We start from the raw sequence: 288,358 nt of genomic DNA, 5'->3' as shown, positions 1-288,358 counted from the left end.
TTAACCACCATCCTCTCTTCTATATCTGATGTTCTATCTTCTGATTCCCTTAATCTGCTGTGCATACTTTCAATGGAATTTTTAATCTCCTGGATATCTGTTTGAATCTGTTTCATGGATTCCATTTCTTTCTTATGTTGGGTGATCATGGTTTCCATTTGTTTCTTATGTTGGGCATTCATGGCTTCCAGCATGGTTCTGAGCTCATCTATTTTTTTACCTGTTTCTGTTCTAGAGCCTCTAATCATGTCTTTCACTCTGCTTACCATCTCTGTAGTTATCTGGGAGATTATTTCTGCTTTGAATTTTTCTAGAGCCTCATTCACCTGTTTTGTTACTTTCTGTGCTATCAGTTCAGGGTGTCCAGATGGTTGATTATCAGACTTTTCCACCTCGTTTCCCCCAGAATTTGCCTTTTGAGGGGTGGAAGTCTGAGTTTGTGCCTTGGTTAATTGTCTTCTCATTTTTGTTTTTGGTATTGTTCTTGGTTTAATTCCTGGGTTGATACTTGAAAGTTGCTTGTTGTTAAGTATCTTTGTTGCTTGTAATTAGAACCCTTATGGAGTAATTGCTTCTCAGTGGCATCTTCCAAATATAGCTGGTCTTTAGGTTTTGAGTCTCTAATGGCTCTAAGGCTATCTCATTTTCATAATACCCAGAAGGACAACTGATTAGGTCAGTAACAATACCTTAGCCCAAGTGATATAATCAGCAACACCATAGCATTAAGTACCTCTTAGAAAATGACCATTTGTGGTATATTTTAATCTATCACCTTTAACTGTGTGAATTAAATCAAAATTGAGGACCATCCAACATATGTTTATAGTGAATAAGCTCTTCAATATAGGAACTTTATCCTTTGAGATGGGGAGTTAGAAGGAGTTGGGGAGGGAAGGATAGGTAGTTAGAATAGGGGAAGGAAGAGAAAAAAAAAGAATAGGGGAAGGTTAGCAGTGAGGCCAGAGGACACAGGTGAGAGAAAGAAAAAGAGAATAAAAGAAAAATAAAGAAGAAATATGAATTAGGGCCAGAACAGGAACACAAAGGGAGATGAAGAATGATGTGGGACAGCAAGGGGGAGGGGGGGAGAGAGAGAGAGGAAAAGAAAGAAAAAAGAGAAAAATAAAAATTAGAAAAGAATAAAAAAAGAAAAAAATTAAAACTAAGAGCAAAAAAGATACTAATAATAATTTTGAACATAGCCAATAAAAGATAAAAATGAGGGGCCTCCTTCAGGGTATGTCTCTGCTGTCACAATAGACAATGCTGGCAGCAGTGTGCAGCTATAAGTCAATGAGTCTCAGTAAGCCAGTCACAGACTTGTGTGATTCAGGCAGATTTCTGGCTTCAAATCCCAAGTTGAGCACACTGTTCTCCTTCAGGGTTGAACTCTGCAAGGCTCTACTGCAGGTTCCAGCTGCCTTTCCCCGGAAGATAGTCCAGGTTCCAATGGGAGGTGATGAGCCCTCCAACTTACCAAGTACAGTGGTCTGGTGTGCCTTTACTGCAGAGATTCTCTTCATTTTTCCAGTAGGCTTCAGTTTTCAAGTTACTTGAGAGAGGGCCTCTATCTGTTGTTCACTTCTGCAGCTCAGGACAATAGCCTTTTTTGCCCCCCTGTGCCTCTGCAGTGTGGAACCAGGTAGCTGCACGGCAGGAGGCCAGAGATGGGGGTGGGGGTGGGGGGTGGAGGGGTGGGTGGTGCCGGAGTTGGAGGTGCCTGTGTGGCTAAGCTGCTTTCTGGTGGGCATATCGAGGTGTCCTCACCATCTCGCTGGTCACAGGTGGGCGTGGTGAGTCAGACTGAGCCAGACTCCAGATGGCCAGGAACCTCTCAGCCCGTGTGCCTAATCTCAGGAAGTACAATTTTACAAAGCTCTCCTCCTATGATGATCAATGCCTAGGCACTTTCCATATTTTAGTTTTATGAATGACCTCCTGCAGAATGCCAATGCAGTGCTTATGTGTTTTGGTGGGTGGGTGGGTGGGGGTCAAATCAATTGGAATAAGTCAAAGAGATTTGTGAATGGATACTGACTTGTGATATTTTAGCTGCTTTTGAAAAATTGACTTAAATTTGGTAGCAAAATCACCAGCAAAAAGTATCTTTTTTTCCTGTTGAAAAAATAAAATCTGAGTATTACCTAAAATATTTCTAAGAGGTCCAGAATTACAGAAACCTTTTCTAGAGGCTTTTCTTTTAAACTGAAGATTTATCCAAGGGCTTTTATACTGAGCTCTTTTTGGAATTTTTGTTTGAGACAAGTTCTCATTAGGCCACTAAGTCACCCAGGCTGTGCTTCAACTTGAAATCCTCTGCCTTAGCCTCCCAGAGTGTTGGGATTTGAGGTATATGCCACCATGCCTGACTGCCAGAGATCTTTTGAAAAATAATGTATGGTTAGGTAAACATATATAACTGCATGTATTTTATTTTTCCTGCACAACTGAAATACTTCGAAAATTACTGGGAGAGTTGTAAGGATTCTATGTAGAATCTGAGGTTTCATTCCTGCTCAGTTCCTAAAGAAATTATACATAGACTAATGTGCTAGGTACATTTTAAAGCTCACGTGGTTTGTGTGTGTTTATTATCCCTTCTTGAACTCAATGAAATAGTAAGATCATTACTAGGCAAAGCAGCATGTAAGAAATCAGTATTGGAGAATGTGCATGGTTATCTTCCATGAAATGGAGATTATATTACTGAATGTCACAAATGGAACTAATTTTATTTGAACAGCATGATGAGGTGCTGATTGTGTTAAAATTTTCCTCATTTTCAATATGTGATAATTTAAAATGTAGGATTTTATTCACAAGGATGACTATCTCAATGCAATTATCCTGGTTCCAATAGTTGAGCAGATGTTGTTCTAGAAATATGGACAGCAGAGAATCAAAACTATCAATTCTTATCTACAGATTAATACAGTCAATATTTATAACATAATTCAGATCTGGATCCAAATCCTGGGCTCATAATAATCTTATGAAATTTTAACTCTGAACAAAGCTTTGTATTAATATTGGATAGTGTGAAATTTCCTTTCCTTTTAGGAAAAATGTAACTTTCTGAAGAGATCTAATTTATGTTTGTTCTAGTGGGTTAATTATCTCAATTCCTTATTTCTCTGGGAATATTCACCATAAGCAAATGCCATAGGCTTTAAAGAACACCATTTAATTGAATAACTAGTCTAAAAATATATTTTTTTTTTACTTTTCAAAAGCTTTTCTGGAGCCCCTCAGGGAAAAATATTCAAGAAGCCACATTTAACTTTGTTAATTTTTCTTTTTAAAACCTGTATCTCTTAACCCTTTAATCTGGAGATGTCCTTACCCTCTCTCCAAGCTAAAAGCTCTTAGTCCTTCCTCATTATTCCATTCAAAGTGCTCCAAAAGTTACCCTTTGCTGTAAACTGCTGTATCCATATTTCAAATTGGCTTTCCCACCTTTTAATCTCTACCAATATCCCCACCTTACTCCTGGATTTAAGTAGTGCAGCAGTAGCTGCAGCCACATCTGAGTGAGTGGTAGCTATAGAACCCTCTGCATGAGATGGTTGTGAGGAGAACACATCAAGAATAAAGCCAGACTTCTTGCCATCAAGAATTACTATTTTCTTAAGGAGATAAAATATAATCAACTTACTAACTGCAAAACACACATGCACACACATACATGTATTGAAAACTGAAAACCTAAATGAGTATATACAGCTAAGTATGAAGATTAAATGCAATTTTTGTTTTTAGATGCCAAAAAAGACCTTTATAGTATTACATGTACACACACACACACACACACACACACACACACACCTGACAAATGCCTTTCTTCTGGTAAAAATTACAAGGATTAAGGTGCCACTGTTATAGTGAGTGATTTCATTATGAGTATTTCATTAACTTTAGATGATGTACAATAGTAAGTTTATCTGTGTACACTTAATTATTTTTGTAATTAAAACTGTACTCCAAAATTCTTATTTTGAAACTTAATGACCAATATAATAGTATTAAGTTTGGATCTTTAGTAGGATGAGACTAAAATACTTATAAAAGAGGCATCAAAGAATCACCCCCTTGCCCTCCTTCTTTACAACATGTGAGGATATAGCATTCTTTCCTTCTGGAGGGTGAAGCAACTTCCATCTTGGAAGCCAAGGGCAGCACTCATGAGACAACAGAACTTGCAAATGCCTTGATTTCAGATTTCCCAGCCTCCAGGACTGTGAAAAATAAATTTCTTGCGTTTATATATATAAAAAAACTCTATCACACTTGTCAGAATAAATGAATATAGCTCATTTTCCCTTATGTAAGATCCTTTATTTTTAATCTTGATTTTTGGTTTTGTTTTACTGCACATTCATTAAAACACAACTTCACAACCTACAGTGAAGACAGCCTAGCTTGGTCTGTTGCCCAGAATTCACACTCCATAAATGTTTGTTAAATGCAAATATGATAAAAAACAAAACAAAACAACAACAGCAATGTCAAATTAGTATGCCTAATTCTTACATGTACTATGTTCCACATTATCCATTTTCTGGTGAAGTTGTCCTAAATTTGATTAGAAGTTGGAGAAAGCAGCTGGAAAAACAGGCATCAAAAACTAAGGAAAGTCCTATTGATGGAAAGGTATGACCAGAAAATAATGCAAAACAACTGAGCTTCCAAGCTTCAAAAATCATAGTAATCTTTATGTTGCTAGATGCACAGGATGCTTTTCTAGACTAATATTCCACTTAATTGTAGAATATTTTCCTATTTAGCTATTCCAGCATCACATTCTTCTGCTTTTCTCTTGACAAGAGCATGTCTTGTCAGTTTCCTTTATTGGCTTCTCCTCTCTACCTGCACTCTCTCCTACATAATCTCCTCCAATTTCTTAGACTTTATAACCATTTTGGGAGCTGGTTTCTACTCTTCCCCACAAGACTCTTTCATGGATTCTTCTAGTACCAATAGAACCTTTTTATGAGGAGCCAAGCTCCAAGTTATGACAACTTCTGACTTTGCCAATAGTGGACCACTGCAGCTTCAAGAATGTACTGAGTGCTCAACCGTGGAAGTAGCAAAATCAAGTAGTGAAGTTTGCAAACTCTGAAACAGATTCCCCAGACTATCTCTGCTGCTATGTAATCTTCCAGTGCCTCTCTCTTTACTTGTAATGTTGGTGTGAGACCAAAGTGAACATAAGAAATGTCATCTTGGCCTGTAGATGAACTCCCTTCATACCCCTCCTCTTACAGAGTGCTGAAATTTCCCTCATTTTTATAACCGCTCGCTCTGCTTCTGTAAACTTGCTTCATCACTTCTCGGAAAAGGTTGGTGCCTGGTGCCTCCCTCTAACCACAGAATGTCCTAACCTGACAAGATAGCAAGATAGCTCAGTTATGAAAAATATTTTGCAACTGGTTAAGAACATGTTGACCCCCCCCTTGAACTTCTTTAAATAACAACCTATAAAAGCTGTGCTGTTGTAACAACCTATAAAAACTGTGCTGTTCCCTGCCCCGGGGCTTCACTCTACTAGAGGGTGGAGTCCACGAGTATGAATAAACTCCTTTCAGTTTTAACTTTGTCCTTTGTCCCAGTGTTTGGTGATTTACTGGCTCACTTGGTACAACAGTTGGGTTCATGGGAATAGCAGTAACTATATAACAGCACTGTTGTAAAAGTGAGCGTGACATGTCTACCCGACTTTCCTGCTAGATTAGTAAATTCTGGGTGTGTCTTTGGATGACTGACATATAGGCCAGCAAACTGAGGGGAACAATCTACTTCAGATATAGGTGGCACCAACCAATAGGCTGGTGGCTTAGACAGAATAAAAATGGAAAGAAGAATGAAGTGTTTCCCTTATTTTGAAGATTATCAGTCTTTACCATTGCCTGTGGACATTTGTCTGTAAAGTCTTCAGCCTTTCCATACAGACTCTTCAGTCTTCCAGCTCAGATTCTTCAACCTTTCAATGCAGACTCACACTAATGACTCTACAGTGAGTTTTCAGGGCTTTGACCTTCATATGCTACTGGATCCTCTGGATCTCCAGTACACAAATAATCATTTGACTCTTCCACTTCTGATCATGTAAGCTGACATAATAATTCTCACTGGATAATTATACATATATTTTATATTGATTCTGTTCCACTAGAGAACTCTAATACAGTGAGTTAATAAGAACAAAGTGCTTAAATGAAAATCTAGCATATAGTAAAGGCCATTTTTGAGGAATGGTAAAAAGGTGAAAAGTCTGAGATTTTACCTTACATGGCAGCTAACAATTTAGCATGTTACAGTTTCATGAATGTTGGCAGAAGATTCAAGACTACTGGGCTAGAGACAAAGAATCTTAATACTCATGGCAGGGCAAAGACCATGAATATTATGTTTGTATCAGTTCTTCTTTTCCCCAAGTCCCATGGAACTAATGTAGAGGGGGCCAGGTGGATGTACTCAGATTTTATATCATAGCTGGAGAATCCTAAGCTTAGGGAATCTGACTCTTCTAACAGGCCAGAAGCATACCTACTTTTTGGCATTATCTTTATTAGACCAGAAAGTAAGAAAATTTATTCTTAGGATGAAGATACTAGTTCTGCCTGCCAAGGCTGCTGGCTATACAAACATCCTTGAAAAGACAGTATTGAAAAGAACAGTGCCTTACTCAAAAAATGTAAAGAAACATGCAAGACCCATGGGAACTTCCCTCAAAGCCATTATTGTCAGAATATATCATGCCATCTCCTCTGCTGGATATTCCCATTTCCTCTAGGGAAAATTCATTGTTTCTCCTTGTGTTCCTCAATAGCTTGTGTATACTGCAAATATATCATGTTTAATGTGGCACAGTTTGCTTATATATCTGTTTCTCCTGTCATATTGTAAAATCCTTGAAAGCAAGTCATACAGTTTATTCACCATCTACATTTGTGTCCCTACCCTTTACATTTCAGCATGTAGAAAAATGATTAAAATAGTTGGCTTTCAATGTATGTTGAACTATTTGTAACTGAAAAATTAAAAAGTGCTATGGTTGGGAAGACTTTTCTTTTGAAGCTGTGATAACACTATCATTATTTAAAAGGAATATGCAGTGTTCAGAAAAGTAGAGAGATACAAGTCTTATTAAACAAATAAAACTTTTAAAAATAATATAGAAAATAGAGTTTAAAAGGCTGTTATCCCAGTGCTACTTTTCAAAGAAATTTTTTTCATCTCTAGTATGTAACAGTAAATGATACATTTAACCCCTAAAGCACTGAGAAATTTTCTAAAGAGTTATACTATTCTTTAGCTTCAAAATTATTCTGTTTTAAATGAATATATAGCACAAGTTTTCTTTATTCCTCTTTAGAACTGTCAGAAAATTCTTCAAAAGTTTGAGAAACTGTGTCCCCAGAGGGGAGAAGAGACACCTATATATAGACAGATCTTGGTCCATGATTGTAATCTGCTTTGGTAGCCATGAGGATGACAGGCACTAAAGAAATGCACGCTGATATTATGACACAAAGCTGAGGTATCAGATTTTGCGTTAATTATTTGGCATCAAGAGAGTTTGATTTAATTTGAAGTGTACATAAGTTAGGAAAAAGAGTGTTATGTGCTGTTAGTTACTTTTCTCTCATTGCTGAGACAAAATACCTGACATCCAAAGTAAAAAGGGGAAAGGTTTATTTTGCTTACAGTTTGTAGAGGTTTCAACCCATAATTGGCTGGCTCTAAGGCAGAGTGGCAGAGGTGGCAGAAGAAGATGGTAAAAGCAACAAGAGGACCAACAAGTGACCTTAACAGCGTCTTTCTGCCCCTTTTATCTTGTGCAGTTGACTACTAGAGATTAGGGCAGAGCCAAACCAATCACTTATGTGTAGTTGTTTATTAATCATGCACCCTTAATCCCAGCATCACACACTCTAGATTCAGCCACCTCTGTAAAAGAAAGCCCCACCTCATTCACATGAGGCTTTGGGGGACATCTAAACATAAGCCATAATACATGCTTATTCTGAGTTTAGAATGGTGTCAAGTTGTACCTTAAGAGAAGAGCAGTTTTGGAAACTCTATCCTGATGATATACCTGATTATTTATTTCATGGTCTGTGTTAATAGTAATAGCTAGGCACAAGGTCAGATTTGTTGGGGAGGGCAAGAAAAGAATTATCTCCAACTAACCAGATTCAGGTAGAAAGAGAAAATAACAAATCAGAAACAGTGATATTATGGTTAAAATCCACAGCCAGGGGAGAAATCATTGTAGTTTCAAGATCTACCTGTGCTATTTCCTCAAAATATTATATTGTAGCTTCAGTTTACTTGTAAGATATTTATATTTTAGACTTCTAGTGATGACTAAAATAGACAAGACAGGTATACTGCTTGGCTTAGTGCTAACAGAATAAAGGAGAAATAATATGTGCTTTACATATGTATTTATTCAAAAAGAGCCAGCCTAAAGATTAGCATCTGTTTGGTTTACTTTTAGCTGCTAAAAACATTTTAATTTCTGACTGAAACTCCTTTCGTCCTGTTTTTCTTAGAATTTTAATTTTCTATTCTTCTGGATTTACTTTGATGAGCAGGGCATTCTCGCTATATTTAAATGAGAGAGTGTGCAAAACCCACTTAAGATGATGTGTTTAAGATGAGGAGGTCAGTTCTCAGCAATTGGCAGATATATTATTAATTATAACATCCATCCATTTTTCAGGGATTTCCTTTCTACGTGGAACACATTTATTCACCTGATTTTTTCTTTGCAAATGACAGAGTCCACGTAGCTCTTCCAGTTCTCTCACAGGCTTATGAATGCTGCTCCTCAGACCTCCAGTAGTCACATGCATGCCTCTCTCCCACTCCCTGCTCCTCTGGTGACTGGTCAGTGCTCCGGTGAAAAAGAATTGAGCATCGTAGTTTGAGAGTCATTAATAGTTCCTTGCCTTGAACTTGGTAAACTGAACTGACACTCTTTTCCCAGATTTCATGTCTGATGACTCTGTTTACTTCTGGGAATGGAAGCTTTGAAAGTAATGTCATAAATCAAACTGAATCCAAAACCATGAGACATAAGGTGTGGTTGCCGACATTCATCAATACAATTTCAGTCATATCTGGCACAAGAACACAACTGCTCCCTGAGGAAAAAAATAATCTTATATAGAATTATATTGTCCCAAAGCAGGTATCAGCAAGAACACATATCAAAAAACCTTCTACTCTTTAGGTCCTATTGTTTCTTCAGTGAAATCTAATCTTGGAAAGTTTACTTTAAAACTCACATTCACACAAGTGACTGTTAAAATGCAATGTGGAAGTTTAAGAAAACAGTAAGAGGACATATCTTTCTGACAACTTCATTGCATTCATCTTGGTAAGACAGAAGTGTGAAATACACACAGTGAGGGTAATGCAAGATAGGAAAATACCAAGAAGAAAAGACCAGTGACCTTCTGGGAGTTGGGAGTGAGGTCAAAAGAGATGCCAGAAAAACAGAATTGAAGGGAGGGTTGGGAAGGAACAAGGGAGGGAGGAGGAATGGAAGGAGAGAACATGCTAGAGAGAGACTGATATTGAGAGAGAAACATTGAGAAGAGAAGGAAAGATGAAAGAGGAGAAGGTAGGAGAGGGAGAGGGGAACAGCAAGAAGTAGAGAGACAGAGATAGAAATTGAGGCAGAAATAGATTGAGAAAGAGACATTAAGAGGCATTTAGAAAGAGGGAGAGAGAGGGAGGGAGGGAAGAGGGAGAAATGAGAGAGATAGAGGGAGAGAGAGAGAGAGAGAGGGAGAGAGAGAGAGAATCCTAGAGGTAAGAAGAAAAAAAGAAAAATAGGTCTAGGAGTAGAAGTCTTGAAATATTTCATTAAAGGTTCACCATCTAAAAGTATTTTGTGCATGTGTGCATACTTTAAAGTAGACTTGATATTTAATTTAATGAAAGGAAAGTACAGAATAAAGTAAAGGTTACAATGGACTGTAGGAGTTACTGAGTTTAAATTGAGCTTCATGATTATGTATATATGCTGTTATTTCTAGTCTTTTCAGAAAACGTATGCAATGAAATTCCCATACAGTGCTTTTGCAGACTGGCTTTTTTCTGTTTGCATCTCCCCCTCGTTCCTACTTTTTAACAGTGTTTACACAAAGTATGCTCTAATTTCTGCCTAAAGCAACACAATTCTTTGCCTCAGCTATATTTTGCAAAATATAAACTAGTGAGGGGGTGGAGGGATATTGTGCTAACCTTGAAAAGCCTGTCAGCACATTCCCTCCCCAACTCCTGGCCAACTGCCTAATGGGAAAATGAACAGGGAAAGGAGTTTAGAGGCATATTTAGTCATGTAATGCTGTAATTCTCTTGTCCAGAAAAGCGTGAAATAGAGAGGTAAAAATCCAAGATTGAGAAAATAGAATGACATGTTTCATAAATTTCTTAATATCAAATGTTTGATTTTAGGGATCAGATTTATATGAATAAAGGAAACAAAGTAAAGAAAACTTACATCTCATGAGAGCATTCACAATGACATATTACACACTGGGATACTTCTTATTCCCATACATTCATTTGGTTCTTACAAGGTATATATAGAGAAAAATTGAGAATCAATTTTAAAAGTTTAGGCAACTTATCCAACTCTCAGGAAGAAATTGAAACCCAGTTTGATCTGAGTCTCAAATTCTACATTCTGCTTTCAAATATTCTTGGTTAAAAAGAAATATGGGATAATATCAGAAATGGCAGCGTCTGAAAATAATTTTTTTCCACTGTAAATTTACTGAAGATGAAGGAGAAAAACAAAAGAGTATCTGCTTAAAGCATTTCTTTTTTTTTTTTTAAGGCATTTCTATTTTACTAATTTGAAGAAGTCTTAGAATAAGATGTCTGGTTTGAAATGTTACTATATATTTAACTAAAACAGAGATTATGGAAAATGTAGAAAACCATAGAGAGTAAAAATCATTAGCAAGCCTACTATATTAGAGCTTGTTCTAGCTGCTATATAAAATTACTCAAGATTTGAATTAAATAATATTAAATTAAAACTATTTTTCCTTCTAAATACATTTCAAGTAGCATTAGCAGTATCATTTTCTTCCATATGACTTTCAAATTTATTGTAGTTATTATTACTTCAGCCAGAAGGAAGAAAGGAAAGAATATTTGGATAAAAATTTATGGGCAAACATCATTCCATTCACTTTTATCATCAAGATCTAAATTATGTGTATGGTCCATCCTGGACACAGGGAAATATAGTCACCAGATTACCTTTTCTTTCAGAGCTAAGGAGGAAGATTAGTATCTCAGTCCATTGAAGTTGCTATAAGAAAATACCTTAGCCTGGTGTGGTAGCACACACCTGTAATCCCAGCGCTCTGAGACACTGAGGCAAATGGATCACAAGTTTTAGCCTTAGTGAGAATTTCTTAAAATAAAAAGTAAAAAAGGATTGGGATGTAGCTCAATGCACTGGGGATGTGGCTCAATCCCCAATATCAAACAAAAATAAAAATCTTAGATTGGGTAATTTATAAACAACAGACGTTTACTTCTCACAGAGTTGGAAGCTGGGAAGTCCAAAATCAAGGAGCCAGTAGATTCAAGCATCTGATGAGAGCTCTCGGCTTCCAAGATGGCACTGTCTTGCTACATTCTCAGATGGCGAGGGTGCCAGACATCTCCCTTTATTCTCTTTTATAAAGGCACTTACCCTATTCATGAGAGCAGAGCCCTTATGATTAACTCACTTTCCCATTTTCCCCTTCTTAATATTATCACACTGGGTTCCAACATATGAATTTTGGGTGGATACCAACACTCAGATTATAATAGATAAGAAGGGAATTCAAAGGGAAAGCACCTCCACCTATTAATTACTATTATTTTGTTTTATATTCTTACAGAATCTTTATATAAACACCTATATCTATGTGATTTAAAAACAGAATTAGGATCATGTATCTTAAATAGTTAACAAAAAGCCAACTTTACTAAAAAGCAAAGCAACAACAATAAGAAGCACAGATGCTTAACAAACTCTCATGTGGGCCCCACTGTTTCTCAGACATTGTCATGAATATAGCTTCCATTTGTAGTATTTAGTTCAAGGAAAATGGGACAGACATAGGTCTAATCAGCGGCTTATAGCTGCCAAGCTCAGCCCAGTCTATTTCAGCCACATGTATGTGAAATCAACACTCTAATGTTGTGTGGTAATGAAATATACTGACTGCTTATAAGGCAACAATAGCTGACTGATACCTAGGTAACTGACTACATCTGAGAAAAAAAACTGGTCAATTTGGTACATGCAGAGTGTCAGGGAGAGGATGCTCTACCCTTGGCTCTTTGCACCATTCCTTTGACTTCTCTGGATAAGAAGCTGTCCCTTAATTTCCAGGTGTCATCATGTGACTGAGATAAAGTTATTATCTGCTTGTGCCATTTTGGTCTTACATGTTTTGCCATTTTTACCTTCTCTTTGTTCAAGACCTTAGTCCCAGTCCTGTACAAGAGGCTAATAGAGTGTGTAACCACTTTTGGCTTCTAAAATGTCAACCTATAATGAGAAAGGCAAAACAATTATTAACAGAACAAGTCACAGATACCCATGGGGTGCATCCTTTTACACAATCTATAAATGCAGAGCAGTGGGATCATCAGCAGCACCTAAACATAGGAAACATGATTGCAACAGAGCTACCATAGTTTCTTAAATGCTTAACAAAAAGCACAACTTTAGTAAAAACCAAAACAAAGCAACAACAATAAGAACCATGTATAGCTTAATAAACTCTCCTGGATAAATTCTAAATATCACAGGGACTGTTGAAGACCTTATTTTCGGGCAAAGTCAGTGGTGTTTTCAACATTTTATTAACTCATAGAACATCTGCAAAACTACTCTATAGGTGAAACTTTTTTTTGTTTTTTTAGAACCTGGGATCGAACTTGGGACCTTGCGCTTGCGAGGCAGGCGGCGGCATCACTGAGTTAAATCTGTGGCCCCAGGTGATACTTTTGAAGACCACAGATACTTCACTTGTCCATTCAATGTTTATTGACTATGTGTCAGGGCTGGAACACAGTCAATAAATAGGATATAAAGACTAATATACATATACACTCCTCATGCCCAACTAGTTTACAACCTAGTAGAGAAAGAAATGACACATAACTCCACTTTTAAAGTACTAGGTCACAGTTTTGAACAAGGTGCTTGTGGTTGAATCTTAAATGACTCCAAAAGCTTATATATTAAATGCATGGTCCCAGCCTGTGACACTTTTTGGAGGTGGTGGGATTTTTAGGGGGAGGAGCCTATTGGAAGGAAGTTAGGTCACTGAGGGCATGATCCTTTCCTCTCTCACTTTATTTCCCTGCCATCCTGAGGTAAGCAGCTTTGTACCACCAGGCACTCCCTGTCATCATGCTCTACCTTTTTACGGGTCCAAAAGCAATGGAACCAACCAAATATGGACTGAAACCTCTGAAATCATAAGTCAAAATCTTTCTTCCTTATACATTTTTAACTCAGGTATTTTATCACAGTAATGGAAAGCTGACTAACATAGTGCTCCCTCAGAAAAGCAGAATAAGGTAAATTCAGGCCTTAATCCAAAGTCTTGTCTCCCACTATAACAAATAACATCACATTTCACGTGTCATACATTTTGAGTTTCATTTTCTATTTTCTTGACCTCTTATCATCAAATCTATTATATCAGTTTTCCCACCTCCTCATGTTCTACTTTCCTTTTAATAAATTATTTCTATCCCTGTGGCCTTCCTGGTAGAAAGCACTCTGTCTTCATCCCATGTTTTAGCCTCAACCCTGACATCTATTTCTGGTATTCACAAGGTTGAGATTTCTTGCATAATGCTTACAGAATTTTGGGAGGATTGCAATAGAGTTTTGTCCTATACAGAGCAAAAATCATTTAGAAGTAGCTAAAAGAGATTGTTACTTTATGATCTGTCTGAGAAAAGAGTAGGTTATTTTTGTTGTATTAATCTAGATCTCAGACATGTGATGAGAGTGGGGCTCCTGATAGCAAAGTCAACGCTATTTTTTCCTCATTAAGGAGCTCTGATTCCGCAGTAAAGGTACAGATTATTCATTATTTATCTCTGTATTTCCTGACAATGCCAAGACCTTCTAAGACTAAAACCTTTTAGGAGGAAATTGGTTAATGATTTTATTTGTTACAAAATAGTCAAGGGTACATGTCTGCTAATTAATTGAGTGAAACTTACCATTATCATCATTCCAGTCACATATGATAATGATCATCTGGAGAATTTTTACAAATAAAAATTTCACCCTTTCTCACTCCTTTACAGAATGGATGGAGAAACTATTACAAAATCTCCAGATGATTTTGATAAAGTGCCTGACCAGAAAATCACTTTAGAGAATCTTTCTTAGGGAAACTGTATCTTTTGAAATATTGATTCTTCACATTTTAAAAATTTCTCCCTTTCTTTAGCTTCTGGTCAGGATAGAAGGTATGATTCTTATTTCTTAGGCCACAGTAATAGTAAAAAACTGAGGCTTATAGATGCCCAAGCTTCAAGTCTCTGCATGATTTAAGGTTTTTGGGTCCACTGAAGTCTCAGCCCAGTGACAGATTTAAAATTTTTGTCTTCCCTAAATATGTGTATAGTTAGGAAGGCTCTAACCTCATAGTCTCACTCCTCAGGGGTTCTGCAAAGAACCTCCACATTACATAATTTCAGGTGGCAAAGAACCTCTTCTCTACTGCAGCCAATGTCGCTTGCTGCTCCCACTCCCCAATTCTAGGCTGCTAAGTATTTGACCTCTGAAGGTTGTCTTGCTCTTCTTAGGACTATAATTACTCTTGCTGAGGGAGGTGTACCAAAGATGAGCACTCAAGATGAGTCAGGGAATTCACCCTTGACATCTATGACTTCTTTTCCCAGAAACTTTACAGTTCCTTATGGGTTACTGACTCACTAAGCTTTTCTTGGCATGAGAACCTGCAATTCCATACTACTGTGGTGAGTGTATAAAGTACTATATTTCCTTTAGAGATTAAAAGGTGGGACTTGAGGGCAGGAAAGAAACAACATAAAATTATAATCACAAGTATTATCTGGGCTGTCTAATAGACAATCTGTGCATCATGCACCTGTGAACAGGTGCTGTTGGGTCTTCAAAAGAAATGTGTTCTTGAGAAATTTACCAGATTTGAAAAGATTAACACATTTGAAATAATATCAAAATCGTAAAGAGATGAATGTAATTAAGTACTAATGAAAAATTATAAAAACATTTTATAATTCTATAGTCTTATCTTCCCTGTGTCATGAAAAAGTAAACAAAAACAAACCACCACCCCAGAAAAATGGAACATTTGCTTGATTGGATTATTCTATTTTATTAATATTCCATGCCTTACTCTGCCAAGATTTATTACACTATCTTCTCTCTTTTCTTTCTTTTCTTTAAACCTAGCAGTTAAGCATAATAAATGTAGAAAAGCTAAATAGGAAAATGGGAAAGCTGCCTCCCTTGTTTTAGAGCTTGACAAGATGTGTTAGCTTTTACATTTTGAGCTCTGTAGGATGTCAGGCATTCAGAGCAGGGGTGGCATCTATCTTTATGGTGCTAGAGGCACAGGCATCCTATTTGGATGAAATTATCCTTTGTTTCATTTTTTAAAAAATAGAGTTTGTCAAGGTCCCCAAATTCCTCCAAAGAGGCAATATGTCCTCTGGTTTCATTTGTGTGCCAGGGCAGCCCACTGCAGAGCACTGTGCTGCTGACTGCATAGGGGCCTCCCATGTGCAGTTGTGTGCATTCAGGCTTCACAGTGGGCCTGCCATTTGGGAGTCATCATTGCCTTTTCTCCAGGCTCTCCAGGGACTCAGCAGTGGGAATGCACATTTCCTGTAGTCCCATGCCACTTGTCATCATCACTGGAAGCTCTACAATGCCCATTTTTGTGAGACAGTGGCTGCCTTGGCTGCCCGTGGGATCATACAGGGAAGTCTTAAAAAAATACTGAGGCCGGGGCCCCACAACCGAGATTCTGATTTAATGGCTGGGTAGAAAAGTCTGGCTATTGATCTTTTAAGGTTCCCAGGGTGATTCTAATATGCTGCTGCTGAGTTTGACTAATGCAGGGAGGCAGAGGGTTGAGACTATATTGTGGGAGTTAAAAAGCAGGTAAAGCTAAAAAAGAACTTTAAAAGAAATTAAGTGGCATAATGTGCACATTCAAAGCAGCATTTCTTTCTGTGAATTGTCTTTAGGACCCACTTTATAGTCTCTTAAACCTTTGTGTGGAAACCAAACTTCGTGCTTTGAAGTTAAAGATGAGCTTGGCAAGAGCCAAGTGATTGGGGTGGAGGCTTCCCTGTGTTATTTTAAAATCTAATAATAGTTATGATTATGAAATAATGAGATTGGTTTGTTCCATTCCATTCTTCAACAATCTGCTAGAATTATCTTTAAAAATTTAAGTCATATTATATCACTTCTTTCTTTAAGACCTTTTAACGACTTCCCATTAGAATACCACCCTACCCCAAGTGGTGTGGATTGGACTCAGAGCCTTGTACCTGCTAGGTAAATAGTTTACCATTTAGCTACATTTCCAGTCCCTTAAAATTCAATTTCTTATCAAGGCCTCTTACTTCCATGCTTCTTCTCATTACACTGACTTCATCACCAGCTCTTCTCTCTTTTAATACATATCAACCACACAGCCTCTTTTCTGTTCTTTGAGATCACCAAATATATTCCCACTCAGGGACTTGGAATTTTGTTTGCACTTTTTCTGAAAAGCTCATTCTCAAATAACCAAGGGGCTCTTGTTATTTAGGTCTCAGTGCAAATGTCAAATCTTCAGTGCAGCTCACCCTGCCCACCCTATCTATTCTAGTGGTTACTTATTACCTGTTTTCTTGTTTCCATAGCACCTACTGTTATCTGAAATTAACTCGTTTACTGCTACAGTCATGGATCTCCTCTCATGCCAGAAGGTGAATTCCCAGAGACTAGGATCCTGGTGTTCGCCTTCATAGTCCCAAAGCCTAGGACAGGGTGTATGTAGCATCAATTAAGCACACAAGGATTGCTGTTGGAAGTTACTAAGGAAGGAGGCAAGTAACTAAGGAAGTTACTAAGGGAAGGGAAAGGATGAGGGAAAGAGAACTTTTAGGTAGGTAATGAGCCATTGATAATCTCCAGTCACTCCAAGTTTTCCAAGTATATATCAATCATCTGCAATGTGCATCCCACCTTGTTCCTTGTCAGAACCAGTGGAATCTGGGTGAGATTGAGATGAAAGCCAGAACCTCTACAGTCTTAATTTCCTCTTTCCTAATGCTAACACACAACAATTTTAGTGGCAGTTTGAGCAGCAGCCTTCCTGAGTAGAAGCCAGGATCCCTATGAAGATCCAGGGTAGCATAATTATCAGCAGGCTTTGGTCAACATCAAACTAAATCAATTAACAGACTACTGAAACATCTGAATAGTCCATGTAGGTTATTGAAAATCTGTATTTCCAAAAATATATATAAGTGTTCTAAAATAATAATTTATGGGGAAAGGGATTCCAATGTGTGAAATTTATGCTATCAGAATATATGAAAACACCATCCATTAAGTGCATGAATATATACCAGGATTCAGACAGATTCCTAATATATTGTTTGAGGCTTAGAGTGTATAATATAAAATTCACCAGCAAGGACTTGGGGAAAGAAGAACCTACACAGTTCAGGCTGCACAAACCAAGGGCAGAGTCACTGATCTCTCCCATGCAGTGATTCTGAAACATGCTTTCAAGGATGACCAACAGATGAGAAGCTTCTATCATAGGGACCCATAATTGAAACAGTTCAAACATCACATGTACACAGTACTGGCTGTAAACTCAGTCCTCTCTCTCTCTTAATAGACCATCTGGAATGCACAAATAAGTTGCAAGGAAGATCCCACGACCCTATTAGAATTGGGAACAAGTTGTCTCCTGGGACTTGCAGAGGTGAGAGGTTCTATACTCATATTTTCAGAAAAGATACCAAACAAACTTTCTGATGGAACAGCCAGAACACCTGGTACAACTTGCAGTATACTTTTCAAATCCTGGCATTTATGAATATTTAGATTTTTTCATAACAGTGTAGTTCTACCTGAGAATATCGAGTATCCCACGCATACAGATGGTTTGGTATGTCCTGCTGGTGATAACTGAAAAAAGCCTTTTTGCTTTGCCTGGAAAGTAAGATAGCATTGTGTACCAGGTGGGGACAATGGAATACGAAGCCTTCTATAGCTGGAGAATTATGTTGTGCCCTGAAATGTCTTCCCACCTCCCCAATCTGCCTGCAGGTTCTTTCCTCCCATTGAAAGAGGGGGTAGAGTAGTGGTTGCAGCCATATTTTATATTCCATTTTCTGCCTTCTGTTCTTGTCATCTCTGCTTTTGCACATGCCTTGATCCAGGACTGGAGATGCACATGGGAAAACTAAACGATGTGATTTTAGCTGTCCTGGGAAGGAGAATCTGCCAAGCACAGATTGCTCCCAGCCTGTTTACAGTGGGTGCCTGTATTGCACCATGGGTTACTGTTCCTTTGGGTATGCTTATGATTTAACTTACCAGATTTGCTAAAATCTGTGCATGGAGGGAAGTGACTATTGAGGTGGGGAGAAAAGATTGAGGGAGAATGCTGCCTTTAGAAGGGAGATATAATAGAATAACCCAAAAGACTGAGACTCCAAGATAGGATACAGGAATCCAGGAAAGCAGAACAAGAACATGCCAAGCCTACACTCCAAGTAGTTATGAAGTCCTAGGTATATGCACTGTCCTTTTACCTTGGACAGGCTTCTCTTTCTTAGTCCACTCACAGGTGTCACTCAGTGTTCTCTCCTTGGTCCGCTTCTCATCTCTCTCTAAAAGTTCTTGGAACTTGGAATCCTGGCAATCTCACTTTTATTTTATCTCTCCAATCTATGCTATATTTTTTTCATGACCTCATGCCTGTAACAGTTTTACTAAATAAAATAAGCAGCAGTGAACCAACTATCATTTATTGAGCTTTAACTGCTGTCCATAAACTGTCTGTAATACTCAATAATCCTGCAAAGTACCTTTCATTACCCAGGAAGTAAACAATATACCTTACATTTGGATCCAAGGTTTACTTATTCCAAACAATTACTCTTTACTATTTCTTCTTTCAACCTGTTTTCCACATCCTCATCCATCCATTCACCCTGTCCATCTCTCTGTGCATCCTCAACTTCTACACACTTTCAGTACTGAAGGTAAGTGTCAGGTTCTCCAAGACACCCTTTTAAAATGTACATTCAACATGTCATGATCTATTTTAGGTATCTTTTAGGGGTCCATTACTCATCAACACTGAGGAGAGAGGCTGTTCCTATGTATATATTTTTTTTCTTCTCTCTATTTATTCCTGTTTTCTTTCAAAAGGAATTAAGGCTATGAGGATAAATACAGGGGCTACTTAGAACAGTTTATGGCATATAAAATGTTCCAGGGAAACATTTTATGAATGAATAAATGATACCAATAAAACTTGTGATGTGAAAGCCAAGAATTATCAAAAGCTCTCTTTCAGCAAAGAGAAAAGTGAAGATTGGGCAGGTTCATCCTAACAACTTAGTAATCAAGCCAGGGCCTGGATATTTGTTTCCTAATCCAGTGAGAAAAAGCAGCATCACAACTTTTATGATTTGTTTTGTTTCTATTTCATTTCTCTGCAGAGGACTTTCCTCCTTATTTCCTATCAGCTCATCCTTTCTGAAAGGTGAATCAGGGCTATTTTTTTTTAATCTCATCCATGCCTTGATGTACATAAACATCCATAAATTTGCTTTTCCTTTCATCCCTGATCTCAGTTTCCCCATTTCTTCAACTCCATCCCATATGGTTTCATTCCAGTAAAGCAAGAATATAAGTTTTGCTTTTCAGTTTTTCCCATGAAATATCATCTTTGTCCTTTTAGGTTCTTTGAACCTTGCTTCTAGGTAATAGAGTATGTGGAATAACTGTTCATGAATTTCTTTGAATTTAGGATTGACTGATACTGAGCTGCTGTTAAAAGCCTGGTGGGAGCAGCCAATAACTGACATGCTCATGAGATTGATAAACTAGTATATTAGATCTTCATTATTTCCTAAAACTCATTCCTTCATCCATTCCACCACAGGCAAGCTACCTAACCTACAGTAAGACTCAGTCTTCTGTTGAAGAGGATAATTATAATAAAACATTTCATCTGGTTATTGTGAAGTCTAAAGGAGCTAACCCAGACAAAAGGCTTGAACATCTGGAATAGATTCACATTTACGTTACTGCCATTTTCCATGCTCTATGCTTTCACAGAGAGTTGAAAACTCTACTTGAAAAATCTGAATTTTTATAAAACATAGACTTTCATTGAAAATATTATTCAAGTTTCTCTTTTCTAAAGAGTTACAGGGAAAATTCTTTCAGTACTCAAGACTGGAAAAGAGTTTGTCTTTCCTATAAAATCTCATGTTTCCCTTTGTAGCAAGTGAGACATGCATTAAATGAGAGGTTACCATTTCTATCTGTTTTAGAAGCTAAGAAGTATAGAGTTGACGTTTATGTTCAGAGAGTTTTCTGATGTCATCATTTTCCCTTTTGTTTTCTCTTTTATTTTGTTCTTTTATCTATTTACTTTTTATTGATACTAATCTAATTTTAATGTCTCAAATACCCCTTTGAAGTTCTAGAGAATAAATTCTTAAATGAATGAATATATGAATGTACGAGGCACGAAAAACATCTTATTGGGCTTTCAGCACACATCAGTGTTTACATTAACAAAGTTGGGCCCTGTGTCTAAAATGGTCCTAAAATCCCCACCCTACCCCACCCTGGGTAGTGTACATGCGCAGTATAAATTCTTTCCCTTGAGAATGGGTGGAATGTATAAAAAAGATGGGATTTTCTCTTTTTTTCTATATCCTTTTATTGGTACATTTTAGGTATACAATATAATGACATTCATCATTGGAGATATGCACTTTTACATACTCTCTTGGTTCTTAGCTTTTCCCCCTTCCCCTGCCCTCCCTTCAACCCCTCCATCTCTCCCTATTTACAAAGACTTTGTTTCCATTTTTTCATTTTCTCATAGTAATTCCATTCCCTTCTTTCCTTTCCCTTACCCCTCCCACTTCCCCCTCCCCTTTGCTCCTTTTCTTCCTATTTCACATTATCTATTATACTTTTTCGTCCTTATTTACACTTTCAGTTTCTCACACTATAGAAACTATTCAGTATTTACACATGTGTGTCCTGTTTATTTCACTTATGAATATCGCTTCAATGAGGATCCATTTAGCTATCAGTGTCCCTAATTTCTCATTTTTGATGGTTGAGTGTACTCCATTTTATTAAAAAACCCCACATTTTCTTGATCCAGTCTCCAGTTGGTCGGCATTTAGGCTGTTTCCAAGTTTTAGCTATTACAAATTGTGCTGCTACGAACACGGGAGCACATATTTCAATGTGGTATGATTCTTTTAATTCTCTAAGGAAGATACTCAGCAGGGGAATAGCTGGGTCAAATGGGACTTCCAGTCCTAGTTCTTTGAGGTATCTCCATACTGATTTCCACAGTGGTTGCATCAGTCTACACTCCCACCAGCAGTGGAGCAGGGTTCCTCTTTTCCCACAGCCCCGGCAACATTTGTCCTTGGTTGATTTCATGATAGCAGCCATTCTTTCTGGTGTGAGGTGGAATCTCAGGGTTGTTTTCATTTCCATCTCTTGAATGACCAGTGATGTTGAATATTTTTTCATATGTTTATTTGCCATGTCTACTTCTTTGCCTGAGAAATGTCTGTTCATTTCAGATGCCCATTTTCGGATTGGGTCTTTAAATTTGGGAGGTCTGATTTTTTAAAGTTCTTTATAGATTCGAAATAGTACACCATTGTCTGAGGGACTGCTGGTGAAAATTTTTTCCCACATTGTTGGTTGTCTCTTCACACTGCTGGTGGTTTCTCTTGCTGTGCAGAAGCTTTTTAGTAAAAAGAGATCTCACTTGTTGATTGTGCTAGTTCACAGGCAACTGATATTTTGTTCATAAAGTCTTTTCCTACCCCAATGTCTTCAAGAGTTCTACCTAACCTGTGTTCCACCCGGTTCAGCGTTTTTGTTTTTACATTTAGATATTTAATCCATTTTCTATTTTAGTTTAGTGCATAGTGAGAGATATAGGTCTAGTTTTAGTCTTTGGCAAGTTGAAACCCAATTTTTCCAGCACCATTTATTAAAGAGGCTATCTTTCCTCCAGTGAGGGTGTTTGGCTCCTTTGTCAAAGATGAGGTGGCTGAGTGTGTCTGGAGTTGTTCCTGCATCTTCTAATCTGTTCCACTGGTCTACAGGTCTGTTTCTTTGCCAGTACCATGCTGTTTTTATCACAGTAGCTTTGTATTATAGTTTCAAGTTGAGGGTTGTAATACCCGCTGCCATGTCTCTGTTACCTAGAATTGCTTTTGCTATTCTGGTTCTCTTGTTTGAAATGAATTTTTGGATTGTTTTCTCAAGGTCCAGGAAGTATGTTGCTGGGATCTCAATTGGAATTGCATTGAATCTATATAGCAATTTTGGAAGTATAGCCATTTTCATTATGTTGATCCTTCCTACCCAAGAGCAAGGGATGGCTTTCCATTTTCTGATATCCCCTTCGATATCCTTTTTTCAAAGTGCTATAGTTTTCAGAGAAGAGGTCTTTGATTTCTTTCATTAGGTTGATTCCTAGGTATTTCATTTTTTTAAATTAAATTCTTTTATTGGTACATTGTAGGTATACAACACAATTACATTTCTCATTGGGAATTGTACCTTTACATAATGCATCTTGGTTCTTATTTTTTTCCCCATTCCTAGCCCTCCTTTCATGCCCTCCACCCTTCCCTATTTACAAAGAATTTATTTCCATTTTTTCCATTTCTCAGCATTTTTCCTTTCCCTTTTTTCCTTTCCCCTGCCCCTCCCACTACCCCTACCCCTTTGGACCTTTTCTTTCTATTTTGCATTATCGATTATTCATTCTAATCATTGATACATTTTAGGTATACAACATAATGACATTCATCATTGGAAATTTGCACCTTTACATAGTCTCTCTTGGTTCTTATTTTTCAAGCTTGAGCAGCCCTCCCTTCAACCCCTCCAGTCCTCCCTACGTACAAAGATTTTGTTCCTATTTTTCCATTTTCTCATATTAATCCCATTCCCTTCTATCCTTTCCCCTAGCCCTCCCACTTCCTTCCCCTTTGCCCCTTTTCTTCCTATTTCACATTACCTATTATACATTTGGTCCTTATTTACACTTTCAGTTTCTCACACCAGAGAAACTATTCAGTATTTACACGTGTGTCCTATTTATTTCACTTAAGAGTATGGCCTCAATGTGCATCCACTTAGCTATAAATGTCTCTAATTTCTCATTTTTTATGGCTGAGTAGTACTCCATTTTATAAAAAAACCACATTTTCTTTATCCAGTCTCCAGATGATGGGCATTTGGGCTGTTTCCAAGTTTTAGCTATCACAAACTGTGCTGCTATGAACATGGGTGCACATATATCACTGTGGTATGATACTTTTAATTCTTTGGGGAAGATCCCCAGCAGGGGAATAGCGGGGTCAAATGGGACTTCCAGACCTAGTTCTTTGAGGTATCTCCATACTGATTTCCACAGTGCTTGCACCAGTTGACACTCCCACCAGCAGTGGAGCAGGGTTCCTCTTTCCCTACAGCCACACCAGCATTTGTTATTGGTTGATTTCATGATAGCAGCCATTCTTTCTGGAGTGAAGTGGAATCTCAGCATTGTTTTCATTTGCATCTCTTGAATGACCAGTGATGTTGAACATTTTTTCATGTATTTATTTGCTATTTCTACTTCCTTGTCTGAGAAATGTCTGTTCATTTCAGATGCCCATTTTTGGATTGGGTCTTTAAATTTGGGAGGTCTGATCTTTTTAAGTTCTTTATAGATTCTAGATAGTAGATCCTTGTTTGGGGAAGAGCAGGTGAAGATTTTTTTCCCACATTGTGGGTTGTCTCTTCACACTGTTGGTGGTTTCTCTTGCTGTGCAGAAGCCTTTTAATAAGAAGAGATCCCACTTGTTGATTGTGCTAGTTCACGGGCAACTGAGGTTTTGTTCATAAAATCTTTTCCTACACTGATGTCTTCAAGGGTTCTACCTAACCTCTGTTCCAAATGGTTCAGAGTTTCTATCTTAATATTTAGATCTTTAATCCATTTTGATTTTAGTTTAGTGCATGGTGAGAAATATAGGTCTAGTTTTAATCTTTGGCAAATTGAAGCCCAATATTTCCAGCACCATTTATTAAAGAAGCTATCTTTCCTCCAGTGAGGGTGTTTGGCTCCTTTATTGAAGATGAGATGGCTGAGTGTGTCTGGCATTGTTTCTGCATCTTCTAGTCTGTTCCACTGGTCCTCAAATCTGTTTCTTTGCCAGTACCATGCTGTTTTTATCAGAGTAGCTTTGTAGTATAGTTGCAGGTTGGGGATTGTGATAGCCGCTGCCATGTCTCTGTTACCTAGAATTCCTTTTGCTATTCTGGTTCTCTTCTTGTTCCAAATGAATTTTTGGATTTTTTTCTCAAGGTCTATGAAGTATGCTGCTGGGATCTCAATTGGAATTGCATTGAATCTATATAGCAGTTTTGGAAGTATGGCCATTTTCACTATATTAATCCTTCCTACCCAGGAGCCAGGGATGTCTGTCCATTTTCTGATATCATCTTCAATCTCTCTTTTCGGAGTGCCATAGTTTTCAGAGAAGAGGTCTTTGATTTCTTTCGTTAGGTTGATTCCTAGGTATTTCAGTTTTTTGGATGCTATTGTGAAAGGAATTATTTGCCCTATTTCTCTCTCAGTAAGTCTGCCATTTTGTAGAGGAAAGCTATTGATTTTTGTGTGTTGACCTTGTAACCAGCTACTTGACTGAATTTGGTTATTAAGTCCAGAAGACTTTTGGTGGAATTGTTAGGGTCTTCTATATAGAGTATTATGTCATCTGCAAATAATGACAATTTGACTTCTTCATTTTATATCTTTATTCCTTTTATTTCTCTTGTCTAATTGCCATGGCTAATGTTTCCAGAACTATATTGAACAAGAGTGGTGATAGTGGACATCCTTGTGTTGTTCCTGATTTGAGTGTGAAGGATTTCACTTTTTGACTATTTAGTATGATATTGGCTGTTGGATTTTCATAGATGGCTTCTATCAGTTTGAGGTAGAGACCATCTATTCCAATTTTTTGTAGGTTTTTCATCATAAATGCATGTGGGATTTTGTCAAATGCTTTTTCTGCATCTATGGAGACAATCATATGGTTTTTGTCCATGGCTCTACTGTTATAGTGTATTACATTGATTGATTTGCATATATTGAACCATCCCTGCATCACTGGGATGAATTTCACTTGATCAGGGTGTATGATCTTCTTGATGATCTTCTGCATTCTGTTTGCCAGTATCTTATTAAGGATTTTTGCATCTATGTTCATGAGTGGGATTGGCCTATGGTTCTCTTTCTCAGTTGGGTCTTTCTGTGCTTTGGGGATCAAGGTGATGCTTGCTTCCAGGAATGAATTTGGGAGTATTGCTTCCCTTTCAATTTCATTGAAGAGTTTAAATGGTAGTGGCCTCAGTTCCTCTCTAAATGTCTTGTAGAATTCAGCAGTGAAGCCATCAGGGCCCAAGCATTTCTTATTTGATAAGATTTTAATTACATTTTCAATTTCATTGGTTGATATTGTGTTGTTCAGAATTTTTAGGTCTTCTTCGTTCAACTTTGGTAATTTGTATATGTCTAGGAATCTGTCCATTTCTTCTGTGTTGTCCATCTTATTGGCGTATAGGTTCTGGAAGTAGGTATTGATGATCCCCTGGATTTCTTCTGGGTCTGTTGTCATTTCACCCTTTTCATTCCTAATTGCATGGATTTGGGCCTTTTCTTTCCTTTTTCTGATACCATTGGCTAAAGGTTTGTCAATTTTGCTTATTCTTTCAAAGAACCAACTCTTGACTTCATTGATTTTTCGTATTGTTTTCTTAGTCTCCATTGCATTGATTTCTGCCCTGATCTTTATAATTTCCTCCTTTGTATGAGCTTTGGGTTTGTCATGCTCTTCTCATTCTAGAAGCTTGAGGTTCACCATCAGGTTGTTTAATTGGGCTTGTTCTGTTTTCCTAATATGCTTATTCACTGCTATGAATTTCCCTCATACAACTGCTTTCATTGTGTCCCATAGATTCTGTTATGTTGTGTTGTCATTGTCATTTATTTGAAGGAACTGTCTGATTTCTTCTTTAATTTCCTCTGTGACCCATTGGTTATTCAGAAGTGTGTTGTTCAATTTCCATGTGTTTATGAAGTTTTTGCAGTTTCTTTTGCTGTTGATCTCCAATTTTATCGCATTGCGGTCTGATAATATACAGGAGATAACTTCAATTCCTTTGCACTTACCTAAATATATTCTATGATCGAGTATGTGGTCTATTTTGGAGAATGACCCGTGTGCAGCTGAAAAGAATGTGTATTCTGATTTTGTGGGGTGATACACTCTGTAAACATCTGTTGAGTTCATTTGTTCAAGAGTTTGATTGAGTTCTAGTATTTCATTGCTTGTTTTTCTTCTAGTTGATCTATCTATTCGTGACAGTGGGGTATTGAGGTCCCCCACTACTATTGTATTAGTGCTTATATGACTTTTCATGTCCATTAGTATTTGTTTTATATAGTTGGGTGCACTATTGTTTGGTGCATAGATATTTATGATTGTCATCTCTTCCTCTTGGATTGTTCCCTTTACAAGGATATAGTGTCCTTGTTTTCGCTCTTCTTTTTCATAATTTTTCCTTTCCTTTCTTCCCTTTCCCCTTCCCCTCCTGCCACTCCTCCACCTTTGGACCTTTTCCTGTTTCAAATTATCAATTATTTGTTTTAATCATTTTCAGCCTTATTTACATTTTCAGTTTCTCACACTAGAGATACTATTTGGTATTTACACATGTGTGTCCTATTTATTTCACTTAAGAGTATGGCCTCAATATGCATCCATTTAGCTATAAATTACTCTAGTTTCTCATTCTTTATGGCTGAGTAGTACTCCATTTTATTAAAAAACCACATCTTCTTTATCCAGTTTCCAGTTGATGGGCACTTGAACTGTTTCCAATCCTTAGCTATTACAAATTGTGCTGCTATACACATAGGTGCACATATATAGTGGTGGTATGATTCTTTTAACTCTTTGGGGAAGATATGCAGTAGGGGCATAGCTGGGACAAATGGGATCTCTATTCCTATTTCTTTGAGATATCTCCATACGTATTTTCACAGTGGTTGTACCAGTCTGCACTCCCACCAACAATGAAGAAGGGGTCCTTTCTCTCCACAACCCCGCCAGCATTTTCTATTGGTTGATTTCTTGATAGCAGCCACACTTTCTGGGGTGAGGTGGAATCTCAGTGTTGTTTTTATTTGCATCTCTCGAATGACCAGTGATGTTGAACATTTTTTCATATATTTATTTGCTGTTTTTACTTCTTTGAGAAATGTCTGTTCATTTCAGATGCTCATTTTTGAAGTGAATCTTTGAATTTGGGGGGGTCTGATTTTTTTCAATTCTTTATATATTCTAGATAGTAGACCTTTGAGGTACAACTGCTACAAATTCCTTCCCATATTGTAGGTTGTCTCTTAGCTCTGTTGATAGTTTCTTTTGCATTGCAGAAGCTTTTTAATAAGATGAAGTTCCAGTTGTTGATTCTTTGTGCTAGATTCCGTGCTACTGAAGTTTTGTTCATAAAGTCTTGTCCTATGCTAATGTCATTGAGAGTTCTCCCTAACTTATCTTCCATCAAATTTACTGTTTCTGTCTTGATATTTAGCTCTTTAATCCACTTCGATCTTAGTTTAGTGTATGGTGATAGGTATGGGTCTAATTTTAATCTTTGGCGGGTTGAAATCCAGTTTTTCCAACACCATTTATTAAACAGGCTATCTTTTCTCCAATGAGGGCAATTTGCTCCTTTGTCAAAGATGAGGTGGCTGAGTAAGCCTGGAGTTGTTTCTGCATCTTCTAACCTATTCCACTGATCCTTGGGTCTGTTTCTTTGCCAATACCGTGCTCTTTTTATCACAGTAGCTTTGTAGTATAGTTTCAAGTTGGGGATTGTGATACCCCCAGCCATGTCTGTGTTGCCCAGAATTGCTTTTGGTATTCTAGGTTTCTTCTGGTTCCAAATGAATTTTTGGATTGTTTTCTCTAGTTCTGTGAAATATATTGTTGGAATTTCAATTGGTATTGCATTAAATCTATATAGTAGTTTTGGAAGTATGGCCATTTTCACTATATTGATTCTTCCTAACCAGGAACAAGGGATATCTTTCCATTTTCTTATATCCTCTTTGATCTCCTTCTTCAGAGTGCTGTAGTTTTCAGTGTAGAGGTCTTTTGCTTCCTTTGTTAGGTTGATTCCTAGATATTTCATTTTTTTGGATGCTATTGTAAAAGGAACAATTTCTCAAATTTCCTTCTCAATGGGTCTGCTATTTGTGCATAAGAAGGCTATTGTCTTCGAGTGTTGACCTTATATCCAGCTACTCTACTGAATGTGTCAATTAGGTCTAGAAGGCTTTTGACCGAGTTTTTTGGGTCTTCTATGTAAAGGATCATATCATCAGCAAATAATGACAGTTTCACTTCTTCCTTTCCTATCTTTATTCCTTTTCTTTCTCTTGTCTAATTGCTATGGCTAATGTTTCCAGAGCAATATTGAAGAGGAGTGGTGATAGTGGGCATCCTTGTCTTGTTCCTGATTTTAGCATGAAAGTTTTCAGTTTTTGACCATTTAGTATGATGTTGGCTGTTGGTTTTTCATAGATTGCCTTAATCAGGTTGAGATAAAGACCTTCTATTCCAATTTTCTGTAGGGTTTTTATCATGAATGGGTGTTCGATATTGTCAAATGCTTTTTCTGCATCTATTGAGATGATCATATGGTTTTTGTCCTTGACTCTGTTAATATAGTGTATTACATTTATTGATTTACATATGTTGAACCATCCTTGGATCCCTGGGATAAATCCCACTTGGTCAGGATGTATGATCTTCTTGATGACCCTCCGTATTCTGTTTGCCAGTATCTTGTTGAGGGTTTTTGCATCTATATTCATTAGGGAGATTGGTCTGTAGTTCTCTTTTTGGGTTGGGTCTTTCCCTGATTTTTGGAATCAAAGTAACACTTGTTTCCAGGAAAGAATTTGGAAGCCTTGTTTCCCTTTCAATTTCCTTGATGAGTTAAAGAGTAATGATGATAGTTCTTTAAATGTCTTGTAGAATTCAGCAGTGAAAGCATCAGGACCTGGGCTTTTCTTTGTTGGTAAATTTTTTATTACATTTTTCATTTCACTCATTGTTATTGGGGTGTTTAGAATTTCTATATCTTCTTCATTTAATTTTGGCAATTTGTATGTATCTAGGAATTTGTCCATTTCTTCTGTGTTTTCCATTTTATTAGAGTACAGGTTCTCCAAGTAGGTATTGATGATTCTCTGAATTTCTGCTGGGTCTGTTGTGGCTTCACCTTTTCCATTCCTAATTCCATGGATTTGAGCCTTTTCTTTCCTTTTTTTGATAAGTTAGCTAAAGGTTTATCAATTTTATTAATTCTTTCAAAAAACCAGCTCTTTGATTCATTGATGTTTTCTATCATTCTCTTAGTCTCCATTGCATTGATTTCTGCTCAGATTTTGATAATTTCCTTCCTTGTATGAGCTTTGGGTTTGTTATGCTCTTCTTTTTCTAGGAGCTTGAGGTTCTGCATTAGGTTTTTTAACTGAATTCTCTCTGTTGTCCTAATATGGGCATTCACTGCTATGAATTTCCCACGTAGAACTGCTTCCATTGTGTCCCACAGATTCCTGTATGTTGTACTGGCATTATCATTTACTTGTAGAAACTGTCTAATTTCATCTCTAAAATCCTCTGTGACCCATTGGTTGTTCAGGAGAGTGTTATTCAATTTCCATGTGTTTGTGGGTGTTCTGTGGTTTCTTATGTTATTGATCTCCAATTTTATTGCACTATGGTCTGATAATATACAGGGGGTAACTTCAATTCTTTTACATTTACTTAGATTTGCCCTATGAGCTAGCATGTGATCTATTTTGGAGAATGACCCATGTGCAGCTGAAAAGAATGTGTATTCTGATTTTGTGGGGTGGAACACTCTATAAACATCTATTAAGTCCATTTGTTCAATAGCTTGGTTCAGTTCTAGAATTTCATTGTTAAATTTTTTCCTAGAAGATCTGTCTATTTGTGATAGAGGGGTTTTGAGGTCCCCCACTACAATTGTGTTAGTGCTTATTTGGTTTTTCATGTCCATTAATATTTGTTTTGTATAGTTGGGGGCATTCGTATTTGGTGTATATATATTTAGGATTGTCATCTCTTCCTCTTGGATTGTTCCCTTCACAAGGATGTAGTGACCATCTTTGTCTCTCTTAATTAGTTTTGGTTTGAAATCTACTTTGTCTGCAAATAAGATTGCTTACCCTCCTTTTTTCTGGGATCCTGTCACGTGGAGAAATGTTTTCCATCCTTTTACTTTCAGTCTATGAATTTCCTTTTGAGTTAGGTGTGTTTCTTGTATACAGCATATTGCTTGGTTTTGCTTCTTGATCCATTCTGTCAGTCTGTTTCTTTTGACTGGTGAATTGAGACCATTAACATTGATAGCTATAATTGAGAGATATTGACTCATTCTTGCCATGATGTGTTATTGTTGTTGGCTCTTTTCTTATTTTTCTCCCTTTCCCTTTAGTGCCTTACCTTGGGTGGTGTCTTATCTCTGTTGGCCCTCATGGAGCTGTGACTTTCATTGTCTTTTTCTACAATATTGCATAAAATTGTTTGGAGTTCTGGTTTCGTGTTCATGAAATTTCTCAGGTGTTCTTTGTCGTGAAAGTATCTAACTTCCTCATCAATTTTGAAAGATAATTTTGCTGGACAACAGTTTAGGTTGGAAGTTATTTTTTTTTAGGGCTTGAAATACTTCACTCCAGGCTCACCTTGATTTCAGGGTTTGTGTTGAGAAATCTGCCATGATTCTGATGGGCTTTCCTTTGTAGATGATTTGTTTCTTTTCTCTAACTGCCTGTAGAATTTTGTTCTTCCGTTGGGTTTCTGGGATCTTGACTATTATATGTCTAGGTGCAGATTTTTTCTTGATTGTGGCAGGGTGGAGTTCTATATGCCTCACTTATCCTTGTGTCCAATTCTCCACCTCTGTCTGGGAAGTTTTCTACTATTACTTCTGTGAACAGTTTTTTATGTCAATTGTACTTTCTCCTGTTTTTTCGTGCACTCCTATCAGTATTATGTTATTCTTCTTTGCATCATCTAGCAGCTGTTGGATTGATTTCTCATGGTCCTTTACTATCTTTAAGAAATCTCTGTTTTCATGGTCCTTAACTGCGATCCTGTCTTCTATATCTGATATTTTGTCTTCAGATTCTCTTAGTCTGCTCTGCATGCTTTCAATGGAGTTTTTAATCTCCTGAATATCTGTTTGAATCTGTTTCATGGATTCCATTTCTTTCTTATGTTGGGCGATCATGGTTTCCACTTGTTTCTTATATTGGGCATTCATGGCTTCCAGCATGGTTCTGAGCTCATTTATTTTCTTGTCTGTTTCTGCTCTACAGCCTCTAATCATGTCTTTCACTCTAATCACCATATCTGTATTTATCTGGGAGATTATTTCTGCTTTGAATTTTTCTAGAGCCTCATGTATCTGCTTTGTTACTTTCTGTGCTATCAGTTCAGAGTGTCCAGGGGGTTGATTATCCGACTTTTCCACCTCACTTCCCCCAGAATTTCCTTTTTGTGGCATGGAAGCCTGCGTCTGTGCCTTGTTTAAATGTCTTCTCATTTTTGTTTTTGGTACTGTCCTTGGATTAATTCCTGGGTTGATATTTCAAAATTGCTTAATGCAGGTATCTTTGTTGCTTGTGTTTCAAACCCTTGTAGAATGATTGCTTTTCAGATGTGTCTTCCAGATATGGCTTGTGTTTAGGTTTTGAGGCTCTAATGACTCTGAGGCTGTTTTATTTTCCTTATACCAGGAAGGAAAACTGATTAGATCAATCACAACATGTTAGGCTAAATGTTACAATCAGCAATACCATAGTATCAAGCGCAGCGTAGAAAATGACAATTTGTGGTAGTTATTAATCTATCACATTTAACTATTTGAAGTATAATCCCCTGTGCCTCTGTAGTGAGGGACCAGGTAGCAGAAGAGCCATAAGGCAGCGGTGGGGGGGGGGATGGAATTGGGCCTTGCGGGCGCTTGTGCAGCTAAGCTGAGCACCAGATGAAGGCGGGGTTCCAAGCCTTTCCCAGGACCTTGCTGTGCCATGGACAGGAACTGGAACACAGCTGAGGAGCCTCAGGTTGCTTGGCCAACCCACAGAGAGAAGCTCCAGATGAAGGTGGGGCTCCAAGCCACTCCTGGGACCTCGGTGTCCTTCTTTGTCTCTCTTAATCAGTGTGAGCTTGAAATCCATTGGTCTGCAAAGAGGATAGCTACTCCTGCTTTTTTTCTGGTTCCCATCACATGGGGTTTTGTTTTCTACCCTTTGACTTTCAGTCTATGAGTTTGTATTTGAATTAAGTGTGTTTCTTGTATGCAGCCTATTGTAGGACCTTGCTTCTTGACCCATTCTGCCAGTGTGTTTCTTTTGATTGGTGAGTTGAGACCATTCACATTGATGGTTATAACTGATATGTATTGAGTTATCATTGTCATGACTTTTTCTTTTTGTTGGATCCTCCCCCTTTGCTTTTAATTTAAGGACAAATCTTCATTCATCTTAAAGCCGAAGTCACATTCATAGTCCTCCTGGGTGCAGGAGCAGTTGGACATGACCACAGGCCTATCAAAGTCTTCTCTGTTAAAGCAAGTTTTGTGGGGGGGTCCTCCATTTGAAGACAGTCTTGTGTCTGAGCATCATTCATTGCCCTGCTCATCAGAAGGTGACCATAGCTTGTAGTCATTCTCTGTGCAGGGAATCCCCAAGCCATCAGTGGCATTGACCTGCAGGATGAGCCAGATGTGGACATTTTCCTTGTTGGGTCCAAAAACAGTGGTAAAGACAGTGCTCTTCTCCCTGGGCTCTGTGTGGAGTCCATACACAAACACAGGCTTCTCAGAGAAGATGAATATCTTCCAGTCTCCCCTTCATTGGTACTGTATTTCAGCTCATTGGTTTCCATTCCCTGGGTAATGGCCATGAGAATGCAGCCATGGTCTCCCCACGTATAGTAGTGAGGTCCAGGAAGTGCCCCTCGCCACCTGGCTCCTGCACTGCTAGAGATGTACACATTGGTCTTGTTTGTCAGGTTTTTTCCCACTGAGCCCGTGGCAATGATGAGGCCAGGGGCTGACTCTTTGGACAGGATTGGCATCCTCCGAAGCTGGAGGGTGACCAGCTGACTGAGATGCTGGGCCAGGTGCAGGGAACAACGTAGGGAAAGCCACTCCATTTCTTGACTCATTTCTTTGTCTGCAAGGAAGTCTATTCATGAAAGTGTTTCTGTATCTTCAGTCAGATTTTAGCCATCCCTACATATTCTTTTCATAGTTTGTTATGGTTTGTATCTGAACTGTTCCCCAAAGGTCATGTTCTAAAAGCTTGGTCGACAGCCTGTGGGACTACTGGAAAGTAGAATAACACCTGGGGATTTTATCTTATAATAGGTTTAATAATTAGTTATTTTTCATTTACTCAAAAGTAGACTTCCCTAGGTGGGTGACCTAGTTAGATGTGCCCTTCAAAATAAAGTGAAGTGTCTGAGCATCCTGCTAGAGTCAGAGATGAAAACAAATAGTCATACTATGAGAGTCAGTCATGCTTTATGACCAGCAGAGAGCCTTCTAGAAGAGTTACTACAGAATGCTGCTTTGTCTCTCTCAGCAGAATATCCAGACCGCGCAGATACCATCCATAAGTGTGAGCAGATCTGGTGAGCATTGGTGTGGAACACAGCAGTGCAGCTGCAGGCAGATCCAGCCAGGGCCCCACCCTGACCCCAGCGACTTAGGCACACAGGCCCAAGCCAAAGTTGTACCCAGAAAAGAGCTGTGTAAATGCACAAGCAATAACCAGAGGCCCACTCAGATACCATCAGTAAGTCTGCACAGATTCCAGTGAACAACAGTGTGGACCAGAGCAGCGCAGCTTCAGGCCAGTCCAGCCAGGGCCCTGCCCTGATCCCTGCCATTTGGGCACACAGTTCCAAGCCAAGAGCACACCTGGAGAAGAGCTGCACAGGCACACAAGCAACAGCCAGAGGCTTGCCCTTATACCATTGGTAAATGCACAGAGACTCCAGCCAGAAACCTGCTCAGACACCAGGGACTGGGGTACACAGCCCACAGCCAAAGGCCCTCCCAGACAACAGCTACATAGGGGGATAGGCCTAACCATAGGTATGCTTAGATACCATCCCAAGTGTGCACAGACCCCAACCAGAAGCCCACCCAGATAACAGGTCAGCTCATGGATCCAGAAGGCAACAATTCTGAACCCAGGAATTGGTGCACTGGTGAACAGCAGGGAAAAGGCCTCTTGGTGGCTTGTTGAGAATTGAAGACCACTGGGTAAGCAAACAAAGTGGCCTCAACAAAGGGAAAGCACACTGTATCTGTTGAAATGAGAAGACATGTAAACATAAACAAGTCTCACAAACAGACTTCCAGATCACCTAAGGAAATCCCAAAGGGCAAAAAGATGAAACAATCTGATACTCAACCACCTGGACTCCCTGAACTGGCAATAAAAGTGGACCTGGAAAAAATTAAATCAGAAATAATTTCTCAGATAACAACAGAGATTGTGTCTGTAGTGCAAGACATGATTAATAAATCTAAAGCAGACACAGATTAAAAAAAATAGAGGAGCTGAGGAACATGATGGAATCCCAACTTAGGAAACAAATGGAATCCATAAAACAGATGCAAATAGATTTCCAGGAGAATAAAAACTCCATTGAAAGTTTATGCAGCAGAATGAGCCAATGTGAGGACAGAATTTCAGATATGGAAGATAGTATTGCAATTATTGACCAGGAAAAAAAAAATTTATTTTTTATTTTTTTGGTACCCGGGATTGAACTCTGGACCTTGTGTTTGTGAGCAGGCAGCAGAACCACTGAGATAAATCCCCAAATCAAAACTTTTTAAAAATAGTAAGGGACCATGAGAAATCAACCCAGTAGCTGCTCAATGATGCAAACAAGAATAACATAAGACTGATGGGAGTCAATGAAGAAAGGAGAGAGTGCAAATGACATTAAAAAAATGTTCACAGAGTAATGGGAGAAAAGCTCCCATGCAGGGGAAAAGAACTTGACAACATACAGATAAGTGAGGCAAATAGGACTCCAACTAACCATGATTAAAAAAAAAAACTACAAAAAAAACCAAAACAAAACTACAGGGCTGGGGATTTAGCTCAATGGTTTTGCCTCCTGCTGCACAAGCACAAAGACCCGAGTTTGATCCCCGGTACCAAAAAAACCCAAACCAAAACAAAACAAAACTACACAAAGGCATATAATATTTAAGATTCCAGAAAACCAACAGAAGAACAAAATTCCAAAAGAAGCTAGAGAAAAGAAACAAATCACATACAAAGGAAAGCCCATTAGAATCACAGCAGAGTTAACAAAAACCCAAAAGGCAAGAAGAGCCCAGAGTAAAATATTTCAAGCCCTAAAGGAAAACAACCTCCAATGCAGACTGATGTACCCTACAAAATTATCTTTCAAAATTGATGGAGAAATAACATGCTTTCATGACAAAGAGCACTTGAGGAACTTCATGAATACCAAACAATATACTAGGAAAAGACAATGAAGATCAAAACCCCAGGAAGGGCAGCAGAATGAATCCACATCAGGCACAACAAGAAATTAAATGCAAAGGGGAAAATCCAACAAAAAGAAAAAGTCATGACAATGATAAGTCAATACATATCAGTTATAACCATCAATGTTAATGTTCTCAATCCAACAATCAAAAGAAACAAACTAGCAGAATGGGTCAAGAGGCAAGATCCAATATCCTGCATACAAGAAACACACTTAATTCAAAAAGAAACTCAGACTGCAAGTTAAAGGGTGCAAAATAATACTCTATGTGAGAAGAACCTGAAAAAAAGCAGAAGTAGGTATCCTCTTTATAGATCAAATGGATTTCAAACCAACATTGATTAAGAGAGACAAAGAAGGACATTACATCCTTGTAAAGGGAACAATCCAACAGGAAGAGATGACAATCATAAATATATATGCATCAAATACTAGTACACCCAACTATATATAACAAGTAATAACAGACATGAAAAATCAAATAAGCATTAAATACAACTATAGTGGGGGACCGCAATACCCCACTGTCACAAATAGATCAACTAGATAGAAAATAAACAATAAAATACTAAAACTCAATCAAACTCTTGAGCAAAAGAACTTAACAGATGTTTACAGAGTGTTCCATGCCACAAAATCAAAATACTCATTCTTTTCAGTTGCACACAGGTCATTCTCCAAAATAGACTACATACTTGTTCATAGAACATGTTTAAGTAAGTGCAAAGGAATTGAAGTTATCCCCTGTATATTATCAGACCATAGTGGGATGAAATTGGATATCAATAGCAAAAGAAACTGTAAGAATTTCATAAACACATGGAAATTGAACAACACACTTCTGAATAACCAATGGGTCACAGAGGAAATTAAAGAAGAAATAAGACGGTTTCTACAGTTAAATGACAATGCCAGTACAACATATTGGAATCTATGGGACACAATGAAAACAGTCTTATGAGGGAAATTCATAGCAGTGAATATTCATATTAGGAAAATAGAGGGAGCTCAATTACACAACCCAATGCTGAACCTGAAGCTTCTAGAAAAAGGAGAACAGGAAAAACCCAAAGCTCATACAAGAGGAGAAATTATAAAGATCAGAGAAGAAATCCATGCAATGGAGACTAAGAGAATGACACAAAAAAATCAATGAAGCCAAGAGTTGGTTCTTCAAAAGAATAAACAAAATTGACAAACACCTAGCCAACCTTATCCAAAAAAGGAAAGAAAAGTCCCAAACCCATGCAATTAGGAATGAATATGTGAAATTACAATGGACCCAACAGAAATCCAGAGGATCATCAATACTTACTTCGAGAATCTATATGCCAATAAGATGGAAAACACAGAAGAATGGACAGATTTCTAGATATGTATGAATTACCAAAGTTTAACAAAGAAGACCTAAAAATTCTAAACAAACTAATATCAATCAATCAAATTGAAAATGGAATTAAAAACTTACCAACTAAGAAAAGCCCGGTCCCTGATGGCAGTACTGCTGAATTCTAAAAGACATTTAGAGAGGAACTATTGCAACTACTGTTTAAACTCTTCAGTGAAATTAAAAGGGAAGCAATACTCCTGAATTCATTCCTGGAAGCAAGCATCCCCTTGATCCCAAAAGTAGAGAAAGACCCAAGTGAAAAAGAGAACTATAGACCAATCTCACTAACGAACATATGTGCAAAAATCCTTAATAAGATACCAAGAAATAAAATGCAGAAGATCATCAAGAAGATCATACACCCTGATCAAGTGGGATTCATCCCAGGGATGCATGGATGGTTGAATATACACAAATCAATCAATGTAATACACTATATTAGTAGAGCCAAGGACAAAAACTATATAATCATCTCAATAGATGCAGAAAAATCATTCGACAAAATCCAACATGAACTCATCATAAAAATCCTACAAAAACATTGGAATAGATGGTCTCTACCTCAATCTGATAAAAGCTATCTATTTAAAACCAACAGCCAATATCATGGTAAATGGTCAAAACCTGAAATCTTTCACATTAAAATCAGGAACAAAACAAGGATGTCCACTATCACCACTCCTGTTCAATATAGTTTTGGAAACATTAGCCACAGAATTTAGATCAGAGAAAGAAATAAAGAAATAAATATAGGAAATGAAGTCAAATTGTCATTATTTGCAGATGACATGTTACTCTATATAGAAGACCTCAAGTACTCCACCAAAAGTCTTCTAGACTTAATAACCAAATTCAGTAAAGTAGCTGGATACAAGGTCAACAACGAAAAATCAATAATTTTTCTGTACATGAAAACAGACTTACTGAGTGAGATATGGGGCAAACCATTCCTTTCACAATAGCATCCAAAAAATTGAAATACCTAGGAATCAACCTAACAAAAGAAATCAAAGACCTGTTCTCTGAAAACTACAGCCCTCTGAAAAAAGTGATTGAAGAGGATATTAGAAAATGCAGTGACATCCCTTGCTCCTGGATAGGAAGAACCAACATAGTGAAAATGGCCATACTTCCAAAACTGCTATATATATTCAATGCAATCCCAATTGAAATCCCAGCAGAATACTTCACAGACCTTTAGAAAACAATCCAAAAATTCATTTGGAACAAGAAGAGACCTAGAACAGAAAAAGCAATTCAAGGCAATAAAGATAAGATGGGGGTATCAGAATTCCCAACTTGAACTATACTACAAAGCTACTGTGTTAAAAAAGTATAACACTCATAAAGAAATAGACCTGAGGACCAGTGGAACAGATTAGAAGATGCAGAAACAACTCCAGACACACTCAGCCACCTCGTCATCAACAAAGGAGCCAAACACCCTCACTGGAAGAAAGATAGCCTCTTTAAGAAATGGTGCTAAAAAAACTAGGTTTCAACTTGCCTAAGGTTAAAACTAGACCTGTATCTCTCACCAGGCACTAAACTAAAATTAAAATAGATTAAAGACCTAAATATTAAAACAGAAACATTAACTTTGCTGGAAGTGAGGTTAGGTAGAACTCTTGAAGCCATTGGCATAGGAAAAGATTTTATGAACAAAAACTCAGTTGCCCGTGAACTATTACAAACAATCAACAAGTGGGATATTTTCTTATTAAAAAGCTTCTGCACAGCAAGAGAACCCACCAACAGTGTGAAGAGACAACCCACAATGTGGGAAAAAATTTTCACCTGCTGTTCCTCAGACAAAGGTCTACTATCTAGAATACAGGAAGAACTTAAAAAAATCAGACCTCCCAAATTTAAAGATCCAATCCAAAAATGTGCATCTGAAATGAACAGACATTTCTTAGACAAAGAAGTAAACATGAAATAAAATAAAATAAAATAAATAAAATAAACATGAAAAAATGTTCAACATCCTTGGTCATTCAAAAGATGCAAATGGAAACAATGCTGAGATTCCACCTCACTCCAGAAAGAATGGCTGCTATCAAGAAATCAACCAATAACAAATGATGGTGGGGCTGTGGGGGAAAAGGAACCCTACTTCACTGCTGAAAGGAGTGTAGGCTGGTGGATCCACTTTGGAAATCATTATGGAGATACCTCAAAGAACTAGGATTGGAAGTCCCATTTGATCCAGCTATTCTCCTGCTGAGTATCTTCCAAAAGAATTAAAAGAATCATACTACAGTGATATATGTGCACCCATGTTCATAGAGGCACAGTGCGTAATAGCTAAAACTTGGAAACAGCCCAAATGTCCATCAACAGGAGACTGGATCAAGAAAATGTGTGTTTTTTGAAAATAAAATGGAGATTCAACCATATGGAATGGAAATTAGAGACATTTATAAGTGGATGCACATTGAGGCCATACTCTTAACTGAAATAAATAGGACACACATGTGTAAATGACAAATAGTTTCTTTGATGTGAGAAACTGAAAGTGTAAATAAGGACTAAAAGATATAATAGATAATATGAAATAGGAAGAAAAGGTGCAAAGGGGAAGTGGAAGTGGGTGGGGTAGGAGAAAGGAAAGGAGGAAATGGAATTAATATAAGAAAATGAAATAATGGAAACAAAGTTTTTGTAAATAGGGAGGGCTGGAAGGTTTGAAGAGAGGGCAGGGGAACGGGGAAAGAAAGAATAACCAAGATAGATTACATAAAGGCACAAATTTCCCATGATAAATGTCATTACATTGTATAACTAAAATGTACCAATAAAATTAATTTTAAGAAAAGAAGAAAAAAATTGTCATACTATGAACTGCTATCAAAATGACCACACGATTTAGGACATGGGAGTGGCTTCTATATGATGCAAATACAGTAAGGTTAATAGCCATCAAGGAAATGGAGACTTTAACCCTCATTACAAGGAACTGAATTCTGCCCAAAAAGTGACCCTAGTGGGAAATAAACTTTGGGCTCCAGATGGGAATGAGCCCATCTGGCACTCTAAGTTCATGAGACTATGAGCAGCATCCCAGTTATGCTGTGTCTGGAATTCTAACCTACAGATATTGTAAGACAATAAATAGGTGTTGTTTTTTACATCATTAAATTTGCAGTAATTTGTTATGTGGCAAAAGAAAACCAATTCTGGTTTCCAACAAATAAAAACCAAACTTCTAAACAATTTTTATAATACAAACAACTATGACTTATCATCTCATCAACAAATTCTCCAGGCTACTCACCTCTATATTCCATGGAATGGTAATAAGTCACACACATACATGTATACATACATACACACATGCATATTTCTTTGTCTCATTTTCTAACTTGTTTGTGGAGGAATGCAGCATCACTTCCACCATTTTCTGTTTGTTAGAAGCAAGCCTTTACTTTGGCCCATATTCAAAGGGAGAAGAATTGGACTTTGCCTTTTGGGTGGGAGCAATATGCTTTTTGCATATTATTTGCAACATGTTATTGCAGAATACCACATCTCCTATTTTCCCTTACTTAGCACATAACCATATTCTTGTTCTTTCCAAGGCCAGTGGAGTTTCAGAAACAGCCATCTAGGTTGTTTTTAAAATGAAGATATAATTTACAAATACTAGAGTGCAAATTAGTACAGTATAGAAATCATAAATGTACAGCTTAATAAATATATATATATTAAAATTATAAGGTAAATTATGTGCATCTCTACTTACTAGATCAAACTACAGAACATTTCCATTATTCCAGGTGATGCTCTCATTTCCCTCCCAGTCAGACACCCCACAGTGTTTAATATTACTGTTACATCTTTCTTCACTTACCATAATTTTGTTGAGATCTATCCAAGTGTGTATCAGTACTTCATTTCTTTTTGTTGCTAATATTTCAAGATGTGGATGTACTATGATTTTTTTAAACATTCATCCATAAGAGGTCATTTAGATTGTTTCCATTTTGAGGTAAGATGAATATCCATTTACAAATTTTTCAATGAACATAAGTTTTTCTTTCACTGGGATAAATTCCTAAGAGTACATTTGTTGGCAAACTGTCTTCCAGAGTGGCTGTATCATTTCATGTTTTTACCAACCATACATGAGTAATCCAGTTTCTCTAAATGATGGCCATTATTTAGTGTTATAAAACTATAGTGATACCTTGGTATTCATTAATTGGTTCTGGGAGGTACAATGAATATCAAAAACAAGTACCAAACAAATTGTTTTGTATGGAAAGGATAGTGAGTCATGGGACAATGAACACTGACAAGTTCTATCTAGTGAATTGAGTAACAAAACAATGACAGGTAGTGAGACAAAATTTTCTTTTTTCTTAAATTCTTTTATTGGTACATTTTAGGTATACAACACATTTACATTTCTCATTGGGACCTTGTACCTTTACATGATGCATCTTGGTTCTTATTTTTTCCCCATTCCTTGCCCTCCCTTCACCCCCTCCACCCTTCGCTATTTACAAAGCCTTCATTTCCATTTTTTCCATTTCTCAGCATTTTTCCTTTCCCTTCTTTCCTTTCCCCTGCCCCTCCCACTACCCCTACCCCTTTGGACCTTTTCTTCCTATTTTGCGTTATCGATTATTCATTCTAAACATTGGCACATTTTAGGTATACAATATGACATTCATCATTGGAAATTTGCACCTTTACACAATCTCTCTTGGTTCTTATTTTTCACCCTTGCCCAGCCCTCCCTTCAACCCCTCCATTCCTCCCTATGTACAAAGATTTTGTTCCTATTTTTCCATTTTCTCATATTAATTCCATTCCCTTCTTTCCTTTCCCCTAGCCCTCCCACTTCCTTCCCCTTTGCCCCTTTTCTTCCTATTTCACATTACCTATTATACATTTTAGTCCTTATTTACACTTTCAGTTTCTCACACCAGAGAAACTATTCGGTATTTACACATGTGTGTCCTATTTATTTCACTTAAGAGTATTGCTTCAATGTGCATCCACTTAGATATAAATGTCTCTAATTTCTCATTTTTTATGGCTGAGTAGTACTCCATTTTATAAAAAAACCACATTTTCTTTATCCAGTCTCCAGTTGATGGGCATTTGGGCTGTTTCCAAGTTTTAGCTATCACAAACTGTGCTGCTATGAACATGGGTGCATGTAGTTCACTGTGCTTTGATTCTTTTAATTCTTTGGGGAAGACACCCAGCAGGGGAATAGCAGGGTCAAATGGGACTTCCAGTCCTAGTTCTTTGAGGTATCTCCATACTGATTTCCACAGTGGTTGCACCAGTTGACACTCCCACCAGCAGTGGAGCAGGGTTCCTCTTTCCCCACAGCCCTGCCAGCATTTGTTATTGGTTGATTTCATGATAGCAGCCATTCTTGCTGGTGTGAGGTGGAATCTCAGCATTGTTTTCATCTCTCGAATGACCAGTGATGTTGAACATTTTTTCATGTATTTATTTGCTATTTCTACTTCCTTGCCTGAGAAATGTCTGTTCCTTTCAGATGCCCATTTTTGCATTGGGTGTTTAAATTTGGGAGATCTGATCTTTTTAAGTTCTTTATAGATTCAAGATAGTAGGCCTTTGTCTGAGGAAAAGCAGGTGAAGATTTCTTTTCCCACATTGTGGGTTGTTTCTTCACACTGCTGGTGGTTTCTCTTGCTGTGCAGAAGCTTTTTAATAAGAAGAGATCCCACTTGTTGATTGTTTGTGCTAGTTCATGGGCAACTGAGGTTTTGTTCATAAACTCTTTTCCTACACCGATGTCTTCAAGATTTCTACCTAACCTCTGTTCCAACTGGTTCAGAGTTTCTATTTTAATATTTAGATCTTTAATCCATTTTGATTTTAGTTTAGTACATGGTGAGAGATATAGGTCTAGTTTTAATCTTTGGCAAGTTGAAGCCCAATTTTTCCAGCACCATTTCTTAAAGAGGCTATCTTTCCTCCAGTGAGGGTGTATGGCTCCTTTGTCAAAGATGAGGTGGCTGAGTGTGTCTGGAGTTGTTCCTACATCTTCTAATCTGTTCCACTGGTCTTCAGGTCTGTTTCTTTGCCAGTACCATGATGTTTTATCACAGTAGCTTTGTAATATAGTTGCAGGTTGGGCATTGTGATACCCCCTGCCATGTCTCTGTTACCTAGAATTCCTTTTGCTATTCTGGTTCTCTTCTTGCTCCAAATGAATTTTTGGATTGTTTTCTCAAGGTCCATGAAGTATGCTGGTGGGATCTCAATTGGAATTGCATTGAATCTATATAGCAGTTTTGGAAGTATGGCCATTTTCACTATATTTATCCTTCCCAGGAGCAGGGCATGTCTGTCCATTTTCTGATATCATTTTCAATCTCTTTTCAGAGTGCTATAATTTTCAGAGAAGAGGTCTTTGATTTCTTTCATTAGGTTGATTCCTAGGTATTTCAGTTTTTTTGGATGCTATTGTGAAAGGAACTGTTTGCCCTATTTCTCTCTCAGTGAGTCTGTCATTTGTGTAGAGGAAAGCTATTGATTTTTGTGTGTTGACCTTGTAACCAGCTACTTGACTGAATTTGGTTATTAAGTCTAGAAGACTTTTGATGGAGTTCTTGGGGTCTTCTATATAGAGTATCATGTCATCTGCAAATAATGACAATTTGACTTCTTCATTTCCTATCTTTATTCCTTTTATTTCTTTCTCTTGTCTAATTGTCATGGCTAATGTTTCCAGAACTATATTGAACAAGAGTGGTGATAGTGGACATCCTTGTGTTGTTCCTGATTTTAATGTGAAGGATTTCAGTTTTTGACCATTTAGTATGATATTGGCTGTTGGTTTTTCATAGATGGCTTTTATCAGTTTGAGGTAGAGACCATCTATTCCAATTTTTTTTAGGTTTTTTATCATAAATGTATGTTGGATTTTGGTGAGACAGAATTTTCATGTCACAATGTGTTGAGTATCAAATTCAAGGAGTTTGAAAGCAGTAAAGTATCAAAATATTATTGTATATTAAATTTTAGCTATTAATAAGCTTTGCAGTGATATCTCATGGTTTTAATTTCCCCAAGCTCAAGTTATCATGGTCAATTTATCTTCTATCTTTGTAAACATGTATAGTACAGTTTATTTTAGAGTGCTGTGCACTTTATTTAACAAATTTGGGCCACAAAAACTTAAATCTCTTCCATACACTGTATTCATGTATCTTGGCCTGAAGCAAATGGTTTCTGGGAAGCTTGTTTTCATAATTGCCTTTTTTTTTTGGTAACAGGGATCAAACTCGGGACCTTGCGCTTGTGAGGCAGGCAATGGCTCATAATTTCTTTTTAATGTTCTCAATTATCTTCTCCTTTTAACATTAGGATTATACCTAGAGAGATCATCAGCAAGAGACTCTCCTTTTGCATGTTGCTTTTGTACCTCCATTTTCTGTCTCAACCAGTCTTCTAATTCTGCATTTTTTCAAGCATGATGAGCTATTAGATCTGATCCTCCAACCATGTGCGGAAGTTTGCCTGCTCCAGGAAAGGTGACCTTTTTGAATTTCTTGAAATTCTTGAGTTGATGACCATGATCATTATTTATCCCACACAGATTTCTGTAAGTGGAGTTATTAACCACCAGTGATCTAAATTCAGTCATTAACAACTTTTTTGGAAGCATCTCACTGCTATCCTGAAGTTCATCATTATTAGATATTTCTTTAGTTGACCACAGTGATTCTTTCTTGAGCTCACATTTCTTCCCAACTTCACTTTCTTGAGGTATTTTGTCACTTTCTGGTATTACTTTATCATGAAAATTATTATTTGTTTCTATATCCAAACTTGGATTTTTTCTAATGTTGACTTCTTCTTGTTTTTCAACTTTCACTTCAATTTCTAACTCTGGTCTTGTGTTCTTGAATAATTGCTCCAATAGTTCATCTTCTATGGCTAAATCAATTTCTTTTCTTTTTTTTTTGATCTTAGACTTTCTGTAGAAACAGATTTACTGTCAGAGTTTTTCACACTGGGTTTTAAATCTTCATCATCTGTAAATAAGTTTTCTGATTTTATGTCCATAGGTTCATTCTGAGATAGATTTTGCTCTTTGTTTTTCCACAGTAAGGTTATGGCAGATTGTGTTTGTTCTAAAAGAGAACAAGGCATTTCTATTCTTGCTGATTTGGATGAAGACATTTCTTGGTTTTCTTCATTCCTTTACCTTTTTTGGGGAGATGGCTGAAAGTAGTTTCTAATGGTATTTGTCTGTTGCTGAGAAGCGCGATCTCTACTTTTATTTACACTTGGGAATTTAGTTCATGAAAGCTGATAGTTTTGGATATTTGCCCTAACCAGAGTATTTGATGCTATGTTATTGGAGCTTGTTTTGGGGGCTTCTTTTATAATGGGTATTTTTTGTGAAGATGATCCACATTTTTGTTCTGTTTTGGAGATTTTTATTTCTTTCGGCTTTTCACTCGAATACATACATGTGTGTGTCTGGTTCAATTCTGTGTCAGCTACATATGTTGCAGTGTTCTCAGGAACACTTCAAATGAGTTTTTCACTGACTGACCTGTCTTGTGAAAGGCTTGACCCTTGAGTCTTTGTCTTTAATCACATGCTTGGCTGGCCCTGAGGATCACAATAATTCTCTGTAGTCATGAATATAATTGCCAATCCAATTTCTGCTTCAGGAATAGGTCTAAGACCCTGCCTTTGGAGTATATCCATAGTTGAGTGAATCCATTTTTTCTGGGAGTCAGGAATTAAGATCTGTGTATTTGTTATTCCTATGTCAACAACACTAGTTCCAGGAGCTGAAAAAATAACTATGTTCTTCTTCATTTTCTTCGGTTACCAACCTAGCTTCTCCATCTCCGAAAACAACTGCTGAACTTAATTTCTTATGCTGTTTGGCATTTAAAAATACAGATGCTTTCCCTTTGAAGATTTGTTTTCTTTCCTGTCTTCTTGAAAGATCAATATTTTTACTTCCAATGGCTGGTTCAGCAACAGATGGGTAAAATCTTTCAATTTGTGGAGGGTGTTTCTTGTACTGAACTGCTTTAACAAATTCAGCAAAATATTCTGGCTTTACAATCGGACGTTCTCAAATGAGTGCACATATTGTTTCAATGGTAACTTTAACTGATACCATAACAAGGTGAGTACATTCTTCTGTCCAGTTGTTTATGGTAGGTCCTCCAAGTTGTAATATAGCTTGACTCAAAGCAGTTTTCCCAGAAACATCTAAACATGAGGAGCACACAACCAAAGGCTCATATTCTACTCTGAATTTACTTTCAAATACTCCAAAGGTAACTATATCACCTGTCTTCAAAGTTCGAGAAAGGCCATTCTGCATTTTTTCCTCATTAACAAAGGTACCATACTTAGAATTATCTTTTATTGTTAAAGTAGGAATTTCACCTGTTTGCAAGTTAGTTCCAGAAAAGTTAGCAGTTAACACAGAATGACTTTGACTGATGGACTGATCATTGTCAATTAAAATGGCACAGTTTTCCTTCCAACAACATACTCAACACCAGTCAAACGTCTATATGATTCTCCTCGAGCCGGTCCTGTGATCTAGTACAGTTTTAATAAGCATTTTAATGTTCTTTATACTAACACTATCATGTTTGTCATTTCTGCATAGTCAACAATTGGTATTTCTTTTAATTTAAATTAGTGTTTTTTACTTCCTTTAATAGCTAGGTAAATTTTGATTTGACATTAGATACTGTAAATTTTAACCCATTAGGTTTTTTAAAAATTCACTAAGCTTATTGGTACATTTTAGGTATACAATATGATGATGACATTCATCATAGGGAATTTGTACCTTTACATGATATATCTTGGTTCTTATCTTTTTCCCCATTCCCCTGCCCTTTCTTCAACCCCTCCAACCCTCCCTACTTATTAAGATTTTGTTTCCATTTTTTCCTTTTCTCATATTTATTCCTGTCCCTTCTTTCCTTTTCCCTATTCCTCCCACTTCCCCTTCTCCTTTGGACCTTTTCTTCCTATTTCACATTATCTATTATACATTTTGATCCCTATTTCCACATTAGGTTTTGGGACACATTTTATTCTTGTATATACTCTTGTTGCAGTTTTGTGATGCAGTTGATCTTTTTTGAAGTAGTTCAGTCTTTTCTGATAATGGCTTTAGGCTTTTTTTTTAGGTGGAGCAGTAAATACTTAAGATGGGGCAAATATTCTCTCACTACTGATGCAAAATATTTTTGCCTGTTTCTTATATTTTCCACTTGAGCTAATGATTATAGTAAATATTCTTGGCCCTGTGAGATACACAGTTTCTTTCTTCTAATCATCTTGAGTCTTTTATTCCCTAGCCTTGGGTAGTCTCTTCTCACATATGTGCTGCTTAGTATTCATCTGAAGCTTTGTCCTCTCTAAGTACAGTACTCTGACCTTTGAGGTCTAGACTCTGTTGTTTCCCCATTCTCCCACCTTTGTCTTTTCAATACAGAGTGTTTTCTAGAATCTTCTTAGTTTGCTCCTCTGTTTTGGTTTGGATCTTAAACATCCACTGAAATCTTATGTTACTGAGGGGTCATGGAAATTTTAGGATTTAGGCTGTAGCTGGAATAAGTAGGTAATTGGGGCATACCCTTGAAGGATCTATTGGTTTCTTAGCCCCTTCCTCTCTCTCTTTTTGCTTGAGACCAACATGTGCCAAGCAGCTTTCCTGGGCCCAGTGACCATGGACTGAAACCTCTGTAACTGTGAATCAAAATAAATCTTTTCTCCTTTATGTTGGTTTTTCTTAAGTATTTTGTCTCAATGATAGAAATATGACTAATATTTCACAGAAATTCTTTCTAGAAATAAGCTGATCTAATCACAGGGCTTACTTCTTTGGTTTGCTGACTCTCAGGCATCACCATTTTTTTTAATGTTCAATATCTTAAAAACTGTCTTTTCATATATTTTGTTTAGAATTTTCATTATTTATGTGGTAAGGTAAATCTGGTTCCCATTTCTCTATCTTAACTGATGGTAGAAATCTTTTCAGATCATTTTGTTACAAAATATTCACAAACATTGTCTTTTCAAATTCAATTTCATTATAGGCAAGTGATCCTTCTTTCTTGAATAATAATGTTTAGCCTTAGCCATTAAGGTTATATGTATTTTCACTAGTTTAATTTGTCCCCTAAAAACACAGTGTATATATTCTTCAGTGAGCAGTTCTTTTCAGAAAATCTGCTTCTTGAGATTTATACAATCATGAAATTTTATTACTGGAAGATCTGTTTGAGAACTACTGGATTGCTGAACACATGGAAGCTCTGTGTATCCACCAAGGGCATGGATGCACCACACCCTTCCCCCAATACACTGCCCTATTTATTTATTATATATGGCTGATCTTAGGTTGGACCCTGTTATAGCATGTGAGTTAAAACAAGTGAACTGTTTCTCTGAATTCTGGCAGCCATTCTTGGGAAATAGAACCTGGTGTAGGAATCATGGGAGCCTCCAAATTACATCCAGTCAGTCAGAAGTACCAGAATTCTGGACTTGGCAAATGACATCTGAAGTAGAAGCAATTTTGTGGGGCTGAACACTTACTTATGAGATCTGATACTACCTCCAGGTAGTATCAACATTGAATTAGACTGTAGGATAAATAGCTGATATAAAAAATTTGCTTGTTGAATAAAATTTTTCTCCCCCAGCATTTGGTTACAGAAGGATTCTGTGTGTTAGAAGTAGAGAAGGAAAAATAAAGTTTTTCCTATCTCACAGTTAATCTTTAAGTTAGGTTGTTGTCAGGATATATATTCCATAGCAACAATGCAATGATTTAGTATATATGACTGACATTGTTTAATGTGCACAGTCAGGTATATTTTAGGTTAAATAGATTTTTGTAAACTGACATTTGAACCAAGTGCTGGTACTTCTGGAGGAAAATGCATTCAGTTCAGAATCAGAATGCAAAGAAATCATCTTCCCCTCTTCATTTCTGTGGTTTTTCTGTCCTCAGTATGAGTTGATAAGAATCCCACCCAAGATCCTTTTGCTTCTCAGCAAACCTTTAACTTAGAACTTTCTCTCGAATGAAAAACAAAGGACACTTTCCTAGGAAGATACAGAATGTATCAATAGGTCCTTTTAAGAGAAATTTATCTACTTTTCCATTTGGTATACAATCCCTGTATATTGGAGACCTCCTTTATCTGTCAGATTCAATTTACCCCTTGGCTTCTGGCCTTCATTTCTTTTTGTATTTAGTTCTATATTAAATGTTATAGGGAAAGGGTATGAAGAAAACAATACAATCCTATCAAATTATTATAGTTCTAGAAATTTATTCTGGGTAGATTATTTAAAAAGTATGGAGAGACATTTATATTAAGTTATTTGCCTTCACATTAATTATAATAACAAAAATTGGAAATAATTTAAATGCACATTGGTGGGAGACTGCTAAATAAATCTTTTTCTATCTACATAATTGTAATGTTTGCAGCCATTATGATGATATAATTATATATTTTTCAATACATAAATTATCAATAAAATTATTAAATAAAAAGGTTAAAACAGCTTTTAATACATGAACTGATTTATTAAAAAAGTTTATGTAGGAGTGTGTGTGTGAGTGCATGTGCATGTTTATGTGCATTGTGTAAAGAGTGAATTATTAGCAAGTTTATTAACCAAAATGCTAGATGTTTTACTAGAATGTTTACTTCCCCAGTTGATAGGACCTGATAAGACTATACCCTCTTCTTTATACTTCATTTTATTTATAAACTTTATTAAAAATATACAATGAACATATTTTCATTTTTGGAAACTTATTAAGAGAATTCATGTCCTATAAGTTTTCAGTAACAAAGAATGTATACAAAAGGTGATACAAAAAACAAATACCAAAATATGTTTTACCAGACACAGAGACAAAACAAGTTGAAAAAAGAGGGAATATATGTCTATAAGAACACCGATTACAGGGGTCTAACATGGCTGACTAGAAGAGGTACGATGTCAGAGATACGGACAGAAGAGTCATGAGGAAAATATAGGTAGTCTGAAAAGTGATAGGCAATTACACCTTGAAAAAGGAAATCAATCTGAAAGAAAATCCATATAGAGCCAACCAAATATCTGGCTCATTGAAAAGGGGAGGCGGCAGCACCATGGCTGGTTGCACTGCCCCAGCCCCTGCAATCTCCAAGGAGTTCATTGGGAGTCATCTTGGAGAATAGTGCTGATAGCTGAGGGAAGAAACTAGTGCTGCAGAGGCATTCTGGGGTACCTCTAACAGATCTGTACTTAGAGGATTTAAATAAAATTAATCACAAATATATTAACAGGTTCTAAAAATCTCACAGCTTTCTTCAATGCTAAACTATATATCCATCACCCTACATTACACACCAGCCTCCACAAATATCTTCTTAAAAATCTTTCAACAGTAATTTCTTACTCCAACTATAAAAGACCTCCAACAGAGTCTGACCCCCTAATCTTTTTTTACCTATTTTTATAACCAAACCCCATAATACAGCAGTACACAAAACCCTGCAAAAATCAACAGTGGTACTATACACCAATAATGAAATCTCTGAGAAAGAATTTAGGAAAATAATACCATTCACAACCAAAAAAATTAAATACTGTACTTAGGAATTAACCTAACCATAGAAGTGAAAGACCTTTAAAATATAAACTACAGTACTCTGAAAAAGGAGATTAAAGAGAACATCAGAAAATGGAAAGAGTCCATGTTCCTCTTGAGGCAGAACAAACAGTCGCAATGGCCATATTTCTAAAACTGATACATAGATTTAATGCAATTCCAATCAAAATTTCAACAGCATTCATCACAGAATTAGAGAAAATAATCCTCAGATTCATATGGACCCAGAAGAGATCCAGAATAACAAAAGCAATCCTGGGCAATAAGAGGAAAGCAGGAGGCATCACAATACTTTACTTCAAGTTACACTACAAAGTTATAGTGATAAAAACAGCACGGTATTTGCAAAAAAAATAAAAATAAAAACAAAAAAACCCACCCAAAAACAAAAAACAAAAAAACAAACATGTGGATCAGTGGAACCAAATAGGGGATGCAGAAACAATCCTGAACACATTCAGTCAAATGATCTTTGACAACGGGGCCAAAAACACATGCTGTAGGAAAGATAGCATCTTTAGCAAATGGTGCTGGGAAATGGCTGCCCACATACAGAAGATTGAAGTTAGACCCATATTTTTCACCGTGTAGTAAACTAAAATAAAAATGGATTGAAGCTCTAAAGATTAAAACAGAGACATTTAACTTACTGGAAGATAAAATATATAGAACTCTTGAAGTCATAAGTCATACACAAGGACTTTCTGAACAGAACTGCAATTGCACAAGAAACAATAGTGAGAGCAAACAAATAGAATTATGTCAAATAAAATAGCTTCTGCGTAAGAAAGGAAACAACCAACACAGTGAAGAGAGAACTTACAGGATGAGAAAAATGTTTTCACCAGCTATACCTCTGATATAGAACTAATATCTAGAAAATGTAAATAACTCAAAAAAATTAGACTTCACAAAACAAAAGATTCAGTGAAAAAATGGGTCACTGAATTGAACAGACACTTGTCAGAAAAAATACAAATGGCCAATAAATCCATGAAAAAATGTTCAACACCATTGTCATTAGAGAAATGTGAATTAAGACAACACTGAGATTTCATCTTACTCCAGAAAGAATGGCCATCATCAAGAAATCAAGTAATAATAAATACTGGTAAGACTGGAGAAAAAAGGAACCATCTTACATTTCTTGTAGGAATGTAAACTAGTACAACCGTTATGGAAATCAGTATGGAGTTCTTTCAAAAAACTAAAATAGAAATTCCATTTAATTCAGCTATTCTCCTTCTAGGTATCTTCCTTAAAGAGTAAAAGATACCATTTTACAATGAGATGCGCATACCAAGGTTTATAGCAGCACAATTCATAATATCTAAATCTTGGAAGCAGCCTATGTATCGATTAAAAAACAAACGAATAAAGAAAATGTGGTATCTATACATAATGAAATACTATTCAGCTATAAAGAAAGTCACATTTGAAACATTTAAATGAAAATGGAGGCACTTTGAGAACATTATGTTAAGTGTTATGTTAAGTGAAATAAATCAGCTGCATAACACAAACTTAAATACTGTATAGTGTCTCTCATATGAGAAACCCAAAGTACAAACAAAGAAATGAGCAAAATACAAGATTGGTAAAAAGAAACAGGGAGAGTTGATTTGCAAATGGGAAGAGGACCAAGAGATTGAGGGTGGGGAGGGGAAAGGAATGTAAAAACACTGAAAATGTGTCACATACATGTACCAACCACCCACAATGAATGTAATCGTAATGTATTGCAAACATGAACTAAGAAAAAATGAAAATGGGAGAAGGAGATCTGGAGATGGAGGGAGGAAAGAGAGCAAGGAGGAGAAAGGGAATAAAACAAATCAAGATATATTAGGTACATCTACCTACTCCCTAAGATGAATTTAAATATGACGTCCTGCAAATATGTACTAATAAAAAACTTTAAAAACTAAAAAAACAAAGAAGGGTAGTTATCTTATCAGTACATGTAATACTCCCACTTTGTTGTAGTAATACTGTTCTGGGAATTCTGTGTTTTATTCTGGATGTCAACATTTTTTTAGGTCAAGTTAAATGGAAGCTTATTCTAAGAATAATTAATAGAATAAAGAAGAGTTTTTGAAGTTTTGTGTTTCATAAAACAAAGCAAAACAAAACAAAACAAAACACTGCTTACAAATAGCACATAATCCCTCCGATTTCTGGATCACATATATTAGAATTGGCAACAAAACCTCAGTTGCCCATGAACTAGCACAATCAACAAGTGGGATCTCTTCTTATTAAAAGGCTTCTGCACAGCAAGAGAAACCACCAGCAGTGTGAAGAGACAACCCACAATGTGGGAAAAAATCTTCACCTGCTCTTCCTCAGACAAAGGTCTATTATCTCAAATCTATAAAGAACTTAAAAAGGTCAGATCTCCCAAATTTAAAGACCCAATCTGAAAATGGGCATCTGAAATGAACAGACATTTCTCAGACAAAGAAGTAGAAATAGCAAATAAATACATGAAAAAATGTTCAACATCACTGGTCATTTCAGAGATGCAAAGGAAAACAAGCTGAGATTTCACCTCACTCCAGCAAGAATGGCTGCTATCATGAAATCAACCAATAACAAATGCTGGCAGGGCTGTGGGGAAAGAGGAACCCTGCTCCACTGCTGGTGGGAGTGTCAACTGGTGCAACCACTGTGGAAATCAGTATGGAGATACCTCAAAGAACTAGGACTGGAAGTCCCATTTGACCCTGCTATTCCCCTGCTGGGTGTCTTCCCCAAAGAATTAAAAGAATCAAAGCACAGTGAACTACATGCACCCATGTTCATAGCAGCACAGTTTGTGATAGCTAAAACTTGGAAACAGCCCAAATGCCCATCAACTGGAGACTGGATAAAGAAAATGTGGTTTTTTTATAAAATGGAGTACTACTCAGCCATAAAAAATGAGAAATTAGAGACATTTACAGCTAAGTAGATGCACATTGAAGCAATACTCTTCAGTGAAATAAATAGGACACATGTGTAAATACTGAATAGTTTCTCTGGTGTGAGAAACTGAAAGTGTAAATAAGGACTAAAAGGTATAATAGGTAATGTGAAATAGGAAGAAAAGGGGTAAAGGGGAAGGAAGTGGGAGGGCTAGGGGAAAGGATAGAAGGGAATGGGATTAATATGAGAAAATGGAAAAATAGGAACAAAATCTTTGTACATAGGGAGGAATGGAGGGGTTGGAGGGAGGGCTGGGCAAGGGTGAAAAATAAGAACCAAGAGAGACTATGTAAAGGTGCAAATTTCCAATGATGAATGCCATTATATTGTATACCTAAAATGTACCAATGATTAGAATGAATAATCGATAATGTAAAATAGGAAGAAAAGGTCCAAAGGGGTAGGGGTAGTGGGAGGGGCAGGGGAAAGGAAAGAAGGGAAAGGAAAAATGCTGAGAAATGGAAAAAATGGAAATAAAGGCTTTGTAAATAGGGAAGGGTGGAGGGTGTGAAGGGAGGGCTAGGAATGGGGAAAAAATAAGAACCAAGATGCATTATGTAAAGGTACAATTACCAATGAGAAATGTAAATGTGTTGTATACCTACAATGTACCAATAAAGGAATTTAATTTAAAAAAAAAAAGAATTGGCTCAATTAGCATAGAGACTGTCTGAAATGGGTTTAATGGAAAGCATCTTTTCCATTTTACAGTTGAGAATTTAAGGCCCAAACAGGATACATAGTGACTTATGTAAGATGATTGGAAAAAAATGTTAAAAGCTACAACTTATTTATCATTGACTATATATCAAGTAGTTTACTGAAGTATATCATTAAACACACAATAAACATTTTATGGATAAAGCAGAGACTGACATTTCAAGTAACTTACATAAGCAAACACAATAAGTAACGAAGCCAGGTTTCATGATGGATCTTTTTATACTAATTACATTGCCTATACACTCATTTATTCAAGAAATATTTATTATAATTTGCCTTTTGATATATCATTGAATAAAAATGATAAAAATAAAAGTTACATTTTACTGGACTGTATTAAGAACTAACACATAGTGCTTCCAATGTGTCAGGAAGGGTTCTAAGAATTATTACATATTTACTTATGTATTTCTCCCAAAAACTCACTGAGAGGATGTTATCATTTTTTCATGTAAGTCAACCGGGAAGTTCAATGTTTTGGCTAGATCATAAAGCTGCTAAGTATCAGAGTTAGGATTAGAACACTGGTCTTGGATGTTTCCATGTATCTTAGTTTATGTCTATGCTACTATACTTAGTAATAGTGATGACACGTGAGCCACACTCTGGGAAATGTGGCACAATAAATTATTTTCTGGGGTTCTATATGGGTATGCCACCCTGTATGTGCAGGACTCTGAATTTAACCTTTGGGAGCTGCCTGGGGGCTCAGAGCTCTCATTCCTCCTTTATTTAATGGCATAGGAAACCGAGGGAAAGTGAACAGGTTCTCAAATTTTGCTGCATATTAGAATCACCCAAGGAGTTTCTAAAAATACTGATGACTGGGGCCCACCTTCAGAGGTTTTGGATTAGTTAGTCCAATGTACAGGCTGAGCATCATGATTTTAAATATCTTCTCAAGTGGCTCTAAGGAATAGCAAAGTTTGAGAATTATTACCTAGGTCTATAGTTCTAAAAGTGTTTCCCAGGGACTTCAAGAATGTCTTTTGAGGGGCCCTATGAAGTCAAAAGCATTTTCATAGTAATATTGAAGATTTTGTTTGTACTGATAGCACAAGTCAATAGTGGTTAAAAGCACTGATACCGTAGCAAGAATCAAGGCATCAGCACCAAATTTTGTAGGGATGCTGCATTTTTCACTTCCATACACAGTAACAAAATATCAGTTGTACTGGGGAATTCCTTCAGTGAAGCAACAAGAAATATTAATTTTATTTAAACTTCAACCATGAGTATGTATTATTTTAATATTGAAGATGATAAAATGAGAACTACGCATAAGCACTCTACATTGGAATGCAGTATTTTCTGGGGAAAAAGCACTTATGCAATTGTTTGAGTAGCGGGTAAACTATGCTAGACTTACGTGTGTGCATAATAGCATTTTTTTTTACTAGAAAGCATGACTTTCAGGTAAATTATAGTTATTTGGATTTAGATATTTAAAAGGTATTTTTTCAAAAATGAACAAAGTCAGCCTTTGCCTCCAGGGAAAATAACTGTCAATTTTTGTTTTGTTTGTTGCCAAAAATAAATTTTCAGCTTCTAAGTGAAAATTAAAACTTCAATCTGCTATTGTAAGCTTGGCTGCTTCTTCATTCTTAAAGACATTTCTGAAAGGATCAGTGGAAATATTTTAAAACGATTTTTTGATAATAGATAATGATATGTTGTCAAAATTTGGAAGGTCCACATAAATCAATGAGTCAACAATTTCCAAATGTTCAATACATTATGTTAGAAAATCATGCATGAGAAAAGGATGTTTGTATTCAAAATATACTAATAAATTTTAATGTAACCAAGTATAATAAATTCAATGATTATGTTTTCAGATTCCACACTGCAATTATTCTTTATAAAACCATCATTTACTGAGTTTTGGTGTAGTATTAAAAGACTACCTATAGTCCTATGTAAAAAATATAAATGTACTCTTCCAGCCAGGCATGAAAATCTCAGCATTCTGGAGGTCAAGGTGGGAAGATGGCAAGTTTCATCCCATCTTGGACAAATTAAAGATTTAGTAAGACACTGTCTAAAAACAGAGAAATAAATAAGGGCTAGGAATATAGCTCAGGGTTAAGGCCTTGGATCCAATGTCCAGTATTGTAAAACCAAACCAAACTGAATCAAAGCTCTTATATTTCCTAACTACACATTAGTGAGAGATAGATTTTCCACATATCCTTCTACTAAAACAGTACACTGTAAAAAACTGAATTTAGATGCAGATGCAACAATCCAAATGTTTTCTTTTAAGTCAAATATTATCAGGATTTGCAAAATGTACAATATGTCACTTTTTTCAGTAGTGTGGTTTGGTATACTATAGCTTCTTTCACTTTTCATAAAAATGCTAACATGCTAGATTTAATTATTAAGTGAAAAAATGTTTAAATTATCTATTTTGTTTTAATTTTCCACCTAGCAAATACTGATGTAGATACACACTATCTTTGAGGGTTCTTTCATTGTTCTCCATTCCAGGGTACATGGGTATTCCCTAGAAGGGAGAATGAAGGAGCTTTAAGAACATCCTCATGTTGTGTTTAGAAACACTGTTTCCTTCTTTCTGTGACAGAATGGCTGAGCAAGGTCCCCCTGGCGACTCACTTTGGGAATTTCTCATGCTTAAGTGCCTTATTCTTCTCAGAAAGTTGGATTCTTTTGGTTCTTCCTTTAATTTAAATATGTCTTTATATGACCAAGGCTTTATTTGAACAGGACTTGAACTGTATTTGCCTGTGTGTCCTAGATGCATAGAGGTTGAGGACACACATCTGTGGAGTGCCTAACAGCATATACTTCAGCTGTGACCCATGTGGGCATCTATGTGCTCATTTGCCACCTTACTGAGTACTCTAACATCTAGAGTAGTGGTGGTGAACCTTTTAGAGCTTTCAATGATAACAAATAGTTGGCTGTAGCATGTATGCCGTTGGTTTACTACCACTGATCTAGAGTATTATTAAATAGAGAGATTGACTAAAACTTTCTTCAAGTACAACCTCTGCATGTGATCTGGGCTCAAAACCTAGGTTTATTTAAAATCCTTCCTTATTCCACTAAATGCCTGAAATAAGAAAATGTACTCTGATGCCATGGGCTACTTTTTCTGTAAGCTACTGCTCCATGCATTCCAGGGTAGGGAATCCTGGGAGAATCATCTATTTCATAGCTTTTATCTTTGGAAACTCCTCCTGGTATATTTCTTTGATGGGACTGCATAGCTATTTGCTTTGTTAGCATTCTCCTCAGGCGTCACTGGAGACAGGCACTGGAAAAGACAGCATGAAATCTTTGTGGGAAATGTTGTAGCACTTAGCTACTTATTTTTAAAATTTTAATCCAATAATTCCCTTATCGATTCTGCTTTACTTAAGTGTCCTATTTTTAAATTTTATGCTAAAAGCATAAGCAGTCACGAAGAAAGATATTATATGTTTCTTACAAATAAATGAATACATTCTTCCACTGGCAGAAGATTCAAGGATCAATAATAGCTTTAGAGGTCAATTATAATATTTTGTGAGAAGGATTTCACCATATACTTCAGCTTCTTATAATCATGTAAAAGTCAATGCTCACCAGTTCTTTTGTGTTCTCAAAATTCCCTGTGGCCTAACTCAAGGCATTTTTATGAGACAGCAGGTATCTTATAAATAAACTAAAACTCTATATATCTGAGAAACACATTCATACGAGTATGGTTGGAAAAGCTATTTTACAGGGTTATTTTGAGAATCAAATAAGATGATGTATGTGAAGCCCTTAGCATGTTAGTTGACACATAACATGTAATTACTGTGTTAGGTTTCTTCTTTTCTCTAACTTCCTCATACAGCCAGCCTCACCTTACCTTTCTATTCCTCCATTCAATATCCTAGAGACTTAATTGGTGAAAGTTAGATCCTCAAAGGTTAATTATTATTCATTGCAAGTACACCAAATCTGGGGCTCGGTTCTATCAGGAGGAAGAATGTAAGTACTCAGAGGAGGAAAGTTTCCCTGGCAGGCACACAGGGAAGTCTTGAGCAGGGAAGACTGAAGTGCCACCTCTTTGGTTGTACCATGAAATGCTTTCTCTACTTAATTAGATGCTGGGTGTCTAGGGAAAAACTACTCAATAACTTAATGACTAAGCCATTCTTCATAAGTCTCCCTACTTTGAAGTCTTAATTAGTTTTGTTTTTCCTCTTGAGTACTTCTCAGATTTACATCTCTGTTTCTTATTATGTGAGATAAGCTATGGTGATTGTAACAATAGAGTAACACTTGATATTCACCTGAAATTCTGACTCACTAGTCCCCTAGAGTGTTAGCATCAGACCAATGATGATATCTTCAGGCAAAATCAAACTTTACTCTCAATTCCCTTTAATCTAACCCATCCCTCACCTTCTTATTGACTTATGGCACAGTTCAAAATTTTTTGTCCATTTGAGCACCAAAAGCAAGGACACCCTGGTTTACCCATCGACTAGAGTCAGAATTTTGATTCTAGTCTGGATGTTACTCCCTCATTAAACAGATAACCAGAACACTTACTTTCTCTCTGAGCATTAGTTTTCCTTTTACTTGCAAATTGAAAGAGATAAATTCAGAAGGCAATTAAATTACATTATCTCACAAGCTTCTCAAAACTCCAGAGTCTATGAGCTCCTGCTTTCTCTGGCAATTTGAGGTGCTGTATGTGATGTCTTCCACACCTTTTATCAAAGTTAAGGAGGCATTTACCAGCAGGAAGAGATTTTACCTCACACACAGATCTACTTGTGATCAAAATGTTTGAAGATTATTGTGTTCTTACATGGCAATACACAATCAAACACCAGATGCTCAGCATTCAGAACTGAAAAAAGCAGATGAAGGATTTGATCTCTTCCATCTGATAAACTCTCCTCACTAGCAGGCTAACACAGACACCCTGACAGTGGCTCAGCTGGGGTTCCCCCTCAGGCAGGCTGCCTTGGAAATGTTTAAGGAGCCTCCCCTGAGCTTGGGACAGCAGTAGCTACACTGGAGATGGGGGAATCAGCGATAGGGATTGAAGCCACAAGAGCTTTATTAGCTGCAAGACTGCATACTCTGAAGGGCTAACAGAAAAGCCCATAGAACAAAATTAAATGGAAACAATGATTCCAGTGGAGCTTGCGAGGCTCTGTTTGATATTTTTTCCAATGCTTTTAAGTGGAGTTACACAATTGAGGTTGGAACTGTTTTACAGGAGAGAGAAAGAAATAGGGGGGGAGGGAGGGAGGGAGGGAAGGAGGGAGGGAGGGAGAGAGAGAAGAGAAAGTCTGCAAAAAATGATACTTTATATTCACAGAGAATATCATTAAATCCATCTATGTGAAAAAAGTAATATATATTTTTTCTGTCACAAAATACCATTGGAAAGGTAATTTTTAATTGATGTAATACATTGTAAACTCAATTATATTCTAATTTTTGATGTTTTTGGCAAATTAACATCTGGTTATTTATATACAAGCATCTACACTATTTATTGCTAACCTTGAACTTTGTCAGTGAGTTAGTACAATTGCTGCCCTTTGATGGGGTCTAAATTGCTCATGTGAAAAACTACCCCACTTTTTTAGTACCTCTTTGCAGCACATGGTATTTACATTCATCTTAGGGAGTGGGTACATGTACGTAACATATCTTTTTATTCTCCTTCCCCTCCCTGTTCTCTTTCCTCCCTTCATCTCTAGATCCCCTCCTCCTATTTTCATTCTTTTTGTTCATGTTATCAACACATAATGATTACATTGTACATGACACATTTTAATCCTTTTATGATTCCCCCTCCTCAGTCTTGGTCCTCCTTGGTCCTCTTCACGTATGCAAAAGGTCTATCTCCCTGTTTCCTTTTATCAATCTTTTATTTTGATCTTTACTTTATTTGTACTTTGGGTTTCTCATATGAGAGAAAACATACAGTATTTAAGCTGGTATGATGATTTATTTCACTTAACATTATGTTTTCAAGGTGCATCCATCTTCCTACAAATGTCTCAAATTTATTCTTCTTTATAGATGAGTAGTATTCTATTATGTAGAGATATCACATTTTCTTTAACAATTTGTTTGTTGATGGACGTATAGGCTGTTTTAAAATTTAGCTATTATGAATTGTGCTGCTATAAACTTTTGTATGCCTATATTGCTGTAATATGATGTCTTTAACTTTTGGGAAGATACCTAGAAGTGAAATAGCTGGGTCAAATGGAATTTCTATTTTTAGCTTTCTGAGAAATATCCATGCTGATTTCCATAATGATTATACTAGTGTACATTCCCATCAGCAATGTAGAAATGTTCCTTTTTTTATCACAGCCTTGCTAGCATTTGTTATTATTTGATGATTGTCATTCTTTCTGGAGAAAGATACAATCTCAGTGTTATTTTAATTTGCATTTCTCCAATTGCCAACAAAAGGTAAGCCTATTTCTATCTTCTGCTCCCTCACTTCTTTGATGAGCTCTCATCTTCAGCAAGCCTAGACCTTCATAGGGGTGTTGGAGTCTACTAATCAATAAAACAATATCCTACATTTATTCACACCACAATTTTACTGACTTTGTACTTTCTACCTCCAGGATCTCCTGCATTTGAAAGGAGAATACTATCTGTAGGGTTAATGCTAAACAACAAGAATGAGTCTCAAATCACAGAATTTCAGGCATAAGTGTGTCTGCTTTTTGTACAGACATATTTAAAGGTATGAGATGTCTCTTGCTATATCACTTGGGGGACTATCATTCTGCTTACAATTCAGACATCTTGACCTATGCACATAGCATTATCTCTATTAACTTTATTATGCCTATGAATTGGGCTCAATGCTAAATTAGGCTGATATCATAAATCTTGACTAGTAGTTGACCATAAAGTGCACTTTACAGATTCATCCCCTAATGAATGAGATCTGGTATGCATTGTTTGGAAATAAGACTTTGGGAGCTTCCTCTAAGGGCCTCCACTTTCCTCCTCATCAACTTTGGTGGATGACTTTGCAGTCTGTTTTAATCATGTTAGGTAAGCTTTCAATGCTGAGAAACACATTGCCCATTAAAGCCTCAGTGTAATAGCTATGGGATTCTGTGACCCACAGAAAGATTAGTGAGAAAGTCTTACTTAGTTTATTTGAAAATAACTTTTTTGATACATGAAATTCCTGTAATTTTCTTCACACCAGGAACAGGTGGCAAAAATTAATGATGTTACCTATCAGTTTTTATTTCAATTTGTGAGTGCCTGAACATTTGGAGTAACATAATTGTTTTGAGCTGAAGACAGCAGGGGGAATGTGAGAACGTCCTGCATTTTTCAAAGAATAAGAAAATCTGATTTAGAATGGCTGGTCACTAGAATTTTCTCTAGATGAAGTACTTTGTGTAGAGGGTTGGAGATAGAGAGATAGAAAAGTTGAAATTGCTTCACTGGGATGGGCTTTCCCTGTGATTTGTTCTCTGCAGCCACATAAAACTATTGGACTCCTAGTAACTCTGTACCTAAGTTTTCTAATCCTAAAAGGGTACTTTCTGTTAGAATTAATAAAGTTGAAAGAGAAACACCATCTTAAGGTGCAGGTACAGCACACTGGACACCAGTGCCAAGATGTCTGCCATGTTTTCCATCTTTCCCTATAAGTCCTCTTCATTTTCTTTCAGTTTCTAGGGCTTTTTCAGTCAATTTATATCTAGAGGTGTCTTTAAACTATGCCTAACATAACTCTGTTCTTTGAAAATATCACTAAATAATAGATATTATTGAGCATCTCTTGATATTTAATAGATGTCAAATAATAGTAATATGTTATTATTTTAAAAAGGTTTGTTTCCTGAAGTGATTCAGAGTTGACTTGTTTTTTGTTCTGTATAGAGACATCTATTTGGCTGTACAATAGTACCCCAGAAAGATGTGGAGTGGTGAGTAATTTAATAATTGTATAAAAAGCCTTAGGCACTTCAGCAAAGCACATAAGAATGGAATAATATTTTAGTTTAAAATAAATTTTATCTTAGAGTCAATTTTGCCCATTTCTTCTTCAATTTTGAAAGGTCAGAAAGAGAAGTAAAATTCTTTTGATCAATGTGTAAAAATTAGTTTTATTTAAAATAGTGTAATTAATTATATATATCTTGCCAGTTGACTCCACAGAACAAAAGCTGGAAGCTATCTAGAGTTGATGAGCTCTGAATTTTACTAATAGCCATTATTGTAAGACATGATCCTGCCATTATCAGGTGTTAACATCAAAGTTATGGCTGGTAAATAATGTTATAATTGGTTATCCCAACCAACTGAAGGTACTTTTACAAAGAGATATATAAATTTTTTCCCATTAAGTTTATTGGTACATTTTTGGTATAAAATACAGTTACATTCATCATTGGGATCTTGTACCATTACATGAGTATCTTGGTTCTTATTTTTTTCCCCTTCCCTTGCCCTCCCTTCACCCCCTCCACCCCTCCCTATTTGCAAAGACCTTGTTGTCATTTTTTTCCTCTTCTCATATTTTTTCCTTTCCCTTTTTTCCCTTCTCCTACCCCTCCCAATTACCCTGCTCTTTTAGACCTTTTCTTCCTGTTACAAAATATCAGTTATACATTTTTAAAATTACAATATTAAGATCTAGGAGACATTACCACAGATTGTACAGAATTTAAAAGGATATAGAAAGCATATTACAAAAATTATTTTTGAAATAAATTTGACAACTTCTAAGAAGTACCTTGGAAGACAAATTAATGAAACTAACTCTGGAGGAAATATAAAATTTTAATAGCACCTATTAAAGAAAGTATATTCCTAGCTGGAAACCTACCTATATGACAACAGCAGGGTCATATACATTTTAACTGATAAATTATATCAAATAATTAAAGCAGAAAAAAGAAGGAACACTTCTCCCCACATTTTAGGAACTCAACATTCTGCTAATCCTAAAACTGGATAAAGATAATAGAAGAAAAAAGTATGAACATAGATAGAAATTTGTTTAACAAAACAAACTATTGGAAGTCAGATCTGGCAGGATGTAGAAAGTGGATTTCTAATAGGGATGGCAGTGTTGGCTCAGCATTGGAAGATCCACCCCCAAAAGTCATCATTTTAACAGAGAAAAGGAAAAAGCCATATGATCCTGTCAGTAGTTGGAGAAAAAATATTGGACTAAATTCTACAGCTGTTCATGATAAAAGCTATCAGGAGACTAGAAGTAGAACAGAAACTTCTCAACAGATTAAAGACATGTACTCCATACTTCAAGCAAGAATGCCTTATATGAATGGAGAAGATACAATGCTTTCTCCTTAAGGTGGGGAACAAGGGCAGATATGCTTACTCTTTATCTGTCCATTAAACTTTGAAACCTAGTCCCCACCAAAATAGTCTGGCAGTAAAATGACACAACTAGGATAGGATTGGCACTGCAGAAGCAAAATCTTTATATGTAGATGAAATGATCATCTACAGAGAAAATACTAAGAAATCTCTAGGAGCCCCTAGAACTTGTACTTGAATTTAGCAGGATTAGAAAACACAAGGTATATATAAAAATTCAGGTCTATGTATACTTGCTATAAATGAAGAATTGGATATTGAAATTTAAAAGTTATGTAGGAGTACAAAGGACCTAGAAAAGTTAATAACAAAACCAAAAATGAAAACAGTGTTATAAGACATTTAGTACCTAATTTTAAGACTTCTTCTAAAGCTACAATAATCAAGGCAGTGTGGGTGTAAGGCAAAACATATAGATCATTTGAATAAAACAGAGAATCTAGAAATAGAACCACACATATATGGTCCACTGAGTTTTGAAAGATTATTTAACATTAACATTTTATAGAATATAAACTCAACTCAAGAGCCGAGGAAGTGATAGTGTTTTCAGCAAATGGCACTAGAACACCTGGTATCCATATATAAAAAATTAACCTCAACTCTTTTTTTCCATACATGAAAATAACTTGAAGGGATCTATGAACCTAAATATGAAAGCCTAAAAGTATAAAACTTTAAGAAGAAATTATAAGGGAAAATATTTATGAATTCAGGGTAGGCTAGAACTACCTAGGATACAATAAAACACGATGTATAAAAGAAAAAAATTGATAAATGAGATTCCATCAAAATTTAGAACTTTAAATAACATCATTAAAATGAAAAGTAGTCCTTAAACAGACCATATTTACAATGCATATAATCTATGGCCAGAATATATAAAGAATTCTTAGAGCTCATTAATAGACAACCCAATTAAAAAGTAGACATAAGAAGATGATAAATAGCCAGTATAGCACAAGGAATGGTGTGCAACTCTAGAATCAGAAAAATACTAATCAGTACAATAATAAGATTGAATTATACACTCATTAAGGAGATGAAGTTCAAAGTTTTAAAAGTCTTGTCATGACTTTTTCTTTTTGTTGGATTCTCCTCCTTTGTGTTTAATTTGTCACACCCAATGGATTCATTCTGCTGGGTTTCCTGGGGTTGTGATCCTCACTGTCTTTTCCTAGGGTATTGTCTAAAATTTTTTGGAGTGCCGGTTTGATATTCATGAAGATCCTGAGGTGCTCTTTATCATGGAAGTATCTTATTTCTCCATCAATTTTGAAAGATAGTTTTGTAGGGTACATCAATCTGGGTTGGAGGCTGTTTTCCTTTAGGGCTGAAATACATCACTCCAAGCTCTTCTTGCCTTGAGGGTTTGCATTGAGAAGTCTGCTGTGATTCTGATGGGCTTTCCTTTGTATGTGATTTGTTTCTTTTCTCTCACTGCTTGTAGAATTTTATTCTTCTGTTGAATTTGTGGAATCCTAACTATTATATGCCTATGTGTAGAGTTTTTTTGATTAAGGCTATTTGGAGTCCTATATGCCTCACTTATCTGTATGTCAAGTTCTTTTCACCTGCTTGGGAAGTTTTCTGCCATCACTTGTGTGAACAGTTTTTTTATGTCATCTGCACTCTCTCCTCTTTCTTCATTGACTCCAATCAGTCTGTTATTCTTCTTTGCATTGTCTAGCACCTGCTGGATTGATTTCTCATGTTCCCTTATAATTTTGAAGCAATTTTTCTTTTCCTCTTCACTAATTGCAATCTTATCTTCTATATATGAAATTCTATCCTCATATTGGTTCATTCTGCTGCACAGACTTTTGATGGAGTTTTTAATCTCTTGGAAATCTGTTTGTATCTGTTTTATGGATTCCATTTGTTTCCTATGTTGGGATTCCATCATGTTCCTCAGATCCTCTATTTTTTTATCTGTGTTCTCTCTAGATTTATTAATCATGTCTTGCACCATGAGCAAAATCTTTGCTGTTATCTGAGTAATTATTTCTGATTTCATTTTTCCAGATCCTCTTTTGTTGCCAGTTCAGAGAGTCCAGGTGGTTGAGTATCAGATTGTTCCATCTCATTTCCCTTTGGGGTTGCTCTAGATGATCCAGAAGTCTGTTTTTGGGACTTGTTTACTTGTCTTCTCTTTTCCATGGGAGGGGGTGCTTCTGGCACCCAAGAGTCTCAGCTTCTCTGCCCTAGGAGCCTGGGATGGAGGCAGGGCAGCTTCCTTCCAGGTGCTTGGACCAGCTCAAGAGATATATAAATTACACCTGAAGATTACTTATGGCTTTCTGACTACTATAATATCATGTAACTTTGCATTTAGAGTATATATACTATTTAATCTAGAGAATTGCCCCATTTGGTTTTCTCATGTTCTCTAAAACAATTCGGAGAATTAGAGAAGCTTGAATTTTATTCCAGTGGATCTAGATTTGAATCTTGGCACTAAGATTTACTGACAGTACAACTTGAACAGGAAAGGTTTTGTCATCTGTAACAAGATAAAATGAGTTTCTCCTATTTTCTTACCTGTCAGGGTTATTGTGATGTTCAAAAAAGATAACATGGGATACTCTTTGGAAATTACAAAAGACTTTGAATTACATATTCTATATATTGGTGTAAGGAAATAGTGTGTTTTTTAAAATTAAATTCTTTTATTAGTACATTGTAGGTATACAACACAATTACATTTCTCATTGGGAATTGTACCTTCACATAATACATCTTGGTTCTTATTTTTTCCCCATTCCTAGCCCTTCCTTCACACCCTCCACCGTTCCCTGTTTACAAAGACTTTATTTCCATTTTTTCCATTTCTCATCATTTTTCCTTTCCCTTCTTTCCTTTCCCCTGCCCCTCCCACTACCCCTACCCCTTTGGACCTTTTCTTCCTATTTTACATTATCAATTATTCATTCTAATCATTGCTACATTTTAGGTATACAATATAATGACATTCATCATTGGAAATTTGCACCTTTACATAGTCTCTCTGGGTTCTTATTTTTCACTCTTGCCTAGCCCTCCCTCCAACCCCTCCATTCCTCCCTATGTACAAAGATTTTGTTCCTATTTTTCCATTTTCTCATATTAATCCCATTCCCTTCTATCCTTTCCTCTAACCCTCCCACTTCCTTCCCCTTTGGCGCTTTTCTTCCAGGAAATAGTATGTTTATAGGAAAATTTATTTATTTATTTATTTTATTTATTGGTACAGGGGATCGAACTCGAGTCCTTGCACTTGTGCAGCAGGCAATGAAACCACTGAGCTAAATCCCCGGCCCCAACAGGGAAAATTAAATAAGGATGGAGGAAAATGAAATAGATATAAGTGGTTACAGATATTTTAATTTTTAGCACATTTCCTTAATAATGTGAACAATATGATATGCAATCCTTAATTTCCAAATGAGAAAATGAAAGATCAGGGAGTTTGAGCAACTAGCTTATGATCACACAGCTAGGAAACACTAGAACTAGTGCTTCTTCTCTGTCTTCCCATATGGAATATTCTTCTTCTTTAACACACAGCTCTATGACAGAGAAGCTAATAAGTACATTTATATACATTCTTTTTTCTTCAATAAACATTTATTCACTATCAGGACTGATGAGAAGTGATGTTTCTGTTGAGGAAACAGAAATTTAAAAAAAAATCCCTAAACTTACCAAGTGACAAAGCCAATATCTACAGTTAACTCTTGGCTTTCCTTGTTGATAGCAGAGAGAAGGATAATTCTGAACACTAGAAAGTAATTTTCTGTAAGTGGATTCTCAGACAGAGGAAGAAGTTCTCAAATTTCTTCCAGTTTATAGGAAATTAAGAGCCAAGGAGAGATCTTTGTTTTATGGTTGATAGTAAAAATGAATCATCATACGGTCCTTCCTTAGTAAATGGAATATTAAGAATATAAACAGAATTGGTAAGAGTGTTGGATTTGGAATTAAAAAAACCAGTGCTCAAGTCCTAGCCACAAAGTCCAGTCATTTAAGCTTGGAAAGTTACTTCTTCAGACTTCACCTCCCTATTTGTAAAGTGTAAAATCAGCATAAGAGCACCCCCCACCCTATGTAAAAAGATTAAATGTGTGGAAGTGTGCTCAGATGGTGCATAAAGTATTTTAAGCACTTAGCACAATGCCTGTTGTTTGGCATGCCATGTTCAAAAGCTAGCAGTTATTATAATCGTTTTGTCTTTGAGGTTTTAGGATTTTAGATGCAAATCATTATTCTGAATGTCAGTTTTGATTGCAAAGGGTAAAATAGATTGCTTAGTAGATTTGGCTGAATCTAGAAATATCTTAGATATTAGTATCAGATTCTTTTATTATCTTTAAATTTCTGGCAACAGTGTTTTTGTGTGTGTGTGTTGTTCTCTTAGGAAGGTGTGGCAGAAAAAAATCCTAGCTAATTAAGGGTTTGAATTACTTGACTTCTAAACAATTGATTAATTTTATTGCCCTTGCCCTTAAAACATTCCCATTATTTTTCCTGGTGGCTTCACTTTAATTATAGTTGTTTACATTCATTAAATACAGTATCAGATACTATTCTAAGTGATTTTCATGAATTAATTTATTCTTCCAAAATCTAATAATAAGTACAACTACTGAGCATCTGTGGCTCTGCCAATAACCAGAAGCAACACATGCAAACACACATACAAACACACATACACACACACACACACACAATACTCACTGTGGCTATTTCTTTAGAATACTGGTAGTAAGACTCATTTTACAACCATTGGTAAGTGTGCACAGATCTTAGTGAGAGGTCCACAGGGACCAGAGCAGCACAGTTGCAGGCAGGTGCAGTCAGGGCCCCACCCCAAGCCCTACAGCTGGTGTCCACAGTCCAAGCCAAAGGTCACCTGAAAAAGAGCTGCACAGGTACACAAGCAACAGCCAGAGGCCATATCAGATTCCATCTGTAAGTACATGCAGACCCCAGCCACAAGCCTGTTTAGATACCAGAGACTATGGTGCACAGCCCACAGCCAAGGGCCTCTCAGACAACAGCTATATAGGGAGGCAGACCCCAGCCAGAGTCATGCCAGATACCATCCCAAGTATGCACAGGCCCCAGCAAGAAGCCCACCTGGACAACAGGGCAGTGCAGGGATCCACAAGGCTACTATTCTGAACCCAGGAATTGGAGCAGAGGTGAGCAGCAGAGAAAAGGCCTCTCTGTGGCTTGCAGAGAAATGAAGACCACTGGGTAAGCAAATTTTGCCTCAACAAAGGTGCAACAAGCTGCATCAGTTGAAATGAGAAGACACGTAAACAAGTCTCAAAACCAGACTTCCAGATCACCTAAGGCAACGTCGAAGTGCAATGAGATGGAACAATCTGATACTCAACCACTTGGCCTCCCTGAACTGGCAACAAAAGAGGATCTGGAAAAAAAAATGAAATCAGAAATAATTTCTCAGATAACAACAGAGACTGTGTCCATAGTGCAAGACATCATTAATAAATATACAGCAGGCACAGATAAAAAAAATAGAGGAGCTGAGGAATATGATAGAATCCCAACATGGGAAACAAATGGAATCCATAAAACAGATGCAAACAGATTTCCAGGAGATTAAAAAGTCCATTGAAAGTTTGCATAGCAGAATGAGCCATTGTAAAGACAGAATTTCAGATATAGAAGATAAGATTGCAATTAGTGATTAGGAAGAGAAAAATTTCTTAAAAATAGTAAGGAACCATGAGAAATCAATCTAGGAGCTGCTAGATGATGCAAAGAAGAATAACATAAGACTGATTGGAGTCAATGAAGAAACAGGAGAGAGTGCGGATGACATAACAAAAACTGTTCACAGAAGTGATGGCAGAAAACTTCTCAAGCAGGGAAAAAGAACTTGACATACAGATAAGTGAGGCATATAGGACTCCAACTAGCCTTGATCAAAAAAAATCTACACATAGGCATATAATAGTTAGAATTCCAGAAAACCAACAGAAGAACAAAATTCTACAAGCAATTAGAGAAAAGAAACAAATCACATACAAAGGAAAGCCCATTAGAATCACAGTAGACTTCTCAACAAAAAACCTCAAGGCAAGAAGATCTTGGAGTGAACTATTTCAAACCCTAAAGGAAAACAACCTCCAACCCAGATTAATGTATCCTGCAAAACTATCTTTCAAAATTGATGGAGAAATAAGATACTTTCATGACAAAGAGCACTTGAGGAACTTCATGAATACCAAACCAACACTCCAAAAAATTTTAAACAACATCCTAGAAAAAGACAATGAAGATCATAACCTCAGGAAGCCCAGCAGAATGAATCCACATGAGGTACAGCAAAAAATCAAATGTAAAGGGGAAGCATATAACAAAAGAAACACTCATGACAAGGATAAGTCAATACATATCAGTTATAAACATCAATGTTAATGGTCTCAATTCACCAATCAAAAGAAACAGACTGGCAGAATGGGTCAAGAACCAAGATCCAACAGTATGCTACATACAAGAAAAACACTTAATTAAAAAAAAAAAACCTCATAGACTGAAAGTTAAAGGGTGGATAAGAATACTCCATGTGACATGAACCCCTCCCAAAAGGAGGAGTAGCTATCCTCTTTGCATATAAAATGGATTTCAAACCCACACTGATTAAGAGAGACAAAGAAGGACACTACATCCTTGTACAGGGGAAAATCCAAGAGGAAGAGATGACAATCATAAATATATATGCACCAAGTACTAGTGCACCCAACTATATAAAACAAATACTAACTGACATGAAAAATCAAATAAGCACTAATAGACTCATAGTGAGGGACCTCAATACCCACTGTCACAGATAGATCAAATAGAAAATAACGGAATACTAGAACTCAAACAAATTCTTGAACAAATGGATTTAACAGTTGTTTACAGGATGTTCTACCCCACAAAATCAGAATACACATTCTTTTTGGCTGCACACAGGTCATTCTCTAAAATAGATCACATACTTACTATAGAACATGTTTAAGTAAGTGCAAAGGAATTGAAGTTATCGCTTGTATATTATCAGACCATAGTGCAAAGAAATTGGAGATCAATAGCAAAAGGAACTGCATGAATTTCATTAACACATGGAAATTAAACAACACACTTCTGAATAACCAATGGGTCACAGAGGAAATTAAAGAAGAAATCAGACAGTTTCTACAGTTAAATGACAATGCCAGTACAACATATCAGAACCTATAGGACACAATGAAAGCAGTCTTATGAGGGAAATTCATAGTAGTGAATCCTCATATTAGGAAAACAGAGCAAGCTCAATTAACCTGATGCTTAACCTCAGGCTAAAGAAGACCAAAAAGAAGAACAGAAGAAACCCAGAGCTCAAACAAGGGAAGAAATTATAAAGATGACAGCAGAAATCAATGCAATGGAGACTAAGAACAATACAAAAAATCAATGAAGCCAAGAGTTGGTTTTTCAAAAGAATAAACAAAATTGAGAAAAGTTAGCCAAACCTTAGCCAAACTTATCAAAAAAGGAAAGTCACAAATCTATGCAATTAGGGTTGAAAATGTGAAATTACAACAGACCCAGAAGAAATCCAGTGGATCATCAATACCTACTTTGAGAACTTATACCAATAAGATGGAAAACACAGAAGAAATGGACAGATTCCTAAATACATACGAATCACCAAAGTTGAATGAAGAAGACCTAAAAATTCTAAACAAACTAATATCAATCAACCAAATTGAAAATGTAATTAAAAACATACCAACTAAGAAAAGTCCAGGCCCTGATGTCTTCACTGCAGAATTCTATAAGACATTCAGAGAAGAACTATTGCCACTACTGTTTAAACTCTTCAATGAAATTGAAAGGAAAGCAATACTTCTGAATTTATTCCTGGAAGCAAGCATCACCTTGATCCCAAAAGTAGAGAAAGACCCAACTGAAAAAGAGAACTATAGGCCAATTTCACTAATGAACATAGATGCACAAATTCTTGTAAGATACTGGCAAATAGAATTCAGAAGATCATACACCCTGACCAAGTGGGATTCATCCCAGGGATGCAGGGATGGTAAAACATATGCAAATAAATAAATGTAATACATTGTATTAATAGAGCCAAAGACAAAAACCATATGATCATCTCAATAGATGCAGAAAAAGCATTCAACAAAATCCAACATGAATTTATGATAAAGACCCTACAAAAAATTGGAATAGATGGTCTCTACCTAAATCTGATAAAAGCCATCTATGGAAAACCAACAGCCAATATCATAGTAAATGGTCAAAAACTGAAATCCTTCACACTAAAATCAGGAACAAGACAAGGATGTCCACTATCACCAATCCTATTCAATTTAGTTTTGGAAACATTAGCCACAGCAATTAGACAAGAGAAAAACAAAAGGAATAAAGATAGGAAGCAAGAAGTCAAATTGTCATTATTTGCATATGACATGATATAAGACCCCAAGAACTCCAACAAAAGTCTTCTAGACTTAACTGATAGATTCAGTAGAGTAGCTGGATACAAGGTCAACAAACAAAAATCAATAGCTTTCCTGTACATGAAAAACAAACTCACTGAAAATGGAACTGGAGAAACAACTCCCTTCACAATAGCATCCAAAAAAATTAAATACCTAGGAATCACCCCAATGAAAGAAATCAAAGACCTCCTCCCTGAAAGCTGTAGCACTCTGAAAAAAAGAGATTGAAGAGGATATCAGAAAATGTTAAGACATCCTTTGCTCCTGGGTAGGAAGAGCCAATATAGTGAAAATGGTCATACTTCCCAAACTGCTATATAGATTCATTGCAATCCCAATTGAAATCCCATCAGCATACTTCACAGACCTTGAGAAACCAATCCAAGAATTCATTTGGAATAGAAGAGACTGAGAATAGCAAAAGGAATTCTAGGCAACAAAAACAAAGTAGAAGGTATCACAATACCCAACTTTAAATTATAGTATAATGCTACTGTGATAAAAACAGCATGGTGCTGGCAAAGAAACAGACCTGAGTATCAGTGGAACTGATTAGAAGGTGCAGAAACAACTCTAGACACACTAAGCCACCTCATCTTCTAAAAAGGAGCCAAACACCCTCATTGGAGGGAAGATAGCCTCTTTAATAAATGGTGCTGGAAAAAATGGGTTTCAACTTTCCAAAGATTAAAACTAGACCCATATCTATAATCATGCACTAAACTAAAATCGAAGTGGATTAAAGATCTAAATATTAAAACAGAAATTCTGAACTGGCTGGAGCAGAGGTTAGGTAGAACTCTTGAAGATATTGGCATAGGAAAAGTTTTTATGAACAAAACCTCAGTTGCCTGTCAACTAGTGCAAACAATCAACAAGTGGGATCTCTTCTTATTAAAAAGCTTCTGCATGGCAAGAGAACCCACCAACAGTGTGAAGAGACAACCCATAATGTGGGAAAAAATTTTTACCAGCTGTTCCTCAGACAAAGGTCTACTGTCTAGAATATATGAAGATCTTAAAAAAATCAGACCTCCCAAATTTAAAGATCAAATCCAAAAATGAGCTTCTGAAATGAACAGACATTTGTTAGACAAAGAAGTAGAAATAGCAAATAAACATATGAAAAAAATGTTCAACATCACTGATCATTCAAGAGATACAAATGAAAACAATGCTCAGATTCCATCTCACCCCAGAAAGAACGGCTGCTATCATGAAATCATCCAATAACAAATGCTGGAGGGGCTGTGGGGAAAAAGGGCCCCCTTCTCCCTGTTGGTGGGAGTGTAGACTGGTGCAACCACTGTGGAAATCAGTATGGAGATACCTCAAAGAAGTAATATTGGAAGTTCCATTTGACCCAACTATTCCCCTGCTGGGTATCTTCCAAAAGAATTAAAAGAATTAAAAGAATCATACTCATGTTCACAGTAGCAGAGTTGTAATAGCTAAAACTTGGAAACAGCCCCGTTGCCCATAATTGGAGACTGGATAAAGAAAATGTGTGTGTGTTTTTTTTTTTTTTAATAAATGGAATACTGCTCAGCCATAAAGAATGAGAAATGAGAGACAATTATTACTAAATGGATGCACACTGAGGCAATTCTCTGAAGTGAAATCAATAGGACACACGTTTAAATACCAAATAGTTTCTCTGGTGTGAGAAACTGAAAGTGTACAAGGACTAAAAGGTATAATAGATAATGTGAAATAGGCAGAAAAGCTGCAAAAGGGATGGGAAGTGGGAGGGGTAGGAGAATGGAAAGAAGGGAATGGAATTCATATGAGAAAATGAAAAAGTGGAAAGAAAGTCTTTGTAAATAAAGAGGGGCGGAGGGGTGGAAGGGAGGGCGGGGGAATGGGGAAAAATAAGAATCAAGATATATTATGTAAAGATCAAATCTCTAATGATGAATGTCATATTGTATACCTAAAATGTACCAGTAAAATTAAATTTTTAAAAAAATGCATTTTACAGATGAAGACATTGAGACAGAAATATTAACTAACTTGTTCATGTTTGTAAGTGTTAGGGTTTAATTATAACCACAAGAAGCTTGGCTCCAAAGTCTATTTTCCTAACACCTATCACATATGCCTCCTATGACACTGGCTTTTCTATCTTTTTCTGGAAAGTATTGTAAAGAGGGCATTCCCAGTGAAGAAATAATCCAGTGAGAGTTACTGGTGAGCTCCAGTGTGTCTACCATAGACCAACTCTTTTCCTTAATGTGTCATCAAGGAAGAAGATGGCTTGGAAAGATGGGCTATAAGCTCCAACTTGGTTCTAGGACACAGTTCACCATGTTGCTTAGATAAGAGGCTCTCTAGTTTTCAGTTTCTTCATTTATGGGACAAAGGGTAAGATAGTTTGTTTGTTTTTTTGTTTGTTTTGGTACCGGGGATTGAACGCAGGGGTGTTGCACTAAGCTACATACCCAGTCCTTTTTCATTTATTTACTGTTTAAATTGTGAGACGGTTGTCCAATCTGGGCTCAAATTTGTAATCCTCCTAAGTCAGCCTCCCAGAGTGCTGGGATTATAGACATGTGCCATCATGCCTGGGTAGACAGATGATCTTAAGAGGCTCTTCCAGCTCTAGATGTCAGTAACATTTAAGTATAGCATATGTAATATTGGGTGGAATACTCTGTGTTAAAACTACTTTTGATTAAGGTAATTATTTACTACACATGGCCACTGATCAAATAGCTTATCTCTAAGGGAGGAGAATGAGTGATTGTTTTTCTCATTTGTTTATTTTTTTTCCCCTTAATAGCCTTGCCTAGATCAAACCTCTGGATTAGTTAGCTACTCTCTTAAAAATGAAAGAGCTGGGAACTGAAAGGATGCCACATAGATCAGGCAAAGTTTGATAGTGCTGGAATGAAGGTGGGGAGAGCACTTCAGCATGAGGGCTTTGAGTGCTACCTGTGTGAGGCCATGGTAAATGACAGGTGGCTGGATGTGAGAAAAAAGGGGGAGGTAAGGGAGTAAGCTGCGCTGGTCTTTTACTCCTCACTTCTTCTGGGAAGGACATCCCTTGTCAATGGAGCTCTTTTTCTACCAACAGCCAATTGTCTAGAAGTCCATGTTTTTCAATTATGATCAAGAGAGTAGGATAAACCCTACCTGGTGGTGAGATGTGACACTTAGGAGCATCAGCAAGTTGATCTCCATGCTGTTGGAGGAAGCTTGTTTGAGGGGCTAGAACTGATCAGTAGAGAGAAGCATACCCTTGTAACATTTGAGTTTCTGGTACCATTTGTTTTAGACAGATCAAGTGTACACCTCTATTTTTGTTTGTTTATTTCCTGGATTCACTATGTTAAATAACAATGAAATGAACCTCTTCTTTTATCTAAGGAAGCTGAAGTTTGATTTCTATAACTTGTGGGAAAAAAGTTGGATTATTAAAAGTAACAAAAACCATTCAATTCCCTAATAAATGAATTCAAATCAATTAGACTCTGACCCTGGAATCTATGAGCCACTTAAAGAAGGATATAAAATGTTATTGGTTGTTGCATTTTTATGTTGTAAAGATGGACAACTTTCATCAGATTCTCAAAGGGGGGTGTGAACTAAAAAAAGGAAAAGGACAATTATACCAGGGAGCTTGCAGGCAGGGGTGAGATCCTTTCTCTAGGAGTTCAATAAACAGTTATTGAATGAATTCAGTGCACATCATGGAAGCTCCTGCTGATCTTTAGATATGGCACTAGGTTCACAAAGGACATAGAAATGAATGGTATGGTCTCAAGCAGAGTGAATCTTGTGGGCAGAGACACAGCTAAAATGAAACAAAGTAGAGTAATTTTTCCAATAGACGCATACAGCATGGGGCCCTCTAGGAAGCAGAGGCTGGTGGCTAATGCTTTTCTAGGCATCAAGACAACTGAGCACAATGGTATGCATGTTTGGTGCATGAGATTTCAAGGACTTCTCATGGCACCAGTCTTCCTTATTGAAGACTCTGCCTTCAATTAGGTTCAAATCCTTTCCTGTCCTATTACTGGCTGTAAACTCCTGGACCTCATATTACTGAACCTCAATTTCCTCACTTGTAAAACTTAACTAATTTACCTCATATGGTGGAAGGCTGATCACCAAGTCAGTAGAGGGTAAGGGAGAAATACATGACATCCACGATTGTTGCTGCTGTAGCAATTGGTGGTGGTGATGGTTATTCAACAGTGGAGATGATAAAGTGGAGTCCAGTCAGGGAGGGTAGTGAGAGCAAAGGCAGAGAGGCAGGGAATTGTACACTATGATTTACAGTAGCTAATGTGATTTGGAGCCCAGGGTGTCTGTGACATGACTTTGGAAAGGCACCCTGGAATGCCTTTCAGGACAGGCTCAGGAGTTGGGTAGGCCTTAGGTGGTCATCAAAACGTCCTATGCAGAGGAATAACAGGATTGGGGCTGAGCTTCAGGCATAAAACTGGCATCAGTGAGGAAGATCAACCACCCAGAAGAGACATGGCAGGCAGCAAAGGAGAGTTAGGGCAGCGTAGTTCTGTGTTATTTAAGTTCTGAAGTCAGACAGATCTCTGTTTTTATCTCTGTCTCTTAACATTTTTATCACTTTTGAAAAATTACTCAAATTCTCTGAGACTTATGATTATAGTAAGAGAACTTATTTCTTGGACTGTTGCAAGAAGTATATGTGATAATGTAGTTAAGAAGATTGGTTTTTTTTAAAAAAAAAACTTGGCATATATTAAAAATCAATTTTTGGGCGGGGGATTTATCTCAGTAGTACCACTGCCTGTCTCTTAAGTGCAAGGTCCCAAGTTCGATCCCCAGTACCAAAAAACAAAAAACAAAAATTCAATTTTTTAGGTATTAATATAAGCATGGTGAAAAAATAAGGCAGTTATTCCCCCCAAGCTGGATCTTTCCTGTACTTCAGGACTCTTCATCTCAGATGTAGAAGACAAGGCTTATCCAGTAAAGATCTCTAGACAAAGACATCCATAACTTGTGGGATTTAGAAATAAAGCCCTACCATTTGCTCCCACAGATCTCCTGCTACAGGTCTTCTAAAGCAGTGCCCCACCTAGTTATTTGTTGTTGTTGTTGTTGTTGTTGTTGTTGGTGGTGGTGGTGGTGGTGTGTGTGTGTGTGGTTTATGTCACTGTGGGTGTTGGCAGGACCACAGCAAGTGGTTGCTCGAGCCTAGATGTACGTATGGCCCAGAAGTGACCATGATCACAGTGCCTACTTCCCACTGAGCACGTAATCTGAGTAGCAATCAGTCCTTTCCATGAACAAAAGCTAAATCCTGGCACCTGTTACTTGAAATGAGGAAAATCTCTAGGATATTTGTAACAATTCCAAAGCTGGGGAAAAGGTATTTAGAATTGAAACTGAATTGTGAGCTTGAAAAGTGAGAATTTATTTCTTCTCCTGTGAAGTCCAGGCTTATACTGGTTGATTCTCACTTGAAAATACTGAGGAGCACTGGGGACTATAGAGGAATAAATGAATTTTTTTAAAAAATGAGTTATTTCAGAGCATGGAACAAGGATATAATGGTCATGGTATTCATTTGATCACTTGTTAATTTTTTATATTGATCTCAGGAAAGCTTTCCTTCAATTGCACTCTTCTTTCAATTTCATCTTAAATATGATCCTGAAAAAGCCTCCCCTTCCCACACAGTCTGCTCTTCTTAAATCCTCTAGGCTTTAAAAAGACAGAGGGTAACATTTTCAAAAAGAAAAGGCATACATAACAATTGGTTCATGGTTGTTAATTCCTTTTACAAATCATGTTTGTGCTGGTGATAAACATTTATATGGTTCTCACAATATTCTAGGCACTGTTCTAAGAACTTTGTCTACCTACTCATTTGATCCTTACAACCTTATGAATAAGGTACTGTCACTGCATTTTGCAGTTGAGGAAACTGAGGTAATAACGGCAGGCTCAATAATTTAGTCAAGGTCATACACTTCCTAAGATATGGAGATAGGATCTGAATCCCAGCAGTCTGGCAATTGTGTCTCTATCCACAGTGCTGTGGTAAAGATACTCATTTGTGTTCTTGTAGTTTTATGTTGCTAGCTGTTAGCTTATCATCCAATTTAAGATTAATGATCAATACTTTTGATCATTAATGATCAATACCACCAATACTTTTATTAAAATTTCACAAGATATGAAGACAAATTGGCATGTCAGGTAAACATGGATACATTTATGTGGCATTCTCTAAACTTATGTTTGTGCATGTCTTTAAAAAGTTATGCCTTTTTATTATAATGGTGGATGTCAAATTTGTATTCTTAGACTTTCAAGCTTCTTAAACTTCTAGGTGATATTTTTCTTTCTTCATGGCTTTAAAATTTTGTTCTGCTTTGTATTTTTTCACCTGTTTCTTCTTTTGTTCTTCCTACTTGTCCTTCTATTGCTATACAGCACAAATTAAGCTTTATCTCAGAAAAGAAGGAACACATTTTCATCTTACTTTCACAATCATTGTTCTATATCTGGGTATAGCAAAGGTATTAAGAGTGTTTAAACTATATTTTTGCCACAGTGTAGATATATAAACTAATATACATATTAGTAGAAATTTTCTTAAATTGAAAAAAGAAGCAGAGTTTTTGCATTGTAATTTAATCTTGATCATTTATTAATTCATTGTTTTCTATTGAAACAAAGTAGCCACAGTATTCATTTGCTAAAGTTGCATAATAGAGTACTAGTCTAGGAGACAAACACAATAGAATTAATTTTCTCACAGTTCTGGAGGCTAGAAGTTCAAGAATAAAGTGTCAGCAAGGTTGAGATCTTTTGAGGAAGGTATATTTCTTTCATTGCTATTGTCAAAATATGCAGAAGTTGTTATTGTGTGTACATAAATTATTTTAAGTTTAAAAACCATAATATCACCAAACTCTTTTAGGGTGGATCCCTCTCCCTTCATTAAGATAGCAATAACAGAGGGGATTGTACTTCTGACAGACTATTTTCAGTACTTAGTTTTTATTTCACTTTCTCCATCTGTTATTGGGGCCAGCTGGATTTTACTTTTTCCTTGTCTTTCCTTACTCTCCAAACTCTCCCTTTTTGCTTTCTGAAGTTTGGAATCACAGTGATATGGGAGTGCTTTTTGTTGAACTTTCCATCTCTGATTTGTAAAATAGTGATAGTAATGCTCTTCTCACAAAGTTGTTGGGAAGTTACATGATAGTAACTGTGAGAAAGTCTATTTTTTCAGTTGTACATAGATTTTTCTCCCTACTTAAATTGAAACTTCTTAGGGAACAGGGAACACATATAATTTTCAATACTGTTGGTTCCTCCCTTAAGAATGGTTCTAGTTATATTTTCTTGATTTAATGATGGTATAAAACATACAACAATTCTGTTTGCGCAGCAAGAGAAACCACCAACAGAGTGGAGACAATCCACAGTGTCGGAAAATTTTTTAACAGCTATTCATCAGAAAAAAGAATATTATCCAGAATATATAAAGAACTCAAGAAAATCAGACACCCCCAAATTTAAAGACCCAATCCAAAAATGGGCATCTGAAAAGACTCTTCTCAGATGAAGAAGTAGAAGCAGAAAATAAATATATGAAAAAATGTTCAACATCACTGGTCATCCAAGAAATGCAGATTAAAACAATGCTGGGATTCTATCTCACTTGAGATAGAATAGCTGCTATCAAGAAATAAACTAAACAAATGCCGATGGGTCTGTAAAAAAAAAAAAGAACCCTTCTCCACTGTTGCTGGGAGTGTAGACTGGTGCAACCACTGTGGAAATCAGTGTAGAGATTTCTCAAAAAGCTAAAACTGGAGGTTCCATTTGACCCAGGTATTCCCCTTCTTGGTATCTTCCTGAGAGAATTGAAAACATCATAACAGCAATATATGCACATACATGTTGATAATGGCACAGTTTGTAATAGCTAAATATTGGAAATAGCCCAGATGCTTATCACCCATAAAGAAGGTGGGTTTTTTTAAATACAATGGAGTACTACTCTGCCATAAAGAAGGATGAGCTTCAGACATTTATAGCTAAATGAGTGCACCTTGAGACCATACTCTTAAGTGAAATAAATCATACACACATGTTTAAATACCACATTGTTTCTCTGGTGTGAGAAACTGATCCTCAGCCCCTGAAACTGAAAATGGAAATAAGGACTAAAATATATAATAGATATTGGGAAATTGGAAGAAAGTGTGTAAATGGGGAGGAGGGAGGGAAAAAAGAAAGGCAGGGACAAGGGAAAAAAGTGAAAATAGAAGGAAAAAATGGAAACAAAGCTTTTGTACATAGGGAGGGGAGGGAGCTTCATGGAAGGGGGAAATGGGAAAAAGTGGGGGAATGTACCATGTACAGGTGCAAATTCCCTATGATGAGTGTTATCATTATGTATGCCTAAAATGTACCAATAAATTTTTTGCTATTAAAAAAATAAACACATTTTTAAAAAGGGGAAATTTGGACACAGACATACACAAAAACACCATGTGAAAATGAGGACAAAGACGAGGCCAACAATAAGTGTATAAGCCAAAGAAACCCAAAGATTGTGAATAAACTACCACAGGCTAGGAGAGAGTCCTGGAACAGACTTCCTCACAATCTTCAGAAGGAATGAGCCCTTCCTTCTGGAAGACCTTATTTATTCATTTTTGGTCTTTGGTTTCTAGCCTCCAGAATTGGGACAATAAATTTCCGTGGTTGACGCCACGTAGACTGTGGTACTTTGTTACAGCAGCCTCAAGAAAACTAATATAGTAGGACTGGTAGTAAAAAAAGCCACCTGAATGGCATTCAAGGTGAGGTTCTCTTATCCTATAATTAGTTTTTTTGGAGTAAGGGATGGGAAGGTGAAGATATCTGAAATGACATAAGGATAGAAATTTGCAGGGCTAATGCATGCTGCAGCCCTTGCAGACTTTATCCTTTAAGGATAGAGAAGCCAAGACTATTCAACAGAAATAAAAAACAACTATAAGATTTATGGCAAGACCCCTTTGGGTTTCAGAGTGTTAGGCTGTGAGTGGATAACAAAGCTGACTTCAAAAGGCTGTTTGTCCATTATAAACAGGTGAGATTCGGATAAGAATGAAGGGATGTAATAGTGAGGACACAAAACAGGTTAAGCTTTGTGTTCTTTGTGCTGTTTTGGCAACAAATATGTTCCAGATTAGTGGCTTATAAGAACTTAAGTTTATTTTGTGTTTAGGTCATATGCCCAATGTGGCTTAACAGGGGGATTAGAATGATGAGCTCTACATTTCAAAGGATGCTTCCATGGTTACAGGGCAGAGAATATATCAAATAACATCCTAGTTGTTAAGGCACTTACCCAGAAGTGACATATGTCACTCCCTTTCATATTTCACTGACCAAAGGAACACTCTAAGAAGGTACAATCCCACCAGATCCCCAGAAGGCAGAAGGCCAGGATCATTGGTTGAACAGGAATAACAGCTTTGTAGGATTTTAACAACCATATAGATACTTGATTAATGCATCAGTAAAATGGAATCCAGAGACATGAATCTTTCTAAGAAAGCCGCAGCCATTAAGTGGCAGATCCAGAAACCCTGATGCTATGCTCTTTCCACTGTGTCCTGCTGCATCCTTCACAAGAGTGCCATCAAATCAAACATAATGGTATGGAACATATTGCTTATACAAATGGCCTCATTTTTCTGTAACATGTACATGAAATAAGGCCATTTTGGGTTATAAAACTATGATATTTATCTAAAAGAAATGGATTGATATGTTCTACAATTTAACAGCCATCCAATAAAAATTCTTTAGTGTCTCTCACACCCTCCAATTAAAAACTCTAGATCTATCAGATTTTTATCATCTTAATAGTCACAGCTTCTAGAACTGCCATAAGGCCACTGTATTTTTTGAATTATGAAGATAATGATCAGAAAGCTAATTAGAGAAATGTAAGCCAATATTAAAAATCAATTTTTGTTCAATAGGTTTCTGCGGTGTAAAGAGTTAACTCAGCAGATGTGAGGTACCCAACCCCTACATCTTGCTTAGAATAGACAGGCTCTAGAGATAAGCTTTAAGTCCTTGGACTATCCTGCCTGATAAAAACGTATTTGTGCATCTCTGACCTTGGCTGTACCAGATAGTTTATGCTAACAATTTGATTTATGATGAATACCTGTTTTTTGTTTTCCTTGGTTCATGAGGCATGCTATACCACTCTAGCTGCTGGGTGCCATAGACTGAGTAGTTAAGGTCAGACACGTGGAAACTCCACACCTATCTAAATACTCAAAGCAAAAATTTGGACCTTAAGGCTCAGGTGAAGTTCTCCAGTTGGCAATATTTTATATGTATTGTCGTATATCACTTCTGGGATTTATTTATTGCTATCTAATGACTCCATTGAGAAAGGGTACCTGAACACTTATGCCTGGATTCGGCCAGACTCCACTCTTTGTGCCTTTTGCTTTTGATGATTTTTATTGGTATCCTTTCACTGTAATAAACCATCAATATGAATATAATAGTCCTGAGTTCTGTAAATTCTTCTAGCAAATCATTGAACCTGAGAGTGGTCTTGGAAGTTCCAAGCTTTTAAATAGTAGGAACAGGTATTCAACATGTTTCCATAGATAAATCTTTTTTTTTCCTTAAATTCTTTTATTGGTACATTTTAGGTAAACAATACATTTACATTTATCACTGGGTGCTTGTACCTGTACATGATGTATCTTGGTTCTTATTTTTTCCCCATTACCTGTGTGCCCTTCACCCCCTCTACCCTTCCCTATTTACATAGACTTTGTTTCCGTTTCTTTTTTTTTTTTCTTTTCTCATAATTTTTCCTTTGCCTCCTTTTGAAACTAGCCATCAGGGAAACTTTGTTTTCTGAAAAGCTTGAAGAGATGCTGTGATTGGGGGTAACTGAGTGTCAACCTGATGCAGTTACAGAGGACTAGGCTAGAATGGTCTAGTATTTGACAGGAGGCCTTTAGATGTACATTGATTTAGATAGTCAGTATACATAATACACTACAATGCAGCTGAAGGTTATTTGGAAGTTAGTGTCCACAATAGGAAAGAATAACAGCATACCTGAAAAATATTGGCTTAAAATACTACTTCTAAGTCATGTAATTATTTGCTTCTTTCCTAAACCATTGCCTTTTCTAATTATTCTGCTCAATAAAAAATGTTAATGGAGTCATGCTCCAGGTTATAAAACAGAAGACTTGTGAAACACAAACATGCCATGTCTATGAAAGTGCAAATGCAAATGCTGAATTAAAAAAGAAAAAGCCCTCATTAATTACTTTTAAGGGTTTAAAAATTGCACATTACTGTCGGTTTAAACATTTCCCTCCTTGATTAGAAAATGTCATTAGTGCCAGTTTGTACATGAACTACTTCTTGCAGAGAGCAATTTTGCTATGTGAATCTTGAATTATTTGTTCATATTAAATATAATAATATGTTAAATTGCTCTGCCAAATTTAAAAGTGTTATATAAAAGTAAACATTTTTAGTCATTTTCATGGACTGTGGATCATAGCGTATGACCTCTAATGCATCATGATTTTTGCTTTCTATGCATGTCTTTTTGTCAGTGGAGGTGCTATTCATAGGGGCTTGACTGAATGTGGTTTTTCTGGAAAGAGCAGATTTAGGCAGTCAGAAAGGATGAGGCAGGGAAAAAGATCCATCCAAGAGGACAGGGCAGCCACAGAAATAAAGGAAATCATAGAAGAATATTTTGGCAGCTAGAACACGCAATCCTAATCTTTGGACATAGCAACTAGGTGTCAGGGAACCTAGAAATATGTAGACTAGGTGAATGAGCAGTATAGAAACAGGCAACATAGTAGAGAGATTATATATACAACTGGCAGGGTCATACAGACATCGACTTGATTTCCAGCTTTTCCAATCCAGGGGTGCATGAAATGAAAGTCTGTCTCCATGCCTCAATTTACTCAAATGTAAATAGGATAATAGAAACTCTTTGGGTGAATTGTTATGGTAAACTGAGCAATATATGTAAGGCATTAACATAGGGCCCAACAAATAGTAAGTGCTCATTAACTGTTACCAGGCATGTGTGTGTGTGTGTGTGTGTGTGTGTGTGTGTGTATGACTAATGAGGGGTTATTTTAAAATCATAATCAACCGGTTTTAGGTGGGTAAGAAGGTCACTTCCATGCCTTAGGAACCAGAAACATCCTTATGGGGAGAAGGAGGAAGAGCTTGGCCACACCTGCATTTCACTTGTCACCATTTGAGGATGACTGCCCCTAGCATGAATGGAGAAGACATGAATGTAGAAGACACATTTGCTTTTCACCCTGGTTCTCTCTTAACACTCTTAACAGTTGCCAACACATCACGGTTGTCCCGCTGGTGTGATGGCAGAAGGTGCTTGAAGACTTTGCTGAATATCATGCAAGCACTGTTCTTGTTCACATCAGCTTGAATGTATGTGCTGTATGCGGCTCTTGTTTGTGCTAGAGATCAATTCCAGGGCCTAGTACATGCTAGGAAAGTGCTCTAATACTGAGCTATATCCCCAGCTCAGCTTGTATGTTTTTATGACATCTGGATCATGAGGTGGTAGGGATTTCTTGGCACATATGTAGGGAATGTAGTGTGGAAGAAAAAGCCCTAGAACAAGTATTTCAGCAGAACTGAACAGTAAAACATACCCTATTATGTTGTGTCAGAGGTAATGAGACATTCACAGTGTTTGAGGTCCTCTTACAATGTGGTTCAACACTTCATTTGGCTTTGAATGATCTTAATTACTCTTCACACTTGGTCAAAACAGACCCAGCCATTTGCAGAGGACATATGAGCCATAAAATGCATTAAATGATTCCAAGGAAAGCACCTCCCCAAGATCCAAAGCACTTGCATTTGTTCTTCATTCTCAGTACTCAGTAAGAACACCCTCTCTAACCAGTGAAGAAATCAGTGCTGAATCAGAGTGTCACACATGCAGCTAAGTGGGCAGCTTCCAGGCCATGTAGTTCATTGCTACCATGAGTGTACCTTACCATGGTAACAATGACTAGCAGAGACAGGGACACATGCTGTGAAAGAAGAACTCAGAGTGGTGGAACAGATGGACTGTTATCTGTGTCTACTTTGGGTAAGACAGATGAGCAATGGCTCCAGTAATAACACTGAAAAAGTAGGGCCATCTAGGACATTTGTATTCTATAAGCTAACTATGGAGCCTCAGAGCACAATCAGGTGCATTCGGGCTATACCTGTTCAGGAGTAGCCCTGGTAAATATAAACATGCTCCAAGCAGCCACATTCTGGGCCACACATTGCTTGGGGGATGGAAGCAGGAAGATGGCAGGGCCTGTCAGTAAGACCAGCAGATGGTTGCTGCAGTCTGTACAGACAATGCAGATATGGACACATTACTATTATCACAAAGGACTGAATATTTTTAAAAATTTTTTTCCAGTACCGGGGATTGAACTCAGGACCTTGAGCTTGAAGGGCAGGTGTGGTGCCACTGAGCTACATCCCCAGCCCCTAAGGATTGAATTTTTTAAAAAAATTATAAATCTTTAAAAGGTCTCCTTGTCAGAGAAATGTGAGGTGCTTGCATGATCTTACTTAGTTCAGTGACTCAACTGTCTTCTATGAAAATGTAGAAGAGAGAAGATTTTTTCTTACTAGAGTAAATAATAAGCATACATCCTAAAGGAGCTTTTTCAAAGTTGGTTTTGTAATATTTTTACAATGTAAGTAAATTATGGGTTCCTTATCAGATAAACTTGGGCAATTCAAAATTTAACAAACTTCTTCAGTAAAGAATATCATAGTTTTTATGCTGTGAATTAAAGAAGACCCAAACACAACAAATAAAATTTAACATTCCTTAAACTTAGTTACTAAAGAATGCCTCTTATTAAAATATTCATGGAAAGAGGGAGCATGGGTATATTTTACTGTAATATTTTGCAGAAATTCCTTTAGAAAAACAGTAACTAACTCTGAAGCCCTTTCAGAATAATTTGGACATTGGAGCTGGTGATACAAATCAAATAATTTAGCACAGTAGAAATTGTTGGGATTTAATTGGTCCATTTAAGACTATGGAGACTTGTTTATTTGCATTTTGAACATGTGAAAAATGTGGATAATACCTGTTTTGAATTTCTTCATCAAAACCTCTATGCTTGTGGCCAATATTACTTTAGGTCACTCTGTCTTTCTTCAGGTTTCCATTTAGTCCTTAAGGTTATGCGAATAAAATATAAACTGATTCATGGAAGAGTATTCTAAATAAGAGATACTAATTAAAAACAAAAAGATTAATTATTGCCATATTATGTACTACTTTCTATTTCAGAAGGTTTAAATTCTAAAGGCAATGACCTCAAAAATTTTGTTGAAAAAATCACAATCTAAGAAATAGTAAATTTTTATGCAATGAAATAGTTAATATATTTATTCCTCAGCAATCCACTACAGTGATAGTATAGCACATTCCCAATCAGAGACATACTAAACAAGTTCTGCCTCAGAAAACATATCCTGAATAATGTAGGATTAATGTCTATATAATCCTCCCCATGTATATTAGGTAAATATACTCAATTACATATGTTTTCAGGCCACTAACAATCAAATCAGCCTAGAAATTCTTCTGCTTTGTGTGTAATCTTGTACCAAATTGATAGCATGTCTCTGGCTTGGTATTTAATAAATCTTAGGAAATCTACAACGATAATGAAAAGAACAATGGAGGGTTTGGTGCAGCAAGATCGTAACTGAAAATATTGGAATTGGGCTTGTTGAGCAGGATGGAGAGAGGGATTGTGTTCACCCTGAGGCTGCTGGTATTAAACATGTGCAGATGTGTTATAGGTGAGCAAGGTGCTTCTGTACCTGCCAAGCCCAGGGCCGCCTGGGGTCTGATTCAGTTAGTTGCACACAGACTTTCAACACTGGGCAGAGCTGCAGAGGCTCATCTGAGAGATGAGTGAGCAGGGACAGGGGAGGGAACAGATGATGCGCTGAGGTGTGATCTCATCTGAGGAGTACAGAACAGAGACTCAGATGCTGCTCCAAGCACTGCTGCCACTTGTCATCCCTTTAGGGACTGTCCAAGCTTGGAGCTCTGGTCCCTGCTTCCACACTTGTAAATTACAGGCCAGGCAGCCTTTGGGCCACTAGGTCTGCTAATGTGCTGTCATCTATTGTGCTGAGACTGACCACTCAGATGACCTCCACAAATCTTGTTACTCAGAGTGAGTGCCCTGAAGAAATAAGTGTTGTATTTGGAAAGAAAAATGAATCATCCAAATTAAGTGGGAAGATTCTGGGCTGATGCAGTGAAATTGCTATGAAGGGGAAAGAAGGGGTGAGGGAGAGGGGCAGTGAAGAATACTCACATACACGTGAGACTGCATGTGTGTGAGCAGGAACTCAAGCTAATATTTTTCTTTGTTCAGAGCTGTGAATACAGCAATTGCTTGGTGTGATATTACTGTTTGATGTAGTAATATTATAATAATTAAAAGTATAATAGCAACTACTTATTGAATGCTTATGATAACCCAATATTATAATAATTAAAAGTATTATAATAGTGGCCACTTACTGAGTGCTTATGATGTGTCAGACATTGAAACTCATGGGCTTTGTTTAATTTAATTTTCACAATATACAGGCACTGTTTTAATTCCCATTTTACTTATTTGAGAACAGAGCCTCAAAGAAGTTAAGTAAGTCTCTCAAGGTCACACAGATAACTGGCAGTGTAGCTTGGTCTTTGAGTAAAGGGATGGGAGCTCTTAGTCATTAATGATGTCCTACTATTTGAAGTAAGGAGGTAAAATAGGTCTTAATAAGTAGAAAATATTTCTTGCTGTCATGGAACTATAATAAGGAGAAGAAGATAAAGTATTTCAAATAGTTGATTGATGCTTGTAGGAGTATTTGGGGCTGGGAGGAGAAGTACAGCGGTCTGTGGGGGTACTTCATGGAAGGGCCTGACTACACCCATACTCTGTTCCCTGTATCACTCTGCCTCTGCCCACAGTTATAAGGTCCTCCTTCACACATTCACACAAATAGTTAGGAAATTCAGATTCCAAATTAGATTTTAGAGTTCATAGTAATTCTTTATTCTAAGACAAGAAACTACTGTATAATACCCTTGTGCATGTCATCTTTTGCTGCTTTAGTTACCTACAGGATGAAAAATGTATTTTAAACTGCTTGAAGTACCTGCCCTCTATGCTGTTTTGACCTACTTAATGTGGCGAAAGGATGGGAAACACCTAAAATTCTGGCTCCTAGGCCTTTTCACCTGCTTGACTGTGGCTTCCTCTTTGGGAGGGAGGCATTAGAGGCAGAGCCTAGAGAATATGTCTGGCTGCCATTGCTTACTGGGTTCCAGGAGGGTTGAGTCTCAGTGGTTGCATTTGATGGGAAGACCATGGAGCCAACTCCAGTGTGAGTTCAGGGATTCTTCCAAAGGAATGAAGCAGGCACAGCCACCCTCTCTGTTGAACTCTGTCCCTCTGCACTTGCCTTTCCTGGAGCTGAGTGGGACTGGTTCCCTTGGAGGGAAAGTTCTCCCAAAACAGGCCTGGTGACAAAGTGCTCTCTGGGAAACACCTAAAGGAAGGAGGCTGCTATAGTCTGGATGTAGATTGAAGGTGTCCCCCAAGGCTCAGATGTTGAAATTTAATTCTCATTGTAAGGTAAGATTAAGAGTGCAGAAACTTAATCTGATGCTGGTATTTAGAGGTGGGGCCTTTGAAGGTGATGAGGATTAGATTAAGTCATCATGGTGGAGTCTCAATGATTGAATGCTGGTGGTTTTACATGCAGAGGGAGAGAATCAGAACAGAAACTCACATGCTCCCTTGCTTCTCGCTGTGATACCCTACATTGCCTGGGGACTTTGCTAGGCAGATGCAGCCCCTTGATCTTTCATCTTCAGAATCATGTGCCAAAATAAACCTCTTTTATTTATAAGTAGCATGCCTCAGGTATTTCATTATAGTAATAACAATGAACTAATGCAGAGGCAAACAGGATCAAAAAGAGGCAGTAGGCCCAGCTGGGATGTGGTCTCAGGTCAATCAAGGCTTGGCTTCATCTGAGGGTTCTAGATCATAAACCACACAGAGTAATCCTACCTTGGAGCAAGGGGGCCAGGTTTTCCTGTTCCCAAATTAGTCCCCTCATCCCAAGGAGGCTAACTTCCCAGGCATCTGTAGAAGTCAGAGCTAAGGTAGGTACAACAGCAGTCAATGCAGTCTGGATGAGGTGTCTACTCCAGACTTACAACAGGGCTGGCATGTGGAACTCCCATCATCCCTGAGACCCAAACCCTCAGTGAGGGTGTGGAGGGTTTTGGCACAAAATACAATATGACATGATTTGTCTTTTTGGTGATGGTCACTCAGTAGGAAGAGAATGGGGAATTCAGGTGTTCACAGCTGATCTCTTCAGATCCTGTGTGTCCTGTCACCAAATAGGGAGAAGGTGGTCCTGCCAGGGAGAGTGCCTCACAGACACCGAGCCTGGAGTCCAAAGCTGTTCTGTAGGCTCCTCCCTTCAGGATGGAATATCCTCTTGTACTGTGTCTGTGGGGTGTTAAGTGATATTTTAGCCCAGTGGTGGCAAACCTGTGGCATACGTGCCACAGTGGGCCATTTGTGTCATTGAAAGCTCTAAAAGCTTCGCCATCAGTGCTCTAGCCCTTATGGACAAAGTCTCCACATAGGCACAGAGAGAGATAACTGCTTTCACATGTCTGAAACCCACTCTCACATACAATAGAAAGAAGAGTCTTCTTACCTTTCATTTCCAGCAGCAAATGCAACAGTACAGGAAATCCTCATGATTCATTAACTTTGCTATACTCAAATATTCAATTCCTGTCCAAATACAATTTAAATAGTCCCTTAAAAATGATTTGTTTGTTCATATTAGGCCTTCCAAATGACTTCCCTAAACTGATTTCCCAGAGAAACTTTACAAAGTCTCTTTCTTAGAGCAAATATTCTTGTAAGTGATTTCTCCAGCAAGGCCTAAGAAGTATGGAACAAAGGAAGAAGACAAGGAACCATCTTTAGGTGCTTGTGACTATTCTGAGTCTTTGCCAAATAAACTAGATTCCCTTCTGAAAGGTTGTTTTTATTTTTCTATTGTCATATATATCTTCCAGTATTCTGGATGCAACAGCTGGGCTGTTAATGCATGGAATACCAATTGAGAAGGCTATACTTCATTGAATAACCCCTTCTCCTATTTCTTGTGTAGCAGTGTTCTGTTAATTCCATATTGTATTTGTAGTAGCTATTACCATTTGTTTGTTTCAACTCAGAAGTTCTTTTCTAACTAGAAATCATTATGTTAAATAAATGAGACTATCTTACCAGAACAGAGAACTGGATGTAGCTTTCATTTTATGTTGATGTTGTTACTTTTATGTGCCTTACTTAAATAAATCACAGATTTTTTTTCCACAACAGATGTACATTTAAGCCTTGATTTATAAATTTGCTAGTTGTTTTACCATATTGGAAGACTTTCCTGATGTTGTGTCTCTAGTCATGATACTTACAATTTATATTACAGTCATGTAATATTTGCCTAGAGATAGACTGCATATACAATGGTGGTCCCATAAGCACACATCACATAGTGATGTCATAGTCATCTTAGTGTGTGACAAAGCCACCTAGTGGTGCATTTCTCAGAATTTATCCATGTTGTTAGGCAGTACACAACTGATTGTATAACTGTTATTTACTACTGCTCTCCAACTGAAATGATTAACTGAAATATATGTTTTTTTTGGAGGGCAGGTGAAAATTATTCAAAGAAATAAGTGCCCACAAAGAGGAAGGATTTGTGCATCTGCATATAAGCCTCAATGAGCCTTCCACACATGTCAGCGTTGGGCCAGAGCTATCCTCCAGTTCAGGAGTATCTACTTGATATGATACAGCCCTTTAAAAAAAATCTTTACATTTTCTTTCTTTTTATTCATTAAGTTTATTGGTACATTTTAGGTAAACAGTATGATGACATTTATCATTGGGAATTTGTACCTTTGCATGATATATCTTGGTTCTTATTTTTTCCCCATTCCCCTGCCTTCCCTTTAACCCCTCCACTCTTCCCTATTTACAAAGACTTTGTTTTCATTTTTCCCTTTTGTCATATTTATTCCTTTCCCTTCTTTCCTTTCCTCTGCCTCTCCCACTTCCCCTTTGGAACTTTTCTTCCTATTTCACATTATTGATTAACTCTTGAAGAGGTTGGTGTAGGAAAAGACTCATGAATAAAACCTCAGTCGCATGTGAAGTCGCACAAAGAATCAACAACTGGGATCTCATCTTATTAAAAACCTTGTGGGGCCAGGGATTTAGCTCACTGGTTCCACCACCTGCCTTGCAAGTGCAAGGTTCCAAGTTCGATCTCTGGTACAAAAAAAAAAAAAAAATCTGCACAGCAAGAGAAACCACTAACAGAGTGAAGAGACAACACACAGTGTAGGAAAAAATTTTACCAGCTGTTTCTCAAACAAAAGTCTACTATCTAGAATACATAAAGAATTTACAAAAATCAGATCTCCCATATTTAAAAACCTAAGCCAAAAATGGGCATCTGAAATGAACAGACATTTTCGGACAAGGAAGTAGAAACAGCAAATAAACATATGAAAAAATGCTCAACATCACTGGTCATTCGAGAGATGCAAATGAAAACAATGCCGAGATTCTACCTCACCCCAGAAAGAATGGCTGTTATCAAGAAAACCAATTACAAATTCTGGTGGGATTGTGGGGTAAAAGGAACCTTTTTCCACTACTGGGTGGGAGTGCAGACTGGTGCAACCACTGTGGAAATCAGTATAGAGATACCTCAAAAAACTAGGATTAGAGGTCCCATTTGACCCAGGTATTCCTCTGCTGGGTATCTTCCCCAAAGAATTAAAAGAATCATACCACAGCGATATATGCACACCCATGTTTATAGTGGCAGTTTGTAATAGCTAAAACTTAGAAACAGCCCAATTGCCCATCAACTGGAAACTGGATAAAGAAAACAGAGGAAGGATCTGAGTTCGATCCCCAGCACCAAAAAAAAAAAAAAAAAAAAAAAAAAAAAAAAAGAAAACAGAGTACTACTCAGCCATAAAGAATGAGAAATTAGAGACATTTATAACTAAATGGATGCACACTGAAGCGATTCTCTTAATTGAAGTAAATAGGACACACATGTAAATACTGAATAGCATCTCTGGTATGAGAAACTGAAAGCGTGAATAAAGATCAAAATGTAGAATAGATAATATGAAATAAGAAAATAAGGCCCCAAAGGGAAGGCGAAGTGGGAGGGGTAGGGGAAGGGAAAGGAATAAATATGAGAAAATGAAAAAACAGAAACAAAGAGTTTGTAAATAGGGAGAAGTGGAGGGGTTAAAGGGAGGACAGGGGAATGGGGAAAAAAATAGGAACCAAGATATATTACATAAAGGTACAAATTCCCAATGATGAACGTCATCATATTGTATACCTAAAATGTACCAATAAACTTAATGAATAAAGAAAAGAAATTTTTGTGTTCTTATTCAAACAGGTGAGCCAGAATTACATTTAATGTACTCTGGAAAACAGCTAGGTTCTTAGTTGTTTGTAGCAAATGATAATTTACACCAGCTAAATAGTAGGAGAAAAAGTTGATTTAATGAATTTTATCACCATGGTTTCTCCACTGAGAAAAGGTAAATTGGACAGCAGGCTACTAGGCTATTGTCTAGTATTTGTTTCTAAGAATAATTAAAATATCCTACTGGATGGAGATTCACTATCTGTCCTCAAATTATACAACTACTTAATCTACTCTGACCATCATCAAATCAAGTCAGCTCACTATCTGAGTTCTCCAATTACAGAATTAGGGATCACTTCTACATGGGCTTGAGGTTTGTTTATTCACTTACTGAAAAAACAGTTATTTAATGCCCAAAGTGATAAGCTGTTATAAGTGCCAGAAATATGATGATGAGCCAATCGGACAAAGTAGCTCTTTTCAAAGAGCTTACTTCCCAGTCCTTATGAGAAACAAGGAACTACGTATGTTATGTCATAGATTTTTTTCATGTCAGGGTAAGTGATGTGAAGAAAGTGAAGAATATAAAAGTAGGTTGTGAGGGAAGGATGTACTGTTTTTAAAAAGACTACCAAGGAAGGCCTTTCTGAGGAGATGGTATTTGAGTAGAAATTGATGTAATATATATGTAATGTATATATATATATATATGATACAAATGCATGTAAATTTATATGAACTTGAAAAAAATTAAACTATATGACTGTTTAGGGGCAGAAAGAGTACAAGTGTAAGCCCTGAGCTGGGCATGTGCCTATCTTGGGATGCTGTGTCTACTCTACGTCTTTGGTTTGCATGACCTTGGAGGAGCTAGCTACATTATCATCCATGATAGGAATAAAAGAGTAGGAGTAAGAAGTAAGTCATTCTAGTACTAAAACCAACAAAGAGATTATAGTGGATGGTCCTGATGGGCCCCAAATCCAAGCTGGTTAGATAGTTCCAAAGCTGGTTGTCAAATTTAGCAGATCTGATGGAAAAAGGGAGTCAATGTGAGGGTCTGAAAACTAAAAGGTGTCTTATAAATGGTGATACAGACTAACAGGGTGAGAAATAAAGATATGGATGAATATGGAACTGTCTCTGTCTCATATTAGGCTTGAAAATTCAAAGATAAATAATTACTCCCTGATTTTAAGAAATTATCAAGTTTTAGGCTGAGCTACTTTCTTTAACTCCCATTTGATTATTCAAGGAAAAAAATTCTTTCCTATTAGACTTCATGCCATCCCTCACAGCTCTGAAATCACACTGCTCTCCTTGGAGCCCCTTTCTACCTCTTGGACTCTGCCCTAAGTACCCATCTTTCCTTCTTTCTAATCATAGAGCCAGGCTCCTAGATTCTATTTGAATTTGGTTCTAAAATATGCTACTCTCTAGATTCTCTAGTGCTGTCCATGCTTCTTAAATTTTACAATATCACATGCAACTCATCCAACCCAATCCAGCAACAGCTATGTAGTCACCAGGAATTTCAAGCATCCCACTCAGTATTCAGTATCACTCAGAATCAGGGAAATGCAAATCAAAGCCACAATGTGATAACATCTCATTCCAATTAGAATTGCTATAATCAAAAAGACAAAAAAATAGCACATGCTGGTGAGGATACAGCGAAAGGGGAACTCTCATACACTGTTTTTGAGAATGTAAGTTACTATAGCCATTAGGATAAACAGTAGGAAGGTTCTTCAAAAAACTAGAAATAAGTTATCAAATGATCCAGCAATCCTCCTACTGGGTGTATATCCAAAAGAACTGAAATTATTATATTGAAGAGACAGCTACACTGCCATGTTTATTGTAGCACTATTTACAGTAGCCAAGGTATGGAATCAACCTAGGTGTCCAGAGCCAGATGAATGGATAAAGAAAATATGGTATATATACACAATGGAATGGATAAAGAAAATATGATGTGTGTGTATACATATATATATATATATATATATATACACACACAATGGAATATACACAATGGAATACACATTGCATAATGACAGAATAATGAACATATGGCATAGTGAACATTATGTGAAACAAAACAAACTAGGTACAGAAAGTCAAATGCTGCATTTTGTTGCTCACATGTACAAGCCAAAAGTTGATCTCATAGAAGTAGAGAATATAATAGTGGCTTCCAGAGAATAGGGAGGGTTTAGGGCATGGAGAGATGTAGAGTGGATGATTAATCAGTATGAGGGAGCAGTTGACGAATGGAATAACTTCTAATGTTTCATAGTACAGCTGGATGACTATGGTTGACAGAAATTAATTGAATACTATATTTCAAAATAGCTAGTGGAGAGGATTTTGAATGTTCCCAACACAAAGAAATGATAAATATATGAGGTGAGATGTATGCAATTATCTGGGTCTGGTCATTAGTCATTGTGTACACATATTTAAATGTCACACTGTACCCCATAAATATGTGAAAATTAAAAATGAAATATATTTTAAAAATCAAAAGAACCCCATGCAGAGATTCTCCAAACTCTTGTACTTTCTAGCCCCTATTTTCACTGCCCCTTTAATTCTTAGTCATATTTTATCCTAGGGGCAGTAGGAGGGGCTAGGAGATGAGATGTCCATTCTCAACCCCTTTTTATAGGAAGTAACACCACCTTCCTCTCTTGGAAGTTTTGAAACGTAACAGAACAACTTCTGGAAAAATAATTGTGGGTCATAATTAAATAATTAATCTTGTTTGGATTTTTTAAATTACTATTCTTACTCTGGCCTCTTTAAACAAGCAATGAAATAGAGTAGAGACAATGTTGAAACAGAAATATAAGATTTTACTCTCTGTGAAAATAGGAATGTTCTTTACCTTTCCTGTGGCTCCTAGGAGAGAAGGAGAAATGAAGAGAACTAACATTCATTAAGTAACTCCTGCATGCAAGATGTTTCAAACAAAAGCTTCCTGTTTTAATCCCAAAACAAAAGAGCATCCTCAAGATTCAACTAGTAAGAGGTGAGTTGGGGTTTGAAACAAGCTTTTTCACGCAACTGGAACTGAACCTCTGTCCTCCATCATGTTTTAACCTGTATCTGGACCTAGCTAGCTATGTGACCTTGAGCTGCATGACCTTGATCTTTCTGACCTTAGCCTCTATGTTTGGGAAATGGTAGTACTGGATCCAGCTCTTGAGAACACTTCCATTGAAAATTCAGTGTCAACCTCTGTCCACTCCATGTTATCCATGGATAATATCTGCCTATTGTTCCTTAGCATCCTCCTGAACTGAGGTGCATTTAAAAAAAGAAATACTTACCTATATTCTGACCAGATTCTTGTGTTTTTTTTCTCAACATCCAGATCATACACAGTTTTGTCTTCTGGATGTTTTGGGTGAATTTCTTCTTAGAATGGCACTTGTACGCTCTTTAAGATACCTTTCTTATCATTTCCTCTCTCTTATTTGTCAGATGACTTGGCTAGCACCTCTAAGGGTAGACCTTCATTCAGTCAAATTTAGTAGGAGAAATGGATTTGACCTTTTGAGTGGCAATATGAAATAAAATTTAGATGTTTTATCACAAAATGCCTCTGCTCTACCTACTAGTTTCCTAAAATGAACCAAATGGATCTGCTGATCAACAGATTTAAAAAATCAATTGGAAATTAGAGGGGTAATGTCTGTCTCAGAAAAGATGACTCAACACAATGTTCTAATAATATAGGGTAACCAAAGCACCTTAAAAATTAGTGAGAAATCCACCATCCATCATTTTAGATTTTTATAGCCAAGGAACCACATTTGTATAACTTGATTGCTCATCTGCATAGCAACGTTTGGTTTCAGACCCAGACAAGGGGAATTAGATGAAATGAGCACAGACCCTTGCTACTAATGAAAATGACAATCAGCCTCTCTGAGCACTTCTTGCTTCACATTGTTCTTAATTGGACAATATCACAGAAATAATGAGAAACAGGACTTGATACTGACAAATATTGCTTTAATGGATGGGAGTTTTATGACATTGTAATTCCAAAGTTTTCTAATTTATAGGTACCTAAATTGTATTTTTTTTACTGAACTACATTTTTATAAACTGATCTCTAGAGGAGATGTACCCAACAAATGTCTGAAATGTCTAGAATTGAACTATAAAATTTCACTGTCCTAGGGATTCAATGACATAAAAATTCAGGTCATCTAACCATGAACATGAAAAAGATAATTGGTTGGGGTCTAAAAGCATGAGGCTTTTTTTTTTTTTAGAAATATCAGACAAATTTTAAAATTATAAGCATCACACAGAAACCACAGATTGGGCTGTCAAAAGTCCTTCAATAATTATCCCAAAACTATCAAATACACTATGATGACAGGAAGCAGAGCACCCTGGAAAAAATCCTAGATGGGTCAGACGAAAACTCCAAGTAAGCTGTACAGGCATGAAAGAACCTACTAAAGAATTTCTGAGTTAAAGCCAGTCAAAAATTGAATGACAGTCTTGCAAGAAATGGGCTGAGACACCGCGATAAAAACAGCATGGTACTGACAAAGAAACAGACCCGAGGATCAGTGGAATAGACTAGAAGATACAGAAACAACTCCAGACATACTCAGCAACCTCATCTTTGACAAAGGAGTGAACCATCCTCACTGGAGGAAAGATAGCCTATTTAATAAATGGTGTTGGAGGGCCAGGGATTTAGCTCAGTGGTTCTGCCACCTGCCTCAAAAGCGGAAGGTCCTGAGTTCGATCCCTGGTACCAAAAAACCAAAACAACGACAACAAAAAAACTACATAGGGGAAAAAATAAGAACCAAGATACATCATGTACAGGTACAAGTTCCCAATGATCAATATAACTAATAAAAGAATTTAAGGAAAAAAAATTGTGTTGGAAAAACTGGATTTCAACTTGTCAAAGATTAAAACTAGACTCCTATCTTTCACCATGCACTAAACTAAAATCAAAGTGGATTAAAGATCTAAATATTAAAACAGAAACACTAAACTTGCTGGAAGATAAGTTAGGTAGAACTCTTGAAGACATTGGCATGGGAAAATACTTTATGAACAAAACCTCAATAGCACGGGAAGTAGCACAAAGAATCAACAATTGGGATCTCATCTTATTAAAAAGCTTCTGCAATGCAAGAAAACCCACCAACAGAGCTAAGAGACAACCTACACTGTGGGAAAAAATTTTTAGCAGGTGTACCTCAGACAAAGGACTACTATCTAGAATATACAAAAAACTGAAAAAAATCAGACATCTCCAAAACCAAATTCAAAGATGGGCATCTGAAATGAACAGACATTTCTCAGACAAAGAAGTAAAAGCAGCAAAGAAACATATGAAAAAATGTCCAACATCACTGGTCATTCAAGAGATGGAGTTGAAAACAACACTGAGATTTCACCTCACCCCCAAGAATGGCTGCTATCAAGAAATCAACCAATAACAAATGCTGGCAGGGGTGTGGGGAGAAAGGAACCCTTCCATTGTTGGTGGGAGTGCAAACTGGTGCAACCACTGTGGAAATCATTATGGAGATACCTCAAAGAACTAGGACTAGAGGTTCCATTTGACTCAGCCATTCCCCTGGTGGGTATCTTCCCAAAAGAATTAAAAGAATCATACCACAATGATATATGTGCACCCATGTTTACAGCAGCACAGTTTGTAATAGCTAAAGCTTGGGAACAGCCCAATTGCCCATCAGCTGGAGACTGGATAAAGAAGGTGTGGTTTTTCTATTAAATGGAGTACTACTCAGCCATAAAGAATGAGAAACTAGAGACATTTATAGCCAAGTGGATGCACATTGAGGCCATAATCTTAGGTGAAATAAATAGGACACACGTGTAAATACTGAATAGTTTCTCTGATGTGAAAAACTAAAAGTGAAAATAAGAATCAAAATGTATAATTGATATTGTGAAATAGGAAGAAAAAGTCTAAAGGAGTAGGGGTAGTAGGAGGGGTAGGGGAAAGAAAAGAAGGGAAAAGAAAAAATATGAGTAAAGGAAAAAAATGGAAACAATGTAAATAGGCAAGGATGGGGGCGGTGAAGGGAGGGCAGGGAAATGGGGAAAAAATAAGAACCAAGATACATCATATAAAGTTACAAGATCCCAATGATAAATGTAACTGTACTGTATACCTAAAATGTATCAATAAAATTAATGGAAAGAAAAAGAGAAATGGGCTGAGAAACAAAATGTCTGATGCTCTATGTCAAATCTATTGTTCACAGTCCTACTGATTCCCTTCTCTGAGACTCAAAGTTCCTGCTTTGTACCCCTACATGGTGCACTGACCAGAGAAAGATGGAGGGAAGGAATAAGGGAGAGAGAGGGAGGGGGGGCAGAGAGAGAGAGAGAGAGAGAGAGAGGGAGGGAGGGGGAGGGGAGTGGAAGAGACAGAGAGAGAGAGAGAGAGTCAGAGAGACAGATAGGCAGACAGAGAGACAGAGAGAAATAACAATGACCAACCCAAACTGTGCCAAGAAAATGATCATGATAACAAGATAATTCTTTACTTAGCCCTCCTTTCTGGTTCTTTTTATTTGTATGAGCCTCTATCAGCATTCTCTTTAAGTTCTGAAAAACATCTCTTCTAAGGTCTTATTGCTTTCTAAGCCTTCTAAGGAAGGCAAACATTGATATACATCGCTATCATCTTTAACAGAAATTCATTCACTGATATAAAATGAATGAGATCCAGACCCCTCTGGATTCCTAATATGCTTTTCTTTGTAAAGGATGTTTTATTCCCATAGGATAGTTTTCTATTGACCTACAGCAAAGTGGGAGGGCCAAGATCTGAAGAAATGGATGCTCCCTTGCAGCCACAGGCATAAGGAAAAAGGTGCCATGCAAATTAAAGTTTATGAGGTGGGGCATGGAATGCAACTAGCATAGTAAGGAGTAAGGAAGTTGAGTCAGGGGTAGAGATTAATGATAAAGAACTCATAGTTAAGCAGGGTAGACTAATGTGTGTTTAAATATTAACTGCAATACTTGCTAGGATATAATAGTACTATGCTTACTCCCCTATTTTCCTATATTTAGGATGCTCTAACAATAAATATTTTAGTTGATTTTAGGCTATTCCAAGGGGTAGTCTACTTGTTGTCACTTAGCACTAACTTCAACCACTAACCATGACCTCTCTCCAAATACACTCTTTCCTTGTCTATGTCTCCATTGCACTGCATTACTGCTTCATGTGCACCACCACTGATACTTCCTCCACATTGTGGTGATTTCTGCATAGCCAGCCAGAGCCTCAAGGGCCAGAAATTTTGCTGTACAAACCACCTGGTGGCCAGGACACCCAGCAGAGAATTGCAGAGCAGGGTGCAGCTGTTTTAGAACATAGGTACTGTGGGGATACTGGGGTGGACTTGAGAATATAATAAGCATAAAAGAAAAATCTCCCCAGAGGGGGTGGGCTCAGAAAGGTAGTTACAGAAAGGAGATGGCATTAATCAACCCTACTCTTCAAAATATTTATGGTTCTCTCTGGACAAGAATACTTTTATGCCCCTCGGATTAGTTATGTAACTTACATTGCCTGCTGAAATGAGTGGAAATGTTTGGTAATACTTCTAGGAAGAAAATTTAAGAGAAAAAAGGTGGCAATCCATGTTTTCCCTCCATTCCATGCACTGACATTACCAGAAATGATGCAGAACAGATACTTTTTGGGTCACAGAGCAAAGACAACAGGGAGTAGAGCCATGCAGGAGAGAGGGGGAGAGGGAGAGGGAAGGAATGAACTTCTGTTGTAGAAAACCATTAATTACTATACTGTTATAAGATAGAAACAGGAATAAGGTAATCTTGGCCATTCAGGGTAGGTATGCACATGTGCACGCAGACCTACACACACACACACACGTGTGTGTGTGTGTGAGATGTGTGTGAGATGAAACAATTCACAGGATAAAAGTCAAGAGTAACAATGATGACAAATCCTGGAAATCTAATTGACTAAAAGAAGAAAAATTAGAAATTTTATTTGCTTTGGTTATGTAACAGTACTATTGAGTGCCATCATTTTGGTTAACTACCTCCTATTTAAGACTAATTTGTATGCAGCACAATAAAAATTATGCGTAGCATTAACATATGCACCTGATTAACTCTGTTATGGGCTTTGTTTGATTACAACAATAACCTCTATACCTGTATATTCAATCTTCATAATTTGTTTTCCATGTAGCAATTTAAAATAATCTGTGAAAACGTTCTCATTAAAAGGGTCAAATTAGGAAGCATGCTGTTGGGTGAGGATATAGAAGAAAAGGAAGACATGTAACTAAGAAGAGAGAAATGGAAATCAATTTGAGTCTGGCCAAACCCATGTAAACATTTACTTATTGCATTGAACTTCCTCTAGGTTCAATCATAGCCCTCTTTTCATCCTACACTCTTCTACTCAATCTCATCTACAAGAATGGCTTTGACTAGAAATTGATTAGTATCTCCTGAAGTTGTATTTCCAACCCTTCTAGGTTCTGTTAACTCTGTACACTTATGTCCAACTTCCTATTACATTTTTTACTTGGATGTCCCCAAAGCACCTATCTTGGGCCACTTTATGTTGCCATAACAGAATACTTGAGACTGGATAATTTTTATACAAAGAAAAGAGGTTTGACTCACAGTTCAGGAGGCTGGCATCTGCTCCGCATCTGAGGGCCTCATGCTGGAAGAGTAAGTGGATATGTACAGAAGAGGGATGATGGGGCTGGAGCTCTGTGATAACAAACCCATTCCTGTAAGAAAGGCAGAAGGACATTAATGAAGGCTCTGCTCCTGTGATCCAAGCACCTCTGACTAGGCTCCACCTCCCACTACTGCCACATCAGGGAATTAAGTTTCCAGCACATGAACTTTTAGGGGACATACTCGGATAATAGCAGCACCCCAACCCCAACATGCCCAAGATCATGTTAATGGTCTTCCCAATAAATTGCTTTTCTTTTCTTTTACTCTCACTTTTCCCACCACCTGGATGTCCAAGTCTACCTTCAACTATTGTTGACTGCAGCTGTATTTTCTTCCATTGATTTTTAACCATTTTTTAATTTATCCTTTTATTTACATCTATGTTTTTACCATAGTCCAGATTATCATCATCTCCAATCTGAAAGAGCCTAACTGGTCTTTTTACATCTATTATTTATCTCCTTCCCCAAATTTATTGTTTACATTGAAGTTTGGGTGATTTGTATCAAAGTACATATCTGATTATTTCCCCTCATATTTAAGCTCCTTAAATTGCTTCCCATTTTCCTTATGGTAGAGATAAAAATGCCTAACAAGGCATCAATGTACCTGTATAGGACATCTATTAGTTCCCCCTCCCCCTTTGTCTCTCGCCATCTTTTAATATCTCCCTAGTTAGGTGGATTACTTATTGCTTAGCTCCATCTTCTATTCGTAGGAGGAGTGTAGGACCCAAACTCCCATGTCAGGGAACTCCAGTGATTGATTTAGAGTTGGATATTACATCCAAAGTATGAGTCAGTGACAGCCCTACTTTAGCAATAAATATGAATCCGAGAAGTAGGAAGACCTCTCTTCTTCTGAGATAACAGCTCCTAGGTCTGCTTGTAGGGCTGTTCTATTCTATGATGCGGAGAAAGCTGGTCTGAGAATGGAGCTAATATAAAGTAAAAATCATTCAAGAGATGAAAAGATACAGATTACTGGTAACATTTGTTTGAGCTGGAAGTCAGCGTTGGATTGTGGACTTGTCATTTTCATGAGTCAGAACTCTCCATTTTGATTTAGGCTAATTTATGCTGAATTAATATCATAACTAAAAGTTTCCCTCTTTTTTTTTGTTCTATAGTCTTATGTGTCATTCTCCCACTCACACCAAGTTTAGTCCTTCAAAGTTAGGCTTACACATTACTTCTTTGGGAAAGCACTTCCTCACCCTCCAAAAAGGCCAAGATATCCCTGTTGTTTGCTAATATCACATTCCATTTGAAATTGTGTATTTATTTATATATTTATGCGCATGATCACAATAACTGCTATTCAGGGTGGCAGGGCCATAGGTGCATGACTTTCTGTTTCTCCCACATAACTCAACCCCTTAAGGGTAGCACTGATATTTGTTCTACCATATACTTGATGCCTTGCGCAGTGCTTGATCATAAATATTTATTGAACTAATAAACATAAAATAACTTGATTCCAGGTGCTGTGCTAAGTGTCTTACATTATATTATCACATATAAATCTTACAGCGATCTGGTGGCAAGTGCCCTGTGGTCCTTTTACAAATGTGGATTGTAAGGCATGAGTATGTCAAAAAATGCCATCAAATGTGTGTGTGTGTGTGTGTGTGTCTGTGTGATATTAAAATGAGATCTTGTTCCAAATGCAGTTTCTTTCCTCACACTACCTTCTAGGTACCTCCTAATGGACTATTTGCCTTTTTTCCTGCTTCAAAATGCTTATTTTGACTTCATTTTCTACAGCATTTTACTCCCTTCTATCTTATACTCAATCTGCTGGATCATTAAGTTTAACATATTACAGAAATATTTTAGCTTCACCCAGAACACACCCCTTTTACACCAGAAAACTTTCAAGATCAAGAAAAAAGACCAACTTTTTGAGCAATGATTCTGGTTTAGGAGCATAGAGATTCTCTACATTTTTTTATTTTGGTCATTGACTTTCCCATCTATTCCTAAAACCATTCATGAGTAGATGAGAGAGGAAAGAACAGAGAGATTGAGAGAACTGGGGAGAAGCCAGATATTTCTACTGTCATTGAACAAGTAGTCCTGAAGTCTCAAATGTTGCAAAGTCCTCCCCTATTCACAGCTCCTTCAGGACCCAGTGCTTTGGGATTCTGTTCTCAGGCACATTGCACTGATCTGACAACAATATGCACTAGCTGGCAAAAGTTCAAACCTAGTAAAGTGATTCTAGGCATTTCAGTGGAACCTGATAATCTCCCTGGTACATAGAACTCAGAACCATAGCAATTCATGTTTGAATTAAATTCCCAGGCTCAAAAGAGTCTTCAGATAAAGAAGAATTTTGGAGATTTTGGGATATGCCAAAGAAGCGTATAGAAGAGACTATTCAAGTAAACCAGACTTCAAATTCTTCATTACCTATTGCAGACAAAGATAAGGAGTTTCACTAGAGGGTAAATCAATGTACTGCTTCTTCCATTGAGACACTCTTACTATAAATAAAATGCTAGCTGAACCAAAGTGTGCATAATGACATACTTGGTGCTAGTATGGTATTATTTTGTTCTAAATAGATAACAAAGTTCCCTGACCAGCACCAGTCCCCAGTTGCATCTTGAGCGGCCATAGTCTTAAAAACCAGTGTGCTATCTTGACTATGTGCTATATTAGAAGTACTTGGGTGTCTTCACAGTCTACCAATTTCTAATTGATTTACTCAAGAGATTCTGATTTAATGAGTTTGGGGCTATGTCTAATATGCTTTAGCACTTTCCCAGGTGATTCTAATATGCAGTCAAGATCAAGAACCACTGGACTCACTTGTAAAAGGACCAGAAGATATGAATTCCATGATGCTAACCTTTGGCAAAGAACTTGGAGCTAAATACAGATGACATTGGGTAGAGATGTCTTTTGAAGGCTTCTTATTTCTTGGACCTTGTATTAGCCATTTAAGGAAAGAAACAGAATTGAATTCAGTTACTAGAAGATTAGTGATACATGTCAGGGGAAGGAACACCTACAGGCTATTTGAAACCTTAGGCTTCAAGAAATCTGAATTTAATAAGAGAATTGGTAGGTGAGATGCTACCCCAACAATAAGCAGAATGACACAGAAGAGGTGGTTGAAGAACAAAAATTATCATAATGGCCTCAATTTTCTTGCTCTTTTTTTCCTTCCTTCTCCACCACAGTTATCTAGGTAGGATGAACACTATCATTGACATATAAACAGGGAAAAGTGAGGATTTGGGGGACAAGGGCTATAAATATGGTGGTTTGTAGAGCAAGCAGAATCTGCCTTCCATTTAAAATACTATACTTAAGTTTAGAGATGAATCTGAAAATATATAGTTCAGAATTAATGAATGGGTAAAACAGATCTCCAATTGATTAGTCCATCCAGCACTCTAGCCATACAAGCTCACAAAACGCAAACCATTGTTTATTGCCCACTAACTGAGGATGGAATTGAAAAACTTGGAAGTACTTGTCATGCAATTTTAATGGATTGACTTGGAGTCTTTGCTTAATATTATTAGTCCCTTTGATCCTGCATTCCAGAAAACCTTCTTTTGGAGGCCAAACTAATCTCCTTCACAGTCACTGCTAGGCTTAACAAAAGGAAGTATCATCCTACCCTTCTCAATTGCATACACATCTATAGGCTTAGTAGGAGTATTTGTGTACATTAAACATATTAAAATAGGAAGCACAGCATAAAAGGAAATGTGTACACTTTAAGCACTGGTCCTTTAACTCACTAGTACTTTGGGTAAATCCATTGAATTCCTTGAATCTTGGTTTCCCTATACAGGAGGAGGATAATTATCTGTATCTCTTTAGGATTGTTGTAATGATTAAATGTGAACTTAATTCTGCTTTTGAGAAGGCTGGATTTAGTAGAATAACAATAAAAAGGCAATTTTATATATTTTTTGGAAATTACCTTTTAAATCTGGTCTGCTAAAATTCCCTTTCAAGTTCCTCAATATTAATTCAAGGAAATTTTATAGCTATTCATACCACTTCTTGGCATTTAAAACAATCTCATCTTAACTCCAGTTTTATATCAAAACTTTAATTTCTCATGCAGTTTGTCTTCCCTGCTTTTATGAATCTGTCCTGCCCCTTTCCCCATTGCTCTGCTGCTTCTGAATTCTTCAGGATTGTCATGAGAAAAAGGAGGAATAGGAAAAAAGCTCTTACTTATTCACTGCTTAGTTAATAATCTTCTGGGTTTTCTGTGTTACAGATGCTCAAGTGCTGGTGCTTTTTTTATACAGTATATTGATGAGCTTTTCAGGGGACCCGAGAAACCAAACTAAACAAGAAAATTAATGGCATATGTAGCATATGCAAACCCCTGAATGCCTCCTGCCTAGATTTAAACAAAACCTGCAATAACAGGTTTCTACAGACCCTGGAAAAACATTTCGCTTCTCTTTCCAGAAAAAGTATTTGTGAAATAGTTCAGACATACAAATGTACACTTGCTTTCTCTTTGCTTGGTCCCTTCTCCATAACATATATATTGATATTCCTTTCTCTCTCTTTAAAAAAATTATAGCAAAATACATAATATAAAATTTACCATTTCAACCAGTTTTAGGGGTACAGTTTAGTAGCTAGAAGTAAATTCACATTATTCTGTAACATCATTCATATCTAGAATTTTCTCATCTTTATTTTGTACTCATTAAACACTATCTTCTAGTTTTTCCTTTCTCCTAGCCTCTGGCAATCACCATTATATTTTCCATCTCTATGAAATTTGAATACTACCTGATATAAATAGACTCATATTGTATTTGTCCTTTTGTGTCTAGTAGATTTCACTTAACATAATGCCCTCAAGTTTCATCCATGTTATAACATGTTTCAGAATTTCCTTTCTTTATAAGTCAGAATAATATCAGGATATGTCTATACCACATTTTGCTTACTCATTCATCCATTGATGGATATGTGGGTTGTCTCCACCTTCTGACTATTTTAAGTACTATTACTATGAATATATATTATTTGTACACATTTTGTTTATTCATCAATGAAGATTTGGGTTGTTTTCACCTCCCTTGTTTCCTAAATGTCATTTTAGATGATAGTTCTTGCCATAGGTAACCTCAATTGCTGGAGATATTGGCAATGGGAGATTCTTCTTGCTTTGGTCCATTTCTTTCTTTACTTCTAGGTGGTAGAGACACATTGGGCAGTGAGTGGTTTGATCCTTATTCTTGGGAAACATTCGCCTTTAGGAAAAGTCACTGGTAAACCATGCTCTTCTCAGTTAACATGCTCTTCTCAGTTAACATGCTCTTCCCACCATCCCTCAGCTAGATCAACACTTGACCTGATTTTGGATTGTCACAACTGAAATATATAAATAAGGGGCTTTGAGAGCTGATTATTGTCCAGCAGGATAGGCCACACACAGCCACTGCAACTGTATCTTGGGGCATTGGTAGGAGCACTGTGGTGTAGATCACTATGGCCAGGCCTAACTTGCCTCCTCTCCTGATGAGGCAGTGCCTTGAGGGAGGAGAACAGGTGACAAGAGGGCATGGTGGAGCAAGGCCTGTGAGAAGAGGACTGTCTTCCTCCTGCCCATTTGTCAGAAAACCTTCAAGCTTGATGTCCCGCAGATAGATCTTAGCTAGTCTGCTGGTGCGGGTTACAGACCAGCCCCTTTTACCCCTCCCTGCACTTTCCTTATCTCTACCACTATAAATAAACTGTGCTGCATTTGCTTGATGGTCTTTTCTCCCATCAGGCGTTAGAACACCACCTGACCCCACCTATGAATCTCTTTGTCTTCCTTAATCTCCCACTGTGGTTTCTTTTTTTTTTTTAATATTATTTTATTGGTACATTTTAGGTATGCAATGTAATGACATTCATCATTGGAAATTTGCACCTTGACATAATCTCTCTTGGTTCTTATTTTTCCCCCTCCCCCTGCCCTCCCTTCAACCCCTCCATCCCTCCCTATTTACAAAGACTTTGTTTCCATTTTTTCATTTTCTCATATTAATTCCATTCCCTTCTTTACTTTCCCCTACCCCTCCCACTTCCCCTTCCCCTTTGCACCTTTTCTTCGTATTTCACATTATCTATTATATCTTTTGATCCTTATTTACACTCTCAGTTTCTCAAACCAGAGAAGCTATTCGGAACAGAGGTTAGGTAGAACTCTTGAAGACACTGGTGTAGGAAAAGATTTTATGAAAAAAACCTCAGTTGCCCATGAACTAGCACAAACAATCAACAAGTGGGATCTCTTCTTATTAAAAAGCTTCTGCACAGCAAGAGAAACCACCAGCAGTGTGAAGAGACAACCCATAATCTGGGAAAAAATCTTCATCTGCTGTTCCTCAGACAAAGGTCTACTATGCAGAATCTATGAAGTACTTAAGACCTCCCAAATTTAAAGACCCAATCCAAAAATGGGCATCTGAAATGAAAAGACGTTTCTCAGACAAAGAAGTAGAAATACCACTGTGGTTTCTTACTCTCTGAAGCCTTCAGTCACTCAGGCTGTGGCAGGGCATGGTGATCCTGTAGTAGCTATCCCTTGGCTTGAGCTGGCCCCTACCAGTAAATCTCATGCTTGCCTCCTTTTCTTTTCCTTTTCCTTTTCTTTCTTTCTTTTCTTCTTTATCTAGCCCAAGCAGGTTTTTCCACTTGCAATTACCCGTATTCCTTTCTCTCTCTTCTACAGCATGTTTTGTTCTCAAATTTGACCACTAAAGCATCACCAGTTTTGTGCAGTACCATTTAGCCAGCATACCTCGAGGCTCAAGCTAGACTTTTGAAATTCAGCTGACTGCTGTTCTCCACACTGGCTCCCATCTAAACCCTGAGTAACTTGAGTCTTTGGTCTTCAAAGCTAGCAGACATAGTACATTAACTCAGGCATTTATAGTGAAAAATAATCATGGATCTCAGATGGCGGTACCTAAAAGTATGGAGCAAAAGTCAAGAGACTTAATGCATGGTCAGCTTTCAAATATTGTAATTTCCCTTTTATTTTACCAGCAATTTAAGCCTCTGAAGCTCATTCCTTATCTAGAAAAGTAGAATATTCACAAAATAATTCATGCTTTAGTGACTGGACACATTTGACTCTAAAAGGTATCTAGAGATTTCATTCTATTTTCTGCTGGATGGATTTCATACTTCAACTACTTCTTTATTTGTTTCAGTTTCATCTTCCCCTCATCAATAGTTTAGTAGTTTAAGACCTTTTATTCCCTTTGTTAACTTTTTTAATTCCTAGGAAGGATATATCGAACAAAGACTTTCAGACTTGGCAGTTTGGAAACCTCCCTTGTTGGTGATTTGGCTCTGAGTCTCCCTCGGCCTTTTCTGTAAGTGGTGTATTGAGCCCCACTGCTAGCCTCTTCCTTCACTCTCCTCTGTTCTTTTGCAGTAAACAAACAGTCTCACATTGAATTGTGCATTTCTACTGGCCCTTAACATTCTCCTTTACTGGGCTAATTGTACCTATTAAGTCTGAAGGGATGAAGACCCACTTGTCAAAAATAATGATAATACTGCCATTTATTCAACACCCCTTGGTGCAAGATATTTTACATGAAGAGCTGTAAGCCCTTCTTATCACTGTTTATAGATGAGGAAACTGAGGCTCACAGAACAGGCTAGCTAAGAGCTTGGCCTAAAATCACTAAGCCAGAAACTAATAAGGCAAGATTTCAAACTCAGATCTTTAATTTAAAAAACACAGATGTGACATGAAGTGTGATGGGCTAGGACTGGCCCTTTTGAAAAATACTTTAGAACCCCCCCCCCCCCCATATAGCTCAAGGAAGGGAGTGGTCACTCTCCATTACATAGGTGCATTCTGGAACTTACATATACTTTTTGCCTCCCACCATGTACCCAGACGAGGTACCTTGGAGCCACATGTACAGGCACTATTCATGGAGATGAATAGTGTGTCCAGCACATGCCATGCTATCCTACTGCATGCAGGTCCCTGGCAGTCTCTGTTGGTATTTTGTAAGAGTGATTCCTGCAATTGATTCAAATGGAAATTTAGACACCTCCCTGTTATAGAATAATTGATCACAGAAAAGAATTAACTCGGATGAGTGACTTTGAGCTCTCACAATAGCAAGGTTAGAAAAAATTTCCCATTCTGTTTGGAAACACAGTTGAATACCTGTCAAAATTAAAAATGACTTACATTCATACCATTTGGGAGTCACGTGAGGTGACTAGAGAAGAAGCTTTGATTCATCATATATGATTGTGGGGCTTGCTATGGAAGCTGTCTAACACCCAGCCTTTCTAGAAAGTTTCTTAAAACTCTCTAATCAGTATCCAGTGGCTATGTTTTCTGCTTGTTTCCCCTGACCTTTTGGGTGATGAATATTTCCTCCTCAAAACTCCGTTTGGTTTCTGTGAAACTACAATATCTTAGAGTCTCCTTTATTATGACTTCTTTGTCCATACATTCCTTAAATGATGACATTTTCCAAGGTTCTGTCCTAGGCTCTGGGTGCTTCTTTGGATAGTGTATGGCTACCTGCCAGAGCCTGGAAAGTACTTGCCTGTGATTAGCCTGGCCTCCTGCTCCTAAAGTCCTCTATGTCTGACCTTCACCTATTCTGGAATTCTTTTGTGGCTCTTCTCTCTGTCTAGCTGGATATTTATTATTCTGCTGGTCATTCTCATTCTAGTCTCATTCGGTCAGCACTGGTTTTATGGTACCTTTTCCTAGGATAAGTAGTATTATCTTCTTCCTAATGCCCTGGACTTCATCCCAGAGCCTGCAGATTGGTTTCTCCCAGTGTGTGCCTTTGTTTAGCTCCAGGTCATTGTTTCTCTCCCAACCATGCCTGAGAGGACATTTTCTCTTAGATGCTAAATTCTTCTTTGAGATTGTGGTCCCTATAATACCCAGCAGATTTTCTTTAAATAAATATTTTTAATTATAATTATACATAGTTATGGGGTATACAGTGATGTCATACAGTGTGAAATGATTGAATCAAGCTAACATTTCCACCTCATTAAATACTTATCACTTATTACTATCTAACTAAACTATTGGATTGGACCCTTTGATCAATATCTCCCTATGCCTCTCATTTCCTAGCCTCTAGTAATCGCTGTTCTAGTTTCTGTTTCAATTAACAGAACTGTTTTAGATTCCACATAATGGTGAAAATATGTGGTTTTGTCTTTCTGCCTAGCATGATGCCTTACAAATAGATTTTCCAGAAATAGTTCAATTTAATTTGACAAATACTTAGCAAATTGAATTGAAATTAGCATTTGCTGCATTAAAATAACACTAGGTAAAGGGTATAGAAGATTCTAGAAAGAAGGAGAAAAGAGAGGAAAATTTACTATATTGATAAGACACTGCCACTTAAACATTTGTGGTAGTTTATTTGCTCATTTATTATGGAAAAATTTTTGCATGTGTATTTACTATATGAGGGTGTGAGGATTAAGAAAAATAATGTCACAGTTCTTTGAAACAGTGTTAGTTTTTCCTCATTCATAAAATTTGTCTTTAAGCCTTAAAATATGTATGATTAAAAAATTAAATCATCTTTAAAAGGTCTCACAATAACAGTTCACCCTTTCTTTCTTTTCTTTTTTAGGGGTCCTCTGGGTAAGTCAGGGATTGACATTTTAATACCACACAATACAGCAATTAGTCTAGTAATTTTTCTTGTCATTATTCTATCGAGTAAATGATAGTTTCCCATCATTATCTACATGACCATAGGACAGAAAATTGACTTATTTCCTGTTCTTATACAGCCCCATCCAGAACTGGACTGAGACATATACCTAGATGTGTTGACTAGAATGTATACCTAGCTAGGCTGATAATTTGACACCTTCAAACTATATTCCCTAAATACTTAATGGAGGTGAGGATAAACTGATTTTCTATTAATGAGTATTTTGTCATTCAATACAGTCACTTATTAAATCATTCCTGCTGGCAGAATCTGAGTCAATATTGTGAAAACGATTCTACAAAACAACTTCTATACTTTTGTTCTCTTCAATTCCCCTTTGTGATTTCCTGATGCAGAAGTGCCTTCTTTGGAGACATATTAAATTAGGATCTGAAATATATGTAAGAATAAACCTTTGTTTTTTGGTAAATAGTTCTATGTCAGCATGGGGCCATTTTTCAATTTTGCTGACTTTGAGGGTTGACCTCAGGTAACTGTCAGTCTCTGGTTTGAAGTTGTAGCTGCTCTCTGAAACTTGAAAAAATTTTCAGCAGAGATATCTATTCTTCAGTGAGGAATATAATTTTTAAAACTTTATTCAAGAACACTGCCTAGATTAGTGGCAGCAGAACCAATTTACATTTCCTTGCTTATGTGGGATGTGATGTGTGGAAGCCTTAATTAACTGGCCTCATATTTTCAATATATTTCAATGGTGTTTTTGGAATGGTGGAGCAGCAACCTGACTTTGGATCTTGCTATAACTTGGGGTTCATTTCTGCATTAATACCTACTTTTGGCTTGGCATTCTTTTCCTTTTTTCTCATACTTTGCCTTTTCCTCTCTATAATCCATACCTCTTTAACCTTTTAGATATTTTAGCAATTCTGTCATAAGGTCCCTAGAAGTACTCTTCTACAGTAAGTCTTTTTAACAATCTCTGTCCAGACCCTGATTTAAAGTTGCTCCCCTCTCCCATCTCACAGCTACTTCTGAGACCCTCCTTGGGGCCAGGACTAATTGAATCAGGTGAAAGATCATGGTTACCTAATTCAGTGGTAGCAATACATAGGTTGCCAGAACCAGTATGATTCACTCTTGGGGGGACATTGGCTTTGAATCTATTTGACTCTGAGCCAGTTGGATTATGGATTTCCACTCATGGAAGACTAGGTAGGGTCAAGACTGGTGTGTACAAGTAGGGACACATGCAAGCAGATGAAGCCAGTACAGAAGAGTAGAAAAAGAATCAGAGAGAAGAGCGGGGAGAAGATATGCAATTCCTGAGAACATGGTGAACTGTCTGATTTTCAAATTTCAGTGTTCTTATTTAGCCCAGAAACTCTTTTTTCTTTGTCTTTAGATGGTCCTGAGAAGTATTACCCTTAAGATAGCTCTTCTTTTTACTTATGTTACCTTGAGGAAATTTCTGTTTTTTCCAACAAAATAGCCTTTCATCACAGCTCCTTTCTTCTTTCTGCCACCTTGACTTCTGGGGCTCGGCCTTTCTTCTCCTTATCACCTGTTCTGTCAGAGGCAGCATTCTCACACTCTGGAATAGTGTTGGTGATGAAGAGACTCTAGTTTACCTTATAAATTAAACACCAAATGCTTAACAAACAACCCCAAAATGTCAGTATCTTAATCCAGGAAATGTGTATTTCTCACTCACCTAAAACTGATGAGGGTTGGGGACCCCTCCTCTATCTTGGAATTATGTTATTTGGAAAAAGTGATTTTTTTTATGGTTGCCAACCAAGAAAAGAAACGAAGGCAGAATGACTCAACTACATTAGGTTGCAACTGATATGTCATGGTCACTTCTGCCCACAGCTCATTGGCCAGCCTTCAGCACGTGGTTTCTACTTAACTCTATAGAAGTCTGGTAAATAGAATTATGCAGGAGAACACTCGACTGGTGGATTATAAGTCATTTATGCTGTACCCTTACTTCCCTACTGGGTCCAGTGGCTTAGTTGGATGTTTGAATAATTACCCACGGACCATTGGCTTGGAGGGAAAGCCTGTGTTATTTCAATGAACTTCAGGCATTGTAGCTGTTTGAGGGGTCACACAGGGAAGCCAGTGAGTCCTAGCAGGTAAAATCAGAGTTTCAGGCAACAGTGTCACAGGCCAAACTAATGAAATGTCTTCATCGGACCTAGGGAAAGCTATGTTTAGACTCTCCAGATGACCTTTAATTGCCAATTTCATCCTCACATTTGTTAAAAGAGAAAATTATGACAAGCCCAATTTGGCAGGTCTTAACTGGCTTCTATTTGCAATTCTACGATAGGTAGCAGTCTCAATCAAAAATGGTTCAGAAATGCCCACTCTATTGCATAGGTAGGTTATATTTACAGCCAGAGAAACCTAAATGACATACAGAAAGTGGAAGTGAGGTGCAGAGATAGCTCCACTGGCTAAAGCTTGGCATTTGCCTTATTTGAAACTGATTTGCTTAGTTGGCTGGCTGTGGGTGGCTGATGCTCAGCTTCTATAATTCGGGAAGACTCAGCTACTTGTTACAAGAGTAAGTTATAGTCCATTTTTACATCAAGTTAGGTTACAGTTCATTATCTATGGAGAGACAGGAAAAAGTTAAACTACATATGAAGGCAGCTTTAGACTAAGCATAATTATATAAACTTTGCAGAGGTTATGTTGTAAAGGACTGGCTATGAAGGCACAGGCTACATAAACCTTGCAGAGGTTGTATAGTAAAGGACTGGCTATGAAGATATAGGCCTTTTAAAGAGGTTAAATAGAACTTATGCTTTGAAATGGTTACGGATCAGAAGCATAGTGTGGCAATTGATTATGAATGTAGGTTCTTGTTTCAGGATTAAAATGTTAGCTCTGCTATTTGCTAGCTATGTTACTTTAGACATAAGTTATTTATCCTCTAGCATCTCAGTTTTCTCCTTTGTAAAATAAGAATAACTATTGTTTACCTCTTAGATTTTTTCTGAGGATTAAATGGGCTTATATATGCAAAATGCTTAGAATAATGCCTGACACATGACACATGTAATACATTATTATTATTGTTATTACTTAAAGCAGGTATGCTGGGAGATTACAATTTTTCTACTTCCAACATATAGGGAAATTCCATAAGCATTTCACTCAAATCTACATTATGATCATGTAAGATCAGCATCTTTTTTGAGTTAACTGAAAATGTCACTCATCCACTTTCACTATTGTCCTCACAATCTAGGCTACAGTCTGATTGAATCCTTTTTATTTCAATCAACAAATCCTGCCTGCACATGCTGCCTTTTCTCCCATTACTATGGAAGAAGGAATTTTACTCCTGTCTAGCATCTACTTCTCTTCTCTTGTGTTAGATCCCATCCCTTGTCATTTCCCAAGGACTTTATTTCTTCAACTATCCCTTCTCCTAGACCATTAATTTCCCTTGACAATTTTCCCTAGCTACTTTCCTACCAGCAAGAAAATAGTTTTTGGTACTTCCTGTCTTAAAAACATTTTTTCTAGATCAAATATTCCCTTCTTGCTACTATTTCATTTCTATACCCTTTGTTATTGCAAAAATTCTTACCAAATTGTCTAGTCATTGTATCCACTTCTTTCCCTCCCATTTTTTTCCAATCTAGTCAAGCTTTTGTCTCCACCATGTCACACAATTCCAAAGGTCACCAAAGACCTTCATGTTGATAAATCTAATGGTCAATTTTCTTGTGATTCAGTTGATAAATTCCCTTCTTCAGAAGCACGTTCTTCACTTACTTTTTAGGGCATTATATCTTTCAGTTTTCATTGCAAATGACTGGTCCTGGCTTCTCAGATGCCTTTATGGTAGGAGTGGGCAAGGTTTGAGTCATCAGGTACTTTCCTTATTTGCTCTTACTTGTTAGGTGAGAGCATCCAGGCTCATTTCTCTAAATATTTTTTTAGTTTGATGGCTTCAAAATTTGTACTTCTAGCCTTGACTTTCTTGCTGAATTCCAAATTTATGTAATCAAATAAAAAGTATTTGAATTTTGGATGTCAAACCAACATTTCTAATCTAACACAGCTAAGACTCAATTTGGGATTACCATTTTTCCTCCCCCTATTCCTGGTCCTGTTTCTCCTTCAGTGTTTAGCTCAGTAAAATGATCTTCCCCTTTACTCAGTTGTTTAGGTTACAATTCTTGATGTCATTATACTTATGATGCTCTCAAACAGTATGTCACTTTCAATTCATCAGTAAGTCTTGGCACTTGCACCTTCAAAATAATCCTGAATGTCACCTCCAGTGTGACCACATTAATCCAAGCCTCCATCACCTCTGTTGTGTGATGCTGCAATTGCTTCAGACTCTGTTTTCATAAGAATAAAAAAGCAATTCATATGAATGCTTCACACCTCACATTCTTTATTTTTTTCACACAACAAACAAAGGTATCTCGTACCAGTACCTATGGAACCCTAACTATCTATGTCCAGGCTACTTTTCTCATCTCCATATCAACCCAATGGTCTGCTTGCTAATTTTTTTAAAAACACCAAGCGTGCTACTATTTCACAACGGTACTCTCTGTTCCCTCATCCTGGAATATTCTTCATACAGATTTTTTTTTTAATGTGGAAGTGCCATGCATTTCATTTTCATAAGTTACCAGGCCAATTCATATGTTACCCCTTCACTTGTTTAAAGTGTGTTTTTCAGATGTCACTTTCTCAGAGTTGCCTCACATGATGATTTTATCTGAGATATCTGTCTCCATTTTCTCCTTCCTCTACTCTGCTTTATTTTGTAACCACAGCACTTATCAAATATTTATGTATTATTTATCTCTCCTATGTGCTCATAGCTACTATCCATATGGGTAGAAAATTTGTCTGGTTTTCTCACTGCTGCATGACTGATTTTCATAGTGTCATCTCTTCCTGGAAATTTCCTTCCTCTAATTGTTCTAACTCCTCATTCTTTATGTCTCTATTTATTTTTCATCTCCTTTGGGAAATCTTCTCTAAGACAGAGCTGGGCACTGTTTTCTATGGACTCATTAAACACCCTCCACCATCCTTATCACAATACTCACTACACTGTACAGCAATTTTCTGTCTGTCCAGACAGGCATCCCCCAAGCCAGGTTTCTGACGCATGGTTGTGCTCAACTTTGAGCCATTCCCCCAACAAGAGGAGATGAGAAGAGTTCCATCTCTCTGCTACTGGAAGGAGAAGTTGTCCTCCCCTTGCCATGGGACAGGAAGAGCTCCCTGCACATCTTTCTTCTGGTGTAGCCACAGAGCACTACTGCAGGGTCTCCCTGACAGGGCTTGGCTTTCCAGCCCCTGGAAGAGCATGGCTTTGCTTGCCTTTCTTCAGCAGCCATCATGAAAGAGCCTGCAAAATGGAACACAGAAGAAAATCCAGTGCTATGTGTGAATGGAAGAAAGAGCTGCCTGGATAACAACCCTCCAGCTACCATAATGACTTGGATTAGAACAGAAGGACATGCCATTTTTTAGTGAGGCAAATTTTCTATTATCCTCAAGACTGAGCATGAAACATTCATTATAACACATCCTTATTGATTCAACTGATGAAAATCTATTGGTATCAATAACACAAAACTCTAAGGCACTAGGGTTAACAGTTGATCATGAACACAACATGTCTCAGAATATTTTTATGCAGTAGCTCTATGTATTTCATTGCCATTAATTACCAACCCAGCAAGTAGATAGTTTGGGCATTGTAGATAATTTGGGCATTGTAACATCAAGCCATGAAACAATTTTTATTTGGTACTTATATGATTATCCAGAGGAAATAGTTTAATTGGTTGTAACTAATAGAGCTTAATTTGAGGAAAGATAGAAAAATCTGTTTGAAAAGGCTAAGTCACTGATGATAGGCATAGAACTGAGGCTTCAAATGGTTTAAATGTGGTCATGAAATAATAAAGTAATTTGGGGACATTTTTCATTTTTAGTCTTGGGAAGTTTCAAAAACACAGCCTCCTTTGTTTTTATAGGATGCCAAATTCAGTTCTAGTCTGTCAATAGATTATTTTGATAAGGCAGAAAGAAAAAGAGCTTTTTATTGTGGATTGTACAGTGCGGTCATATGATTGTTGTGAGAAATGTCATTTCTTTGGTTCTTATTCAATAAGAGATTATTGTTAACTTCTAGCAAGACTAATCCTACCAAGTTATATAATGTCAAAATACATCATTTTAAAAATGCATGGCACAAAAATTATAAAATTTCTGGAAAATTTTAAAGGGAAAAAAATCTAAACTCAATGACGTCTAAACAACTGCTTATTTTGCTGTACTATATCCTGGTTCTTTTTGTGCCTATATAATCTATGACTATAAATTTTGAATATCATATGTGGTTAGAATACATTTATAAAAATTTCTTTTTTATCATAAAAATTTTGTTTTGATACTTAGTTTTATAATGGCTGTATAATAATTTCACACAGCTCTATTATTGTCAGATCCATTTTCTGAGGTAGAAATATATATTCCCCCATGTTTCTCATATATTTTACTTTTTTAGATATTCCTAGGAATAAATTTCTGGGTCAAATTATATGAACTTAAAAATATCTCTTAGAATAAAGTACAAAATTGCATTTTAAGCAATCTCCACACTGATTTACACAGTGATTGCACCAATCTACACTCCCACCAACAGTGGAGAAGGGTTCCTTTTCCCTCCAGCCCCATCAGCATATCATTGGTTGATTTCTTGATAATAACCATTCTTTCTGGAGTGAGATAGAATCTCAGCATTGTTTTAATCTGCATTTCTCAAATGACCAGTGATACTGAACATTTTTTCATATATTTACTTGCTGTTTGTACTTCTTCAGCTGAGAAGTGTCTATTCATTTCAGATGTGCATTTCTGGATTGGGTCTTTAAATTTGATTTTTTTGAAAGCAAAACATTTATTGGTACATTTTAGATATACATAATGATAACACTAATCATAGGGAATTTGTACCTGTACATGATATATCCTGCCTCTTTTTTTTTTCCATTACCCCCCTCCCCACAATCCCCTCTTCCCTTGACCCAGCTATTCCACTTCTTGTTATCTTCCAGAGATAATTAAAAGCATCACACCACAGCAATATATGCTTATCCATGTTGGTAGCGACACAGTGTGTAATAGCTAAATCTTGGAAACAGTCCAAATGCCCATCAACTGATGAATGAATAAAGATGTGGGATATATATATATATATATATATATATATATATATATATATATATATATATATAATGGAGTACTGCTCTGCCACAAAGAAGGATAAGCTTGAGACGTTTCTAGCTAAATGGTTGTACCTTGAGACCATACTCTTAAGTGAAACAAATCAGATACAATGTTTAAATACTGCATTGTTTCTCTGGTGTAAGAAACCAAAAATGGAAATAAGAATCAAAATATATAATAGATATTGGGAAATGGGAAGAAAATATTCAAATGAGAAGGGGAACAAAGAAGAGGGAGGGAAGAAAGGAAAGAAAGGACATGAAAAAAGTGAAAATGGAAAAAATAGAAACAAATCTTTTGTAAATAAGGAGGGGAAGAGGGCCAGGGATTTAACTCAGTGGTGCTACTGCCTGCCTCACAAGTGCAAGGTTCCAAGTTCGATCCCTGGTACAAAAATAAAAAAAATAAAAAAAATAAAGGAGGGAGAGGAGTCAAAAGAAGGGGAGGGGAATAGGTAAAAAAGAAAAAGCAAGATATATCACGTAGGGCACAAATTTCCTATGATGAATATTACCATTATGAGTATTTAAAATGTACGAATAAATGTTTTGCATCAAATTTTTTTAAAACATTACTTTTTAAGAAGATTGAAAATATTTAAATTGCCTGAATCAATGTGACAGTAATAGTTATAAAGTACTTTGATGCAGGGTTAGAGATTTTTCACTAAAAATATTTGTTCATGTTGCATGTGAAAAATACCCCATTTCTCTTTGTATTTTAGTAGCTTCTGAGTATTTCCCTAAATATTTGTTCAGTAATTATGTTTACTTTTGTGTGGTGTTTTATCCTATTCTTTATTTATCCTTTGGGTCTAGACACCTTTCTTATTAATTTCTATGCACATTCATGTTTTCTGCAAACCTTTTCATATTCTTGTCTTTTAGCTATATTACTCATCATTGTACTGGGGCTTTAAATGTTTATCTAATTGAATTGGTTGATTATTTCTTATTTACAAGTTTTCATTCCTCTGAAGATGGATATAATTTTTGCAATCCTATGTTCTGTTGGTTTTTTAAATTATAATTTCATATTTACTTCTTTAATCATATGGAATTTATTCTGGAAAAGGACTGAAATGATTCTTTTACATTATGCACTTTTATTCTTACATCAATTATTAAATAACACAAGATCATTCTAAATGCCCTGTTGGCAGTGTTATAATTTGGAAGCTCATTCAAAATATATTGTTGAGTCAGGTAGCATTCAGGTAAAAGAAAATGAATAATGAATATAGTGCCATTTTGGGAGAAAGAAGCTGAAAATTTAGGCAAGGAATGAGGGGAAGGAACAGCTTATAAATAACAACATTGTAGTGTATTACATTGACCACTGAGTCATCATCTTAGGACACTGAAGTTGGTTTTCTTCTCTTTCTTACTTTCTTCTCTTTCCCTGCTTGTCCCAATCATTTGTCTGCTTTGTTTGCTCTCTTGCTCTTGGAGCTGTCTGGGTTGTTTTCTCTTTCTTGTCCTCTCTTCTTTACCTTCGTTCTCACTTTTCTCCTCTCCCAATTTACTCTCTTCTCTCTCTTTCACTGTTTCTTCTTTCTTCCTCTAATACTCTTCCACCTATCTCTCTTCTACCCATAACTCCTCCAGAAAAAAGAAATTACCTACCCCTGGAGACATGAATTTCTAAGTCAAATTAATATATTAATCAAAGCAAGAGTTTAGTGACTAAGCAGACTTGAATTTAAATCTTGGCCATGTCACTGCTGGCTGCATCAATAAATTGCAGGCAGTTCTCACCTGGCACAGTTGTGATATGTAGGAATTTCAGTTATCACAATTTAGATAAGTAATTAAACTCCCAACAGTATGGATCAATTTCCAGTTACCATGCATGTTAATTGTGAAGATTCATAAAGTACAAACTTCACTACCAGTTCCTTAGTCCACAAATCACTATGTAAACAAGGATGGGTGTCCTGATCAGTGACCAAGCATGTCACTTCTTTCAAAGTCTGATGGTGATTGCCCACTGTGTGTTACTCAGTCCAGGCTGAGACAGAAAAGTATGTAGCTGTGTTGCCTTTTTGTTTCTCAATGATAAATCCAAGTGACATGTTATGAAACTGGGTAATCAAAAGAAAAAACATGAAAGTACAGCAAAGAAACTAAAGAGATACTTCTGGAGATGAAATTCACATTGAACATAACTGAAGTTAGAGAAGGAAAAGCTGACCATTCAAATGTTGACACTGTCACTATTTGATTGAGACTCCTAATATGTGGCCTGAGAGTTCATGAAAGCAAACTGATGGACATTAAATGAAGAAAGTGGTTGGGACAAAGATTATAATGTCACAGAGGAAGTGATGCCAACAATAAATTTCACATTAAAAAACTCTTTGAGACAATTTTCATTACAAAAGCAAGGGATGAAATGTTGAAAGTTCATGCAAACATAGAAAAGACTATGGCAACTTACAAAGTATAGAAAAGATTCTTGCACCATACCGTAAGTTATGTGACATGAATGCAGTCACTGTTCAAACTACTACTGGGTAAGTTGTTTTTTGATTAGGCTAGTAGAAATAAACCAATTTAATTATCTTAAATTACAGTATATTCAATAAATATTAGTTTTACTGTTGTCATTTCCTTATACACTTATAACAGATAGTTATAAAATTTTAATGTTTTGTGAAGGTCACAGAGCAATACTAAAGTTTTTCATTGATTATTAATATTGCTTTGCAGGGTTTCAGCTTGCATGGCTATTTTTATAGCTCATATTACTGTGCAAAGCAAGAACTATTTTTAACTTTTCTCAGCTTTAATTTTAATGGTGGTTAAACTTAATTATGTCAACTTGATTGGCTTGGGAGTCACCTAGGAGATTAGCAAAGCACACTTCTGGGTGTATCTGGGTTGGTCTTGAAGCTGTGACCTTGTGTATTATGCATGTATCAGTGGCCCCCAATATTTTTGGCACAAAAGCTCAGTTTTGGGGAAGATAATTTTCCACAGGATGGGAGGGAAGGGAAGATGGTTTGGGCATGATTCAAAGGAGCAGGGAACTAGATAATTATTTGCCTGTACAGTTCACTGTAGGGTTTGAGCTCCTGTGAGAATCTTACCCCACTGCTGATCTGACAGCAAGTGGAGCTCAGGCAATCATGTGAGCAATGGAAAGTGACTGTAAATACAGAGCAATTTTCATTCACTTGCTCACTGCTCACCGCTTGCTGTGCAGACCAGTACTGGTCTGTGGCCAGGAGTTGGGGATCTCTGCTATATATGATCCCTGGTCCCTTCTTCTCTGGCTCTATTCTCCTGCTCTGCTTGCCAGTCACCAAGAACTAAGCATCTTTGCTCCACCTTACTTTTGTGCCATGTTTCTACCTTGCAGCCAACCAACCATAAAATAAGTCCCCTGAAACTGTAAGCCCAATAAAACCTCTCCTCTTTTTAGTTGTGGGTATTGGGTGTTGTGTCTCAGCAAAGAAAGAACTGACTCTACATTTTTTTCTGTGAGATTAATAACTTATAGAATAATTTTGAACATTAAATAAGCTAATGTGGAGAAAATGCCTAGAGCAGCTGGAACTCATTTAACTTTATTTTTCTTTTTATTAGTATATGATTGAAATACATAATAAAAATGTTCATCATGGGTACTGGCAGATGTACATATTGCATCTTGATCCTTTTTACTTTCCCTTTCTCTCCCCTTCCTCGTAAAAGTAGCTACTATTAATATTAATGGCATTACCTCAACCACCAAGCAAAGCAATATAACATAATTTAAAAATTTTGGATTAATAAAACTCTTACTGGTTAAGCCAAATGGCTAGTACAAAGTATGAAAATTAAATAAGAAAACATATAGTAAATTAGTAAAAAAAGTAAATATTTTGCTAACCACTAGGAAATTATACCCCAAATATGTCTCATTCCAAATGAAATCTTGCTTAGAGAATCAAATGTGAAAACTCACTTTTTTTTCCATTAAGTTTATTGGTACATTTTGGGTATACAATACAGTTACATTCATCATTGGGATCTTGTATCTTTACATGATGTATCTTGGTTCTTATTTTTTCCTCATTCCCCTGCCCTCCCTTAAAACTCACTTTCTTCACTATATTGATTCTTCCTAACCAGGAACAAGGGATATATTTCCATTTTCTTATATTCTCTTCGGTCTCCTTCTTCAGAGTGCTGTAGTTTTCAGTGTAGAGGTCTTTTGCTTTCTTTGTTAGGTTGATTCCTAGATATTTCATTTTTTTAGATGCTATTGTAAAAGGAATTATTTCCCAAATTTCTCTCTCAATGAGTCTGCTATTTGCGTATAAGGAGGCTATTGTCTTTTGAGTGTTGACTTTATATCCAGCTACCCTACTGAATCTGTCAATTAGGTCTAGAAGGCTTTTGACCGAGTTTTTTGGGTCTTCTATGTAAAGTATCATATCATCAGCAAATAATGACAGTTGCATTTCTTCCTTTCCTATCTTTATTCCTCTCTCTATATATGTGCACCTATGTTTATAGTGGCACAATTTGTAATAGCTAAGGATTGGAAACAGCCCAAGTGCTCATCAACTGGAAACTGGATAAAGAAAATGTGTTTTTTTTTTTTTTTTATAAAATGGAGTACTACTCAGCCGTAAAGAATGAGAAACTAGAAACTATCATTTATAGCTAAATGGATGCATATTGAGGCCATACTCTTAAGTGAAATAAATAGGACACACATGTGTAAATACTGAATAGTATCTCTAGTGTGAGAAACTGAAAGTGTAAATAAGGATGAAAATGATTAAAACAAATAATTGATAATTTGAAATAGGAAAAGGTCCAAAGGTGGAGAGGTGGCAGGAGGGGAAGGGGAAAGGGAAGAAAGGAAAGGAAAAATTATGAGAAAGAAAAAAAAAAAACAAAGTCTATGTAAATAGGGAAGGGTGGTGGGGGTGAAGGGCCTCTAGGTAATGGGGGAAAAATAAGAACTAAGATACATCATGTTCAGGTACAAACACCCAATGATAAATGTAAATGTATTTTATTCCTAAAATGTACCAATTAATATATAAATTAAAAAAAACTCACTTTCTTTTTTTTTTTTTTGTGCTGGGGATTGAACTTGGGAACCACTGAGCTAAATCCCCTGCTCTAAAATTCACTTCTTTAAATCCACTTGAAGAAGAAAGGATAAAGTGACCTCAGACTCTAATTTCAGGAAGTTCAAATCTCTTTTTTTCCAATTCTACTATTTCATTTCTGTGTACTTTTTGAACTGAGAAATACACCAGTAGAGAGGAGAGCATAGTCATTATTAGAAGAGTGGGGAGTGGTGGTGGGTGGAATTTAATCAAATGGTTCTCCACAGTGTTTCTACAGAAGCTCATAATTATTCTCTGGTTGAATTGTACTTACCTATTTATAAAAACAGGGTTTAATGAATACAAGGGAGAAGGAAGTTCATTAAAATCTACATCACTTTGGTCACTGTTTTCAGACATTTTCCTCCTTGCATCTTTCATAACAAAGTAAATCTACTTAATTTTTAATACTTTCTCTAATCTGCAACCAATCCTTTAAAAAAGAAGCAGTGTAGTCATGACAAAAGCAGGGAATATATAGAGGGTCATAGTCTCAACTTAGATTAAAATTGAGCAGTTCCTTCTTGTGTATGAATTAAGTTCAAATTCCTCTCTTTTTTGGAACCACCTTTCTATCTAACCACATCTCATAGTCTACTCCTATATTTTATCCACATTAATCTCCTGTCTTTGAAACATACAATGTCCATTTTAGACATAGTGCCCTTCCTTACCCTTACCTTCTCCTTGTCTCAAGTGGCCCACCTCTCTTAGCTGCCTCACCTATCTTTCAAGTCCAGCTCAGGTCCCACATCCTCAGGGTGCTTTTCCTGCTCAGTGTGGATGTTCTCTGATCTACGACACCAGTGTCCACCAACCCTGAGAACAAGGTTTTGTTCTATTACTCTACTGCTGTTTGAGTTCCTGGATGGCTGACACTCTACTGTACATTTACATTTAGTTCACTGCTAGTTATAAACATAATTTGCTACTGTAGCTCTTAGGGGCAAAGATAATGTCTTGTTCAGTTCTGTATTCTATAGTTTCCCATACATAGTAGAAGCTCAAGAAATAATTGTTAAATAAGTGAAGAAATTAACATAATTTAGCATTTTTAAGAAATATTGTTCCATCTGATTTTTTCTTTTCCCTATGGGAAAGCACATCTGTCCTACTCGTTCTAAGAAAATCAATCACATGCCTCCACTCACAGTCTTTCTGTGAGACAAAGCTTTCAAGGGGATATATTAACAAGAAACTGGGGGACAATTACCTGAAATATCACCACCCCTTTTTGTGGCTCCACAGGGAACTGGTGTTCTCTTTAGGCAGATTTATTTGAGCTCCGAATCACAATATATGCCAAATAAATGGCTGATTTTAAATTTTTGTTTTAAATTACTTTATGATATTGCATAGTGAACTGAAATGTGAAATGTAATCAAACATTTTTTGTTCTATGTAATAAAAATAAGTAGCTGAAATATATTTTTCTCTGAATTAACTATTTTCATATCCTATAGAAATAGCAGAAGCACTCTCCAATCAGCTAATTCAAGATGATGTTACCATTCTAAAATTGCAGAGACAAAATGAACAGAATCAGGAAACCTAAGTTAAGAATGCCCAAGATAAGTGTTTTTCTCTGTAAGTGGATATGTATTATATATACATACATATATATTTGTATTGTATATTTATATATGTGATAGATATAGATATATAAAATGTGCCCATTAACATAATTTTCTCTACAATTTCTCTTGAAAATACTACGTACATTGATATAAGTAAAAACAAATTATAGGGAAACTTTAAACTTCTTAAGTATCTGTGATGTCAAGAAAGAGTAGTAGTAGTAAATCTTAGTCTAAGATTTTATAGTTCAAAAAGAGGTCCCCAAGGGATCCATGGTTGTGGTCAAATGGTCACAGAAGAACAGATAGAAAGTATCTCCAGCCATGTTCCATCTTTTAATCTTTATTTCCTTAATAATTTTAAACTGACATCAACTAAGGCTTTTCAAAGTTTTCCCGAGTTAAATTTATCTCTATTAGTGATACTGCATTTGATAGGCCAATAAAGCAAAACCACAATCACAACCAATCTTATCATAAACTCTGTTTTGTACTAAAATATTTTCAATGTGTCAGTGAGTTGAACCCATTTAAATTATGGCCTCCTGCCACTTCACACACATGCCAACCACGCCTCACTCATCTAGCTCACAGTGATTACCCCAGGTGCTTTGTTTAGTCTTTGTCATGGGTATTGCCTCACTATGCACGAATGCCCACCACATGCTGGCCACAGAATGAAGCTTGTGGTAGAAACTGAAGGAGAAGATATCTTTTTCCATGCTTAATCACAACAGAACACAGGGAACAGATCACACTAAAATAGTCCATTTTGATTTTTTAAAAAGATCCAGTCTTTGTTTTCACACATTGGTAGTCTGTGGATATGAGTGTATAAGTTTCAAAAAGACATTGATAGGGCTGGGGATTTAGCTCAGTGATTCTTCTGCCTGCCTTGCAAGCACAAGGTCCCTAGTTCTATCCCCAGTACCAGAAAAAAAAAAAAAAAAGACATTGATAATATTCTAAGACACTGATAGAGCAGACTTACATATACTGAAAATGTCTTTTTTCTTTCTTCAAGCACTTGGAAAAAGCTTCTCTGATTTATGGGGCCATTCCAGGTCATGTTCCAACAGAACACAGATGTGCGAGGTTTTACACTGTTAGACAATCTCTGGAGCATGTTTCATGAAGACAGGGCCAAGCTGCTTGGCCGTTCAAAATATCAATCACCCTTGCTATGACCACACTCACGTAGGATTAAAACTGGAAGCTGAAACATTCCCAGCATTACTTGAGCTCTCACTTGGCATGAATCCCTACTTACACAAAGGAAATCCATCAGCACTGGCGCTGATTCGTATTCACTTGGTGCATTGCAGTTCTGAGTGAGGCAACAGCAGCAGGGAAGTGCTTATAACGCTTTTTCTAAAGACTGATTATAATGTAAGCATGGAACTGAATATATTTACAGAGCATAAAAAATAACAGCAATAAACTTTCTAATTACACAGAACACTAATACATTGGTTACAGAAAACTGTAAAGAATGGTTGAGTTGTTCTTTGTAGAACAACTGCACAGAAAGAGAATATTCACAGAACACAATGTTAGAACCGTTAGGGAGCTCTGGAGAAGGAGTCCCCATTTGGAGTGAATAAATTTCTGATGCCTGGGAAGCCATCTTGGGATGGAAATATATGCCTAGATGTAGAAATCTGGTAACATGCCAGGCCTAAGAGCCACATGCCAATTCCAAGGCAGAAAAGAGACATAGTTTTCAACCTGTTTTCAGAAGCAACAGTGTTTCCTGTCACCTTTGAAGATGTATAGCCAAAGTATAATGAATAAAATTTACTTTTGATAGAGCTAATGATATGTGCAGTTTAGATATGTAAAAAATATCTTTGAGAACATAGAGTTGGAATGGTTATGCAGCAAATATAAAAGGGGTATGCACTTGGTTGTCATATTTCAGTAATTAGGTAATCTTTGTTCCTGCCTTAGTCTCTTCTGGCAACTCTTTAAAATTTGTTTTTCACTCAGAGATACTCTTCCCCTTAGCCTACACACTGACCTTCACTATACCTGTGATTTCATTTAGACCTAGGCACTGATGCATTCACAGCAGGACTTAGATCATGATTCTATTATCTACCTCAGTGAGTGAAGAAAAGTCACCTTAACAATAAAGTGGGCAATTGTATTTGCCTATGGTGTTGATGTAAGAATAAGTTGATGCAGATGAAGTACTTGCACTTCATCGTCTAAATAAATATTAACAAGTATATATGATTGTTAATAAGCATGTTTCTTAGAAGCCTTGGAAGCCATGAGCAGAGGCAATAACCAAAACACTTTGAATTTATAATAACAATGGTTGTCATTTATTGACCATTCACTAGAGATCAGAAACTGAGATAATTCTTGAAGAATCATTTAGGTACAATTATCTGTCTCTGTCTCTCAGAGAATGGTTACATAACTTGCCAATTGTACACCAATAGGAAAGAGCAGAGTGGGGCCTGAACCAGTCTGGAGCAGTCTGGCTCAACAGTCTCTGCTGAGCTACTGTCACAAAGCTTTGATATATGACAAATTTATTCCATACCATGTTATTACTTTAAAGCATATTCATGACTTCTTTTAAAAACAGAGCTAGGGCCGGGGATTTAGCTCACTGGTTCCGCTGCCTGCCTTGCAAGCGCAAGGACCCGAGTTCAATCCCTGGTACCAAAAAAAACCAAAACCAAAACAAAACAAAAAACAGAGCTAGAAAATATATCTAGGAGAAGCCAAGTAAGAGAGTGATTTTGGAAGGGACAAGAATGGTTATGAATCCAAAGCTTTCCTCTATTGATGGACAAAAGAAAATATTCAAATTAATATATGACAAGTGCTTGGGAACCAGATGCTGTTGTTAGGGACAGAGATGAAAACAACTGAAGCTCAATTCCTTGTTTTAAGAAATCTATGTGTGCCATGTTCCCTGTGAGTTTGTATCCTAGGAAAACGCTTGAATGAGGCTTTTGCCACATAATTGTTTAAGAGCTTAAAAATACTAGAAAAAGTATCAAAAGGTAAAAATCTTATTTATGAACTTTTTTATTCTTTTTATTGAAACCCAGAGTTGTGACTGGGAAAGGAAAAATGTCTACAATCCAAGTGGTCACAGTTCCCTCAAATAAATAAATATATATATTTCTATTATGCCAAATATGGAATAGCTATCATACAAGGAAATAAAAGCCAGTGTAATAATCTAAAATTAGCTTTTACTATATAAACCCTGTTAGGGCACCAGCGACCTGAAGGTAGTGTCTAACCTCTTTGGTATATTACCAATATTTAAGGTCATTTATAGTATGACCCTGCCCAGATTTCTGGTCTTATCACAGCCACTCTCTGCTGTCAAGGCTATCCCTTCAAACATCCCCTTATTTGTTGACAATACGCCCTGTTTTCAGATCTCTATGGTTTTGCATATGTTGTTTCTTTTATGAAAAGCTTCACTGTCCAGTAAGATATTCAGTAGTGATTTAAGTGTAATTTAAAACTAATTGAAGTTAAATAAAATCAAACATTCAGTTCCTAGTCACATTAGCTACATTCCAAGGACAATAAATACATATTGGATAATATAGATACAGAGCATTTTCAGCATCACAGATAATCTTACTGGGCAGCTCTGCTTTTAAAGTGTGTCAGTTTTCATTCTGATCCTCATTTACACTTTCAGTTTCTCACACCAGAGAAATTATTTAGTATTTACACATGTGTGTCCTATTTATTTCATTTAGGAGTATGGCCTCAATGTATACCCATTTAGCTATAAATGTCTCTAGTTTAAGGTCCAGAGGTGAAGGGGAAGTGGCAGGGTAGGGGAAAGGAAAGAAGGGAATGAATATGAGAAAAGGAAAAAACAGAAACAAAATCTTTGTAAATAGGGAGGGGTGGAGCGGTTGAAAGGAGGGCAGGGGAATGGGGAAAAAATAAGAACTAAGATACATCATGTAAAAGTACAAATTCTCAACAACGAATATCATCCTACTGTATACCTAAAATGTACCAAGAAACTTAATGAATTAAAAAAAGTGCACCAGTTTTCATCAAAGCTCCAACTTCTAGGCCCTTCAGAGTCTTATTCCTTTTCAAGTTCCTACTCAAAAACCACTGCTTTTGTGAAGCATTTTTTGATTCCCCTCTGTAATCTACTTCCCATTCTGGTTTTTGTATGTTTATGTTACAGTACATATCAATTCTGCTATTTTAGTTTTGTTTTGCACTGTTTTTTCCACTTGGATACTAGAAACATGAGAGAAAGGAATTTATACCCTTATCACAGTTACTGAATTATAACCATGATTTTTGGATGACTGAATGTGTTGGGATTGTAGACAATGGTCTTTGACCTCAATTTTATTTTTCTTTTTCATTCCAGTAGAAGAGTAAAGAGTTGTGTAGCGATTTCTATGGCATTTCACGGAAAAATGAGAAAAAGCGGGAGCCTATCTTTCCGATCCTTTGATGAATCTGTGTTCACAAGGTACACTGGGGTCAGGGGACCCGAATTCATCACCCCCTATAACTCTTCCTTGATCTCTGACAGGTGAATGTGGAGGTGGAACTGATGAGGCTCACTAATCATACCTTCAACCCACATGCTCCTATCAATGTGTCGTAACTGCCACTGCATCCCAAACTCTACAGCCCAATTATACAGAGTTGTAGGGGGACAGCACCTACGTACATGATACCAAAAAACCTCTGCGCGTGTCTCATTTCCTAGGAATTTCAGAAAAGATTTAATTGTATGATTAATATGTAAGAATTTTATAACAGTTACAGACTCTGAAACTATAAAATTATGTTTGTGTGCTTCAAAAGAGCATATCTTTGGATCTTTCTATTTCTATAAACCCATCAACAGGAAAAGATAAAGGATTCATAATGCAACATTAAATGTTTAAAAAGTTATGATAAAGAATAATTTCCTGACTGTGTGGCAGTTAAACATGAGGAAAAGTTGGAGAGCTGTGAATAGACTACTAAAGATCAAAAAATTATTTTTAAACAGGAGAAATCTAGCTGGTGGGCTTTCAAGGAGATCCCTTGTACATAAGTGGGACAACAGACAGCTTGGTACAGCTGAAGGAAAGCAAGCTTCACAGATGGGAGGACCAGTGCTCACATTTCAGTTCAAGCCTTCCAGACATCATTTCATTGGGAAAAACAAATCCTGTGATATGCCCTAACAGGTAAGGAAAAAAAAGACAGGAAACATTATGTTGTTTAGCCTAATTAATAAAACGACAATGATTACACATTTCTACAGATAGACTGGAATGAAAAACTTGAGTAAGATCAGATTCTAGTCCATGGACCATGTATACTAAAATTATGAAGAGGCACAAGTGATTACATTAGTTTCCTAGACTGTAAAATACCAAAGACTTGGTGGCTTAAAGCAATAGAAATTTATTGTTTCATAGTTCTAGAGGCGAGAGGTCTGAACTCAACATAAAAGCAGAGCCATGCTCTCCCTCCTATCTTCTGCTGGTGGTTGCCAAATGGCATTCCTTGCCTTGCAGCTACATAAATCCAGTCTGTCTCTATAATCATATGTTCTTCTTTGTGTGTGATGTCATGCTTTTGTGTCTCTTCTCTTCTTATAGCATTCATTAATTTGATAAGGAACTTACTGTTTAAATGTGAAATTTCCTCCAAAGATTCATGCATCAATACCAATGCAGCAATGTGCAAAGGTTTAGGCTGACAAAGGTGATTGAATTGTGAGGGCTTTAATCTCACCAGTGGGTTAACCCATTGATGAAATCATGGTTTGATAGCACAGTTGGGAAGTGACAGAAACAGGAGCTGTAGCCTTATTGAAGAGAGTAGATTTCAGGGGCATGGCTCTGGGGACTATCTTGTCCCTGGTCCTGTCTTCTGTCTCTGGCTGTTTCCCTCTCTGTGTTCCTGGATGTCACGAAGTGAGCAGTTTTCCTCCAATCCACCCTGCTACCATGATGTTTCTGCCTCACCACAGGCCTAAAAGCAGTGCAGCCAGGTGATCACAGACTGAAAGCTCTGAAACCATGAACCCAAATAAACCTTTATACTCTAAATTGACTTTGGTCACAGTGACAAAAATCTAACATAACTCCCTGTTTCCATTTCTGGGAGCAGAGGTCTAGATGTCAACATAATTTTTTGAAAGCTACAACTCTACCCCAAACAGTGATTATTAAAACTTCATATTGCCCAAGTCAATGTAAGAGCTACTGAATTTATAATGAAGCCTTTCATACAGTGTTAATGTACCATAATGTTTAAAAATGTTTCCCTAGGAAGACAATAAAGGGCTGAGATGACGGGTGATAGCTTGGCTATAACTTGGATGAAGCAAATGAAGCCCTTGCCTTGGGTACAAAATTTAAAGGATCACCAAAAACTCAGTAATCAAGAAAAACGTTTTAATGGAATATTTTAAAAAGATTAATGCAAAAAGTGTATGATAAAAAATACTACATTTTACATAAGACAGAATCAATATTACTCATTATTTTCCTTTTCTCGAAGGTTCCAGTTACATCTCAGCCATGACCTGGCAGTAGGCATGAGCCATCAAAAAGAGCTAACCTCTAAACCCAGTTTCCCCCAAATCCACTAGAATTCTATTTATATCTTCCTTGTCCTAGTGGCATTTTAGGGAAACCAAACAAAAGGAGTTTGTTATATTTTTTAGTCACAATAGGCAAGCAAGAAAAGTCTCTCATAGGAGGTTAGATGAAATGAGATAAAGAATTAAAGGGAAAAAGATATCAGCCAAAAAGTAACTAATTGAGATCCAGGTATTTTAAAAATAACACCTGCTAGGTCTGTGCGTGCCCTAACGAGGTCCTGAGTCTCGCGGAAGACGCCGAATCACCCCGCTGCAGACAGGCAGGTCTGCCCATGCCCTATCTAGGTCCCGAGTCGCACAGAACACACCCAATCAGCCCGCTGCAGGCAGGCAGGTCTGTGCATGCCCTACCAAGGTCCTGAGTCACGGGGAAGACGCCAAATCACTCCGCTGCACACAGGAAGGTCTGCCCACAACCTACCAAGGTCCCCAGTCGCGCGGAAGACACCAATTCACCCCACTGCAGACAGGCAGCCACCTGATTCCACACTAAAAAGACGCAGAGGACACCAGACCACCAGACCAAGGTACTGAGTCCCACTGTTCCCGGCCAAGAGGTAGGGGCTTCTGAGCCATCATCCCACTGCTCCTGGTCCAGAGGAAGGGGCTTCCCGGTCACCATCCCTCCCGCTGCTCCCAGCCCAGAGGAAAGGGCTTTTGGGCCACCTCTGTCCCACTGCTCCTGGCCCAGAGGAATGGGCTTCCAGGCCACCATCCCTCCCACCACTCCCGGCCCAGAGGGAGGGGCTTCTGAGCCACCATCCCACTGCTCCTGGTCCAGAGGAAGGGGTTTCCCGGCCACAATCCCTCCAGCTGCTCCCAGCCCACAGGAAAGGGCTTTTGGGTCACCATCCCTACCGCTGCTCCCGGCCCCTGTACCACCTCACCCAGCTCAGAGGAGTTAATCCGTGCAGGTGCTAACAGCCCCCCGCCCCAGTTGAAATGAGAAAACATGTAAACAGCTCTCAAAACCAGACTTCCAGATCACCTACACCAACCCCAAAGGGAAATGAGATGGAACACTCTGATACTCAACCACCTGGACCCACTGAACTGGCAACAAAAGGGGATCTGGAAAAAATGAAATCAGAAATAATTTCTCAGATAACAGGAGAAATTGTGCCCCTAGTGCAAGACATGATTAATAAATCTAGAGAGGAGCTCAGGAACATGATGGAATCCCAACATAAGAAACAAATGGAATCCATAAAACAGATGCAAATAGATTTCCAGGACATGAAAACTCCACTGAAAGTCTACACAGCAGAATGAGCCAGTGTGAGGACAGAATTTCAGATATAGAAGTTAAGATTGCAATTAGTAACCAGGAAAAGAAAAATTGCTTCAAAATTATAAGGGAACATGAGAAATCAATCCAGCAGCTGCTAGATGATGCAAACAAGAATAACATAAGACTGATTGGGCTCAATGAAGAAACAGGAGAGAGTGCAGATGACATAAAAAATTCTCTTCACAGAAATAATGGCAGAAAACTTCCCAAGCAGGGGAAAAGAGCTTGACGTACAGATAAGTGAGGCATATAGGACTCCAAATAGCCTTGATCAAAAAAAATCTACACATAGGCATATAATTGTTAAGATTCCAGAAACACAACAGAAGAACAAAGTTCTCCAAGCAGTCAGAGAAAAGAAACAAATCACATACAAAGGAAAGCCCATCAGAATCACAGCAGACTTCTCAACACAAACCATCAAGGCAAGAAGAGCTTGGAGTGACATATTCCAAACCCTAAAAAAAAACAGCCTCCAACCCAGAATGATGTACCCTGCAAAACTATCTTTCAAAATTGATGGAGAAATAAGATACTTTCATGACAAAGAGCACCTTAGGAACTTCATGAATACCAAACCAGCACTCCAAAGAATTTTACACAATATCCTAGGAACAGACATTGAGGATCACAACCCCAGGAAGCAAAGCAGAATGAACCCATCTGGCATGACAAGAAATTAAATGTAAATGGGGAGAACCCAACAAAAAGAAAAAGTCATGGCAATGACAAGTCAATATGTCTCAGTTATAACCATCAATGTTAATGGTCTCAATTCACCAATCAAAAGAAATAGACTGGCAGAATGGGTCAAGAAGCAAAATCCAACAATATGCTGCATACAAGAAACACACTTAATTCAAAAGGAAACTCATAGACTGAACGTTAAAGGGTGGAAAACAATACTCCATGTGACAGGAACCCCAAAAAAGCAGGAGTAGCTATCCTCTTGGCAGATCAAGAAGATTTCAAACCAAAACTGATTAAGAGAGATGAAGAAGGACACTACATCCTTGTAAAGGGAAGAATCCAAGAGGAAGAGATGACAATCATAAATATCTATGCACCAAACACTGCTGCACCCAACTATATAAAACAAATACTACCGGACATCAAAAATCATATATGCACTAATACAATTGTAGTGGGGGACCTCAACACCCCACTGTCACAAATAGATAGATCAACTAGACAAAAAATAAGTAATTAAATACTAGAACTCAATTGAACTCTTGAACAAATGAACTGAACAGATGTTTACAGAGTCTTCCACCCCACAAAATCAGAATGCACATTCTTCTCAGGTGCACATGGGTCATTCTCCAAAATAGACCACATACTCACACATAGAACATGTTTAAGTAAGTGCAAAGGAATTGAAGTTATCCCCTGTATATTATCAGACCATAGTGTGATGAAATTGGAGATCCATAGCAAAAGAAACTCAAAAAATTTCATAAACACATGGAAATTGAACAACACACTTCTGAATAACCAATGGGTCACAGAGGAAATTAAAGAAGAAATCAGACAGTTCCTTCAATTCAATGACAATAACAGTACAACATATCAGAATCTATGGGACAGAATGAAAGCAGTCTTACGAGGGAAATTCATAGCAGTGAATACGCATATTAGGAAAACAGAACGAGCCCAATTAAACAACCTGATGCTGAACCTCAAGCTTCTAGAAAAAGAAGAGCAGGAAAACCCCAAAGCTCACACAAGGGAGGAAATTATAAAGATCAGAGGAGAAATCAATGCAATGGAGACTAAGAGAATGGTACAAAAAATCAATGAAGCCAAGAGTTGCTCCTTCAAAAGAATCAACAAAATTGACAAATCTTTAACCAACCTTGTCAGAAAAAGGAAAGAAAAGGCCCAAATCCATGCAATTAGGAATGAAAAGGGTGAAATGACAACAGACCCAGCTGAAATCCAGAGGATCATCAATACCTACTTCCAGAACCTATAGGCCAATAAGATGGACAACACAGAAGAAATGGACAGATTCCTAGATACATATGAATTACCCAAGTTGAACAAAGAAGACCTAAAAATTCTGAAGAACCCAACATCAACCAATGAAATTGAAAATGTAATTAAAAACTTATCAACTAAGAAAAGCCTGGGCCCTGATGGCTTCACTGCTGATTTCTATAAGACATTGAGAGAGGAACTGAGGCCACTACTGTTTAAACTCTTCATTGAAATTGAAAGGGAAGCAATACTCCCAAATTCATTTCTGGAAGCAAGCATCACCTTGATCCCCAAAGCAGAGAAAGACCCAACTGAAAAGGAGAACTATAGGCCAGTCTCACTAATGAACATAGATGCACAAATCCTTAATAAGATACTGGCAAACAGAATGCAGAAGATCATCAAGAAGATCATACACCCTGATCAACTGGGATTCATCCCAGGGATGCAGGGATGGTTCAGTATACAAAAGTCAATAAATGTAATACATTATATCAATAGAGCCAAGGACAAAAACCATATGATTATCTCCATAGATGCAGAAAAAGCATTTGACAAAATCCAACATGCATTTATGATAAAAACCCTACAAAAAATTGGATAGACAGTCTCTACCTCAAACTGATAGAAGCCATCTATGAAGAACCAACAGCCAATATCATACTAAATGGTCAAAAACTGAAATCCTTCACACTAAAATCAGGAACAAGACAAGGATGTCCACTATCACCACTCTTGTTCAATATAGTTCTGGAAACATTAGTCACGGCAATTAGACAAGAGAAAGAAATAAAAGGAAGAAAGATAGGTAATGATGAAGTCAAATTGTCATTATTTGCAGATGACATGATACTCTATATAGAAGACCCCAAGAACTCCACCAAAAGTCTTCTAGACTTAATAACCAAATTCAGTCAAGTAGCTGGTTACAAGGTCAACACACAAAAATCAATAGCTTTCCTCTACACCAATGACAGACTCACTGAGAGAGAAATAGGGCAAATAATTCCTTTCACAGTAGCATCCAAACAACTGAAATACCTAGGAATCAACCAGACGAAAGAAATCAAAGACCTCTTCTCTGAAAACTATGGCACTCTGAAAAGAGAGTTTGAAGATGATATCAGAAAATGGACAGACATCCCCTGCTCCTGGGTAGGAAGGATTAATATAGTGAAAATGGCCATACTTCCAAAACTGCTATATAGATTTAATGCAATTCCAATTGAGATCCCAGCAGCATACTTCATAGACCTTGAGAAAACAATCCAAAAATTTATTTGGAGCAAGAAGAGACCCAGAATAGCAAAAGCAATTCTAGGTAACAGAGACATGGCAGGGGGTATCACAATCCCCAACCTGCAACCATACTACAAAGCTACTGTTATAAAAACAACCATGGTACTGGCAAAGAAACAGACTTGAGGACCAGTGGAACAGATTAGAAGATGCAGAAACAACGCCAGACACACTCAGCCATCTCATCTTTGACAAAGGAGCCAAACACCCTCACTGGAGGAAAGATAGCCTCTTTAAGAAATGGTGCTGGAAAAATTGGGCTTCAACTTGCCAAAGATTAAAACTAGACCTATATCTCTCACCATGCACTAAACTAAAATCAAAATGGATTAAAGATCTAAATATTAAAATAGAAACACTGAACCATTTGGAACAGAGGTTAGGTAGAACCCTTGAAGACATCAGTGTAGGAAAAGATTTCATGAACAAAACCTCAGTTGCCTGTGAACTAGCACAAACAATCAACAAATGGGATCTCTTCTTATTAAAAAGCTTCTGCACAGCAAGAGAAACCACCAGCAGTGTGAAGAGACAACCCACAATGTGGGAAAAAATCTTCACCTGCTCTTCCTCAGACAAAGGTCTACTATCTCGAATCTATAAAGAACGTAAAAAGATCAGACTTCCCAAATTTAAAGACCCAATCCAAAAATGGGCATCTGAAATGAACAGACATTTCTCAGATAAAGCAGTAGAAATAGCAAATAAACACATGAAAAAATGTTCAACATCACTGGTCATTCGAGAGATGCCAATGAAAACAACGCTGAGATTCCACTTCACTCCAGAAAGAATGGCTGCTATCATGAAATCAACCAATAACAAATGCTGGCAGGGCTGTGGGGAAAGAGGAACCCTGCTCCACTGCTGGTGAGAGTGTCAACTGGTGCAAGCACTGTGGAAATCAGTATGGAGATACTTCAAAGAACTAGGACTGGAAGTCCCATTTGACCCAGCTATTCCACTGCTGGGGATCTTCCCCAAAGAATTAAAAGACTCATACCACAGTGATATATGTGCACCCATGTTCATAGCAGCGCAGTTTGTAATAGCTAAAACTTGGAAACAGCCAAAATGCCCTTCAACTGGAGACTGGATCAAGAAAATGTGGTTTTTTAATAAAATGGAGTACTACTCAGCCATAAAAAATGAGAAATTAGAGACATTTATAGCTAAGTGGATGCACATTGAGGCAATACTCTTAAGTGAAATAAATAGGACACACATGTGTAAATGCCGAATCGTTTCTCTGGTGTGAGAAACAAAGTGTAAATAAGGACTAAATGTATAATAGGTAATGTGAAATTGGAAGAAAAGGGGCAAAGGGGAAGGAAGTGGGAGGGCTAGAGGAAAGGATAGAAGGGAATGGGATTACTATGAGAAAATGGAAAAATAGGAACAAAATCTTTGTAAATAGGGAGGACTGGAGGGGTTGAAGGGAGGGCTTGGCAAAGGTGAAAAATAAGAACCAAGAGAGACTATGTAAAGGTGCAAATTTCCAATGATGAATGTCATTATATTGTATACCTAAAATGTACCAATGATTAGAATGAATAATCGATAATGTAAAATAGGAAGAAAAGGTCCAAAGGGGGTAGGGGTAGTGGGAGGGGCAGGGGAAAGGAAAGAAGGGAAAGGAAAAAATGATGAGAAATGGAAAAAATGGAAATAAAGTCTTTGTAAATAGGGAAGGGTGGAGGGTGTGAAGGGAGGGCTAGGAATGGGGAAAAAATAAGAACCAAGATGCATTATATAAAGGTACAATTCCCAATGAGAAATGTAATTGTGTTGTATACCTACAATGTACCAATAAAAGAATTTAATACAAAAAAAGAGAGAAGGCAATGAAAATAAAACAAATATGTCTGAATGGAAAAAAAAATAATACTTGCCCTTATGGGGAAATTAGGAAGAACTTTGATCATCCCTTCTATGTTTCACAGGAGATTTAGTCATTTACAATTTATTATTATAGATAAGGGAAACAGGCCAAAAATGCTTGGTAACTGCCAGTATTCATATGACTTGAATTTCACATGATATCAAATATCCATATTCTATTATATACATTTCTGAGACCAGAAAACCATTACCCTTGAAAGTAGACATTTTCATATCCATCAACTGAGAAGAGGAAGCTCTTAGGATTGAGTAGATCCCAACCAATGGGAACTGAAGATCTGGAATTTTAATTAACTTTTTAGTTTCAGACTGATGTGTTTGGAGAACAGCTGCTGTAGATACTCAAAATAATCACACAGTGACTGATGTGAAATTTCCTTACAAGCTCCCCAGGTAGAATCTAGTCAATACTCAGCTAGAAAAAATCTGATTCTGACCATTTGTCATGATTTAGTTTCTCACTTGCTATCTACTTAATCTCTCATATCTTACATATCTCATTGTAAAGCTGATTTGGTTTCCTCATTACAACTACTACACCTTCTATCTTTCCACTTGTTTCTTATAGGTATAAATTAAGTATAATGAGGGATGGTTTAAAGCCTTACTCTTTTGGGGAGTCATCTTTATTTTCTAGTAACCATATACCACAATACTACCAGGTCAAATTATATAATCTCTGGATTTTGGTTTCTAACAGTAAGGTTACTTGAATTTTATATATGAGGAAAGTCTGGGTCCTCAAAATGTTACAGGTAAGAAAGACGCCAAGGCAATGGCAGAGGTATCAAGAAGCTGGGGTGTCAGATGGAAGAAGCTCATAAAAATAAAAGCTTTGTACAGATTCCAGGTTTTTCAAGGTTACCATGCTTGGAAATGATATCACATTGGAGGAAATAGAGAAGGGTAAGTCAAACATTTTCTTGTTTACAAGCACTTATTCCAATTTTATTGAAATATTACTGGGTCATTTTTTTTCTTGAAAAATTCACTAATTTTTAAAAGATTATAACAGGTTAAGTATATTGAAAATAAAAGTAAGGAGACAATAACAAGAGAATAAGAAAATAAGACATGGGTGATGTCTAGAATTAGCACTTCTCATCTCTTCCAGTACGGTGTAACAAATAACATGGAAAGAGAGCCCCATATCTTTGGAGTCAAAATATGGTTCTACCAACTTATGCTTCTGTGATTCTAAGCAAGGATTTTAACACACTGCTACTCTCATTGTAATATGGGAGTTCTAAAAACATCTTTGTGGAATTGACTGGAGGATAAAATGGGATGCCATTTATAAAGCATTGGGTATTGGTATAGTACCTGAAGATTAGGTATTGGTATAGTACCCTTCACAAGCTCCAGGATGACTTCCCTTATCTTCCCACCAAATGGTTAGGATACTAGGAACTTAGGTAGATCTCTTACTCTTTCCATAAATTGTTAACAGTTAAAATAAATAAGGTGCATGATCGGTCTGGTGTATAAATCTTTGGTAGCTACAACCTAGAAATCTCATACGAAAGTGAAGTCAAGATAGAAGTCAGCCTAGATATTTGTTAAATGTATAATTGTTTCAAGAATCCATCTCTTCCCACACTGTTAAATGTTTTCTATAGACTTTCCCTACTTCTTTCAACTTCTTAATTCTATATTAAATTCAATTCTATAAGCATTTAGCTAATGTCTACAATGCTAGGTGATGGGAATAACAAAACAAATTCCTTTCCCCAGGTAGCTTATTGACCTGAAGAGACATGATATTATACATGATCTTCCATACATTATAACTAAAAATAAAACATTCTTAAGCACAGATATCTACCCCATTCCTAGCCACTAAAGTACTGGAAATATTTTTCTAAAAATTGGATATGTATTTCAAGGTGTTTTGTCATGTAAATTTTAGCTTTCAAAAAACTGTGAAAAGACAAGTGCACGAACTCTTAATAAGGACAAAATCCAGTTGAAAATGGGCATCTTTTTGGGGGTCTATCAACGGAATCCACACAGTGTATGCAAACTGGTAATCCATCCTTGTGTCTCCATTTATCAACATTATAACACCCTGCTTAGATAGCCACTTAATGACTGGAATCTCATAGCATTTTTCTTATTCCAACAAATGTTTCCACTATCTCACTGATTTAGCTGGATGTTTCCTGTCTAGGACACAGGGGTAATGACTGCTTCAGAACAACCTCAACTTGGAAGTCAATCAAGAGGAATTCAAAAATAGTTTCAGAGAACTCTAAATTTATAGGGCAAGAAGATGATAGATTATTAGCTAAACACAGCCACATTCAAACTCTGCAGAAATTTGGCAGCTTAAGGACTAATGCAAATATATTTTCATTTTATTTCATTTCATTTCCAACACACTGTTGTAAACAACAAGGCACTTGCTCAAGTTCATTATCTTTACTAGTTGAATAAACTCTGACTTTAGCACTACATATGCAAAGATATATCTTAGATCATATAGACTGATGAATATGCAACCTGATTATATGGAAGTTTGTAGATGATCTATGCTTAAGTGTTTAAAGCTGTTCCTTACAGTTTTCTATGTAATTATTTCATTTTTTGTTTGGTTTTTGAGACAGGATCTCGATATGTAGTTCAGGCTGCCCTTGAACTCACTATGTAGCCCAGATTGGCCTCAAACAGCAATTCTTCTGCCTCAGCCTCCCAAGTGGTAGGATTACAGGCATGCATCACCATGCATGGCTAATTATTTCTTTTTTCTTTTGCTTGCTTCTCCATAGAAGGTAGGGTAAGAGCAGGCTTCCTTTAGTGCATACCCTTTAAAGAGCTTTGCTTTCACCAAGAATAGAGACAAGGAACTTACTCTTAGGGTTTTATGTAGCCCTCACCTTTGGGTTTACACCTTTGTGGATGTGGCTGCTGTGGTCCAGAGGTAACCCTTCTTTCCTTGTTATTTAGATTCAGAGATCATCCAGATTCCTAGTTCTCAGTCCTGCCAGACTTATTGCCTGAAATATTTTAAGAACACATGTTTTGTAATATTTACTTTACTATCCTGAAATGAGATTTCACCCATAATTTAAAAAAACAGCAATGTGCCCTAATACAGAACTAAAAAGAGGAATAAACACAATTAACTTACCTTAATTTTTGATAATGTATATTTCAATATGTAAATATGGGAGAATGACTCATCTAGAAAATTACAGTAGGATGTACTAATGAAGAATCTCTGAAAATATAAACTACAAATGTACTGTTCTATGCCTTATAAGTATCTAACACTGCTAGCCTCAACCCACCAAATGACTTTAGGATTCCTTAGTAACTATAATAACCAAAACAACTTCACAATTTTTCAAAACTTAGCCCTTTGGGGCCAATGAGTTAGAGAAGAGTTAAACTAGTCAAAAAAGGAATAAATAGGAAAATCCTGGGAAGATGGAAGTGGGAGCAGCATAAATTTTGAATATCATTCAAAATATTTTAAAAAATCTCTCCAGATTCCCCTATAAATGTGGATATAGCCACTACAACATACAATGTAGGAAAAGAACAATTAAGGAGCAGGGAGGGCTGGGAAGAGCATAAGAGGAGTAGAATAAGATTGCTGATTGCTTCATCTTTAAGAACAAAAGAGAATGCTGTGTAATAAGAAGAAGGAATTGCACCTGATCTTGTGATAGGGCCCCTCCCCATTTGTTGTGGGGCAGGACTTTTTACAATGTAGCCACATAAACCTCTGTGTAGCATGTGTAATTCTGCTGTAACTCTATAACATACGTCATATCCAACCAGACTGTAGAATGTTAATGTATACCCAACCGGACTATGAAAAGTTAGTGTATGCCCATGTAAGGGAGACAAAGACACAAAAATTGTATAAAAGGGTGCAACTACACCACGTTCAACACTCAGCCTTTGGATACAGATTCACTGAGTCAGCACTGACACGAATAAAACTGCTTCCTGAGAAGAAGGCCTTGGTGTCCCATCCCCCTACACAAAAATTCTGCAGCAATCTCAATATTATTAATTGTGGGGAAATCATTAGACAATATCTGAAAAAGATGGTAAAAGGTAGTGAACAAAAATATAGTATAAAGGTTATCATTGGAACAAAAACACAAACTTCTCCAAATGCCAAAAATATTAAGAAGAAAAAAATAGAACATATGATGAAAAAGTTAGGAAAATGGGATATACATGGAAAAAGATGAATACAGAGTCACGTATCACATTGTTAACAAGGAAAAACTCCAAAAAGACCTGCAAATTCAGATTTAAAAAATAAATACAACTATTAGAGGGAAACATGAATGATATCTATACAACCAGAAATAGAAAAAGTATTCTTATTACAGCCCAGTGCCATGGTATTAATGTTTATGTGCCCGTAAAATTCCTAACCTTTACTGGCAAGGTGATGGTATCAAGAGGTGGGACCTTTGGCACATGATTAGGTGGAGCCCTCATTAACTGTTATTAATACCCTTATAAAAGAGGCCCGAGAGAACTTGTTCATCCCTTTCACTATGTAAGGACACAGCAAAAAGATGCTGTCTGTGAGCTTAAAAATGGTTCCTACCAGACACCAAATCTTCTGGTATCATTATCATGGGCTTCCCAGTCTTCAGAATGGTGAGATACACAATATATGTTGTTTAAAAGTCACTTACAGTATTTTCTTATAGCATCCTGAATGGCCTAAGACATCCAGTAACCAAACTTACACAATTTTATTCCAAAGGTATACTGACAAAAATATAAAATAAGGTACAACCAAAAACTAGCCATTGTAGAATAGTTTATAATAACATGGCTGGAAAAAGCACAAATGTCCCTTTAGTTGGGGGTGAGGGGTTTGGACAAATAAATTGTGGTGCATCCACCTAACGGAGCTCTGTAGGTCTGGAAAAGAGTTAGAAAAAACCCATGTACTACCATAAAGTGCTCTTCATAACACACTGTTGTATATGGAAAAACAGGAAATATTTATGTGGAATGGTTCTTCTGATGAAAAAGGGAGTGTAAACATTTTTAAAAAGAATAAACTATAGGGCCAGGGATTTAGCTCAGTGGTTCTGTCGCCTGCCTCGCAAGCACAAGGTCTCGAGTTTGATCCCTGGTACCAAAAAAAAAGAATAAACTATAAAATGTTTAAAGAGGTTACTTACAGAGAAAAAGGAAATAGAGTTGAGGGGACACGGATAACAGCTAGACGTTTTGGAATTCTTTGTTTTATAGATTTAACTTTGGTACCATTAATATAATTTGCCTAATTATGAAAAACTTATTTTTTAGAAAAAGGAACACTTAAAATGTAAAGTAAATATCGACTCGGTGGTCCAACTACATGAAGAAACACAAATCCAACTGACCTTGAAGCACAATTATTTTACCATACATTCTACTGGTATGCAACCTGAGAAAAAAAGCAACTGAATAATGAAGTATTATTGTAATTGTATTTTTGGTGGTAAAATGGGTAGTTATTCTGAGTATGGGATTAATATATTTGGGGATAAAAATGAATGAGTACTTACATATTATTCTCTCATTTTCACATTAGACTATTTAGTGTAGAAGAACATATGGATTTAAGGTATAAAAATATTTGTCATGTACATGTATGAATTACTCACTATGAATATACTTATTACATGTTGCAAATATAAGCTAAAAAAATGAAAATGGGGGAGGGGATCTAGAGATGAAGGGAGGGAAGAGAATGGGGAATAAAAGGAATTAAAATATGTTAAGCATATGTACCCACTCCCTAAGATGAATGTACTACAAACATGAACTAATAAAAAAGTTGAGTAAATCTCTGTTTAATGTAAAATCTGAATTATGAGGATGAATTCATTTATGATAGTTTTTCCTCCTAGGTACTGGGAACTTAGTCCAGAAAGTGCTGAGCTACATCTCCAGCACATTTTTATTTATTTGTTGCTTTTGAGTCAGAATTTTGCTAAGTTTCCCAGGCTGCCCTCAAACTTGAAATCCTCCTGGTTTGGCCTCCCCAATGAAGCTGTGATTACAGGCATACACCACTGCTCTCAGCTTCGTTATATATTTTAATTGAAGGCTGGAAACAGTGACTTCTCAGTATTAATAACATTCCTACCACTTCAATTGTATTAAAATTCCATTTCCTACTACAAAAAACAAGGACTTCTTACAGAACTGACTGATATTCCAATTTTGGGGCAGAAAATGTGTGAGATAAGCCCGATATAGCTTGTCATTACTAGAAAGCAAAAAACAAAACAAAACAAAAACCATCAAAGATTTTAAGATCATATTAAAAGGACTGAGAAGGACATTTGAACAAGCTTCTTCTGACTGAAGGCGGGAAAATCTAAGCATCAATAAGGATAAGAAAAAGAAATCACTGAAATATCAATTATAGTAACATCTATAAGTTCACATAAAAACTCTTATTGGTCATGTTTGGGTGATGTTAGCAAATCAAATCATTATTTTGAAACATGAAAAATTAAAAAAAATACTTATCGTACCATTTCTATTAGAAATGTCCCATCACATTACTGAAAAATTGATGAAAGTTTCTCTTTACAGACATTTTTAGTTAATAAAGAATGGATTATAAAATTAGATTATTACCACTTGTAAACTCTACTAAATTAATAAATTATACAGCCATTGAACATTCCTCATTCTTTATTGGGTTGTTAACCCAACAAAGGCAACAAAACATTTTATATGTCTCAGTGGGACAACAAAATGTGACCTTGAAACAGCCTTGACGACTCTCACACTCCTCCAAAACGTCAAGCCTGAATTTGATCACATTTCAACCTATGAGATACAAAGGAGACAGCAGCATGTTAACTAACTGGATGGGAATATAAGTAAAATCCGAACTGTAGGAAGGGGAAGGGGAATAAAAGGAATTAAGATATGTTATGTACATGTACCTACTCCTTAAAATGAATGTAAACATCATGTTTATTTATATGTTTATTGTAGATGGTTTCTATATAATGGGCTAGGAAGATAATCTACAGATTAAAAAAGACTTAAAAGATATACCAATCTCTGTGGGGCTTACATGGATGTAAACTAAAAAATCCACAATTAAAAAACTAAAATAAAAAAATTAATCAGTGATATATATGAGATAATTGGAAATTTGAAAACTAATGCTTTCGTGTTATTAGGAATTAGTGTGACATATTAGATGTGCATAATATCATGATTATATATTTTAAAATATATAGCTTTAAAACTCTGTACTGAAAGTTTTGATATTGTGTGATGTCTAGAATTACATAAAAAAATACAGGAGGTGGGAAGTCAATAAATGTGAAAATGAACCCAGATAAGACCATACCTTGATAACTGTTGGGGTTGGATGGATACTTCAGGATTTAAAAAATATTATTCTATTTTTGTGTATCATTACAATATTCCTTAATATTACAATAGATAAATATTCCAAAAAAGTTTTGGAAAAGTACAAATGTTCATAAAGGCAGAAATGCAGCATTGAGCTAGATGGGCAAGACAACATATACTCACTTTCGGGATGCCTGAGTGTCTCTCCTCACATGAGTCCTGTTCTTTACTAGAGTTTATCTCTCCTTTTCCCTCTTCAGCAGTATTCTTTCATTCTGTTATATCTACTTCATTTCTTTGCTACTTTTTTACCTTTCCTCTTTTGTTCTTTATACTGTTCTCTCTCTTTCTCTTCTGTATCTTATTTTTCCACTGATTGCTTTAGCAGTTGGCCATGACATTAAGCTGATATTTTCTTCCCTTATAAATTGGTAGAAAAAAATGGGTTAAAGTTTTATTTTTTTTCCCCTCGGCTTTATTGAAGCATACTTGGCAAATAAAAATTTTGTATATTTAATACGTGCAAGGTGCTATTTTGGTAGACATTTACATTGTGAAATGATGACCATAATCAAGCTAATTTAACCTGTAACATCATATAATTAAGACCAAACACTATTGTGGAAAAGTTAATGTAAAATCTAACCACTTTCCAGCTCTCTTTCTGCTTAGAGTAACTAAGGTAAGAGAACTCAACACAATTGAGATTTTCTTGATAAAAAGACAAGACCAAGGAGTACTGAACCCTCTGACTCATTAGCCCACTTAAGAGAGATCTCACAGCAGCAATCTTGTATGTGCAGAGCTTTGTTCCATCTATGAGTCCACCAAAAAACATGGAGTTTCACTGTCACCTGGTATGGGACATATTTTCTGACACCTCTCTCAGAACTTGGTTGATCATTGCAGATAAACTGCCAAACTGAGAAGGTGCCTTCTTTTCCCTTTTTATGCCTACTCATGTAAAGTCAGTTGAAAGCTGCCCTTGATCAAAGGCAGCTCGCAGAGGATTATAGGACTGTCTTTATTTATTATTTATAGAGTATCACAAGTGTTATGCTGCAGTTTGTAAAACATAAAACACTAGAGAGAAAACTCATGCTGGGAGGAGGTGACAATGTAAATAAAGTGTAAACATCACCATGGATAACAGAAAGGCCCTTGAGAGGTAGAAATATGGGCTCCTTAATTTGGGAGAGACAGAGCAGAAGTAGATTCAAAAGGCAGTGCATCTAGAAAAAAATTAAGAGCAGAATACCAGTAAACATGTATTTCAGAAACAATACAGTTAAAAGTTCAGCCAATTTATGAAATCTTTACAAATTAAAACAAAATATTTCATTAAATTATCAAAGGTTTAAAACATGATACTATATAATCTTTGTGAAAATTACAAGAGTTTCACCATCATTTATTTCTGTAGGCATTGTAAGTTGGTAGGACACTTCAGGAAAGCAATTTAGTATTCTGTATCAGTTAGGGTTCTTATGTAAGATTTTAATCCTCTTGCAGTATTTATAACTTTAACATATTGCAGAAAATAGTTAAGCACAATTCAGCTTTTACACACCCACAGGAGTGAACATCCTGTGTGCCTAATGATACAACTGATGACAGAAGTAAAGAGAAGGAAAAAGTTTAATGATGCTAGAATGGGTCAGTTTTCCTGTTGCTGGGACAAAACTCCCGGACACAACTTAAAGGGGGAGAGGTTCATTTTTGGCTCATGGTTTCAGTGGGTTCAATCTATGGCTATCTACTCTGATGGTAATAATGAGTTGACTGTGAATTTTTAAATGGATCAAACACAATTCTTCTCTCTGTAGTGTCATGCTTTCCTACAATTTATCCTAGTCTCATAAGCTTTTACTCACCCCAAATTTTTTGCAGCAACCAATATCTCCCAATAATATCAAGAAGGATAAAATGTTTTTCTATTTCAATCCTATGTTTTAATTTTTAGGATCATAAAGACAAATTAATACATGAAAAATATGTATAGATGAAGATACTGTACTCATATGTAATGCTTATATTATAAAAATAGAAATAATCTAAGTGGTGTCAAGTGGAGCTTCAGCACGTAATTATGACACATTTACCTGGTATAGTAACTTTATGTTCCTTAAATAACAGCTTTGAAGGTTATGTAGTAATATGGAAAAATACTTAAACTATAATAATAATAGATAAAAGCAAAATGCAAAATTAAGTATCAAAGTGTTACCAAATTTAAAAAGTAGGCAATAAGACAGAGGCATATACTAACATGCTAATGGTGGTCATAGCAGTAATGTGGATTATAGAAGGCTTCTCTATGTTTCTCCATTATATCATATTTTTAAAAGTATGTGAATATTCATATAGATATTTTTGAAATAAAGGAAAGAAGGAGAATAGAAATTGTATGTCATCTTTCATGTTACATGCTACCTCCAGGTCACCTAGTCTGAATGGAAGCTAATAAATCTTTGAAACTCCTGAGAGGAGCTATTCCAATACTTCTCACTGGACAACTGTAGGAACCATTTGTAGAACTTTAGGCTAGAGCAGAGTTATCTCAAGAAAAAATTGAATTTTTTATAATACTACATTTTCCTTAAAATTTGTACTGGAAATGAAAACCTATGTATTCCTTAATAACCACATGAAGATTTTTCAGTGTGGTAATTGTGTCATTGAAATTCTATAGTACTATGAGGTGCCTATATAAGGAGATTTTGTGCCTAATGATACAACTGATGACAGAAGGAAAGAGAAGGAAAGTTAAATGATGCAAGAAGAAAATAATCAAAGACAATCACAATGAAATATATATTAGTATATATATTAGTAACATGGAGACCAACTTACTGCTATTAATCACCCAGTGGCTTGAGGATAGATATTGATCAGATTTTGGCGGATTAATACAGGTTAATAATGATTCCACTTTGGAATCATTATTAACACACATCTCTCTCTCTGGGGAGGGTTAGCCAATGTTCAAACCAAAGATCCCATATCTGTGTGATAATTATTAGCTGATAAATCAGTCCCCACTGCCTATCCCCTCATTCACATTCAACTCCTTGTCAGCATGAAACAGTTCCAAAGTGGGTCAGTGGGGAGGTTCTGGGATCTGACTGCCTAGGTTGATCATGCTAGCAAATATATACTGCTTAGTTCCTGTAATTTGGTAAGCACTTAGCAAGTGTGAGCTCTCCTAACATCTCTACATCCTTGCCAAGAAGTGGGTGTCAGCTGCTTGACTTCTCTATGGAAGCTGCACAGTTTCTAGGACTCTTTATATTATGCAACACTCAACCTCCTTCTCTCCTCTTTCCCAAATTTCCTGAGTGACTCAGACAGAAGCTATTTACCATTGTAGAGTCCTAAACCACTTTGAGAATATAAAGTTATGGACACATAATTTTGCATATAATTTCTGGGGTTCACAAAACTCCGAAATACTATCTCAATCTCAAGTTAAGAGCCTGGAGTTTAAGGATCAATTTGGCAGATGGAGGTAGTTAAATTTTTTGTTTTGTATTTTATATTACCACCATCTTTTGATGTATGTATATTTTAATACAGTAAAGGAAATTCTTATATAAGGGATAGATCTGGTGGTATGGTAGATAATTTAAATCTATATAATTTGTGTGAAGTTGTAAAAGTGGTATGCATGATAATCAGGACACCAGCTCTACATCAGGGCTACCTGTATTCCATCCCCAGTTTTGCATGATTTAACAATGCTGCAGACTTCATGAAAATGTGATGGAAAATGGTGCTTTTTCAAAATCTTTTAGGTGTGTAGGCACAAATCTAGGAACAATGTCTTAGGCAGTGAAACAAATTTCCCTCCATTCTCTCTGACTCCAAAGAAATCTATGAGCAAGAACAAATAGAACATTTCCTATATTTAGGAAAACTGACTTTTGGGGAATTCTTTCAAGACTAAAATGCTTTAATATCTTGTGCTTATGAATAAGCTGCCACCATTCTGTGTCTGTTTGATGGCATGCGCAGGTTTCAGCTTTCTACTAGCAACTCCTATTGTGGGAAAGCTGTGTCTGGAGGCTAAGAAGAACCACAGGACTCTGCTTGCCATTCATTTATAGTTATCCAGCTCTGGCCCCTACTGACAGTAAATTTTATAGTAAGATTTGGTGACTATTGCTAGCCAGAAGTAAAATGTCATATTTAGTTGCTTATTCCTTCTCTATCATACACTAGTCAGTTTTTAAAACAAACACAACCTGATGTATATCAAGGGTCCTTGCTCTTTCTGTCTATAGTCAACAAATTCCGCTCTTAGGTAATTTGTTTATATGTGAAGTGAATCAAAATTTCACACAGTCTTCCTGTTATCTGTAAATAAATGTACTTGTGTGCATGAAAAAATCTCCTGATTATGAATGGCACTGTTTTTGAGCTTTAGGTTTCTTAAGAATTGAATGGAGCAAGTCTTCTTGGGGCCTTTCTTGTTTTTTGTTTTTGTTTTTGTTTTGCAAGACCCTGAAAGAGCCAAGATAAATCTCATCATGGTTAGGCAGAAAACTTTTATTTCAGGAGCAATTACTTTACATCTGAATTAGCTTGTATCTCTAGAAATCTTGTCTCAGGTGTGGTAAGTCATAAATGATTGCCAATTTCATATTGGTAAAATTAAAAATCATGAGAAGCTATTCAAAGCAATTTAAAATATGATGGTAAAAAGAGCTTCTGTTTAACATGTAGTAAATTTTTCTTCCACTGAATTCAAAGTACTTTAAATTCTGCTGAATTTAAAGAAGGTGCAAACAGGGAAACAACACAATAAAATTTGGTTCTTTCTTCTCTGAATCTTTAATATTCAGCCTGAGTACATATGTTCTTTTCCCAAGTGAAAAACAGTTCCCACATCCTTTCAAGGATTTTTTTTTCTTTTGAAGTATTTGATGTTTTCAGGGACATTGGGAGGTCATTTTCTTTGGATTTGTTTCCTAATTTTCCTCATTTTTGGTTGGTAATTTGACTTGGGTGCTGAAATATAGTGTCTTTGGAATAAAGCACCTTGAAGCTCACTGTAGGCTCTGGTCACACATAAAATGTTCTCTTCTTAAATATTATCTACACTCAAATGCTGAGCTTTCATTGTGAGCCAGGTACTCACAGGGATAGACCCAGCTGGACAGTGCCTAAGAATGAACAATGTGGATCCTCATTTTCCCTGAAGAAGACACATTTATCTGTGGTCTCTTCTGCCCACACATGATTACCACTACAGCCCAAAGAGTGGCCTTTCTCTCCTGGAGAAAAAGCAACCCGCTTAGTCTAGGAATCTGTCCTTTACTCCAGTCTGCTCTTGCCACTGGTACTTCTTCCACTCTTAATTACCACACTTGTCCCTTAGATACTGGTACAGTGGTACTGCAGTTCAAGAACTTAATTCTTTCCACGATTCTGGTCCTAAAACAAATTGGAAGAGAAACAAAGCAGATTTCCCCATAAGGTCAATGTTGAACTTAATCATGATTCAGTTTTCATCCAATTCTATTTGCAACCAGAATCGTGGAAAGAATTAAACTCCTCATGCGAGGCACCATTCATCCATAACATGCTGCAGAAGCACTCTCTCTGCAAATCCCTTTGAAGACATTGCAAGTACAAAGAACACAAAAGGGGAACGTCAGTTAGGAACATAAAAGGGCAAGATCCTTGAGATGAATGATGTAGGCCTTGCCAGCCTTTCCTTTGTGTCACTGAATCTCCCTGGGGGAACTGAGCAACCTGGGGCTTTACACTTAGGCTACAAACTTTGATCTCCTCATCTTCCAGATGGAAGCGTGAAGGTATCCCTCCTGACTCATCTGGAGGGTCTTGTTTTCTAGTTTTACAGTGTTTTGATATTATTTCTTCTGCTTTTAGTCTGGGAAGGTGAGTCAAAGGCACCATAGCCAAAGATTGCCAAAGAAAAATTCAAGGCCTAAGTTTTAGATGTTTATAGACTTTCCCTCTCTACTTGTTATTTAATATTTTTTATTTGATTTGCTGCCCTTTTATCTCTCTTGAATCCACATTCCTTCCTACTTTGTCCATTCTCAGTAACTATTGTCACCCTTTAAATGTTATCAAAGGACAAACCCATAAACAAACACAGCAGCAGAATAGCTGGATTTGCTGATCTGACACTTCATTTTTCATAGATTTCCAATCCTGGGTCATTGTGTATAACAAGAACATTGAATTGCTTTTTTTCAATCTTCTCCTCCCGTCAACCAATCCTGTTTAAAAACTAACCTAGTGCTGCTTATATTTGTTTATTGCTTAATTCCTGTGTTCTATGACTATAGGTCTGTGTCTCACTGGGAAGAATTAATGTGATCCTGTCATTTTTCTTTCTTCACTGTGTTTCTTGGCTGTAATCAGGAAATGAGCTGATATGTAGATAGAGGCATATCGTTATGAGAGTACTTAGGGCAAATTAATGCTGATTAACTCTGATCATGAGGTTGAAAGTTATATTTGATGATATTAAGTTCCTATGAAAATAATTTTGTAATTAAAGCATGGAATATTGAATTAGCCATTTTATCATATTCAGCTACCATGAATCTTGAAAGTGCCAAGTTTATTCTGCAGTGTTACATATGCCTAATTGCTTTTAGCAGTAAGAAAAGCTTAAATTATTTTAAAATATAGTAAAATGCCATTACATCCTCATGGTGATTTAATATCTCTTGCCATACATTATACTATTTTAAAATAGGCAGTAAATTTAATTAACAATATAATTTTTAAATGGATAAAGAAACCAACTTCTGTTGAACACTAATTATTTCTTGGTACCTTGTATGCACTGTATAATTTAGTTCCATAACACCCCTGAAAATTAATTTCCATTTTTTTATTTATTCTTATTTTCTAGATGATAAAATTTGAGGCTTATAGAGGTTACTTTTCACAGCTAAAAGAGGTCACAGCCATGACCAAAATTCAGATCCATTTAGTTACTAAACCAGTGGCTGAAAACTCATGTCCATTGCTTGTGTTCTTAATTAGTATTAATAGTTTATTAGGATAATTATAAAGAAACTCATTAAGGTTACTTGTAAATGCTGTATTTCCTGGCTGGTCATGTTTAAATAAGGGATCAGTCGTCCAGCTTTATTAAAATGTCAGGTTATTGAACAATTTATCTCTCATGGTAAACTTAGACAGAATTCTTAGATGTATTCAAGGGGAAGAATCTTCTATTACTACAACACGCAGCTAGGGCACTGGAGTGAGGAAGAGAAAGGAATTCAGCGGTGTGCTTTTCCAGGAGAACCAGAGAAGAGACAGACTGAGTAGGAGTAAAGGCTGAACAAGTGAGTTGAAAGCTTGATGTCCTCATTTGGTTTAGTGTAAATGACAATGAAATTTCTCCTGCTATTAAATATAGGGACTTGTTTTACTTGATTGAGAATAAGCTTAGAGAGATCCAAAATACAGTACAGTAATTAAAGATGACTCCAGCCAGGCCTAGTGGGGCATACCTGTAAGCCCAGCAGGCAGGAAGATCACAGCTCAAGACCAACTAGGGCAACTTAGTGACTAAGTAAGACGCTGTCTCAAAATAAAAAGTGATAGAAGGGCTGGGGATCTAGCTCAGGGTAAGGCTCTGGGGAAAAAAAAGTCAATGAAGCCAAAAACACAATGAAGCAAAGAAAAGGGAACTAAAGAGAGCTACCTCAAAATAATATCAATAATTATGTCTGAGAATATGGGTACAATTTTTAAAATAAAATTTTTACTTTGTATCTTTTTTACCTTACAGATTCTCAAGAAAAAAGTGCTTTTTTTTCGGTAACACAGTGTGATGGTTGAGAGCTTTGAAGCAAAGCTGTAGTTTTAAATTCAGTTTCACAACTTAATTAACTTTGTGACCTCAGACAACTTATGTACTGCCCTTGAGCATCAGTACTTTTATTAAATTCCTCAATAAATGATAATGGTTACCATACAATTATTATTCATAGCACCTAGAAAATGTTTCTGTTCTTTGTTCTTTGAGCATCATTTAGTTGCATGCTTTTTTAGGTGAATTAACTTTATTTTAAACAGTTAAAAATACTTGGAAATGTAATTCCTAAATATTTTTTCTCCTAAAGATATCCATGACCTTGAATATAGTGTTTACCCTTGTACCCAGCCCACAATGACATACCAGCTGATGGCTAAATGTGGACAGAAGGTCAGAGAGAAAAGGGTATATTTAAAATCAGTATACGTCAGCCTTCTGTGGTGATTGTACAGTCAGAGAAATTAGACACTCAACACTGGAGTATAGGTACCAGTAAAAGAAAGTAATCAGTCATGGTCCAAAACTGAGTTGTATTTGAGCTTATTACCAGCTGGATGGCTTTATGTTCTATTTCCCTTTATAGGATGATATGAATCTGATGATTTTATGAGTGTATAAACATATTCAAAAACAGAAGTAGGTATGACTGGACTGTGTTACATCTGTTATATCTGATTTCTTCACTAAGGGTTTATGACACTGATAAATTTCTGAACAGAGCAGTGGTAAGAACAAAAATGACAAAATTCCTTTACTTTATGTTGAAGGATTCAAATTTTCTGTTTTGGGGTTTTACTTTTACATGACTAGAGCCAATCTGCTTGTTAGTCCTGGAATATGTAAACTTCTGGTTTTAGATATAGTTAAGTTTGAGACCTCACTGCGTAGGTTGGCTCTTTCCTTTGGCATGCTTTGAATGTCTTTATGCACCAACCATATTATACCGGTCTACAAAATTCAATCATTCTGTGTCCAAATAAAAGAATGGAGGGGCCCAACTAGACAATTCCAGACATGATCAGGTTTATTACTACAAATAATCACATCAAATATATAAATAGCTATGTATTCATCCTTGTATATAACCTCTTTCTGTAAAAGTTAGCTTTGTTTTAGATTTATGACTGGCTATGTGTGTCTAGTATTTAGTATGCATATGTATAGGTTTCCTATCTATATAAAATGCATCAGCTTGGAAATTTTATAAGGATGAATTTTTCCCTCTAGACTTTTAAGTTATTTTTCTCTCTAGTCTTGGCTGGAAGCATTGTAATAATAGCTTCATACCCAATTCAGACCTACTCCTGGGGCCAACCATAGCCTAGAGTGGAAAGTGTATTGGGTATAAATTCCAGAAATAAAATGATTGAAATGTTTTTGGCCCCAAGAAAAAGCTGGCTTCTCTAGCTGGATATGAGTCAGAGGGCATTTCTCAATTCTGAAGACAAATCTTTCATTCTTGGGGAGTAAATAGAGTTCACAGAGTTTCTGCATTGACCCATGGATCTCACCTAGACATTTCCAACAACTAGAGAGATGATAAAAGGTTAAGCTGGCTGTTCTTAGCATGTTGCTGCCTGTGTTCAGTGTGTTACAACAGCATCTTGGAGTGAAATCCAAGTTAGCACACTAAACAATGATTTTTACCATGGCAGAAAAAGGCTTTCAAGGTTCTGCATTTGCCCCATTTGATACCAGGCAAGGTTTGTCTTGCTTTCCCTTCTTCTTTCTTCTCTTATCTCAAGATAACATAGATCTCTTCAAATATACGTGAGTTCTTGTATTTCCTCCCACTTCAGTTATAATACTTGGAGCTTTTGACTGACCTTTCCAGATTCCTATATGTCTCTTCACCACAAACTGGAACCACAGGTATTGTTTGTATTTGCATAATGTACACATTAATCTCAGATTGTCTCAAAAACTGTATTATTCTTCCAAAATGCTTTCCTGACTACAAGCCTTTCACATAGTACCATTTCATTCTGTTGCTTCCCAGCAATCAAGTCTGAGAAAGCAAGAGTTAACATGCTGCACTAAGCAGGATGTGCCATTGTGAAGGTAGAGGCACAAAGACCTTTCTGTCATTTTTTTGTCTCCAACCTTGTGTTTGGACAGACAGGTGAAGATACTAAATCTGAGTTGCAGTGTATATTTGAAAAAAATATTTGATAGATATACATATTTTGATAGAAGACTAATTCTGCATATTAAACAAATAGGGCTCAATTTCTAGCTTCCTGTCATGTGAGCGCTTGATAGAAACCCAGGATTAGCCTTCTGGTTGGGTCCCATGTTTCAGGAGTGTGTGTGTGTGAGAGGATGTATGCGTGCACACATATGTAAGGAACACTCACAGACTGAAAAATAACAATTACAGCAGTAACACAGAGACCAGTTCACATGTGGCCTCACATGTAACTGAGATAGAAGAAAAACTCAGGTATGACAATAAAACCAAGAATATCTATCTACCTATATCATAAGCCCATTAGTAATATGTAATCAGTTTAAAATATATATTTAAATGTATTTTCTCAGTGTATCATTGTACTTTTATAGTTCAAAGAAGAAAAAAGCTATTACTCATAACTTTATAATTCTACCCAATTATATTCATTCATGTGGATTCCCTCCCACTTTTTATTGGCATACACATATTTCACACAGTTGTCATAATGGGAATAAAAACAATTTGTGTTTTCCATTTTGGTATATTTCCTAAGGGCATTTTAATTTTTAATGGCTGTGGATTTAAGTAGTTGTTGGATAATCTGATTATTTTGATTTGTCATTGTTAAAACTGCGGTACATATACTCTTAAACATAATTTTTATTCTTTTTTACTTCAGTTATGTTTTGGTCAAAACATATTTTGTATGGCCCTTAAAATTACTTGCCAACTGCTTTTGAAAAAAAGAAAAGATAATGTCAACACACCAGTGTATACATATATAAACTTTCACTATAATCCTATCATTACATTTTTATAATTTAAAGACAGTTTTTTCAAACTCTGAATATTGCATCTGCATTTCTTTATTATTCTTTGATTATTAGTAAGAAACTGATAGATTGATTGTAGATATATTCTACTATTCATTATATCTTTATTTCCTGGAATCGTTACATTTCCTGATTTTATACTACCAGTCCAAGGTTTTGAAATCATCTTCTATCACTCCCTCAAATATTGTATCCTACAATTTCATAAATGTGGTTTATGTCCTCATCTAAGCTTCTGATTAAAAAAAACTAAAAATAAGACCCACCACCTATAAAACTCAGGCCTTTCAGGTCTACCTTTAAATTTCTCTGATATTCTCTATACAGTGTTTCTTCACTGAAATGTTTCCTTTTTTTGGTACCAGGGATCGAACTCGGGTCCTTGCACTTGCAGGGCAGGTGGTGGAACCACTGAGCTAAATCCCTGGCCCCTAAAATGTTTCCTTTAAAAAAATTATTTTGCACCGCTAAATATAGCTATGTGTGGCTCTATTTTGGTTGCCTGGAACATAAAGTTCTCTATATGTATCTATTCACCCAGTTTAGGGAGATTATCTTATTATTTAATATTTTTCTCATCTTCATTTTCTTATTTCTATCTGGAACTCCTGAATCTGGTCTCCTGAATTGATTTCTTATTAATGTTTTTGTTTGTTTTTATTGTGTTCTATCTTTGCCTTTGGCTTTTTGTTCTATTTCTAGGAGACTTTGATTTTAATCTTTAGGCCTTTAGGAGATGTGGCAGCTTGTAACTTAGAATCTCCACAAGGACTGAGGTGTTCCTTCATGTGCCACAGCAGATTGGTGCTAAGGCTCACAGTTAAGTCGGAGGTCAGCAATTGTTCTCACTGCCTTCCCCAAAGTTGTCCTCCATTTTCAGCCTGCATCCAATAACACGTTAATAAGGAGTTTTAAATACCCAGACCTTGCCTCAGAACAATTCTTAAGGTCATGCCAACTGCAGAACCCACAAGGTTGTCATCATATCTGCATCCCCTGTACAGTTCACCTACTCTCTCTGTCTTGGCCTGCTTCTTTCATCTCTTTCAAAGGTGGTCTCCCCTAAGTACTCCCTATAAACATCCTGCCTGCAAATTTTAGAGTCTCAGAGTCTCAAAGAAGCTGACCTATGACAAAGTCTTCTTTTGCATTTTTTATTTTTTTGGTTATCTCTTTTTGGATATTGAACAGGATTGATTTCCTATAACTCTCATATCTGTTTTTCACATATTCAGTTTGTCTTTTTGTTCTCAGTATTGGGAGATTTCCAAAATTTTGGATTTCTAGTCATTTCATTGACTTTTTGCAGTCTTAAATGTCCAAGAGCTCTTATTTGTTCTGATTTTTTTTTGCAATAGCACTTTGTCTTTATTTTATAAAGTTATTTTCATAATGTCATTTTAAATTCAATGTCTCTTGTGTTGGAGACACATTCCCCAAATGTTTTACGACCTTTACTTTTCGGAAGCAATGTACATATTCATGCACTTTCTTGGCAGGATTTATTTAAATCGACAAATGGATGGCCATTATTATTGTACACTCTCAAATGCTAGTAGTTTATTTTGCTCTGAGTCATTTAATCTCCAGAAGAATCCTCCATCTTCAGTCTAATGCAGATGATCTTGGATCAATATTTAGTAGAGGTGTGATGCTTAAATTCCATTGTCAACTTGACTAAATTAAGAAATTCCTAGGGAGGTCTCTGGATCTATATGAGTGCTATACTCATGAGTGGATTAATTCATTGATGTTCATAGCTTGTGCTGGTAGAAGGTAGGGGCCAGTTGGAGGTAGGTCTGTGAGAGGCATGCCTTTGGACCATTTGTGTCTCCTTAGTGCTTTTTTGCCTATGTTCTGAAATGAGCAGCTTTACTCCACCATAACCTTCAGCCATGATATTTCTGCATTCATGCCATCCAAGTACAGATTGAATCTTCTAAAATCATGAGCCAAGTAAGCCACTTTCTCTTTTAAGTTATAGGTGCCATGTATTTGCTCCCAGCAATGGGGAAGCTAATACAAGAGGGAAGAAAAAGAGGCAAGCATGTACGAGTCTACTGGTCCACATTCTAAATTTTAACCTTGCATCTGATTCACTTTTTATTATTATTGTATTTACATTTTTAGAACAGATTTATTAAGATATAATATACATAGCAAAATAAGTTGCCCATTTTGAAATTGGGAGGTCTTTTTTGTAGTGTTTTGTAAGATTCTTTATATAGTCGATATATAAATATCTTATTAGATACATAATCTGAAAATTTTCTCCCATTCTGTGCATTGTCTTTCCACCTTTTTCATGGTGTCCTACAAAGTATAAAATATTTTAAATTTTAATAATGTCTACTTCATCTATTTTTTTTCTTTTGTTGTTGTGTCATATCTAAGAAATCATTTCCTAATACAAGGTCATGAAGATGCTTGTCCATGTTTTCTAGCAAGAGTTTTTATCTTTTAAGATAATATCTTTAAAGATCTTTTTACTTCAGGCCTTTGATCCATTGAGTTAATTTTTATATACAGTAGGTGATCAGGTTTCAACTCATTCTTTTACATGTGGATATCCAATTCTCTCAGCACAATTTGTTGGAAAGAGTATTCTTTCCTCACTCGATTGTTACCGAAACAATTCAATTTCATCATTAAATTTTTACCCTGTTGAAATCAGTTGACTCAGTTGACCACAGATCTGTGGGTTTGTGGATTCTCAATTCTATTAAATTGACCTATATATCGATCCTTATAAGGGTACCATATGGTCTTAATTATGTAGCTTTGTATTAAGTTTTGTAGTGGGGATGTGGAGTACTTCAAACTGTTTATTAATTTATGATTTTTTCATGATTTACATTTACATTTCAATATAAATTTTAGGATCATCTCAGATTTTGCAAAATTTGCAGTTTGTATTTTAATAAAGTTTTCATTGAATGTAAAAATCAACTTGGAAAGTATTGCCATTTAAATAATAATTAGGCTTCCAATCCATGAACATAAGATGTCTTTCATTTATTTGGTATTTAATTTCTTTCCATATTTTCTAGTTTTCAGTGCAAAAGTCATATTTCTTTTGTTAAACTTACTCCTAAGTATTTTTTCTTTTTGATGCTATTTTAAAGAGAATGCTTTCTTAATTTTTAGATTGTTCATTGCTAGTTGTAAAAATACAACTGATTTATGCACTTTGCTCTTATATTCTATAGACATATCTAATTCATTTATCAATAGTTTTTTTGGTTGATTTCTTAGGACTTTATATAGACAACATCATGTCATCTGAAAATAGAGGTGGCTGTGTTTCTTCCTTTGAAATTTGAATGCTTGTTTTTGCTTTTTCTTGACTAACTGCCTGGACTGGGACTTCTAGCACCATGTGGAGAGAAGTCGTTTATGTACAATCTGCCTTGTCCCTGATTTTAAGGCTTTCATGTTTTCTATTAAATATGAAGTTAGTTCTTTGGTTTTCCTAGATGCCATTTGCTTCTCCTCAATTTCTGGTTTGGTGCTTCTATCGTTGCATTTCATTTTTGCCCTCTCTAATAACTGGTGACACCAAATACTACACTGTCTAGGGTTCTGTGGGGCCAATGGAGACCCTCTCTATTGTATCATCTTTCTCATGTACTTTAGGATATGGAATTCTCTGCTTTCCTTCAGCAGTCACTATTAAAAATTGTAGCTTTTCTTTTTTGCTTAAATTCTTTGGTACATTTTAAGTATACAATACATTTACATTTATCATTGGGTGTTTGTACCTGCACATGATGCATCTTGGTTATTTTTCCCCATTACTTTTTGAAATGTGGAACTACAAAGAATATCAAAGTTATTTATCAGTAAACATACATAGCACACTGTAAAATCAGAAGCTCTCGTTTTCCTCTTTTCTAGAGTGTGTTGACTTGATGTGTCACAGTTTACCTAACTTACTGCCTTACAAAACAAATTTAGTCATGATTTTTAAATTTGCCTTTTCATTCTTTTAATCATTCATTATTTTACTCATTCTCTTTCTTATAGCCCTATTTTCCTTAATCTATTTTTCTCAGCATTCTTTTCAGTTCTATGATTTCACATTAAATCTAATATTAAACAGAACCGTAGGGAAATCATCATCCTCGATCCTTAATGCATCGCCTTGCATTCTCTACTTAAAATCTGAATACTTTCTGTACTAGAAATCCAGCGGTCAGACATGGCTTTGCCACTTCAGTTTGTGACCACGGCTGAGTTAAGAATCTCAGCTTCAGTTTCCTATATACTGGCAGTTGTAATAATCGAATAGGCTGTCATTAAGAAAAATTCTATTACTTTGCTCCCTTAAATTTTAACTTTCTTCTTTTTCTTGGTTACTAATATGCAGTATGGGTTGGGTGTTGTTCTGTGCTTCTTTATTTAATCATAATGATAGAATGTAGATGTATTAATTTACTGACTTACTGTTAATTTATTTTGGCTTTTCTCTAGGAAAGTTTAGAAGGTTGTCTATAGCTATAACTCATGTAGGGAAGTAGCAATAATCTTAATGACTGGGGAAGGAATCATGTTAGAAGAATTTTCTGAGTCTTTAATATCCATGACTAATTCTAGGCTCATTGTATCCAGGGTTTGTGGCATAACTTAGAATATCATGAATATTTATCTATATTTATCTTCTGCTATGTTACTTGCTTTGGGCCCTCTTATTAAAAATTTAAAACAATGCTTTTTTATTAAAAATTCCCTATGTGGTTATGTTAGAAAATTTAGAAAATACGGGTAAGTAAAATAAAGCATGAATTATTAAAATTTTTCTTATAAGCCTACTTCTAGTAGATGACAGCCTTTCTAGATATTATTCTCAAGTTTTAGATTTGATTTGGCCAAGGAGTGAGAACTCTTGTATATCTTTGTGAACCCTTCCTAAATATTACATTTTCACTGTCAAATTATTTTCCAAATAGCCAGGAGATTTGATAGAAAAACTAATAATTCTATTACTGTATGGTATGAGTCATTTTAGGATTCTTTCTCTTTTAATAGTAACGTGTTGTTTATAACACATTTAATGGTTTCTATGGAAAATTCTGATAAAAGTTTTGTAAACAATAAATATTGTACTTTAAAATATTTTTAGCTAACTCTCAGATTAAGCTTACATTTAACAAATGTAGAAAAGATCAAAATCATTGGCCAGATATTTGCTGTTACTTTTGGGTTTTGGCTTTGCAAGGTTAAAATTTAATAGACTATTTCTTTCCTTTAAAACTCTATCCTACCAACAGATGAATAGTAGGGCCTGGCTCTGTAACATAACAGAGAACCCTGTTGCAGGTGTAGTGAAGTGTGTCCAACTGTTTGCATTGAATTAAAAATTCTATTCATCTTCAAAAGAATGGGTATTATCACATATAAATTTTATATATTACATATATTCATACTATTTTGAGCACAATGTTTAAAAATATAAACACCTAAATTACCTAAGTTACCATTTAAAAAAATCACTCTCTAATTCCCTTGACTATTTCTCAGAATTAGGTAAGAAAATGCTTTCATACATCTTTGGAACATTTGAAATTGTGTATCTCAACTTTGCCTGTACATTGGAATCACAGAACTTTTAAAAATCCCAAATCTCAGGCTCTGTGGCAATTAAACAAATCTGAATTTCTGAAAGTGACATAGATGTAAAGTTTGTTAGGGCTACCACAATTACCACAAACAGTGACTTAACACAACAAAAATGTATTTTTTTCACAATTCTAGAATGTATTTCTCAGAGCCTAGAACTCTGAAAACAAAGTATTGACAGGGCCATGCTCTCTGTCAAGGGTAAGGTGGAAGGTCTTTCCTTGTTTCTAGATAGTTTCAGGAAGTTGCCAGAAATCATTGGTGTTCCTTAATTTGTAATTGTAACATTCCAATCTGTGACCCTCTTCTCTATATCTCCTGTGTCTCTATATCCAAATCTTCTTTTTCTTACACAGACAGCAGTTGGATTTAGGATTATTCTAAATTTAGGATTTAGAATTATCCTATTTAGAATTTAGAATTATCCTAATTCAGTATGATCTTATCATTAGCTTGATTACATCTGCAAAGGCCTTATTTCTAATGAGGTCACATTTACATTTGGTGAGAGGTCAGTGTTAGGACTTGAGCATTTGGGTGGGGCACAATATTGCCAGCCACTCCAGCCAACAATAATTTGGAGTTTTCAGGTGACTCTATAGGACCGTAGCTAAAACACAGAGCCACTTCTTTCAGAACAGTGCTTCTTAAAATTTTAAAATGCATATGACTCACTGAGGATCTTGCTAAAATGCAGATTTTGATACATTTCTGCTGAAGTTAAGGCCCTGGACACTGTGGGTAGCAAGTTCCTTAGTGATGTCAGTGCTGGGGTTCACACCTTAATGAGTAAATCCTTAGAATGAGCGAAGGATCCATGAGCTGCTTGGTGGCTTCAACCTAGGCTTCCCTTCTGATTTAGGAGCCCATTGGTATTAAAAGCCATTGCACTAATCTTTAAAATTTCCCTCCATAATTTCTGTTTGGGCCTAGCTTCTTGATGTTTCTCAAGTTTCTTAAGATTCTCCATAAAGTTGTTTATGTGATCATTGATTGAGATATACTTTCCTCTTAAGACTGCTTTCATAGTATCCCAGAGGTTTTGGTAAGTTGTATGAGCATTGCCATTAACTTGCAGAAATTTAAAAAATTCTTCCTTTATTTCTTCTGTAACCCATTGATTGTTGTTAATTTTCCAAGTGCTTCTACCTTTTCTGTGATTTCATCTATCATTGATTTCTATTTTCAATGCACAGTGGTGTGATAGCACACATCGGGTAATTTCAATTATTTTATATTAATTTAAGCATGCTTTGTGGATTCGTATTTCATCTATTTTGGGAAAAGTACTGTTTGTTGCAGAAAAGAATGTATACTCTGTTGTAGTGGGGAGAATACTCTACAGATATCTATTAAGCCCACATGTTCAAGGGTATGGTGCAGCTTTGATATTTCTTGGCTTTTTGTTTAGTTGATTTATCTCTTTTTAAAAGTGGGATGTTAAGGTTTCCTACTATGACTGTGTTACTGTTTATTTGATCTTTTGTGTTCCGCAGTATTTATGAAGATAGGTGCTCCAGTATTCAGTACATAAATATTCATAAATGTTATCTCTTCTTGTTGAATTGTTCCCTCAAGTAATATATGTAGTGATCCTTATCTCTTCTAAAGGTGAGAGAAGAAATCAATGAACTGGATACTAAAAAACTACAAAAAAACAATAAATCTATTATTTCTTTGAAAGAATAAACAAAATGCATAAGCCCTTAGGCAGACTTACTAAGAGAGACAAAAGACTCGCTTCAATGAAATTAAAATTTAAGGGGCAAAATCACAATAGACACTGTCAAAATCTAGAACATAGTAACTACTTTGAAAAATTGTATTCCAACAATTGGCATATTTTGAAGGAAAGATTCCTAGACTCATACAAATTAGCAAAGCTCACCCAAGAAGACACAAAAATGCCGAACAGCCCAAGAAATGAAATAGAGACAGTAATTTAAAAAACTACCAACTATAAAAAGCCAGGACCTAATAAATTCACTGTTGAATTCTATAAAGTCTTGATGTTATGTCACCAATACTACTCAAACTCTTCAAAGAAATGAAAAGGGGCAGAGTGCTTGCAAATTCATTTATGAAGCCAGCATTACCCTGATTCCAAAACTGAATAAAAATCCAATGATAGGCCATCTCCTTCATGAACAAATAGAATGAAACACATCTCAAAAAAGATCATACATCATGATCAAGTAGGTTTCATCCCAGAGATGTAAGGAAGGTACAACTATGTGAAACAATTAATGTAATACATAACATAAACAAAAACAAGTTTAAAAACCACACGATCATATCAATAGGTGAAGAAAAGGCTTTTGACAAAATCCAATACCCATTTTTGAAAAGAACCCTGAAAAAAATAGGTATTGAAGAACCATACCTGAATTTGATAAAAGCTATTTATGATAAACCAACAGCCAATATCGTATCATCAAGCCAACAGCCAATATCATCCCCATAAGGGGATGGATCTCTTGCAAATGGGAAGGGGTCTAAGAGATCAAAGTTAAGGAGTGAGCAGGAGGGTAAAGGGAAATAACTGTTTACTAGAATAAACATGTCATGTACAGGAACCTAATAACCTCAAAGAATATAAGCATTATGTACTGTAAACAGGAGCTCAGATTAATAATATCAACAAGAATGAAAATAGGGAAATGGAAATTAGAGGAGGAGCGGGGAGGGGGAATAGGATTAAAAAAGAAACAAGCTGTATTCTGTGTAAGTACTCACTCCCCAAGATGATTGTAAACAGCATGTACTGCAAACATATACTAAAAAAAAAAGCTGCTGCAAGCAATTTCCATTAGATCCATTTTTTCTTCTAAATTATATTCTCTATCCCTTGCTTCCTCTCTCTGAGGCAAAAACAGTGTAAAAATTGAAAAGGTGGTCACACAGGTGACTTCAGGACACTTTTTTAAAAAATGAGAATATTCTGGAAGTCAATATTCAAGTCATTCCATTTTCATACTTCCCTTAATTTTCATAAGAATAATCAAGAAGTTCCAAATTATCACATATATCTAAACACACACACACACACACACACACACACATTTTACCAGTCTTTCAATTTTCCATCTAATTTTTAACAAGACTTTTATCCTTAAGCTAAAAAGTTAAAACACATTTAAATCAAACAAAATGCAGCTTTACTAGAGATATAAATTGATAAGAACAAACCCTGCTGGGATTTGTTTCACATGTTCTTCTAAAATAAATTTAAACTTCTCTAACTGGGATTAAAAATATCAAAGTGACATAACTTGTTGGGCACAGCTGAGATAGAAAATGAAATAACATTTTAAGAGCTCACCCCACCCTTTGTGATCTTTATTTTATTTGACTCTTCTCTGTAATTTTAGCAGAAACAATGTTGTAGATTTATTAAAACAACTTTGTTCAATTAAGGAAAAAAATCACAAAACTCGCCTAAGAGACTTGTGAAGGGTGCGAGCACAAAGTGTTTTATAGTTGAGCTGAAATATAACTTAACAAAGTGAAGACTGAGGATTTTTTCCATTTTATTTTGAAAAATGAAAAAGCTACAGGCAATTTAAAGTATGAACACCAATATATACTTCAGCTAGAGTCCCAATTGTAGTCCCAGTTATCAAATTTTTTGTTCTCTCTCTTTCTGTTTTTATTTTTGCTGGGCCATTAAATACTTCAGAAATTTTAATACTTTAACCTAATCTCCCTCTCTTAACTAAATACCTAAACTTCCCTTAACTAAATACTTGAACTCATTTTACCTAATAAATATATTTTCCTAACTTATCCCAGTAGCATTATCACAGCCAAGAAATTTAAGTATTATTTAAAATACAGTTCATTTGAAAAATTTCTCAAGTTTTCCAAAATTTTCTTCATAGTTGTGTCTTCCTTTTCTTTAATTATTTTTTATTGAAGATACAACCAAGAATCATATATTTTCTATGTTTCTTTATTTTATTTATTCTAGAAAAGCTACTTCTAATCCCAGACCCCCTGCTAAGGTCTGTTTTTGTTTTGTTTTTCTTTTGTACTGGAAATCAAGCTCAGGACCTTGGGCTTGCCAGACAGGTGCGGTGCCACTGAGCTAAATCCCCGGCCCTGCCAAGATCTTTTTTTTTTTTAAAGAATCTAGATCAGTTGTCTTGTTTAATGTCCCAATCTATCTTACTTTTCTGGTACTTTCACATCAGGATAACATTTTAGGTTGTAGAAATACTGCAAAAGTAATATTTCCTTTTCATTGTACTAGATCAGTATGCTTAAATGCCAGTTGGCCATCTAGCCATAGACACCAATGTCCTTCATATCTTCCCAATGACAAAGTGATGCTTTGGAGGCCAGCTGGGTTTGCCAGTAAATTTACATTAAATGATTGTAGCTTTCACAGCTCGTTCTTACTTGACTCAGTTATGTTGGTATTTGTAGAATATAGATTTTTAAAATATTACTTCTTCTATATCATGTATGAGCTGGTAATATTATGTACATAAAAGCTTCCCCCACCCCGTCCTTCTCCTTTTATAGTGCCAGTATAAATTAATGAAATCTTCTTTTACTCAGTTACAATCCATTGATGTATCTCAATTTTGGCCTGTGGGAACTAGCTTCTGTCCTTTTTATATGCCCCTGTAACCTGTGGAATGCTGCTTCCTTGAATTTTGGCATAGTGTGAGGCTTTGTATATTTTTCCTCTATATCTGGAATCAGTCCCTCCACCTCACCCAAAGGAATTCTATAAATAGAGAATAGAATTTGACATTAAGATCTGACTGCTAGTCATGCTTTTTTTTTTTTTTTGTACAGGGAATGGAACTCAGGACCTTGCACTTGCAAGGCAGTGGCAGTGCCACTGAGCTAAATCCCCAGCCCTAGTCACACTTTTTTGCAAGAAGAATTTCATTATTTTAAATCCTTCACACGGACACAGCTAAAGAAATGCATTTTAAATAAATATTGACACAATATATATCTTAATCTTATATATTTTGTTATCATTTTACCTCTTTGAGTATTTTAGGTTTAACTTCTCCTATGATCAGAATCCTGGTTCTCTAAAACCTTAATGTGTATAAATCATTTGTTTTGTTTTTCAACATACACAAAATGATTCTATAATTACTATATCGAGACCATGATCAGCAACAAACCAATTAAATATTCTTCATGTCTTTTTGTGCCTTTGTTTTTGTTTTTTGGGGGCTTTTTTTGGTACCAGGGATCAAACTCAGGACCTGATGCTTGCCAGGCAGGTGCTGTGCCACTGAGCTAAATTCCTGGCCCCTATTCTTCATGTCTTTACTATGCTTTTCACTTTTAGAATTCAGCCTTCATATATAATGTTCAAATATTATGGAAGTTAATGCATTTTTCTTTGTGATTATGTTATAAATTTGTTATAAAGTTAGAGTCATGTGGTTTTGTTTGTATTCAATGTTGCCTTGCTCTCCTCTCTCAGGTCTCTTCTTCCTTCCTAAAATCCATCAGCATTGAGCCTTATGCTGTCCACATTTACCATGCAACTTCTCATTGTTATAGTCCTATACCAATTCCAAAGCTGCCTTGTCATTTTCCTTGACTATTTAAGCTCTTAAATTATCATTTTATTTCCCTCTTAATAGTAAAATGCATTTTAAAGAAAAAAATGGGGAGCTGGATGATATGTGTTCAACATGTATAATGTTTTTGGAAATGGACTTAATGCCAGTAATTGGCCTGTCACTCAGGAGAATGTATTTCATTATTTTAAAAGCTGAAGCAACTAGGATAACTGTCAAATTAATTTGAACATTTAAACAGTGGAATTGGATCACTCATATTATAATACAGAAAATTGTTTTTATTTAAATATTGAATCTTTGCAATAAAATATTTGTTTGAGATAAGCAAAACAATTGGAATATGAAGATTTGACTGCAGGCAAGGTCTTATGCCTTTATTCCTTACTGGTACCTAAAAAAACTGGCCAAAATTGATGAAAACTCAGACGTAAATATAGATAAGTAAATGTAAGTAAATTTCAGATGTCAGTTATTCTTAATGTGTTTATTTTGCATATATGTATAGGACTACAGATTAATATTCCACAGTCTATAGTCAAAGAGTTTAATTTGTATTCAAAAAGTAGTTTACATTTTCTAAATTCAAGAGCAGTTCTGAGAATTCACATTGATTTAGAAAAAAAACTGTTTTCATGTCTTCTCTGAAGAATTGATTCCAGTAAGATCTATACCAATGAAATTTCTGTAACATAAATTAGCCTGAATATTTCTTCTTAATTAAGTATGACAAGGATGTGACTCCCTGTAGGCTAACACATAGGCAGCTTCCCAACCATATTTAAAAGAGCTGCTTCTTATTTTGAGACTTTTTGAGATGATGGATTGTGTTTAGATATTTATTACAGACGGATTAAAACTTTATTGTACCAGGATATGGGCCTTAGGTAACTATTTTAAAGGTTTGCTCAGCAGTACAAATGTAACAAGTGAGAAAGGCCTTCTCACTTCTCAGTACAGTACATGCATACCATGTGCATTTTTTAGTATATTTTTGTAGTACAGAATGTTATATTCCTGTGGGAAGCTGGTATATGAACATAACATATATTAATCCCTTTTTAATCCCTTTCCCCTTCTTTCTCTCCTCCTTCAACCCGTCTCTTGATCCCTTTCCTGTTTATTATTTTTTGTACATGTTTGCAATACATAATGTTTACATTCTGCATCAGGATTCTTGATCTCCAGCCTGGTCCTAGGAAACTTTGTGTCAAATACAAGTATATCCAGATTGGCATAAAGAATTTTTATGATTTTCACAACATGGAGGAAAATATGAACTTTCTCTCTTCAAAACAGCCATCGTCAACAATAACTTCATTTATTGTACAAGATAAACAGAACCGCAAGTTGCCTAAGCTAATATATACTGCCTTGTATTTTTCGCTCTGTTCAAAAGAAAGCACTGAATTATGTACTAAGCTACAATTTCTACTAGGCTTAACTATTTGAAAGTGGTAAAGGGCAATTTTGAGCTCTTAGAGTTCTAAATTTTTGGCTAAGACCTTTAAGACAAGGCAAACATTATTATTTTGAAGGTTAGATTGTCCTTGAATTTTGGGTAGGAAAATAAAATGATGAGGCAGCACCAGTAGCAAAACTGACAGCTTATTAGAGACCTGCATTTTAAATCTGTGTAATATTGGTGTTGGTTACAAGGAGCAAGAATCCAGTTCCAAATCCATTTAGAAATTGAAAGAATGATTGGCTTATGCACCTGGAAAATAACAGTGATGCATCTGACTTCAGGAATAATTGTATCAAGAGGCTCAAATATTGGCATGAAAACATTTCTAGGCTGGCTTCCTTTCTATGTATTGGCTTCATCTTGAAATAAATTATTTCATTTTATGGACACCATCAACAGTTTCAGGCTTATGACCTTAGCAAAAGCCAGTGAAAATAGGCCCATTAATAATTGTATTTAAAAATTTTAGATATGACCTTCATTGGCCCAGCCTGGATCATGTGCCCAGGCTGAATTAATCACTGGGGCCAAGGGCATGGTGTCCTCATCAAGTGGAGCTGGATCATCACATTGACTACATATGGGAGGGAAAGAGTTCCCTGAAGAGAGCATGGCCAGCAAAAAAAGCATAGATTAAATTATTTAAGGCATTACATCATCAAATGATTTGAACCTACTCTAATACAAGCATCTTGCAATTTGATCCAAGGACAAATCATATAGTCTTCTTTGTAGGAAAACAGCTGTTGACTTGACCCATATAACAATATGTAACATTCAAAGTTTGCTATAGGACAGTGTCTAACCCTCAAGATGAATCATGGAGTCAGATTTATTACCTTTCATATAAATAAAAATAGTAAGTCACATAACAACAGCAAGCACACACAGAAACACCTATATGGATGGATAAACATACATATATACATTACCAAAAATAAACATTTTGTTTAATGCTTTACAGTTATAAAGTCTGTTAATACATATTAACCCTTGAAAACTCTTTGACTCATGATTTTCTTTAAGTACCTCAAAAATAAACATATAAAGACATTCATATCTCTTGACTTCTAGATTCCACTCTTTTTGTCTTCAACACAGGATACATTTTATCCATAATTAGTTTTTCTGAGCTGTTCTAAAGACACTTAGTGATTAGTGTTATCTGTGTTTTATACTCCACAAAGCCCCTTCACATACATTATTTCTTTAGTTCTCTCACATAATAAAAACCATATGCTGATATATATTTATAATCATTGGGTTTTTTTTTTTTTTGTACCAGGGATCGAACTCAGGACCTTGCGCTTGCGAGGCAGATGCTGGAACCACTGAGCTAAATCCCCAGCCCAATCATTGGTTGTTCTTAACCACTGAACAAGGATCTTTGTCAACTTTGAGTGACATTCAATTTTACATAACTATAAAATAAAATGATCTTGCTCCCCTACTCTGATGCTGCTGCTTTTGACCAAGTTTTATCAATGATGAGATTCCTGCTTTATAGTGTTTCTCGAAGTCAGTTATACCCAACAAAGGTTCTATAGATTTAGATATCCAGCTTCCCACCATAAATTCTTTGAAAATCATTCTTTTCCTTTGATGGCATTTTAAAAAATCCTTTCTCCTGGTCTCAAGTTTTGTGGCTGCTTGCACTTTTGGTCCTCTTTTTCTCAGAATGGTTCTCTAGGCCAGCAGAAGCCACCTCATCACCAGGGTGGTGTATTGAGACAGGAGATAGTAAGAAGAGGAAAGTCTCTTAGGGAAGAATTCTTTGTGCAAAGAGAGGGGAGATGTTGCTTGTGTTATTGCTAGAGATGAAGTTGAGGCATTAGTGAGATGCAATTTGGCCAAGGACTCAGTGATGCTCAAGTTCTATTTCAGGCCAGAGCTATTCCTCTCAGAAGGATCTCTAACGAGTCATATGAATAGTATCAGAAGAATAAGGTGATAACAGTAATTGTAGAATGTTTTTAATAACTTTGTTGCTCTCGGCATTTCTCCTGTCCAGAGAAAACCCTACAAAGTGGAAGTGAAATTCTTTGATTGTATGTTTCCTTGACCACTTAAAGAGCACACATGTCTCTAGCTAGGCTGAGCTGAAGCTGTATGTCCAAGTCAGTGTATTTTTGCCTCTCTTATCCCCAAATGATGATATCTTGATTTACATAAGTATACATAGATTTTTTCTTCAACCATTTTTAAAAACTTTTACAGGTTTACTTGGTTTATGTGGCTATATCACCATCTCTCTTTTCTTTGGGCTTACTTCCAGATATTGTCTGTGGAACTGGCTTCTAAATTTTAATTAAGAGTGCCTTTTGTTTGGGCCATAAATTAAAATGTTCTGAGTTTCTTTTCCAGTGTCAGGATCAAGGAAAGCAGCCAAGTGTAAAGCACTAGGGAAGAGTTAGATGCTCTAAACTCTGTAAATGTCTTGCTTCACACTGTAGTTACTGATGTACAGCACAGATTCACCAGGTGATGGTACATGTTCAAGTGTGAGTTAATAAGCCAATCATGAAGCTCCACTCAGAATGCAATTCCACACTTAACCAGGGTCACACAACTATTTAGTGGCATAGTATGCACTAAATCCCATTTGTTTTGATTTTGAGACATAAACTTTCCACATTGTGACTTTTCTTGCCTGCCAGTCTTTGGGCTCTCCTGTTTACGGTGAGTTGGTAAGAAGCATACAGACCATTGATATTAACAAAAGATCTTTGGGGGGAGTTTTCCAGCACAGAAAGCAAGGAATGGGACATTTATCTGATTGGAAGTTATTCAGCACTCAACAAACACTATAACCACTAGTACTACCACTACCACTATCACTACTACTACTACTATACTGTTAATAATTCACATTTATTTGTTTATTATGGGACAAGAAATATTTTGAGTACTTTACATATATTGACTCATTTAATCATCTCAAAAGTCTGTTGGTGAAACTGAGGTGCAGAGATGTCAGATAATTTGCCTAGGGTTGTAAAAATAACATCAAATGAGGGGCATGCCTTTTGGAAGTATATTTTTGTTAAAGCTCAATGAAGCCAACTATGCAACTATATTATGTATGTATTCCTCTCACCTACTTAAAGGTGTTTGGAGGAGAGAATCTTAATTTAGGGTCAGGAGTACAAGGTTTCTGAGATATGGGAGCTTCCTAAAATAACAGGCATCTGTTTCACAGAACAGAAGGTTGTAAACTGATGGAGAGGATGGGAACAGGTAAGGTAAATAGCTCCATAACAACTCTAGACCAAGCATTTCCCCTAAAGACATTTTATCTGTTGTAGACTTCAAAGCAACTGGCAAGCAATGCATTACTTCTCAGATGAAGACCCTGAAGCAGAGAGAAATTAGATAAGCTGTTTCACTTACCAAACTAAGAGACATATAGTTGCCATTTAAATCTATCTTCTTCAAATCCCTGACTCCCTCCACTGTAGTCCATTTTCTCAGGGATCAGATGGAGAAGAGGAAAAAAAAAAAGAAGAGAAGAGAAATGAAAGGCAATCATAAAATAGCCAGGCACACAAGGCATTCTGTAGATAGTATTGTAATTTCAAGTCTCAGCAAATGATGAAAAGAAGATCAGGAATGGCTCCTGTAAACTAAAGACTTTGTACAAACTGAGAAATGAATTAGGTGAAGGAAGAGCACTCAAGGTTTAAGAACCAGCCTCCTTGTCAAAAGAAGACACACAATCAGGAACTTAGTACTTAAAGATCATTTGCAGCTAGCTATGGAGCTTTTGTGCAATATGAATTTATTTCAAAAAATGCATGTGTATTCTTACTATAATGATATATTACATTTGAATATCAAGAGATAAAAGAATTCAAAATCTTTTTATTGCTTGATAATCATCAACCCCTAAAAGAGTGTGGGCATGTATTATTTCTTCCTATACTTTTCCTTTGTGAATTACCCACACCCCTACACACACACACACACAGGCTGTGATGAGCTGGTGTCAGAACTCATTTATCTTAAGACTCAGCCTCCTACTCCTGGCTAAAGCAGGTGCCTCCTAACTGCAGTGCTTCCTACCTGGAGCTCCACAGTTGCTTACCTATTTTTGGTTTCTGTAATCAAACATGAGTCAGGTTCAAGGAGGTACCAATTCCCAGAAGACTTTGCATTCAGTACTTAACTGCAATCAGCTAGGGAGCTGGAGCCTTCCAGCTGGGTCACTGCTGGCTGACTGTGAGAGAAATGGCTTCATCAACACAGCAGGCGCTGCTCTCTGCCCACTGGGGCAGCGCCCTGCATGTGTGATTTTAGGGAGCAAAATTAGAATCAAAAGAATCTCTTACTTTGATATACTGTACTTCCAGAGCAGTGGCTTAAGAGGAAGATAGGTTAGAAGCTAAGTTTTCACACACAGAACCAAATGTGCTCTTTTCCTGGAATTTATATGTGGCACTTCTTTAAGAAATTCCTTTAGGCCAGACTTGGGTGCTAGCTTTGGTGGGATAACAGCCTCTGTTTCCTTACTCTGCAGTTCAACAGGACAGAGGGAGAGAATGGCCATGAGGAAATAGCACCAAGTCACTCTCTGATGTCCACTCCTGAGGGCAGGTTTTATATATCCTCCCACTAATACATATCTTGTGTGAGGTAATGGTTGCTTAACAAACATTTGTTGAATGTGGGCATCTGAAACCTTGTTTATGTATTCCTGACATTTTATTGCCACTCAGAAGTTTACCATTCAATTATACCTCCATGGGAACAAGTTATCAGACCTTTCCTTGAGAAGTGTTTGGGACATGGTGAGAATGAACACCCTGGACACCTTGTACGGGAGTGCTTATGGGCACTTGAAGCCTTAAAGATAAAATTTGACAATTTCAAAGATTTTTCTGGGCTGGCTCATCACTGGGTCGATCATTTTGCAGATGAACAATGGAAGAAGGCAAATGTGATATTTGAAATCTAGATCTATTTCTATATTATAAGAGAAAGCACAAGGATTACTACCATCATTAAAACCTCTTCTGTGAGGAAAAATATGATAAGGAAAGGGCTTCAGGTCTGTCTGGATGGGAGAAGTAAGGATCCAAAAGGAGCGAAATTGCTCTAATAAAGTGATAGTCCTTTTTGCCAAGCATGCAGAAAAATAGGGAAGCGTGTGGATTTTAATAACAAGCCAATAGGCTTAGGTTTAGGGAGAGAAATGAGAGAATCTCTAGGTCGGGAAATGAAGAATGAATTAAGCATAAGTACCTTCTTTTATGCCTATTAGAAAGTGACCTTATTTTGCCATGCACCATTCTTAGGTTATTTTTGATAAACAACAGTAGATTTAAAACAAGTTTGAAGTGAGTGAGGGGGGTAGCTATTGTCACATGACCTTAGTACAATTAGACTAAAATTTATTACAAATAAAAATAAGTCTACATGCCACACATGTAGACAGGCACTGCACAAACATACTGTAGTAACCAAGCCACATATGGTTAACTAAGCCTGTTCTTTAATTTCAATGAGCTCCTAGCTCTCTCAGGTGTTCTGGGCACCACTTCGCACAAAGGGTAACTGGCGATGTCCAGGACTAGATCCAAGAGGCAGGATCTTGTTTTATATTTGCCATCAGCCAAGTAGAAATTCTTGTAGTCATTCACTGGCTGTGGGATGAAAGCCACAAACAACCAGACTTGCTGGAGTCTTATAGTCTCATCAAGCAAGAGTGAAAAATACTGCTAAAATAATGAAGCAAGGTTATATCATGGTGCACCCTTGGAATCTGATGATATGAAGAGAAGGATTTGCTTTTACCACATTGATCTGGTATGACTCTGCCTCAATGGCCCACATGGTGCACCCATGGAATCTGAAGATATGAAAAGAAGAATTTCCTTTTACCACATTGCACTTCTAGAATAGACAGGGCTCTAGGATGCAACCACCTCAACTCTGCCAAGATCTCCACTTTGGGAATGTCTCCACCACCCATTTACACGGTCACTATGGCACCCCTCTCTTGATCTGGCATAACTCTGCCTCAGTGGCCCATAGTAGCTGGCCCTGGCCTGGGTACCTGACCCAGGCCATGCCCAGCACTGACATGTTTAAGGTGTAAGGGTGGCTATTATGATTATACTAGCCTATTACTATCTTTCCTAGTACTTTTGGCAAAGGCAAGATGTTTTCTCTCTTAGTGCCCAGGCCATAAAACATAAACCAAAATGGCTTCTGCTACTTGGATTCTACTCTTACATATTTCCCACAGCCATTGTCTGAGCAAAAGGGCAACTTAGAGGGTAGAATGCATGGACAGATTCCAGGCTTACTGGAAACTCCCTTTGCTTTTTTGTAGGTTTAGCTCTCTGCTGCCTTATGGGACTGGAAAAGATAATCCTATTCAACAAAACAACTAGGCCCTAACCTTCTGGATGCCCACCAGTATTTCCCTTTTTTGAATTTCCCTGAGATATTCTAACAGCCTTAAAACAAATGCCCCCTTTCACCAACCTATTTCCAGCTGTTTTTATTTTGGCTATGCTGGACAACCTGGAATGTGGCTGGATAAGAGCCACTCAGCTTCTGGGACCTTTCTGTGCCCTTATAAAGAAAGTTACAATGTCCTCAAAAGGAAAGACGTATTTCCTTTCTTTGGCAGTATCTATAACAACTCTCCATCCCTCAGTGAACTACTGAGTGCTCACTGTGAGTAGGGCATAGTGATAAATACCAAAAAAATTATGTTCTTTAATTTTTGCAAGATGTTATTATAAAATTCATTTTATTCCTGAGAAAAACTAATTTGCTTTAGATGACAAACACATAAATGAGTAAGAAATGACTAAGCCTGGATTTGGCAATAGGTCAGTGTGATTCCAGACTCTGTGGCTGTTCTGAGTATATAAGAGTATTAATCAGAGTACTGCTTTCCTGCTTCATTTCATAGACCTCCTTTTCCCCTGGCTCCATATTTCAATTTTACCTGTGTAGATCAAAGGATATTGCCAACAGCAATGGTTGGCTTCCATCCATATGAGGCTTCATTCTCTCTTCCCTACTCTTCCCTATTCAAGAACAGCACCTTACTTTACCTGCATATGGTGCTACTCCTCTAATTTAGTCCATCAATTGCCAAACAGCTCTCCTTTCTAGGCTAGGCTATTCCTCACAAGCATGAGCATCTTAAAGGTTTCCAGGAACCTTTAAGAGATTGGTAAAGCCAATGCACTCCATTTAAATCTAATTTATTTGAGCAGTCATTCCCTTTGGCTTTTCACTGGCTTAACTCTGTACAGCTTTCTGAAAGACAGAAAAAAAAAATCTGATTCACTAAGACAAAGTAGTTGACAAATGGGTTTTTACTAGAGACAAAAACATTCTCATGTAACAACAAAGTGGTCTGGTTTCTCTAAGTTAAGAGCAGCAATTATTTAAATCCTGCAGCTTCCCAGCATATAGTTGCTACTTACATCCAAAGTTCACATAGCAGATGCTGTAAGGTAGAAACTCCAGTAGATTCACAATAGGGATGCTATGCAACTGCATGAACCAGGGCATTCTCTTGCTCAATGGGTCTGCATATTAGAATGAGTCTGCCTGAAATCACTTATAACTGATGCTGGATACCTTCCCAGTCTCACAGAACTAGCCCTTCTACAATCTACGGGCTCTTCATAAAGGATGGATCTTCTCAGTTGCTTTTTCTCATCCAGCTGGATCCTTTCCTTTCCCAATTACTCAAGGTACTGATTTACCTTCCACCTCCTGGAAATGTGCTGATGCACCTAATTAATAAAAAAAAATTCCCTGTTTTGTTAGAATGTCCATGCCAAACAGAAAAATATTGAGAGCAAGCTCTATAAACTCTTAAACTGTGTCTCACACCCTTATCTGGCTTTGGCATGCAAACAAACATGAGGCAGTTAATGCTCAATTACACAAAACTGGGATCTAGACCTCAATTTATCTTTTTTGTTTATTCCTCATCACCCTTTTCACCTATCTTTGGATAAATTTGGCTTTGTCATGACCTCTGCTGTGTGGTAGAGGAGAGAAATGAAACATAAGTCTATCGGTTGCACTGCTGTCAAGGCAGCCCCAGTAAAAGGATCCAGCAGAAGAGCCAGTGATTGAAATGAAGAGCAGGGATTTCAGTTATTGCCCTTTTCTTTATTCCTGTCTCCATGTTTTCATGAAGAATGGCACAGCATATTTTATTTCATTCTGTCTGTACTCCCAAAATTGAGCTTTCAAAAATTTGGTTTATTTATGTCACTTTAGACTTGAGAAATGTTACATTGAAAAGGGCAGAGCTAGTTATTAAACAAGGCCACCAGAGAAAATCTTGCCCATCTCAAGCTTGCCTGTGGTGAAGGCAAGAGTTAGCTGCCTTGGGGTGTGAACAGCTCCTAGGCCAGTGGCACCTCTGTGGGCTTCACTGGAGAGTTGCCCACATCAGGGAAGGGGGTCACCTGAGTTTCCAGGAAAGCCATGAAGCCACAGAGAGTAAACAGCTCCAAATAAGGAATTGCTTTTCATCTAACTGTTGCTAAACAGTTGACAGCCTAAGACAAGGATCTGCTCTACTCTGTGTCCAAGCCTTCCTCCTTTTTAGCAAATTTCTGGCCATATCAGATGATGGGACAAAATCTCTGTGCTTGAAATTTAGACATGCATGTTTTAATATTAAGGACACTGTTTCATAAATGGTTTATAGACTGAAATAAAGAATGCAAACATGAGCAAAGACAAAACATCTCAATTTTTAAGATCCAATTGTTTTTATGTATTAGATGAATTTAAAAATAAAGCATTTAAAACATAGGATACAGAAGGAGGATCTAATTATGAGGAAATGTTTAATATTATCATGAAAATCTTTTGGTTTTACAAAGAATTTAAGAACTCAGACAGTTGTTAGCACTACTATCATGTCCAAGCCCTATCTCTAAGCAGAGTTGTCACTTATATTTAGGAATTGTCAATTAGCTCATTTATATTTAAAAAAATGAAAAACAAGTTCAGTGAAGAGCATTGTAGTCTTTCAACCCTCAAATAGTTCTTTATATTATGCAACTGTCATCTCATGCTCAGGAATAATCATGCCTATATAGTCCAACATTAGGGTTCGATAGTATCAGTAATCATGGTATAGCTGGTATCAGAAAACTAATTTTTGGCCTTAGGAGAAGCCACTCGTGATCATACTAGGAGAAATGAGATGGGTACAAACTATTTCTTTGCAGTTGTCATTGATCAACTTTCAATCAATAAATTCTTCCTTCAGTGAAGGAACTGGGTTCCTTTTTTCTTGCATTTTCTGCCTCCTTTCTTGATTTTCTTTCCTTTGGGTATTATATTCCCAATTTTCTTACTCCTTTCTCCTTCAGCCAAGGGAAATGTAATTCTTTCCCTCATGTGTTATAGGTTGACTTTGAATATATTTGAACACCTACTGGCCCCAAATCCCATCTTCCTCTAAAACTGATCATTTCTCAAAGCTTATTTTTGATGTAGTTTGCCTCCATAATTCCCCTCCTTACTAGGGATAAGGATGGGAAATAAAAGAGGTAAAGATTACAGATTGAGATATGGCCACACCTTTAACCTGGAATTCAACAAAACCAATTATAAAAAGTTTTTCAGCACAAATCTGACCCATCAGATCTTTGAGTATTTTTAATCTCCTCATGAACATTTTACCAAAATTTGTACTTTAAATTTAAAACTTAAACATGGACACGTATTTTAAAACATAAATTTTGGCATTTTTTGGGATGACATTGGGATTCATTGCAAAAGACTTAATTGTCTCTTAAGCAGGCTTCAGGCTCACTAGGGTTTGGGAAACTTACTGCTATGGCTTTAAGTGTTTGAAGAGGTTCATTCTTTCTGTTCTCATGATATAGAATTGCCTTGTGCTGAACTAATCTTTCTAGCTATGGCTTTGTACAAAGAGTCACTGCTATCAATATTTTCTTCAAAGACAATGGCCAAAGTCATTTCATTAAAACAAAATGTATGCAAATTGGAACTGACAGTATCTTGTCACTTGCTATGCATATGGAGGCCATTTGATGTAATAGAATGAGAGCATAATTTCTGATGAAAAGATTTGGATTTAAGAGTGGAATTTGGGCAGTTACTTGACATCTGAATCTCAGTTTACCTATGGGAAATATAGAATAATAATGACCATATTATTCTGATAGTCAAAAGAAATCAGACTCTTAATAGTCAAAGGGAAAATAAACATATACAACAGAGTAAAGGAAAGAGATGGATAACCTTCCAAAAAGGAATCTTATGTTTTGTTCTTCCAACATGTTATATCTGGTGCAAAAATTATAGACAAATAATGACATAGGCCAGAGCTCAACATGAATTATCTTCATGTTAATATTACTGCCATTGTCCTAACTTTGCAGATGAGGAAAATGAAGCTTAGAGAACATGAGAAATTTGGCTGTGACTATGAAGTCAGGAGGGTCAGAGTCAAGGTTCAAACTCAGGTAATTTAGTTCCAGTGTCTTATACTTAACTATTATGGTATTTCAAGTCATGTAAATAAAGATGACTTAAATTTTTCTGTAAGGTATAGATAGTAGTCCCTTGTTATTGAGTAAAGTTTCCTAAGCTATAGATAAATGACATCCATGAAATTGATTAGGGACTAATCCACATAGAGTTGGACAAATATTGAAGTGTCTTATTGCACTTTATGTATTCCTTTTCATGTATAATATTAAGGTTCATGGAATAAATAAAAGTACTGTGCAAATACTTTAGCATTTGAGACCTGGGACCTCTGATCCTCTTTCAGGAACTTTGAACTAAGCCAGCATCAACTTGCAACAGTGATTAAAAGTAAGATCATAATAATGGTATATTTTTTGTAAAAAGGACTCTAATTTTATTGCACTAGTGTGGCGGCTATTGAATACAATTTTAATTCAACAGGTAGAAAAAAAGGTTAGTGACCTCAGATTGTTGCCTATCAAAATTATTCATTTTGTAAGGGATTTGAAACTAGATAATATTTACAGGCTTTTCCTAATTTAATACCCTTTGTGTACTCTGCTTTAAAAGAGACTGTAGTTAGGTCAGGAGTGGTGGTGCATGCCTGTAATGTCAGAATTCAAAGGGTTGGCACAGGAGGGTTTCTCAAGTTTCAGGTCAGCCTGGGCTACATAGTGAGTTCAAGGCAAGACTGAACTAACAATATCCTGTCACAATCCATCCATCCATCCATCCATCCATCCATCCATCAATCAATCAATGTCCAGACAGACAATTATAGTTGTTGATTTTACCAGTTCTACCATTTTCTTCACATTTCTTTCAGGAAACACCTGTGTTTAGTTGGTGCTCAAAGAATATTCATTAGATGAGTAAATGAAAGCAAAAATATCTATTATCATACCATGGTAATTATGATGCAGTCAGATATTAGCATTTTTGAGTTGAATTTGCTTGGTCTATGTCTACAGTGAACTGTTTCTGAGAATATGGAGCTTTTGGGGGATGGACTAGTGTCCATTTTAAAAGGTGGCCTAAAAGATATGGATGTGTGCATGCACACATATATGTTTAATGTACCATCTTTTGAAAAAGGTTAATGGTGTATTCTGGGATTCTGATCTGGATCCATGCAGCAAGAAAAGTTCCTTGAACATATATATAACCACTATTATCCATTTTTTATTGCTGTTTATCTAGTGAAACCATGGTTAAGCTATTGGGTTGGGTAAATGTTTTTATGTTATAGTTTAGTTGATAGCATATACTTGGTTGCCACCTGTAAACTAAAATACAAGGTTGATTTTTGTTTATTAACTGCAAAAGCCCACAAGGAAAAGGGAAGAAAAATGTCATAGTAACAAAAATAGAAGGATGACCAGAAAATGACTCAGCAGTAGAGAAAGCCAAGGAACATACCAAATTTTTAGGGATTTGTTTAGGTAATGAAAACTGAAACAATTAGATCTCTATACCTCCCCAACTCACTCTCTTTCTCTCTCTCTCTCTCTAAACCCAGACAATTACCTCTTTCCTACCCTCATAGAAGTTTGATGGTTTATTCTCTTGACATAACAGAGAATCTCTCAATTGTGAGTCACCACTTGCAGGGTTGGGTAACCATGCCAAAAGTGGTGATATTGAGTGACAATTCACACCAAATATCTATCACTTTTCCAAATTCAATTCCCAGAGAATTGGTCACTAGGAAGGATACTGATGAATTTGAGCAGCCTGCTATTAATTCAGGATGTTTCACACCCAAATTATACAGAAAAAAAGAATGTTCAAAGTGGGGAGAAGATAAGCAAAGAAATGACCCAGGATAATTTCAAGGCTGTGAATTTTTAGTTTAAAAATATTCAACACAAGAGATTAAAAAATATACCCATATTTAGGAATGTTATGAAAATTAAGAACATTGATAATAAAAAAGGAGATATTAAAGACTATCAGAGATGAAAGAAAGGTTCTTCATTGAGGATAAAAACTCAGAATGGCTATGGACTTCTCAACAGCAACAATGGAAATCAGAACAGATATCACAGTTTCCATAATTGTGAAATAATTAATAAACAACGTAAAATTTTATACCCTGAAAGTTTATTGATTTAAGTTTGACAGTAGTCTATAGAAAATTTCATATATGCATATTCTCAAAACTCGATCTTCTCAAGTATGCTTTTTGAAGAAGCTACTGGAAAATACTTCCTGAAAATACAAATAGTAGGTCAAGAAAAAGAAAGAAACAGAATCTAAGGATCAGAAGATCAAACTCAAGATGAAACCAAATGAATCCCCAAGTTAATTGTGAAGGGAGACTCAGAGACTTCCAGATGACCATTGAGAAATATAGAGAATACATTTGACATTGAACTAGGACAGTGTCTTACTTTTCTTTCTCATTGATGAGACAAAATACCCAACACCCACAAGTTAAGGAAGGAAAGGTTTATTTTGGCTCATAGTTTGTAGGATTTTCAGTCCATAGTCAGCTGGTTCCAAAGCAGGGCAGCATGGCAGAGGGTATCACAGAGGAGAAATACTTCATGGTGTGGCAAGCAGAGGGCAACAAGCAGCAGCAACCTGCCTTCTTTCTGTCCCCTTACATTTCATCCAGTTAAAAGCCTATTGATTGTTGCCACCTATAAGCAGGGTGGGACTTCCATTCTCCACAGCCTTAACCCCAGCATCACATTCTTTTTTTTTTTTTTTAAAGAGTTTTTTGGTTTTTTGGAGGGTACTGGGGATCGAACTCGGGACCTTGCACTTTCGAGGCAGGTGGCAGCACCACTGAGCTAAATCCTCGGCCCTCCCAGCATCACATTCTTAATCCACATTCACATACTAATCCAGTTACCTTTGAAACTCCCCACCTATGACCACATGAGGTTTGGGAGGAAATCTAGATTCAAGCCATCAAACAGGCAGAAAGCTCTGAGAAGATGTCTCCAAGAAGATGAAATCAATGAGATGACTGACGTGTCTGCATGTAGTAAGAGAAAATTTTAGATAGCTTGGAGAGAATTTGCTTATTAACTGATGGTAAGTACATAAACATTAAGTAAATTTATTATAATTCTTAACTCCGGGAAAACAAAATTCATGGAAACAATTTCAGTATATTACAAAACTCAGTTGTAATATTTTCATAGTCATACTAAATACCGAATGCTGATTCAATCATAATTATGACACAGTCATTTACAAGAAATAGTGGTGATGAGAAACTTAAATTCTCTTAAATTGGACTATACCTGCTAATACCAAAACCTCCCCCAAATCAAGAAGGAGCAAAGTAATCATGTTAATTTAGAGATGTGGAGGTAAATATGAAAATTAACAATCAAATTTAAAGTCGTTACCCCTGAGGAATAGGACTTGGGCAAACTTTTGGATAGATAAAATCTGTTTCATTTAATTTTATTTTAAATAGTAATTCTTATGGAATTTTTTACTGTTCAAAATATATATGTGAATCTCTGATTTTAAAAAATTAAGTTAAAAAGGACTAGAAAAAAAAGATTAGCCCAGAATAGAAAAGGTTCCAAAAATGATTATATGGTAAGCTTGTTTTAAGGGAGACTACCCTATTCAGGACAGTTTTATAGGATCTTCCTCCATTCTAGGAGTAGAGAATAATTACTATGAGAATTTTCAAACAAATTTAAGTGCTAAATGATAAAGATAGATTAGAGCAGTCCTGCACTTGCTCTTATTTCATCAAAATCAGGAGTCATTCTGATAGAAGAATCTTTGTTTATCACTGCCTAGCACTCCTTCATCTGTTCTTCTTCAACCCTCCCCCCAACTCTCATCAAATAAGAGCACACTGGACAGACAGGCCAGGAACATCTGTGGTCATGGCCTTGAGTATCAATACCTGAAGCATAATAAACAGAAGTCTTTCTACTTGCAAAGAACAGGATTCTTTCATCCACTTTATTTATAGAGTCATTAGTCATATACATCAAATAAAATTGTCAAATTTAGAAGTCCTGGTTTTATGTAATTTATTTGGAAAATAATGAGTAGTCTGAATCCTATATAGTTAGAATATTGGCTCAATAAACTTCAGATTCAGAGATGAAAAGGAAAATAAGAAACTCCAAATTAGGATAATTTCAATAACAAATTTACTCACTTATCAACAAGTAAAACTTGTCCCTTGCCTAATCTGATTAAGATTAGGTTATATCAATTTGGTGGGGAAATTTTCTATGTGCTCGAAATATTCTTCTAGATCTCTCAGACTGGACAGCAAACCCAAGAATCTGTATCTGTAGGATGGATGTCTATAAGGGCGTATATTTGGCAGGAATGAAGTCAGGGTGGACATTAAGCAGATCATGATGTTATCATTCAGGATTTTAAAGATACTTCCAAAGGAATTTTCTGTATAAACTGTGATCCAACCAGTTTTGAATCAGTCACCCCAGTACACACTCAAATAATCATCTTATGGTGGTATATTTTATTTACTGAGCTAAGTAATTATGTGTTGCAGTTTGAAAGTAATTTTGTAATACAGCAAAGAGTGATGTAATTACATCAACTTTAATAAACCTAACTTGTATTATTCTAAATATTACTGATCTTCTTTATAATTGTGAATAACTATGAGTGGATGTTAGCCCATGAGTCAGATAAATCTCTCTCCTGGGAGAAGTCTCATTCTTTAGTAATAGTCTTTGAACTTGTTTTATACAACTTAAATATCTCAGGATTGGCCATTATTTTAAAACTTCACACATTGTGATATTGCATTGAAGTTTTCTCCTAGCCATTAGTCCTTCTAAGCATCTTTGTCTCATGTTTTGAAAATGATGCATAAGACAAGCTCACAAAGGGTTCAGGCTAATGCTTTATTCATTGAAGCTTGTTATTAACTTCATATTAGATGTCTTTCAATGTATATTAGAAGCAATTGTGATAGAAATATTTTTACAAAATCACAGATGAAAAATAAGTTCAAATGCTTCTAGTTCTCTTCCTATACTATGGTACCAATTTGATGAAGAGACAAAAGATAGGATCAGGAAGCAATTTTTTAAAGCTAGTGGTAAACTGAGTGGTTCTGCTGAAGAAGGAAAAGGAAGACAAGTGTATTAGTCTAAAAACTCTTTCTCTTGCCAAGAAAGAATATCCAAGCAGATAGTTGTCATGGTGAGAAAATGCAGCTTTCCTTTTGAATGCCAGGTAAAGAAAATATTCAAAGAACCCCCCTCCAGGGGACACCTTCTTACATCAGTTTGTCATAGGTTGTCATGAGTTACATAAACTGCATCAACTACACAACTTACCTACTCACCAGCTCAGGAGAAGTCAAACCCATCTCTTGATTGCAAATTAGCTATCAGAAGAAAGGAGAATTCAGGAGAGAATGATAATTAGAATTGGAAACTATTCTATATTTTAGCTGGTTCTAACTCTTATACCAAGAAGAGTTTTGGACTGTAGGTTCTCAAACTTAGATGGAAATGTGTAATCTCTTCAGTTCTGTTCTCCTTCTCTTCCTCACTGTATCACTTGACAGATCCTCTTTCAGATCCATAACAGATCAGGTTCATTTGGGTGCTTAAAATGTCAAGGTGTTCTTTACCCACTTGTTTCAGAACTAATCAGAATTCAGCAAAATAACCCTTTTCCATAGAAAGAGAGCTGAAATAGCAGGTGGGGTTCACTTGCAGTTTCAACTCCTGAAAAATAAGGCTGAAGAAACTTCACTGAGAATGAGATTACAAAATGTGGTAAAGAAGCTGAAATGAGAATGAGATTATGAAATGTAGTAAATATCTATATTTATTTTATCTGCCTCTAAGTCCATTCCTAGTGGAACAGGACCATGTTCTCTTTCTTATGGTTCCTCTGGAACCACAGTCTTAACTGTCCTGCTACATCAGTGGATGCATGACATAGGCTAGCCAGTCAGTGTGTCCCCTTCAAGATAAGACAGGACTGGTCAAGGGTGAGCACATAATCTACAACCAGTGGGGGGTCAGTATAAACACTGGGAATCAGGGGTCTTTTGTGGAAGCCTAGAGCTGTCAAGGTTTACTTTTGCTTTGACTTGAGGACAGCCTGCCAGTGAAAGAAACTGATCAGAGGAAAAGCCAAGAGAAAGAGAAACAAACCCAGTGTAAACACTTGCGTCTGGTTTTTATTAAATAAGACAGTATTATCTTTTGTTTAAGTCAGTGTCCATTTCCTCTCAGAGGATTGGACTACAGTCTCAATCGCCTTGTAACTCCTCAAAGGAAACACCTGTCTAAAAAGAATGACAAGAGACAATACGACTGAAAATAAATATCATGTGAAAATAATCTAGCAAAATATGTTATACTTATAAGTGAGGTTTCAAAGAAAAATATGAAACAGATTAATTCTTACAGGTCTTCAAAACAAGACCAGACAGATCACTACAAAGAAAAGCTACAGGGAACTCTAGCCAGCAGGGGGAATATTGAATAAATGAATAAATCTCTACAATCTCTGCTTCCAATAATTCCATAATAATTATCTGAAGCTGTTCTTAATTATACTCAATTATGGGATTAGTTTGAATTATATTATGAAGCACTGATTTACAGAACATAACCACTGAAGGCCTAGGTTCTAAACATAGTAAATGTGTTACAATTCTGGGTAATAAAATTGCAGTAGGAAACAGAGAGGAATATTGATCTATTTATAATGAATTTATGTCTAAATTACCTTTAATTTCCAGTTAATAAGGGTGATGTGAATACAGAGGATTTATTTGGAAGTGGTGATCCATTCATCAAGGAGGGGCAGAAAGTGTTCGGTTTGGCAGCACATATACTAAAAAGGAGGGACAGAGAAATGTGCTGGTTTGTCTGATTTGAGAGGAAACAGTTTTAAGAGATTCTGAACTTGTAGGTTTCTTAAAAGGCAGGCTTAAAAGAGAAGGATGGACAAGATTTAACATTCTCCATTTCCTCCATTAACTTGTATAAAAATTCCTATCATCTTGCTTTGAGGAGCTTTTCAAACTGGGGTACGTGATAATGTACTAGGAAGCATAAATACAGCACAAACTGGAAAGCTCACAGATGTATTTCAAAGCCATGGCTTAATTCCTAGTGTGTATGGTAATTATAGCCCAAGTTTGAAAAGCTTAGGAAAGTCTTGTAAAGTATATATTTCAACCTTATCCATAAGTAAACTGTTGATAATAGTTAACATTTGTCAAATTGTTAGTACATGTCAGGCTCTGGAATGAGCATTTTACTCTTCTCAAAAATATGATTATTAGCTATATTTTGGAGATGAAGCAACTGATAAAATAAATATGGACCATCTTCTGGGGCATCAATTTTTACATTTAGTTATGGAGAAGAATGTGCCTATATAATTTTAAACATTTTTTATTTTCATGGAAAATTGCATTAATGGCTCTAATTCTTCACCTGTACCCATGACCTTGCCAGTGACTTTGCAGTTATATCCACTATAAAGCCATAAATATGTCTTTGGGACTGACTTTGTGTTTAGTCATGTGACTTGCTGTAGCTGATAAAATGTCACTGAACAGGATATAAGCAAAGGCTTGAAAACTACTTGCTTGATTGAGCTTACTTCTTTACAAACCAGTTACTGCTATATTTCTTCACTTGTTCCCAGAGGTAGGAAGAGAGACACATAGATTCCAGCTAAGCCTCTCCCACCAAGACCAAACCATACTGGTCAATTCCTAGTTGTGTCAGATGTGTGAAGGAGCCCAGCTAAATCGGCAGTCATCCATCTCAGCCCAACTGACACACAGAAACATGAGCCAATGTTTTTTCTGTATGTCACTGAGGTTTTTGCATTTGTCACACAGTGCTAGCTAGGTGATATAATATGTGAATAAAAGAGATATTTTACATTAAACATAAGTTTTGCTTAACTGTCCAAGATAAGTTATATGAAATGAAGGGAGTTTGTGCTTTTGGTGGGCAGTAATTGCCACCACATAGGCAGATACATGTTTCTATGCCATTTAGAGGTGTTAGAAAAACATGAGAATGATGCAGAGTTTGAGTGAAGAGGTGACTGTGGAAAACTATGAGGTTTCCAGCTGGGACAAGTAGATATATAGTAATGTTCCAGCAGAGGTAAAGAGTATATGATAAGAGGTAAATTTGAGTTGCCTATTGAACATCTAAGTAGTGCTGTCTACCAAGTACTTGGATGTATTTTAAATAAAAAATTTAAGGTAGAAATCTGGGCAGGATAGATGTAAGGTTTGCAAAATAATATAAAGGGTATGCTGTGTTTGAGGTAACTGATATGGCAAGTGAGATGCCACATGAGCTGTTAGAAGCACAACTTAGAAGCTCATAGAAATGTCATACATAAATGTATATTTGACTATGATTGCCTTATATGTAAAGTGCAGCGTTCATGAAATATCATCCAACACTATAGTAAGACAAATGTCGCTCCCTAACCTGACTCTGGTCACTTCCTATGGCTTCATCTCTTGCTCTTCTCCTACTTGGACTTTAGCAAACATGAGCCCTGTGATTCTTCAAATATGCTGGCTGCTTCTGATCTCTATGCCTTGTTCATGCTGTCCTTTCCTGAAATGTCTTCTCACCTTCATTTACCAGCCCTCCCATCTCCCTATAACCCTGGCCATCCAAGACTGCACTCAGTGGCCATCTGCTCTAGAAAGCTCATTTGTAATCATTCCTGCCTTCTCAGAATGACAGGAATACCTACTGGGTGTGGGGTCTCTTGTCTCTATCAAGGGATTTTCTGTTTTGTAAATGTTTGCCTGTGAATATATCTCCTTTCTCCAACCCCAAATTCCTTGAGGGCACTGATTCAAGCTTAGTGCCTTATGTAAATATTTGGAAGTTAAATATTTTTATTTTAAGTGAATGAATGAATGAAAGAAAAGTGGTCAGTGTAGTGTTACAAGATTCAAAGTGAGGTGCTAGATAGCACTGAAGTATTATAATAAATAAGAAAAAACCCCCAAATAATATGCATGTGTTTAAAGATACATGAAAATGATATTTAGAGAGAGAGTGGAAGAACAGGACCAATAAAAGAAACAGGTGGAGAAGAACAATGAAAAGAGGGACAACATGATTTTGGGAGAGAAAGTAGAACTGGCAGGATGAAAAGCTCTGCCCGGATTTGCCAATCAAGTGGTCACAGCAATTTCAGGGCCTTGGTAGAGTTTGACTGCAAAGGTTCAGTGAATTGAGAGTTGAATGAAAGAAAAGTAGCTGTCAAAGAATACAGAATGGGCTTTTAAATATTGATTAAAATATTTAAAAGGACAGCAACTAAGGTAAGGACAGGATGAAGATTAGTTTTTTTAAGAAAGGAGTGGCAGAATTGAAATGATAAGGGCTGTGAACAGGGCAAGTACTGTCATGAGAGCTGATAGGTGACAGTTAAAGGTCTCAAAGATGTTGGAAAAGAAAAGTACTGAACCAAGGATTGATGGTGTCCAGTCCAGGAGCTTCTGATGGCTTTTCTTTTATTCTAACATAAAGGAAAAAATATGTAAAATGAATGAGATTGTTACTTGTGGGTACACCATAGAAATGGATGTCTTAGATGGTAAATACCAAGTTTGGAGCTGGCATTTTAGGGAGGAAACTAGAGAATAAAATATAGTACAAAATTTGGTGTCAGACAAATATGGAACCAGCCCTTGGCTCTGGAACTTATAAAAATGTGGGATCTTCTGCAAATTATTTGAATTATTGAGTTTTCTCATCTTAAAAAAAAGAGGGGGGTACACTTACCTCATGGTGTAGCTGGGAGTAGTAAACGAATTATTTTATGAATTGCTTAGCCAGAAACTGGCACAGAGTAAGTAGTTTGGTGAATGTTAATTATCATTAGCCTTATTTCCAGAATAATCATAAAATCTATACCCATGCAATCCTATCTGTAACTGTTTAAACCTGTCAGTTTGTTTAACATATACCCTAAGATTTAGCTATAGCTCTTGCCAGGACAAGGATGTGCTTTCTAGAATTTACACTCTAACAGGATAGACTCTGTTTTTGCTTTCCCAAACTTAGTGTACACAGGACACTATATGATCATTCATTGTTTCCATGTAAGGGACAAATTAGAAGAATTTTCCAAGGCCATTTTGTTGGTGTTGTTCTAGCAAAGAAGCTAGGGGAGAGCAAAGGCCTCCTATTCAAACCACCTTTCAGGCAATGTCTCTAAGAAACAAAGGCTCTCCCTTACCTCTGCCGTACATCTTTTTTTTTTTTTTGGCACGGGGGATTGAACTCGTGACCTTGTGCTTGCAAAGCAGGCGCCAGAACCACTGAGCTAAATCCCCAGCCCCTGCCATACATCTTAACTAAGGTTCACAAAATGTTATTTCTAAAGCTCTTGGAAAATATGATCTTCCCTTTTACATACCAAGCACATTTGCTGAATAAAGAGAAACTTTATTTCCTTCCCAAAGTTGACTCGGTAAAATGCTCAGAACTCAGTTAAGGCACAAGAAAGCAAACGTTAAGAAATGATCCTTTGCCTTCAGGAAGCAATCTCCTTGTACATATATTATTGGAAAATAATTCCTAGCTGAAAACAGAATACCAATGAGTCCAGGGGCCCATCTTCCACCATCTTAAGAAAAGAGGTTGGAATGGAATCAAAGCAAATGCTACAAAAAGTGTTATTTAATGGAAGAAAAATGAGAGGTTTAAGAAACTAGTATTACAGATATTATCTGTTCCTAAAATCATGCTCAATCGGGGCAGATACTGATTATAGCAACATGCTATAACTATGTAATCCAAAAGAATTATGTAATCCTTTTTTATTGACAAAGGAAGAGAATGGATCTCAGAAAAGAAGCACCAATAACATGTTACAACTTTTCTTTCTTTTTCTGGGCTTAGCACATTTGTAAGCTGCCACTCTTTGTAATAATTGACAAAACAGTGTAGGCATTTTGCTTTGGTGAAAGTTGGATGTCACATATCCTGACTAACATACATCAATGATCAGTTAAATTGGGCAATTGGGCCCATGGTGGCACGTCTGTTCTTAGCCTAATGATTTGTTTATTCAACTATTATTGTTAGAAACAGTTCATCAAAAAGGATATGTTGGATTTAAAAAATTAATCTTGAGAAAAAAAGAGTAAATACAAATATAGACTTTCTCAGCCAATTTGATTCAGTGCTTAATGCTATTTTGAAGTGATAGCCATAATGAAGATACCAGATACTAATTAAATAAACAAGATGCACACTATCATAAAAAGACTAGCTTAATAGATTCAATCTGTTAATTTTTTGATGGTTAGATTTAAAATGGCAACAAAATTAACCTGCTTCTCATCCATTATATTATACATCTTTTCAGTATTCAATACTAGATTTATAATATAGTCAGAGAAGAGGTCAATATTTGATAATTATATTTCTTGAACATTAACTATCTTATAAACATGCCCAAAAATCATAGATATAGTCATATGATATAGAACCTTCTGAAATTTACCTTCCCCTACACTTTCCTGTAAGATACTGTTTAAAAGTCTTACCTGTCAATAGTGAACATTTCTTGACCCTTCCACAACTACAGTGTCAATTCCAATGTTACTCTCATCATTCATGGTTCCACTTTAATTCCTCTATGTGCACATGCATTCACTCTTACTTTAATATGTGTGCTTAATTCATATGCCTGGGTCAGAATGTGCCTCTATACTCTCCCCATTAATTTATGTACTCACTGATTAGAAGACTGCAGAAGATTGGAAGTGACTATTATTATTTGAAGGCTCAGTGCATACTAGACATTTTCTAATGTAGAATATATCATCATCATTTGATTTTTACAGAACTTTCATTTTTTGTATATCCTTTTATTGGTACATTTTAGGTGTACAATACAATGACATTCATCATTGGAAATATGCACCTTTACATTCTGTCTTGGTTCTTATTTTATCCCCCTTCCCCTGCCCTCCCTACAAACCCTCCATCCCTCCCTATTTACAAAGACATTGTTTCCTTTTTTTCATTTCTCATATTAATTCCATTCCTTTCCCCTACCCCTCCCACTTCCCCTTTCCCTTTGCCCCTTTTCTTCCTATTTCACATTATCTATAATAAAGACTAAAAGTTATAATAGATAATGTGAAATAGGCAGAACTTTCATTTTTATAATGAGGAAATTGAGGCTTAAAATAGTAAGTTAACTTGTGCAGTGTCATAAAGGGGAAACTGGTAAGGCTGAGATTTGAATTAAGGCCTCTATACCATGAAAATTTGCTCTTTCCATATTGTTAGACCATCTTCAGAGTTCAAGAGCTAGGCCTAGGAACTAACTTATCACCCAAGATGATATTAGATGCTTAAAAAATATTACATAACAATACCAGTAGAAGCTAACAAATAGTAATCAATTGTGCCAGACCTACTGAAATTAGGAAGACATCAAGATCACTCAACCAACAAATAGCAGAATTGAGCTTTGAACCTTTGACTGTGTAGGTCTGAAACTTATATTTTAAATTTCTATGCCATGATATGTCTCTAATGCCTCACCAATATAAATTCATGTCTTCAGAAGAAATAGTGATAAGGCTAGCATACATCAAAAATGGGCTGTATTTTTCCAAATACCTGGAGTTGTTTTTGCCTGTAAGATCTGTAAATATCATTTATATAGAGCAATGATGGTGAACCTTTTAGAGACAAGTACCTAAACTGAAATGCAAAACTCATTTATTTATAGCAAAGTGCCAACATTGCAATTAAACCTAAATACTGAGATTTTAGTTTAGAAAAAACAACTCATACATTTTTTTAAAAAGAAAAATGACATGTGTCCTATAGGCTAGCCACCACTGATACAGTTTGTACTCCAAATGAGCCAGATTACTACTTTGAGTAGTTTGCTCCAATTGTATAAGCACTTAGCTCTTGTTTCTGTTGTGCTGCTGTTAAAGAGTATACATTCCCTTGGGGTTGGTTCTCAGTATAAAGCACACTGTGGGTATTCCATCAGAACTACAAGCCGTCTTTCTGTTGTTTTTTGGGGAGGTCTTTTGGTACCAGGGATCGAACTCGGGTCCTTGTGCCTTGCACAGCAGGCAGTGAAACCACTGAGCTAAATCCCCAGCCCTGAGCTCTCTGAATACAAGGACTTATGGTTTTATGACTTTCTCTATCCATATATATATTTAGTTACCATTAGCCATTTACTCCTCAGACCCTGCTTATATAACTTCTCCCTTGATGTAGGACCTTGCAATTTTTCTTCATTTTCTCTATTTTAGGTTGGTCAGCTCATAATCACACTCAAGCTGTCATTAGTGTTGTGACCACTAATATTGGAAAAGCTATCCAGAGGAAGAAAAGTAGAGGTTAAAAATCATTTGCCGCTCTTAGTAAAAGAACAAAAACAAAAACGTAGCTTAAAAAGGCACTTATGAAGAAATCCAACCTTTGAAAATTCTGTTTTGAACTGGGACAGTGAACACATCCATGGGCAATTGTAAGATCATCTTGAACTATGAAAGCCAGCACCATCACCTACTGATCATGAGCAAAATCTGAGAAAGAAGTTCATGTAAATTTTAATTTCTTTTTTTGCTTCTTTTACATCTCACACTTTGGCAAATTGCTAATAGTGAAATGTCCAAAGAGGTTACTTGCAGAAGGCACAGAAACAAAGAGCCTGAGTGAAATATACAGTGAATAATTATCTCTCAAAGAATCAGATGTGCAATGTGTTGCCTAATTATAGGAAATGGCAAATTGAGATAAACATGCAGTCATGAAATATCCCCAGAAGATATCTGACAGTGTCTCAGAAATTTGTTTCTGTTCCAAAAGCTGTCAATTTTAGCAGTGAGAAAATGGGAGAAGGAAATCAAGTACTGAGTCTCTCGTGAGTTATGGAAATGAAACCTAATGGATAAGGAGCTGCTCCTGTCTGCATTATGACACCAGTTTTCTGAAGGGAGTGTCCTAATTATTTCCAGAGCTATGTTTCAAGGTTATTTTGTGCTAATACACTGCCATATATGGAGTAGTTCTGCAGAGCAGTACAGAAATGCCGTGTTTTCCTTCCCTGAATTCACAGTTGATGTGAATGAAGCATGTTATGCTCCCTATTAGTATGAAATATGAAAGACTGTTAGTGGCTGAGGCAGAAAGATTCCAAATTAAGGTCTGAATTAATAGCATATCCTAGAAATGATTACACCTTTTAGACTTTCTCAGAGTGAGGGTCAAGATAGCAGTCCAGCCTGTGAGAACTCTAATACCTGATGATGAAAGGAAGTTCTGAGATTGAAGATCAATTCTTGCCTACACTTTTGAATCTTCCAGGGAACCTTTAAAAGTATTCACTCTTAGGCTCCACTCCAGAACTATTCTACAATAATTCTTAAAGTGTTTTAAAAAACCATTTAGTGTGCAACCAAATTAAAAACCTACCAGATTATGGTCTACAATATGAAGGCAAGTAGAATGCAATGCTTCCATAACCCCCCTTCTTAATACCCTTCTTGAGATTCTCATTCATTTAATAGATCAAAAATAGATAGATAAATAAATACATGATAGAATACAGTAAACTAGAATTCATGAATACAATGAAAGATCAATCACAGATTCCCCTGGGAGTCATAAAGCCTCAGACTAACAGTGACTGGTTAAATATCTAGCAAAGCTAGAGATTTAGATGGCATAATGAATACATCAGCAACTGTATCTATCTTTTCTTTGTTAAAGACATTGGCCCAGAAACCACTGGATTAGAGGTATAGAAATATTTTCAGCAATCCCAAAAGAATTTACAATCTACTACAGGCAAATGGACAAACATGCATATATTTCAATATGGGGAGGGGAAAATACCCAGGTGGGTAGCACAAATATCTGCTGGAATAGCTCCAAAGAGGAAGAAATCCTTTTCAGCTGTAGATAGGGAAATGTCAAATGTACTCGGGTTGATGTAGATTCCTGCCACAGTGAAGATTATCCTCCAGGAACTTTTGTTGACCCGAGTAGGAAAAAGGACCAGGCACAATTAATGCCACATGCTTTTTAACAAATCTAGCTTTACCTGATTTTCTTTTTATTTTTACAGCCTTCCCCCAAAATGTACAACCATATCTCTAAGTATTATTGGAATAAAGCGATATATAGTACTGATGGAAAATGTTTATTCTTTTACTTGAATATGCACCTCTTTAAACAGAACATGAATTTGAGAACTCATCATAATATACCGCATCCAATATCCAGTAGACCCATTGCCCTGTGTCTCCTACATTCTAACACTGTGGATACAAAGGTTTGACAATAGTTCTAAATATGGCTGATTTTTTTCACACATGTTCCTTTAAAAAATGAAATAGTACTACCATGTTTGTATATTTAAGTGCATTTGCATTTCATCAAGAGAAATGGGTTTACTGTTTTAATTTCACCTCAATTTCATTTAATTAAGGTCTAGCTCATTTGTCATTGAACACTTCTTTAAGTGCTGGAATTGTGCAATGTCATTAAATGTGAGTTTGAAGTTTGAACAAGGTTTTTCAATCTATGAATAAATTTACATCTGATGATCCTTGAGACCATATATCCTTCTCTACATCCTTAAAATAATAGACTCTTTTATATTCCTCAAAATACTTTTCTATACATTATTCCACTTGTTTTTAATAACAAGTACACTAGAAAGATAAATCAAGTCCCAGTATGAGTTTTACAAAAAGAAAAGTTTCAGAGAGGAAAAGTGACTTAGCCAAGGTAATAAAATCAGTTAGTCGCAAAATTAGATTTCCCTTTTGGTAATCTAGCGTATTTTCAATGTATCATCATGAATATACTTCTCTCACATCCATTTTGTCAAGGGGAATTTTCAATTAAATCCTTTCTCAAGTCTGCCAAAAGAGCTTATAATTCTGTTAGCGTATCTATCAGGAAATTGAAGTTGAATTCTAATGTCTATTATGTTACAGACACTGGGGAATGTGCTGGCCAGCGTTATTTTTAACCCTCATAGTAACATTATATCTTACAGAAGATAATATGACACTCACAAATGCTAAGTGACTTGCTAAAGTCTTGTATCAGGTAAGTTTTGGCCTCCTTGGTTCTTCACACTGTGGCTGCCTTGGTAAAACCACCTAGTCTACCATGTCCCCTAGAAACCACAGCAAGGGTTCCTATCAAATTACCCCAAAACATTCTTCAACAACATTATCATTGCTATCAAGACAAATATTTATCTAATGTTTTAAAATAGAAAACACTACATAGACACTAAAAACAAAGAATATGAATATAGCATTTGCCCTTCAGAAGTTTGCCATTCAATAAATGAACATGATGTATGCATAACAGTACAGAAATCAAGCAAGAAGACAATACAGAATTACTTTCCATGTAGGAAATGAATGTTGCAGACTTTATGCTATAAATACTATCAGGTTCAGAATAAGAAAATTAATGTGAGCTATGATATAAAATCTCTCAAAAGGAAATAAAACGAGAGACAGAATTCAAATAAGTGGAGAGAGTAACAGAGAATACTATGTAAGATAAATTCTAAAAAGAATTATGAAGTCAGAAATGCTGAAGGCATATTTACGGATAAATGTGTCTTCTTATTTTGATGATTTGCCAAGAAACTTAAAGTACATTATATTCACTGAACTGAGAGCATTCTTTTATTAATAAGTTAGGATTAAACTTGGCTGCAACTAACAGAACCTCAAAGTTAGAGTAACTTCAACATACAGGGCCAGTTTTTCTTAAACAGTGTGTCTCCCCCTTATGATGGCTCAACTTGTGATTTTTAACTTTATGATGATGTGAAAGCAGTATGTACTCAGTACCTTAAATTTTGAACTTTGACTTTTTCCTGGACTAGTGACATGTATAAGATACTCTCACAATGCTAGGCAGTTGCAGTGAGCTGCAGTTCCCAGTAAGCTGCACAGTTATGAGGTGGGAAGCTAGTACTCCATAGTGTACTTGTACTAGAAAACTTAAATGAAATGTTCAACACTTTATTACAAATAGGCTTTGTGTTAGATGATTTTGCCCAGTGGTAAGATTATGTAAGTGTTCTGAGCATGTCTAAAGTAGGCTAGGTTAAATTCTGATGTTTGGTAGGTTTGGTGTAGGAAACTCATTTTCAGCTTTTGATATTTTCAGCTTATGATGGGGTTTATTGGGATGTAATCATATCATAAATTGAACAGGCATGACAAGATGTATATTCATCATTAGCAGATAGTTGCTGATGCTACTCAGCTACTCAATCATGCTGACATTTAGGTTAGCTCTCATATATTTGTTATATTATGGGCCCCCATGAAGACTGCTGCCATTCAAGATATCCATCCTTTTTGAGGCAGGGAAAGAGTAGAGGAATCTAGGTGTGGTGACACATGTCTGTAATCCCAGCATTCAGGGAAGCTGAGAGAGAGGCTTTTAAGTTTGAACTCAGTCTGGCCAACTTAGGGAGATGCTGTCTCATAATAAAACATAAAATATGAGTTGGGGATATAGTTCAATGCAAAGGCCCCAAGTTCAAGTCTCAGTACTGCCAAGGGAGGAAACAAAAGAGTAGGAGGAGACACATCAGCAGCATCCATCCTTTTTCTCTGGGAAAGGCAGAATTTTTCCAGAAACTAATACATAAAGACCTCATTGTAAGTCTGTTTGTTCAAAATCAGATTATATAGCCTTTTCTAGCTACAAAGAGGTTATGGAAATGAAAATAGAATATCATGTTTGATGAAGATCATACAAGCCTATTAGTGCCCCAACTAAAATCAGAGTTTTGACAGTAAGAAAAAAAGAATGAATAATGAGTAAACAAGTACTAGTATCTTCAGCAATTATAGTTTCTTTTGTTGCAATAATAGATTCTCTCAATTAATGAGGGACTAAATGGTACTAAATAATGGAGAAATGAAAAGCCTGGACAAGAGTTTCAAGAGTTTCACTAGACCTCATGAGTGACTCAAATATTATTAGAGGTATTATAGTCTCCTAGTAACATAGCAGCAGCTATAGAGATTGGATAATTTTAACATTTCTCCTCACCAATAGACATTGTCTATTCATGAACAACATTTATCTGCTCATCTATTATTTGCACCCCAATTAACATAAAGTTTCTTCTCTAATCTGAGTGGAGTAACCAAATAAAACACAGTGCACACAGTTGCATTTAAATTTTACATAAATGGAAGATATAATTTGCATAGATATGATCAGTACATTATTTATAACATACTTACACTAGGAAATGATTTGTTATTTGTCTGAAATTCAATTTTAACTAGAAATCCTGCTGAATCTCACAGTCCTAAAACTGATTCATTAGGCTGATCACCAACAAAAACCCTCTGCTGACAGATCTAAAATACTAGTGTACCTGATAGACCACTAGCTAGCCCATAGGTAGCAGCCTTTGGCTTAGAAAAACATCCCTCACCCAGTGTATTCACTGTACCAAATCATATGGACAATGCATCAAAATATACACATAAAGAATTCTCTATATCTGCATTCCACTCAAGGGGGTCTGTGGGAATGGCATTCTGAGTGCTGGGACAAATTCAACAAAAGTACTTATTTCTACCCTATGCTGTGAGCTTCAAATGATATGTGTAAGTTTATCTCCATCTTCTCTCTTTATCACTCTTTCTTTCTAGCCCTCTCTCTCTGAATCTCTCTTTCTCTCATCAAATATTCCATAGCAACTTCATTTCTAGGCACAAAATCAGCTCATATTCCATAGGTATTTTGTCACAATGAGTAAGATGTGAACACACCAAAATGCTTTATTTTACATAACATACATAATTCTCTCACATTTCTCTCCATTTTCTGGAATTCTACCTTTTATTAAGTTTTATCTCCCTTTGAGGGATACAATGAATATATAATCTTTTCCATGTGTAATGAAGAAGGTATAGATATTGGATTGAACAAGCAGAAGAATAAGACATGATCATTAAGCTCAAGAAATCCTAAAGTCTACCATGCTTTCAGTTTTACCACTGACCAAGTTTTCTCCACTTCCTTCTTGTCTTTGACTTTTCCCTGTGTTGTAATATCCAGATTCCTTCTTATCCTGGTCATCCTTCTTCACAGTGACTTACAGTTTATTCATTCCCATCTTAGACAAAAGGCCTCAAACAGCCATAGGAGTGTTGACATCTATCAATTACAATTTGTTATAAAGAGGAAATTAATGAGTTGAGGTTCCCCCTATCTTGAGAAAGTAATACAGAGGATAGAAAATGGCTTCTGGAACTGATATGATTTGTGCTTATATTTCAACTCTGCTTTTATAAAAAAATCTTGAGACCATGTAGAAATTCCTTGCCACCTACAGTTTCAGTGTCATCTTCTGTCAAATGTAAGTAATAATGTCTCCTAGAGAATAAAAAAATGTAGAATCCCTTGAAAAATGTTAATTTAGGACTCTGTAAATAATTCTTTCCTCTTCTCTTTTCCTTCAGCTAGAGAATCACTAACAGAGTATCAAAAAATTCTAGATTTTCCTGTGTCTCTGATCTACATAGAGAAGTTCTTGTTTAATATTCTCTGCTCATCCATTTGATTTTCAGGGTCTTAAGTGACAAGTCCAGGGGTTGAGTAGTCACCTCTAATCTGCCATCCTCACTGCCTATTTATGGTCACTAAGGTAACCTTCCCTATTTGGACCTGGATGCAGATGATCTTTAGTCCTACAAAACTCATGGAGAGATTTTTCTTCCATTGATCAATTTTCTACTTCTACAAAAACTGTTAGTTTCAACAGGCCTTATCCACAAAAGGATGATTGTTATTTTTCCTGATGTCTGAATGAGCAGTATATGATACTACCAGAAGATTTGATTATTACAGGTAGTAGAAGTAGAATACCAGTAACTACATAATAACCAGAAGGCAGTGTTATCTTCTCAAATGACTCTGAGAGCTCATCCAGGTTATTTTCTTAAAGGAGATAAGACAAATATTCCAGTACTTGTTTTACACATATGTGCTGAACCAATACATTTTTAAACTAAATCCATTTCTTATTGCATTTTTTAAGTGGATCAAAGCTTATTGTCCCAGACATGGCTTTAAATAGTTTTGTATATTGTGTAAAAACACATTCTATCATTCTATGGCCTACCTATTGTGGAATATGGTAAAAATCATCTTAGAGACTCTGTTAAACAAACAGAATCTGAAATTTTGTTAAAGTCCTTAGTGATGAAGTCTGCAAGGTCTATTTTGATATCTGAAATTTATTTCTTTGCTGTACATTATTTATTCCTCTGGGGAACAGTGTAGAGCTCCCTTTTCCGATTCAGAGCAGATCCTGCTTTCACTGGGCCAGTGAAAAGAGTTTGAGGACCATGGTGACCACATGGTAGTTCTAGAATTTGTGCCAAAGCTGTGCCTGAGATGGGGCTCTGACAAGAACTATGTTCATTTAGGACTCAAGAAACAGTAGCAAGAAGATTCATTTACCCTCAGGCTTCCTAAGTGACATCAGGACAGTCAGTCAATCCAGTAAAAAATGTAACCCTGCTGCTTACTTGGCAACAAGTCACCAAGGCCTGTCACATTAGAGCTGAGCTTGGACGACACTTAAAACTTGCATATGAACTATTGGGCACAGAAGGCAATTTTTCTGGCTGAATATATTGTCCTAGTGACTTCAGCACCTTGGTAATGATCAATTTAAAATTTTGTGCAGACTGATAAACATTGCGTGTATATTTTTCCCTTGCCTGTTTTATCTTCTACTTGTGAGGAAGCATAGGTTATAGACAGAATTTGTCTGAAACTTGATTCTGCTTTTGCCACTTGCTAGTTAACAGGCTTTCTGCAACTTTTTTAATCTGTCTGAGCATCAGTTTTCAATCCAAAACAGACATAATGACACCTTTGTTGGAGTTTTTGTGAATATAGGTTTTTGTTTTGTTTGTAGTATTGAGGAGGCTGGGCACTGAGCTACTACATCCTTAGCCCTCTTTACCTTTTGTTTTGAAACAGAGTCTCACTAAATTGCTAAGTTGCCCCATCTGAGATTAAACTTGTAATCCTCCTACCTCAGCCTACCCTTCCAGAGTGCTGGGATTACAGACATGTTGAATATAGGTTTCAAAACTATATACCGTGCATGTGTACATATTTAATAATATATGCAGTATATGCATACAATTTTTGTTCTGTGGGTTATATTCTACAAAAACCTACGAGGAAGGTATACCTATATACTATACAGTCACACAAAACATACATACACACATCTAATAATCTAATAATTAGCTAGGCATCTTTGAGGATCTCAATAAATTTTAATTCCTATCTCACTCCCCTTCTCAGATATTTGTAAATTCACTTGTAAAGGAATTATACTGCTCATGCCATATGTGCAATTGATTTACCCAAAGTCAGCTATGAATTCAGAAAAAAAATAGAGAAGCTGAAAAAGAGTAACATGAGGAAGAAGATAGGAAGGGAAGTAGAGATAGATAAACAGATAGGCAGACAGACATGCTTGTTAGCTTTCATCTCTGTCCTTGTAATACAGGGTAATAAGGTGTTTCATTAAAAACACTTGATTTCACACTCTCCTTAGCAGCAAGGTATTGGCCACAGTCACACTGCAGCCAATGAGAGGTCCATAAAAGTCTGCAAGGGAAGCAGCCTGTGTAGTCTCCTTGGGAAAAACTACTTTTCTGTTTGTCTCATTTGCCTCCCTACTTTTCCTGCATAAGATGTGACTATCAGGTCTGAACAGTTGTGTAGAAACTGTGAGCCTCTAACAATGAGGACAAAGCCCAATTTTCTAAGGATAGTGGAGAAAAAAGAGACCATGTCTATTTGTTTAGCTGAACCTCAGGGCCAGCTCTACACTTCTACATTTGCCCTTATTGCCCAGATTAAATCCATTTTCATTTAATTTTAATTAAGCCATTATATTTTTTGTGTTCATTTTATTGTTTTTATTGTTAATTGTAGGAAAATATAATCATAACAGATGAAGATGATTCTACCTGTCAGTCCCTCCAGCCTGGGACAGATGGGAGATATGGCTCTGCCTTTCATGGCACATGCTTCTCACTGTGCCACTGTAAATCTGTTTTTTAAGGTTAAATGTTTTTCATAAAGCTTGGCTTCCACTGCAAGGACTACTCAGCCAAAAGCTGAGATCTGTTTTGATGCTGGAGAAAACCCTGCATGTGCTGGACTGACTGAATAACATGTCATACTCTACAGTACTCCTTTCAAGGGAGTTTTCATGGGCAGTTTTCTTCAATAGGATTTTAGTGTCAAGCTCTGATGCTAGTTTTCATACCTTTGGTATCATTGTCCTGACTTAGTCTAGGGTAAGGACATGATATTTTGAATAGAAGTAAAAACACTGTATCACATTAAGGAACTGAGTTGGGAGTGGCCAGAGAGAGAGAGAGAGAGAGAGAGAGAGAGAGAGAGAGAGAGAGAGAGAGAGAGAGAGAGAGAGAAAAGGAGAGAGAGCACTTATTTGAATCCATCCAATACTAGATGTGTATAATTCCTAAAAACTAAATCAAAGTGAATTTTAACAGGAAAAAAGAAAAAGCAGAAGACACACTAATAATCTAAAAACAACACACAGAATGACATGACCAATAAATAGTTATTGGAGAAATTAATCATATAAAGATGCATGCTAAAATAAAATGTTTTACAAAAAATGCCTACTGGAGCTGCATAAGGAATTAGCATATAATCCTACCTTCTCTATTATGAAAATCCATGATAAGGTGTGTGGGGTGCCTGTATTTAGTCTTTATATTAAAATCATCTACTTCTCTAAACCTGAAATTTGTTGAAAATTTTTTTTTTGGTACCAGGGATCGAACTTGGGACATTGTGCTTAATTTGTTGAAATTCTTAAAAAATATATTTTAATGAATTTAATGGCCCCAATATAATTGATACTCTAGAACCATATTTTTAGACAGAAAGTTGTAACTCGGTATTGATCATGAAATCAACTCAAGTTGTTGAAATTCTCATTTAAGATTTAAATAGAATAAAAATTACAGAAAATAAAAATTATATACAAGCATTATATTGCATTAAAAGACACTCTGAAGCTAATTCTAACATATTTAAAACTAAGTCAGCATGATTACTCAAAATAATTTGAACACAACCAGACTAAATTTATAAAACCATTAATAAGAAAAATAAAATATTGGTGGTAAATATTTCCATGCTTCATATCTATTAGGTAACAAAATAGAATACTAACATCAAATATTGGTATCTGGGATTTGTGCTCAGCCCAAAACTGTACTTCTCTGATTTTTCAAAAACGAACAATACCACTCAATAGTATCATTGCTTACAACACTAAATTAGACTAAGAAGTATTAGAGATGTGATATTTGTTTTGGTTACATGAAATTTTGATTCAATTATAATATATGTATATTATATATTATATATAATGTTTTTATTAGGTTACAATGTATAGTATTTCTTCCATTTTCTTGTATTTCTCTCAAAGTTTGAAAGACAGTGTTCAGTGGGATTAGTGTGCACCCAGATATGAAGTGCCCTCTAGGGGTGGTGCTGAGGCTGAGCAGGAGAGTAGTAGTTTGGAGCTGTCCAATTGCTGACTTAAAGAGGACGTGTGAAAAGACAAGATTCCTTAAGGATGCTGCTGTAGCATCTAGCAGCTGATCCTACCCAGAGCACTTGAGATTGTCACATTCTAGGAATTACTGCCAACTTCAAAAGCTGTACCTAGAAAAGTACCAGTCCCCTTATTGTTTGGCCTCATCCTTATTAGTCTTCTCAGAATGTTCTCAGCAAGGAAGAGAGGGAAGAGGCCCTCTGTCTTATTTAGAAAACTCATTTTATTTTCTACTCAATAACACATCAAAAAGAATCACTAAGAGCATAGGAATCTGGTTCATTGGAATCCAAACATTCAATACTTTTAATATTACATCCTAGTATGCTTATCCCAAAAATCTAAATTTATGAATTCATTTTAAAGATAGAATAAAATAATTGAGGAAAATTTACACAGGACAATAGCTTTATTAGATAACAAACAGACTCCTAGCATTAGGCTTTGACATCTATGTTTCATTAGTTAGTCCAAAAGTGTACTTCAATGACACTTTTAAAATAAGCCATATTGTGAGATCATATTATTGTCTAGAAAAGGTAACAAAATCAAAAGTTCAAGAAAAGTAAGCCAGTTAACTAGTTTAAGTGTTCTTAAATAATTCATTGCTTAACCTCCCCTTCCCCCAAATAATACAGGGTAGTGCTCTTACATATGAGGCCCTCAATAAATGCTGAATTAGGAATACTGAATGATCATGTTTGGCATTAAAATTTTTTCCACCCAAAATCTAATTCTAATTTAGCAGACAATAATATAGTTATACAATGGTATTATTTTCAAAACCTCATACAACTACAAATTTGACTAAATGATGAAGCAAACATCAAGGTTTGACATTAGGATTCCATTTTGTTATCTAACAGATTCTTGCTCAAATTTATCTTCAAGATTTTATTTTACTTTCCAATGGTTTTCTAAATTTAGTCTGATATGTTCAATCATTTTGGGTAAATATACTACAAGTATATAATGTTAATATATTGGGATTACCACAATGTCTCTCTTTTTGTCTCAGCACTAACTCTCATTATTAGTGATTTTGGGGAAATGCTTAACTTATATGGGGTTGAGTTTTCTCATCTGAAAAATAATGTTGTAGTGTTATTTATTTCTAAGGCTTTTCCCTTCTGGTTCAAGAACCTTAGTAATTTGAGAGACAAAATTAATTTTATTATAATTTATGGTGAATCAAGACAAAGCAGGATTTTATAGCAGTTGTGAATCATAAATGTTAAAAATTGACACAAACTATGAAGGTCTTACATATATTCTTTGATGAGTTTCGATAAATGCATAAAGTAGTATAACAAGCATCTTGATCCAAATATATGTTTTATAATTCCCAGAAATTTTCCTTGTGTTCTAGCTAACTTCTATACCCCATTCAACATCATACCAAAATTCTGATTGCTACAACTATTAACCAGTTTTGCATATCCTTGGACTTTATATAAATGAAATCTGATAATATAATATTTTGTATCTGAATTCTTTCAAATAAAACAATGTTTTCAGTTTGGCTTAGGTTATTGTATATATCATGAGTCAATATTTTTATTACAGAGTACTATTTCCATCATGAATATACTAAAATTGTTTATGTATGTCCTATGCATGGACATTAGGTTATGTTGTCTATAATAAAAATTTGCTATGATATTACTTCTACATATCAAAATATTTTCATTTCTTTTAAATGACCATCTAATAGTGAAATCTCAGGATCATTAAGAAAAAGCTTAACATAAAAAACTGTTAAAGAATTTCTAAGTTAATTTTTATATATTACACACCTTCACAAGATAATTTGAAATTGAAACAAATGCTCATTGTGGTTTTAATTTGAATATCCTGTACTGATGATAATGAACATCTTTTAATTGTTTATTTGCCATTGATGTAACTAATTCTTTACTGATGCATCTATTCAAACTTTTAATACATCCTTATTCAATTGTTTATATTTAACATATGGAAATTACTTAAGCATTGTAAGTACAAATTCATATACATATATTTTTTCCTTGAATCTGGTATGCCTGTTTTACATTTTAAAATGGTGTTAAGAACAGAAGTTTTAAAATTTGATAACATGAAATTAATCTCTTTTCTCTTTTGTGGTTATTGTTTTCTATGTTTTCTCTAAGAAGTTTTTGACCCAGAGATATTTTCTAGAAGCTTTAAAGTTTAGCTTTAATGTAGAGGTATTAATTTTGGTTTATGGTGTGAAATTTACTAAATACAAATTCATTTTTCTATTGCAATTCCTTAAAACACTTGTTGAAAATCAACTCATCAAATATTTGGGTATCTACTTGTACCCTTTATTTTATTCCATTGATCTATTTGTCCGTATTGTGGGAGACTGGAATATTGATTAAGTCTAAAGCAGTGTGTAAGCAGTGTAGGCTGTAAAGCTGTAAAGAGTTAATCCCATCATTGGCTTGTTTATAGAAGCGAGTCTGGCAAAAGCTTACATGCCAAGGTCAAAATAACTCACACGCAAATTCCATTCCCACAACTAAAACATTCTTACTAGAAGGACAATATTCTAATTACAACCATATATTTTGTCTATTCTGTTTCTAATTTGCGGATGCTTTGTCTTGTCTTTTACAAGCCTTGTTTATATTAATTTCCATAAAAGCCACATGACTGCAGATCCTCACATGTAGTACTGCCCTTACACATAGCTCACTTTTACCTCAATTAATTACCAGTAAAAATCAGTGGCTTAGACTGGCCAGCACCTCTGTTGGTTATACTAGCCTTAGTCATCCTGACACCCCACTTTTTTTCTTAGTTCTGTCTTTCAGTTTTTATTTTCCCCCTCAGGACCAAGTCATACACTGAGTAGAAAACTAGAGCCTACTGCAGAGGTTTCCAATAATGTTTCAGAGGTCCCCAGTAATTGGCACCCATCATGGGGCTTAAATCACACAATTGCCTGTGTAAGCCACAGTGTGTGGCCAGTAAGACCACTCAAAAAAACCAGAAATATAGATGATGCAGAGCACCTAACATCAAAGTGATAAAGGTGTCCAACAGGAAACAAAACCCAAAGAAGGAGTTAGGTGCATCAGATACAAAAAGGTAGTTAGCTGAGACCAAAACATGGGCTAATCACTTTAGGCCCAAGCTTCATGGTGCTGGCCCACAGTGTTAAAAAAAAATGCTATAAGAGATATTTAAATATAATTGTTGTTTTTCACAATCAAGAAATTTAAATATAAAACTTAAAAAGCATATAAAAAATAACATCCAGACAATACACCAACCAAGAAAAGTTGTCTCCCTTGAGACCTTAACTGAGATCTCAACTTAGAGCCTTGTACACTACTTTCCAGCCCATACAACCTAGCTTGGGAGTCGCTTAAGCTTCTGTTCCTCAGGAATCAGCTGGTGGTGAAACCTGTTTAGTTTGGGTTTTAAAACAACTGCTTGCCAAATCTACTGTCTCTCATGTGGTGGACTCGCCTCTCTCAAAATGTGTAATATCTTTACAGGCAAACCCCAGTGCTCTCCTTCCATGGGAGGTTGAGTTGCCTCCCCTTCTGCTTGAGTTGCTAAGACCACAGGGTGTCTGGAGAGGAGTGGAGACAAAATCATGAAAAAAACTGGTTGGCTTTAATATTCCAGGAAGTACAGACAGGATGCTGTGGTCAGACTAAAAAAAAAAAATTAAACAAAACTCACATTCAGATTTTAAAAAACTATAACAAAAAAATAAGTAAATGGAATAAAAACAGCTTTAAGAAAGCTCTAAAAACCATAAAACAAAAACAGTAAAAAAAACTACCAGGTTTAAGAGCTCCAAGGCCAACACTGTGTTAGCAGCCTGATGCAGCCTACAAATGTCTAAAATCTAAAACAAAGCCAAAAAAACTACAACTGTGCTCTACCAGACATAAAGAGATTTTTTAAAAACTATTTTATAAATTTTAGCTAATTGATAAATGTATCTTTTTCCCAATTTGAGTTGATGTTTAACTGGTATGCTTAAAACATTTGTTATACATTACAAAGTCTTAAATTATATTTATAGGGTTAATTTGCTCTTCTCTCTACTTTGTTTATACTTAAAGATAAAAACCAAACTCAAGGCTACTACTGTTCTATTGCCAGCTAGTCAAATTTTAAAATATAACTATCTGAACAAAAAGGGTACACTTTAAAATTAAAACAGCTGAAGCTGTTTGTTATAAAAGATTTATAATAAGTGAGGCAAAAATATTAAAAAGGCTATAAATAAAAATATACCTTTGATATAAAAGAATTTTGTGTGATAAAAATTTTATCTTGTTAAAAAGATATTTAAAAATATGTAGTTACAAGACTAAAAGGCCCGTGTATGTCAAGAGAAGATATACAAAAGTGATTTATCAAGAAAATATATATGTTTGCTTGTTGGTTTCAGTTTGTTATAAAAAATTTACATTTACTCTACTTTGTCTGAAAATAGAAGACATACTATGAATTTTTAAGAGACAAAATTTCAGAGTTGGGAGATTAGTCAATATCTCTATACTTCTATAAAATAGTACAAGCACACTTTAAGAAGAATGAAGTTTAGAACTGTACTTGTGGCAGAAATATAACCCTTAGAAAAGACTAGGGTATAAATAATTGATGTTAGAAAATGATGTTAGAAAAAAGAAGTGAGATTACAGAATGTTCTACAGGTACTGGTTACTTAACTCAATAAATACTGTACCTCCTGAGCAAATATTAAATGTGAAACTATACCAATCTCTGGTTTTGTTGGTGGGGAAACAATGGAGTCAGAGAAATATAAAAAGAGAGCAAGATTTGTACATATGTTTGTACTACATATGCTTAGACTTATTGTGTTAGGAAGATAATTAGTTGGTTTGTGTATTTACTTTTTGAACATTGACATTGTGTATTTCATTATGGTAGATATTGAAGATATAAAAATAGATAATGATAAATGGGACATTATGCATGTACTCAGTGATTCAAAAACTGGTAGAAAGAAGAAATTTTTTAAGGTTTCCCGTGCATTACAGAATCTCATTGACTTACCACTATTTCTCATCTTTCTTACTGTTAAATAGCTTGTATACCATATCACTTTACCTAATTTCTTTATTAAGACAAAAACAACCTATTACACAAATTTTCTGTTTAGGCTTTTTGATCAAAGATCCAGAAAAAGATCATTTAAATTAAAATTATTTGTACTTTCATCATATATTTCACATGATCTTGAATCTTGCTCAATACATGAAAATAATGGATGAGACTTCATAGTAGGATGTAATAGATCAGATCAGATAAAATGCTTTAACCAGATAACCAGAAAAATATACAGTGGACACTCAAATTAAAACTGGCTTCACGCATGGACAACTTGGGTTATGACCAGAATTTTAGTTTTAACTTATGACCAATGTCTTGAGTTATGACCCAAATTCCATTCTTTCCTATGTGGGATTAATTGAGAAATCATAGGCTAATGTCTCTCTAAGGACAGAGAGATCTACCTGGAAGAAAGTGTGGCCAAAAATTACACAGGAGAGAGACTTTTAAGGCTGTGTAGAGAAGACTGAGCCTTCAATTGACCCTGTGGTTGATGACATTGTCACTATAGCAGAGTCCACAGGCTTGCTGGTAGATAGTGGTGATGTTGAGGAATTGGTGGAGGAAAACTCAGAGGAATTGTCTTCAGAGGAACTTCAGCAACATCTGGCTAAGCAACAGAGAATAGCAGCTGAGGAGCTTTCTGAAGAGGAGGTGGAGTATCAACAATCAGTGCAACAAAGTTCTTCTGAAATGAAGGACAAAGTACTTTTTTTTTTGGTACCAGGGATCAAACTCGGGACCTTGTGCTTGAGAGGCAGGTGGTGCAACCACTGAGCTAAATCCCAAAGGAAATCCTGAAAAAATGGACAGAGCTATAAACATTTGTAGAACAGACTCACCCAGATAGAGAAAAAGCCAATCTTTGCATTCATTTGCTCAATGACAATGTCATGTCATACTACAGAACAATGTTAAAGAAAAGACAGAAACAGACAACCTCAGACCAATTTTTAATTCTGAAGAAGTTGAGACCTAGTGAACCAGAAGCAAGTCTTACTGGGCACAAACTTTCTCAAGGAGAGAAAGGACATGAGAGGCAGATTCCTGATATTCTTATGAAAGGGGACTCTTCTTCCAAACAATAACCACCTTCCATTTCATCCTCCTTTCCTGCAAGCCAAAGATCTCAATGTGAATGGTGAATACAGAATAAAATTATTGTTTCTGGTAAACTAGGCACATTTTATCTTTTTAGTGAATACACTAGGAAAACTATTGGTGTTTCTGGTAAATTATGCACATTATACGACACTTTTTTATTATGAAAAAGTTAAGGGGTGCTCTAGGAGGTCTGGATAAATTATGGGTATTTTCATTATTTCTTATGGGAAAAATAGTCTTGACTTACAACCAACTTGAGTTATAATCAGACCTCATGAATGAATTAAAGTTCATAAGTCAAGAGTCCACTGTACTTGATTTACAAAATCATATTTTAAAAGGAATCAGAGAACTGTGGAGCCAATGGGGCTGGATGAACTAAAATTACAGATATAAGAGGTAGGATTGAAGAGACAATGGTTCTGCAAGGTTCTCAGATGACCATGCCCAAATAATAATGAATCAGAAGCAGCTTGAGTCTTCCTAAAACATTAGTCCACTCTTATTCTAGCTCAATTCATAATTATAATGAGGCTATCAGATTCTACCTGAGGAAGGAGTAAATCATCCCTACTAGCAGAAAAACATACGCTCTTTGCATGGTTCATTTATTTAATAATATTTTATATACAATGAAAATTAGTAAACATTCAAGAACCAGAAAAATGTGACCGATAATCAATATAAAGACATGTACTAAGGGATGTCAGCAAGATGTCAGAATAGGACTCTTCTATTCATGCCTCCAAACAAACATTTATTCAAACAAGTTTCTAAGCATGAAAATACCTTCACAGGAGCTAAGAAAATCAGATGAGAGATTATAGCTCCTGGGTTAGCACAAAAATAAAGACACATAATAGAGGGTTAAAAATATTTTTGCATTATCCATGTCATCCTTTCCCCAATCCCAAGCAGCACAGTCTAAAGAGGGATACCCTCCACATGGAAGGAGAAGGAAATAAGCACCAAACTTTGCCCTGGATATCAAAACTAGGCCAACTTCAGCAAAAGCCAATAGGAAGGCCTCAATGGCCCAAACTCCAAGCCTGTAACTCCAAGTTCATCCTGCTGCCAGGCAGGATCTTACCACCCAAGGCTTCAGCTTACAGTGGACTGGGTCTCTAAGACTAACCCAAATGACTCTAGACCCAAAGAATCAGGACCCAGACCTGTCCCAAGTTTAGGTTAGCCTAGTGGTCCCAGACTTTGGAGTGTCCCCAGCATCTGATAATACCCATGGACTAAGGAATCAGGCTTACCCTAGCACCAGGTTGGTCCTTGCACCTCTATTCATCCCATAGAAACCCACAGACCCAGCCTCTAGGCCAGTCCCTCTGGATATAGAATCTAGGCTCAGTTGGTGGCAAACCAGCTCCTGTGGCACCAGACTCCAGTCCAGCTCAATGCTAGACTAATCTCTATAACCACAACCTCCAGTCTAATATCTATAGTCCATGCTTCAATGGATTCAAGGTCTAGGCCTGACCCAGGTCATGCCAGAGGAAGACCAACCGCTCTCTGCCCAAGTTCCAAGTCTGTATCTGTGTAGCCAGATCCTAGGTTGTATACCTGAGGCCCCAGAGCAGATGATAGCCTCAAGGATCTAGCCTCTAGAGTAGCACCTGTACACCTAGCATTCATAATGACACTAACAGATGCAAGCTTCTGTCTAGGTCAATGGCCCCATGCTCCAGACCTTGCCCAGTGGCTCTATGCACCAGATCAACACACTGACCCTAGGCTTCAAACTAGCCTGCATGGATACACGCTTCCTTGTAGCCCAATACCAGCTGGACCCCAGGGTCTAGGCCAATCCCCATAGACCCAGGACAAAGGTTCAGACCCACCCCAGTAGATCCCAGTGCCAGATAGGAACCTATGGATTGAGGTCCCAAGACAACCACTGAAGACTTGGGCTACAGGAAGCCCACTGGAAGGCAGGTGCAGTGCCACTGAGCTAAATCCCTTGCAACCCACATTTCAGGCTACCATTGACAGATACAGAATTCAGGCATGCTTATAAGCCTAAGCATTAAGACTATCTCAGGCAGTGCAGATCAGGCTTCCCAGTCGTGCTGCAGCTCCCAGTGCAGACTAGGAGGCTTCCAGGCCATCCTACCCAACCTCCAAGCACAGAGGAGTCTTCCAGGTTGATGTGCTACAACTCCCAGCACAGAGGAGGCTTCCATGTCAATGTGCTGCAGCTCCAAGTGCAGAGAAGGAGGCTGCAGGGCCAACCTACCCCCGCTCCCAGAACAGGGGAGGTGAGCCACAAGAGCACCAGCAGCACACCTCCACGCCACAGTCGAAATGAGAAAACACATAAACAAGCCTCAGAACCAGATTTCCAGATCATCTACAGCAACCCCAAAGGGAAACAAGATGGAACACTCTGATACTCAACCACCTGGACTCCCTGAACTAGCAACAAAAGAAGATCTGGAAAAAATGAAATCAGAAATAATTTCTCACATAAAAGCAGAGATTGTGCCCATAGTGCAAGACAAGATTAATAAATCTAGAGAAGACACAGACAAAAAAATAGAGGAGCCAAGGAACATGATGGAATCCCAACATAGGATACAAATGGAATCCATAAAACAGATGCAAACAGATTTCCAGGAGTTTGAAAACTTCATTGAAAGTTTATGCAGCAGAATGAACCAATGAGAAGACAGAATTTCAGATATAGAAGATGAGATTGCAATTAGTGACCAGAAAAAGAAAAATTGCTTTAAATTTGTAAAGGGCCAAGAGAAATCAATCCAGCAGCTGCTAGATGATGCAAAGAAGAATAACATAAGACTCATCAGAGTCAATGAAGAAACAGGAGAGAGTGCAGATGACATAAAAAAACTGTTCATAGAAGTGATGGCAGAAAACTTCCCAAGCAGGGGAAAAGAAGTTGACATACAGATAAGTGAGGCACGTAGGACTCCAACTAGCCATGATCAAAAAATCCTACACATAGGCATATAATAGTTAAGATTCCAGAAACCCAACAGAAGAACAAAATTCTACAAGCAGTGAGAGAAAAGAAACATATCACATACAAAGGAAAGCCCATCAGAATCACAGCAGACTTCTCAATGTAAACCCTCAAGGCAAGAAGAGCTTGGAGTGACATATGTCAAGCCCTAAAGGAAAACAACCTGAAACCCAGGTTGATGTGCCCTGCAAAACTATCTTTCAAAATTGATGGAGAAATAAGATACTTTCATGACAAAGAGCACCTGAGGAATTTCATGAATACCAAACCAGCACTCCAAAGAATTTTAAACAGTATTATAGGAAAAGGCAATGAGGATCACAACTCCAGGAACCCCAGCAGAATGAATCCATCAGGGATGACAAGAAATTAAAAGCTAAGGGGGAGAATCCAACAAAAAGAAGTCATGAGAAGGATAAGTCAATACATATCAGTTATAACCATCAATATTAATGGTCTCAATACACCAATAAAAAGAAATAGACTGGCAGAATGGTTCAAGAAGCAAGATTCAACAATATGCTGCATACAAGAAATACACTTAATTCAAATACAAACTCATAGACTGAAAGTTAAAGGGTGGAAAACAATACACCATGTGACAGGAGCCCCCCAAAAGAAAGGAATAGCTATCTTCTTTGCAGGTCAAGTGGATTTCAAACCAACACTGATTAAGAGAAACAAAGGACATTAAATCCTTGTAAAAGGAACAATCCAACAGGAAGAGATGACAATTATAAATATATATGCACCAAACACTACTGTGCCCAACTATATAAAACAAACACTAATGGACATGAAAAATCATATAAGCACTAAAAAATAGTAGTGGGGGGGGCCTCAATACCCCACTGTCAAAACAGGTAAATCAACTAGATAAAAAACAAGCAATGAAATACTAGAACTCAATCAAACTCTTGAACAAATGAACTTAAGAGATGTTTACAGAGTGTTTCACCCCACAAAATCAGAATACACATTCTTTTCAGCTGCACATGGGTTGTTATCCAAAATAGACCACATAGTCGCTCATAGAGCATGTTTAAGCTAGTGCAAAGGAATTGAAGTTATCCACCGTGTTATCAGACCATCCTGCAATAAAATTGGAGATCAATAGAAAAAGAAACCACAAGAATTTCATAAACACATGGAAATTGAACAACAACTTCTGAATAACCAATGAGTCACAGAAGATATTAAAGAAGAAATCAGACAGTTCCTTCAATTAAATGACAATGACAATACAACATATCGGAATCTATGGGACACAATAAAAGCAGTCTTATGAGGGAAATTCATAGCAACTAATACACATATTAGGAAAACAGAGAAAGGCCAATTAAACAACCTGATGCTGAACCTCAAGCTTCTAGAAAAAGAAGAGCAGGGCAAACCCAAACTCATACAAGGGAGGAAATTATAAAGATCAGAGCAGAAATCAATGCAATGGAGACTAAGAGAATGATACAAAAAATGAAGCCAAGAGTTGGTTCTTGGAAAGAATAAACATAATCGACAAACCCTTAGACAATCTTACCAGAAAAAGGAAAGAAATGGCCCAAATCCATGCAATTAGGAATGAAAATGATGAAATTACAATGGACTCAGCAGAAATCCAGAGGATTATCAATACCTACTTTGAGAACCTATATACCAATAAGATGGAAAATGCACAAGAAACGGACAGATTCCTAGATACATATGAATTACCAAAGTTGAACGAAGATGACCTAAAAATTCTAAACAGGGCCAGGGATTTAGCTCAGTGGTTTCCCCACCTGCTGAGCAAGTGCAAGGACCTGAGTTCAATCCCTGGTACCAAAAAAAAAAAAAAAAAAAAATTCTAAACAACCCAATATCAATTGGTGAAATTGAAAACGTAAGTAAAAACTTGTCAAATAACAAAAGCTCAAGTCCTAATGGCTTCACTGCTGAATTATACAAGACATTTAGAGGAGAACTACTGCCACTAATATTTAAAACTTTCAGTGAAATTGAAAGGGACAAAATACTCCCAAATTCATTCCTGGAAGCAAGCATCACTTTGACCCCCAAAGCAGAGAAAGATCAACCGAAAAGAGAACTATAGGCCAATCTCACTCATGAACATAGATGCAACAATCCTTAACAAGATACTGGCAAATAGAATGCAGAAAATCATCAAAAAGATCATACACCCTGACTAAGTGGGATTTATCCCAGGGATGCAGCGATGGTTCAACATATGCAAATCAATCAATGTAATGCACTATATCAATAGAGCAAAAGACAAAAACCATATGATCATCTCAATAGATGCAGCAAAAGCATTTGACAAAATCCAATGTGCATTTATGATAAAACCCTACAAAAAATTGTAATAGACAGTCTCTACTTCAATCTGATAAAGGTCACCTATTAAAAACCACAGCCAATATCATACTAAATGGTCAAAAACTGAAATCCTTCACACTAAAATCAGGAACAAGACAAGGATGTCCACTATCACCACTCCTGTTTAACATAGTTTTGGAAACATTAGCCACGGTAATTAGACAAGAGAAAGAAATAAAAGGAATAAAGATAGGAAATGAAGAAGTCAAATTGTCATTATTTGCAGATGGTAAGATATTCTATATAGAAGACCCCAAGAACTCCACCAAAAGTCTTCTAGACTTAATGAGAAAATTCAGTAAAGTAGCTGGATACAAGGTCAACACACAAAACTCAATAGCTTTCCCCTACCTGAACAACAGACTCACTGAGAAAGAAATATGGCAAACAATTCCTTTCACAATAGCATCCAAAAAACTGAAATACCTAGGAATTAATCTAACAAAAGAAATCAAAGACCTCTTCTCTGAAAACCATAACACTCTGAAGAGAGATTGAAGATAATATCAGAAAATAGAAAGACATCCATTGCTCCTGGGTAGAAAGGATCAACATAGTGAAAATGGCCATACTTCCAAAACTGCTATACAGATTCAATGCAATCCCTATTGAAATACCAACGGCTTACTTCATGGACCTTGAGAAAACAATCCAAAAATTCATTTGGAACAAGAGACCCAGAACAGTAAAAGCAATTCTAGGCAACAGAGACATAGAAGGGGATATCACAACCCCCAACTTCAAACTATACTACAAAGCTACTGTGATAAAAACATCATTGTACTGGCAAAGAAACAGACCTGAGGACCAGTGAAACAGATTAGAAGATGCAGAGATTCAGCCCCTCAACTTTGACAAAGGAGCCAAACACCCTCACTTGAGGAGAGATAGCCTCTTTAATAAATGGTGCTGGAAAAATTGGGTGTCAACTTGCCAAAGACTAAAACTAGACTTATATCTCTCACCATGCACTAAACTGAAAACTAAATGGATTAAGGATCTAAATATTAAAACAGAAACACTAAACCAGCTGGAAGAGAATTTAGGAAAAACTGTTGAAGACATTGTTGTAGGAAAAGATTTTATGAACAAAACCTCAGTTGCCCATGAACTAGCACAAACAATCAACAAGTGAGATCTGTTCTTACTAAAAAGCTTCTTCACAGCAAGAGAAACCACCAGCAGTGTGAAGAGACAACCCACAATATGGGAAAAAATTTTCACCAGCTGTCCCTCAGACAAAGGTCTACTATCTCAAATCTATAAAGAACTTAAAAAAAATCAGACCTCCCAAATTTCAAGACCCAATCTCAAACTGGGCATTTGAAATGAACAGACATTTTTCAGAAAAGTAGAAATAGCAAATAAACATATGAAAAAATGTTCAACATCACTGGTCATTCAAGAGATGCAAATGAAAACAACCCTGGGATTCCACCTCATCCCAGAAAGAATGGCTGCTATCAAGAAATTGACCAATAACAAATGCTGGTGGGGCTGTGGGGAAAGAGGTACACTGTTCCACTGCTGGTGAGAGTGTCAACTGGTGCAACCACTGTGGAAATCAGTATGGAGATACCTCAAAGAACTAGGACTGGAAGACCCATTTGACCCAGATATTCCCCTGCTGGGTATTTTCCCCAATGAATTAAAAGAATCATACCACAGTGACATATGCGCACCCATGTTCATAGCAGCACAGTTTGTAATAGCCAAAACTTGGAAACAGCCTAAATGCCCATCAAGTGGAGACTGGATAAAGAAAATGCATTTTTAAAAAAATAAAATGGAGTACTACTCAGCCATAAAAAAGGAGAAATTAGAGACATTTATAGTTAAATGGATGCACATTGAGGTAATACTCTTTAGTGAAATAAATTGGACACACGTGTATAAATACCAAAAAGTTTCTCTAGTGGTGAGAAACTGAAAATGTAAATAAGGACTAATCTGTATAATAGATAATGTGAAATAGGAAGGAAAGGGGAAAAGGGGAAGCTGAAGTGGGAGGGTAATGGGAAAGGAAAGAAGGGAATGGAATTAATATGAGAAAATGGAAAAATGGAAGCAAAGTCTTTGTAAATAGGGAGGGATGGAGGGGTTGATGGGAGGGCAGGGGAAGGGGAAAAAATAAGAACCAAGAGAGATTATGTAAAGGTGAAAACTTCCAATGATGACTGTCATTATGTTGTACACTTAAAATGTACCAATAAAATAAAACTTTAAAAAGAGACTATCTCGGGGGACTCATTTGGTAAGTCTATCTCAGTGGATTCAGGCTTCTGGACCAAACTGCCCAAGGCTTTAAGCAGTAAGTCCACGTTCAAGTTATGCCTTACAGTCAGCCCAGAATTTCTGGATGGGCCAAAGGGTTTTCCCAGACAAAGCTAATCTGCAAAGACTAGAATAATTCTTCATTTCAAATGTGCAAAAATCAACAAAAGACAAGAAACACAAAAAACCAAGGAGGCATAATGCCACCAAAAAATAGTAGCCTCCCAGTAGCTGACTCTAAAGAAATGGAGATATAAATATTGCCAAAGAATTTAAAGCAATCACTTTATGGCAGTTCTGTTGAATTTCAAGAAAATGTAGAGAAACGTTCAATGAAATAAGGAAAATAATAGCCAAAGCATGAAATTTAACAGAAAGATTAAATTATTTAAAAGAAAAACAAGCAGAAATTCTGGTGCTGAAAAAATGTAATGAATGAAGTGAAAAATGTCATAGAAAACATCAGTAGAATTGAGTAAGCAGAAGAAATACTCTGTGAGCCTGAATATAGGTTATTTGAAAATATACAGTCAGATGAGTAAAAGAAAAAAATGAATGAAAAGAAGTAAGCAAATGTTACAGGATTTATGGGACAGTACCAGAAGAGAAAATATTTAAGTTACAGGATAAATGAACAAGAGAAAGACGAAGGGGTACAAAATTTATACATATTTTTATACATATACATAGTTATACATATACGAATTTATATATACATAAATAGGTATAGGAAGGTCAAAGTTACAGAAATCTAATCAGATCTAATACAAATATGTCTACATCAAGACAAATTTTAATCATACCATTAAAACCCAAGAAAAAATAAATGATCCTAAATCTAGCAAGAGGAAAGAAGCAATTACTATATAAAGGAGTCTCAATAAGTCTACAGGAGATTTCTGAGAAGGCTAGGAAGGAGTGGGATGACATATTCAGGTTGACAAAGCAAAAATAAATTGCAAAACAGAATAACATATTTGACAAAGCCCTCTTTCAGAAATGAAAGAGACATAAAATCATTCCAGAGAAACAAAAGATAATAGTTCATCACCATCATACTTATTTTATAAGAATTGCTAATGGGGGTCTGATAATATAGCTCAATTGTAGAACATCTACTTCCTATATATAATGCTCTGGGTTCTATTCCCAGCACTGTATCAAGGATTAAAAAAAAGTAAGCTTAAATGAAGGGATGCTAATCATTAACTCAAAAAAAAAAGTGAAAGTGTGACACTCACCAGTAAAATAAGTACAACACAAATTCAGAAAACTGTGTAACTTGTATTGGTAGCATGCAAATTACATATATTTAATATGAATATTAAAAGATAAAATTATTAAAATAACAGTTATGATAAGCTTTAAGAAGTATATAATGTGAAAACACATAAATTGTAACAAAAATTTAAACTTTGAGAAGAGTTGGAATAAAAGTTTAGAGTTTTTTCTTTTGCAATCAAAATTAAGTTATCAGCTGAAAATAGTTTATTGTAATTACAAGATATCTTTGTAAAGACATTTTGTGTATGGCAATCATAAAGTAAAAAACTACAGAAAATATATAAAAAAGTAAAGAATTAAAGCATACCAATGGAGAAAATCAATCATAAAAGAAGAAATTAAGAAAGGAACAACAGATCTACAAAGTGCCCAGAAGACAAAGAACACAATGGCAACAATAAGTCCTTATATTTAAATAATTCAAGAGACATGATCTTCTAGACATGGGCCTATAAATGACATTGGTCTGGACAACGATTTGTCAAAGATGAACTGCAAAAGCAAATATAGATAAATGAGATAAACAACTATAGAACAGTAGTTTGTATACATTGATTAGGCAGTGTTATAAACAAGAAGAAAATAAATGATTTTTATTGCTCTGGATATATCTTATGGCAATTTCCAGACCATGTACTAGGAGAGATGACAAAAATGGAGCCTCACTTTGTTTTGTTAACATAGTCAACCTTGTCTTTGGAATGTTAAACTAGCCTTGCTTTCCTGAAATAGAGTTCATTTGATCATAATGGTTTTAGATTTATTGGGTTTCTTTCTACAGTTTATGTATGAGACAGGGTTGTACTTCATTGATTTCCTATAAATAATAAATTTTTCTATTTTTTAGTTTTAATTTCCTTCTGTATGTCAGTTTTTTTAGGCTGGTATATTACCAACTTTAACTTATCAATCTATTTTCAAGTGGTAAAATAACACATTGTTTTGTACTAGAAAAGCTTTATGGTAGTGATATTTCTAATGAGTCCCTCCTAGACTATGGGCATTTGATGTGACACATTTAACTTCTATACACGTTACAAACTCTTGTTATGTCTGCAGTTATTGTTTTAAAGAATCATTATCTTTTAAAGACATAGAAACAAAAGGAAAATGTATATTTATCTTAGTTATTACATGTAGTGGTCTTCATTTCTTTACATGGATTGACATTTCTGTTTGTTATGTTTACTTCTGTCTGAAAGACTTCATTTTACATTTCTTGTAGTACAGGTCTGTCAGTGTTAACTTATTTCCACTTTCATATGTCTGAAAAAGTATCCATTTCAATTTCATTTCTGCAAGATACTTTTTTTGGTTATAGAATCTTTTTATCTTTCAATTTTTCAGTTCAGTTTTTTGTTCTCTCTGCATTTAAAAACAATTCACTGTTTTACTGTTTACATAATTTCACATGAAAAATGTCCTGTCATCTTAATTTTTGTTCTTTATTACATGTCTTTTTTCCTCTGGCTGCTTTTAACATTTTTTCCTTTATCATTAGTTTTTAGCAATCTGGTTATGATATGCTTTGTTGGAGGATTGTTATTGTTTCCCATGCTTGGAATTTATTGAACATTTTGAATCTATGCATTTATAATTTTCAAATGTTTAGGAAAAAAATTTGGCTATTATGCCTTCAAAATTGTTTTGTATAGCCCATCTTTTTCCTTTTCTTTGAGACTCTACTCATATATTAGGCCAGTTGAAATTGCTCCACTGATCATCACCACATTTGGGTTTTTTTTAGTCTTTCTCTTTGTGTTTTATTTTGGATAGTCTTTTCCTGTTTTTCATTTCTACTACAAAACACATGAAGCTCGGTACTTTATAAAGAAAATAAATTCATGTAGCTTATACTTTGGTGGCTGAAAGATCAAGATGAAGTAATACCCTCAAGCTTCAAATGATGGCTTTGTCATATCCTGGAAGATGGCATCATGAGGGATGTGGAATTTGAGCGAGGGAGAGATCACATGGCAGGACAAAAGTCAGAGAGTAGGGAAGGACCAGTATTGTTCCTTATAACAATTCTTTCTTGAGAACTAACCAGGATTCCGTGAGAACTACATTAATTCCATCTAAGGACTCAGTTACCTCCCACCAGGCCCCATCTCTTCAAGGTTCCACCTCTCCCAGCATGACAACACTGAAGACCAAGCTTTCAACACATGAAGCATTGGAGGACAAAGCACATCCAAACTGTTTCACACAGTTTCTATTGCTATGTGTTCATGTTCAACAATCTTTTCTTCTGTAGTGTCTAATCTGCAACTGATCCTATCCAATGTATTCCTCATCTCCTGTGCTGCAATTTTCATCTACTAAACTTTGACTGGATTTTATAATACCTTTAATTTTATTTACTTAAGAGCACATGTGGTAGAGTAATTGCATGTTCTAATGTCATTGTTAATTCCAATCATTGTGTCAGCATTGGGTAAATTTCAACTATTAATTTTTCAGTAACAGTCTTATTTTCCTGCTTCTTTGTGTCTTTGGCAACTTTTTATGGGCTACTAAACACTGTGAATTTTACCCCTTGAATGCTGAGTATACTGTATTTCTATAAATATTCTTGGTTTTTTTTTTTCAAAATGCAGTTAAATCACTTAAAATAATTTGATCCATTCAGAGGTTTTTTTTGAGATTAGGCAGGAAAAAAGCAGTGCTCAAACCAGGGCTAATTGTTTCCAACTCCTGAGGCAGGACTTGATATAGTCCATTTTATGCCCTGTGAGTTTTAAGATCTTCCAGTAATAGGTACTTTGGTATTCCCAGTATTTCCAGCCCTGTGTAATCACTGGACACAGTTATCTTTCTCTTTTTATAGGTGGTCTTTCTCCAGTAATAGATTGTTTATGTGTGTGCATACACAAAGATGTCCAGTGTCTTGAAGCCACTGTTTCATTTGCATTGTCAATATTTTTTATTTGGTAGGGTATTTATGTCCTCCCCTATTTTGGTTGGAATTGGAACTTAGGCCAGTTCATTAGAATTTCTATTCTTACAGTGCCTAATGTGGTTCTCATTAAATGTTTCATAAATCAAAGTTTATTGTCTGTAGTTCCAATACCAATATTATGAGATATTTTATTAAACAAGGATGATTGGAGCCAAAATAGCATTCATTTGCAGAATAAAACCTAACAGCTAAGACATGCTTCTTCCAGTGGGTGCAGTATTCAGATCTCATTAGACAAGAGAACTTCATAGAACCTTGCAAAGAATATTTCTGCATGTAAAATAAAGAGAAAGCCTTTTCTTCTCTGAGAAAAAATTTTATGAGAAAATGAGAGGCATTAGTCTTGCTTTTCCTCCTTTTTTCATGTTAATACAAGTTATACATCTGGAACAAAAAGGAAGCAGAGCTCAATGAATTTTTCCAGGATCTTGCACATGAAAAATATCAGAAATGGTAAAAGGGGAATAGACATTATTCAATTTCTGTATAATATTTTTCAGGTGTGTTAAAGTCAGCCTATTAAAAGGTACCAGTTCTTTTCTTTTTCTCTTCTCTCAGGCTAGCAGACCTTTCTGTCAGGAGAATTACTTCCAATTTATTAAAATATAAAAGAAAAGGTAAGTGAAATTCAAACTCTATAACCTGCCTCAAAATTATGATCTAATCTTCTAATAAATATTGCTGGCCATAAGGATCTTAGGGTACTAAATGTGTCAATTCTGACTAAATGCAAGCTTACACAGTAAAGCTTCAGCAGGCCCTGGTTTGAGCTGAGAAGCAGATGTGGAGCCATGTCCTGAATTTTGGATGTAATGTTTATTTAGCTATAACCTATGGGGATTTGATCTTCATATTGCTTCAAAATTACCTAATGCTAATATTTGCAAAAAAATATTCCAAATTCTACTTTTCAATTTAACTTTTTCTATATCTGGATTCATATTTTGAGAAAAGATAGTACGTTATTGCAACCCTTTGACTATGAATAGAGCATCAATAAGGCTATTTTAGAATGTGTTTGAAGATTGGGCCTATCCATGGTAGGGAAGGGCAGTTGTTACCTGTATTTTGAATTGAAATTCTGTAAGCCAGTCAGCTTCGAAAGTCTTTGGGGTTGACATCCATAGAAGGCTTATTGCACCACAGCATGACTCTCAGGGAAGGTAGTTAGTTCAGTCATAACTCTCTCAACTTGTTGGTTTCCTTTTTGGGTTAGCTATTATAGGCTTAGCTGGAAGCAGGTTGCTGGTTTGACTGTAACATTAGAAGTTCATCTAAGCAGTTCATTTGTTATACCTTCTGTAGGTCACCATAGGCAATCCAGAAAAACTATTAGCTGACAAAATGACCATCTTTGGGTCTATTAAGGATGACTCTACCACCACTACCCCTTGACCTCAGAATCTTTAGAAGGATGATCATAAAAATGTTCATAGAAAATGATCTCTGGAACTATTCCTAACAGTGGTTATTAAATAAAGCAAAATTGTTGCCTTGGTGCATCTTGAGTTTACACTTCACTTAGGATTCCAGCTACCACTGCAAAGCCTTGACCAATTCCTCAATTCTCCAAAGGTTATTGAATTATTGGAAGATACTTTATTTGGTGCTGGAGCACATGACAACAGTACAGGCTGAGCCCCAGCTTTAACTGAACTTACCATCAAATAGAACTGATATTTTTAAAAAATCTAGTTGTGTCAAGTGTTGTGAAGGAGAAGGATAAGGTGATATGATATTGTACTAAAGGAGGACTAACACATCTGATGTGGATTATGGTGAGCTATGGGCACTGTGTGGAAGGTATCCTTTGGCTGGATTTTGTACAATGAGTAGGTATTGGTATTGTGAGGAAGAGTGAGGCCTTCCTTCCTTTCCCACCTAAGTGACATGAATAGAAATTGCCAGCAGAAATTTAGTTCTATACATTAGAGAAAAGAGTGGGGTCTGAGTATCAGACATTAGTTGGTGAGTCCATTAGTTGAGTGCAAGCCAAGGGCAGAGCTCCACGCTAAGTGACAGAATACAGGCAGAAAAGGGACATATAACTTAGTTGAATTCCTATTAGTGCATAAGTGATGTTTATATGTGTAATCAGTAATAATAATACAATATTATGAAGCAGATATGATACCTCAATCTGATCAATGAGGATAAAGCACAGTGCTAGAGCCCTTGATTCCTGTTCACATGTGGTGCATGGAATCCATGGGAGTCAAATTCAGACCTTTGGATATCCTGTGTTTCCCCTCAAGACCACAATGTATATAGGATATCACTTTAGGCTATGGACTGACTGATCTTGTTACAATTCCTAAAAGAGAATATTAGTAAAAATTTGCTTATTTATTGTGTTTCTCTCACTCAACTGGAGAATCTTTCAGGGAAAGAGCCACAATTGCCTTTGCTGCTATGTACCCTGTGCCTAGCACACTGGACAACAAATGGTAGACACCCATAAATACTTTTCATATAAGTGGATGTAAAACAGATAAGACAATCTGGAATCATAGAAACATTGACAAACAAGTAACTTTGATATAAGGTGGAAGATGATAATACTGGTAAGAGAATTCATTTATACTGCTATGGGAAATCAGAGGAGGGAGAGATCTCTTCTGACTGCAGAGATCAGGAAATTCTTCATAGCACATGACCCACTCTTAAAAAGAATAAGTCTTGGGTGAGCACTGATGGGAATGAGGACATAACAAAGAAATCAGACAGACTATCAAATATACAAAGACTGAAAATCTAAGCTCATGTATAAGACCAGTGAGGAACTTAGTTTGACTAAAGTGCAATGTATGATGAAAAAAAGATCTGGAATTTTAAACTAAAAAATGCTCCAGATTCTAAGGAGTGTAGAGTCTGGTTGGGGAGAGACTGTTGTCATGTGACTGTTAATACAAAAGAGACATGATAGGTGTTCTTTGTATCACAATATAAAAACACCCAAAGCTTCTAAACAGCAACCATCATTTATTTAGCTCAAAAAATTGCAATTTGGGCAGGATTCAGCAGGGAAAGTCTGCTTCACAGGTAATTACTGGAGTGGTTCAAAGGTGGGAGGGAGGCTAATTCATGTCTGCAGGTTGATGCAACCTCAGAGCTGGGACCTCAACTCCTCAACATGATCTGTCAATGGGAACACTACCCATGGCTTCTCCGTATGACTTATGTTCCCTTAAAACATGGTGGCTGGCATCAACAAAAGAACCAGGTAGAAGCTGTGTTGCCATTTTATATCTTAGTCTCAGAAGTTGCATAATGTCATTTTTTTTCAAGTCAGAACCCCATCCAGATTCAAAAGGAAGGAACAAGACCCCAGTTCTCAATGGAAGGAGTGTCAACATCATATTGTAAGCACAGTGTGTAGGAAGGGGTATGTTGGTACAGCCATCTCTGGAAAATGCAATTGAAGGGTGTAATCTGTTGCAAATAGGCTGGGTGAGCAGAAGATAAAAAGATCTTCCCTTGCCCTAAAGCCATGTGTTTGTGGCATGGAATGGAATAATTACATGTGTACTGGTGGATGCGAGAAAGGCTACACTCAGTAAGAATCTATGTCATAAGTGCTTATTCAGGTTGATGATGAGAGGAAAACCCTGTTTACTCACTGACTTGCACAAAAATGCCTGTATGTAGGGCTCAATCCTACATTTAGTGAAAAATAAAATCTATTATTGAAAAAAGAAAGGCATAAATGTGGCTCTGTGAAGTTCTAAGAAATATCCAGGCAAGCATTACTTGCTATTCAGTATACCAGATCCAAATCTGTCAAAATTGGAATACTAGGTCAGTATCTTCAAACCCACGTGTGTTTACTCCGGAGTTAGGTGGAAGGTTTAGAGAAACTCTTTTGTTGGCTGAGCAGATATGGTGGCCAGATATCTGATCACAGTTGCATTCTGTTATTTCCTCTGTACCTTTAAATTCTGCAGGTGTTGATACATGGCTGTTTTCTTTTCTCTATTTTTTTCTTTTCTTTTCTTTTGCAGTACTGAGGGTTGAACTCAGGGCCCTCACACTGAACTATATTCCCACCCCTTTTTTATTTTATTGTGAGATAGGGTCTCACTAAGTCATTATATTGTCCAGGCTGAGTTCCAGCTTGAGATCCTCCTGCCTCAGCCTCTCACAGTGATGACTGTTTTCTTTGTGATAGTAAATTCAATCCACATCATTCCATAATTTCTCTTTGTCTCTCTCAGGCTTTCTCTCACTCATTCTAACATAAGCTGAGCTGACAGCCAGAGAAAGCAGGAGAATCCTCAGAGGTCTGGTAGAAATCAAACATAACAAAAGAAAGAAATGACTGGATATGCATGCATGTCAACTTTGGACAGAACTAGGACAGAGGTGCCTATGAAGGTGAGGAGACCAAGGGGGAATGGCTTGGTAGAAGAGGTCCATGGGGAGGAGGCTGTGTTTAACACAAGTGTCTGTTCTTTGGCAGTTTGAATCTCTGTGCACCAGAGCATATTTAAAACTAGTGTATGAAAACTGCCCTTACCCTCACTTGCATACTCCCTTAGCTCATTGAAGAGGTCATGTGGGTTCCCTTCTATTCAGTTCTTATCTTTGTAGTCTCCTCTGTTTTTGCCCAATCTACATAGCCTCACTCTTTAGCAAATTGTCTGTTCCAAACTTCCTAACTATACTCAGTTGACAGCTATTCCTCAGAAATTTACCCTTTGCCTTGCCTGCATACTTCCTCTCACTGTAATAGAGGCCTCTCACTGGCCTCTTTCTTCCTTTTGCACCTGGCCCCTCCTTGATCTTGTATCTGAAACTCCAAATTCTGCCCCTTTCCCATGTTCCCTGGCTCTCCTACATCCACTGCCATGAGTAGGCCATGTGCAGCCCTACATCATTTCATGACAACATGGTAGGAGAGAGGGGGCTGAAAAGAGAAGGGGTTCCTATCCCCAGTAGAGGTGGAGATGAACTAACTGTGTATGCAAAGGAAAGAAATGTTTTACCTCACTGCTCAACTCCACACATTCTCTCATCAGATAATAATCACACATCCTTCCATCAGGGGCTGACATCTACATCTTCTTCCATTGTTGAGGGGATAACTTAGGAGTTATCCACCCTGCCAGAGGCCTCTAAGCCTTAGACTTAAGATTCCTTATTTGTAATCTACTCTTATTCCAATTCTCCTCCACATTTTGTAGAATGACCTGTGTTCCAAAAAAAATCTCATGTTACTCATCTAGATTAGATATTTAAATGGATTTGTATGGCCCTCAGAATGAATTCCCAACTACTAAAATGGGGCTACAAGGTCCTTAATAACCTGACACCTAGTATTGCTTCTTCATCTGATCCTCAGTTATGAAAAATGAAGTTAAGTTCCTTGAAGACAGGAAAGTGTACTGTTTGTGTTCATTATTGTATTCCAGCACTGAGAGTGCTTAGCACACAGGAAATTCCCACTTGTTAAATGTATGGATGATTTAACTACCGCAAAGTTGAACTTCTGAAGGTGGTCCTTGGATGAAGTAAATTTCCCAGTTAGGCTTTTTATTTGAGACCATTTCAGTGTAAGACTGGAAGGAAACAGCTCTGGTGTAGAAGAGTACCACAACTAATAATATCTTATACCTCTTCATTTTGATCACTTGAAAACATGTCTTTCCCATTTATTAAGAACCTATCATAACTCTTATTTTTTTAAATTTATTGGTACATTTTAGATGTACATAATAACGTTCACCGTAAGGAATTTGTAGCTGTACATGATACATGTTGCTTCTTTTTTTCTTATTCTCCTCCCTTCAACTCCTCTTCCCTTCCTTATTTACAAAAGTTTTGTTTCCATTTTTCTCTTCTATTCTCTTTTTCTTTTCCCTTGTTAAAACCCATAATATAAGGCTTCTCTTTTAAATACTGCAGCCTCACCATGGGAATGAAGTCTAATAATGTTGTGAAGTACACAAAATCAGATAATTTTATGGGTCTAGTGCTTCTGGTATTGGCAATACAATCTTAGGGCAGTTGTATAACACCTCTAAGCTTCAGTATTCTCCTCTGAAGATAGAAGAGACGAAGGTGTCTGTCACATAGGATTCTCGTGTTGATTACTTGACAGGTGCTTAATGAATATTCACTGACAGTGTTCTGTCCATTTCCCTTCCTCTTCCTGTGTCTCCATTAGGACATGCTTGTAAGCAAAGATCATAGCTTCTGACATGTTCCCTCCCTGTGTCACCCAGACAGGAGATATCTCTGCTAGAGGGGGTGCTCATGTGAGTGTGGAGTAGGGACCCAGGGTCAGGCAGCTCACTTTACTGTAATCTCCTTCTCAGAGTTTTCTGGTCAATGTCTAACCAACAGCCTCTTCTTCCAGCCCATGGCTTTAGGCCTTATCATTCCATTGACCCTGCCTTCAGTGCACCTTTTCCTAGTAAGAATTTCTCTCAGAAAACTTGATTTTAGTGACTGAACAATGTCAAAGTAGCCTGCCGGCAAAGCCCCTAAATTTGGCCTATAGGAATACCATAAATTTGCCTCATGTCTCTTATCTGAACATATGATCCAAAGTTCCATAAGGTCAATTTCCCAGACACTCCACTCCTTCAAACTCTCAGCATACTAGACTTCAAATTCTCTCAACCCTGCACCACATCTATGTATGTTTGTGTCAGGCTTACCTCATAGGTTGTACATGCTTTATGAGCCTCTTTCCCATTTTTATTTTCCCAACATTTGGGGAAGTGTAAACGTTTATTAAATTGTCTGATTTACTCATAGATAAAATACATGTTTTATATTTCATTTTTTCTCCCTGTACTCCATCACATTAGGGACACACTCAAGTTTGCATAGGGATTTCATTTAGTGTGATGAAGTCATAGAAGTTGTGAGGGAAATATTAACTTCTCTCAGTTAAAAAATCTGCCTTTATTGAACAATTACTGTGCAACATGTATTGCCCTACTACACTTAGATCTCACTTAATTTCATATATAAAAATTATCCATTATATACAGTATTATGTATAATTATATATATATAGAGAGAGAGAGGAGAGAGAATCAGACAGAGAGAGAAAGAAATATTCATTTTAGGTGGAAAAAATAGAGATGCCATACTAAATAAATTTTTGAAGGTCCTATTCCCATTCCATTAATTACATATAGGACTAATTATATGATTTAGAGGTCCCAGTTCAAAATTAAAAGTTAAAGATCCTCATTCAAAAATTAAGAATTTCAAGACAAAGATGGTGGCACATAAAACCAAGCATGACCTTCTAGTATAGGCCCCTGTATGTGATGGCATAGATTTGAAGCTCATAAAGCTCACACTGTTCACATGGCTATATCAAACTGAAATGGACATTGGAAAATGCAGGCTTTACTTGACTATGTATGAGAAAGCATGAAGGCTCTATTAAATTTACCATCTCTGCCACAGCCACTAAAGTCAGACCCAGTGAAGACAGATTCACTGAGATTTCAAGGCAGACTCAGGATTCAAACCCAAGCATATTTTACAGGGAAGTCCTTAATTGCAACCATCCATCCCAGATTGTAGTAAGACAGTGAGAAGACTACAGCTAACCAAGGACATCCAGAAAGATATCAGAGTAGTGAACAGCAGAGAAACAGTATCTTTGAGATTGGTGTCCAGACACTGGAATATAGCAACACTAGGAAGAGAAGAATGATGGAAGTGGGCCCCTGGGACCCAGGAAGAATTTGAAGGGAGATTTGAAACCCACAGGGAGAGTGACAAGAGAGACCTAAACACAGAAGGAGGTATCAACTGGCACTTTCTCCCTGAGCTCTGTGTGAGAGGGGCAGCTTGAACCTGCAGATGCATGGTGACTACTGGTAATCCTAAAGTCCTCCATGGAGAAACACATCAGTGGAATGGAGCAATGGACACAGTGGACTGCAGTGACTGGTGAGTTATTCAGACATCCTCCAGGAGAGGGTGATTGGCTGGTAGTCATCTTGGAGAGGGGCCAGAACTCAGAGTAAGTACAAGCTGGCTCCATCTAGCAGCTCCCGGTGTCAGGGTGAGGCAAAATTGAGTTCAAGTCAGCAAGAGGTCAAAGAACTGAGTCCAAGCCAGCAAGAGGCACATGGAATGTTGCAAGCTGAACAACTCAGGCTCTAGCCTCAAAGCCAGAAACCAGCCTGAATTTTAGAGGAACTAAAGGTGCAGCCTTTCTGGAATTATCCAGTACCTTGACATAAATTTACTGCTGGTTTGCTGGGATTAATTGACGTGGATCTGGGCACCATCTGCCCATGCTGTCTACCATAACAGGAGAGACACATTCTTAAATGGACATTTATTTTTCCTTCTTTCCTTTTTTTTTTTTTTTTTTTTTTTTTTTGGTTCTTGGTTTTGTATGAGGGTCAACATTGTTTCTAGGGGTTTTTTTGTTGTTGTTGTTTTATTATGTTCTGTTCTTGTTTTTTTACTCCTTCCTTCTCTTTTTCCCTCCTGTCTTCTTCACCAGTTTTCCTAAGTTTGTATAATCTTTTGTCATCCATCTTTGATTCTAATTCCTTCCTCTTCTATATCTCTATTTTTCCTACTCCCTTTTAAATGTTCTGCCCTGAAGGTAAAATCACCATACTGAGGGCATATTTACTGTGTACAATTTTTTGGTTTGTTTTAGATTTCATTATGTTACCACAAATCTAGTTTATGGTTCAAGGTGGCAAATTAATAGTTACCACAGTCTGTCTAGGCTGTTTGATGCTATTATTATTATTATTGACCATACAACTTTAGCCAAGGTGACATAATTATTCTAATCAGTTGTTCTTCCTGGTATGCCAAGATTGAGACTGTCTAAAGGTCACAAAAAATACTACAGCCCAGTACCAAAGAATGAGGGGATACCCAAATAGGCAGCAAAATCTCATCCCCAATAAATTGAAGAGGTAGAATCTTGAAACAGACTCAAAATCCAAAAGCCAACTATACGTGGAAAGCATCTCTGAGAATCTTAACTATTATATGCCTTGATCTCTGAGTCATTTCCTAAAGGTTCTCAATAATACCAATAAAGCTACCTGCCATAAGCGATTTAACAGTTTCAATCAAGAAATTAAACTTAAAAAAAATAGAATGTGAGAAGCATGGAAGCAAGATGCAATCCCAGACTTCTGGGTTACCAAAGGCAAGTCAAGAGGCAAAGTGGTAGAACAAGTCAAAAGCTGCTTATCTGGACCCTCTAAAGTGGTAACAGCATAAAAAAGCAGAAGAATGAGGCTATAAAAAAACCAAATCAGAAATAATTTCTCAGATAACTGCAGAGATGGTGAACATAATGAAGGACACAGTTAATGACTCTAGAGTACAAAAATAAAAAATAGAGGAGCTTAAGAAAATGATGGAAAACATGAATGCCCAACACAGGAAAGAAATGGAATCCATGAAACAGCTTCCAGGAGAGGTTCCAGGGGTTTTATTAAAAATTGTGCTGAAAATATATGCAGCAGAATCCTCCAGTGTAAGAATAGAATATCAGATGTAGAAGACAGGATTGCAGTTAGTGATCATAAAATGAAAGATTTCTTAAAATAGCAAAGGACTATGAGAAATCAATCCAACAATTGCTAGATGATGCAGATGAATAACAAGACCAATCAGAGTAAATGAAAAAGCTGGAGAGAGAAAAAAACCACATTAAAAAATCTGCTCACAGAAGCATTGGCAGAAAACTTACCAAGCATGGAAAAAGAATTTGAAATATGAATAAGTGAGGCATATTGAACTCTAATTAGCCATGATGAAAAACCAATTTACACCAAGGCATATAATAGTTAAGATTCCAGAAATTCAACATAAGAACAGAATACTAAAAGCTATCAGAGAAAGGAAACAAATCACCTATAAAAGAAAGCTGATCAGAATCACAGCAGACTTCTCAACACAAACCCTCCAGTTGAAGAGAGATCGGAATGAGGTATTTCAAGCTCTAAAAGAAAACAACCTCCAGATGAGATTGATGTATCCTGCAAAACTATCTTTCAAAGTTGATGGAGAAATAAGATACTTCTGTCACAAAGAACACCAGAAGAAATTCATGACTGCTAAACCAGCACTCCAAAATATTCTGAAGAATATTTTAGAAAGAGATAATGAAGACTACTACTCCATGAATCCCAACAGAACGAATACCCAAGGTAAGGCAAGTACGTAAACAGAAGGGTAAATAAAAAGAAAACCAACAACAGGAAAATAACATGACAGATAAGTCAATACATATCAATTATAACCATCAACGTAATGATCTCAATTCATCAATCCAAAGAAAGAAACTAGCAGAATGGATCAAGAAGTAAGATCCAACAATATGCTGCATATAAAAATCACATTTAATTAAAAAAGCAATTTACAGGCTGCAAGTCAAAGGATGGAAAACAATACATGACAAGAACCTGGGAAAAAAGCAGGGGTGGCTATTCTATTTACAAAGTAGATTTCAAGACAAGACTGATTAAGAGAAAGAGAGACAAAGTCTTTACATCCATGTAAAGGGAACAATCTAAGAGGAAGAGACAACAATCATAAATATATATGTACCAAAAGACAGCACACCAAACTATATAAAACAAATATTAGCAGACATGAAAAATTATAAAGCATTAACACAATTGTAATGGGTGACATCAATACTCCACTATCATAAATAGACAGACCAAGCTGACAAAAACACCAACACAGAAGTTGCAAAACTGAAGCTAACTTTTGAAGAAATGGACTTAGTAGATATATACAGAGTGTTTAACCCTACAACATACGAATACACATTCTTCTCAGCTGCACATTGGACATTCTCCAGAATAGAACATATACTAGCTCATAGAACATGACTGAGTAAATGGGAAGGAATTGAAATTATCCCATGCATATTACCAGACCATAGTGCAATGAAATTGGAAATCAATGGCAAAGGAAGCTACAAAAACTTCACAAACACATGGAAATTACATAATACCCATCTAAACAACCAAAGGATCTCACATAAAATTAAAGAAGGCATTAGAGAGTTTCTACAACTAAATGATAATGCCAATACAACATATTAAAACTTAGGGGCCCCATGAAATTTTCAGGAGTCCTATGAGGGAAATTTACAGCAGTGAATTTCCACATATAAAAACATAATGAACTCAAATAAACAACCTAATGTTGAACTTCAAGTTTTTAGAAAAAGAAGAGACACTCAAGGCCAAAGCTTGTACAAGGGAGGAAATTATAAAGATCAGAGCAGAAACTAATGCAACTGAGATTAAGAAAAAATATAAGATGCCCACCAGCTGCCCACGGAGCCACTCAGGCAGAGCTGCGTGGGCAGAGCAACCCAGGCTGACTGAGTCCAGCTTTGTTCAGCAGGCCACATCCACTTGTGACCAGAAGCTGATGAGGACCCCTCGGGCAGACCCACCAGCCACCCGAGGAGCCACACGAGTGCCTGCAACAACAGATCCCCCCCCCCACTGGCCTCTTGGGTGTGGAACTACCTGGTTCCATACTATAGAGGCACAGGGGGACATAAAGGCCATTGTCCTGAGCTGCAGAAGTGAACAACAGAGAGAGGGCTTCTCTCAGGCTCCCTGATGAAAACTGAAGCCCACTGGAAAAGAGAAGAGAATCTATGCAATAAAGGCACACCAGGCCACCATACTTGGTAAGTTGGAGGGATCATCACTTCCCTTAGGAACCTGGACTATCTTCAGGGGAAAGGCAGCTGGAACCTGCAATAGAACCTTACACAGTGCAACCCTGTAGGAGGATACAGAGTTCAACTTGGGACTTGAAGCCAGAAATCTGCCTGAATCGCACGGGTCTGGGACTGGATTACTGTGCCTCATTGACTTATACCTGCACACTGATGCCCATGTTGTCTATTGTGACAGCAGAGACATACCCTGAAGGAGGTGCTTCACTTTTATCTTTTATTTGTTATATTCAAAATTGTCACTATTTTTTTCTCTTATTTTTAATTTTTTTCTTCTTTTTCTACCCTTTTAAAATGTTTATTTTTCTCTTATTTCTTTCTTTTCTCTTTTCTTTTTCTCTCTTTCTCCCTCACTCCCTTGCTGTCCCACATTGCTCTTCATCTCCCTTTGTGTTCCTGTTCTGGCCCTAATTCATATTTCTCCTTTATTTTTATTTTATTCTCTTTCCTCCTCTCAATTGTTTCCTCAGGCCTCACTGTTAACCTTCCCCTATCCTTCTACCTACATATCCCTCCCTCTCCAACTCCTTCTAACTCCCCATTCCAAAGGGTAAAGTTGCCATATTGAAGAGTTTATTCATAATAAACATATGTTGGGTTGGTCCTTGATTTTGATTTAATTTACACAGTTAAAGGTGATAGATTAATAACTACCACAAATCGTCATATTCTAAGAGATACTTGATGCTATGGTGTTGCTGATTGTATCACTTGGGCTAAGGTGTTGTTATTGATCTAATCAGTTGTCCTTCCTGATATAATGAAAATGAGACAGCCTCAGAGCCATTAGGGATTGAAAACCCAAAGACCAGCTAGATCTGGAGGACACCTCTGAGAGGCAATCATTCCACAGGGTTCTAATTACAAGCAATAAAGATACTTACAAGAAGCAACTTCGAAGTATCAACCCAAGAATTAAACCATGGATAATACCAAAAACAAAAATGAGAAGACATTTAAACAAGGCACAAACTCAGACTTCCACCCCCACAAAAAGCAAATTCTGGGGGAAATGAGGTGGAAAAGTCCGATAATCAACCACCTGGACAAACTGAACTGATAGCACAGGAAGTAACAAAACAGATGAATGAGACACTAGAAAAATGAAAAACAGAAATAATCTCCTAGATAACTAAAGAGATGGTGAGCAGAGTGAAAGACATGATTAGAGGCTCTAGAACAGAAACAGTTAAAGAAACAGATGAGCTCAGAAATATGCTGGAAGCCATGAATGCCCAGTATAAGAAAGAAATGGATTTAGCAGGATTAGAAAACACAAGCTATATATAAAAATTCAGGTCTGTGTATACTTGCTATAAATGAAGAATTGGATATTGAAATTTAAAAGTTATGTAGGAGTACAAAGGGCCTAGAAAAGTTAAAAAACAAAACAAAACAAAACAAAAACAGTGTTGGAAGGTGTTTAGTACCTAATTTTAAGACTTCTTCTAAAGCTACAGTAATCAAGGCAGTGTTGGTGTAAGGAAAGACATATAGATCATTGGAATAAAACAGAGAATCTAGAAATAGAATCACAAATATATGGTCCACTGAGTTTTGAAAGATTTTTTAACATTAGCATTTTATAGAATATAAACTCAATTCAAGAGCCAAGGAAGAGATAGTGTTTTCAGCAAATGACACTAGAACACTTGGTATCCGTATATAAAAAATTAACCTCAACCCTTTATTTCCATACATAAAAATAACTTGAAGGGATCTATGAACCTAAATATGAAAGCCTAAAAGTGTAAAACTTTAAGAAGAAATTATAAGGGAAAATATTTATGAATTCAGGGCAGGCAAGAACTACCTAGCATACAAAAGACATGATGTATAAAAGAAAAAAAATTGATAAATGAGATTCCATCAAAATTTAGAACTTTAAATGACATCATTAAAATGAAAAGTAGTCCTTAAACAGACCATATTTACAATGCATATAACCTATGACCAGAATATATAAAGAATTCTTAGAGCTCATTAATAGACACCCCAATTAAAAAGTAGACATAAGAAGATGATAAATAGCCAGTACAGCACAAGGAAAAGTGTGCAACTCTAGAATCAGAAAAATACGAAAAAAGTAACCCAGTTTTGAAGCAATAACTTAGTTGTAATCTTAAGTGTATATATTTATGTAATGTGTACATATTAATTATAGTAAACATGATATGTAACCAAAAAAAAAAAAAAAGAAAGAAATGGAAACCATGTCGCCCAACATAAGAAAGAAATGGAATCCATGAAACAGATTCAAACAGATATTCAGGAGATTAAAAACTCCATTGAAAGCATGCAGAGCAGATTAAGGGAGTCTAAAGATAGAACATCAGATATAGAAGACAGGATTGCGGTTAAGGACCATGAAATCAGAGATTTCTTAAAAATAGTAAGAGACCATGAGAAATCAATCCAGCAGCTGCTAGATGATGCAAAGAAGAATAACATAAGACTGATAGGAGTCCATGAAAAAACAGGAGAAAGCACAATTGACATAAAGAAACTGTTCACAGAAGTAATAGTAGAAAACTTCCCAGAAAGAGGTGGAGAATTGGACATACAGATAAGCAAGGCATATAGAACTCCAACTAGCCATGATAAAAAAAATCTACACCTAGACATAAAATAGTCAATATCCCAGAAACCCAACAGAAGAACAAAATCCTACAGGCAGTTAGAGAAAATAAACAAATCACCTACAAAGGAAAGCCCATCGGAATCACAGCAGATTTCTCAACACAAACCCTCAAATCAAGGCAAGCCTGGAGTGAAGTATTTCAAGCCCTAAAAGAAAATAACTTCCAATCTAGACTGTTGTATCCTGCAAGATTATCTTTCAAAATCGGTTGGAAAATTAGATACTTCCATGACAAAGAACACCTGAGAAATTTCACGAACACCAAATTAGCACTCTAAATAATTCTAAGCGCTATCCTAGAGAAAGACAATGAAGGTCACAACTCCATGAGGCCCAACAGAGGGAAGCCACAAGGCAAGGTAAGGCACTAAAGGGAAAGGGGGAATAAATAAAAAATAAAAGAGCCAACAACAGTAAAACATCATGACAAGGATGAATCAATATCTATCAATTATAACTATCAATGTTAATGGCCTCAATTCACCAATCAAATGAAATACACTGACAGAATAGATTAAGAAGCAAAATCCAGCAATATCCTGTATACAAGAAACACACCAAACTCAAAAGGAAATTCATAGACTGAAAGTAAAAGGATGGAAAACAGTTTTCCACATGAGAGGAACCCAGAAAAACACAGGCATAGCAATCTTATTTGTAGAAAAAGTAGATTTCAACCCAAAACTAATTAAGAGAGACAAAGATGGTCACTACATCCTTGTGAAGGGAATAATCCCAGAGGAAGAGATGACAATCCTAAATATATATGCACCAAATATGGATGTCCCCAACTATACAAAAAAAATTAATGGATGTGAAAAACCAAATAAACACTAATACAATTGTAATGGAGGACCTCAATACTCCACTATCACAAATAGACAGATCATCTAGACAAAAAATTAACAATTAAATTCTAGAACTGAACAAAACTATTGAACAAATAGACTTAATAGATGTTTACAGAGTGTTCCACCCCACAAAATCAGACTACACATTCTTTTCAGCTGCACATGGGTCATTCTCCAAAATAGACCACATCCTAACTCATACGACATATCTAAGTAAATGTAAAAGAATTGAAGTTACCCCCTGTATATTATCAGACCATAGTGCAATAAAATTGGAGATAAATAACCTAAGAAACCACAAAACTCCCACAAACATTTCAGAATTGAATAACACCCTCCTGAACAACTAATGGGTCACAGAGGAAATTAAAGAAGAAATTAGACAATTTCTGCAAGTAAATGATAATGCCAGTACAACATACAGGAATCTATGGGACACAATGAAAGCAATTCTATGTGGCAAATTCATAGCAGTGAATCCCTACATTAGGAAAACAGAGAGAAGTCAGATAAATAAACTAATCCAGAACCTCAAGCTCCTGGTAAAAGAAAAGCATAACAAATGAAAAGCTTGTACAGGAGGGGATATTATAAAGAACAGAGCAGAAATCAATGCAATAGAGAATGATACAGAAAATTAATAAAGCAAAGTGTTGTTTTTTTGAAAGAATAATTAAAATTGATAAACCTTTAGCCAACCTTATCAAAAAAAGGAAAGAAAAGGCTCAAATCCATGCAATTAAGAATGTAAAAGGTGAAGTCACAACAGACCCATCAGAAATCCAGAGGATCACCAAAACCTACTTTGAGAACCTGTACTCTAATAAAGTGGAAAACACAGAAGAAAAGAACAGATTCCTGGATACATATTAATTGCCAAATTTAAGTGAAGAAGACATAGAAATTCTAAACACCCCAATTACAATGAGTGAAATTGAAAATGTAATAAAACATTTACTAACAAAGAAAAGCCCAGGTCCTAATGGTTTCACTGCTCAATTCTGCAAGACATTTAAAGAAGAACTATCACCATTACTCTTTAAACTCATCAAGGAAATTGAAAGGGAAGCAAGGCTTCCAAATTCATTCCTGGAAGCAAGTGTGACTTTGATTCCAAAACCAGGGAAAGACCCAACCCAAAAAGAGAACTACAGGCCAATCTCCCAAATGAACATAGATGCAAAAATCCTCAACAAGATACTGGCAAACAGAATACAGAGGGTCATCAAGAAGATCACACACCCTGAACAAGTCAGATTTATCCCAGGGATGCAAGGATGGTTCAACATTTGTAAATCAATAAATGTAATACACTATATTAACAGAGTCAAGGACAAAAACCATATGATCATCTCAATAGATGCAGAAAAGGCATTTGACAAAATCCAACACCCATTCATGATTAAAAAAAAAAAACCCTACAGAAAATTGGAATAGAAGGTCTTTATCTCAACCTGCTTAAGGCTATCTATGAAAAAACAACAGCCAATACCATACTAAACGGTCAAAAGCTGAAAACTTTCATGCTAAAATCAGGAGCAAGACAAGGATGCCCACTATCACCACTTCTGTTCAATATTGTTCTGGAAACATTAGCCATAGCAATTAAAAAAGAGAAATAAATAAAAGGAATAAAGATAGGAAAGGAAGAAGTTAAACTCTCATTATTTGCTGATGATATGATCTTTACAGAGAAGAACCAAAATACTCTGCCAAAAGACTTTTAGACTTAATTGACAGCTTCAGTAGAGTAGCTAGATATAAGGTCAACACTCAAAAAACAATAGCCTTCTTATACACTAATAACAGACTCACTGAGAGAGAAATTAGGGAAACAATTTCTTTTATTATAGCATCCAAAAAAATGAAATATCTAGGAATCAATCTAACAAAGGAAGCAAAAATCCTCTACACTGAACTCTACAGCACTCTAAAAAAGGAGATGGAGGAGGATATAAGAAAATGGAAAGACATCCCTTGTTCCTGGGTAGGAAGAACCAATATAGTGAAAATGGCCATACTTCCAAACTACTATATAGATTTAATGCAATGCTGATTGAAATTCCAACAATATACTTCACAGAACTAGAGAAAATAATCCAAAAATTCATTTGGAATGAGAAGAGACCTAGAATAGCAAAAGCAATTCTAGGCAACAGAGACATGGCTGGGGGTATCACAATCCTCATCTTGAAAGTATACTACAAAGCTACTGTGATAATAACAGCATGGTACTGGCAAAGAAACAGACCCAAAGATCAGTGGAATAGATTAGAAGATGCAGAAACTACTCTAGACATACTCAGCCACCTCATGTTTGACAAAGGAGCCAACCACCCTCATTGGAGCAAAGATAGCCTATTTAATAAATGGTGTTGGAAAAACTGGATTTTAACCTGCCAAAGATTAAAACTAGACCCATACCTCTCACCATGCAATAAACTAAGATCAAAATGGATTAAAGATCTAAACATTAAGACAGAAACACTAAACTTGCTGGAAGATAAGTTAGGTAGAACTCTTGAAGACATTGGCATAGGAAAATACTTTATGAACAAAACCTCAGTAGCACGGGAACTAGCACAAAGAATCAACAACTGGGATCTGATCTTATTAAAAAGCTTCTCTACTGCCAGAGAATCCACCAACAGACCTAAGAGACAACCTACAATGTGGGAAAAAGTTTTTAGCAGCTGTACCTTAGAGAAAGAACTACTATCTAGAATATATAAAGAACTGAAAAAAATCAGACCCCCCAAATTCAAAGACCCAATTCAAAAATGGGCACATGAAATGAACAGACATTTCTCAGACAAAGAAGTAAAAGCAACAAATAAATATATGAAAAAATGTTAAACATCACTGGTCATTAGAGAAATGCAGAACACTGAGATTCCACTTCACTCCACAAAGAATGGTTGCTATCAACAAATCAACCAATAACCAATGCTGGTTGGCATGTGGGGAGAAAGGAACCCTTCTCCATTGTTCGTGGGAGTGCAAACTGGTGCAACCACTGTGGAAATCATTATGGAGATACCTCAAAGAACAAGGGCTAGAGGTCCCATTTGACCCAGTTATTCCCCTGCTGGGGATCTTCCCAAAAGAATTAAAAGAATCCTACCACAGCAATATATGTGCACCCATGTTTATAGCAGCACAGTTTGTAATAGCTAAAGCTTGGAAATAGCCCAAGTGCCCATCAACTGGAAACTGGATAAAGAAGACGTGGCATTTTTTTGTAAAATTGAGTATTACTCAGCCATAAAGAATGAGAAACTAGAGTAATTTATAGCTAAAGGGATGCATATTGTGGCCATACTCTTAAGTGAAATATGTAGAACACACGTGTAAATACCGAATAGTATTTCTAGTGTGAGAAACTGAATGTGTAAATAAGAATTAAAATGAATAATTGATAATTTGAAATAGGAAGAAAAGGTCCTAAGGGGTAGGGGTGGTGGTAGGGAAAGGCAAAAGGAAAGGAGGGAAAGGAAAAATTATGAGAAAAGAAAAAAAAATGGAAACAAGTCTATGTAAATAGGGAAGGGTTGAGGGGGGCGAAGGTCACACAGGTAATGGGGAAATAAATAAGAACCAAGATACATCATGTACAGGTACAAGCACCCAGTGATAAATGTAAATGTATTGTTTACCTAAAATGTACCGATAACAGAACTTAAGGAAAAAAATTCTCTGACTCAAGGGATATATTACACACTGTATTGTATGTAGACATCATCTTCTAAAAGAATTGTATCTTAGCTGTTGCTTCAAGAGGATCCTTCTGTGAGTGGAGCAGTTTCTGGATGCTTTACTATGTGATAAGCTTGATGGGCCCTGGGTTCACTCCCACATACTATTCATTATAAAGCAGGATTCCTCATTTGTTGTGATGTCTTGTAGCATTACCTACTAGTAGCACAAACAATATTATAAGTCTTTGGATAGTGGCATTGTTTGAGACGACAAGAATAGAGGAGAAAAAATACTAAGAATATTTATCTACTTCTATAAAAATAAACATGCGTTGTGTAAAAAAAAGAAAAAGACTCAAATCCATGGAATTAGGAATGAAATGGGCGAAATAACAATACGTCCTGCAGAAATTCAGATCACCAGTATCTACTTCAAGAACTTGTACTCCAATAAGATGGAAAACTCAGAAGAAATGGACAGATTCTTACATACATATGAATTATCAAACTGAATCAAGAAAATATAAAAGTTGTAAATAAGCCAATATCAGTTAATGAAATTGAAGAAGTAATTTTAAAACTACCAAGAAAAAAAATCCCAGGTCCTAATAGATTCATTGCTGAATTCTACAAGAACTTTAGAGAAGATCTAATGCCACTACTCCTCTAACACTTTAATGAAATTGAAAGGGAAGCAGTACTCCCAAACTCATTCCTGGAAGCAAGTATTTTCTGATACCAAAACCAGAGGCTGATTTAACCAAAACAGAGGACTATTGGCCAATCTCCTTAATGAACATAGATGCAAAAATCCTGAATAAAACACTGGAAAACAGAGTGCAACAAATCACTAATAAGATTATACACCCTGACCAAGTAGAATTATCCCAGGGATGCAGAAATGGTTCAACATATGCAAATCAACAAATGTAATACATCATATTAACAGAGCCAAGGTCAAAAACTACATGATCATCTCAATAGATGCAGAAAAAACATTTGACAAAATCCAATATCCATTTGTGATAAAAACCTCACAGAAAAATCGGAATAGATGGTCTTTATCTCAATCTGATAAAAGCCATCTATGACAAACTAACAGCTAGCATCTTACTAAATGGACCAAAACTGAAAGAATTCACTCTAAAATCAGATACAAGACAAGGATGCCCAATATCACCACTCCTATTCAATATAATTCTAGAAATATTAACCAGAGCAATTAGACAAGAGAAAGAAATAAAAGGAATAAAATAGGAAAGGAATGTTAAATTATTATCTGCAGATGACACGATACTCTACAGTGAAGACCCAAAAAATACTCCACCAAAGGACTTCTAGATTTAATAACCAAATTCAGTAGTGTAGCTAGAAACAAAGTCAACACTCAAGTATATGAGAATACTCATAAGTATTCTGAAAAAGGAGATCAAAGACACTATCAGAAAGTGGAAAGATAGCCCTTGTTCTTGGTAGGATGAACGAACATAGTGAAAATAGCCATACTCCCAAATTTTTATACAGATTTATTGCAATTGAGATCAAAATACCAATAACATTCTCAAAGAATTAGAGAATATAATCCTAAAATTCATTTGGAGCCAGAAGATACCTAGAATAGCAAAAGCAGTTCTGGGCAACAAAGGTAAGGTAGGGGCATCATAATCTCTGACTTGAAATTGTACTATAAAGCTTCTATGATGAAAATAGCATAGTTCTGGCAAAAAAAACCCCAGACCTGAGGATCAATGGAACAGATTAGAAGATGAAAAAACAACTCCATGCACAATCAGCCACCTTATCTTTGACAAAGGTGCAAAACACCTTCACTGGAACAAAGATAGCCTCTTTAATAAATAGTGCAGGAAAAAATGGCTTTCCACATGTCAAAGATTAAAACTAGAACCATATCCTTCACCATGCACTAAACTAAAATCAAAATGGATCAAAGATCTAATTATTAAAACAGAAATACTAAATCTGTTGGAAGGTACAATAGGTATAACTCTTGAAGATATTAGTATAGGCATTCAAAAATCTTTTGAACAAAACCCTGATTGCACAGGAAATATCACAAAGAATCAATAACAGGGATCCCATCTTATTAAAAGGCCTTTGTACAGCAAAAGAAACCACCAACATAGTGAAGAGACAGCCAACAGAATGGGAATGCAAGTTAAAACTACACTGAGATGCAAATTAAAACAATGCTGATATTTCTTCTCACTCCAGAAAGAATGGCTATTATCAAGAAATCATTTTTTTTTTTTGGTACCAGGGATCAAACTCAGGACCTTGCACTTGCGAGGCAGGGGCCAGAACCACTGAGCTAAATCCCCAGCCCAAGAAATCATTTTAATAAATTGCTGTTGAGGATGTGGGGGGAGAAGAAACCCTTCTCCGCTGTTGGTGGGTGTGTAGACTGGTGCAACCACTGTGGAAACCAATATGGAGATTCCTCAAAAATGTAAAACTAGAGGTTCCATTTGACCCAATAGTGCCTCTTCTCAGTATCATTATGAAAGAATTAAAAGCATCATACCCATACCGTAGTGATATATACACACCCGTGTTTACAGAAGCACAGTTTGTAATAGCTAAATCTTGAAAAAGGCTCAAATACCCATCAACTGATGAATGGATAAAGAAGATGTGGTTTTTTATACAATGGAGTACTACTCTGTCACAAGGAAAGATAAGTTTAAGACATTTCTAGCTAAATGAATGCACCTTGAGACCATACTTTTAAGTGAAATAAATCAGACACACACATTTAAATATCACATTGTTTCTCTGGTATGAGAAACCAAAAGTGTAAATAAGGACCAAAATGTGTAATAGATATTGGGAAATGGGAAGAAAATGTTCAAATGGAGAGGGGAACAAAGGAGAGGGAAGTGGGAAAGAAAGTAAGGGACAAGAAAAAAATGAGATACAAGGATAGCTTTTGCAAATAAGGAGGGGAAGAAGGTTTGAAGAGGGGGAGGGGAATGGAGAAAAAAAGAAGCAAGATATAACGTGTACAGGTACAAAGTCCTTATTATTAATGCTAATCATTATGTATATCTAAAATGTACCAATAAAATTTTTTAAATGTTTTTTAAAAGACTGCAGCTAACTACCTGTGTGTGAGTATTCCTTACACTTTGTGATTCAGAAATCATCACTTCTATTCCTTCAGTGTAGTCTTCTAAAGCTATTCCTTCTATCCCAGGACAAATAATATCATTGATTTAGTGATCTCATTAGAAAGAGTGACACAAAGAAACTACTGTAGGAGTTAGGATAGAACGACAGCCAAAATACTGGTGATTAAAATATGAAAGAAGGTTGCATCTCTCATATCCAATAGTCTGAGCATAGGAGCCAGAACTGACACAGTACCTCCATAATACCAGGGATCTAGGCTGCCTCAAGGAAGAGATTTTCTATAAGTCCACAGAGTTCACTTTTGTTCTAAGATGGTTTCTCAGGTTTTCACCATCAACTGGTCATCCCAGTTAGTAAAAAGAGGAAAAGGAGGTGGAAGACACAACTGGTAGTAGTTGCAAATACCACTCTTCACAATCCATTAGTCAGAACTTAGTCATGTGGCCATACATCTATTTGAGATGGAAGCTAGAAAATAAAGATGCCCAGCTAAAACTTGAGATTTATTACCAAAGGAAGAAAGGAGAGTAGATACTAGGTGATCACTAGCTATCTTTGCCATGGCCAATAAAATAAATGAATATTAAATATGAGCCAGCATGATTTATAGAGGCTCGAAAGAAGGTTAAAATTAATCACCAAGGACAGCTAATTTAGCTATTCATTTTCTAACATAGATTAAAGTTTTTCATTAAAAACAATGAGAAAAGAAGGAAAAATGGAAATAACCCTTTTGTAAGTGAGGGAAAGAGGGCTTGAAGGGAGGGTAGGGGAATGGGAAAAATAAGAATCACGATACATCATGTGCAGGTACAAATTCCCTATGATGAATGTGATTATCATGTATATCTAAAATGTACCAATAAACAATTTAAAAAACACAAGCCATTTTACCAAAGAATATCGTTCCTCAATGGTATTTTATGCATGTATATATTATCAATTTCATACTTCATAAATTCCATTAATCACTACTAGAGTAATCAGTAATAATGTACTTTTAATGAGATAGTAGTAATTTTCTGCATTAAAAATGCAAGCCAATTATGTGTGCATTTCAGTTGAAAGAAGTTCAGTTGAAAGAAGTTCAGGTGTTCACAAGATACTAGTTTTGCCAGATATCTACCAGATATATGACTAATATAAAACCAAATATGTGTGTTTGTATATACATACTAAAAGCAAAATACATATATTTTACGCATAATTGTATATTAATACATATAGTAATATTTATATTTTATTATGGAGATGGCAAATACATGCTAATATAAGAACCTAATATATTTTTAGATATAAAAGCTTTTATTGAAAATAAAAGCTGGAAAACATTTATAATTTTTTCTTGGGACTCATTATATCTGAAACGTGAAATATTTCACAATGTTTTCTTCATGTTTTGTCCCATTCATAGTACTTCAACTGAAGAGGCAAGGATTTTCAGAAAGTTCATTGCATAAATGCACTTTCATTCTGAAGAATTTAATCCAGATGATTATTCTATAGATACCTAAAATCCTCTCTATTAGGAATAAAAGGTGAAAACATAAACAGAGTGGGCTTCTGAGACTATTTTCATCCAATCAGACTTTTAAATATAATATTTCCTAAATTAGACCAAATATGAAAAAAAAAGCCACAATGCACTAGGGTTCACAAAGTGCCATGCATTCTTCAATCAGAAGTGGCACACACTTCTTAACACTAGACTGGAGCCCTAGGGACCCAGTCCATGTCTATGTCAAACAAGTATTCCACCCCTGCACTACTAGGCAACTGCTTTCAACTGATGAAAATAAACATGCTTGAGAAGAAATCTACTTCTTACCTGTATTTTCATGCAACCTTAAGTCTGAACTCATGCAACAGCTATAACAAAAGAAACTGGGGCTATAGAGCTAATGAATAATTACTCTCTTAAGAAGATAACTAAGAGAGAGGACAATATAATATAGTTTGATAAGACCATAGAGGTAGGCATGGGATACAATGGGAGCACAAACTTCAGAGTGGAGGGTGGGAGGTACACATGGAACACTCACAGGAGAAGAAGCCATCAAGGCCATGCTCCCAGATTAAACCATTTCTGGCCCAGATGTACAAGTCCTGTGTATGGTTGTTTTCTCTGACCTGCTTTACACAATGGATCTTCCAGTGATGATTATGCATTATTATGACCTGGCCCATTTTCTCTTGCAGCTTAGCATATATTACTTCATCTGAGAGAGGTTTTCACTATGCAAACAGTCCTACACTTAGGACAGAGGATAGCCACAAAAAACTTGATAATGATAACAATATGGAAAGTTCTTCACAATAATCATCATTTAAAAAAATCAGCCTCAAACATGGAATGGAAACAAAAAACCGTGACAAGATTGAATATGTCTGGAGCCAAGGAAATCACTCTGTGATCTTTCCCCTTTGTCATGTCATAAAGCAATGTATAGCTTATGGACTTCTAGATTTCATGAAGCTCTGTGGTGATGCACCAGAGGACAAGAAAAAAGCCAGCTATATGGCATGACTTCAGCAGCTGCCGCAATCAGAATCCCCACTCTAGCTCCAGAGCTCCTTGGAAGCTACTGAAGCATTTAGGATAGGGGTGGGGAGCAAAATGGAGAGAAGGCAGAAACCTACAGGATAAATTGTAATGACAATGAGGTTTAGAATAACAACAAACCTTCAAATAATATATTCTACAATTTCCCAAAGATGCTCTACCAAACAGCAAAAAAAAAAAAAAAAAAAAAAAAAAATCATTTTACAGAAGGATAATTTATTATGCTCATGTTCCCTAAAATCATCACCCTCCAATCCCCAACCTGGCCTCAGCAGAGGACACTGGGTCTGGATCTTGTTAAAGGAAAACAGAAATGGATGCTACTGTTTAGATATCCCTAGTCCAAACTCAAGTCATCCTGATTTCTCCAAAATGCTAGGTCTAATTACAAACAGCAACCCAAACACCTTGTTGGTATAATTCAATAAAATTAAACCAATCAGATGTATTCCAATCAGCTTAAACAACTCTGCTTACCTTAAAAAGAATGCTAATACGTAAGAGTCAATCAAGAGAAAAGTCAAAGTACTTTTTCCTTTACACTTTTTAAATTGTGCTACAATTTCCAAGTTGGGGCTCTTAACACTTTTGGTTTGAGGTCTCCATGTTTCTCAACAATTATTAGGTACACTAACCTTTTAAATTGTTTTCTAACTTGATCTGACTTTAATTTTAATACATTTGACCTAGGTCAAACTTACATTAAGAATACATTTATTCAGGCTGAAACAACTAGGGTCTGTCTTAGTTACTTTGCTCATTGCTAAGACAAAATACTGGACACTCAAAGTTAAAGGAGGAAAGGTTTATTGTAGATCATAATTCATAAAGGTTTCAGTTCATAGATGGCTGGTTCTGAGGCAGGGTAGCATGGTAGAGGGGCATTGCAGCAAAACAGCAAAGTAGCAAACAAGCAGCAAGCAGCAAGCAACAGCAGCAGCTCTTTCTGTCCCTTATTTCCATTCCAGGCTACCCACCCTTAGGGCAGGTAGCATTCACACCCAGGGTGGGGTATCCATTAAGAAAACCTATCATCACATCATGAATCAATCCCAGCATCATATCCTTGATACCCCAATCACACACCTTAGATCTAGCCACTTCCATAAAGCTCCATCTATGACCAAATGATTCTTTGGGGGGGGGGCATCTAGTTACAAGCCATAACTGAGTCTGTGTTAAAATGTAGAGGCCTCTAATACATTAAGACTACATGCATTAACTTCTTAGCTTTATCAGAAGAGAAAAGGCCAGATGGGATGAGAACAAATGAGTTGGGCTGGTGGAAAAAGCAGGATAAAATAAGGACATAGAGGAAGGGTTCTTTGGAGAGAGGACAGACAGACCAGCATGTGACATTCAAATACTGGCTCCTTTCCATGAGCATCAGGAAGACTGCGCTCTAAATTGGGGAAGACCATGGTAGAAGCAAGGAGGTTGACCAACACCAAGTTAAGATGACCAAATTCAGACTTAGACAGATATGTCTAGCTAGAGGAAAATCAGTTCTACTTCTTTCAAAGTCTCCTACACTCAGCCACTTCAGTTTGATACCCAAGGCACAAGGAGACAGATCAGAGAGGGAAAAGAGAGGTAATGGGTGTAAATTTTTATCTCCTCCAGTTATTTTTCAAGAGGGCAAACCTGGCTGAGTCTCACTTTCCTCATCTGAACAATAACTTTCTTATCTTGGTGTCTTACCCTCCCAATATATCCTAACATTTCAGTATCAATGCACATGGAAGCTTTTTGTTAACTACCACATGATAAAAGGAGAAATGTTAATTATTAACATTAATAGCATTATGCACTTGGACTACTGAAATACATGAGAGTAGGTCCACAGATTTTTATCATACTCCATTCAAAAGCAAAATCTGGTACTTAAATTGAGATATCTTGAGTCATGCTGAAAACACCGAATCAGCCTGTTGGAGACAGGCAGGTCAGTGAACGTGGTCCTGAGGTCACCAGTAGGGCTGAAAACACCGAATCAGCCCACTGCAGACAGTCACCTGGTTCCACACTACAAAGACGCAGAGGACACCAGACCACCAGACCACGGTACTGGAGCTAATCAAGTTCTCAGCATTTAAAGACTTCCTGCCCAGAGGTAGGGGCTTCTGAGCTGCTGTCCCACTGCTCCTGGCCCAGAGAAAGGGGCTTTTGGGCCACCATCCCTACCACCGCTCCTGGCCTCTGGCTCACCTCTCCAAGCTCAGAGGAGGTGAGCAGCGCTAAGCGCCAACCACACCCCACCCCACCCCCATCGAAATGAGAAAACATGTAAATAAGTCTCAAAACCAGACTTCCAGATCACCTACAGCAACCCCAAAGGGAAATGAGATGGAACACTCTGATATTCAACCACCTGGACCCACTGAACTGGCAACAAAAGGGGATCTGGAAAAAATGAAATCAAAAATAATTTCTCAGATAACAGGAGAAATTGTGCTCCTAGTGCAAGACATGATTAATAAATCTAGAGAGGAGGTGAGGAACATGATGCAATCCCAACATAGGAAACAAATGGAATCCATAAAACAGATGCAAATAGATTTCCAGGACATGAAAAACTCCATTGAAAGTCTACACAGCAGAATGAGCCAATGTGAGGACAGAATTTCAGATATAGAAGATAAGATTGCAATTAATGACCAGGAAAAGAAAAATTGCTTCAAAATTATAAGGGAACACGAGAAATCAATCCAGCAGCTGCTAGATGATGCAAACAAGAATAACATAAGACTGATCAGAGTCAATGAAGAAACAGGAGAGAGTATGCACATGACATAAAAAAACTCTTCACAGAAATGATGGCAGAAAACTTCTCAAGCGCTGAAAAAAACTCGACATACAGATAAGTGAGGCATATAGGACTCCAAATAGCCTTGAACCAAAAAAATCTACACATAGGCATATAATTGTTAAGATTCCAGAAACTCAAGAGAAGAACAAAGTTCTCCAAGCAGTCAGAGAAAAGAAACAAATCACATACAAAGCAAAGCCCATCAGAATCACAGCAGACTTCTCAACACAAACCATCAAGGCAAGAAGAGCTTGGAGTGACATATTCCAAGCCCTAAAAGAAAACAGCCTCCAACCCAGATTGATGTACCATGAAAAACTATCTTTCAAAATGGATGGAGAAATAAGATACTTTCATGACACAGAGCACCTTAGGAACTTTGTGAATACCAAACCAGCACTCCAAAGCATTTTATACAATATCCCAGGGACAGACATTGAGGTTCACAACCCCAGGAAGCAAAGCAGAATGAACCCATCTGGCATGACAAAAAATTAAATGTAAAGGGGGAGAACCCAACAAAAAGAAAAGTCATGGCAATGACAAGTCAATACATTTCAGTTATAACTATCAATGATAAAGGTCTCAATTCACCAATCAAAGGAAACAGACTGGAAGAATGGGTCAAGAAGCAAAATCCAACAATATGCTGCATACAAGAAACACACTTAATTCAAAAGGAAACTCACAGACTGAAAGTTAAAGAGTGGAAAACAATACTCCATGCGACGGGAACCTGAAAAAAAGCAGGAGTAGCTATCCTCTGCAGATCAAGTAGATTTCAAACCAACACTGATTAAAAGAGATAAAGAAGGACACTACATCCTTGTAAGGGAACAATCCAAGAGGAAGAGATGACAATCATAAATATGTATGCACCAAACACTAGTGCACCCAACTATATAAAACAAATAGTTGGCTTTTGTCTCTCCTTTGTTCCGAGACAGCCCAGCAGATCTATTCCCCTAATAAAGACTTGTTGTGGCCTGGTCTGGTCTTGGTCTTCAACCCTTTTACCTGACATTTCTGGTGCTGTGACTTGGATGGTAGATGGTCCATTAATGGACGATCCCCCGCAGGATGGGGTTGATCAACCTTTAGGCCATCTCCAACGGACCTATCTGCCATTTCCAGGACCCTCCGGGCCTTTCTACCTTTGCCATTGCTGACACTACACATCCACACTGGTCACCAATGTCTGGGTGAGTAGGGAGTTCAGCCTCCCCCTCATCGGGTTCTCTGTCTCATTCTCTCTCCCTCCCTCCGGGGACTTCTCAGAAATCCAAGAGCTTGGTCAGAGAAACCCCCATGGCCTCCGGGCCCAGGACCATGCCCCTGGGAGATGTCCCATTGGCCTGCCTCCTCTCGTTCTCTCCCTTTGGGAGACTCACTCAGAGATTGTCAAAGGAGACAAGGATGCTTCTCCCCTTTGTCTTTCTCCCCAGGGGCTGCTTCCTCCTCACCCGCTCTAACCAGGGGGCCCAACAATCCAAACCCCGCCCCTCAATGGCTCCGGGCTGCCTTCTGGCACAACTCAAAGCCCTCGGATTGTTGGGACTAGACTTTAAGCCAAAAAGACTTGTTTTCTATTGTAATCAGGTTTGGCCTCAGTATAACTTAGATAATGGGTTTCCATGGCCCAAAAATGCCACTTTCAATTTTAACATACTGTGTGATTTACACAATTACTGTCAACGCAATGGCAAATGGTCAGAAATCCCCTACATACAAGCCTTTTCTACCTATGCTCTTAACCCTCCCTCTGTCAAACCTGTTCTCCTTCTCAAATAGTCCTAGCCTGAGCCGATCACTCACCGCTCATACCTCCATTTTATAACTCTGTTGATAGGAAAAAGTTTTAAAGTTTAATAGATTAGCTATTAAAGTAGTTGTGGAAGCAAACTAGGTAGTGTATCCCTTTAAAAACTTGCCTTAGCCCATTGCTTCTGCTGTTTAAAGTGAAGGTTATACAGCTTCTTTGATTTGTAGCTCCACTATAGATAACATCCTAGCTCTAAAGAACAAAGTGGGAATCCTTGAACAAACTTGTGATATACATGCCTTAACTGTCATGTGTTTAGGGCTGTAATCAGTGACAGAAACCACCTGTGTCTAACCATTAAACAGGAATTGGAACTTTATTTACTTAACAAAGACCACTAGGGATGAGATAATGATGACAAAAGTATAAAATGTTTATAGTGAGTCAGAGACAAAATATTTAAAAAGCTATAAGTAAAAGATATATTTTTGATATAAAAGGATTTTATATGTTTGTCTTGTTAGCAGGACAAGACCAAAAGGCCTAGGTACATCAAGAAGGTGTGCAGAAGTGATTTACAAAGGAAATATATATGTTTACTTGTTGGTTTCAAGTTTGTTATAAAAGGTTTACAGGAATAGAGGTTTCATTCCTTCTGATTTTAATTCTACAAGAGATCTCCGTTAATTGACTTACAAAAAGTTTTAAATAGTCTTATTTATAATTATAAACCTAAAATTATAAAGAGATTATAATTCCATTGGGCTAAATATATTTGAGTGCACTCTAGTTTTAGAAATTGTCTTATATCTTTGTTTTTTGTCCAATCATACAGCTGTTTTGTTTATAGATAAAGGTTATTAAGTTCAAGGCATGCTCCCCTTGGTGAATAAAGGAGTGGCCACATGGAAATATTTTCCAGTCTTTGTTCACTAGGGGGACCTCAAAAGTTTTCATCTTACAACAGGCTGACTCAATAGTTTTCATAGCCTTATAAAAGACATATCAATAAATATTACTTAAATATATTATTATACTGTTTATAACAATTGTCATCAAAGGGATAAATTCTAAATATGTTACTATGGTATGCTTACACTGGTCATTTTTCAAAGGAATAAATTTCCTGTAAAAAACAACAATAACAAGGTTTTATTTTTTCTAGTGTACTAAATGTATTTGTACTTTCTGACTGTATAGGTTTTCTAATATTTGTTTATGATAATAACCTCCTTTTGATTCAGGTATTTGTCTTTTCATACACTCCAGCTATTTATAACAACAGATACATACATGGGCTGAGATATTTTCTTTAGGTGGTATCCTATCAAAAGATATTTTATTTATTTATTTTTAAAGATAATAATTTAGATAAAAACTTTTGGTGTTTTTAAAAAATGACATTTAACAATGGCTATTTTATATCAAGATGGACATTTAAATGTGTTTCAAAGGTAAAGTCATCATAATTGTCATGTTAAAATATTATTTGTGGCTCTTTTTCTGTTAATATTCTATGGATCTCTATATTTTAAATTCCAAAATACTTGTTATTCAGGTAAAACTATAATAGTTAAGTTCATTATTCTTGTTACAATGCTAACGCTATTGACCTTCTCTTCTGGGTGTTCAACAACTAAAGTTTGGAGACCAAAACTAAAAGGTAACTGGGCTATGAGGACAGCCAATATTTTGGCCCTGGCCCCTCAAGGTCAACAAAGTTCCAGGACATGAGGGAACCTTCTCTACAGGGTCCTACATCTTTGGTAAGTCACTCAACCTCCTAAACTGGGAGATTGCTGGACACCAGAGGATAATGTACTGTGTGCCAAAGGAGGGTCACCAAGAAAAAAATCTCCAATGCTTTCACTGAAAGCAACTTGGTCAAGCAAGGCCATGACCCATCCTGATGGCTGACACTGACAGAAAAGCAGAGAGGCACTATGCATGGTTCCAAAGTAATGGCCTGGGGAGACTTAACTGACCTTAATAGATAACAAGAGGTTCATATTGATTGACACAGGTCTCACTTTAACTTGGTCTTAAACACCCAGCAGAAAAAATAACAAAAAGAGGTATAAAAGAATGACATAATAATAAAGCTAGACTTCAGAAAAATTAAGACATAGCCCGCCCATTAAAATCTTTTGGTTCACCCATGACACAGCCAGTTCAAAAAGACAAAACTTTGGGTACTAAATAGAAGTGAAAATCATTAATTAGCTACAAGTGTGTACAGATTCTTTTCAAAAAAATTAAAAGAAGTTCTTTACAGGTACCCAATCCTAGAAACCACTGGTCTCAAGATCTCTCCTTTTAGGTAAGTGTTTTTCTGATTCTGTGATAACTAATTAACTATTGTGTAGTGATCAAAAACAAAAAACAAAAAACCATAAAGTAAGAGTATTGGGAAAAAATCACCTGCTTGTCAGCCACAGTCAGGGTAAGTTCTATACCAAGCAGCTACAAGATTTATTCCTTTTAAAATAATGTACATCCTTGTTCTCTGTTTATGATGCCTCTTCTCATTTTTCTCATATTTCCTGGATATGTACCCATGTCTAAAAAGATCAAGCCTTTTATGTTACACTTGATCACCTTAAGTTGGCCAGTGTCCTTGTTGAGGTTATCAGTTCTCTTTATTTTTCAATATATCTAGGAGGCCTCCAAAAACTGAGAGATACAGGAATAAAACTGTCCTTTACACAACTATTCCATGGCTTTGCTGGAACTATCAACCTAAAATGTGTGTTTTCATGGCCTTGAATTTAAAGAAGTCAGGTTCATAGTAACACTACACTCATCGGTATGTTGGCCTCCAAAAGACATTTGCTCAGTTACATACACCTTTTATATTCCAAAAAAAAAAGGATTATAAAGATTATATAAATTGTGTTTATCACTTTTCCACTCATTCTCTAAGAGCAAGGACATGACACATGGGCCCTTAGATCAGGAGCTATGATCTCTTCCATAACAGTCTCTTAGTTCTATAACAAATGAGTCCCTAAACATCCAGCTGTCTCCATAAAACCTATGTAAATAATGAATTAAAAAATTACATGTCAAATGAAAAAAATTAAAACTCAATGGGCCAGATAGATATGCCCCCTAAGGTACTAATCAATGGTGGGGTACATTTGGTTCCTGGAGCTCATGGCTCCCCTGGCTATTACCACTCTTGGGACCCCTCAGTATTATCTGTTTAATTCTCTGTTTTGGACTGTGCCTGGTTCACTGTTTTCAAAATTTCTTGCAGGAACGATTGGGGGCATTCACCAATCAAACAGTGATGGAGTTCATCATGGCAGGGTACCAGCCAGTACAACAAAAGGAAGAGGTCCCCACTTGCCATGGGCCTCATCAGATCCAGGTCTAGACCCAATCTTCACCCCTTGTCAGCAGGAAGCAGCTCCAGAAGAGACCTTCGTCCAACTACCATAAAACAAAAGCCTGGAATGATAGGTTTCCCACCACCTCAGCAGCTATTATGTATAGTAGCTGCCCTCTTCCTATCATGCCTTGCCCCCTCCTCTGTGTGACATCATGACAAGATGGTTGTTCCCACCAAGGAATAAATCCTTCTTCCCAGTAAAAAAAAAAAAAAAAGTAATGGACATGAAAAATCATATATGCACTAATACAATTGTAGTGAGGAACCTCAGAACCCCAATGGCACAAATAGATAGATCAACTAGACAAAAAATAAGTAATTAAATACTAGAACTGAATCAAACTCTTGAACAAATGAACTTAACAGATGTTTACAGAGTCTTCCACCACACAAAATCAGAATACACATTCTTCTCAGCTGCACATGGGTCATTCTCCAAAATAGACCACATACTCACACATAGAACATGTTGAAGTAAGTGCAAAGGAATTGAAGTTATCCCCTGTATATTATCAGACCATAGTGCAATGAAATTGGAGATCCATAGCAAAAGAAACTCAAAAAATTTCAGAAACATGTGGAAATTGAACAACACACTTCTGAATAACCAATGGGTCACAGAGGAAATTAAAGAAGAAATCAGACAGTTCCATCAATTAAATGACAATGACAATACAACATATCGAAATCTATGGGACACGATGAAAGCAGTCTTATGAGGGAAATTCATAGCAGTGAATACACATGTTAGGAAAACAGAATGAGCCCAATTAAACAACCTGATACTGAACCTCAAGCTTCTAGAAAAAGAAGAGTAGGACAACCCCAGAGCTCATACAAGGGAGGAAATTATAAAGATCAGAGGAGAAGTCAATGCAATGGAGACTAAGAGAACAATACAAAAAATCAATTAAGCCAAGAGTTGGTTCTTCAAAAGAATCAACAAAATTGACAAACCCTTAGCCAACCTTATCAGAAAAAGGAAAGAAAAGGCCCAAATCCATGCAATTAGAAATGAAAAGGGTGAAATTACAACAGACCCAGTAGAAATTCAGAGGATCATCAACACCTACTTCCAGAACCTATACGCCAATAAGATGGACAACACAGAAGAAATGGACAGATTCCTAGATACATATGAATTATCAAAGTTGAACAAAGACCTAAAAATTCTGAACAACCCAATATCAACCAATGAAATTGAAAATGTAATTAAAAACATCAACTAAGAAAAGCCTGGGCCCTGATGGCTTCACTGCTGAATTCTACAAGACATTGAGAGAGGAACTGCTGCCACTACTGTTTAAACTCTTCAGTGAAATTGAAAGGGAAGAAATACTCCCTAATTCATTCCTGGAAGCAAGCATCACCTTGATCCCCAAAACAGAGAAAGACCCAACCGAAAAGGAGAACTATAGGCCAATCTCACTCATGAACATAAATGCAAAAATCCTTAATAAGATACTGGCAAACAGAATGCAGAAGATCATCAAGAAGATCATACACCCTGATCAAGTGGGATTTATCCCAGGGATGCAGGGATGGTTCAATATATGCAAATCAATCAATGTAATACACTATATCAATAGAGTCAAGGAAAAAAACCATATTCTCTCCATAGATGCAGAAAAAGCATTTGACAAAATCCAACATGCATTTATGATAAAAACCCTACAAAAAATTGGAATAGATTGACTCTACCTCAAACTGATAAAGCCATCTATGAAAAACCAACAGCCAATATCATACTAAATGGTCAAAAACTGAAATCCTTCACACTAAAATCAGGAACAAGACAAGGATGTCCACTATCACCACTCTTGTTCAATATAGTTTTGGAAACACTAGCCACAGCAATTAGACAAGAGAAAGAAATAAAAGGAATAAAGATAGGAAATGAAGAAGTCAAATTGTCATTATTTGCAGATGGCAAGATATTCTATATAGAAGACCCCAAGAACTCCACCAAAAGTCTTCTAGACTTAATAACCAAATTCAGTCAAGTAGCTGGTGACAAGGTCAACACACAAAAATCAATAGCTTTCCTCTACACGAATGACAGACTCACTGAGAGAGAAATAGGGCAAATAATTCCTTTCACAATAGCATCCAAAAAACTGAAATACCTAGGAATCAACCTAACAAAAGAAATCAAAGACCTTTTCTCTGAAAACTATGGCACTCTGAAAAGAGAGATTGAAGATGATATCAGAAAATGGACAGACATCCCCTGCTCCTAGGTAGGAAGGATAAATACAGTGAAAATGGCCATACTTCCAAAACTGCTGTATAGATTCAATGCAATTCCAATTGAGATCCCAGCAGCATACTTCATGGACCTTGAAAAAACAATCTACAAATTCATTTGGAACAAGAAGAGACCCAGAATAGCAAAAGCAATTCTAGGTAACAGAGACATGGCAGGGAGTATCATATTCCCCAACCTGCAACTATACTACAAAGCTAATGTGATAAAAACAGTATGGTACTGGCAAAGAAACAGGCATGAGGATGAGTGGAACAGATTAGAAGATGCAGAAACAACAGCAGACACACTCAGCCATCTTATCTTCGACAAAGGAACCAAACACACTCACTGGAGGAAAGATAGCCTCTTTAAGAAATGGTGCTGGAAAAATTGGGCTTCAACTTGCCAAAGATTATAACTAGACCTATATCTTTCACCGTGCACTAAACTAAAATCATAATGGATTAAAGATCTAAATATTACAATAGAAACTCTGAACCATTTGGAACAGAGGTTAGGTAGAACTCTTGAAGACATCAGTGTAGGAAAAGATTTTATGAACAAAACCTCAGTTGCCTGTGAACTAGCACAACCAACAAGTGGGATCTCTTCCAATTAAAAAGCTTCTGCACAGCAAGAGAAACCACCAGCAGTGTGAAGAGACAACCCACAATGTGGGAAAAAATCTTCACCTGCTTTGCCTCAGACAAAGGTCTACTATCTCAAATCTATAAAGAACTTAAAAAGATCAGACTTCCCAAATTTAAAGACCCAATCCAAAAATGGGCATCTGAAATGAGGAGACATTTCTCAGACAAGGAAGTAGAAATAGCAAATAAATACATGAAAAAATGTTCAACATCACTGGTCATTCGAGAGATGCAAATGAAAACAACGCTGAGATTCTACTTCACTCCAGAAAGAATGGCTGCTATCATGAAATCAACCAATAACAAATGCTGGTGTGGCTGTGGGGAAAGAGGAACCCTGCTCCACTGCTGGTGGGAGTGTAGACTGGTGCAACCATTATGGAAATCAGTATGGAGATACTTCAAAGAACTAGGACTGGAAGTCCCATTTCACCCCACTATTCCACTGCTGGGGATCTTCCCCCCAAAATTAAAAGAATCATACTACAGTGATATATGTGCACCCATGTTCATAGCAGCACAATTTGTGATAACTAAAACTTGGAAACAGCCCAAATGCCCATCAACTGGTGATTGAGTAAAGAAAATGTGGGGTTTTTTTTATAAAATGGAGTACTACTCAGCCATAAAAATGAGAAATTGGAGACATTTATAGCTAAATGAATGCACATTGAGGTGATATTCTTAAGTGAAATAAATCAGACACACAGGTATAAATACCGAAGAGTTTCTCTGGTGTGAGAAACTGAAAGTATAAATAAGGACTAAATGTATGATAGGTAATGTGAAATAGGAAGAAAAGGGGCAAAGGGGAAGGAGATGGGAGGGGTAGGGGAAAGGAAAGAAGGAAATAGAATATGAGAAAATGGAAAATTAGGAACAAAATCTTTGTAAATAGGGAGGAATGGAGTGGTTGAAGGGAGGGCTGGGCAAGGGTGAAAGATGGGAACCAAGAGAGATTATGTAAAGGTGCAAATTTCCAACTATGAATGTCATTATATTGTGTACCTAGAATGTACCAATGATTAGAATGAATAATCGATACGGCAAAATAGGAAGAAAAGGTCCAAAGTGGTAGGGATAGTGGGAGGGGCAGGGGAAAGAAGGGAAAGGAAAAATGATGAGAAATGGAAAAAATGGAAATAAAGTCTTTGTAAATAGGGAAGGGCAGAGGGGCTGAAGGGAGGGCTAGGAATGGGAAAAAAAATAAGAACCAAGATGCATCATGTAAAGGTTCAAGTTCCCAATGAGAAATGTAACTGTGTTGTATACCTAAAATGTACCAATAAAAGAATTTAAGAAAAAAATAATTTAAAAAATTGAGATATCTCTTTCTTTCTTTAATGGAAAGAAGGGAGGGAGAAGATGAGGAGAATGTTTCTTTTGAAAAGTTTGCCTGTGCTCTTAACTAATTTCAAACTTCAGCTTCAAAAGCAGTGAGTTGTTTTATTTAATCAGTGATAAAGCATATCCTGTAAAAGGTGGCTCTGTGAAGGGGAAGCTGCTGAAATATGGTTTCCATGGCTGCCTGCTGCAACAATATTTTTTTTTTACTGAACTAAGCATTGCTAATTTTAGCAATGGATTATCTGGAAAGCAAGGAAGAAATAGATGAAAGGCCATTTTTACCTGAGGTACACTGAGCCCCTGAGGACCTTTACTAAGAGGAAGTTTCTGCTACAAAAGGCAAGTACATAACTCCAGTACCACTAAGACATTTGTCAACTGCTCTCCATCAGCACTTGGATACAGGAGGGAGGCACTAATTTTCTGATTTAAGAGGAAATGGAAAATCAGAAGTAAAATGATTTGATTCAGATCATTACAGCCTATATAAGAAAAACGAGTACTACCCCAGCAACCTTAATTCTCACCCTGGTGTCTGGTCCAAGGTCCTTACATTAGTAGAAGAATATTTGTTTTGACAGTTATGCTATTTCTGAAAGCTGCCTTTGTTCACTAAAGGGACTTGAAATAATGATCTGCATGAAGACAGAAAGTAATCTCTGTAACAAGTGAACTTTGATTCTGAATAGGACATATGGTATGAAATGGTAATAGACTCCATTCCATTCAAAAAATAGAAATGCTTCTTAAATAAGTGACCTTAAATTACCTATAAAGGAATCTTAAGAAAGATAGATATATTCCTTAAGATCTTAGCCATTTTATACTTCACAAGTAACAAATCCTCCAGATATCTAAGGATTATTCACACTGCATTTAGGACTGTGAACTGGATGATTCAAATGAGTGTGAGCAATCAATGGTTCACACTGCAAAAGTAAGCTCTATGTGTTCTCCAAACACAGAGACAATGAGATCTTTGGAACAAGTCCCACCAGGCAACCAAGTGAGGACCCTGTGGATATTGTCTGGCTGCTCCATCTGGCAGTAAAGGCAAAAGTACAGGGATAGCCCTTGTGGAGTAGAAATGCTGGTGAGCGTTCAGATGCTATTCTCATGCCCCTCAGGCTGGTGATTACATCTCACAAGGGTCAGCCTTCAGCAGAATTCAGGATCTCTTTTATCCCCTTCCTTCTCTGAATCCTTCTTCTAAACCCTTCATTCACACTAAGGCATAGAAACTAATAAAAGCAGTATTACCCTGCAGGGAATTTGTATTTCTTACTAATCCAAGCTAGAGCAGTACTGGCAGCCACAGCAGCATGAGCAAAAGAAAACTCTTTAAAAATCTCCCTGAGGCATAGGCTGGCTTCCACACCAGAAAACTGGCAGACCAAAAAGGGATATGAGCAGTAAGGACTGTAACCAGCTGCCCAACCCGATGATCTATTCTGACCTAGGGAAATTCTGATCCAATATTTCTTCAGGACTCCATAAAATCACTCAAGAGTGGTGGACTCCCTAAAGGGAGTCTTAGAAATGCCAGGCAAATGTAATATCTAGGGAAGCCTTGACCATATGGATTTGAAATGTCTGAGCAAGCCCAAGCCTCTTCCTTGTCCCAAGGGGGACTATGTGATTGTACAGATCAGGCTCACTTGATTCAGTTCAGAGTGTGGCAAAGACAAAGAAGAAATTCTTCCTGGAGGGAGCAGCTCTCCAGTGTGGTCTTAAAACATCAACAGAGGTTAATATGAGAAGAGGAAAAAGGAGGCATTCCTGGAAGGAGAACTAGTAAAACCCAGGATATGATAAATGGCTTGGTGGGAATCCTTAGAATTTTCCTCCATGCAACCAGTTTCCAGGAACAAGTGGCGTTGGGTCACTCTAGGCCTTGTGTGCTCTGCAAAGGAGCTTGGATAATGACATATACAAAATGGAGCCACTGAGATACAGAAGTAAAGGATAGCATGGTTAAGCCTTTTCTTACTGGAGGGACAACTCTAGCTGTGGTGTGGAGAATGGGTTGATGGAGCAAAAAGGAAGCAAGTCATGAGAGATATTTTTGTCTCATTGCTTCCTTTACTCTCTATGGATTTAGTTATTCTTATAGTAACAGAGTTTTTAAATAACATGGGAAATGGTTGTGACACTAAATGAAAAACTAGGACAAAAACCCTACATATAGTTGACCTCTACAATGTATGCAAATTAGAGTCACTGAAAGCAAATGTATCAAACTTTAATCAATGAATTAAGTTTTCTTTAAAAATTTCCTAAATTTTGAAAAATTTTTGCTAATTCCTGAATGTTCTTCATATTTATCTAAAAATTAGCAGAGCTGGATAAAATGGGCTTCATTTAAGAATGTTTACTTTTGTCTCATTTCTAAATGACAAAATAAAAGCTAATTAGATTTTAATAAGGTAAAGTCAAGAAAATTTTAGCAAATCTAAAATATATGTTAATATTTTATTATAGAATAATAATGTAGAATTATGCAGGGAACATAGATAAAAGCATACTTTCCTATTGGTATATATATGTGTGTGTGTGTGTGTGTGTGTGCAGTGGGAAGTATTTATATATTGTTAAAGTTAAGAGCATAAGCTCATCACACACAGTAGCTGTGTAACCTTGGAAAAGTATCTTCATTCATAAAATGAGAATAATACTAGTACCTCCTTAATGAATTATTGTAAGGTATAAAAAGATATTGTGTATAAAGTACTTGGAGCAGTGTCTACTGCATTTATTATGTTAGCAATTATTAATTACTCAACAAACTTATAAAATGCATGCTTAAACCACTTTCCAGTGTTCAGACTTCAGGCTCAGTTTTAAGTTATTTGTGTGTGCTTTGTGTGTAGTATATCAATACTAAATGTTAACTAAATAATCAAGGGAGAGAAATCTTAGAGATATGGAGAGAGCCAGAGCCAGACAAAGAGGTAGTGAGGGAGAGGGAAGGAGGAAGAGGGAGGGAGGAAGAAGGAGGGAGGGAAGAAAGGAGAGTGAGAGAGAAAAATATTCAAAATGTCCTCCTGAACCTCACCTCAGACAATTTAATGAAAAGGACTGAGCTATGATCATAGGATCTGGTTTGACATCCTACCTCTAAGACTTTCCAGGAGTACAAATTTAGAGTACTTATAGAACATCTGTGGGTTTTGCTTATCCATTGGATGTGAATAATTACATCTTTTCTAACCATCTTATGGCTGATACAACAAGTGAGAGTTCACTGTGAGCTATAATATCCCAAACACATGTAATCATTTCTTAATAAAGTAATTCCCTCATCAACTTTATTTCTCATTTCTCCACTTGAAAATTACAAACCTGCTCAATGCAGGGGATTGTGTTTATTGATTAGGTAATTACTGTAGAATCTACAGGCTTTGGAAAGCAAGAGACTCTTTAGGATGAACTGTAATTTTCCAAATCAGCAGCTCTTGATTACTCAGGGAGTCTGTTTTGTTTGAGATTATCTATGCCATTTGCTTCTCTCTTTCTCTCTTCTGTTGTCTGCTTTTGCTCATGTTATACTCATTAGCAATTTACTGTAAGGTAAAAAGGAAAATATGAAATGGAATGCAATAAAAGGCATGAGATAATGCAGCTTTTTAGTGAAAATGGCATCTGTTTATGTTAGTTATTTTTCTCATTGCTGAGAAAAAATACCTGACACCCAAAGTTAAAGGAGGAAAGGTTTATTTGGCTCACAGTTTGTAGAGGTTTCAGTCCACATTTGGCTGGCTCCAAGGCAGAGTGGCATGGCAGAGGGACATCACAGTAGAGAAACAGTTCACAGTGGGCAAAAGGTAGCAAAGCAACAAGGGACCTTAGCAGCTTCTTTCTGCCCCTTTTATACTCTATTCAGGCTACTGGGATTAGGTTGGTGCCAAACCAATCAGTGTTCTGATTTAGTAACACACGCCCTTAATCCCAGCATTATGCACACCAGATCCAGCCATCTTTGAAAAAGCCTCACCTATGACTGCTGAGTCTTTGGGGGAACATCTGGACACAAACCATAACAGCATCAATGACAATAGACACTGGAATTTACTGCGTTTTCAGAAGGAAATCAAGCTAACCTGTGATTTCCTTAGTACAACACCTATGCAAAGAACATCTGCCCTCCCCACACTTTCAGCTATGTGGCCCTGTTTAAGGTTGGAGAAACCACTAGTGTTCAGAATGGGGCCTACATTTTCAAATGTAGTTATACTCCTTATTTCTGTACTTTGGGTTGGAAAAGATTACTCACAGAAGAGTGAAAATATCCCCACTCTATGCCAGCAAGTCTGAGTCTCCTAACTCCCTCCAATGACAGAAACTTCTTCACAACTGGCCCTAGTCCTGTAAGTCTGTGGGTAGAGTCACATTTCTAGCTTCAATCTGGACATAGCAAAGACCCATTCCCCATGGTCATTCCTTGTGGGAGTCATGGAATTTGAGGTACTTTTCTCAAGGGAGTCTCAATCAAATGGAAATTTGAGGGATTTGGGCATGAATAGTCTGGACAGCTTTGATCCAAATCTAATTTATGACCATTAGAAACTTTGCTCCCAGAAACATGCCACCATCCAGTTTTTGTTGCTACAAGTAGATATAGTGGTACCTTGGATTATGAACTTAATTTGTTTCACAATTTTGGAAAAGATGGCCACATTTCTGTTTGTGTGGTAAAGATGGCTCCAGTCATGTTTATCACCTGATATAGAGTTTACAAATAAAAACAAAGTTTTGGCAAATACTTTTGTGAACCAAATTGTTCACAAACAAAAGCATTCATGACCCAAGGTGCCACTATATCATCGACTGAGTAAATAATAAAGATTTATTTAGCTCATGGCTAGGAGGCTGGAAGATTCAAAGACAAACAGCTCCTTAGGTGAAGGCCTCATTGGTATGCATTCTCTAGGAGGTCCTGAGGCAGCTAGGGTTTCACATAGAGAGAAGAGTACATACAAGAGAGAACCAAATTGACTTTTATAGCAAATTGACTCTTGAAAATAACCCATTAATCCATTAATTTTTGAATTAATCCAGTCATGAAGAAATCTACCCTTCTAACACAGTCCCCTCTTTAAAGTTCCACTTGGTCCCAACTTTTAATATCTCACAATCTGGGTTAAATCTTAACATGAGTATTGGTGGGACATTTAAATCACAGCAACAAAGAATGTGGCATCAGTGTATTGCAAAATGATGATAGTCCAGGCTTTATTACTCAAAACTCTAGTTCTAAGTAACAAAAACTCAACTGATACTTGCTTAAGGAAAATATGGGGGAGATAACAGGAACTCTAAGGACTTGTATACCATTGGCACATTCTCTCCCACGTATCCTATATGGATTCTATTATTCTAGGCTGGCTATATTCACAAGCAAGATCCATGGAAATAAATATCACCAGATTTTTATTCTTAAAATTTCACAATGTGAGAAGAGAGTTCCTACTTATCTGAAGAGGCAATACTTTTTGTGGAGGGACACCTGTGGTATCCCTCCAGGTGACTGCTGGCCTTTACAGAACTGACTTTATCATGTGGTCTATATTTTCCATGAATTTCCTGCATATGTAATACAGATGTGATGCACATGTTAATATGTACACATAAGTGACTTGATAATAAAAATTTGTGAAAGTGTCAAGAGGAGAGATTTTAGATTTAGTTATCTGAGAAAATTTTTGTACAGAATTCTATCAATTCCCTAGTGACAGAGGAATGGCAGGTAACTCCAGAATCATACTGAAGTTATACTTGATGGTTATATATAAATGTTTCATATGTATATTAAATGTTTCATATGTATATTTAATATACATATTTTAGAAACAATCCTTTCATAGTATCATACCATTAATTAATCCTGATGTTGAATGCATAAAGGTATCAATTAAATATATTTCTTTAAGAAAGGCATTTGAACTAGGTGAATGTATCTATTTGTGCTCAGAGAATACAATTTGAATGACACCTGGGTTTGCACAGTCTTGTATGTATTGGGAATGAAAGGACAGTTGCAAATGTACAACTGCAAGTTGTCTGTGTGCAGTATCCATTGTCTCCTTCCTTCCCAAAGAGTGCTGGTTTCACTGTGTTATAATGTGCTCAGCTAAAAAGATGCATTTTCTGATGGCTTGGTGCCAGTGGAATAAATGAAGTAAGAGCATCAGAAAAAATTCCTTTGCCCTCCTTTTTCCCTTTTTAAAAAAAATTTTTAATTTTTATTAATTATATTGGTACATTTAAGGTATACAAAATAATGACATTCATCATTGGAAATGTGAACCTTTACATGATCCATCTTAGCTCTTATTTTTTCCCCATTCCCCTGCCCTTCCTTCAACCCCTCCACCCCTTCCTATCTACAAAGATTTTGTTTTCATTTTCTCATAATAATTCCATTCCCTTCTTTCTTTTCCCCTACCTCTCCCATTTCCCCTTCCCCATTGCACCTTTTCTTCCTATTTCACATTATCTATTATAACTTTTAATACTTATTTACACTTTCAGTTTTTCACACTAGAGAAACTATTTGGTATTTATACATGTGTGTCCTATTTATTTCACTTACGAGTATCGCCTCAATGTGCATCCATTTAGCTATAAATGTCTCTAGTTTCTTGTTCTTTATGGCTAAGTAATATCCCATTTTATAAAAAAGCACATCTTCATTATCCAGTCTCCAGTTGATGGGCAATTGGGCTGCTTCCAAGTTTTAGCTATCATAAATTGTGCTTCTATGAGCATGGGTATGCGTATATTGCTGTGGTATGCTTCTTTTAATTCTTTGGGGAAGACACCCAGCAGGGAAATAGTTGGGTCAAATGGGACTTCCAGTCCTAGGTCTTTCAGGTATCTCCATACTGATTTCCACAGTGGTTGCACCGACTACACACCCAACAGAAGTGGAGTAGGGTTCCTCTTTCCTCACAGCCCTGGCAGCATTTGTTATTGATTGATTTCATGATGGCAGCCATTCTTTCTGTGGTGAGGTGGAATCTCAGCATTGTTTTCATTTGCATCTCTCCAATGACTCGTGATGTTGAATATTTTTTAAATGTCTTTGATATTTCTACTTCTTTTTCTGAGAAATATCTCTTCATTTCAGATGGCCATTTTTGGATTGAGTCATCAAATTTGGGAGGTCTGATTTTTTTAAGTTCTTTATAGATTCTAGATAGTAGACATTTGTCTGAGGAACAGCTGGTGAAAATTTTTTCCAGCATTGTGGGTTGTCTCTTCACACTCTTGCTGGTTTCTCTTGCTGTGCAGAAGCTTTTTAGCAAAAAGTGATGGCACTTGTTGATTGATTGTGCTAGTTCATGGGCAACTGAGGTTTGTTCATAAAATCTTTTCCTACACAAATGTCTTCAAGAGTTCTTTCTAACCTCACTTCCAGCCAGTTTAGTGTTTCTGTTTTAATGTTTAGATCTTTAATCCATTTTGATTTCGGTTTAGTGCATGGTGAGAGATATAGGTCTAGTTTTAATCTTTGGCAAGTTGAAACCCAATTTTTCCAGCACCATTTATTAAAGAGGCTATCCTTCCTCCTGTGAGGGCATTTGGTTCCTTCGTTGAACATGAGGTGGCTGAGTATGTCTGGAGTTGTTTCTGCATCTTCTAATCTGTTCCACTCATCCTCAGGTCTTTTTCTTTGCCAGTACCATGTTGTTTTTATCCCAGTAGCTTTGTAGTATAGTTTCAAGTTGGGGATTGTGATACCCCCTGCCATGTCTCTGTTGCCTAGAATTGCTTTTGCTATCCTAGGTCTCTTCTTGTTCCAAATGAGTTTTGGGATCTCTTTCTTAAGGTCTGTGAAATATGCTGCTAGAATTTCAATTGGAATTGCATTAAATCTATATAGCAGTTTTGGAAGTATGGCCATTTTTACTATATTGATCCTTCCTACCTGGGAGCAGGGGATGTCTGTCCATTTTCTGATATCATCTTCAATCTCTCTTTTCAGAGTGCTATAGCTTTCAGAGAAGAGGTCATTGATTTCATTTGTTAGGTTGATTCCTAGGTATTTCAGTTTTCTGGATCCCACTATGAAAGGAATTGTTTGCCCTATTTCTCTCTCAGTGAGTCTGTTGTTCCTGTAGAGGAAAGCTATTGATTTTTATGTGTTGACCTTGTATCCAGCTACTTTACTGAATTTGGTTATTAAGTCTAGAAGACTTTTGGTGGAGTTTTGGGGGTTTTCCATATAGAGTATCATGTCATCTGCAAATATTAACAATTTAATTTCTTCATTTCTTATCTTTATTTCTTTTATTTCTTTCTCTTATCTAATTGCTGTGGCTAATGTTTCCAATACTATATTGAACAGGAGTGGTGATAGTGGACATCCTTGTCTTGTTCCTGATTTTAGTGTGAAGGATTCCAGATTTGGACCATTTAGTATGATATTGACTGTTGGTTTTTCATAGATGCCTTTTACCAGATTGAGGTAGAGTCAATCTATTCCAATTTTTTGTAGGTTTTTACTGTAAATTCATGTTGCATTTTGTCAAATGCTTTTTCTGCATCTATTAAAATGATCCTATAGTTTTTGTCCTTCATTCTATTAATATACTGTATTACATTGATTGATTTGCATATGTTGAACCATCCCTGCATTCCTGGGATGAATCCCACTTGGTCAGGCTGTATGATCTTTTTGATGATCTTCTGCACTCTATTTGCCAGTATCTTATTAAGGATTTTTGCATATATGTTCATTAGTGAGATTGGCCTATAGTTCTCTTTTTTCGTTGGATCTTTCTCCGCTTTGGGGATCAAGGTGATTCTTTCTTCCAGGAATGAATTTGGGAGTATTGCTTCCCTTTCAATTTCATTAAAGAGTTTAAACAGTAGTGGCAGTAGTTCCTCTCTAAATGTCTTGTAGAATTCCATGGTCCATCCGGACCTGAGATTTTTTTAGTTGGTAATTTTTTAGTTACATTTTCAACTTCATTGATATTGAGTCATTTAGAATTTTTAGGTCATCTTCGCTCAACTTTAGTTATTCATGCGTATCTAAGAATCTTTCCATTTCTTCTGTATTTTGCATCTTATTGGTATATAGGTTCTCAAAGTAGGTATTGATCCTCTGGATTTCTGCTGGGTCCATTGTAATTTCATCCTTTTCATTCCTAATTGCATGGTTTTGGGCCTTTTCTTTCCTTTTTTTGATAAGATTGGCTAAGGGTTTGTCAATTTTGTTTATTCTTTCAAAGAACCAACTCTTGGCTTCATTGATTTTTTAAATTGTTCTCATAGTCTCCATTGCATTTATCTCTGCCCTGATCTGTATAATTTCCTCCCTTCTATTGGCTTTGTGTTTGTTCTGCTCTTCTTTTTCTAGAAGCTTGAGGTTCCACATCAGGTTGTGTAATTGAGCTCACTCTGTTTTTCTAATGTATTCACAGCTGTGAATTTTCCTAGTAAGACTGCTTTCATTGTGTCCCATAGATTCAGATATGTTGTATTGGCCTTGGCATTTAGTTGCAGAAACTGTCTGATTTGTTCTTTAATTTGCCCTGTGACACATTGATTATTTAGAAGTGTGTTGTTCAGTTTCCATGTGTTTATGAAATTCTTGCAGTTTCTTTTGCTATTGATCTCCAATTTCATTGCAGTATGGTCTGACAAAATACAGGGGATAACTTCAATTTCTTTGCACTTACATAAACATACTCTATGAGTAAGTTTGTGATCTATTTTAGAGAATGACCCATGTGCAGCTGAAAAGAATGTGTATTCTGATTTTGTGGGGTGGAACAGTCTGTAAACATCTGTTAAGTTCATTTGTTCAAGAGTTTGAGTTCTAGTATTTCATTGTTTACTGCTTGTCTAGTTGATCTATTTGCAAGAGTGGGGTATTAAGGTCCCCCACTACTATTGTATTAGTGTTTATATGATTTTTCATGTCTGTTAGTATTTATTATAAAGTTGAGTGCTCTAGTGTTTAGTGGATGTATATTAATGATTGTCATCTTTTGGATTGTTCTCTTTACAAGGATGTATTGTCCTTCTTTGTCTCTCTTAATCAGTGTTGGTTTGAAATCCATTGGATCTGCAAAGAGGCTAGCTACTCTTCCTTTTTGGGGGGTTCCTGTCACATGGAGTATTATTTTACACCCTTTAACTTTCAGTCTGAGTTTCTTTTTGAATTGTTTTTCTTGTATGTAGCATATTGTTGGATCTTGCTTCTTGAGCCATTCTGCCAGTCTATTTCTTTTGATTGGTGAATTGATACTATTAATATTGATGGTTATAATTGATATGTATTGACTTATCCTTGTCATGACTTTTTCTTTTTGTTGGACTCTCCCTCTTTGCATTTAATTTCTTGCTGTGCCTGATGGATTCATTCTGCAGGGCTTCCTAGGGATGTGACCTTCGTTATCTTTTCCTAGGATATTGTTCAAAAGTTTTGGAGTGCTGGTTTGTCATGAAAGTATCTTATTTCTCCATCAATTTTGAAAGATAGTTTTGCAGGGTACATCAGTCTGGGTTGGAGGTTGCTTTCCTTTAGGGCTTGAAATACATTGCTCCACACTCTTCTTGCCTTGTGGGTTTGTGTTGAGAAGAAGGCTGCTGTGATTCTGATGAACTTTCCATTGTATGTGATTCATTTCTTTCTCTAACTGCTTGTAGAATTTTGTTCTTCTGTTGGGTTTCTGAAATCTTAACAATTTTGGGTAAACTTTCAATAATTTTTTTAATCTCCTGGAAATCTGTTTGCATCTGTTTTATGGATTCCATTTGTTTCCTATGTTGGGATTCCATCATGTTCCTCAGCTCCTCTATTTTTTTTCCTGTGTCCTCTCTAGATTATTAATCATGTCTTGTATTATGGGCACAATCTCTGCTGTTATCTGAGAAATTATTTCTGATTTCATTTTTTTTAGGTTCCTTTTCATTGCCAGTTCAGGGTGCCCAGGTGGTTGAGTATCAGATTGTTCCATCTCCTTGCCCTTTGGGATTCCCTCAGGTGATCTGGAAGTCTAGTTTAGGGACTTATTTGCATGCTTTCTCTTTTGAACAGATGCAGCCTGCTATGTCTTTGTTGAGGTGACTTTTTGCTCTCCTAGTGGTCTTGAATTCTCAGCAAGCCACCGAGTAGCCTTTACTCTACTGCTCACCAGTACACCAATTCCTGGGTTCAGAATGGTGGCCTTCTAGTTGTCTGGGTGGGCTTCTGGCTGGGGTCTGAGCACACTTGGAATAGTATCTAGGCATGCCTCTCACTGGGGCCCCTGTGTAGCTATTGTCTGGGAGGGCCTTTGGTTGGGGGCTATGTACCCCCGTTTGTTTTCTGCACAGGCTTTGGCTAGGGTCTCCAAGCACTTATCAATGGTATCAGGGCAAGCCTCCAGGTATTGCTTGTGTGCCTGTACAGCTCTTCTCCAGGTGGGTCCCTGGTTGTGACCAATGGTATGGTGAGCCTCTGGTTAAAGCCCATGTACCTGTGCATCCCCCTTTGTGGGCAGGCCTTTAGCTTGGGTGGGTGTGCCTGAGCCTCTTGGATTGGGGCAGAGCCCCAGCTTGGATCTGCCTGCAGCTGCACTGGTCCAGGTCACAGAGCTGCTCCCTGGGATCTTCCCACACTTAGGGATGGAATGGTGGGCCTCTGACAGGAGCCCACGTGCCCAAGCAGCTCCTCTCTGGGCAGGCTCCTGAGCTTCTTCTTTCTTGATATCTGTAATATAGATGATAACTCAAGCTCCAGCAGCCAATCTGGATGACTAAAAATGGAAGAGAAGAAAGAAAGAAAGAACTTCGGTTCTGAAGACCATGCAATAGAATGACAGTTCAGGGCAGGTATGTATGGTCAATCTCCATGTTTCTTTTTCTATTTTTAATTGTTAGTGAAGTACATTTTCTGTATAAAGCTTTAGAGTTTAGATTTTATCATTTATGCAGCCAGTTAGGGAACATATTTTGTACAATGAATTTTGACCAAAACCTATTACTTTTGGATGGATCAAGAAAGTTCCCATAGTTCCCATAGTCTTTGAGGTTTCTGTAATGAAGCTTTCAGATGTGAATGATAATGTGTATGTACTTCACTAGGGAAGGCATAGAGGGATGGAAGAAATAGAATGCATGGATCCTGGGCTACTGCTTTCTCTCCAATCAATTTCTGTACCCAGGTATAAAACGAAGGTAACCGTTAAAGCAAAAAATGTACTCCCCTACCTCCCAACCATATGTTGGTCTAGAAATCACAGGGTGTGTGTTACAGGACAGTAAGAATAAAAAATCATTTTATTGGAGCCAGATTCATCTGTATTATTCAGATCTCTTATTACAAGTAACAAACTTTCATTCTTCCACTCATTAGCTATATGGCTTTAGCATCTATGGGACATTTTCTACATCTGAAAATGGACATAAAAACAGTTTTTGGGAGAGAGAGTTGTTTGAAGGGATTAAAATCATAGATCTTATGAGTATGAGACTCTGGGACATTGGAAAGCCTGTAACAAGATAACCCATGCCTACTGCTCTGTTATTGACTACACAGAGTCTAAAGAGCAAGTCTAAGAGAAGTTAAAATGCCAAGATTCTAAGATCACTTTGTGCAAAACTGTAAACACGTAAACTCAGAACAATAGGAAACTTATACTTCTGGATATCAGACTCTAGTTATACCAAAAATTAGACAGAGCATTATCTTCCAATGCACAACAATCAATAAGAAGAAAAAGAAAAGACTGAAGCTTCTCACAATCCTGAGAATTCTGAGAGGTCGACTTTTATAGGCTGAGGTAGAAAGCCAAAGAGCTAGACAGTAATTTGTCCTATAGCTGGGTTTTGGGCTGAAATGAGAATTAGATGATATGAACAAGTATATTTTCTAAATATCCAATTATTTTTATAAGAAACATAGAAATCCTAAAAGGCAGTTTGATTTAACTGAAGTAACTGAACAGAAAACAATAGGTCATTGTCCTCTGGGTCCTGCTCTTATTTGACTAATTGCCATCCAGGCACTTTGCACCTGTCCTTCTCATGTCCTCATTTCACCTTGAAAGTGGAACAGAGGTGAGGGAAATGAGGAGAAATGTGAGAGAGGCGAGAACGTAAGGCTGTACATTGGCTGCTTTCCAGTTCATTCCTTAATCTCCTATGTGGATACTCATGGTTAAAAAGGGGAAAAAAAGGAATGAAAGCCATTGCTATACTTCAATCTTAAATCTTATATTAGAAAAGCTTTCAGAGAGAAAAAGAAAATGCTTAAATAAAATTCCTGGCCAAGAAGACTTTCACTGAAGCTTGAAAATAGAACTGATAACTAACAGTGTACTTTGGAACACGGCAAAAGTCCCAGAGTCCAAATATGTCCATTTCATTGTCTAGTGACTCAAGGGGCCAGGACATATATTGCAAATTTGCATGAAAAAAAGTGTCCAGAAAAGATATTAATCTGATTTTTACCCATAAGATAGGATGTCTAACCATTTCAGTTTTACAATGAGAATGGTATCAAAATATTTGCAGAACATAATACAGTCATAGTCTTGAATATTCAAATTAGACCTTTAAATTTATTTCAGATAATAAATACTCTAAACTCAAACTGATTAGAAGAACTAAACAAAACACAATATAGGCAGCTTTGGTTGAGAATATCATAAATTAGTAAGGTTTGAAATGTATATACCAGAAATTTTTGAATGCTGTTTGGTTTGTATTTTATAGAGATTTTTTATTAGTATATGTTTGTAGTACATAATGATTACAGTTATCATGGGAGTTGATACATGCACATAACTCATACCAACTCTTTTTTTCCCTCTCTTTCCTTTTCCATCCCCTATCCCTCTTCTCCTTCCCTACTCCTTCTAAGTTTTGGTCCCCTTCCAATCTGCAAAAGCTATATTTTAATCATTTTCCCCTTCAGTTTTTTTTCCAACCTCTTTTCTTCCCTTCCCTCCCCTTCTTGTTCCCCATACATGTGAAAAATATCTCTCTACTTCTTATTTATCTTCTATTTTGCAGTCCTCTCTCTCTCCCTCTCTCTCTCTCCTTCCCTCCCTCCCTCCCTCCCCCTCTTTCTTGGGTTTCAATTTCTGTACTGTATTTGTCTCTGTGGATTTCCCTTGAAGTCTTCCTATCTTGTGTTATTTTTACCCAAGTGTTTCATGTTTTGTATTTCTTGAATGATATGATTTACTGAAGATATGTTTCTTGAATCATTATTTTTTGAAAATTAGCAAAATATTAATTGGAATTACTGAAATCGCTCTGAAATTTAAAAAAAGTTGGATTTGTCATCTAGGTAACACCTGGCTGTTTGGACATTTCCATACACACATATGTATGTGTTAAGGGGGAAGGGTAGGTAAAGGCTAGAGTAGAAAATTATTCTTCTTCTGTTTAAAAACAACAATCTGTATCTCACCCATCCATTCTAGCTCCAGTAAGGAATAGAAAGGTGAAGAAAGATCACAGTTATTCTGCAGAGTACAGCACCTTATTGATACATTATATTAATTCTGTAAGAATTGGTTCTAACATATTTGTCACGGTTTCTACAGAGGGAGAAAAATAGTTTACTTTTCAGCTTATAAGATCCATAGCCATTTGCAGGTTTTCTGAAACATTTATTAATTGGTGGATACTACATATTTAAAGAAATTATTGTATTCTTGCAAGTTCATTTGCTTTTTCAATATTTAAAAATAAGTATAAGGTTGACTAGAAGGGTATGAACACAGATTACAAATAAGAGTCTTTTGTCCCTAGCTATTAGGTACACTTATTGTAAAGCCTTAGTAAAACGCAACCTAAGCTGCACTTTAATTAGATTTCCATGTTTTCTTTCTGAGGGTGGCACCTGGAGAACAATCTGGCTGGATTTCCCACAACAAAGCACCTGGTAGGGTTTGACATTTCAAATTTTACCTCATACTCATTAGAAACAATAGTGAAATTATTGGCATTCAAAGTTGCCTGTGGTCAGATAAAGGAGTTATTTTTAGGGAAATTATCCACAGCGAGCACAAAGATGAGAATGTGTCCCTCAGATATGAATAAAGCTTTCTGGTTCATTTTAAAAGACCCTTCCCTTAAAACTTGATATAACTGGTTGTCAGAAGCCTGCAAGTAGGGTGCACCAGATCAGTGGTCCAACTCCAGTAGGCTGCAAACTCACATGGTAGGATGTTTCCCTCTCCAAAAAGGCTTCAAGTTTTCCACAGTGCTGTTAGGACAGAGACCAAATTTCTTCCCTTTATGATCTGGACCCTGACTAGCTTCTCCTGTCACCACTCAGCTTCTCAAGCCTCTTTTTAAAGTGACTGCATATACTGTGCACTCTTTTTCATTCATCTCCTGTGTTCAACTATGCTAGGACTAAGATAGTTCCTCCTCCAGATATAGCCTCTCTAAACTTTCTCTCACTTGTCCATTGTTTGGTTTAACCTTCTGGTGCCAATTTAAACACCACTTCCCCCAGTCTGATACTCAAAGTATCTGGGTATCAGTTTTTCCTTTAAATTATTTCTTGCCATTCATCATTTCCATTACTATTTGTTCACACTGTTGGAACTACCTATTTCCTTGTCTGCATCCTCCACTAGAACAGAAGCCCTGTGAAGATGATGTCCTATTTCAAACACCATTGTGTCTCAGATGCTTGCCAGTTATTAAGAGAGTATTTTTTTCTAAGTAGGGGCTGGGGATTTAGTTCAGTGGTACTGCACCTCCCTTGAACCCAAGGTCCAAAGTTTGATCCCTGGTACCAAAAAAAAAAGACAGTACCACAATCAAAGAAGTATAAAAAAATTTAACGGACAAGTAGAGTAATGAAGGTAGAGAGGTCTAGTCCAATACACAGTATGTATTAGGTAGATATATTAGTTGTGCTAGATTTAAACTGAAAATTGTGTGTCAAGCAAATTCTGAATTCAGGGATGGACTCTGGATTTCTAATACCTAGTATGAGTGTCTTAGTTGTTTTTCTATTGCTGAGACAAAACACCAACACCCAAAGTTAAAGGAGGAAAGATTTATTTATCTCCCAGTTTGTAGAGGTTTCAGTCCATAAACAGCTGCCTCCAAGGCAGGGTGGCATGGCAGAGGGGCATCACAGAAGAAAAACAGCTCATGGCAGACAGAAGGTAGCTAAGCAACAAGGGACCTTAGAAACTTTTTTCTGCCCATTTTATAGTCTATCTATGCTACCAGTATTAGGGCAATGCCAAAACAATCAATGGACTGATTTAGTAGTCACACACCCTTAATCCCAGCACTGTACCGTGAATGAATTACACACTCTAAATCCAGCCACCTCTAAAAAAAGCCCCACCTATGACCACATGAGGCTTTGGGGGACATCTAAACACAAGCCATAACAAAGAGATTAGCATTTAAACCCTAGATTCTTGTCTTTAGGAAGACTGTCCAATGCTGGGGAAAAATTCAGTCCTTAAAGAATCTGTTTGGAGCCAGGTATCATGGAATATGCCTATAATTCTAGCACTCTGGGAGGCTAAGGCATGAGGGTGATATGATAGAGGGCAGTCTGGGCAATTTAGTGACTTAGCAAGACCTTGTCTCAAAATAAGAAAGGCGCTGGGTTCCATCACCAGTACTGAAAAATAAAAGAACTTGTTTGGATAAAAATACTAAGAAACTGAATTCCTGGAATCGGTGTCTACTGCAAGGGTTTGAGCATCAAGGACACTTGAAAACACTGTTAGAACTGCAGCTCTAGATCAGAGTAATACTGAGCAAAGCAAATGATATAAAACCTAGGAATTCTTGGATTTCTTCCACATTTAGGAAAATATTTAGTTCTAGACCCTAGAAAAAAAACTGGTTCTGCAGATGGAGGCTGAAGGGCTCTTAAGCCTATATTTTGGTGCTCCTGCTCAATAACATGAAGATATTTTCCATGTATCACTCAGTCTGACTGTCGTATTTGAGGAGCCACTCTGTGCCTAAGAATCTTAGTAGAGTAGAGCTTGTTCATGATTCATGGATTGACCAGATACCACTCTGGCATCTATTATTTCTACCAAGCTTTCAAGTTACAGCCTCTATGATAAAGCTTTCTGGATAAATCAGAAAAGAATTTTAATGCAACCAGTCCAACTAGAAAAGGTCTCAGCCTTAAGTCAAAATAGGTTATAAAAACAAAAATATAGTGAAAATTGTAACAATTAGAAAATTTATCACAACAACCTCATAGATACTTTATTCAGAAATCAATACTTTCTCACATTGGATTTACATCATAGGATCCAAGTCAAAATTTGCTTTTTTTCCCTTAATATTGACAAATTTTTCATTGAACAGAGAAAATAGGGAGGAAACCCAATAATAGTTAATACCAGTGTATTCTGAGAGACTAGGAAAGTAAAAGCGTTACTTGATCACAAAATTCCAAGAAGAATTTCTGCTAGATATTTGACAATTGAATGTAAGCCACAGCTTTTGTGTCTTGAATGTTGATGTTCTGTCACTTTACCAGCAGCTGTGAGAAGAGGCAGATGTTTGTTAAAAAGGAAGGAGGAAAAGGCTATACAGAAAAGGGGGTCAGGGATTTTTTGTTGTTGCTTTACTTGCTGATATTCAAATATCTCCCATCTCAATAAACCATGAGAGTTCTGAGAGTAGAGTCTGCATTTTACTCAGCTACTTTTCTCATGTTGGCCCAGAGAACAGGTATTCAAGAAATACAATTGAACAACTGAAGGAATGAGTGGTAAATGAATGTGTAAATGTCAATTTTCCTAAAAGGAATGGGAAAGAAAGCCATTTTTTCCCTTCTTGAAGAAGGGAGAAGTGATAAAACAGATTGGATTTATTTATCTTAGGCTGAGAGCAAAGCTACCCAGAAACAGGTCCCTCAAGAGGGGCTTGGGTCAGAGCAGATTAGAAAGCAGCTAACAGGCTAGGGTGGAAGAACATTTCCATGTAGCCTTGCCTGTTGCCCTGGTCTTCTCTTTACCCTGCCCTAAAATGCTCCTCTAATCTTTCCTTATTTGGAGAATTAGATGCTTTAAGCCATTAGAGAAGGGAGAGAAAGGACAGAGAACCTTACCATTTTGTAGGATGGATGAAGCATGAACCCAGCACACTATTTTACATAAGAATTTAATTGAAAAATAAGATTAATGTACATATTTTAATACATTTAACATTAAAAGGCCTGTAGCCATTAACCTACTCAAAATATTTCCCCTCACTTTGAACACATTTATCCCATGGTTCTTTTCACTTTTAGAAGCAGTTCTGAAAGTCCTCTTTTGTGAATGCCTTTAATTGTGTTGTTGTGGTTGCCTCAAACATCCTGAACCTACTCAAAACATGTACCTTTCAAGATCATTTTGACTTTATGGAAGAGCTAGAAGCTGCATGGTTCCAGATACAATGAAAAGGTGAATGAGGACATAATTTAATATTTTTATTTTACAGAGTAAAAGTTTTGAATCAATTTAAGACATTAAGGCAACCATGAAGAGATGTACATGAAAGAACTTTCAACACTGCTTCAGAAAGTGGGAAGAACAATGAAATAAGTGTCTTCAAAGCAAAGATAAGTATTTTGAGGGGGATTAATGGCAATGTGTCTTTTATTGTAACAAATATTTTTAATTGTTAATTTAAGCACTTACTGTATTTTAAAAATTATTCCTTATATATCACCAGTACTATGGATTAGATGCATCCTATCCATAGGTCACATCTTGCCGATGCGATAATATTAAGAGAAGAGACCTTTGAGATGAGTAGGCCTCAGTGGATTAATGGCCTCATAAAAGATTTGGACCAAGAGATTTCACCCTTGTTTGTCTTTCTACGTTCTATGAGCAAAGACACAGCTTTCTTTCCCTCTGGAGGACACAGCATTTAAGGCATCATCTTAAAAGAATCTGGTCCCTCACTAGATACTGAACAGGCCACCACCTAGATCTTGGATTTCCAGGCCCCAGAAATGTGAGAAAATTTTTTTTTTATAGTTTACAGATTACCTAGTCTGTGATATTCTATTGTAGCAGTACAAACATGAGAAGACAACTTCATTAATCCTTAGGCAACCACAGAAATACAAATGAGAGTTATTACTATGAGGAAAACAGAGGAATCTGAGTATAGAGAGGTTAGGTAACTTGTCCAGGGTTTACACGGCTGGTCAATAAGAATTCTATTTCTAGACTCCTCAGTTTTACCTAGACAAACTTGTTTCTCTTTACAGGCTTACACTATCTCAGTAGAATCATGGCATCATCACTTTGTTGCCAAAGGAGAACAAAAATATTTTCTGAATAGATAGCACTTTAGAAAATAAGTTCTAATTGTCCTATTGAACCCTCTGATAATTTTGAAGACATGTAAAGTCAAATACATGGGGCAGAGGTAGGACAGATGAGAATCTGCCAGTGACCTAAAAGCATTTCAGGGGGCCTTCAGGAATGTGGAAGAGCCAAGGACAAGGAAGGGCTTTGCTCTTTCACCTTCCTCCTCTGTCCATGGCCACAGATCTCCTTACAGGCAGTCATTTCTAACTTCAGTGCCCTCCCACTTGTCAAAAGGTCTCTATTCCTCTCACCATAATGAGCAATTTGCTCTAAACCATGAATAGAAATTGGAATTTAATTCATTTTAGTGGCATTTCAAGAAGACAGATGTTTAAACAAGCTATTTGGTGTCCTCTACATAACTATTGAAGGTTAATCACTATCCAATATGCATACTTGAGCTCCAAACTATGTTTTTGAGAAAATGGAATAATTAAACCACAAGTGGCAATTATTTCTGTTTTAGTAGGCTTCTTGTTATAGCAATGTTATTAAGTAATATCTTTTCTAAGTTGGCACCCAGCTCTCAAATTTCTATTTTCAAATATGTGCACTATCTATTAATTTATGTTAATTCTACTCAACATTGAAAAGAGAAAGAGGTCATTATTAGACTGAAGTTGATATTTTTTATTACAACTTATTCTCTCCATAAACTTCTTTGCCACAAGTGTGTCTGTACTTGAAAATATTTTCAACATATAAACATTGCAGTATTGAAAATATTTTTGAATTTAGAAATACAACTTTGGAATATTCATATAAATACTTCACAATCACAGTTCTTTTTTTTTTCCCTTAAATTCTTTTGTTGGTAGATTTTAGGTAAAAAACACATTTACATTTATCTTTGGGTGCTTGCAACCTGTACATGATGTATCTTGGTTTTTATTTATTTCCCCATTACCTGTGCGCCCTTCACCCCGTCCACCCTTCCCTATTTACATAGACTTTGTTTCCATATTTTTCTTTTCCCATAATTTATCCTTTCCCTCCTTTCTTTTCCCCTTCCCCTCCCACCAACCCTACACCTTTGAAACTTTTCTTCATATTTCAAATTATCAATTATTCGTTTTAATAATTTTAATTTATTTTTAAAATATATATATTTATTGGTACATTTTAGGTATAAAATACATTTACATTTATCATTGGGTGTTTGTACCAGAGCATTATGCATCTTAGTTTTTATTTTTATTCCCATTACCTGTGCACCCTTCACCCCCTCCACCCTTCCCTATCTACACAGAGTTTGATTCCATTTTTTTTTCTCATAATTTTTTTCTTTCCCTTCTTTCCTTTCCCCTTTCCCTTCCACTATCCCCAAACCCTTGGACCTTTTCTTATTTCAAATTATCAATTATTCATTTTAATCATTTTCATCCTTATTTACAGTTCTGTTTTCTTAAATTATTCATTGACATGGTAAAATGATCATAATGTGGGTGAAAAAATATCTTCAACCTAATGTAAAGTAGATGCATCACTTTAAAAATATAGTTGTATATGTGCACAGATGTATACATAATAAAACTTTGAGAAAAAATCAGATATATGTAGATAGGGAAACTTTAATTGACTTAAAATTACATTTCTGTTCCTTCCATTTGTTGTAATAGATGCATCACTTTCATGCCTCTTTATATTTATTAACATTTATAGAACATAAGGGGAGTGTTATTTAAAACTCAAACATCATCTGGGTGTTATGATGGATGCCTGTAATCCCAGCACTCTGGGAGACTAAGGCAGAAAGATAACAAGTTTGAGCCCAGAATGGACAAATTAGTGATTTAATGAGATCCTGTCTGAAAATATAAATAAATAACATAGCATAAAAGGGCTGGGAATGTAGCTCAGAGCAAAAGCTCTGAATCTAACCTCCAATACTACAAAAAAAAAGTAACTAAATAAATAAATAAATAAGCATTAAAGTAGAGCTGAAATACTCCTGAACTACTGTACCTTACTATTTTGACTGACCAGAGAAAAGCATGGTTACTAATTTTGGTGAGTAGCCAAGTTTCTCCAGGATAGCACTGTAAGAATTTTGAGAAGGGCGGCGTTTTTTCTTTTTTTAAATTTGTTTGTTTGTTTATTTGGTTGTTAGCAACAGGCAAGAGGACTGTCTTGTGCACTGTGGAATATTTTATAGTAGTGTCCCTGGTCTCTATCCACTGCATGCCAATGGCAATTATCTCTCAGTTGTTACAAACAAAATATCTCCAGACATTGTGTGGATGTCCTTGGGGGAGGAATGACAAATCCCCCACCTCCAGGTTGAGAATGGCTGGTGTCTAGTTTTTCAGGCCATTTTTTTCTGCTTGGTGCACAAGTACAGCATGCTTGTATAGAAATAAATAATATCAGTAAAAATAAGTGGTATTATTTTGTATATATCTTTAACTTGCTTTTATTTAATGTTATGACTTAGTGAGCTTTATGTTAATGTATACAGATCTCATGTACCATATTATATTAATAATCAGAAACAAAAGCAATGTAATAAAAACTTTAAAAGAACAAATGTATACAATGATAATCCAGACAAAGACCTTTAGGAAAACATTAGTCAATGTAAATATAGTGCAGAAGATGACTCTGGGCACGTTCTACCCTCTAATATAAGAACACTCTGAAAGCCACTGTGACTAAGAACCAAATTTTGAAAACAGAATAAACAGCTTGCCCCATTTTTGAGAATGTGGGGAGAAAAGAAAGATGTGAGCCTCAGACTTCAGGGGCATGAGGATTGTCTTTGTTGAACATATCTTTGATTTGGTCTCATTACTATAGATGCACTGTTTTATGAACAGACAAAATGTATTTAAACATTCCACTTTTTCTAGATATTGTATTTAGATTTCTCAAATTTTATAATTCTGTAATATAAATTTCTATTCATGGGTCCTGGAAAATATATTTATGACTTTTTCCAGAATATGTACCTATGAGTGAAATAACCATGTCAGAGGATCTGTATATGACTCAATGTCACAAGAATACTAAAAAAAGTTTATATCTTCACCATCACATTAAAATGTCTATGTAGCTCTTCTCTTTAACAACATGCAACAGGATATCAATACCCATAAGTAATACAGGTTATAAAGACCTCTGAACTGAAAAGCACTAGATAACAGTACATTAATGAAATTCTCCTCACCCCTCAATGAGGTGAAATCAGTGCCTGACAAACTTCTCCACCTTCCCCATTGCCAGTCAAAAGCCTGAGTGAGAAGGCAAGGACGGGACTACCAATAACAGAGATTGGAAAGTGCCAGGGTGCATGCCAGAGAATATTTCAGGTATACAGTCACTGTAACCAAAAGCTTAGCTAAAATCAGTGTTTCAAGTACCAAATGAAATTATCAAATCAAATTGATGAAAGCAAGAATCCAGTTATAAGCCAAAAAAAGAAGAAAAAAAAACCCAGCCAAAATGGCACTCATCCAAGTTCCTGCCTTCCCACATCTGCTCTTTCAACAGTGTTCCCCATTTCAGCAAATGATGTCACTATCCACCCTCCAGTCCAGAACAGAAAGACAATATTTTAATGGAACGTTCCCCCTGCTTCACTACCCACACCCAATAACATTTTCTCACTTACAGTAGTGCTTCTAATTCATTCCACAATTCATTGCACAATTCCACTGCCATGGTCATGTCTGTCACCCAATGCAGAGTTCTCAAATAGAAATAAAATTTTGCCGAACTCTTCTGTATGTGGGCCAAATTGTTCTCAGTCAAAAGTGTTCATAAACCAAGGTACTATAGCACATTATTTCTAATTCTCTCTGTCCCCATCTCCAATACATCCATAATTCCTTAGCCCAGTGTACTCACACTGTTTGCCTGGACACTGCAAGAGCCTCATCAGTCTCTCCGAATCTACTGTATTTCAAACTGCAAAGTAAGAATCTGATCTGTGTCTATTTCTTCATCCACCTAGCACAGTGGGTGACACTGTATTTAGTAAATGAAGAAATTAATTCTCTCCTGACTATTCTTTAAGATGATGTTCTCAAACAATTATCTGACTACATTGCCGCAAATCTTGCAGTGGACAAGTTATCCATTCTCAGTCTTTCTGTCTCTCTCCATTTTTCTTCAGGATCAATTATCTTAACCCATAACTCTGGTCATCAGGAATGCTTTCTGATAGGTATGAGAAATGATTTCCCTTCTTAGATCCATCAATTCAGCTTCTAACTACGATCCATAAAGCATATAGAAAATAATTTGGTCCCAAATTTGCTTTTAAAAATAATGTTGTAGCCCAAAAGTGATACATGTAAAGTGTGTCATTTGTAGGTCTGATTTTCTTGCCAGCATACTGAAGGCAAGTAGCTAGTTCCTGGACTGGCAAAAAATAGCATCATGGCTGTGCCCACAACAGGGTGGTCTTTTTGGAAACTTATTTAATGTGTGAGATAAAATATCCACTGAAAACATCTGTTACCCAGGATAGCAAGAAATTTCAAGTGTGTTTATCCTGTTACCCAGGCGTTTCTTCTTCCTTTTCTCCTCTCTCTCCACTCCCATCATTGCTCTCACTCTTTTGCTCTTCGATCCTCTTCTTCTATCATCACTTTCTATTTTTTATGAGTAGCAAAAAAATCATGAAATGTTTATTTGGTCAGCAAAAGAGAAAGAGATCCAGTAGCATCTTTGCTTCCTCTCCCTCCTCCCACCTATTCATCCCCCTTTCCTCCTCCTCTTTCGTCATTCTTTTTGGGCTTGTTTTACTATACAACAAAATAGTGCATCTTCAAACTATGACAATCTTTATAAAAATAAAACCTTTTTACTTACTACACATTCTGGAAGAAAAGAAGCTATTCATTTTCTTCCTTGGGGCCATTGGCCATTTAGAGGGCCTAAGATGTGGCTAGCAATTAGAGAAACCACCATGTTGTTTTTCCTCCAGACTGTCTTCCCCATCCTCTGTTCACTTAAGTCTCTCTGCCATGAATTTCTATTCCCTTTCTCCTGCTCTGCTTTCTTCACCTGTATTTCCCTGCTGGAAGTTGCAGTTATTCTTACCTGTAGTGCTTTTTGATAACAATGAAGATTACTAAAGTCTCTTTTGAATTAGTCAGTCTGAAAACAATATACACTGATCAGAAATATCTTAGGTAATATTTCAAATTGCAGAGTTGAAATACTATTCAGGCTTAATGATCGGGGGAATTTAGAAAAATCAGGAATGCTTTTTAAAATGTCATTAAAAGGAAGAAAAGTCCCTTAAATTGTTTCCCTCATTTTACTCAGTCTGCTAGCTCAATAAATAGTACACATTTATAAAACTGGATTTGATACAGTTAGCATTTTTTAAGGTTGCTTCCTTGTGGAGCTATATTGTAACGTACCCCTCTTTTGAAGAAAACTCAGAGGTCACCTGTGTATGTTCAAGTATATACAACATAGGAACCAAAGCGTGTATTCATTTGTCTTAAGTCTGTGAGCAAAAAGAATTTTAGTATCTGAATTTTGAACTGTAATTTTCCCACAACACTGCTTTCCCTTGAGCCCTTCAGCTACAATTTAATGACCTCAACAAAACAACAAGGATTAGATAGTATAAAGAAAGCTGGATAATAGGGTGGCAATTTATGATTGTACACAGTTCACTTCTCTCCAGAATGATTTTTAAATCCTATTCAGGAGTTTATCCTAACAGCAGAAGCCATTTCATCCAAATGTATGAAGTTTTCAGGATACAATTCATTTTTTCCAAAGAAATAATGCTTAAGAGAAAAACAGTTGTACCAAGGTCCACTGTGCCTGTGTCTTGATGAATGTACAAAAATTAGCAATTAACAAATTAAAATGAAGTAATGTTGCCATTTATATTACCTCAATAGTAAAGTGAAACTATTTAAAGATAATATTTATTGAAAGATTACTCTATGCCAAGTGCCGTTAAAGTTTTCTTTTTAACCTGTATTGTCTCATTTCATACTCAACTAGATTTCTGATACAAAGTTCTGTTGCTATCCCTGTCCTAAAAAGATGTGAAGGTTAACAAAATTTATGTAGGAAAAGCCAGATTATTCTATATATGGAAAATGATGATGGTCAAACCAAAGGCATATCCAGTTTAAACCTATGCCCATTCTCAACATAAATATTATGTTCAAAAAATCTAGAATCAGAGTGTCTGTGTTTCAATTTCAGCTCTAGATTTTCTAGTTAAAGATATATTAAAGGTCATTTCTTAATCTTCCTATGTCTATAATGTCTTTGTATAAAGGAGATGATTTATCATCATACCTACCTTGTAAAGTTATGAGGAAATGAAATAAAATGCATGTCATTTTAAGAACTGTATCACACTTAGTAAGGGTTTAGTAAATGCTATTTACTATCTTATATTGTCCTCATTTTCTTGCTGCCCACCTCTCCTATGATAAAAACAAAACAAATCTGAGGTCTTCGTTTTATGTTTGGCTTGCTTTCTCAACAGGACATAATAGTGGCAATCTTAAAATAAAGCTTAGGTGAGACAAATGGATTAAATAAAAGCCTAATAATAGCAGAGGAATTATTCTCAGGCTTTCCTAACAATACTTTGATGTTCAACTACTGGCCACGTGAATCTGATTCAAGCAGACCAGAACCATTTGTTGTCTTCATGCTGTGGTCTGAATGGGCTACCTGGCCATGTCTATCAGCAGTCCTGATGGTGGCAGATCCTTCCTATGTGGAGGATGTTGCCTGGGTGTCACAAATGTGCTGAGGAGGAGTAGATGGCTAAGGGATAAGATATGTCAAGGAAAGGGCACCAAGATGAAGAACTAACATGTCTTGAGAGATTGTTCACTTTACTCAAATGACATCATCCATCTCTTTTCTCTCCCATCCTCCTGCCTTCTTTCCTTCTTCCCTACCCCATTCCCTCTCTCTCCCACCCTCTTTCCTCTCCATTGCTTTTTTTATTCTTCCCTACCTTCCTTCTCTCTTCTCTTTATATTGTTATCTTTACTTTTAAATATGCCCATGATGCTATTCGGGAAATGAAGTTTGAAAGGTTAATAACTTCCTCAAGGTCACATAATATGTATGTAATGGAGGGTTTTTTTTATCATTATCACTGAGGATATATTTAAGATGTAGAACTTGACATTTTAAAATACATAAACACAGTGAAACGGTTACTACAGTTGAGCAAATCAACATATCCAGTCTGCTGTCTTCCACAGCCATGAACTGTTGAGCCTCTGCCACTCTACCTTGGAGCAAACCAGTTATGGACTGAAACTTTCACAAACTGTAAGCCAAATAAACCCTTTCCCCTTTTAAAAAACAAAAAAACAAACAAACAGACAAAAACATCCATTAGCTCACAGTTACCTTCCCTTCCCTTTTGGTAAAAGCATCTAAAATCTACTCTATTAGCAAAAATTCTAAATATAATATTATTAACTATGGTGCTCCTAACATACATGTGAAAGAAATTTGTACCAGATTCTCTGTGATTCATAAGCCTTTCTCTGTCTGCTACATTTATGAACCTAAAAGAAGATGAAGAGCTTGCAGAAGGCGGGGAGGGGCACCTATCTGGAAAGACAGGGTAGGAGCAGATTTTTCTCTCATTGCTAAACTGCACAGTTTGCTGCACTTTGATGGGTTTGCAAATCATGAAGTTAGGAGCAACCTCCATGGGGACTGATTATACTTTTCAAAATCTGCATATTTTATTATTAACTCTCAAGGGGGCAAGAAAGAGATTTTCTTTAAATACTACTCTGGGCTTGGTAGATCAACTTAAACTGCTAAAATAATAAAGTCTTTTAGGAATTTCCCTTATACTTTTTAGACACGGTGAGATACAAATATAAGTTAAAATGAATAAATAACAGATTCTGTCTTTTGCAGGGGAGGTGTTTGCTAAAGCTCTATACTTATTTTTTCAGACCCTAAAATCAATTTACCTTCTCATATTTTCCTGAGGACAACAAAATTACTTGTCAAATGCCAACCACCATGTTTCCCCTAGAAATAAGACCTAGTCAGAAAATAATCAGCCTTGAAAACCAGAGATCAACAATAGAGCCGTCAGTATTCTCTTACTTGGTGGCTACTCTGAGTGAGGGAAGAATAGGCTGATTTGACCTAAGATTTTTGATCTCCAGTTTTCAAGGCTGATTATTTTCTGTCTAGGTTTTATTTTAAGGGCAAGAGGGCAGTTAACACTCCTTAGTATTGTTTACCTCTGTCTAGTGATATTTGTAATTTTGCATAATGATATATAAGATGCTAAATATCTTCATAATTTGATAAATAAAATATTATCAAACAGCTTATGGATACATTTGCACAAAGATTGAGTAAGATAATTAAAGATGATCAATCAGTGATGTAGGTGTAAAGATTTCAAATATACACGATGATTCATCAAATAAATACTTAAAGGTAATGGCAGGAATCACTGAGTTGAAATGCTAACTTTCTTCTTCATATTCAAAGGTCTTAATAGTCCTCCTGAACACCAAAAAAGGAAGCACATCTTAGTTACAGCCAAGAAAAGGAATATTTATGCAGCAGTTTCTCCTGATTGATGATTCAAAGCAGTGAGGTGTTTCTGATTTAAAAAAAAAAGCAAGCAATTTGTCAGTTCAGTATTGGAAGGAACAAAGTTTCTCATTTGATTTCATTGACTCAACACATCCTGGGAATAACAAGTACCTTGCTAGTTCCTAAACATGGAGAAGGTAGATGCATGCAGAATAACTGCTTCGTAGAACTGTCATTTGTTAAAAGAAATGTCTGTTTATATTTCCTTAGGCTCTTTAGGAGTGGAAATAAGCCAAGCATAACACCATTTATTTCTGTAAACACATTTACAATGCCATAAACAACCATGGTAGAAGTAAATATGTTTCTGATTTTCAATAAAATGAATTTCAGTTTACCTCCCTATTTGCAAATATACCTTCCTAAACTGGGTTTCTTAGGACCATCTTTGCCTTTTCCTCTTAATCAGAAAGGAAGGAGCAATGCACTGCTGCATTGACCCTGCTGGAGAAATGGCTGATTGCTTGACTTAATTCATACTAAGTGGTCATGAATATTCATATCATTCTGTTTTTTTCCAGGGTCTGAATAAGAGCTTCATTTACTAGAGATACTTTTGTTATCTTGCAGCATTCCAGAGTAAGCTATAAAAGAATCAAAGTTCCAAGTGTGACATGAAAGAGAGGTAAGGAAAGTGTTTCAAAAGTTTAACATTTCTCAACCCTGGAAGCAACATAGAATTTTCAGAGACTGAAAAAACATACGCTGTGTGAATTAAACCAGAATCTTTGAAGGTGAGGTCATCCTATGCTTTTTTGAAACTCACTAGATGAGTTTAACATGCAACCAGAGAGTCACTGTTCTACATGTTTAAACTGCTAAATATAATTTACAATCTGTAAGAGAAAGGTGGGAAAGCAGTCTAGAGAAATATTTCAATAAAGGATATGTACAAATGACCAATAGATATTTTCAAAAGTGCATTAAATCCCAATGGTAACCAATTAAATGCAAAGTAGAACAGCAATAGAATACCTCTTTTGCCTGTTGTGCTGGTGAAGTTTTAAGACTGTCGATGTTTACTAGGACATTTAATACACAGCGACTGTTAACTCCAATTACATACCTTTGTTGTTGTGAGCAACAGTTTGTTCTTCCCTCTGGCTCTGGAATGGCAGGACTGTTAATTCCTACCGGAGTTACAGGGTCTTCTTAATCCAGTGTTTGGTAATCCTAGCCTAACTTAGTTACTAAGAATGATTTTTATTAAGTGGTTTTGGACTGAATCCCTTTTCTCCTCTTAAAAGAAATACATCACCACAAAGTCATACATAACCACAAAATCCGAGGGAGAATGAAACTAGGGAGAACAACAGTGAAGCTTTGACTTTCCAAATACACGAGCCAATCAATCTCATTCTATTTAAAATGGGTAGACTCAGGTTTTCTAAATCATTATCATAATTGAATAATAATGATTACTTCATCTAATAAAGCTGCAATAACCCTTTGTACTAACAAGCTCAGCTCTTGGAATTTAGAAAGCAAATTAGAAACAACATTTCCCGAGGGCAATTAATGCCGTATATATTAGAAACATTAAAAATAATCACATTTTACTCTCTAATCCTACTTCTAGGAGTTTATCCTATAAAGATAATCGCAGATAGCCAAAGATTTTTGTAAAGAAATATTCATAACAGTTATTTTAATAGCTAGAAGTTTGTAATAGCCAAAATGATAGACTTAATAATTTTACATAAGAACTGGCCACCTTTATATCAAGCAGTCATT

The 288,358-nt window shown here is 36.4% G+C and overlaps 1 long non-coding RNA gene and 1 pseudogene across 1 annotated transcript; both read right to left on the bottom strand.

Moving 5' to 3' along the window:
• Positions 1-44,732: 44,732 nt before the first annotated feature.
• LOC101720346 (nibrin pseudogene) lies at positions 44,733-46,933 on the bottom strand (annotated as a pseudogene).
• A 69,193-nt stretch (positions 46,934-116,126) lies between these two features.
• LOC110344320 (uncharacterized) lies at positions 116,127-287,944 on the bottom strand. The gene is made up of 3 exons (XR_015451651.1): positions 287,691-287,944; positions 141,679-141,798; positions 116,127-117,123 (listed from the first exon to the last, which is right to left on the bottom strand). It is a non-coding gene; the product is annotated as an uncharacterized LOC110344320 (long non-coding RNA).
• Positions 287,945-288,358: the final 414 nt, after the last annotated feature.

The sequence above is a fragment of the Heterocephalus glaber genome, unplaced genomic scaffold, assembly GCF_053883595.1.
Source record: "Heterocephalus glaber isolate CG9 unplaced genomic scaffold, H.glaber_assembly_v1.0 deba00001429, whole genome shotgun sequence".
In the NCBI taxonomy this organism is placed as follows: Eukaryota; Metazoa; Chordata; class Mammalia; order Rodentia; family Bathyergidae; genus Heterocephalus; species Heterocephalus glaber.
Note: the sequence above shows the minus strand (reverse complement) of the source record. Positions and strands in the feature narration are given on the sequence as shown.